The sequence below is a fragment of the Mesocricetus auratus genome, unplaced genomic scaffold (genome assembly GCF_017639785.1).
Source record: "Mesocricetus auratus isolate SY011 unplaced genomic scaffold, BCM_Maur_2.0 Super-Scaffold_100004, whole genome shotgun sequence".
NCBI lineage: Eukaryota > Metazoa > Chordata > Mammalia > Rodentia > Cricetidae > Mesocricetus > Mesocricetus auratus.
The window spans coordinates 115,555,684-115,844,041 of NW_024429189.1; the positions used below are offsets into that span (position 1 = coordinate 115,555,684).

The following is a 288,358-nucleotide window of genomic DNA, read 5'->3' on the forward strand; positions in this document are numbered from 1 at the left end:
TTGGGGAAAGAATCATAGCTTTACCATATAGATCCAGGACAGGAATAAGCAAGAAATGTAATAGTAACCTGAAAAGAAAGCTTTACGTAACATAAAACCAAGTCATTTTCAAATCAGGAGCGAAACGGAGTCTGGGGACCGGAGATGGACAAAGAAGTACTTCACCGATTGGTCTGCAAACCCTCCAGGGATGAGGGCATCCGCTTTTGCTTTCCCAGCCATGGGGACTGAAACCTAACTCCGATGGTACTAGGGAGGGACTCTACCACAGAGTCACATGCTCAGCAGCCTCTCCCCAACTTCTGAGGTTTTTAAGACAGAGTCTTATTGTGAAGGCCAGGCTGATCTTGAACTGGTAATCATCCCTCCTCCGTTTCCCCCAATAGCTGGAACTACAACAGTGTGCTGGCTTCACATCCAGCTCACTTAATGGTCATTGATTGGACACATTTGTTTTCCATGCAAGGTATATAGATATATGGAATAAATATGAAAATGAAACAAAGTGCAGCAAACCCTTTCTGTATATACTTTATGTCACAGGTGACTAATTTTTTTCATTTCTTTTTATTAGATAAACCTGAACTCCCACATAAACCTGTACACACACGCATCAGAGCAGCTGAGCTAAGCTGGAGACACGAAGCCCCATGAATAAGAAATCAGTGCTGCCTGCCTGAATCTGCTCTTTCTGGACAACAGTGCAAGTCCGCTCATATTTTCCAAGGTGGAAAGACACCCTAGAGGGATCTTTTCACTTTCACCAAGATCTCCCTACTCTGAACTCTGCCTTTGTGAATTCTCCCCCACACTGGTAGGAATACTTAGCTTGCACACCTTTTTCTTCCTTTAAAGGTTTGAAGGGATTTTATGGGAAGTAAAAGTGCAAATATGATGGCTACAAAAAGGCTAGTACAAGGTCCTTTCTTCTCTCCATCTAATCCACAGGAAGCACATATTGGAGACTGACAGAGACAGCCTCTACCTCCTAAACCACATTCAAGTGCAAAGTTACAGGTGCTTTGAGAAGATCCCAGATCTGTTCTTCCTTCCAGCAGCCAACAAGCACCCCTTGTTTAGGAGTACCAAGAACTCAAGGGACACTTGTTTAGCAGATATGCGGGATGAGGGCAAATATCAAAGTTAGTCTCAAAATAAATCATGGAGCATAATAGTTTCTGAGATGTCAGCTCTAGATGCTTTATTGATCAGATTATTTCACTTCTAGTATGAAAGAGCATGAATCCTCAAAAATGATCAGAAAGCATGCCACGGTGCTTAGGAAGCACAGCTCTGTGTCTTGCCAGTGCAGGATGCTGGATGATCTATTTTTCTCTGAAACTTGGCTATCTGTTTTATGAGCTTGCTAAGAGCATGAGGTGAATATATGTAACACTTCTGACGCCTAACTCTTGATGAACATCTGTGCCTTCTCGTTCCTAGAACCTCTCTGGAGTCAGCACACTAGCCCTACACCTGCTTTAGTAACTAAAAGGTCATATTTCGCAGCCAAACTCATTTGTTTATGGAGTGTCTGTGGCAGCTTTTGTATTGGGTGGCAGCAGAGCTGCCTACTTGCAGCGAAACCTCAAATATTTACTCTCTGTCCCTGTAAGGGAAACTCCCTGGACTGTGCAATGGTCTCTACTACCTGTTCTCCTGTGTCAAGAAGCTATTACACACATAATGAAGGAAATACCAGTACTAATTACTCATATGCATTAATGAATAAGGACCTTCTTTACACTTCCATTGCAAATTATATTTGCAGCTTCGTCTAAGTCTATGGATGGGAGCTTCTGCATAGATGGTAAGAAGCTGAATTTACATGTGTTTCATATTTCACACATCTTTTATAAGAAAGACCCAGATTCTTTCAGCATGTTCCTAAAAGGGAAACTTATGTTAGGGAGATCTTAGCCTGTGGGATGTGTTGGCTGCAAGTGGTAAAACTCACGGCTCAGATCAGCTTGGCTCAGCTCTAGTAAGAGATAGATTACACAGTGTCTCCAAGGACCTGATTCTTTACATCCTTATTCTAGGCCATTCTATGGGTCTGGGATTTTCATCCAAATACGTCATTGTTTCATGGTACCCTCAAGACAGCTACCACCAGAGGCACGAAGCAGGTGTGGTGAGTAGAGTGACAGCAAGGCACAGTTCCTCCTTCTTCGCCAGATGAATAAAGAGAGATTTTTCCACCACCCAGGAATTCTACAAACTTCCACTACCAGTCATTGGTCAAACCTGAGTCATAGGAACCGGAACACTCTTTCCTGTCAAAAATGCCAGGAAATGAATATGTTTTGTTTCTTCCTTTGTATTCGGCCTCTACAGAGACTGATCAATACATACTGAATGCCAGTTGCCAGCCCAAGTAAAGACATTACCATCCAGGTTGACCATGAATCTCAGGGTCTTCCTCCTAAGAGGGCCCTTGCTGTCTCTCCCTGACATATCTACCTGGACCTGATGCCACTGGTTTACAATGATCACTAGGAGGATCTCCTTGGTGTAAACCTTCAAGTACTCTACTATGTTTTTCAACTGGAGCATTTATTTTGAAGTGAGAAAAAGGCTGTTCATGGAGAATTTCAAAAGCAGTCTCCTGTAGCTAAGGACAGTCACAAGGATGTAGCTAATTTGATCCTAGTGTGTGGAACTCAGACAGCTTTTTTGTGTTATTTTGTGATTTCTCCATTCATTTCCTAAAATGAGAGGGCTCCTCACCAAACACTGGGGCCAAAACCAAGAGATACTATTCCCAGCTGCCCAGGATGACTCCCCTTCCCTTTCATCTATTATTTCTGTTTAAACAGATTTTTACTAATTTTGGCCAAAAATCTTTTCAAGATTTGTAAAGAAACTCTATAGCCCTCCCTTCAGTAACCCTGGGATACTGATTACAGGACTCCTCCGACATCAAATCCATTAAGAATCAAGTCCCTTAACTGAAATAGTATAGTATACAGAACCCACCCACATCGTCTAGCAATCTTTAAAACATGTCTAATCTAATCTAAATCACAGTTCATCTCTATTAGTATTTAAATTCACTGATTTCTACAAGTCAGTTTTTAAGTCTAATCATTCACAGTGCATAATATATTATAAATACCATGAAAATACTTGTACTAGGTTGTTTAGGGGGTAATGATGGGATGCTCAGTTAGAGATGCTTTCTTTCTAATGTTTTCTATCTTTACTTGGTTAAATTTGTACATGAAAAAACTCATAGATACAGAGGATAAGCTTACTATCTCTATGATATGTAACAATCAATGTTAAAGATGCTTCTGGTACTTAGAAGAGACTCTCATAGCAGAGATGAGGTTAATTCATATGAGGAAATTTGGCTTGATGACCATGAGTTGTCAAATCCTGTGCCTCATCTCCCTTTTCACTGGTGGCCAGTGGTTTGGACCAGGAAGGAAACACCAGTCTTCAGTATGAACACAGCTCCTCCACTCCACTAACTGAGGCTCTTGATCATATTAAATGAGATGGGCCAGCCTCTCATTGCAAAGGAATCATGCAGGATTCCCAGGGCCTCTTTTTCCCTGTTCATTTTTATTAAAATTAAAAACGATTTTTATTTTGAACAGTAAATAATATTCTGATAAACTATCACCAGCAGAATGTTGTCACAGATGTATCACAGGGTATATGTGATTCAGGTAGGATGTAACCACTATTTCCTAGTTAAAAATAAATAAATAAAAAGGGGTATTGCTAGGGAACAAATTAGTGCAGAAAATTCTAGAACCATGACATATTTTCTAAAATCATGACTAGAGCATTGATTTACCCCATACCCTGAAAGAAATCCCTTCTACCATACAGCAAAAGGTCTCTGCCTTATTTTTGGCATCACAACAGAGTTATTTGAGAAAAAAAGCCCTCTGTTCTTTGCTGTCATCAAGCAATTTGAGCCACAGTCAATTTTTATTGAAACCACATATAGTTAAAAAAATAATAGCTATCATTTGCTGAGAGCATACCACACCCATATCAGAGGTGTGCTTAACCCTTCTCCCACATGCCTTTGATTCCTACTGAGAAGGAAATGGGTACCATGGACTTGCTACCTTGTTCGTGATTGTGCTTGGAGTCTACCACTTCTCTGACTACTTCTAAAGCTCTCATTCTTTCCATAACTTGTGAGACGTCTCTTCAAAAACTAAGGGGACTTTGGGAGCCCATTTCACATGGAGGGATATTCCATCAACCTAGACACACGGCAGAGGGTCTTGGTGCTGCTCCAAATGATGTGGCAGACTTTGATGAGCCCCCATGGAAGGCCTCACCCACCCTGGGGAGCAGAAAGAGGATGGGATGGGGGGTCAGTGGAAGCATGGGAGAATGGGGAGGGAGAGGGAACTGGGTTTGATATGTAAAACAAGCTGTTTCTAATTTAAATTTCAAAAAGAAACAAAAGCAAAACAAAAAAGCAGGGCCATAATACAGATGTAGTGGTCATGCATAGTTGTAATCCCAACACACACACACACACACACACACACACACACACACACACACACACACAAATATATGTAAGAGCTAGGACTGTAACTCAGTGCTACAGCACTTGCCTGATGGTGAATATAAGGGCCTAAATTCATTCCCCAATACTGCACACATAAAGGTAGCTCCACAATGTCTTCTAACTTGCTACAGTTTCTTGGTTAATGTACTGGTCAGATCTCCATTAGCACAGCAAATACCCGAGATGGTTAGCTTATAAAGGGAAAAGGTTTGTGTTTACAGTTTTGTACTCTTTACTTTATGACCACATACCAATCCACTGGGATGGTACTGTGCTGACACAGCATACCATAGTGGGAGCAAGTGTCAGAGGATATCTGTTACCCTTGGGGCTGGAAATGAAACATAAAAGAGAAAAAAAACTGGTGTCCACAATCTATCCCCCCAAGAGAATGCGCTCAATGACTTAAGACCTTCCATGAGGCTACCACTTTCTTGGAGTTTCCAGCACTTCCAAATAGCACTCAAGATTGGGAAGTTTGGGGGGTACATTGGCTTCTTGGAGATCTTCTAAATCTAAGCCATGTCAGAATGTTATGAGTTTAGTAATTATTGGTGATTATTCTTTTCCCTGTAGACAAACATACTTTGGACAGATGATTTCTCTGTCCTACTTGAGCCACATATTTATCTATAGGGAGGGAAGTTGGAAATATATTATGGCTTTGGTTCAGCTTTATTGCGATGAAGAGCTTACATATAAGAGAGTTTATATATCACTCATTCATCATCCAGTGCCTAGCACTAGCCTCCAAAATTCAGGGGAATTTGATGATTCTGTAGTTGATACTTCAAGGGCAGGTATCCAGCCTCCAATCTTAAAGAAGATACTTCTTAAAGACTTGATGTCTTAACATACTTCCCACACTACTCCTACCCCATGCAACAACTAGTGAAGGATGGTTTATTCCAAGACCCTGTATGTCAGTTTCCTTAAGAGGCTTCCTAATGTTTAGTAATTCTACCTCAGAGGTTCCACAACTTAATTGCAGGTTCAAAGGGAAGAGCATTGTATGGTGTGCAACTTGGGGGTTGGGAAGAGAGTGGTGTATCTGGCTCTGCAAAGCACCAACTGATATCACTGCTGCTGCTGCTGCTGCTGCTGCTGCTGCTGCTGCTACAAAGTGCTCTCCCCAGGCCCTCTGCAGGGAGAAAGCACTGTTCATTAGCTGTGCTAATAAAGACATAAGTAGGAGGTCACACAGGTGCACCAGGCTAGAAAGGGGGAGAGCTAGTATCATCTAATAGCTTAAGCAACTCATGCTCAGGGTGTGAACATGTGTTTTGTAGCTGGCAAGTCGCCCACCTCCTTCCCCTGCAGTTTTTGCCTAGCCTAAAGGCAGGCCACCCTCTTGTGATAGGTGTAAGCCTAGCTGCAGAACGTTGCAGTATCTGACTCTCCACTGAGCCTTTCTTTGAATGCAATGTCACCTACAATTAAGGCAAATTAGTGTGATTTTTGTTTCTCTATTCATGTAATCAAAAGGAAGACGATGCTATGATCATAAATCTGGAAACAGATCAATGGTTATTTTGTCATCTCTGTATCATTGAATCAATAAACTATGTGCCACTCATTGTCATGTGATTCCAGTCACAGTGGCCACTCTGAGTATTCTCATAGCAACACACATGCTGTGGAAATTTGGGAGTGAGGCATGGTAGCCTAGCTTTTCTCCAAGATCATAAACAAAGTGCCCAGGTTGCGAACCCTCTTTAGTGGGATGCTAAACGTGTTATCTGTTCATTGAATTGACTGACGAATAGAAGAAAAACAGCCCAAGAAAGAAGACGCAGGCCCTGCTAGAAAAGACTCCAGGTTGCAAACATGGCTAAACCATCTGGCCAGCATGGCACTCATCCCTGACTAACTATATAAAGGGCTCTCTCTTCATGCTACTGCCACTCCAGTGTAGGCTTTGATGTCACCTAAGCTATGGGGGATACAAGAGATCGTTTTGATTGAGAGCCCTGGGCAGTGTCTGCTGAATGCTTTCCCAGCCCATCTGCTCTTAGAAGTTCCTCTCTAGGACTACATAGAAGCCCTAACTAGAGCACCCTAACTTCTTACCTGAAGGAACCATCCCTTTCCTCACACCTAGCATGGTGAGAACAAGGACTCACTCTGCATGCACATACCCCAAAACTTCATAGATAGTAACTTGGGGTCATCTAAACTTCTTTTTGTAAAAAGGCAGAGACATGCATTATTGAAACTGAAGGCTGAGTTAAACATTCCCACGTGTGTGGCAAAAGCTCTGCCTTTAAGCTACCTAATCATGAGTATTATCATCCATGTGAGAAGAGGATATGGAAAAAATTAAATTTCAAAATGTATCCTTTTTCCTGTTATTTTGGCATCCAATCCACCATATCATTGGTGAACTGTCACCCACAACCTACTCATGCATTCCATGTCAAAAAGTCACATCTGTCAATAAGAACAATGACTTCCTAATCTTTTCTATTTTTGTGCCAATCTTGAGCAAGTTCTAGAGATGACTTTATTCACCAGGCAAACAGCTTTGGTGAGAGGCTATAATCAGATGTGGACTGCAGAAAGCACCAGTAGATAGTCTACATAATCAGCATGCCCAGGGCATGTCTGGGCATTGTCTGGCTCTGAGTGGGAAGGCAGGGCCTCTCCCATCTGTTAGGATCTAAGGAACCCAACTGATTGGGTGTACTGCCACAATATGGGCTTTCTTTCTGTCCATATGTTGTGTGTTTAGTACATGCTAATGAAGAAATTGCCTGCCCTGTCTTGACTAATGGGGCAGTAAGAAGCACAGAACAGAAATAAAGCTCTCAACTATAGCTGTCTCAGTCTAGGGAGAAATTCTGTATAGGGGACGCTTACTGATAAAGGAAAGAGAGTATAAGAGAGAGATGCCAGAACTCAAAGACTTGAGCCCATTTTTCTATCATAGCAACTGTCAACTTTGAATGAGTGTCTTGACCTCTTTGAGCTTCTGAACCTTAACTATGAATACAGCTCTCCATGGGAGCTTCCTCTAGGGAAATTTGAGTGAATGGAGCCGTGTATATGAAGGGAAATATGTGTGCTTTAGGAAATAAACTTTGATCACAGGATGATGTAAATAAATGTCAGCCATGGCTGGGTTAGTACTGTCCAAGAAGAAGCAAATGTATGAACTGCTGGGACTGCATAGGGCACAGAAGCTTCCCTTTTCACTTACAGAACATTTTCCTAGAGTCACACCTGAATGTTGCAGAACTTCCTAGAAAGTTCCATCTGTTTCTTTCTCTACAAACTAAAGGCTACAGGTGTACAATGAGCAACTCCCTAAGCAACATCAGAGTGGAAGCGGCCAGTTAAGTGCTATAATAATCTCCCGTTTCGGGTTTGCATGCCATTGTGTGTAGGCATTGTGTTGGGCAACTATGTTGCTATTTGCTCAGTTACTCAGAGTCATTGGTGTTGGGGGAGCAGAGTGATGCATATGGATAGCCACCAGTTTCTCTGTGATTCAAAAGGTTCCTAGTGGAGTCAGTGGTTCATGATGTAGCATGTGTTGCTGAGTCTCATTACAGGGATGTCACTGACCCAGGCTTGTGTGCCCCACACTGGATGTGGCTGCCATTGAACTGAGCTGCCTATCTGGAGAAATAGATGAGAAGCAATGACCTGAAAAGTAGATGTCAGAGGCATCACAAGAGGACATATTTTTCTTTCGTTTTTTTCTTTTTCCGTCTCTTTTGAGATGAGATTTCACGTATCCCAGGCTAGCCTTGGACTTTCTATATGCCAAAGATAATATTGAACCTCCTGTGTTCATCTCTCTAGTACTAGTACTCTAGGTATGTACCATCATGCCAAATTTTATGCAATGTTAGTGATAGAACCAAGGGTTTGTACATGCTAGGCAAACATACTTCCAACTGAGTTACGGCCCTGACCCCTAAGAGTCATTCTTGTTTCAAAAGGAAAAATCACTTTCAGAGACTTGAACAAAAGTTTCATTCCCCTAACTCTGTGGATGAGGTTGACAATGTTCTTGGTATCTCAGACTCTTTTATTGGTATGATGGTACTATGCTTGTCATTTTGTCAACTTGACACAAGCTGAAGTCATCTAGAAGGCTAGAACCACAATTGATAACATACCTCCATAACAGTGACCTGTGAGCATTTTCTTCATGAATGATTGATGTGGGAAGGCCCAGCTTAACTGTGGGTGATTTAAAACCCCTGGGCAGGTAGTCCTGTGTTGAATAAGAAACCAGGCTGAGTTGACCACGTGGAGCAAGCCAGTAAGCAGCATCCCTCCATGGGTCCAATTTACTTTCTGCCTCCGGGTTCCTACCCTGAGTGCCTATGCTAGCTTCCCTCAGTGGTGGACTGAATGAGGAAAATAAACAATTTCCTTCTCAGTTTGCTTTCGGTCATGATCTTTATCACAGCAACAGAAAACAAACATAACGGGGAGGGGGGTACCTTTGCACACACTTAGTATCATTCTGATTCCTTATGACCACCCAGAAATAAGAGCCTTAGGCCACCAGTATCAGTGATAGTATGAAAGAGAGAAGCCCTTCCCTGCCCAGAGTCATGCTCTCAGCTCAGCAGCCATCATCTGATTGTTTCTCATCTCCCATAATTCCCTGGAGTTTCTTCTCAGGCCACAAGCAGGCACAAGTTTCAGAGAGCCCTTCTGTGACATGTACAATCACTGATATTAATCACCTCTGCGCAGTGCTGTTCAGGGAAAAGCAATGAATAAGCAAGCCATGGATTGCAAAAAGGAGAACGGAGCCAGAAAATTTGAAAGCAAATATTAACTGCCCCTGGAGTCAGAGCACATTGCCAAGTTATGTTTTCAATTGCAGTGATAAAGAAATGCCCATAGAGAATTTACCTAAGGTGTCCTAAAATGACTAAGCCCTAAGAATGACTATTTCTGTTTGCTGGCACAGTTTTTCCCCCCAATGGATTATCACATACTGCAACTCTCTAATGGTATAACTCTGCCACATTTATTGTCTTTTCATATTTATTTCACTTTATTTGTAAATATTCACAAGAGTACACATTATAACATGAATCAAATCCCCTGTGCCATAATATGAATGGTTTCCTCAGAGGTCAGCTACTCCCATCTTAGACAGTTGAGTTCAAAACCATGTTTTGAAGGAATTCTTCCAGGTCAAGATGGAATGGGACTAGCCGACAGCCATCTGTTCCCTTTCCTCCCTGTCACACCCCATACCTGTCCTTACATTGCTCTTTCCTCCAATTACCTTCGTTACAATTCATTTTTTTATCTGGCCCACCTGCCAGCACTTACCATCTGTATTAGTCTATACTTTTATGCCAATAACACGATCCAACACTGAGTGAGTCATAAGGAAAAGAGACATACTCAGAGTTCTGTTCCAAGGTCAAGGGTCAAGATCTGGTGATGGCTTTCTTGTTGATAGAGTGCTGAGGTGATACAGGATATCACATGGCAAGACAAGGAGCGCCATCCAAGGAATCTAAGACCCATACTTAAAAAAATGTCTGCCTGTCATGGATAATTCTAAGATCTCCCTTTGTCATACCTATTAATGCCAAACTATATTGTATTGACTCTGACCACGTATAGTCAACTGCTCACCTTTAAAAGGTTGCTTTAATGGTATGGTCACCTGGCTAATTCCACTTGAAACTTGTCTACCTACATGCCTTTTCCCAGGTGACTGTGACCGGGACTCATCAGTATCTAGATAGCTACTTCTTCTCAGGGTTGGAATGGGCATTCAAGGTTGATTTCTCCTGCCGCCCCCCCTTTTCTTTTTTTCTTAATATTGGAGATTGACCCAAGTACCTCATGCACGATGGGCAGATGTTTTGACACTGAACTTGATATGTCTCAGCATATAATGACACAGCACAGCGGACCTTACCAATGCCAGTAACAATGAACTTCCCAGCCTCCAGAACCAGGAGCCAAAAAGGTCTCTATAAATTTCCCAGTCTTATGTTCTTTGCAATAGCAACAGAAAATAAACTAAGAAAAGATTTTTGTTTTCATTGTGGTTTGTGATGCTTTAAATCAGAACTACATAGACAGGAATATGAGACGTGGCATGAGCCTATAATCTTCTCATGGGAAGTCCAGATAATCAGGGTTAGGAGTAGGAATCTCTGAGCACCGTGTGCTACAGCAAGGCCTATTATGGCAAAAGTAAGCATGGACCACTTTTTTGGAATGTGCTTAAAACTTCTTTTAACACAGTGGAGTTGGCAAGATGGCTCAGCAGGTAAAGGCTTCACTGTGGATACCAACAATCTACAATTGATCCCCGCAAATTCATAAGGTATAAGGGGAGAACCAATTCCTGCAACAAGTTGTCTTCTAACCTCTTCGTGCACACTGTGCTACATGTGCATGTGCACACAGATAAAATAAATGAATGAATGAATGAATAATGTTTAGATAAACAAGAGAGTTATATGAACATACACAGCACTGTAGGCAACACACATGTGCAAAGAGAAGGGTCATGGGCTGTGAAGCTTGTGCAGACCACCTTATAGCTGACCATGTTATGATACAGGACACTGCCAGAGCTTTCCAAGCTGTTGGTCTGTGGCTTGGATCTCCATACACTCACAGCAGCTCTGGTTCTGCTGCCAGGATTCAAAAGCATGGGAGCTCCCCTGCCTGGCTCTAGTCCTCATCCCTCTTTTGGGGATGAACAGTCCAGGTTATATATGTGTTCCTACCTCCTGCTACAACACACATGTGTGTTTTACACAGTACCTGCCTCTCTCCCCTGTCTCTGACGTGACACTATTCTTGTCAACACAGTATTGTCAGGTCAGGCTATTATTATATTTTTTTTCTCAACATGGGGCCAATTTCTTGCTTTTCAAGGACATTTTTAATCCTGCCAAGTTTGCAAAGAAAGTTAATAACACACTCTGAATCTTCTCTGCCCCAAATTCATGATGATGTCTAACTAAATATGATACCTTAGCCTCATGGTAGTTGTTGGTTAAAAAATATGTATCCTGGATAGAGTTACAGTTGATAGAATCGAGCATGACGTACGTGACGGCAGTGAGCTCCTCCTATCAGCTTGCCAGCTACTGTATCCACCTGTCCATGCACACTCACAAGCACACGTTCACCTATGCACAGCAGAATTTACACAGACACACACTACTCCACTCCCTAACATGCATAGTTGCACACTCATACATTCTTACACACACACACTTCTTCACACACTCTGTACTCTATATCAGAGGCCCATCACCGGGTCTGCATCCTGGGTTTCCTAACCTACCTCTACTTTGCCTGCAATCCATCCTCCCTCCTGACTCAACTTGAAAAGAGCCCAATCCCTAACCCACTTCTCTAGAGAGAGAGCAGGTAGAGTAATTGCTTTTATATAGGACAGCCTCTGGCTGCTCTTGGGAAGTGCCCTCATTTCCTTCAGGATTGAGGATGCATTCACCTCTGGCCCCAGCCAGCACTAACAGCACAACTTCCCTCTGTCCAGGCCTACAGTGATCCCTGAGATGCTGTTTGAACTGCTCTGGCACCATGGTGAAAAAACACTGTTCAGCAGCCACCTCATGTCACCTGTGACTCCTAAGGAAGCCCTTCCCACATCTTAGCCTTCCATCAGAATGCTCTCTGGGTCACCTTCCTCTCACTCCTGCTCTTCTTGGTAGCCACATGGCAGTTCTTCTAGCAGCTTCTCCTGTTCTTAAGGTGTATTCAGGAGCGCAGCCCATCCCAATGCAGTGGCCTTGATAGACAGACCATGGCTGGAGACTGTTCTGTTGAGAGCCTACCCGAGTCCAGTCCTCAACCAAGGCTTCTTAGTGTCATAACATCACCCAAGTCCTTGCTATGCTCCATGAAGCTCTCTGCACACATGACATGCACTCTCCAAATGCATATGAGTCACACAGTGTAGCCTACCTGCTTTCTGTGCTTCAAAAAAATCCCAAGTTTTAATAACTACAAGACCTCTTCCCTACCTTCTGTTACTTGGATTTTCCTAAGGAAACAAACATCTATTTATCCTACATAGAGCACTGGTGATAGACCAAAGAAATTATTTCACCCAAGTCAACTTTAGTGAAGCAATGTATTGGGGTCACTCACAAAAGTATAAATGAGCCAAAGGCATTGCCATCACTAAAAATGCCCACCTAAACAACAATGCTGTGTCCCTGCAGCTCCCTATAGGACTTACAAAAAGTTTCTCCATCCAGCAATTTTTATTGGTTATATAACAAACAATGAGGAGAGGGGTTTTGTTAACCTTTTCACTTAAGGGGCCTCCTGAATTGTAAGTTTTATTCATTTCCTAAGTCTTAACTTTAGCCTCCCTTTGGTGGGGTACTTCAGTTGAAAGGAAACAGCTACAAGACTACTTCTTTCCACCTGGAAGATACATGGTTGGAACTCAGGACTGGATCTCAGGTTACTTGCTCTAGTTCTCCTCTTAACATAATTATGGCATGAGACACTTTCCCAGACTGGTTCGGTACATCATCTCATCTTCATCTTTTTCTGAGTGTGTGCTTAATCTTACAATTATCCCTTTCTTCCCCCTGGAAGTCCTTGAGTATGGAAACCAAGTCACTCCTATGTGTATTTTATTTCTAGAGTTCTAAAATGCCTGGCACATACAAAACAGTCAATAATTATTTGACAAAAATGAGTGATTGAATAACTGAGTGAAAAACGCCAACTTTTTCTGCAAGAGTATCTTGACCTTGGAAGCACATCAGCACCACATATGAGTGTCAAAAATATAAATACTAAGATCTCATACCCATAATTCCTGTTTTAATTGTTCTGGGAAAGACTGAGGTATTAGTGTTTATTAGAATCCCTAATTTGAATTGAATGTGCCCTCAAGTCAAGTTCAAGTAGAGTCTGGTGGCATGAGTTTATAATCCTAGCTAGTAAGAAGACTGAGACAGGAAGATTTTAAGTTCAATACCTGCATTGACTACACAAGTTCAAAACCAGCCTAGTAAACTTTCTCAAAATAAAGGTTAAAAAATAAATAAATAAAACTGGAATTGTAGGTCAGCATCTGTAGTAAAGCATTTGCAGCAAATGTCTGAGTCTCTGGGCTCAATTTCTAGTACAGAGAAACAGAGTGGGTAAGGAGGAAGAGGAAGAAATGAGAGAAAGGGATCTTTAATGTAAGTTCCTGTCTTTAGAAGACAGTGGTCTAGATGCTGATGACTCCTAGCTCCTCACAATCACTCAGACAAGGACAGTCAGTCAGACGGACTGCCTGTGGAATTAGCTACAAGATCATACTAGTAGAGCAGCTCTTACAGAGTTTGCAATTGATTAACACTGGTACAGTCCATGCAAAAGAGGGGCTTCATAGAGAACCATGAAGGAACAGATTCTTTATCTGAATCTCAACTTCTGGCAAGAGTGATATTCTTGGAGTACTCATTCAAGTGATTGAGGAGGAATCAATGCAATGGAGAAACAAGTATTTTTACTAACAGGAGAAAGCATTTACACACAAGCTAGGAAGATGAGAAGCGTGGCCACCTTCCAAGAGAGCGAGTTTTAGCTTTTTCCTTTCTTTTTAAATCCTCATTTGCCCCATGTACCCCTGTCCATGCCCCACAGTATTGTGGGTTCACCCCTACAATTCCTCTTTTAGTCTAAATGAAAGATTTAAACTTGATACAAAGCTCAAACATATGCAACATATATACATAGAAGGTGATAAGCAAGTTATAATCTACTTATTTCCTAAACTAAGCATATATATTCCATCTAAATCCTAAACTTATCTGAAAAAGATGCCCAAGTCTGAACACTACCTTCTAATCCCAACCCTAAAATAATTGAAAACTAACACTAACAGGTCTAAACTATCCTCTAATATCAACAGTAGGGGAAGGGGATATAGTATTCTCAAAATTACTTCCTGTTGAAATGGGATGACGACAATCATCTCTGAAAAGAAAGTGTTAGTGTAACAAGAGTCTTAAATAGATTAAATAGTCTCTGTTTGGCAGGAGATAATTGAAGTTCTTGACTGAAGCTCTAGGCAGATCGTAGAAGATACACCATATCAGTTCATTGGTCCGGAGTTGTGTTGAGCGATTAAGTTCCAAATCAGTTTCAAGATGGTACTGGTCAGTTGGAGTCAATAATGTGGGGCAGTTCAGATGCATCAAGTCGAATCAGGTGGAGTCGGGCTCACCCCTACAGGTGATGGTTAGGTTGGTTATTTTGCTTAGTCCTGATGTCATTTAGCACAGAGACAAGATTGCATGTTGGTCTCATCTCTTGATGTTGGTGAAAAGACAGGCTTGGAAGCAACTTTGATACACCAAAAGAGAGAAGCATTCAAAGCCAGATATGTGATAATTACTGCACTCTGGAGACTTGGGCAGGAGGATGGCAAATTTGAGGCTAATTGCAATTGTATACCAAGAAACTGTCTCCAAATAAAATAAAAACAAAAGCTACACTCAGAAAAGGTAGATGACATCCAGCTGGTCTCAAGGGCAGAAGAGCGGGCACTATCAGGTACCTCACTACCGGTCCTACCCGGAAAGTAGAATTTGGAAGTTTGCTGCTCCTTGGAATGCACTACTCATTTTTATTTTAATATGTGATCATTAATAGACTATAACTCAGTCTATTAAGCACAGTTTAATGAATCAACCTAACATTTTTGTGAAGAGTGAGACACATTACAAATATGAATTAGTAAATCCAATGATTTATTCTAAATAATGCAGCACAATGATGTTGCATCCAATTAGAAATTAAGATTAGGAGACTGATTGCCAACATTCATTAAAAACGCTGATTTTGTTAACTGTGTAGATAGAGATGGGGCTGCAATAGAACATAGTAATTTGTTTCTGTCAGTGCTTTGCTGGAAGATCATAATAGTAGAGAGGAGACTGAAGAAGCACGTATGAGCAGCATCCTGTACCATGTTCACGAAGACCCCCTGCCATTTCCTACCTCAGAAGTGCATGGGGAGAAATGTTGGCAAGCACCAATTTAAACCTCAGCAAATAGCCAACCACTTCTCTGATCTGAACGCTTCATTATATTCTTCCATTTATGATCAAATATGTGGGTATTCTTTTTGGGGGAAGATATTTTAAATAAAAATTCTTCAAATTGTCACAAGATTTAATTAGAACATCACAAAACATATCATCTACATGTATACATGGTCTATTGTGTTTCTACACTGCTGAGGATCAAACCCAAATATTTACAAGTACTGAGCAAGTGCTCTACCACTGAGAAGCACCCCAGCCAAGTAGGTGTGGTTGTAAATGTTTACTTTTTTATTTAGACCAAATGCTTAATAACAGAGTCATTACATGCGACAAAGGATATGACTTTAGAGGTATAGGGTTATGAAAATGAGCATTTATTCCCTCTTTTGACAAGATTAGTGATTGCCTGGCAACCCAGTGGTTGAATCAGACTCCCTGTCTCTATGGGTTGGGGTTATGTGTGACACAGTTTCCATCCTATGACATTCAGACTCCCTCTGTTCTCCATTTCTTTGGAATTGAAATAGTCACTCTAGAAGAGGCATCCTTGAAGTTACAAAAGTAAGCAAAACTCACAAGTTTCAGGAAGTTCTTGAAACTTTCAGGATTCCTTGACCTCTCTCCAAGATCATATAAGGGTAAGAGTTGCCAAGGAGACAAGACTCTCTAAGAAGCCTAGGGACGGCAAATTGTATAAGTAGTTTAAGGGACACATGTCTCATGAGTCATTGCCCCTGCTGCAATGGGATTTTCTGGGATGCAGTTGCTTTTAAGTCATCCATGCTTCTGTAAGTAATCCCTTGCCTATATTCCTGTAAGTAACCTCAATCAAGTTACTAGTTCACTAAGCTAGACTTGGGTGGAATCATTTCTTTGGTCCATCATTGGTGTCCTGTCCTGAATGAACATATGCTCATCTGTGTCTCCCCAGCAAAACTCACACACCACCCATTTCTTCATCTCTCCCCCACTTTTGATTGTAATCCCTTGCCATAGTAGATGTGTGTTTATCATCATTTGTCCTCTACAGCATCTTGAGCTTACCATTTGAGTAGTGACTTGAGCCTCTTTTCTGTCTCCTCATCTGAAGGCAGGATATTTTCTGTGACCTATGATCTCACTTTTTAAAGGCATGCTTCACTTTTGGGATTGCTCGTGTTCCTGCTCATAATAGCTGGCAACTCAGCACTATGTGGAAAAGTATGGCCTGCCTTGGAGTGGAAAAAAAAGGAGACAGGAAAACATTGTAGAAAATAGCAGTTGTCTTCAGCCCATTGAAATTCTAAAGATTCCCTGGGGATTTATTTTCTAAATGGCTTCTAATTTCCCTAAGTGTTTTGTCCTTTCTTTGCTTATGCACGGGCTTTCAATAAGCAGGCTCCACTGCCATAAATTTCTGACATTCTCTCCCAGGAAAAATCCTCTAATTATAAAGCACTGCTTGGCTGCATAAGCCAGAGGGAAGAGAAAATTATTTCACTTTTGTTCCCACCTTGGAGTCCAGAGATGGACATGTACTTGTCGTCCACATGCTAAAGCCGTCCTCTGTTGACCCTTGACAGACAGGTGCTGGTGTTTGCTCTCAGTATTCTGTACACCTCAAAGATGTCTGCCTCCTTTTGCTTCAGGAATGTTCTGAACCTCCACCTCCCCTTTGCAGGATATCAATGACAATGTCCCCTGTAGTGTGAGACTTTCTACCTGTTCCCAGCCCCAGACAGCAAAAGAGGGTCTCCTGATGTTCTAGATGGCGGTGGAATCTCACTAGGCACATCCTCAGGTCCCTTTAGGGCTATAGCTTTGGTGAGAAAAGTGGAAAAATCAGAGTGGAGTGCATAGCAAAACTTCATGCATTTTGCATGTTAACAGAGTTCCATAGCAAGCACATGCATGCAGGATGCTACTCATCCTACTTACTGATCTATCATGAAGGAATGCTATTGTTGTTCAATTTATATGTTAAGATTAAGTCCCTTTCCTAGGTGTTATGTCCCCAACCTCTAGCTCATTCTCATTCATTTGCTCTCACTCTCACAACCTCAGGTTATCTCTTTCTTGCTCTAACTCTTGCTCCCTCACTCTTTCTCAATTTCTCTCACTCATTTTCTCTCTCATATACACAAAAGAACATACCTGCCCACGAATAGAGTTATTAAGTTGTAGAACAGCCTTTTTAAAAGTAAGGGCTGTGTGTGTGTGTGTGTGTGTGTGTGTGTGTGTGTGTGTATGTGTGTGTGTGCACGTATGTGCAGTTGCTATAGGGGGCTAGAAAAGGTAGCCCAATCCCCAAGTTACATGCAGTGATGGTGAGCTAGTTGACATGAGTGAATTCAGGTCCTCTGCAAGAGCAGTATGCATTCTTAGCCACTGAGCCATTTCTTCAGCCCGTGGAACAGCCTTTCAACCCCATAAGTTCTAAGTTCTGAATAGGGCAAGGCTAACCTATCAATAAGAATTTTCCTTTGTTTGTTTTTCACTTTTTGAGTCAGGATGTCACTATGCAGGCCAGGTTAGCCTTGAACTCACCACACTCTTGTCTGTATCAGGAGTCCCTCCCTCCAGCACTAGAATTACAAATGTGTGCTCCTATGCCCCACTCTTTGAATGGCTTCCTGAATGTGCAATCGGCACCCCATGCCTGGTGGAAAGGTACTTTCACTGCTGTGCGGCATGATTCGAAACCCTCATCTGCTGGAGCAGAATTTATTTTGAGTCAACATATCACCATCAAGGAACACCCCAGGCATCCTGAATATGCAGTTCTTACTATTTATATCTTCCAGCTATTGACATAGCACCTTCCATCACACAAGCACCATGCAGAAGTGCAAGCTCATTGATTCTCCCAAAGCCCTTGGGTGTTAGGAAAAATTTAAAAGTGAGTATCTCCATTTGGCAGATAAAAAAGCTGACAAATGGATCAACTTGCCACTTCCCAGACCTGGGGCAAAAGCAGCTTTTATTGTGAGTTTTCTTCTGTAATAGTTTCCTCCCACCAAACCTTTAAGTCACTTCTTCCCCCTGCTCTCTGATCTCACTCTCTCTTCCCTCCTCCTTCTCTCCTTCACTTTCTATAAAAACGAATGCCTCTTTCTCTGAGCTGAGTAACAAATGAATATACAGAAGTATAGAAGTTCCACATTGGGCCTGAGTTGGTGTGCCTACAGCCTTATATTATACAATGGTGCATACACATAGGCACTTCCCATGAGCACTGAAGGAACAGTACAACAGCTTGTGCCTATTGTCCCTGGTCCAACCAGCAGTCTAAGTGCCTGTGTAGTATCAATGGCCTGGGAGTTGTCATGTGTTCACTCTTATCAAAGGCAATAAAACGGAGCCCCTCTAGTTGAGGGAGGCTGGCTTAGGCTTCTCCCTATAGGCTGTGGACAGAAGAAAAACCCATAATCCAAGACCTCAGTGACACTTTCAATATGTGGATCACCAGCTCTTCGTCCTGAGACCCTTACCCTACTCTGCCCCTCCAGAGGTGGAGTTCTTGGGCAAACAGCTGATCAGCTCCAGGATTGTTGTTGGCACAAACAGATCTGAGACAGGAAAGTAAGTTGCAGATCAGCAGCTGGAGGGCAGAGGTCAGAAGGATTAGAAAAAGCACTGGGGTGTGATTCAGAGCACATTTGCTCTTTCTAAATGTGGGTTCTACATTCCCTAACACCTGGACCAGCTCTTGTAGACTCAACTACCAAACAGACAATGTCTATGCAGTCCTATGTCTATCCTTTTGGACAGCAGATGTCAGCAAAGAAGCCACTTAGGTACAGGACCCAGATGGTGGTCAGCTCCAAGATGCTGGTGAGCCTGAGACCTCAGAAGTGCCCTTCCCACTAGAGGTATCTGTGAAACCAACAACAGTGTACCATGAGAACAGAGGTCTGTACTTGGCACAGCGCTGGCCACAGTGCTACCGACATCCAGACATTTGTTCTCTCCAGCAGTATGGGTGTCAGCTGCTTTTGTAGCTGAGGGTACATCAGTCTAGAGCAGGAGGTCAGACCAGCCTTTGCACTCCTGGATAGAAGTGCAGCCTGCTCAGCCCTGTCCCATCAAGGCCACAAAGGGAGTGCCACCAGAGCCTGCTGGTAAAACGAGAACAGTCAAATTGTTCTTATTTTGCTATTTCGGTTTTAGCTTGTGAGCTATTTATAGGACAGCGAGAACTCAGGGGCTTGAAGACACTGGCAGGCTTGGGTAAAGGCAAAAGCCAAAGATCTTTTCTTCTCCAGCAGGACAGCTTTGTAGTATTTCTCCTTTCAGCTGCTAATGCACTCAGCTGGCAAAAGGGTCCACCATGGTCAGATTGGAATTTCACTCCTTGACTTTGCCTGACCTTTTATTGTCCATGCCTTCTTGGATGCTCAGCTGAGAAAGCAGGTGTACAGTCTGGAAAAGTCCATCTGAATACACTGGGCAAGCACAGATCCAATCACTGCTCATAGACGAAGGAAAGCTGACAGGGAGGCTGGGAAGGGGTGTAACTGATTGTCTACAGCACTCACATTAGCCATTAGACACCTTATGCTGTGCTGTGGATGAGGGACCATGAGGCTGCCACTGGTCTCAGCTCACAGTCCCTTTCCAAGGCTCTGTCACCTCTACACACCCTGAGAACAGGAGCAGAAGGCGGGAGAACAGGGGGAGTTTCCTGTTTGTGTCTTGTATCAGCCTTGATAATGGGGGGTGTAATACTATCGTTGATGTAGCAATCGTTATTACAGTATGTGGACTGAAAGTTTGTACCTCCCTCTGGTTGTTTCTTGAGGTTCTCCCTGCCCCCATCCCTTTTGTAGTGTTATTTAGAGGAGGAAGGATCTTTGGGAGATCCTTAGGATTAGATGAGGTCCTGAGGGCGGGGCTTCCCAGAATTGGATGGGTATCTGTATATTGAATGAAAGAGAGTACAGAGATCTTTTTCCACTCAGCAAGAGCACAGTGAGAAAGAAGCCTACAAGCCAGGAAGCATCACCAGGAACCAATGCACCAGGATCAAGATGTGCCTCATCTGGATCTCAGATCTCAGCTTGCTGAATTATGAGAATGAAATTGTCTAAATACTTTGTCTATTCTGTCAATTTTTAAAAATAAATTTGGCTTTATTTATTAGACTTACTGACATGACGCATTACGTTAGCATTATAGATATTCCAAATTTTTAATATACTTACAGAAAAAGAAGAAATCCAACACACACACACACACACACACACACACACACACACACACACACACACAAACACTGGGAGGGAGCCAGCTTTTACTCTGGCAGGCTGAGGACTTGGCTCAGCTACTGAAATGTTTACCTCACAAGTGCAAGGAAGGACCTGAGTTCAAGTCCCAGAACCACCTAAAACAGTCAGGTCCTAAGCATGTGCTTCTGAGCTCAGCACTCAGCTGGAGATGAGGAAGAAATGTATGCAGATCTTTGGGGCTCAATGGCCAGCCGGCCTAGCCTACTTGATTAGTGGCTACCCAGTGAGAGTTCCTGTCCAAAAATGGAAAGAAAAAAAAATAATGTTTGTGGGGGAGATAGCATCTGAATATTGGAACCTGATGTTTCTGTCCTCCACAAGAATACACACGTGTGCTTCCACACACATGAACATGTGATATACATACAAAATATAGAAAAGATACATGATAAAGATTTAGAAGCTGGGTAGGTACATATGGTATGTGCTAAGAATGAACTATGCGGGGCCTGCAGGGTCTCTAAGGCATCAGTAGACTTGATTGACACCCTTGCAGGTATGTCAATGCTGTGTCTAGGTTGCACTAAACTTATTAGAGTATCTTTTGCTTTTCAAATGATAATTAACTTCATTTTAATGTAAGTGAATAAACTTTTATGTTTTGAAAGATCCTTTTGACTCTTTTGTCCCAAGGCTTGGCTCAGAACACAAACACCCACTAAAGTGCTTACTTGATCTATTGTGGGCTGTGTCAGAGGCTCCACCCACAGAGATCAGCATGGGGGTTACTTCCTGAGGAGGATCACATATGACTACAGTGTTAAGATGAAAACAAGGCCATGTTGGAGATGTGCCTGTGACCATGAGACATTGCCCTGGAGAGTTGCCCTGCTTGAGAGTCCAGAGAGAACCAGAACCACAGTGGTTTCAGGTGTTTGTATGCAAAACACACTGCAGAAAGTATGTGAAAATGGTGTGTGGCTATTTTGATGCTGTCATGAGAAATCTTTCTGTGGGTCAACTTTCTGTGCTGTTTGTAGAAATTTATTCAGGCTTTCCCACATAGATCTGATTCTGTAATTATGTTTAGTAAAGGTTAGTATGCTCTAGAATGAGGACCACCCACCCCTACCCCCACCCAGGCCTGATATGAGGCCTCTTGTGATCAAACTACCACAGTCAATCTCCTTTTATACAACCCACATTCTGGTGCTTTGTGCATCTTCAGACTTAAAAACCATTAAGAACAACTCAACCCACGTTCTGCTCTGCATGTCATTCCTGTGATAAACTATTGCCTAAAAGCAGCTTGGGGAGGAAAGGGTTTATTTGGCTTACATGCCTATGTCACAGTCCATCACTGAGGGAAGTCAGGACAGGGATCCAAGGAGGAAGCTGGAGGCAGGATCCTAAGCAGAGAACAGAGAGGAATGCTGCTTGATGGTTTGCTTTCCATGGCATGCTCAGCTTGCTTTTTCACACAATCACCAGCCCAGGCATCACACTGGCTAGCGTCTTCTTCCACATCAACCATTAATCAAGGAAACGCCCATAGACCTAACCACACGCCAGTCTGATGGAAGCATCTTCTCAGTTAAGGTTTCCTCTTCCCAAATAATCCTAGCTTCCGTCCAGGTGATCGTGGAAAACATTACCAGCAGAGACAGTAAGAGCATCGCCTTCTCCCACTTCCCTGTGTGTCCCAGCTTAGACCAGAGAGTCTTTCCTCACTCTACACCCAGTTGTCCTGATCACTCCTTCCTTCCTGCTCTTCTGGGACCCTGTTCCTTTCAGAACAGCTGGCAGGCTACAGTTCAGCTGCTTCTGCTTGTGGGCATGGCTGTGCCCTCAGGATTCACCTATCCCTACTCCCCATCTGCCAGCAGGAGACCCCAACAGATGCCTGCTGCCATTTCAAGGTGCACAGGCTGACTTAGCCTCAGAGTGTCGTTTTATCACGGGGACACCAAAGCTGTTACGGTGCATGTATTCATGTTGTGTGTGCATACACAAGTGTGCCATGAGTGACCAGAGGCTAAAGGACCACCTCTGGCATTTCCACCACTGCCTCTCACCCATCCATTCCATTTTTTAGGCTAGGTCTCGCACTGAACTTTTAAAGTTTAAGTTTAACATTTGGGGATAGGCTAGATAGCCACTGAACTCCTAGGATCTGCCACCCTCTTCTGCTGGGATCACAGCACATGCACCCATGCTGGCTTTTTATGTGGACGCTGAGGATTTGAACTCAAGTCCTCATGCTTTCACTACAAGCACTGTTCACCACTGAGTCGTTTTCCCAGACCCAGCTTTCTCATTTTTTCTGGATCATTTTGTTTTGCTCTTCCTTCCATGGCTGTGGTGGGAGGAGATTCAGCTCCTCTGACAAGGGGGGTCCCTAGCTGGTGAAACTCCTTTTGGTAGGTGGTCATTGAACCAAAGGGGCCACACTAGTCAGAGCATATATACACTGTACTCCAAATTGGAGAGATCCAACTTTGCAAGGCACCTACTGTGGGAGGTGACCCTCATAAGACTACCTTGCAAGTCGAAAGTCACACAAAGAGGTCCTGGAGGCAAGGCATAATAGTGCACAGCAGGGACACAAGCCTAGGATGCTCTGCACAAGTGGGAAGCAGCATGGGGGGAGGGGCTCACAGCTCATTGCAGGCACCTGTCTGACTGTCTGAGTTCCTTTGTCTAGAAGTCATTCTTCCCTTAGAAAGCAAGAGACAAACAGAATCACAGAAAGGAAACTGCCTCTTATCCTCATGTTTTCTCTCCACATCCTCCAAGAATATAGAAGGTTATTTTTGCAATAGAACTTTCTCTTTTTTGCAGGGGAAAAAAAGCAAATGCAGCAAGAAATATATTTTTCTTGAGCCTAAAATGAGTTCTTGGGCCTTTTAGAAATTGCCAGAAAATCATGCTAATAAATAATGACACATTTAAATGGTTGTTCTGCACCAGCAGTGTTTCCAAGAGTCCTCGTCTCTCAGCCGTTCACATTAGACCTGCTGCAGTGGCAGTGCGTGGGCTCCTGTCAGACAACAAGAAAAACATGGCCTCATCTCACTTTAGTGAGGAAGCAGAGGGCGGCACCCACTCTGGGGCATGGATTGGGGTGGATGTCGATACCCACTCTTTTGAGGTTAATGATTTTGATTCCACACTTCAAATTTTGTCCTCCCAGCCTGTCCTGTTTAGTTTGTATTGTCAACTCAACACAACCAAGAGTTAACTGAGAATGGGGAGGGGGCTCTCAAATGAGGGATTGTTCATATCAGGCTGCCCTGTGGACATGTGTGTGGAGAGCTGTTTCAGTGCAAGGGGTCCTGGACTATGTAAGAAAACCGAGCATGCCTCAGTTCTAAGCAGAGAGAACTAGTGTTCTTTCATGGTTTCTGGTTGAGCTTCTGCCCCGACTTCTGTCAGGGACCAACTATGACCTACAAGTATATGCCAAGAAACCATCTCCTCCCTAAGTTGATTTGGTGATGGTGTTTGTCACAGCAACAGAAATAAAACTGGAATATGGCTCATCCAGGTGTAAGGATTTCTAAAGTTAAGTTCTTTTTCTTCTTTATTTCTCTCCTTTTACCTTTTTCTCTTCTCTTTTCTCCTTTTCTCTTTACTTGTCCTCCTCTCCAGAAGTCCTGAAAATAGTCACAATTTCCAACTTTCAGGAAAACTAGACATTTAAAAAAGATATTGCTGAGTATGCTGCCTCCTTTCATCATAACAGGCATGAGTTATGGAATAATCATCTAGACCTGGACATTATTAACTAGGAATCCAGGGATAAGTCATTTAGCAAAGCAGAACCAAGTGGATCAGGTAGGTGTCTGAGGCTTGTGGAGCCCAGCCACACAGATGACATTTGGGCCAGAGTCTCCATTGTGGGCAGGGTGTTTGTTACCTGAGATAGCCAGAAGCATTCAGGAGCATTCGAGGCCTACAAGTCAAGTGACTGCCTAGGGAGGGGAGGTGACTGAGCAAGGCCAGGTAGCTGTGGGTAACATGCAAGCTAGATGACCATGGATGGATCCACATTCATCTTGGTGCAGGCCTTGGACTTGACTCTTTGTTGCTGTTCTCCCAACCATTTGCTACCCGAAGGACTGTTTGCTGGCAAAGTTCTAGAATCTACCCGACTTGGCAGAGTAAATCAAACGTCTTCCCTTCATATTTATCTGGCATAACCTGCAGGTTTTAAGCAGCTCTGAGGCCAAGCTGAATTACAGAAAACTGTGATGTAAGATCAGGTGGACAACTAAGGCCTGGGTCAGAAATGTAAACTGTGATTGTAAGTACTAGGGATAGAAAGGCAATGCCTCCCACATGCTATGTAAGGATTCTACACACTGATCCACACCCAGCTCAAGAATACTTGTGATTAGTAGCATATGATGGGGAATATAGGCATTCCACACAGGAACACAAGACAAACATTATGGTTCCTAGTTATACATGTCTTGTGACAGAGAGCAGCTACTTGACATACTCAAGGCCTTGCTCACAAAAGTAGCTGCTGAGCTGGGAAGACATCTCAGTGGTTAAAGCACTTGCCATGCAAACATGAAGATGAGAATCTGGGTCCTCAGAACCCACAGAACCTCCACTTGTAATTCTTGTACTCAGAAGGCAGAAACAGAATCTCTCTGGAGCAAGCTGGCTAACCAGGACTAGCCACAAATGTGAGACCTTGCCTCAGTAAAGAAAGCAGAGAGTAGTTGAAGACACCCATTGTCAATCACATGCACGTGTGTGCACACGCACACACACACACACACACACACACACGTATGCCCCTAACACATGCAAACATGCATATACACATGTGCACATCATGCATACATACAAATGAAAGAAACCATGTGTGGGTCAATGCCCTTTTCACCCGGGGAACATAGCTGGGAAGAAACACTTCCTCCTCATCCCTCGGGAGGGTAATTTCAAGACGCATCCTCTTAAGGATATTCCCAGGCATAGAGAACTAGCTGTTTCATGTAGAGGTTACTGGCTCAGGTGTTCTTCCATGCACTGCTCCCCTTGTCCACCCAGTGGCCCCTCACTTCTTGGAATTATTCCCCAAATAAATGACCCACCTAAGCTCTGAAGTTTAGGAGAATAGGCCAGAACAGGCATTGTCTCTAAATGGTGTCTCCCTCTGCTTCTCTGAGAGGTGACAAAGCTTATCCAATGAAGGGCATAAAGCTGTGAGCTGGACTGAGGAAAAGCATCCCAGGAGTGAATGGGACAAGAAAACCAAGTCAAATGGTAGCAAAGCCTATGATTTGGGCTGCAGTCAGGCCTTGGGAGAAGAGACCTTTGAAGTATAGCTTTGTCAGTACAACTGAGCTCTGAGCCCAGGAAAATCACACTTGTATTCTTCACACTTGCTGACACCAGGTGCCTGGACCTGTGCTCACTGCCAATGCCATTATGAGCATTCTACAGATGGAGGAGCCATTATGAGCATTGTACATGGGGAGATTGCTGAGTGGCAGATGCCTGGGGAACCTGCATCTTCTTTTCAACACCAACATAGATATGCCAGACTCTCTACCTCTCATGCTCTGGATTGAAATAGTCAGAGCTGTGTTTGTGTGTGGTAGTGAATGACTGTAATCCCAGCGCTGGGACAAACAGAGGCAGGAGGATCAACACAAGTTCAAGAGCAGTTTGGGTTAGTGAGTTCTAGGTGAGCCATGACAAAATAGTAAGAGAGGTGGCAGGAAGAAGGACTAGGGATTCAAATCCAGCCTGAGCTATATGAGACCCTATATCATCTCTCCTTCACACCCCAAGAAAATAAATAGATAGATAAGTAAATAAATAAATAGTCTAGAGTTAAGTGGAACAGATCACAGGTCCTTGTGCTTTCATACGAATGTTACCACGGTCTTAGGAGTGAGAGCAACACTGTAGATACTGTGACAGCATAGGACACTACAGCTAGAACAGGCATAGGGAATTGGCCAACGGCAGCTGCAAGCCTCTGAGCTGACTCCATGAAAAGGAAGATCAAAGATGAAAAAGTGTCAGCCCCCTCCCAAAGGCTCTAGGCTTCTTATACTCTGAAGACATCAGGAATCAGCAAGGCTTTGTGTCAAGGATCCATAAGGAACCATTCCCTTTGCTTCCTTGAATAGAGTACTCAGTAGCCTGCCATGCTGTCTTTAAGAACAATAGCCACTCATCTCTCCTCGGGAAAACACAATGAGTGCTCTGAACACATCTGTGCAATACCAGGCAGGTAATATCATAACAATCATTCATACGAGGAAGCCTGCCTCTGCCAGTCAGGTCAGGGTGACAGATAGTGCCAGACACTTACTTCAGGCCCACATTTGCTTTCCTCCTAAGTCTGACTTTCTAACATTGCATTTAGTCAACCCTTTGCTAATTAACACCCACCATTGTGCTGTTGAAGAGGGCACAGGTGAACTATTATACCCCAGCTTATAACGTCTTAATTCTCTGAGATCATCCTTGGGACCCCATGGAGCTCTGGTTAAGGATCAGTGAAGAATTGAGTGTGGGATTTACACTCTAATCTCAGAATTTGGGGATCTGAGGAAAGAGACTCCTTATGAGTTTAAGGCTAGCCTGGGCTATAGAGTGAAATTCTGTAATGGACAAATGAAATATCATTTAATATGGACTGGAATATGTTGACTGGTCTGTAAAATCAGATATTTACGAGGCTGAGGCAGGAAGAATATGAGCTAACGACAACCTGTGATATATAGAGAGTTCCAAGTCAACCTGGCTACTATTGAGGCCCTTCCTCAAAAGTGAAAAGAGGTCCGGGGATATAACTCTGTAGAGTATGTGACTACAGTAGTTGACATTCAATCTCCCCTACAGAAGAGAGGGGAAAGGCATATATATATATATATATATATATATTCTCATTCATAGGTGTGGCCCACTGCAAAACATGCCTCTAACGTCAATGTGGTTTCTGTGACTTCACCAGAAGGGGGAGGCCATTTCTCCCTCTTCTGATCTGGACTGAGAGACCAGCTCTGCTTTAGTGAGGCCCTGTGATGTAGACCTGAAAAGGCACTTGCAGAGGAACTTGTGTTGTGGCAGTCTTATCAACAGTGCTCTGACAACCGTGGGCTATCGTGGAGCTGAACCTGGAGTTTACCACACCCAACACCTAGCTCTTCTGTAACTGCTTAAGCTGGAATACCAGGCATTTGGCTAGGGGGTGGCCCTATCCAACTAACATTCTGACATTCTGTTTCATTTTGTTTCCTGTTCTAAATTCATGTCACCATTGTCTCAGACATTTATTTAAGAGTTGGGATTTTTCACTTTCTGTTTGGTAGCAATCATGTCCTGTGTAGACATTGGCCACCATGTTTATTAATGTATCAATCACTGGAATGGCTATCTTTCTATCCTCCAAGTTAATAAGATTTACCTTTAACAAGACAGCCTAGACTTTTGATTCCTGATTCTCCTAAACTCAAGACAAACAGCTTAATAACAGATCTTGGAGAGAGAAGAGGAAAAGTAAACAAACAAAACCCTAGTTTAGTGGCACATTTTAGAATTTTGTACAATCTGATTTTTGTCTCCTTTTGCACTTTGATCAACATGAGGAGGATGAACATTTCTATCTACAAATAAAGATGTTTTCCAAATGAATGCTGTTGACACCTAAACATGTGGCATAAAATACCCTGATACTCTTTATAACCCTAAACTCTGAAGGTTTTTTAGTTGAATACACATAGAAATATTTTCTATCTTTAAAAAAACAACTCTTATATCCATGTTCTCTTTATCATGTCCCCTATCTCTGCTATCCAAAGGCTTGACAGCTTGTTCAGCACCTGAGTGACAGCTCCTCACAGCACAGGAACTGGCCCCACTCACCTCTCAAAGCTCTGAGAATCCTGTAATCTCCTCTAAGAGATAAGCATTGTTGAGAAGGTTAGCCAATTTCGAGGAGATTAGCAATTTCTGTGGTGTCCTGTTCTAACCTGATGTGTGACAGGCCTTCACGGACCTTCTTGAAAGCCTTTATTTCACTGTCATATTATAGCAAGATAGCCGCGAGGCTCACATTCTGGAACAACAGCTAGGGCTTTTTGCATGCAGGGGAAATTGTCCCACATGTGTGCTAGCACACCAGATCAACAGAGCTGTTCTATCATCTGCCAGAAATAGGTGGTGTCCCTGTTAATGCGTAGTTCCTGACTAAGAAACGCAGATCTCTTTTGAAACAAAAAGAAAGGCTCATTTGGATGGCATAACTGTTTGTGAGCCTGTGCTTCTGTGCATTTGCATGTGAGTAAGGAAGGAAATGCTGTCAAGAGGAGGAGAGAGCAGCTATCTGGGATCCGGAAGCTAAATAAACAGAATAGGATAAATAGTAAGGTTATAATAAGTCAAAACAGCAAACACCGTGTGTAAATTTTTTCCAAACTGTTCTTTTTCTTTAGTAGATGTCAACTTTTCTTTGTGTGGTACTGGGGGTGGAACCCAGAGCCTCATATATGGTAGGCAAGTGCTCTATCACCAAGTTGTCCCCTACTCTGATTTCTGCCATTGGCAGCATAATCCAGTGTGGGCTTATTCTTCAATAACTATTTCTCACTAAGTATGTGCTCAAGATTTGGGGTGTGGCCAAAGGCCTCCACAAAGGCGTCTTCTCCCTTCTGCTCTTAGTTTGGAGGGAAAAGAGAGCCAGTGGAGATCTGTGGTCAGGCTTAACACTACACTCTTCAAGTTACTTGCCTGCTATATCAAGGAAATTCTACTTTCAAAATTCAAGCATTTGTAAGCCAGGCAAGTGTTTTGGCAAAAGCAAATGTACCTCTAAAGCCAACCTGAAGGCTGGCTATCAAGAAAGCACTGCCCTAACTGTAGAAAATGAAAGTTAGTTGCAAGTGACTCAAGTCATCTGGGAGGCATGGGGCACCCAGGCGTTCAAGTCTCAGTTTCTTCAACTGACAAGCAGCAAAGATAATAACCCCATCTCACTTGGGTCTAAAACATGTGCTCAGCCTAGCAGTTAGAGGAGAGGAGAGAATGTTCTTTTCAGGAAGGAACCAGAGACTGTAAGGTGTTAGAGAGGTAGGCTTGACATTTTCCTTCAATTTAAGAGCTGCTCAATGGGGGACAATCATAGTGACCTTTTCAGGCCATCCCAGATAACAGCCCTGCCAGCAAGCTGTGGAAGAGAACCAGGAGCCTAGCTGCTGCAGCGTTGGGAAGGGGTGTGATATTTACATGTAAAGACCTTCAGATGAACCCAAGCAAGGAGCTGCTGTGAACACACCTGGGTCTATTCATCAGCACAGCCTCCTTCCTGTGTCACTTTCATTTGATTATTCCTTATCAGCTGCTGAGGGTCCCTGGAAGCCATGTGCTGGGGAGGGCTCTCAGACAGGACACCAGCCACTTCCAGATTTGGAGATGGAAGCCCCACATGGCTAGACACAGTGGTTTCTGGAACAAAAATTTGGTTTTCAGGCAGGGGGCGGGCTCCCAGTCTAAGAAAGCTATAGAACCAAGGAAACACTAGAGGATAAGCAGTTTCAACTCCCCCAGCACAAAAGTCCAGGTTGTTGTTGAGAGGGTTAGCACAGACAAAACAACTTTTGATCCTGTCTTTGGCAAATTTTCTAGTTCCTTCTCTGTTAAATCCATAACGAAAACACACCCACTCGCGCTTGGTTTCCCGCAACGTTTGAAATGTAGATTGTCTTTGTAGGCGGCTCTCCTAGGGCTCTCCTGACCTACTCCAAGCCACCACTCTGCCCCACCCCCAGTCCCGAGGTGCTGCCGCCCCAGTTTCTTTCCAGTGGCAACTACTATGAGGCCACCCGCAGTGCACCTACCCCATCCTAGGTCTGAGCTGCAGGCTCAGAGTACTGACTTCACAACCGCCCGCTGCTGTCTTATTCCTGATTCTGCTGGTCAGGACCTGGTTCTGCTGGTCAGGACTTGGACTTTCTCTGAACCTACAGAATGGGTTCATCTGAACCTCAAGTCGACCTGGAGCCTGGGGAGGCCTTTTAGGACCAAGGGAAGCCATCGTTTCCACAGTCGGAGGCTAATTCCTGTCCTCCTAGTTCCCAGTGGCAGTCTCCCTCCCCCCCAGCCTCTGTCGCCCCAACGTTTCCAGACACTCGCCCCGGGCCACCCGCCAGCCGCTATCACTGACGAGGGCACGGCTGGCCTAGGGCAAAGTTGGCGGCCACCTTCGCGCACTGCTGCTCCCTTTCCTCCTCCTCTTCCTCCCCCCCCCACCCACCCCCCAGGGCCCGCGGCAGCCTCCTCCTTCTTGCAAGTAGCCAGGCTCGGTGAACCCAATAGAGCGGAGCGGCGCTCCGGGTCACCCCTTGCTCAGCCCGCGCTCTTTCTGCTCCCAGGGGCCAAGAGGACCCAGCTCGGCTAGGGCGGCGCCGCTGCCCCGCGCTTGGCGCTGGGGAACCGTGTGCGCGGGGCAGCCCGGGGCGCTGGCTGCGATCCAGGGAAGGGGAGCGGCGGGGGAAGCAGCGCGCAGGGGAGGGCAGAGGCGGAGAGCCACGAGCCCAGGGGCAGAGGCGGGCTCCGCACCGCACCGCGCCCGGCACGCTCGCTGGCTCCTGAGACGCGCGGGCGGACGCCTGGGCGCACCAGCCGGGTCACCTTGTCCCGGAGGTAAGTGCGGAGCGGCGGAGCGGCGCGGGAAGACCGGGAGCTGCGGGAGTAGGCGGCGGCGGCGAGCGGGCGGGCGGCGGGCGCGGGAGGATGCCCTGGTGCAGGCGGGCGTCCTGCTCCGCTTCGCAGCTCGCAGACCGGGCGACGGTGTGCCGGCCGCGGTAAGTCCCGTTGGGTCTCCGCGGCCGGACCGGGGAGACTCAGTGTCGCCCGGTGAGAGGGGAGATGGCGCCTGGCGGGGAAGATGCGGAGGACAGGAACCAGTACTATCAGCCAGGGCTGCACTTTGGCGCCTGGCCACCTTGGGTATCCAGGCGGTGTGAAGGGGCTGCTGTGCGACGTCGGTTAGAGCTAGAGAGTCTGTGTCCTGAGTACAACGAAGCCGGGCTGCTCGAGGCCAGGCCGGGGTATGGGAACACCAACCTAGGTGATTCTGACCAATCCCTGGAGCGACCTAGCTGAGTCCAACAAGGGCTGATGAGCAAGGCACTGAGGTCTACATGGGACAGAGAAAGAAAGGACCAAATGAAAGGAAAGATAGAAATCAGGAGGACCTTGATGAGGTGGGGGGGGGGCACAATAGGCTACCTGGACGGGGGACAGGACTTCTAGGGCCCCTTAGCTCCGACAAGGAAGAAACCGGGTTTTATGAGCTGTCCGGCCGCTGGCAAGCAGGACAGTCTGCATCCTCGAAGCCGCCAGTCCTAGTGCCTAGATGGGGGCAAGCAGATGCGCTAACGGGGTTCAGATTCCAATTTTGTTGTCCCCAGGCGTGATTTCTACACTTCATTCGCGCTCTCCCTCTACTCATGGAGTTGGACACTTTCCTCTAGAAAGGGCTTTGGGTATTTGCCTGTGCTGAGGACCCTACCCTCAGTGTGGGAGTCTTCAGTTGAGCTTTGTGAGGCAGCGGGAGGCGGGGGGGGCGGTCGCTTAGCTTTAGTAAAGGAAAACAGGAAGAGATCTTCTGGTAGCTCTTATTTTCTGTGGGGTCTTCTGGCAGCAGAAGCTCAGGCACAGGGCACCGCCTCAGACTTACGGTGCGCACCACGCTCTTGCGGTGTTAGATGTAGTGGTGGCGCCTCTGCGCTGCGGGCAAGAACTGTGCCTGTGCCTTTCATAGCCTCGCCAGGCTTTTGGTGCAGCAAGCAGTGGTCCCTCGGATTGGGGCCATATCGAGGGGGTCTTTGTTGTTTGTTTAGAATCAGGCAGTGGGACATGCGTCTGTGAGACCCTCTTCACTAGACCAGCGACTCTGCTCAGAATCCTAACCCAGAGGAGGCGAGCTGCGCAGACCTGCAGCTTGAGCCGGGTAACAGTCTCCTAACATTACCTCAGAGCCAGCCAACTTTTCTTTGTCAAAGCATCATTGCTGGAACAGCGGGGGACTGCGGGGGGGGGGAGGCTTGCAGAGAAGTGGTTTCAAAGAGGAAAACTAAGGTCGCCAAAGTAGCGTCAGCAGGCTGGTGTCAGTTTGGAGGAGGGGAATAAGAAGCTGAGCGGAATTTTCAGGGGAGTTGCTTGTACCTTTGACCATCCTTCGGAAGTTACAGACCACAGGTGCAGGGCCTGTGGATGTGTGAGGAAACACCTCTCTTTTTTGCTGCCTTTCCTCATGCCTTTAAGCACTTTGGTCCTTTGCCAGGGTGGACTTGGCTCTGTGAGTAATCAGGTACCCTTCTTCTCACCCTGCTCCCACTGCCTGCCTGTGCAGAGGACTCAGAAATTAACTGCCCCTTTTCAGTAAGGGAGAGTACTGAGGTGTGAGGGCAGAGGAACTGGGGAAGCATTTCAAACTTTTCTAATGCAGAAATTTCCAGTGGTATAGAAACGTAAAGAGACAGCCCTGGCCTCTCCTTGTTTGTCAGAGTATTGGAGGCCTTGCTTGAATAAAGACTTCAAAACCCATCACCCAAAAGATAGGGGTTTGAGGGGAGGGATATGCTAATCAGCTTGATTCAATTATTCCACATCATACAGCTAGATCATAGCATCACTTTGTGTACTGTAAACTTATACAATTATGAACGTATACACAGTAGCCAATAAAGCAAATTTATGGCTTAAAAATAATAAATTACATTGTTTTATCACATTTATTTTTTAAATAACCTAGCTAAGTAATATGCTTACCTATGGAGTTTTCATACATGCTTCATTTTGGTTTGAACCTTAAGAAGGAAAAAAGACATTCATAGATGACTTCATCTGTCTGCACATGGTCCTGTCTCTGAGGTTGATGGCAGTTCATTGCAGGTTGGCCTGGCCATCAGAAATAACTGTCCTGTGTTTTGTTTCTGTGCTGGATTGGATCCCAGGGCCTCACTGCAAATGCTAAGCCTGGCTGTATCACTGAGTTACATTTTTAGCTCCAAAATATGCCTGTTACTATTGACCCCAGTAGAGCACAGATGACAGTCAAATGCAAGGGAAGGTATCCTCTCCCATTTATATCTTAGGGGTGAAAAAGACAGCCTGCTATTCTTCCTGGAGGAACAGGAGGAGACATTGCAACAGGAAAGACAAATCCAGCTACTGGGTTAAAAAGGCTCTTTACATTTTCTATACCTATCTGGGGGCATGAAGATTTTAGTTGACCAGTTGCTGCAACAACAAAAATTGAAAAAATGATAAAAACCATTCAGTTCATACATCATAAGCAATTTCTTCTACATTTAGCACTGACATGCAAGGGCTGCAATCCACTTAACTTGTCCTTCATGTTAGCCTCCTTGAGTGAGTCTTATTTACTAGGAGACATTTGCTTATGTAAGGTTTCTCTCGGAGACACCCTCTCTGCTATTGCTATCAGAAGGCTCATTGAGAATGCTGCATATTCCAGGGGTTCATCAGAGAGCCTTGTGTGGGCATTCCTGTCACACTTACTGGACCCTCAAAAGAGGTGCCTTGACAGTGTGATTTTCATACTCTAGAGAGGTACCACACATACCAGAGAAGGCCAGGAGGGCTTGCAGAAGGAATACCTTCCCCTGCAGAGCCCCTCCGTACACCTCTGTATATTCTTTGGGTTAAAAGTCATTTCTAAAACTTTCAATGGCATTATTGGAGTTGGGTAGACTTTGGGATGCCTTTGTGAAGAGCACTGTATAAAGGGGTCCTTGATTAGCCTTTTGCTAAATCAACAATTGTCATGTAGGTGAGCACTTTCACCATGTCCTCCCAGACAAAACCACGATATTGTTGTTTAATGCCAGTACAGGCCTCTTTCTCACATTGCCCCTTTCAGGTTTCCCCTGCCTTTTGGAGAATGTAGATCCCCAGGGATAGCAAGGACCAGCACAGTATTGCAGCCTGCGGTTTGAACAATACCAAATTTTAGAAACACTGTGAGATGGCAGCACGAGGTGTCTGTTTGTCAGTGTCAGTTGGCAGGAGTAATGGGTTCCACTGGAATGTTATATGGGGCTGTTTGGCAGAAATGTGCTCATGTGAGAAGTTTTGAGGGCCATAGCTTGTGACCTAGTTTGAAGCTCAATGCCAGAAGGGTGGAAATATTCATAACACTGAAGGCAGGCCAGTCTCTCACCCATGACACCAGAACTAGAGTAAGGAAGATCAGCAGGTGATTTCAGACGTGAATTTTTAATATTCTCTGTGCAAGACTTGCATGTTTCAAATTATCGCTGGGAGTGTGTAAGCCTGATTTGAGAGAGGTTGTGAGCACTTGGGTGCTACTCTACGGCCCGGTTTCCTGGCCATCATCTCTTACATACACATGGTGTGCTGGGGGCAAAGGGAAGAATGAGTCTTTCGTCTCCTGCTTGTCAGTCTGTTCCCGAAGAAATTTCAGGAGCACCTGTGAAAAGGTTGGTGTTTCAAACTCTGGGCTTTACCACTGAGCTTTGTACAATCTGGAAATCTCTTAACTTCTCTGAGATTCTACTGCTTTCCAGTCACATGCTTCTCAGGACTTTGGAAAGCAAATGTTTATGACAGTCACTGTTTGCTAAAGGAAGGCAGTTCTGGGTGAAGGATGCCTCTGAGCCTTACTTAACCAGTGTCCTATTGCTGTGAAGAGACACCACCACCATGGCAACTCTTAGTAAGGAAAGCGTTTTATTGGCACTTTCTTACAGTTTCAGAGGTCCATTATCGGCATGGCCGGAAGCATGGCTGCACTCAGACAGTCTTGGTGCTGGAGGAGCTGAGAGTTCTGCATCTAGACCCACAGGCAACAGGAAGGAGCAGTGAGAAATTGGGCCTGGCTCTGACTTCTGAAACCTCAAAGACACCCCCAGTGACATACTTCCTCCAACAAAGCCACACCTATTAATCCATTCAAACAGTGTCACCGCCACTCCCTAAGCATTCAAATACATGAGCCTTATTCAAACCACAAGTCTTAACTGCCCTTTTCATTGGCCATGCTTGCAGTCACTGGCTAGATGAGAAAACAGAATGGGCCTGCCTTTCCAGTATCTGAATTCTGTAATTGCTGGTGACAGGAGTCACAGGAGGACAGTGTGTTCACACGTCCTGAGGGCAGACCAGCTCTCCCCCAGGAATATGTGTGAGATAGTCAGCAGTCCTGTCTGCTAAGGATTTTCAGGGAATGTGGCGGACAGCCATGTGAGCAATAGTGTTTGAATATAGCTAACATAACTGAAAGTGGATTCCTATCACATTGTAAAACTTTCCCAATTCATTGCATAAAATTCACTGCCTAAAGCATCACAAGTCAGATTACCAACAAAAACCAGCCACCGCGTGAGACACATGATGATTTAAGCTGCGTGTGTCACAAAGTCTAGATCATTTTAAGTCTCCAGTGACAAAGAATCTATTAAATAGATTACCCATAATAAAGTAAAATACAACAATAGAGAAAAACAGTGAGAAAGCATTGGGATTGGAAGAACAGTTAGAACCAAATAACCATTAATAGAAATGGAAAATCTCTCTCTCTGTCTCTCTGTCTCTCTCTGTCTCTCTGTCTCTCTGTCTCTCTATCTCTCTGTCTCTCTGTCTCTCTGTCTCTCTGTCTCTGTCTGTCTGTCTGTCTGTCTGTCTGTCTGTCTGTCTGTCTGTCTGTCTCTCTCTCTCTCTCTCTCTCTCCCTCTAACACACACACAAGCCAGATCCATAAACTCTTATACTCCCACTTATCCAGGAGGCTGAAGCAGGGGGTTTATAAGTTCAAGGCCTACCTACCTAGGCTACAAGATCCCATCACAAATGAAAAAAGGAATTAAACATGTACTAGGGATATAGCTCAGTGGTAAAGTGCTTGTCTAGAGTGTACAAAGCCCTAGGTTCAAACCCCAGTGCCAAAAAATGAGCAAACATTGCTTCAGAAAGCACAGAGACAACTTTGGAACCTTACTTACATAAAAATAACATGTAGAGACCAGATAGTATTACTACAGAGACAAGCATTTTGCTGCTGAAGTTCAAGAGTGTGTGGGTGTGTATCTATAAATGCCTTCATTGACTCTTTTTTAATCTTTATTTTATTGCATTGGTGTGAAGATGTCAGATCCCCTAACTGGAGTTACAAACAGTTGTGAGCTACCATGTGGGTGATGGGACTTGAACCCAGGTCCTAACCACTGAGCGATCTTTCCACACACCCCACTTCAATTATGTTTACTGTGAATATTTTTGTTGGCTTTTAGTTCCTAGCTGAGTTTCAGTTATATTATAGAGCATTTGGGGGATGTGGCTCAGAGAGAGGAAACTTAGATTGAGCCTAAGATCCATTTTTTAAAAAGGACTTGCTGTTGAAAATCTTATTTTGAACAATTATGATGTCTCATTTGAATGTATCATTTGGTAAAAGGGCTGCCATTCAGGTGTGTCTCTGTCTGTTCCTTCCTTACCTTTTTCCTTGGACCAAAAATATTTAAATCTAAAACGCAAACATGTTTCAGACTCTTAGGGCCACTAAGGTTGCTTTCCATTGCCTCAACTTTAAACACACTTCAGAAAGCAGAATGCAGTGTTCTCACCTCCAACACATTTGGGATTCAGCCTTCTTTCTCCCTTAGGAAATTAAAACAGTGGATGTTATATAAACCCATTCTTCCATGGTGGGTATAATATGCATTTAAATGAATTTTTATGAACTTGGTCCTTGATGACTCTGAGCTGGAACAGGTTTGAAATAAGTGGGTTTATGTACCACAATCCACTCTGGGATAGAATTGGGACCATGGTGAGGCAAACTCAAGACTGATTTTTTAGTAGATTTCTAGGATACCCAACTCATCCTGTGAGAGACTGGCACCAGCCCCACACTTAATGACTTGCAGAGTCTAAAAATGTATCTAGTAAGATACAGGCATTTCTACACCCACCTTCACCTCCAAAAATCTCAGTTTCAGCCTGTCTCCCATATGTTTTCTACATAGAGACCCTGTTTCTACCAGCTGAACACACTGTGGGATACTGGTGCAGGGCCTCAGAGTGGTGAGAAGAGGTGAGAACTTCCCAGAAGAACAGTAACTGTGTGTGGTGTCTGAGGTGGATACAGCAGGGGCTGGTGGGAACTAGCAGTTCAGACATTCCTAGATAGACTTCAGAACTGTTTGTCTGCTCTACGTGACCCAGAAAAGCTCCCTGAATTCAACGTGACTGCAAAGAGATCTATAGGCTATCCCCCACCTAGACCCCAGCCTTGATATGCCTGTATCTGATCCACTTCTCTGTTCCCCTTCCTCCCATCTCCCCTACACAGAACTGGCTGCTTGATGTGAAAACTACCCCCCTCCCCATTCAACTCCCAGGGCTTGGGTTCAGCTATTTCAGTGCTTTGACATAATATGATTCTCTAAATTCCCTGACAGAGATAGAATTTTGTTTGAAGTTTAAGTACAGGGAAATGATCAGGTTTATTATTTCCTCCCTCTCTCCCTTTCATTTGCATCCTGACCCCGCCTCTGGTATGTATGTGCTTGTGTATGTGGGAAGATGGGAGTGTGTCTATGCGGATGTGTCTCTGACAGCACGGGTTACTGCCACCAAGGGACTCAGAACCACCACATGCTGAGGCCCTAGTCACCTTCTTTGAGCCCCTTGTCCAGGTCCTGCTGTGTAATACTCATTGGCACCATTGCTAATCTGATTGCTCCTACTGAATATGAAAAAGAGCCCCAGATGTGTTTTATAGTACTGCAGTTTATTCTAGATCCATAGGGAGAAAACGTGCTTGTTGACTCAGAACACGTAGAACTCTGCAGTTCCCTTTCTTGTTGCAGATTTTTCAAGTACCTTTCTGAGAACTGCATGCTTCAGGACCCTGGGTCACTGAGTGTCTCTCCATTCCGTGTTTCAAGAACTGCCCTCTTTGATGAGCATCACCTACCAACGGCCGGGACCCAGGAAATGTTGGTGCAGACATGATGGCAGCACTGTGACCTCTCTCCATCTGTGCTTGCCCATGACCCAACCTCCAGCACTCTCTTCTTTGTTAGAGCAGGAGTGTTTTTAAGTGTTCAGGTTTTCTGTGACCTCAAGACTGCATTTGGGAAAGCTGAAATTTTGATACTTGCTTCCCACGTTATTGGTTGGCCATTTTTGCTCCCTTCACTGGGAGTCTCCTTTTCAATCCACTGACCCTTTTCCCTAGCCCCAGCCCCAGTCCCAGCAGAATTTTGCACTCTGTCTCCTGCCTCCAGGTCAGATTCCACAGCCTTACCCAAGTACACTGAGGCCCAGAAGAGCCAGACACATAGACAGCTGGAATATTTGGTAAAAGCTGTAGTCTGACCCAGGACACCCCTGCCTCTCTTTGTCCTGTTCTCTAGCTATTGCAGTGACCTGCAGAGGCTTGCCTGACTAGGAATAACACGCTGCAACCAATTGAAGACCCATCTCTCCCAGGGTTGGATAGAAAGATTGCCTGACAGGTGGGCTCATAGTATTCCAGTATCTGACATGTCCACTCCTCCAGCATCAGGACCAAGGAATGACGAACAGATTAAGGGTAATCAGCTTATTTCTTAGCTGGTGTTATACACCTCTTCTTAGCTTTCAGGGTCCCTCTGTTGCCTTGGATACTCAAATGTACAATGTAGATTCTTCCATCTACCCCGAGGCCCTTCCTACTGTACCACCCTGCTAGGAAGCTGTCTCCAGCCCTGGGCCCTATAGCCTTGGGATTCTCTGTTGCCATTGCGCAATGAAAGGATAGCCTCAATTCTGACAGACTCTTCAAACTGAGGACGGATGTTCTTGGGATTCTGTTGCCCCCAGGGAGAAATCTGTCCCACCTCTTTAGACATTGCCCTCCATCTGAGATATATGTTTGTCTGCTGAGTGAGGGTCGCGGCAGCCGTGTGTTCATGAATGTGACTGAATGGACTTGGGAACTGGCAATGTCAAGGGAGTGAAATGGAAATAAGCGTAGTGGAGCCGATGCACAGGTGAATGGTGCCCTGACGGGGACATGGGGAGCCTTGATCAGGTGCATACCAAGTGTCTACTTCTTTCTCAGCCCCACTGTGTCCTGGCAATTATGTAGGTTACCCAGGTGGCGTAGTGCTAGGTTAGGAAGAACCATGGGCCCTGAGAAACGTTAGCGCCTCCTTAAAAACTGGGCCTGTGAGAGGAACAGAATCCTGAAGGAACTAAATGGAGAGCTGAGTGCTGGCTAACAATGGGCCTCAGTCACTGTCACTTCCAGACTCCAGGTGTTTGTGACCTCATTTTCTAAACTTTCTGGCCCCGTGGTTTGTTTCTGGGTTGGAGTAGAAATACTGGTCTTTTTGTTCAACTCCTCACTTCAGAGATGGATGGCTGTCTCAGAAGGCATATGGGTGACTTCTGATTTCTGGGTGAGCTAATGGAATTAGGAAATACGGGCATTCTTGTGTGGCCAGACCAAAGCTTGCATGACTTATTTGCATCGTGTTATGAGTGTTGCCACAGGAAAACTAACAGTAGCTTCAGTTCTTAGGTCCTTATTGCTAGTGATGTCTCTCCATGACCAGCATCAAGGAAGGGAACAGGAGAGTGAAGAAAGGGAAGGGGAGATGTGGAGTGTGTCTATGAATGCATTTGATTCTCTTGGTATACTCTGGAAATGCCCCGTTTTACACTTTGCTGCTTGGCTTGACCAAGAGAGCCAGAGGGTGCTAACCTGCTGTCCAGCCTTATGTTGCCAGAGAGGGGCACTGCTGCAGAGACCCATCTTTAGAGCATGCTTGCTTTTGTGCCTGTCTCTAAAGGCCATGTTATCTTACCCTGCTGTGCTTGGCTGCTCAGGCCTCTTGATGTTTCTGGAACCTACAGTACCTGCTAGAACAGTCGCACACAGCCTGTGCTAAAGGCGGAAGGATGGAGACTCTTCTATCACATGGTAGATACTCTCCATTTGCAGTACTCGATCCTAAGTGGAGCTTAGACACGCCTAGGTTATTTATCTGTGCAGTTCAGATTGCTTCCATGAGACACAATGCCTACAGCAACTCCAAGTGAGACGTGGGGACATAGGCTAGGCGTGACTCAGGCACTTAGGAGTCCAGGAGAGCAGAAATCACCTGCAGATCATCCAGGCAGCCAAGGGAAAGTGCTATTTGCCTTCAATGCCAGAGGCCCCAGAAGAACAACAACCTAAACTAAACAGAACAGGGGGTCTACCCTTGTTCTTGTCTTGCTCTTGGCATTAATCTTTTCCCAGAAGATGAAAAATTTTTTCCTCTGCAGATACTGCTCAGAAACACTGGTTTTCCTGGAACTGGCATTCAGAGACTTAGGCATTTCAGAAATACATTTTAGTGAGTTGGACTCTGTCCAGTGGTCTTTAGGCCAGTACATTTGTGGGGGGAAATCTGGCATGAGCCAGACTGTATCTGAAGGGGCAAATCAAGTCACCTCTGTCCCTATAGGGGCTATCGTAGTCCAGGAGAGGATCTTGGGATGCCACTGGTGATGCAAATGTCCCTATAGGGGCTATCATAGTCCAGGAGAGGATCTTGGGATGCCACTGGTGATGCACATGTCTCTCCCTCTGTGTCTTCCCCACTCCTGCCCTTCTTGCATGTTGCAGAGCAGTTGGGATGAGAGAGCTGTGGGAGCTATTTTATATCACTATGATCAAGTGATTGGCAGAAACAATGTGAGTGAGGATTTATTTTGATTTGCTGTCTCAGAGTTTTCATTCCATGGGCTTTGACTCCATTTATTCTGAGTCCATGATAAGGAAGAGTTTCATGTTGCTGTGTCCCGCTTTTTCCATAACATCCTAAAGTAGGTCCCTGACTGGAGGCAAGGTTGAACATATTATCCTGTGGTATTCTTTCATATTCAAATTATGACTGGAACTCCTAACCAAGCTGTCCAGTGGCATCACTGCTGGTTGTGGATTTTATATTTTCCTCAGCTTACAGTGGTATTCTGCCCTGGGAGAGCAATCCCATGATGAAATACGGTAAGTTTAAACTTCACTGAACACAACTGTATGTTACATTGCTGTTGCTGTGATAAAACACCATGACCAGAAGCAAGTTATAGGACGATGAGTTTATTTGGGTTTGTGGCTCCAGAGGAATGAATCAATAGTGGTGGGGAGGCATGATATCAAGTGGTGGTCACGATAGCAAAAGTGGGGACCTGAGCACTGGCATCTTCAGTTGCAAGCATGAAGCTGAGAAAGGGAACTAGAAATAGAATAAGGCTACATAATCGCAAAGCCTACCCCAGTGATGTACTCCCTCCAGAAGGCTGCACCACCTAAACCTCCCCAAACAGTGCCACCAAAAGAGGAGCAGATGCTTAAAGACCTGAGCCTATGAGGACTATTCTTACTCAAACCACCCCAGCAGCCAACCTGCTGAGCATCCAAATGGCTTAGCAACACACAGGCTGCATTCTCACTTGTTTTCCCTTGGTGCTGCAGGACTCTCAGTGGCTGAATCTCTCTGCCCTGGACAGCCAGGTGAAAAAGAAGCAGACACAAGAGCACCAGACGGGATAAGAAACGAATTCAAAATTCAGAATGTATTTGTTGCTGAATACTTATCACTTTGCATCATGATGGAATTGGGAAATCCTAAACAGAGCCTTCATAAGCCATCGATCACTTGCAGATGCAGCTGGGTGCCAGCTGATTTTTCTCTTCTAAGACAGTGCTCAAGGCTCAGCCGTCAGCTCACTGTGTGGAATGTTCCTCAGTGGGCACATTCTCTGCAGGCTCCCTGCCATCCTTCAGCCCTCCTCCCTACCTCCTCTGTGAGAGATACTCAGAAATGTGGTAGCCACTCCAAGAAGCTTCATTTCTCTCTCTTTCTAGGCTTAGCTGCTCGTCCTACCTGCCTAGCCACTCCTTCTCATTGGATATATCTGGACTTGTTTCTGACCACCCTACCACAGTAGCTTCCGGCAGCTTTTCTTCCTGCCATCTGCCTGTGAGGATTGTCCAGGAATAAGGTGGCCATATTCACATCTGCCTCTGGTTCTCTTACCAGCCTTCCTGGGCATCTCCATTCTAGCCATACAGGACAGACCATTTAGAGCAGATATGAAACTGTTGAAAGAGTAGCTGTAGCCCCCTCCCCCTAGTCTCATCACCACTTCCCCCTAGTCCCAGAACATGGGGTTCCTCCTACCCTGCCACGCACTTGTACATACATGTATCAGTGTATGTGTGCATACATGTCATATGCCCACCTCCATCTCCAGCTTCATTTAGCTTCTCCTCACTAACTTCATTCAGAGCTCAACTTGGCTATCATTTTATCCCAGTGGTATCCTCCTCTCAAGTTTAGCATCTTCACTTCTGGGTATCTCTGGTACCTGGGCCTACCTCAACCCTGCTATGGCATTAGCAGAACCATCAAAGATGAGATATGGAGAATTGACTTTGGAAAAATGCGTTTGAGATCCATAGGGCATAAGCTATGTAGATTTCCTCTTGGAGTAAGAGAACAGGAACCTTCCATGGTGATTGATAGGGTGGAGGCTGTTTAATCAGAATGTCAGTGTTCATTGCCTTTTAAGCTTGATGGTGTGAGTCACAAATTCATGAAAAAATAATGAGGCTGCAATGCTAATCGTTTCTTTAAGTGAAGAATTGTCCTACCAGATAATAAAATCAAGTGGTAAAATTACATTAACTGACCTCACATCCAAGCAAGTTTTAACAAGGATGTGGAGAAAGTGGATCCACACATGTTGTCAGATTGTAAAGTCGGCAGCCACTGTGGAAAAGAAAATGGAGGCACCAAGGGAGATTAAACAGCATTACCCTGTGATCCAGCCATCCTACTTCAGGCTATGCATCCAAGAAAACTGAGATCAGAGCCTTGAGATATTTCATGCCCATGCTCATAGTCACATTCTTTGCAACAACTAAAACATGGAAGCCATCAACAGATGAGTGAATAAGTAAAGTGTGGTGTGCATACAATGGAGTATTATTCAGCCTCTAAGACGAAGGGAATTCTAACATTTGTTGCAGCCTGGATGACCACTGTGGACTTAAGTAAAATAAACCAGTCACAAAAGACCCATACCAGTGGTCAACCTCATGGAACCTGGAAGTAGGGTGTTGGTTGCTAGGAACTGGTGGGAGAGAAGACAGCGTGTTAGTGTTTGTTAGTTATGGAGTTTCAGAATACAAAATGAAAAGGTTTCAGAGATCTGTTACAGGCTAACATGGTTGCACATAATACTGTAAAAAATGGTTAAGAGGGGGAAATTTGATGGTAGTATGCTTTTTGCCCTAATAAAAATGTAAACTACATTTGAAACTCTTAGAACTTAGTTACAGGATGTGCTTAGTATCTACTGCTGTCTGACAAACTTGCCCCAACTCCATACTAATGGCTCATTGGTTTAGTATTTGAACAGAGGCCCACAGAGTCTGCCATTTGTTGCTTCTCAGATGTCTGGGATTGGATGTGTTCTCCCCCCAGAACTGCATCAAGGCCCTATACGTCTCATCTCTGAGCTTGCATTCAGCACAGTAGCTTGAATCCATTGATTTCCTTGAGCTAACATTGATGATGTGTGAGCAGGAGAGGAACAGCCTGCCATGATTGTCTCCATTTCATATAATGTCAGCTCCATTCTGCTCTCTGGTCAGTAGCAAGACTCTAAGCCAGTCTAGACTCAATAAGAGGCAAACTATCATAAAAAGCAGGACAGATAAAGTACCCTAAAATATATTCCTGGGAGCCCAGCAGAGCATACCAGGGCCACAGATTGTATAAATGTGTGATAAGAAATACTGTTCACCTTCAGAAATATGATTGGACACAAATGCTAAACAGGAAATGAGCCATTATTCCATATGGAAATGAAAACAGAAGCCTTTCTCATCAGAGGATTTACCTAGGTCCATTTGAAAAGTTGTATTAATTTCCTTAGTCTTATTTGTTCTCCAGTGTTGGTAAACATTGTCAGTGTGTTCAACTGTTCTTAAAGCTCTGTCTAGAGTGATGCTGCATTTGAGTTCATAAGTCAGGACCTGGGACAGAGATGAATGGCACCAATTTTTACATGCTGTATGGACACATTAATCATGTGAAAGGGAGTTTTGGTGCTGGAATTCTTCAATTTCATCACTTCCAAATTCTTTTAGTGAAACGATAGATTAGAAAGATGGGGGAAAAATTGGAAATGTCAGGTCATCATTGGTCTGGTGACTTCTCCAGACTTATACAAGAATCGCTGTCAATGCCAATTTTGATCTACCATGTCTGGTTTGTTTTTCCTTTTTCTCTTTTCTTCCTACACTGCAAAGTCTCCCTCAAAGAATGAAAATTTGAAGCATTCAGATATGCCACAGGTTAGGAATAGTAGAGCAAGAAATTACAGAAAACTGTGAATTCTCATTATACTGTTCAGGAGCTGAACAATCAAGTTTCTTTATCCTACTACATCAGAACCTGGAGGCAGAAGGGTTGACTTGGCGCCTAGTGGAGTCAGGACCGTATCTCTTTGGTCTCTCGGCCTTTCCATCATGGCTTCTATGTGGCTGCTTCTAATCAGATAGCACCGATGAGGTCACAAAAGATAGAGAAGGTGACAGAACCTCCCAGTAGACTCCTTAGGTAGATCCATGGCCACTGTTGGTTATGAGAAAGTGTGGAATGAGCATGAGGATTTAACTGCCTCCTGCGAAAGGTGGGCAAGGTGAAGGATTGAAATTGAACAGTGATTGCTGCATTCAGCCCATGCTGCCACCCCCCACACTTCCTATGCCCACCCCCTGCGCCCCCCCTACCCCAGCACACAGCCTGGGGCAGAGGTTTCAGGCAAAGATGGATGTGCTTGTAAACTCAGAGAGGAACCAACAGTGACCAAGTGACAGGCTTGGTCAGAACATCAGGCAGACAGATCTAGAGGGGAAGCCCTCTCTGTACTTTGGGCAGTGCAGCTGGTGAGCACGTGGACTGAATTTCACTTTGACCAGTTCCTGGACCACATCTTGAGAGTACACAGGTCCAGAATGGCTCTCATATTTTGCTGCCTGTTAGACACATTTAGGATTATTTAAAACCTGGTTCATCTTCTGCTACAGTTTGGAAATGCTTTAAGTGTCTCATCGCTTTCTGAGCTGGAAGCTTCATCCCTGGTATGGTGGTTGAGGTGATGGAACTTTGGGATCCAATGGGAGCTTGTAAGCTTCTAGGGATGCTATTATTCTAAAACGGATTAATGTTGTCTTTGCAGAGTGAATTGGGTCTCAGGAAAATGAATTAGTTCCCAAAGGAATGGGTTCTTATAAAGAATATTCCTGGTTCCCCAGAGCCTCTTGTTCATTATGTGATTAGCTTACTCTTACATTGACTTCCAGTGTAACATCAGCACCCCCACACTACCTGAGCAGATTCCAGTGCCATGCTCTTGGATCTCCAAACTGGGAGCTAATTAGACATTTTTTGTGTGTATGTGTGAAGTATTAACCTCAAGTATTCTGTTATAGCAACAGGAAAGAGGCGATGACACCAGAGAATACTAAAAATACTGTAGGCTAAATTGGGGCAATCCTGAAAGATCAGTCAGCATCAGTGTTGACTACTGCAGCATTCGGGAGGCAGCATCTTCAGACTTGTGCCTATGCCAGGCACCTGGGCTCTGCAGACCTGCAGGTTGCACATTAACCTGTCTGGATTGGAGCCTGATAGTCTGTGTTTCTAACAGGTGCCAGGTGCCAGGTGCTGTTGCCTTGCAGGCCACACTTTAGCAGCCAGGTCCTGATGGGCTGAGGTGAGGGGAGGGAACTGGAGGGTAGGCAGTATACTGGGAATATATTGTCAAGGGAGGTAGAAACCGTTTCGGCTTGTTGTGTTCCACGTCTGTTTTTACTTGATGGAAAGAAGCTCACATAATCTGGATTAGGAGTCAAGGAGTATAATGCATTTGAGGTCATCTTATGTAACACTACAACAGAAACACTTAGCATCCATTTCATTTGCACACTTGGAGAAGGGGAACACATGCAGAGTGAGGCATCTCTACTGTCACACATCTGGTTGGGAGGCAGGTTGTTGTAAGGAAGCTTGTGAGTGACAGGGGCGTCAATGCCAGGTCTCTCCCATCCAAGCCACAGTCTCCCCGAGTTCATTAATCTCTTGCTATTGCTTCTCTATTCCTGAACTGTAGATGAGTCCTGTGTTCTCAGAGAAGGGGAGGGAATACTTGCAAAGATATATGGTATATTCTTTAGCATACAGTAGAACCAGGTAAATAAATGAGTGAAAATTTGCAGCACACACCCACACATGTCCACATAATAATTTCTTGTCCCTTCTTCTGGAGGCTCTTGCTTCTGGTGATGGTGGGTGATTGTTTCCGAGGAAGACTTAAGTGACTCAGCTCCCTCCTCTGCACTGCCAATGACTTCCATTGAGAGTGACCTAACCTGGATCCCATGCCTGTATTTGATCAACACATCTTATTGGAAGAGGCAATGAATTGTTCCTGAACATGGTCTAGCTGACCATTCTCACTGCCAGACACATTAATGACACCACTGTGTGCCAGCCAGGCACAATAGAACCCTAAGTAACTGGAGGGATGAATCTAGGAGAGATTCCAAGAGCTCAGAAGTCCAGCATCACTCCTCCTACTAGGCCCAGCCTGTTAAAGACTCCCACTTCCAGTGTGGAAAGCCAATGGACCTTTGCAGAGGAAATAATGGACAGAATCACCTGTTTTCTTCAGAGTTATTACTCATGACTGAGGAATGTATAATCATTCAAGGCAAGTCCTCCCAGCTACAAGTTCCCTAGCCACTCTAGCTCCTGGTAACGCAGACCATTTACTAACAGCCTCCTGTACTCAGTCTTCTATTAGGTCGCATCGAGCATGTCTGGTTCTCCTACATAAAAGTAACGTTGTCTAAGCCACGAGAAACAACGCTTTTTGCACAGTGGCAGGAATCCAGGAGGTGGATGCAAACTTTGGGGTGTGCCTATGTGGGATTAAAACATTAATTATGATAACTCTGCTCTGCTAACCCCATTAATAATTGAAGCAAATAAAGCCTACCAGGCCTGGGGCTGAATAGTCACTTTGCAAATATGATTCTACCTAAGTGCTGTGACATCCTCAGAAAATGTAAGGAAGTGTTTGGACATTGCGATGGAAATCTTCTTTGCCACTGCCAAGACAATTGCTTTGGAAGAATTAAGCCAGCAAACCTCAATGAATCTGGATTAGTTTTTGTTCTGGCAATTAGCACACACTTGTAAATTGACTCTCAATCTTGCTAAAGATGAAACAAACTTGTTTACATGGTCGCAAGGACACAAATCTCAATTATCACACAATCTATCTACCCCCCCCCACATACACAGTACAGTTAAGTTTTTCTTGATTTAAGTTGATTTATTTAGCTAGATTTCCTTCTGATATTACATATCCTTTGAAAACAGCTCATTAAAATACATTGCTACTTGGGAGAGTGGCTCCTAAACCTTGCTTGGGGAACACAGTAGAGCTGGCCCTGAAGGTATAGGCGAGGGAGAACCAACCCTGAGCACTTGAAACCCTGAGAACTGGCTCCACAACCCCTTGCTCATCACTGCAAGGGGTAAACTAGCCAGGGAAATATTGGAGAGACCACCCTGTGGTAAAGATGGGAGAGCTGGGGCTGACCAACCCTGTAATTACCAGGGTCATGTGTTAACCCACCCCACCATCAACCCCATCTGTGATCTGCTGGAACACGGGGTGTTCATTCAGTTCTGTGGACCCAGGATGACAAGATCTCCATGATACAGGGAAAACAGGATGTCTAGGAAGAATCCCAGTGAGGGCCAGTGTCAATGGTGCAGTAGAGACTGGGGGGGGCCTGAACCAGACCAACTAGTCTTTGTGATAAATGCGTGCTTATAAAGATATATGGATAAAGGGGTTTACTGCAGCTTCAATAATGAGATTTTCCCCTTCTTCCTCCCCCCTCTTTTAATCTTAAATTTTATTTTGTTTTAATTTGGGGGTGGGGAGGCAGATGGATGGGATCAGGAAGAATGATGTGAAAGACACGATAGATAGATAGATAGATAGATAGATAGATAGATAGATAGTCAGATAGATAGATAGATAGATAGATAGATAGATAGATAGATAGATAGATGTCAGGTCCCAAAGAATCTCAGGACAAAGGGCTAACTGTGGTGCCTATTAATCTATCAAAGTGGATGTTAGACCCCCAACACATACACACATTCAGTGCTCTTGGCTCCTATCAGTTCTTCTCATCCCCTCTGCTTACCCTAAACCTCTAGCCCATGGACTTTGCTTCTCTTCCTCAGCTTCTGAATCCGGGACGACCCTTCATTTCTGCCATGCACTCTCTTGGCTCTCTTTGCCCTCTCCTCTCTTGATCCTCTCTTTCTATCTCCTTAGTTTCATCTCTTTTCATTTTTTTCACTACACCCTCCCACCATGGCTGAACCAGTTCAGTCTGATGGTCATGTTTAGTCTACTACTTTCTCTTCCTGCTCTGGATTCTTCCAGATGCATATGACTGGACTCTCCCTCATATCTAAACTGAATACTTTCTCCTTAGCCAAACCTTGGAGTGGTCATATCCTCATTTCATTCATGAGAGATTTTTAAAACATTCTTCCACAAGGACGTCACAAACAGGGCTGCTTTGACAGTCTATGATCACTTAGGAGCACTGGCTTTTATTGACAGGAGATGACTAACTAGGGCTCAGTCTTGGCAGTGACCTGTGCCAGACTAGGTCATATAACAGCAAAAACTGGAGTTTCATATTAATGCTAATAAAATCACAAGCAGAGTTAAGAGCAGGTGTCAGCAGGTAACCGCTATGCAGATGAGTGTCTCATCCCAGCAGTTAAATGTGTATTCTGAAGAGCATAGATGGGAGCTTTTCCCAGAGGCTTAGGTTTCTCATCCAACCAATGGATAAATTATTTGATGTGCCAAGTTTTACTCTGGATGCACAGTATTCAGAAGTTGTGACTCAGACAGTCTCAATGTGATAGTGTTATTTGTGTGAGTAGAGAGTTGTGTGAGTACTCAGAAGAAAGCTCACATGGAGGGTTGTTGGAGGGTTTGTGGAACAGTATACATTCAAGCTGGGAACAGATCATTTAAGGAAATAATTTTGTAGCAAAAATCCTGAAGACAAGAGTGATCTCACCTTGCAAAGACGTATATAGAGCATTAGTGTATAGATGCCCAAACCTTGGTATGGGACCCAAATGGAAATCCAGTTGGTATCTGGTGCAGGTGAAAGTTGGGCAGAGACGTGGTTGCCACTGGCTGGACATATACTTGGAGAATGACCAAGCAGTAACAGTCATAAGAGATGAGCTCAGAGCATCCACAAGAGGTTAGATTGTCTCCTAGGTCTCAGACACGCTGATAGGTGTGTGCTTCATTCTATGAATATTGAGAGGGTTTGGCAAGCTGTAGGCAGTGGGATGGTTGGCTTTTCTAAAGTGGTCATGTAAGAGAAGAGTGAGCATGAAAGTGTTGAAGGCAGGGGGAAGCAGAGATCAGGTTATGGGCAATAGATGTTCTTGTCCAGATGGTATGGGGAAGGACTGAAACAGAGTATTGACTGCAGATGCAGATGGGTTGGACCACTGTGACTCAGGATGACCACACTGTAGTCAAAGATTGCCTGTCTTACTTTTTTATTCAGCACTTTGTACCTAAGCTTCTATATAGTTGAATGAATAGAAAGTGTGATGGAGGAAGGCAGAATTCTGTACTGAACTTGTGTAAGAACTTTGTCCCAATGCTAATGTCAGCCAATCATGCTCAGAGGGTTGTCATTATTGGGTGCTAAATGAGACATGGAGGCACTATTGGCATCACAAGGCTCTTGAGGCCTCGGACTAGCCAACCTCACTCACATAGAGGAGGAACAGATTGGGTTCCATCATCATCTGAGCATACAATGTCTAAGCAGAAGACTGGCTATGGAAGCTGGGATGAAGAATAGTAGATGTCATAGAATCTTGACCTATGTGGAAGGCTAGTCTGCAGGTGTCTTTCTCTGGGACCAGGGGTTGTGTTTAAGCATAGCAGAAGCCTCACCAACCATAAACAAGGCAGGAGATATGACAAAGGAACAATGGTCACATTGTAGTCAGAATATAAAACTTACAGATTGAGTAAGACATGGAAGATTCGTGAGGCTTGAGGTTGAGTTGAATAGCGGATGAAAGATGTATAACAGAGAGTGCAGAGTCAAGAACTGCCTAGCCTTGATGCTGAGGTGAGTCAAATAGAAATCAAATACACTGACAACAGGCTTTATTAATGTGCATCTGGAGGAGTCTGAGGTTAGCGGTGTGATGGTTAACACTGTGATGTGCAGCTGAGGAAGAAAGAAGAGAACTTTCCTTAGAGGCAAGAGACCAAGACCTTCAAGAGTGAGTTAGCAAACACTGGTATCACAAAATGACATAACCCATGGCAAAAAGAGAAAGGGTCACATAATAGCATTCTTTCTTGACACTTGTATTGACAGTGTCCTGGATATTGAGCCCTAAAAGAAGCTAGGAACAGGAAGGGGATGCAGACCAACTGGGATAGGGCACAGCTGATAGGGGAGGCATCACAGAGTGGAAATGGTGCTCCAAGGAGCAGGCCTGCTTACTCATGCAGTAGGTATGTTTGGCTACCCAGAGAAACCCCACTGTGTAGGCAGGAGGGACGTGAAATTGCAAGTACCATGTAAATCTAGATCCTGCCCCGGGCCCTTGTAGAGGTCTTGCCCAGCTCTGTAAGGCTCTGTGTCTATTCCTCTTCTTTGTTGGGAGAGATGCACACTGTTTCATTCAGAGTCTAATAACTTCTGACATCTTCTGAGTTTGCTTGCTACATAGATAACTAGATAATTGTTTGTAGTAAAAAGACAATCATACATGCATTTGCTACTTTATGGACACTAACAGTTGTTTTGTGGTACAGTACTATATAGATTTAAACTAAGGAATGGATGGGATGCCATGGTCCAAAGGGTAGACTTGCTCCACTACTAGCATGGAATCTCTCAGTTATATTTTGTGGTCTGAACTTCCACAACTCTCTCATAATCATCACAAGATGAAGTGTGTTCCTTTATCTGTGTGTCTGTCTATCCCTAGTTTGCAGATCAGCTCTAGACAACTTTAAGAGGTTCCCGTCCTTCAATGCTTTTTTGAAGAGGACACTCATCCATCATTGTTATCCCTGTCTTACTTCATATCTCAAAGTAGCTCCATGCATAATCTGAGTTCATTTCTGATTGACCAGCCAATGCTCTATTGAGTGATGGTAGTGATGTAGATATCTTCTTGTCTATGCTTTTGAATTCATGTCTTCCAGAGGTCATTTTGTAGAGCTCTTAGGAAGAAAAAGAACACATCCTAGGTGTGATCTAGAGAAAGGAAGTTAGGTCATGGGAGGCTTGTCCTTGAAGGTGATATTATGATATGGCTCCTCTCCCTTTCTCTTTTACTTCCTGACTGCTTGAGGTAGCAGTCTTTTCTTCCACATGGTCTCTCCAGAATATGTCGTGCTTCCACGGATCTAATACCACGGGTCCAAGCTACCATGGATGGAACCTAGGAAGCCACATGCCAACTTAATTCCTTTAAGCTGTTTATCTCAGGTGTTTTACCAAGGTGACACAGAACTGACTCATTCACTGGGGAGGAGCATGAGGAGGACAGTTTTGACTCACTGCTCTGTGTTCCTAAGATGCACAGATTGGCAGCCAACATCCAAGTGTGATCACGACAAGCCCAATAAAAAACAGCTTTTGTCTGCATACAGGGGAGTTTACTTGGACAGAACTAGGCTCAAATCTTAGAACTGGGACTTGGGCTTCTAAGTACACAAAGCAGGAACAACACAATCCTAAAGCTGTTGGGGATTCAGTCAGGATCATATCAGCAAAGTCTGCTAAAGCCTGGCAGTATTAGGCAAATAGTGGCTGCCTGAGAAGTGAAGCTTGCTATTATTTTTACATGGGGAAAAAAGGCTATGTTGATTATATGGCTCAGAAGCAGTCAGAGTGTGACCCTGCCCCTTACCTTCCCATGTGAATTTGGGGATACACCTGTCAGTCTTTGCCAGCAAGCCAGTTGGTATGAAGCTGTGGTTCAATTAGAAGTACTGCCATCAAAGATAGAGGCTTTCTAGTTCATTGACACAAAGTTTTCTTCTTTTATTTAGATCCCTGTCACTTAGGTTAACCACACTTTGTAGTCCAGCATGCAGATGTTTCATGTCTTTGTTATTAAACTCACTTGGATTTCTTTGCCTAGTCCCTATAAGTATGTATGATGCATTGGAATGGATGTGAGCTTTGACTGATGCTGGAAAACCTAGATGTAGTTATTCATCAGGTTTTTAACCCAAGGAAAGATAACTGTCTTCCCTGACCATCTGTTTCCTCATCTATAAAATGGGCACCATAATTCATCCCTGCTGGTGTTGGCAAGCTGCCCACCCAGGATGACGAGTGTCCATGGCTCAGTGATAGCAACGTCTATTCATCCCTTTACTATATTGGCCATAAAGCTTGATAGTAAATCAGAAGCTCCTGTGAAAGTTCTTGGTGGTGGGTAAATGTGTTTGCCTCTACACTGGAGATATTTAAAATAGTCTCACACTTACTTATTCTTCAGTGACAACCTCTGTATCTCTTTCCGATACTCTATTTCTACCCGCTTCCTTCATAAAAAATAAACCTGGGTACTTTTCATTTTCTTTACTCCAAATCCAGCCTTAGTGAACCTCTTAAAGGGCTTTACAGTATCTTCACAGGTACAATTCAGTTCACTTATGTCTCACTGCTAGATCATATTTTCTTAGAAGTATGCAATTTTATCTGTATCTTTGTGGGGTTTTTTGTTTGTTTGCTTTTATGAAAAGCCTGGGATAGTTGATGTCCACACTTTACAAACCAACATTTCTTTCTGTCTTTTAATTCGGTTTTCTAAAATTATAAAAAAGATCCTTGGGTTTCAAAATGATAGCAAGGGACTGAGTACCTGGTTGGAAAGGGACAGGTCTTGTCTTCCTTATGCATCACAATGTACATACCATGAGGATGTAACAGGCAATTGGATGGTCTCATAAAATCAAAATTTCCTAAGTAGCATTGAGTCTTTGCTGACCTGATACCAAGGCTTTTAGATAATCCTAGATCCATTAATCTGAAGCAAAAACACAGGGAGTTGGGGACACATCCCACCGAGGGTTTCAGAATTTAGCTAATTATTCTAACAAATATGTGAGGGATTATGCTCTTTGGTTTTTCTGTATCACCTGTAGATTCGCTTACACTGCGACTAGATGGGAGATGTTGATTAAATGCTCACAATTCATGGTGTTCCCAGTCTGTATTATCTATCTGTAGTTTTACCCTAGAAGCCTAGTACAGATTTGCACACAGAGAAGGTTTTGCTCTCCATGTGATACATGAACAAGTTATATCAATGCTAACTCAACTATTTCCCAGACTTCAGCCCAGAGTGCTTGCCACATGGTGATATCAAAGCCTGGACCATAAAACAGCATACAGCTGTGGACTCAGGAGAAAAACCCAAAGAACCATAGTTTGTCAAGGTATAACTAGTACACAGAAAGTAGTGAGCATTGATGTGTCAGACTTGATGACTGAGAAATGTGAAGACCCAAGGCCATCAGCCCATACTGTGCTGCTACCCACCCTCACTTCCAAAGCTCCCCTTCCCTTCTAGTAATTATGAATGCTAAGAACACTTAATATTAGTTATTCATTCCTAGCAAGTATTTAGGAGTTTAGTCCACATTATTGGGTATAGACATTGATTCACTAGATATTTAATACTTGCTCGCTTTGCATGTGCAAAACTTGGTGCCTTTTGACCAATATCTCCTTGTTCCCTCCCCTGAAATTTTCAGTCCCTGTCAACCACCATTCTGCTTTCAACTTCTATAAATTTGGCTACTTTACATTTTTTATATCATGTTTATGGTGTCTGTCCTGTGTCTTAATTCATTTATTATATGCCCTCCAGGTTCATCCATATTTCCAATAGCAGAAACTGTGATTTCTTTTTTTAAGGATTGGATACTATTCTACCTTGTTTGTGTAACCATTGTCCTTATTTTTTCATCCACTGAAGGACACTTAAGTTGATTACAAATCTTGGCTCTTGTAAATGATACTGCAGTGAACACAGAGTTCAGATGTCTCTTTCTGGAACTCACTTCCATTTCGTTTAGATAAATGTTCCTTAGTGCGATTTCTGCATCATGTAGTGCTTTTGCATTTCCTTTTTTTTTTTTGAGGAGTGTTCACACTGTTTTCCACAATGACTGTTCTGGTCAGTGGATCTTGATTTTTCATGAATGTCACCATTTGAAGGAGAGGCGGAAATATTTCTTGATCTGATGCTGTTCTGACTGGTTGGAAAGGAACAGGAAATGGGGCTTTGTGTTCTCTCATTATCCCACCTGCTGGCACACAGTTATTTCGGGAAGACATGGAAGATAATTGGTTCACATTCTATGGTCCGCCTCTGCTCCCCAGCAAGGCTGCGTCACATGCTGTCCATAAAGGCATTCAGGATGTTTACCCATAGCTGTGGAGAGCTGCCAGTGCCTGCCAGTCTGAAATAACATAAGCATTTAAGGGACAGAATTTTGGTTATGTGACATGTATGTCTTGGGTTGGTTACTGTCTACATTCCATAACTTTGCAGAGAATTTTTGTAGCATATATAGCTTCTCTCAATGGCTTGTCTAAGCAAAGCTTGGATTGGTGGTTGGCCAGATGTATTTGTAATAAATTAAAGAAGAGTCACTCTCCTGTTATTTAGAAGTTAGCCAAGGAACTGAAGAGCATCACTGTGTTGTAAATTATGTCATTGCTGTTTGTTTTTATTACTCTAAACAATCATATTTCAAACACAGATCTCTGCATTTTGAAGAGCCATGATCACTCTTCTCATGCTTAGTGACAAGTGAAATGACCAACTGATAGGCATTAGGAAAGGGAAGCAGAAAGTGGAAGGCAACCAGTCTTTCACCGAGTATGTGTTTGCTACCAGACTCCAGAACTGGTGTCTGCATTTGTGCAGGCTAAGAACCAGGACAGGCTCACATCCCTGCTACCACAGGGGATGTTTGATTCACTCAGTTATATCTTACAAATGGCACATGAAATGGTGCCAGTTATGATGCTTACATCTTTAAAAGTGGGTGAATATTGTTGTAAGGTGTTATTGATAAAAAATGGTACAAAAAATAGAAAGCCTTGAGATGCTACAAAAGGAAGGAAGGGCATACTGTTTGCAAATTCCAAAACAAAATGATATGTGCTATGCACTTTCCATTGCTGCCCCCATAACTGGGCAAATCCAACCGAGGCCCACACACTCCATGCAGCTAAGGATCAGTATGAATGCAGTCTAACACAAAACCATAAACTCACTTAAAATATTATGGGATATATATGTGTGTGTGCACACACACCAGTGCACACCTAAACCACCCAGTTCTCATCACTTGTCAGGTCCGAATGTTGTAAATAACAACATCATGTTGAAAGGGCAAAGTGCTGAGCTTGCCTGCAGGGTAGACCTGAACAGAATCTCTGTTTAGACAGCAAACCTTGTCTCAGGAAACCCCTTCTCTAAGACTACTCTAAAAAGTTTCTCTTTGGAGATTAGCCCCAAGTGCCTTGTGGATGACTTCCTGTCCAATGACATGTAGCCCAAGCGTTCTCCAGAAAGGGATGGAGAAAAGACTTCACTACCTGAGGTGGATCCAATCCATATCTCCTGAGAGTTGTGTGCTTTCAGAGGTGTAGAACCTTCAGTCCAAGATCAGAGGCCCTAAAATTGCAGCATCTGATGAAGAATGCCAACAAAGCTACCACTAAGCCTCAACAAGTATCTCACTTGCCACAGAACACTCAACTGCCAGAACTCCCTCAAGATGCATTACCCCACTCACATGGGAGAAAAAGCATCTCAGTACAAGAGCTGAGGGTGGAGGATGGCAAAAAATTTAAGACCTGGGTTACATAATTAGTTCTAGATCAGCCAGGATTACAGTGTGAGATAATAGCTCAAAAAACTAATAAATTAAAACATATATAGAAAGGAAAAAAATCAAAATTAAAAGATCTGAGGCTGAGTGTTTCTACCAAAGGCACATTGAAACACACCTTAGGATTCACTGAACCTAGGTATCCATAATGACTACTATTTGTGTCTCATCTGCCAGAAGACATTTGGTTGCACATGGGTGACTCCTTTTGACTTAGCAGGTAACAAACCCATCATGAGCAGCAAGATTGACAGTGCAGTTGCAATCCACTGGGACAATGTGATCAGAAGCATGAATGTTGATAAGTTCAACTTCTACGATGCCTCCAGTGGATCCTTATCAGATCTCCACACCACTTCCCAGAATTTGCCTGAAACTGCCCATTCAGGTTTGTTGTGGGATTCCCACCTGAGTCCTGTCGTTGTCTTAGCCCCCAAAATAACACACAAGACACTATATTAATTATAAAGCTGTTGGCCATTTGTTATGGTTTCTTAATGGCTAACTATGACTTAATTATTAACCCATAAATACTAATATATTTTTATAAGGTCTTATCTTACCGAGAATACCAGACGAATACCAGACTTGCATTCTCTCCTCCCGGGATCACATAGACTCTCCCTTGACTACATTTTCCAGAATCCTCCTTCTCTCCTAGTCTCTCCTATCTTGCTTCACTATTGGCCAACAGTGTTTTGTTCATTAACCAATAAGAGAGACAAATACATAGAAGGACTTCCCCATCACAGGTTCATCATGATGACTTCCTTACATATGCTCACTCAGGAGAAGGTTTCTTTGGACCTGAAATATTAGAGCAGGCAAAAATGGCACAGTGGAAAGTGATGGCCTGACCAAAACTCATCTTCACAAAGGATTGGCTGACAGTATCAGAGCCAAAGCTCAGGTGCCATGAAAACTATGTCACTTAAAGAAGTGCCCATGGCCATTAGCTATATAGAAAGCATCAAATAGGGATAGCCACCTTCTTTCTAATTGGATTTGAGGCCAACAGGAGCTCATGTCTGGTTCAATAAACTTGGTCAAAGATCCTTTGTTAAGGAGGTATTAGGCCTTAGGGAAATATCTTTTACTACCGACAGACTAAACAGTCCCCATGTCATTCTACTATCTAAAGACTCCTGCTTATACCCAGAGACCAGTGTTGTGTAAGGCATTCATCAGAGAAGATTTATACTGCAATAATCAGTAAATGCGGAACCTACAACTGGTCAAAGCACCTAGGACAGCAAGAATAGGGTGTTTGTCATTAATAGCTATAATACCCTCTCCAAAGTTCTGCAAACATCACAAAAGAGGGGGTGGCCCATGGAGGGCCTCACCCTCCCTGGGGAAATGAGGGGATATTGGTGGGGTTGGTGAGAGGGAGTGGCAGGAGGGAAGGGAAAGGGAGAGGGACCTGGGATTGCTTCTAATTTAAATTTAAAAATAAAAATTAAAAAACAAAAAGCAAAACAGGGGATGGGGAAAAGGTAAGGAACCAGGATGGGGAAATATGCAGGGCGAAAAAAAGTCTTTTGGATATAACACTTAGGAACTTAGGATTATTGACAATCAACACTTGTTGGGGAGGGCTGTCATTTTTTTTCCAGTGGTGTAGCCACAGATAAGTTGCCTTTGCTTCACTGAATAACTTCCCTTTCCATCAAAAAACTCTAATTAAACTCAGCGAGCCACAGATAAAAATAAGACATAAAAGTAGGAAGGGGATTCACTAAAGAGAAGAGGAAGAGCAGAGGAATGTGGGAGGAAAATAGAGGGTAAAAATAACTAGAATTCAGTATCTAAAAATAGGAAACTCCCTGTGATAGTGTGAATGAGAGTGGCTCCCATAGGTTCATGTGTTTGAAGTCTTAGTCTCCTGTTGTTGGAACTGTTGATAAGAACTAGGAGGTATAGCCTTTTTAAAGGACGTGTAGGTTTTGAGGTTTCAAAAGATTCTCCTTATTCTCAGTATGCTCTCTTTGCTGCCTGCTTTTGGATCCAAATGTAAGCTCTCAGATGCTCTGCCATCATGGTCTCTAACCTTTTAAAGCCATATGCCCCAAACTAAATGCTTTATTTTAAAAGTTGCCTTGGTCATGGTGTTTTGTTACAACAATAGTAACTGAGACAGAAGTTGGTACCAGGGAGTGGGCTAATGTGGCAGGCCTAACCTTGCTTGTTTTGAAGGAATGTGGAACACTTTGAGACTTTGTACTAGGTTGAATGTAGCAAGCATAGTTAGTGAACCATCCTTGAAAGGATTACAGAAAACAGTTCTGCAAAGAGCTATCTGAATTATACATAGGGCCCTAGCTCAAGGGGAACAATCAATATTAGCAACATGACTAGAAACCATTTTTGCAAGATCTTGGCAACAAATCTTTTTGTTTTTGTTTTGCCCATTTCCTAAAAGTTTGCTTGAGGCTAAATTGTAAAGGAATAAACTTAAAAAAAAAAGAAACTTCTTTTTGACAGAGGAGATTTCAAGACAACCTAATACTGACTTTGTCCCGTAGTTATTAGTAATCACTCTTATGCAGATCTACAATAAAAAAGGACAAGTGCAAAAAATTTAGAGTTCGAGGAGGAAATTAGCACTAAGAATTTAATGTTGGATCAAGGTTTGTGTTGAAAGAGATGAAATGGAATAAAGGGAGTGTGGTCCTCAGGACAAGACCCTACCCAGCTAAGCTTCTAACCTATAAAAAGGAAGTTCAGAGGGATTCCCTGTTCCTAAAAGCAGCAAAGAAAAGAAAGCTTATGCAAATGTGATTCAGTGGGGCCCTGTTCTACTCCAAGCCTGAAGTTGAAGCTATCAGTATTGTCCACTTAGAGCCATGAAGGATAACAAATGAAGGGATAATGGAATTCTCTTCCTTACTTAAGGAGAGATACTGAGCCAGGTGTATGAAGTTGTCAGAAGTGAAGCCTGGATTGCATTGGAGACCCCAATATATTGGAGATTCTGGAGCCATGAGACCTCTACCAAAGAAGGATACAGATGAGTAGTGGAACCCCATGGAAGGGCAAGTTTCTCTCATGGGGCCATGTACTATCTATCACATTTTTATTTCCTTGATGACTTATGCAAAGAAGTTGAAGACTTTCTGAAGGCTATAAGGTTCAATCAAGAAAATCCTGGATATGTAGGATTTATTTACCTGCCTCATTTATTATTTTTTATTCCTGTCTCCATTTCCTGTTTTATGACTGCCAAAGTATTCCCAGCCCTCCCCTTAAACCCAAGACTTGATGTGTTAACAACTATATATCCAAGATGTCTTTATGCTTCCATTTTAAAGCCATTTTCTTTATTTTATTATGATTTACTATTGTTGTTAAGTGCTGTGTATGTGTGTGTATATAGGTGTACATAAAGAGGGGATGCATGTGGCATGAGATGAATGTGGAGGTCAGAAGACAGTTTTATAGAGTCAGTTTTCTCCTTCCACCTTTTGTGGGTTTAAGGGACCCAAATCAGGTCACCAAGGTTGTATAACATGTACTACTTTTTCTCTGCTAAGCCGTCTTATTGTCCCTAAAATCCTCGTAACATTGTTCAAATGGTTAAACGAGGAAGGAAAAAGAAAGACCCCGGCTTCTAGATAGAGGATTCCTTCCTGCTTAGTTTAAGGTCTTTTCTGAAATAAGGGTAAACAAATCCTGTCTTCTAAAGATTGCACCGGACTTTACGATCCAATTTTATCAAGTCATGACTTCCGTTCTATAACTGGAGATGAACTTGGTAGTGAGTTGTGTTCACTTGTTCAGTGTTCACAAGTTGATGCTATACAATGGGCCTTCTCATGACTTGTGACTATGTGACCTACAGAAATTCATCTAAGGTTTTATCTCCTGATTGTTGGAGAACAAAATTTAATCTCCTTTCCTCCCCCAAAATAAAGTACAGAGAATCTTTTCAGTGAGTGCAAATTTTATTCTAATGTCATCAGTTTCCCCAGAACATTGGGTTGTTAGCCTATTTCAGTACCGATATAGAGAGCTTGGTGCTTCTAACTGGCTGATGGAGACAAATGCAGTGTCAGTCAGCTCTGTAACCATGTCACTATGACAGAATTCTCAAGGTCAATATCACATAGGGATGAAAGGTTTATTTTGCTCCATGTTTCTGAGGTTTTGTTCTTGGTCTTCATTACTTTGGGTGGAAGCACATGCAGAGAGGGGACACCTTATCTCATGGTAACTTGAAGCGATGGAGGAAAGGGGACAAAGAGAGGCAGGAAGGGAGGAATGGGGACTATATCTGGACAGCCTCTTCAAAGATACCTCCATAGTAACCCAACCCCACCCCCACCCAAGGTCATGTCCTAGGTCCACTACTTCTCTGTAGCACTGTACTGTTGTGCTGGGGACCAAGTCTTTAACAAATGGGTGCTGGGGGACTTTCAAGACACAAAATGCAACACAAACATTTATTTTCCCAATGTCTTAATTCATGTGTGCCACACCTGCCACAGAACATGAAACCAAAAGCACTGTCGTGTCAGACATGGTAGCACCCTTCATTAGCTTTAACTTTGATGCCTGGCTCGAAAAAATAAAAACAAAAACAAAAACACAAAACCTCAGTAAAAGCTTGACTTGTAAATGCTAAACATCCCCACATGTCCATTAGGATAGCAGAGACCACCTTGATGAGGAAGAGAGATGAGGAATATGTGGTGTATACTCATACCTGTGCAGAGAGAGAGAGATCCATTTCCCATTAAGCAAAACAGATTGCACTCCTGATCTGACTCCGACAGCTGTGGCTCCTGCAACTCCAGGGCAGCCCAGGGGGAATGTTTCTTAATTAGTGAAGAAAAATTGAAAATGGAAGCAAGAAAGCTTACTGCCATATAAATACACACACACACACACACACACACACACACACACACACACACACACATACACACATACACACACACAAGGAATGAAAAGAGGTGAGATTTCCTCAAGCTGGCACACATACGGAAATAATTGGAAGCTTTTAGGAAAAGAAATATCTTCATGTTTCTAACTATGAAAACATTGCATTTGCATATTTTATCTATTTATGTGTACCATAGTTTATTTTATGCCTTATATTTTGGAATTGCTTTGCTTGGAACACTGTGCTTCCTTATACATTAAAATTCTTGAAAATTGCTGTTCCACTGGAATCTAGAATGTTCTGCCTATGAATCTTCTATAGACGATCACCAGCCCTGGGGTCATGGTTGGGTCAAGGCAAAGAGCTGATGGGTGTGAAGGTAGAGATTACAGATTGTCTCCACTTCACTGAATCCCTATGCCAGCCTTCAGGTTTATCTTAGGCCACAAGCTATGTTGTAGACAGTCTTTTCAGTAGCTGCATTTCTGATGGGAAGTAATGGGGAGCAGAGGTTGGAGGCCATGAGCCAGAATGTTTGGGTCCCCTTCAGCTTTGTATTAGTTACTCAACCGTAAGCAACTAGGTTTACCTCCCTGAACCTCATATCCTGCCTGGAAAGTGGTGGATGTAATAACAATTGGTGACATACTCAATTTTAAGTGGCTTCTGATACTGTGTGCTTCTGCTACTGTCTGTCCATCCATCCATTGGTACATTCACCCATCCATCCATCCATCCATCCATCCATCCATCCATCCATCCATCCATTAGTAGGTTGTACCTTTCAAAGTTAATGTAGGATCTGCTGGTGTTTCATCCAAGAGAGTTTTATACACTAGGGAAAATAAGGCCATTGGCCTATGTGTGGATTACAGATACTCTCTTCTGTCAGCCCAGAGCTTCTTACCACTGGTCATCAGGGCTGTCTACCTGGGAACATCTTTTCAGTTGTGGGAGACTGTTGAGCTCACACTGGTGAGCTACTAGAGTCAGAGAGAGAATGTCCCAGGAATAGTTCCCATCAACAATGGGCAGGAGGGTGGTGGGCAGGAGCCCAGCTCTCATATTTCAGTGGAATTCCTGAGTGTCAATTTCTAGACTCCCCTGCGGGACTGAGTATGGCTTCCTCAGAACCTGTATGAGCCGCATTTCTCCTGTGTTCCCCACTATGTGTACAGCTACCTGCCCCGCTTTCTGGGCCTCCTAAATTACAATCAGCTCTAAGGGTGGGACCCACATCTGTAGACTCAACTATTGTGATCCAATCATGTCTCAAAAACGTTTAGAAGATAGTTTTCTGTAGTAACCATATATAGCTTTCCCCTTGTCATTGATCCCTAAATAGTAGAATAGTGTGGCACCTTCTTACATAATATTTACATTATATCATAAACAATCTAGAGATGATTTCCAATATACTGGAAGGGAAATGTGTCTCAGTCAGTTGTATGCAAACACTGACTTGGTCATCCACTGTCTGTGGAGGTGCTGAGTCAGCCCCACTGGGAAGCTGAGAAATGGCAGTGTCCACGCTAAAGCTCTCCTCTCAAGCCAGCTTCTGAAGCCAGCCCCAGGGAAACTGGGGGATGACTATCCATGCCCCTTCCCTCTTTTTATGCTGGCTTCTGGGAAGCTGTGGCAACATCCAAGCATGGGAATTGTGACTTTGCTGAGAAGGTGGCCTGTTCCACATCATCAACTTTTATCAGCAAGCGAAGTTTGTCTCACAAGAAGGATGATCTGAAGCTGATGTGTCACAGGGGAGGCAATGCCACATGGGAAGCAGCTTTGCTTATGTGGGGCTCTGGCTCCTCCGATTCAGGATGAATCACAGTGTGTGGAGAAGGCACGCTTCTCAGGGTATTCCACAGTGAATCCTGCCCTGCACACTCTCCCTACTGGGGAAGAGCACTGCTCTGAAATAAACACTCTCAAACTGAACTGAAAAACTATTTTAGTGACTTTTAAGAATAAACGTCATTCTATGAACATCCCATCTACATCTTTCTTAGGAACATGCAGATCCACTTTCTGGATCAAATGCACATCCTCCATGATACTTGGCCATCTGGCTTCTGGTTAGCAGGTGTGCAAGCTTGAAGGGAGGTGTGTCCTCTCCGTTAGAGAGAAAAGGATGCAAAGTCCACTGAGCAAGATAAGAATGTTGAATTGTAAAGGTTTGGTCAGAAGCTGAGCTGTCGGGTGTCTGGAAAACACATTGGAAGGATTTTCTGCTTATATTGATACTTGTCCTATCCTAAACTTAGACAAGATCAGATCTTCAGTAGAAATTAACTTTTATAAAATTGTATTTGATAATCATTCAAGATATCCCAGTAATAAGGCTGTCATGACTAAGCTTGGATAGCACACAAGAATGGTCACATTCAGCATCAGGGCTTACAAGCTTTGTCTCTAACTAGGCAGGTAAACAAACCAGAGTCTCAGTGTTTCTTCTTGGCTGCCCTTTCCTGATGACCATGGAGACAGGCTGGCTTTATTTTGTTTTGCCAGGGGCAGCTTGCCAGTGGATAGAAAGGATGCTGGGCAAAGGGCTGCTTCTGCCTGGCACTTATCACCCAGGGCACACATGACAGATGAATCAATATGACAAGATGCACAGGTGATGCTAGTTTGGTGGATGGAAGACATTATGGAAAAATGAGATTAAACCAGAGGGAAGAGGTCAGTATCCCAAATATATATTCTGATGTCCATGACTGACGGTGAGCTCAGCAGCAGCAGTGCTGAGAGACAATCAGTAGCATGACTCATGGTGTCCAAGGAGTAAAAATAGACGAGAGACTCATGAAGAGCTCATCTCCTTCTGCTCTTGATAGGAGGTGCAATGAGCATCATCCCCAGAAACACCCACTGGAGATGCCTCCCAACCCACACACTACAGGCTCCCTCCTGCTGCACGGCTTTTCTATGGCTCTTATCCATGTCTCTCCTTACTAAATTCACCATCTGCCTCCAAACTTTGGATGGCTTGCAAGCTTCACACAGACATGGGCTGCTCCAGCTGGGTCCCTGGTGACCCTAGAACAGCACATAGCTGTGAAGTTACGAGGCTAGTGGAATTTCTCAAAACATTCCTTGGAAAGTAGATCTACATAATGCATGGAGAGAGTCTTCATCACTTTTGGAGATGCTCTTCCATTGCAGTCTGGGTGGCTTGTTTCAGCACCTAGTAGATTGTGACCTAGGGAGCAAATACAGGTGGAATATTAATAAAGCAACTGCATCAGTGGCAAACTGTTTAAAGATGATGTTGGTAGCTGGATGTGGTGGTGCACGCCTTTAATCCCAACACTTGTGAGGCAAAGGCAGGCAGATATCTGTGAGTTCAAGGCCAGCATGGTCTACATAATGAGATCCAGGACAGCTAGGCTACAAAGAGAGACTATTTAAAACCAGATAGATAGACAGACAGATAGATAGATAGATAGATAGATAGATAGGTAGATAGATAGATAGACCTTTGAAAGAAAGCTGGAAGCAATTGGTTCAGACATAAGCTATACTATCCACCCTAACCTAGCGTGTCTGTCTATGACTATGAATCTACTTAAGGTCTGGGTCTTAGAGCTTTGTTGTCCCTGTTGTGAACTGGGAAAGCTGTTAGTGTTCAGTTTGAAAGGTACATGCTTTCAAACCTTCATGTCATAAAAAATAGTTCTTCAAAAAATTTCAGAGAAGTCAAGCATAGTGACCCATACCTGTAGTCACAGCTACATGAGATATTTGTGGACCTCTTGAACCCAGGAGTTTGAAAACCACCTGAATGACAAAAATTACCCCTCTATCCTCCCAAAGTGAAAGAGGGCCAGTGATGTTGGAACATAGAAAGAGGAGACCCATAAAGAGTATAAGTAGAGAATACACAGGCATTGGTGACAGAGGGTAATATAAGCCCTGCTATGGCCTTTGGTATGTTCTCCAGGCATAATGGCAATGTAGAAATTTACTCAAAAGTAACACAAGATCAATTCTATTTCTAAAATACACCTGATATTGTTGCATAACCAATCATGTAAGTAGGAAGGTTCTAGAAGTTTCCTGTTATAACATGGGTGAAAGATGGTGCTAGCATGGTCTATGATGATGAGGGAGAAGATTTTGTAGGTTTTGTCAGAGATTCACTTTGGGTGGTTTATTAGGGAGGGTTCTCTACAGGAATAGAATTGAGGTGTGTGTGTAAAGTGGCTTAACAGAACAGCTTATGACATATAGGGACTGGGTAGTTCACCAATGGCCACATTCACACTGAAGAAGACTAGGTGGCAAGGACCTGGCAGAGGGTCTGCTGTGTGGTGATAATCTCCTGATCATAGACCCTTGGCACCAAGTAGATGAAGAATCAGAAAGAAATTGAACCCTCTCATGTAAAAGAATGGTAGACATGAGCAGAGAGACTTTGGTGGGTCAAGAGAGTAAAAAGTATGTGCAACCATGACTCATGACTGATGCATTTCTGAGACATTAGGCATGGTGGGGCATAGGGAGACTTCTCTTGGCTCTTTGATATGTAGGCCCCCTTCAGTGGGACAAGAGAAGATGATCAGGATTGCACCCATATATCCTCACCCCTGGTTTGCCACTAACACCCTCACCCCAGCAGCTCAGTTTGGGTGGATGCCAGAACTCCACATGGAGTTCTTAGATGTCTGACTTGTGTATTAGTAGAGCTACAATACTTTAATGAAATTTAAATGCAATATGATCACAAGGAACTGTCTGTGTTAACTACTTGTCTGTTATGGTAAAATACGCAGACTAAAGCGACTTAAGGAAGAAAGGATTTGTTTTGACTCACGTTGTCGTGTCTCTCATGGCATGCAAGTCAGGCAGGAGGAGCTTGAGGCACCTGGTCACATTGTCTCAGCAGTCAGAAGCAGAAGATAATGCTTGTGTTCAGCTTACTTTCTTCTTTATATTCAGTCCAAAATTCCAATCCATGAAAGGTGTCCCAACCACATTTAAGGAAGTTTTTCCTACTTTAGTTAATCTCATCTAATAACGCCAGCTTGCCCAGAGGCTGGTCTTCTAGATGATTTTAGACCATGCCAAGTTGGCAATCAATATTAATTATGAATATATTAATATATTATTGTATATTTGTTGACTCAAAATTGATTCTCCAAGTCTGCCCCAGGTGTTTGTGTTGACTGGATGCTTTCTAAGGGACTGAGCTTAGACAGCAGGGGATTGGGGCTGGACTTACTTCAGGATATCAGAAATGAAATTAGGGTAAGAGGCTAGTCTTCACCATTGCAGCCCCTGAGACAAATTGTTAAAACAGTCTGTTGATAATAACATTCCAGCTAAAGAATTGGGACTCTTAGCCATCTCCCTCTCCCAATTCTAAGAAATGTCTACTTCTCCCAATTCTAAGAGATGCTCTGGATCTGTGGTAAGTGTAGGTCCATCTGCATCATAGTATTTTGATAGGAGGTCCTGTATTCACATCATGGTCCAGGATGGCAGATCTGATCGAGGGGGTTAATATCATCTCAAATGTTGACCCCAACAGTATAATACTTTCCATTCTTGGCCTCAGTTTATATTGCCTGAATTAGTTCTGCAAGGTTCTATAAACAGCTCCAGAGGGGAATTTTCATTAAGTCAGCACATCTGTATCTGGAAGCTTACTGTCACTCTGATGTAAGAGTCTGCTAACCCAGGCTTTTAAAACCTTAGTGAGTTATAAAGCAAAAGGCATGCAAAATAAAGCTAAATATTTTGGGGCCCTAGACCTCTTCCACCATGCCAAGGACCAAACCCAGGCCTCACACATGCTAGGCAATAACTCTGTCACTGAGCTATATCTCCAGCTATTAATGCATTGAAATAGAATCTATTTATGTAGCCCTAGCTGCCCTTGAACTTACTATGTTGCCAAATCTGGCCTTGAACTTTCAGTCTTCCAACCTTAGCCTCCCAAGGACTAGGGTTAGGTGTTGTGGGATATTTGTACACTGTGTGAGGATGTATTGATGTGATTGGTATAACAAGGAGCTGAATACCCAATAGCTAGGCAGGAGTAAGTAGGCAGGACGTCAGGTCAGAGAAAACTCTGGGAAGACACAAGGGAGACACCAGCAAGACTAAAGAAGCTGAATATACAGTAAAAGGCAGAGGTAACTGAGCTACATGGCAAAATGTAGATTAATAGATTAATTTAAGTTGTAAGAGCTAGTTGGAAAAAAAGCCCAAGCTAAGGCCAAGCTTTCATAATCAATAATAAGTCTCTGTGTCATTATTTGAAAGCTGGAAGTCTAAATCTCTGTTTACTGATGATTCCTTAATAACACCCAGGAACCCAGTTTAGCCACAGTTAGATGCTGCAAGTAGAAGCTCGTCTCCAAGCAGGGCGGATGAGACATGGGAGACATGATGTCCAACAAGCGCAAGTGTTATCCTATGGGACAGAGCATCAGTGGGCATAGCTGACCTTCCAAGGAGACTACTGCAGGCTGATTGATCTGATCAAATGCCTGAACCGCTTTGGGGTTCACAGTTTGATCTTAAAGAGAAAACAATAAGAAAGAACAGTGTTTAGTGAAAAAGCGGGATAAAACTTAGACAAGAGGGTAAAACTATTAAGAGAACAATACTAACAATGTTAACAGTAGAGCAAGTGGGAAATTGATACTGAATGGAATAATAGTGAAATTCCCTGTAATTTAAATATTCAGATGAATAATGAGGTAAGTACAATAAAAAAGGAGATTAAAAATAAATGCTAAAACAAACAAGCAAAAGCCCACAGCCAACAAAATTAAAAGGGAAATCTAGAAGTGAAAGGCTGTATTTTAAATCTAAAATAAAATCCAAATGAGCATGCAAAAGTTAAAACAAGAGCAGGAATTGGAAATGAAATAAATATAGCCCTTCGAAATGATTTTAAAAAAAAGACAAGATTTCAGCAGCTCCCACTCCCACCTCCCCCACAGAACATCCTGGAATAATCTTGAGCAGCTATGGAAAAGGAAACTGAACAGAGGAGGAAGCAAGGAGCTTGCAGATTAGCAGAGCCTCACCACCGGGTTAGGAAGAAGCAAGAATAAGTGATATTGCAGAGTTCAGCTGCGGGGTGTGTTCAGAATAAGCCAAAGCAGAATTCAAGAGAAGGCCAAAGATGAGAAACAAGAGAAATCCTTAGAATGAACACAAGCACTGATTCATCAGTGTCCTGAGTCCCTGGTGCAAATGGCTGTTAGAGGTGACAACCCGATAGGCTTCAGGCATGCTTTATTCGGCCCCTAGAGGCAGAACACACATGTATGCAGAGTTAGGTGTGTGCGTGTGTGCGTGTGTGTGAGCGTGCGTGTGCATGTGTGTGGTATATGCACTTACCTGTGTGCAAGTGTGCAAACATATGCGCTTGGAAACCATAGACTGATGTTATTTATCCTTCTAGACTCTTACTCTGTACCCTATTTTTAGAGAAGCCCCCTCCCCTCATTGAACATGTTGCTCACTACTTAGGCTAGACTTGCTGGTCAGCAAGCCCCAGCAATCCTCCTGTTTTTGCTTCCTCAGTTCTAGGATCACAGACCTCACATCCAGCTTTTTCTGTGGATGCTGGGGATAAACTCAGGTCCTCATACTTGGGTAGCAAGCACTTTAAAGACTGTTTTTTAATGCTGTATTTTTTACCTATTTGAATTTCTTTCTTGTGTGTCTTGGACAGACTCATTTCAGTCACTAAGCTGCAGTTCTGGAAAGCTCTTCTGTCTGTTTCTGGATACATTTTAAAGTTTTAAGTTAAGAGTATCTTCAGTGGAACTATAACTGAAAATTGTCATTGGGGATTTCCTGATGTCAGGGTGTGCCTGACAGATACCCCATAGGAATTACTCATTCAAGGCGACATTTTAGGGAGCCTCAGTGTAGGATTTCCCAAATGTGGGAGTTCAGATTGTGGAGCTATGTGCAGTAGTGTTTCTAGCACAGAGATTTCTCCAGCAGGCAAGTAAAACAATCTCCGTTTTCCCTTCACTGCCCCACCGAGCACTGACATTCTAGTTAGCATGCCACTGGACGACATAGTAGCATGCCATTGGACGACATAGTAGCATGCCATTGGTGAGGAAGAGGCATGATATGGCAGTGCTTTCTGTATGGAAATGCTGGTCATAGCAACTGCTGTGAACTATTGGGACACTGTATCATTGGCTACATTTTTTAAAGGAAATGTTTTCAATAAAAAATTCCTCCTTTGGAGAGGAAGCTTAATTCTGTCACTCTAGGCAGCAGGTAATCACAGGAGCTGCCTAGCCAGCCATGCCCATGATCCAGCCCCTGGCTTCCTGCCCGAGGTCTGATTCACAGGGTCCTTGCTGCTATCAGAGGGATGACTCATCTCTATTCACTGTGGAGCATCCCTTTCAGCCCTGCCTTTTCAATCTAGAACAATCTACAGAGTTCACCCAATAGAAACCCAAGTTCCTGTCTGTTGTCAAGTTTTGTAATGAAATGAATGAAGGGGCATGAGGCCCAGCTTTGAACTGTACGTCCTGCCTTCCTAAAGCCCTTCCTCTTGGCCAGGGGATCAGACTCAGCTTGAGTGGACTGGAGTTGGGCAGCACATTCCCTGGAGTTAATACTTTAGCCCAGTTTGTGTTCTTTGACCTTCACTCCATCTTTGAAAGCCATCATCGGGTAATAGAGAAATAATGGTACCATTACAGACTAGTAGCCAAGAAATAAATGGCTATAGGAATAAATTAAAGATATTAGCACAGGAATACTGGATTGCACTGAGAATCATTTTCTCATCAGTCAGAACTATGAAAAACTAATTTTAGCTACTGATATTTTCATGTTTCTCAGGCTGAGCTGGCCCTCTGTGTGCCATAGGAAGGTTCAGGAAGTAGATCAAGCATTTATTATATCAATGTCATTCTCATTAGAAGGTGAATTCAATCCTAGGTCCATGAAATTGTGTATTTATTCCTGGATCTTTGCAATAAACAAGTTGTAGTTTTGCATTAAACACATACATTTTATAGGAAAAACATAGAATAATGATTTTTAATTTTATATTTTTGGTTTATTTGAGAAATTTGAGGTTGAGGAAAAACCCATGACATAGAAAATAGCAAATAACTGTTCTATTTTGTTTTTGTAGCCACAGGATACAATCATCATCATCATCATTATTATCATTATTATATCATCATCATTATCATTATTATTATTAGTATTATTATTAGTATTATTTTGGTGCTGGGGATTGAACCCAGGGCCTGTACTCTAACCACATTAACATTCTTTGATAGCATCATTTGTGATATGAATAAAGGGCTGTCTGTATTATCATCTCTACATTTATTTTGTGAACTTGGGAAAGTGAGCAGTATATGACTCTTAATGAGTCCTTTATCCTTTCCCATGAACTGGATCCTAGCCATAGCCAGTTGCGAACTACATTGCCTTGAGTATCCTCACTGTTAATACAGAAAGCCACCTCCACATGGTCTCTTTGATCTTTGGGTAATTTATATTCTTCAAGAAACTGTGTCCCTTGGAAATGGAAAACCTTCATGTACCATAGACATCTTTGCACATCCCCACCCTCCCTCCAACACACACATGCACCTTAGCTGAGAACAGTTCTTTGGTCTCAGCTTTTGGATGTGATTATACCCCTTCCACTGATTGCCAGTGTGGTACAGGGGCAATCTTTGGAGATTTTCCTCCAAGCTAGCAGTGTCTCAAAAAATCTAGGCTCTAGTTTTGCAGCAAGAGGATCACTCAGAGCATCTAATCAACTTTAATGCTAGAAGTAATAGTCTGCCTGTTGAGTGTTTAATTTTCTCCAATGTATTTCTTTATTTCTAAAAGTCTGAGTCTTCTATTTTTAGACACATTCAGCATTGTTAGCATGTAGTCTTTATCTGATGGTGTCAGCATCTGCAGCCTTTGTGCTTCTGATTTGTGGTGTTTTGCTTATCCTTGCTAATTGCATCTTATTTCCTCTTGCATTTAGGCTTGTCTTAGTCTGCTCTTGATGCAATCACAAAACACCACAGGTTAAGCAATAACTAATATAAATTTATTTCTCCTAGTTCCAGAGACTGGGAAGTCCATTCTGTGGCTACTTTAGGGATTAAGTTCTATCATGCTTATGTTGGGGGGAGGGGCAATTCATTCAAACCATAGCAGTATTTCCCTCCCTTTAATTTAAACCCAGGTTCCTTCTATCTATGGAGAACTTCTGAGGCCTGTTTCTAACATACATTTTTTTCTAGATGTTTGATTTTGCTGTTGTCATCAACAGGGAAGGGGGTTCCTAGCCAAACCATTTCTAGTGACTGAGAGTGTGGGGATCAAGGCTTTCCCCTGAAAACTAGCTTCACACATGAGAATTTTAGAGACCAAATTTTGGTTGCAGACCTCTTCTTTCTCTCCCTCGATGGACAGTGTGGTCTCACCTTACTGGCTCACCTTACTGATGCTGTTAGCATCAGCAGTGTACCGTGGTGCACCAGTGTATTGATGAGATAACAGGGATTGTGGTCAGAAGTGGATAAAGGTTTTCTATTAAAAGTCAAGTTATAAGTACACTAAGCTTTGCAGATGACATGGTTTCTATCATAACTGTTCTTGTGATGAAGCTGCCATAGACAAATGGGAGTGAGGTGTTATGAATACCATCTAATAAAGTTTGTTCATAGACACCGACATTTGTATTTCATGCAATTATCATGTGCCATGAAAAATTCTTTCCTTCCATCATTTGAAAACATAAGATCCATCACTGTCTTCTAGGCTTTACGAACACGTGTGGATACTAGATGTTTAGCTCATGAGCAATAGTGTGTAAAATCCTAGTGATGTAAAGGTGTTTGGGATGGTAGTGGTGGTGATTATTGTAGGCTGGGGTTCTAGGGATGGTGATAGTAGGTGAGAGTGGTGATGGTAGTATCCCAGTGGGGGGGATAATGATAATAGCATTGATTCCATGGTGATTGCAAAGTTACTAAGCAGTGATGGTGGTATATGGGTAGCATCCCTGGAGGTGGAGTTAGAGGTGGTCCTGGCAGTGCTACTGAGGCTGGTGGTCATATTGATACTGCTTGTGACAGTGGTAGTAATGGTGATGGTGGTGTTGGCACTTCTCATGCTAGTGATAAATTATGCCAGTGGCGGTAGTGAGGGTGCTGGAGATGGATTGATTGGCATGTGGTTCTGCTGGTGATAAAGAAACCTCCTCTTACCATGCCTCCCTTACAAAACGTCATGCTGATGGAACTGTTAATTATTCTGATTTTGTCTGTTCATATTGAAATATCACCCTGAGGCCCGCACATTCGCATAGTTATGTGCTTACACAATTTTAAGTTGCTTAAGGAGATGGAAGAAATATAGAGAATTACAAAGCTAGGGGAGTTAGAAAGACTTTTAAAGGTGGCAATGGCCCAAATATATCATGTGTCCTTATTTCAGAATCCCATCATAACTGCTAGATTTCTCTGACCATTGATAAATCAGGTTAAGAATGAATAGAGTCAGCTGGGCGGTGGTGGCACATGGGAGGCAGAGGCAGGCGTACCTCTGTGAGTTCAAGGACAGCCTGGTCTATAGAGGGATTTTCAGGACAAATTCCAAATCTACAAAGACACAGCTAACCACTGAACTGACCCCCTGGAACCCAATGACAGAGATTGAGGAGTAATGAGCAAAGAGGTCAAGACCGTGCTGGTGAAACCCACAAAGACAGTTGACTGGACAAGGGGGAGCTCTTGAACCGCAGACTGATGGCTGAGAGGCCAACAGGAGACTGATCCAGACTCCATGTATACAGTGCCAGTGAAGATGCCTCAGAAATCTCTAGGGCCTTGGGTAGTAGATTAATGTTCACCATGTCATACAAATGAACTTTGGGAGCCCATTCCACATGGAAGGATGCTCTCTCAGCCTGGACACATGGAGAAGGGCCTAGGTCCTGCCTTGGATGAAATGACAGACTCTGGAGATCCCCCCAAGGAGGGCCTCACCCTCCCTGGGGAATGATGTGGGGATTGGGCTGGGGGGGGTGGCTGGTGGAGGGGCAAGGAAGGAGGGGTGGGAAAGGGAGCTGGGATTGACATTTTGAGGCATGCATGTTTCTAATTTAAATAAAAACATTTAAAAACCCAAACCAAAACAAACACAAAAAAGAGAATAGAGTCAGCCCCAGTGGTGCTATGTGGGGCCTTCACTCTCTAGCAGAAGTCTGGGTTCACCTATGAGCAGGAAGTACCAGGCCACATTGTCTGTGTTACTTGCAGGACAAGATGCTGTTCAGATGTTGACCCTGATGCTTCATTAACTGTCGCCCCTGCTGATCACAGACTTTTCCATGAGTTTGTACTACAGACAATTTTTAATAATAATAGCACTAATAGTAATAATAATTGACATAGCTCTGAATACTTCATTGACAATCCCCACTGCCAAATCCCAGGCTTTCCCATGTATTTGTACTAAAAGTAAAATTTCTTTTTTTAATTTTCTTTTTTATTAATGATTTATTATTATTTATTGTTATTGCTATCATTTTACATCCTGACCAAAGTTTCCCCTCCCTCTTTTTCCCCAGTCTCTCATTCCACCTCCCCTCTGTCCTGGCCCCATCAACTCCTCCTCTGTTTTCTATTCAGAAAAGAGCAGGCTTCCAGTGGTTATCACCCAAACATGGCATATCAAGATGCAGTAAAAACTAGGCACCTCCCCTCATATTAAGGCTGGACAATGATTGTTGAATAAAGATTTGCATTTTTTCAGCATGGGTATCGTCTGCTTAGCAGGAGGGAGCTGGCTATTTACACACAAGACTTCTAGCAGTGCTGGGGTTCAGGAGCAACTGGCACCTGATGTCCTTTGAGTACTTTGCCTAATTGAGCTGCATGAGAAGGGATTAAAGATGTTAGGAGCCATCCCCACCCATTACACACCTAGGGCCCTGGCTCAGCTAACTGCAGTTACTCGAATGCCCGCCCCTCCCCCCCAGTTTCCTGGGGCTGTTTTTACCTTCAGCTTCTGCTTGGGAAGCTGCCTTATCTGCAAGAATCTAGCTCCATAGACTAAAGTCACCTGGCACTTATGGTGTCTGGGTTTTCTGTTTCCCATTGAGTCCATGCCTGATAGGGATGATTTAGTCCTGCCAATATTTCAGAGACATACTCCTCTCCAACTGAGTATGAGGTCTGTCACCTGTGTTCCATGCCATTCCTTCATCCCAAAGGTATGGCACATTGCAATATTGTGTCCTTTTAAAGATAACTTCATTCTAACTGTATGCCTACCAAAGGAAAGAATTGTTTTGTCAGTCACTCACCAGAAGACTGAGATTATAATTAACTCGATGTCCGAGGATTTAGTGACAATAATTAGCATAACCCCCAAATGAAAGCTACAACCAAACCCAACCGGTACATACAAAGGAAGACTATTCAGCTATAAAAGGAATAAAGGGCTATAGAAAGGTCCACAAAAGCAACATGCTAAAGGGAAGAAGCCTGTCACAAAAGGTTTGTATGATTCTGTGGGTGTGAAATGTCAATTATAAGCAAATCCAGAGACAGAGAAAAAGAGTAGTAGTGTCCAGGGGCTGGAGAAAGGGAGTGGGAGAGCCTGTTGGGTGTGGTGTGCAGGGAATGCTTTAAAATTAGTGGGGAGAGTTGTACAGCTCATAAGTCCATGCCTACACTCAGCATTGCACTTTAAAAGTTAGCTAAGTTTTGAGCCTTGCAGTGGTGGCGCACGCCCTTAATCTCAGCACTTGGGAGGCAGAGGCAGGCGGATCTCTGTGACTTCGAGACCAGCCTGGTCTACCATAGCTAGTTCCAGGTCAGCCTCCAAAGCCACAGAGAAACCCTGTCTCGAAAAAATAAATAAATAAATAAAACAAAAATTAGCTAAGTTTTAAGACTCATGAATTCTATCTCAACAGAGCTAATTCTTTGAAAAGAATGAGAACTAGGGATGCAACTCTGGAGAGTAGAACAGTCCAGAATCCCTGGCACAACCGACAAAAGATGAATGAAATTATTAACTGTGTTAGTTTATTGTTTTGTTCCTGTAATGAAGTCCTGAGGCAGTCTATGAGAAGAAGTCAAACAGCATGTCACAGATTCTTTCAAGAGCCACTTTTGGCCATATCACCTCACGATGGGGTGCAATAGTGGCAGAGGAAGTGAGGGGATGAGGGTTGGGGTGACCACTAAAACTAGAATGTTGATGAGTCTGGCTCAACTTTTATATCCCCTGTCCTCCCTTCCATTCTGTTCTCTTTTCTGTCCTCCCTCCTTCCTCCCCCAGGTTCCCTCTCTTACAAGCACCTTCATACGTACCCAGGGTGCTCTGACTTGACCTAAAGACCAGGGGTCTAACCTGGTCTGAGTAATCCCAAGAGGGGGGGTCTTCAGAACAGTGAGGAGACCACACCTTGGCATCATGTGTACCTGCGTTGGTTCCAGTCCCATCTGTCCCCCTTGCTGGCCAGAGAATCTTTTCTTTCTGCATTTAGATCAACAACTGTTCTGTTTAGGTCCTTGTAGTAGAAACTAAAAGACACCGACAGGGCCACAGTGAGGCTACACCCCAAGGATGCCCAGGGGCATTCATTATTTTAGCATTCAGTGAGCTGTGTTTGCTCATGTGCCTTAAGGCCAGGAGAAAACCGTTGCCCAACCCTTTGGGAGAGAGTGCATCTTTCAGAGCAGGCTTAATTATTCCACCTTCGGAGGCTGCTTTGTGGAACCAGAATACCAATTTATCAATTAGTGATGAGGAACTATTCTCTTGAGGACAAAGGGCACAAAGACTGTGTGACCCCTAAACACCCTTTTCCTGTAATCAACATTTTATGAATTTGCAGAGAAAATTAACCATCTTGCAGACCTGGTTTGGATTTTTGTGGTAAGATGCCAACACATTCTTCTCTCCCCTGGCAGACCAGTTTTCTTGCTTCTGTTGAAACTTCTGTGAGGGGCTTCTGCTTGGATATCTCAAAGTGACCACTTCATCAAGCCCTGACCATAGAATTCCAGTTGTTTGCTGATATCTATACACATATTGGCTATACAGAACTTGTGGTTATGCCACTCAGGCTTGTAGGACAGTAGTCTAGTGCCTGGGGCTTGTTCTCGAAGAAGCAAGCTCTGTGTGCAGCTCTAGTTTCTTTCTTTTCTTCCTTCTTTCTCTCTCTCTTTCTTTCTTTCTTCCTTCCTTCCTTTCTTTCTTCCTTCCATCCTTCTTTCTTTCTCTTTTCTTCCTTCTTTCTTTAAATTAATTAATCAATTAATTTATTTTACATCTTGACCACAGCCTCTCCTCTCACTCCCCCACCACCTCAACCCCCTTCTCCTTTCTTTCTGTAATCACTCAGAAAGAGGCGGGCCTCCCATGGTCTTCCACAAAGCGTGGTATATTAAGCTGTCATAACACTAAGCACCACCCACTGTATTCAGCCTGGGCAAGGCAATCCAGCATGAGGAGTAAGTTCCTAAGAGCCAGTCAAAGCACCGGGACAACTCCTGCTCCCATTGCTGGGTATCCCACCTGTAGACCAAGCTACACTACTGTCACATACACGTAAGGGCCTAGGTTGGTCTCATGCAGGTTCCCTGGTTATTGGCTCAGACTCTGTAAGTTTCCATGAGGCAGGCTAGCTGCTTCTATGGGTTTTCTTCTGATGTTCCTTACCCTCCCTCCCTACCCTGTTTCCTACAATCCCTCCTCCCTCTCCTCAGCAAGACTCCAGGAACAGGCCCAGTGTTTGGCCATGGGTTTCTGAATCTGCCTTTATCAGTTGCTGGATGAAGGCTCTCTGATGACAACCAGAGTAGTCACCAATCTGATCACAGGGAATGGCCAGTTCAGGCTACGCATCCACTACAGCTCTGGTGTGTGTTGCAAAACACCACAGTATTTTTAAAGAAAAGTGATAAACTAAAATTAAAAATACTTTTTTAAAAAAGTTAATTTCTGTTTGCATTTCTGGCCCAAGATAGAGGAGACACATTTTTCTGTCAGTTGTAAAGTGACACAAAGTACCCATCATGTGGCATGGTACAGTGTATGTAAGTGTGAGTTCGTGTGAGAATGTGTGGATTTGTACTTGAGTGCACAGTATGTTAGAGAATGTGTTTGCGTGAGGTGTATGCGTGAGAGGGTAAGTCAGCGTGAGTGTGTGTTTGTGTGTATATCACTGTGTGAGTGAGTATGTGAGTGTATTAGAGAATATGTGATATGTGCACGCAGGAATGTGTGAGATTGTAAAAGGATATAGAGTATGTACGCATGAGAATGTGGAGAGCTCAGTGAGTTTGAGTGAATGAATGAATATGTGTGAATACGTGTGAATACGTGTGAATACATGTGAATACGTGTGAATATGTGTGAATGAGGGTATGTGACTGAGACTGAATGTAAGTAAGAGATATGTGTATTTGAGGGCGTTAATGTGAATGTGTGTGACAGTGTGAGTGTGCCTGTGCAGATATGTGTGTTTGAATAATTTTGAGAGAGAGAGAGAGAGAATGTGTATTCAATCTAGCAATGTTCTACTCCTAATTCCCTCCCTAAAATCCCTTTATACTCTCCCTATTCCACCCCATAATGTCTCATATTGGGGACAAATCTTAATGTGGGTTCCAGAAAAGGCAAAAGATATTTAAACCTCAGCACCCTGAGCCAGTAACTTAGAAGGGTCTGGAGAAGCAAGGAAAAGAGAAACTGAGTCATCCAAGAAACTGATCTTTGGGGAGCGGGGGCTCAGGTCCCTAGAAGGTCAGTGGGAGAGGATAGGACCCTGGCCTCAGCATCACCATAGCCTAGAGATACTGGTGTTGGCCACTGATCCCTTGGCTAAACGAAACTGCAGGAGACACCTTGAAACACTGCCGGCCTGACCTGGCCAGTGCCATCAGTTCCTATGCTGCAGTGGAGGCCTGGGTAAGGAGAGGCTCCCATTGGGTCAGCTCTTCTGGGGTGTGTGAACTTGCCATCATGACCTCATCTTTCCTTGTCTAAGGGTCTAATCGGAAACCAGAGACTGCACTCTCCCTTCCTTTCCTCTCTCATTACACACCGAGGAAGATCTGGGTCTGGGATGTAAATCCTGGAGATAACAGATTGGTGCTCCTGCCCCCACCTCCCCTTTTCCTCTTCCTATCCTGTGTGAAGTCCGGCTGTCCTGGCCCTTTTCCTGTCTGTTCCCTGCCTCAGGGCCCTAAACATATGGCATGGATCATGCCCTTCTCTTTGTGACCCAACTAACTCCACCCCACCCTTCAGGTCTTTCCTTACATGCAAGATCTGGATCCTCAAACTAGGTTACTGCCCATCTGCTTCTTCCTAGCAGGCACATTTCACCTTGTCCCTAGCTCTCACCACACCCCAGCGCTTGGGCTAATGTCTTTCTCCTATGCTGTGAGCAGCACCCAACCAGGGTGTCCACAACCCCTCATCCAGAATGTTCCCTCAGCTGGTGCCACTGGATGTTTGTCAAGTGAATGCACGATTGTGCCTGCTCTGTCCTTGCCACGTGCCGATGGTTTGATGCAGGGCACTTTCCCGTCCTTTCTTCCTTCCTCCCTCCCTTCCTTCCTTCCTTCCTTCCTTCCTCCCTTCCTCCCTTCCTCCCTTCCTCCCTCCCTTCCTTCCCTTTTTCCTTCACCTGCTTCTGATGGATAATCTGGATTCCCCATTTTGACTTTTTCCTGGTGAATTTGTCCTGGTACTTGAGTTCAGCTGTGCTGTGAGGAAATGACTGGGTCCCTCTGAAACCCATTGTCCTCAAAGACTGGCTTGCACCAAGAGATGATTCCTATTTGCAGGTTGGTGACCTCAGTTCAGCTATAGAAAGCTTCTAAATCAGCACTTGCATGATCTTCAGATATCATCAACCTTAAATAAACCAGAAATTTTATGGTGCTGTGTTGGAATGTGGTTCACTCCCCAAAGGTTCATGCTCAGAGCCCTTGCGAAGGTCCTTTTATGGAGATACTGAGGTGCCAGTACAGTCAGCCTAGAGGAAGGTTTTAGGTCCCTGGGGTGCTGCCCTTATGAGCAGATCAATGCTGTTTCTTGGGAATGGGTGAAGACTGGACGAGTTCTCTCAAAAGCATATTTTAAAGCCCGGCCATCCTGTGTGCTTGCCCCTTCCATGACTTTTTGCTTTCACTAAGAGACCTGACTCTATGATATTTGAGCCCTTCAGACACCAAAGTCACGAGCTACACAAGCCTCTTTTTACAAGCTATCCAACCTCAAGTGTTTTACTCTAGTAACACGACCAGACTAAGATGAATGGAATCACCTCCTTTCCTAATCGAGCTCATAGTGGCTTGGTGTTCTCTGATGGCATCTGTGCCAACACCTTGTTGAAGAAAATCAAACTGCAGCTCTTGTTGCCAAAGGCAAGTGCTAGGTGGGAGATTGCTTGTTCTAGGAGATCGTTTACTGATATAATTCCTGCTAAGAAATGCAGAACCTCTGGCTAAATAGCTTCTTTGTAAATGAAAGTTTTATTTATGAATCGAGAGAGACCACTAGATTTCACAGTCTAGTCTGAGATAGGTAATCTATTGCACAGCTCTGTGGGCCACTTATTGAACAAGAGGCTTTTCTTCATCAAATAAGAGTAATGCTCCGTTTTCCTCAGTAAAGTTCTTGGCACTCTTACTCTAAGATCCATTGTTGGCTATCACTAACAAAATACTTCTTATTACTCTTCAAGCACTTATGGAGCAAGGTGAAGGATGTAGGGACTGGTCATTGGAAGTGTAAAGGTAGCTGAAACAGTGGCTCTGACTAGGGAGCCACGTCACATAGTAAGCACATTGTGATAGCTTGAGTGGGACACTATGAGACCCTTGCTGCTTGGCTCTCTTTTGAGAGAAAGTGGTGTCTGAGGTGGATCACATGGAAATTACTGGGCAGAAAGAAATGGCATGGAAATTCCTGGATGTCAGATGAAGACAGGGCGGTAGATCCCCCTAGGGAATCTCTCATACTCAAAAGACCACTTTAAAAACAGATACATGCTTCAGGAAGAGTAAGCAGTGGGCATTCTGAATCTCAGTCCATGAGGCAGAAATGGAGGGAGATAAAGTTTAATTTGGGGTCTTGAAATGTGATCAGCATTCAAGAGAGTCTCCCAGAAGACCATATGGCAGCAGAACATTACACCCACAGCCCTCAAGAGAGAGATGGTTGGTTTGATTGCCCATGACCTCAAATATCATTATTCATGTATTTTTAAATGTATTAACATGAAGTAACTCCCCCAACACACACACACACACACACACACACACACCACACACACACAGAAGGAGAGAGGGAGAGAGAGAGAGAGAGAGAGAGAGAGAGAGAGAGAGAGAGAGAGAGAGAGAGAGAGAGAGAGAGAGAGAGAGACCTATCTGATACAGGACAGTAACAGGAACATCCCAGTACCATGTTTCTGATTTGTAAATAAAACTTTTGACCAGCTGGATAGAGTGAGCTGAGTCTCAGTGGCATCACCAGGACAAGGACCAGACCTGGTCTCTGAATGGCATCCAGGGGATGAAGCACAGAAAATGACTTTTTGAAGTTGGAAACAGGAGGAGATGTAAGTGGTAAGTCTAGACTAACAGCAATAGAAGCATTGAGAATAAATGACAAATAAGCCACAAAGAGAACAAGCAAAGGAGGGAATGGAGGGGACATGAACTCTGCCTCTACACACTCAGGTGTGTTCTGTTGCCCTTTGTTTCCTTTTATTTTGGTGGGTTTCTAAGGAAGGAAATTCATAATAGGTTTCCTATGATTCTTCAGAAGTAGTCTCAGATAAACAGTTGTCTTATTAACCTTAGTAGAAACTGGAGTTGGGCTGGCCATTGTTGGTATATGCCTTTAATCCCAGCACTTGGGAGGCAGAGGCAGGCAGATCTCTGTGAGTTCAAAGCCAGCCTGGCCTATAGAGCTCCAAAGCACTACAAAGAAACCCTGTCTCGAAAAACCAAAGAAGAAGAAGAAAAAGATACTGGAGTTGGACAGGCTATGCTTTGAGTTTGTCTTTTATGAACTGAGTCTGTGACTCTGACCCAGTGTCCCATACGTGCCCCCCGCACCAGGAGCCTGCCCATGACAGAGGACTGAAGAGGCTGAACTGAGTCTGAGTCTTGCCTGCAGGTAGTTTTGTCCCCTAGGGAGTAAGAGCAACTGAGGGATTGTTCTTCTGGCATTAACCACAAGGGAGGAGACTGTTTGGTTTGCTTCATCATGACTGTTTTTCACATAGGTGGGACACACAACTCACAGCAGCATTGCTGTGGCTATCTTGGGTCATGTAACATCAAAGGATCTTGTAGGATATGCTATGATTCTGATTTTCTTCGCTGCCCTGAAGTCAGCCAAGCAGTAAAGATGGCATTACTGTGGAGTAGCAGGTCTATGTTTGCATACTTTTCCTAGTACTCATTCCCCACACTGCTCACAGACCCGTAGACTTAAATGGCCTACGTGGTGAGTGCATCTCACTCAAAAGCCTTTGCAATTTGCTAGTTGTTTCCTTATATAGGGACTCAAGGGCCTCCAAGAAGAGATAGGGATGCAGTTTAGTGATATATTCTCTAGGATGGACCAAATTCAGGCTTAAATACTGAAAAACAAACAAGTAAAAGCCCCCCAGAAGACTGCACCCTTCTTCCTCCATGTGCCTTGGTCCTCTCTCTGCTTACCTACCACCACCAGCAGCACTCCCCCTGCCCCTTGGCTTTGGCTTAATGCTGCTTCCTCTGTCTGCAGTGTTCCTTACACACACAGCTTCACTGAGTGGCAAAAGATCTTTATTATAGAAAATTGCAGGCATGCAAGGAACTAGAGAGAATTATAAAGCAGACCACATATCTCATCAACCAATTTCATGAATTCTCAATTCATCACCACTATTATTTCATTGTCAATACTCACTCCTTCTATCTACATTATTTTAAAAGCAGTCCCAGGCATTTTAGCTATTAATAATATCTATTTGTAGACTACATCTTGGGGCTGGAGAGATGGCTCAGAGGTTTTTACTGTTCTTATGGAAGATCCATGTACAGCTTTAAACACATGAGTCAACCAGCTTACAGCTCCCTGCAACTCCAAGACTAGGTGACTGGTTTTGCTCTTCTGGCTTCTGGGACACATGAATTCTCATTCATATGCATAAACACACACAATTAAATAAGACATTTTTCAAAAATGCATGGGACCTGAAGTGTTTCAGATTTCACATTTCTCTACTTTTTATTTTGTAAAAAAATGTATACAATATCCTGAATGTATACTTGATAATTTCACACTTGTATACCATACATTTTGTTCAGATTCAGATCCATGGCTCTCTCTTGCTTCCCTTCTTCCCTCCCTCATTCATTTTTGGACCCCTTCTTCTTTCTAGCTAATCTCGCTCCTACTTTCATGTCTTGTTCTGGGAGCAAGAGAGGTGGTTTTCCACAGGGAAGAGCACACCAATTTGTTGTCTAGTGCCAAATGTTCATCCCTGAAAGCATCCATACATGTAGCATTATATAATCAAGCAGGTTATATTTATATTATATAATATAAGACTATTTACATAAATATTATTTATATAAATATTTCTATAAAATTGTTTCTGTAATATAACATAGATTTATATTATGCATGCTGTAATAACTAATGAAAAGGAGAGGCCATGAGTTTGAAGGGGAGTGGGGAGGAGTATATGGGAGGGCTTGGAGGGAGGAAATGTAAGGAGAAAATATTGTAGTTCTGTTATAATCTCAAAATAAAACAATAAAAAAGAGAGTAAAAAACCAACTATAAAATCCAGCAACTAGTCACACTACTATAGAATAGTGTAAGCTCCCCCCCAACCCCCTGTCACTACTTACTGCCTGCTTCATCTAGCCTTAAAACTTCATGTGCAGACTGAGATGCAGAGATCATAAGAATGTAGGTGTGATTCAAAAGGTATGTATCTGCTGCAATTTCTGCTATGCATGTGTCCTCTGTGCAGATGTGTGGAACAGGGGATGGACCCAGGAACCGATGTGTACTAAGTATGTGCTGTCTCCCTGAGCTATACCTCATCTCTTTTATATTTCTAACCAACTCCCAGGCTTCACTGAATCTTTTGCATGTCAGCAACACTTTAAGCAACAGGGACTGTGAAAGAAATGGAGCCATATCTGCCTCTAAGAACCTTAATATTGAACCCACCTCTAATGCATGGCCAACTCAGGGAGACAATACTAGGGCTTATTCTAATTGCATAATTCTGAAGACAGTTTACTTCAACATACAGTCTCTGACTGCTGGCTCCATACCTTGTGCAAGAAAGGGAAAATATGCCACTGATTCTTTGGTTGTAACTTTCCTTCTGGTAGAAGGATGCTGACCTCAGCAGTTGTCAAATTGGCACAGAAGAATGCAATGGGAATCATAAGGGGAAAAGTCAAGAAGAGGTGCTGGACTCTCCCCAGCCAAGGGAAATGTTTCTTCTGGTTGTCCAAGAGCGTACAATTCAATGGGTGAGGCGGAAAGGCTGTATCTGCACAAATGCAATCAGTGTCTGCTAGCAAGGTATTTACAAAGTCTGGGTAGATGGGACTCAGGCTGAGAAGCTAGGTCTTCGAGTTTTCTGTAGGCTTGCTAGTACACCCACTAGACCACAATGATACAAGGGACTCAGTTAGGAGAGCAGGCCAGGGCCTACTCTGTAGGAGAAAGACTGGACCAGAAATATCCCAGAAGTACATTGTGATAAAGTTGGTCCTCAAACATGTTACCCTTGGTGTGTTACAGTCACCCCTAAATAATCTCTCTTCAAGTAGTTTAATTGAAGATTTTAGATCTCAAATGGTAATAACATCTCCAGAGATAGACATGTCAAAACTGCATAAGCAGAGGAGATGGTGCATTGTGACCCCTCTCTAAACTGCACATGGTTTCACATTAATAATTCTTACTATCTTTCAGTGCTTGTGCTGTAGTTTGACCTCGCTATTTGAATCTGATCTCAGAATTTTCAATTAGATACAAAGGTCCTCTCCACCACTCTTCCTTTCTTCAGAGTGTAATTTTAGATTTCTGTAGTTACCACCACATACAATAAAAAGTCTACAATTAGAAAATACGTAGATGTCACAGAAAATGTTAGTGCTAGAGGAACCTGAGATGAAGCTTTTGTGTGTATATCCATGTTCGTGTGTTTATCTCCATATGTCTGCTTATATATGTGAAGGTCTTCCTTGATCATCCTCCACCTTAGTTTTTTTGAGACAAGGTCTCTCACTAAAGCTGAAGCTTGCTGATTCAGTGTGACTGGCTGGCCAGCGAGCTCCAGGGATCCTCCTCTCTCTGCCCCCACAGTATTGGAATTAGAGGTATTGTACCACGACAGTTAGCATTTTTTCTTTTATATGAGTTCTTGGGATTGAACTCGGGTCCTCATACTTTCACAGCAATCTCTTTTCTATTTATGCCATCTCCTCAGCCCACACAAAACACTAGTATTTATATAATTGCTATTAACATTCAATCTGAGAAAATGTTAGAATTACATTTCCTTGAACTTTAAGCTCTGGTCTTCCTTTGTCTCCCTCCTTCCTCCTTCCCTTTCTTTCTACATTGTGCAAGCCCAGGTAAAATGATCTAAGGGCAAACAATTTGGAGTCAGTCATCATTTATGAGTGAAGTGTTCATCCTACTAGGTACACAAGAATGCACTGGTAGGTTTACTACATATGCCCTCAGTGTGGAACATTGTAGTGGCATGGTCTTCCTGTCATTATTTTTTTTGGTCTGTGCAGAGTGTAGTTTTAAACTGTCTTCCCTTGGAGTGTTCTCCTGCTTGAATGAATGGTTGTATACTTGGAATAGTCAATCCCCACTACAGACATGCAATTACATTTCTCTGTAGACCATTGGGATGCTAATGTGATTGAGTTTCTCAGAGTTTCAGGATGTCTGTTGTTTGACAGAGGCTTCTGTAGGGCTGCAGTAGATCCACTTCCTGCAGTTTCTCCCATTTGGAAGCAAAAGATTTCATAGGGATGCAGGTAATCGATTTCTGGCTTAATCTGGATGGCACACTAATGGACCCTTTTTAAAATTCACAGAATGGGATGGACTGTATTTATCTGACTCCATAGCTACTATGCATGTCAGATGGCTGGTAAACTCTGACGCAATGTAGATCTGTGTTATGAGCTTTGCATAATTTTTACCTTCTCTGTTTCCTGCTCCTCCAGGGAAATGGGTCCTCTGGGGCTCGTGTGACCAGTGAGTACAGCCTGCTAGCCTGACACCCAGCAGGAGGGAGTCTACCATGGATGGCATCATTGAGCAGAAGAGTGTTCTGGTACACAGTAAGATCAGTGATGCTGGCAAAAGAAATGGCTTAATTAACACCAGAAACTTCATGGCTGAGAGCAGGGATGGTCTGGTGTCTGTTTACCCAGCTCCTCAGTACCAGAGCCATAGGCTGGTGGCCAGTGCAGCACCAAGCAGCCTGGAAGGAGGCAGAAGTGAGCCAGTGCAGCAGCTGCTGGACCCAAACACACTGCAGCAGTCCGTGGAGTCCCACTATCGTCCCAACATCATCCTCTACTCAGATGGTGTGCTCCGCTCCTGGGGGGATGGCATGGCCACTGACTGCTGTGAGACCACCTTCATTGAGGACCGGTCACCCACCAAAGACAGCCTGGAGTACCCTGATGGGAAGTTCATCGACCTCTCAGCTGATGACATCAAGATCCACACCCTGTCCTATGATGTGGAGGAAGAAGAAGAGTTACAGGAGCTGGAGGTCAGAGGATGTGCTTGTTGGAGACCTTCTGGGATGGGGGCAATGGGATTTGAGGGATACTTGTGAGTGCTCAGCAAAAGCCAGGGAGTGACATTGTCATGCAGAAATACAGAAGGTGTTCTTGAGCATTTGTGAGGGATGGAAGGAATGGAAAAAGACTGGGAGATGTTCAGTGATTCTGGCTGAAGGTGACATCTAGTATTAGCCCTGTAGGTGGGGCTACAGACACCAACACTGGATGCCAGGGCAGTTGGGGATACTGCCACTAAACAACCTACAAGAAAGAGGGCTACATGAGTCTAGAGACATATGGTGTGAGAACAATTGCTGTCATAGTGGGTCCCTTGGTTTGATACCTGAAGTTTCTACTAGTTCTTGGGAGTCCTGCTATGTCAAAACTCCGAAGCAGAAACAATAGAAATTTAAAGGGGGAGATAAGGGAATTAAACCTGGGATTTCTCAAATCCTGGGAAAGCATTGGTCCACTGAACTATGTTTCTGAATCCAACATGCCTTACCTCCTTAGTAGTTAAGACAAGTGAAGGGCATTTGAATTACACACAGAGAGACACACAACCAGGACTCGGTGAGATAGGGCACAGTGAGTGTCAGTGCCAGCCTTGTGATGGGGGAGTCACTGAGAGGCCACCAGAGAACAGAGGGTGTTCTGCTGGGCCTTAAGTACAGTGCTCAGGAAGGGAGCCTGTCAGGGTCACCGCCAGGTCTCTGAGTAGCCCCCTCCATAAGCAGAGGCATTTATGCCATCTTATGACACTGGTGAGAAGAGAAAGACATGAGGCCAGCCAGAGCCTGAAGGAAGCTAGATGCTGGGCACTTTGGCTTCCATGATAATGCCCGTGGTAACTATCTGCTGTTTTCCAAAGCCTCGGTGTTTGGCCAAGAGGAAGTATCTGAATCTGCCTGTTGTGTATGAACCAGCGAAGCAAGCACCACGCGTGCAGAGAGAATTGGACACAGAAATTCTGATAAAGGAGTGTCTTGTTGGCTCTGAAAACAGTCCTCAAAGAGAATGTAGATCTGACATTGTGATTTGAGTGGGAAGCTGTCAGAGATCATTATAGAATAAGTGGAACCCTATCCTGTATCTTGAGAACAGATATATGGAGGCTTGAGGGGTTATTGTGAGAGAATCCCAGCCCTAGGAAATGTGGTAAGCACAGAAACAGCTGACCCGGAATAGAACTAAGTAGAAGTGCTAAGGCCGGTGGGGGCATGGGGAGTATGGAGGAAGCCCGCCTGACCAGCAAGAAGGGTCCTACCACTGAGAACCTCATCATCTAATGGAGGCTGAACTCAGGAAAGTCACACACTAAGCCATAAGACGGAAGGGCAGGTTGACAAGCTGGAGCTTCCAGGGAGTTTAAACTCATCTGTACCTTTCATGTCTCTTGGCTTCTCTGCTGTGCCACATCCTGTGGGCCAACCTGCTAGATTCCAGTTTAAAAAGTGTGGAATAATGGAGAATCAGAACCTTCTAGTGTTTAATTCACAAAACAGCACAGACAGAGTAGGACACCACATGGAGGAACTGAGGCCTATAGGCTGCGGGCTTTGATGTCTGCCTTTGGCTGTAGTAGACAACCTTGGAAGATTTCAGGCAGGAAGGCTGTGACAATGTGATGGATAGTTTTGTGTCAGCTTGACACAAGCTGAAGTCATCTAAGAGGAGGGAACCTCAATTAAGAAAATCCCGCCTTAAGATCAGGCTGTATGCAGGCCTGTAAGGTACTTTTTTTTTTTGGTTTTTCGATACAGGGTTTCTCTGTGGCTTTGGAGGCTGTCCTGGAGCTCAACTTTGTAGACCAGGCTGGCCTCGAACTCACAGAGATCCGCCTGCCTCTGCCTCCCGAGTGCTGGGATTAAAGGCGTGCGCCACCAACGCCCGGCTTGTAAGGTACTTTTAAAGTTAGTGATTGGTGGGGGAGGGCACAGCTCATTGTGGGTGGTGCTAATCCTGGGCGTGTGTTCCAGAGTTCCATAAGAAGGTTGGCTAAGCAACCATGAGGAACAAACCAATAAGCAGCATCCACCATGGCCTCTGCATCAGCTCTGCCTTCAGGTTCTAGCCCTGCTTGACTTCTTGGCCGCACTATTATAAATTTTTTTGATTCTTGTAAATTTCATATCATACATCCCAAACCCACTCATCTTCCCAACCCCTCAACAAAACAAAACAAAAATCTCGGTGCGGAAGCTGTACTGTGGCCCAGTGAGTCACAAGAGATACCCCTTTGTCCATACATCTTTGCTTGGAAGTGTTCTTTGCAATGTTCATTAGTTTGGCCTCTGCCTTCTGCTATCCCATTGATACTGGGTCCTCACTGGGACTCCTCCTGGATATCCTGTTGTTGTCCTGTGTCATGGAGATCCTGGAGCTTTGGATCTGCAGATCTGTCCCCTTCACATACTCCAGCCGTTCATAGATGAGGTGGATGCTGGGGTGGGCTAACTCATAGCCCTGGTTCTGAGCCTGGGTGGTAGCTGGATTGGTCAGCCCACCAGCTCTCCCGCATAGTCACCACCAGGGCGAGCTCTCCAGCACTGCCCCAGCAAGGAGCAGGGCCAGTTCTGCTCTCACACCTTCAGGCCTGGCTCTCCAGCCCTCACACCACCAGGGCCAGCTCTACTGTCTTGCCCAGGCGAGCTGTATAGACTGCTCTCTGGACTGCTGCAGTTGGTAGGGACAGAGCCAGCTCTTCCATTCCCACGCCCTGGAAGCTGGCTCTCCCACCTGCCGAGGATGGCAAGGTGTTTTCCCCCACCCATGCCACCACGGCATATGAGAGAAGGGGCAGCTGTGTTGCTCTCCTGTTCTCTTGTGCACAGGACTGGTTCACCTGTACTCACACTGAAGGGTCAGCTCTAGTGTGCTCCTCAGGTGAGGTACAAGGCCTGGCCCCTGTATGCTGCAGTCAGGGACGGGCAGAACCAGGTCTCCAGCTCTTCCTTCTGAGGCAGGTGGTGAGGGGTGTGGGGGGAGGGAATCCTTCCCTCCCTCATGTTACCACATGGGGGACAAGGGGGCTGGGATCGGCTCTCCTGCTCTTAAGCCCTCTGGGCAGGCTCATCTACACCCCCCCACCTCCGCACCCCCATCCACCACCCCCACCAAGAGGATCAGCTCTATTGTGCTGCCCTGATGAGGTCCAGTACCAACTCTCCTATTCTCCTGACCCCACGGCCAGGTCTCCCACCCACCCCAGGCTGGGGGAGTCTTCTCTCCCTCACCCACTCTCCCGTATGGCAGATGAGGGGTGGGACCAGGTCTCCCACAAACTTTTGTGGGGGTTGATCAGCTGTGCTCCCCCCCCATCAACAGGGTCAGCTCCACTGTGCTACCAAGGTGAGGTGCAGAGCCTGCTCTTCTGAGTGCTGCAGCAAAGTGGAAGTGGGCTCTCCTACCCTAGTGACCCCCGGGGACCAGCTTTTCCCACCCGCCGCAGGTGGCAAGGGACAAGGGACAAGATGAGCATCTACCTCTCCCTTGCCCACACCACCACATGAGGGCCAGTTCACCCGTACCCACGCCATCAGGGACAACTCTCCTGTGCTGCCCAGGCGAGGTGCAGGACCTGCTGTCCCCGGGGCTGCAGTTGGCGAGGAACAGGATCAATTCTCCTCAGTGCTGCAGCCACCCTCACTGCTTTTGATAAGGAAGAGTTATATGGAAGTGTGCGTGAAATAAACCCTTTCCACGGCAAGTTCCTTTGGTCGTAGTGTTTCCACACAGCAATATTAATCCTAACTAAAACAGACACGATGTGTTTGGGGAAACTGCTCTAGCTACAGAGTGGAAAGATGATGTGGGAGAGATGTAGGGAGACAGAAGGAGGAGACAACAAGCTGGAGGTGCAGAGCCCTGTTTTCACAAGTGATGGAGAGGAAATCAGGACAGCATCAGCAATGGAAAAGACACTTCAAAGTGAAATTTGTCGTTGATTGGTGATAGGGAGGGGCCCGCAGAGCATGCGCAGCTCTGGTAAGGGGTTTTGGAAAATCAACTCCAAGGTACACTATGTCCTTGTAATTATGGAGTGGGATTCTGGCTAGATTGAAACGGTAAAATAAATTTCTGACTGTCTCCATCATCCTTTTCCCTTTTATGTGTGTACCATTTCCTCTTCCCTCTTGACACAGTCATACGCATTCCTTGACTAATCACGTGGGTATCGAGACCGCTGAGAGCTGAACAGGTGATTGTGCATCTTCTTAGGCCTAAGACAACTCTTCTGAGAAAGGCCTAAGAATTTTCTTCCTTCCTAACACTTGTGTAGGCATCTGATTGAGCTTGCAGCTAACCGACCAATATTTAAATGCAGTTTGTATTGATTAGTGCTATGTCTGGATCTACATTTTTGGCAATCCATTACCAGCTGGGCTCCATTTTATTGCACGTTTTTTTCATGCAATGACCTCAGCTTGTTATTTTTGTTGTTTTGCAACGTTGCAAAGGTCTGGCATCTATCCAGAAGCAATCTCTTGTGTTAAAAACTAGGAGGTGGTGTTAAGAGGGGCAGAGTTTCCTATCCTGGTAAGTACAGGGCTTTGATGGGTAGCACAAGGGCCTGAGGAAATGAGCTGTCCCACTCAAATGCTTCCCTCTGCCCTAGTTGTGGCGTTGACAACCATGAGAAACAATCCTTCTAAGAATCATGTAACTGGAATATTTAGTTGTGATGATGGGGTTACCATGTTCATATTTGAGAGTGGCCTTTCACTACTTGATACAGCACATTGGTATTTCTACTTTGGTCAGATGAAGGGTCTTCTAAATAACATTAAAGGAACATCACAGTGCTCAAAATGTTCATTTGGGCATTTAGACCTTCTGGTTAGTCTCTAAGGAGCTTACCTAGACTAAGACATCCCCATACCCCACAGACTCGAGTACAAGAAATCAGGACACAGTATAGACACTCTCAATTCTAAAAAGACATTTAAGACCCCAGAGTGGTTACTGGATCTTTCAAGAAATCTAGGGGAGAAAAAGAAATGTTCTTAAAAGCATTCTTAAGAGTATAGCCGCAATCTGTTGTGGGTGCTTTTTATTACTTTTTTTTTCCTGGGAAAAAAATAAAAACATGCATTAACTGACTTTTGTGGGTTTTGTCTGTTACTTCGTTCTAGGAAGTAACAGACACACACATATTAGATAGCATTTGCTGTGTAACGAATCACTTCAGGACTTGGTGATTTAAAGCTAGCATTTCTCATAAAGCCAACACTGAGTTGAGCTTAGTTAGTGGTTGGTCTACTGGTCCCTCTGGCCTCACTCATTGCTCGTAGTTAGCTGTTGGTTATTTAGCTTGGCATCTATGCTTGTTAATGTTGGATACCTGTTGGCTGCAGTGATGGAGCAACAGGTTAGAATTCTCTCCACTGGGAGACTCCAGGGGACCAAACTAGGCCGTCTGTATGTGGAAGACAATTGTGAAGCTTGAACCAGCTGAGGGATCCCTACAGTAGAACCAGGATATAAACCTGGTACATGAGCTAGCTTGTTGGAGCCCACTCCCCATGGTGGGATGCCACACTCAGCTTTAAAGCATGGGAGAGGGGCCTGGCTCTGTCTCAACCTATTGTGCCAGGCTATGTTGACTTTTCATGGGAGGAGTAGACTGGGGAGTATGTGCTAGGGGGAGGTAAGAAGAGATAGGAGGAGGCAAGGAGAACTGTGGTTGGAATGTAAATGAAATCAAAACTGGAAAAAAAAGAAGAAAACACACTAGAGTGTATTAAAAAAGGGAATAAACAGAATTCTCTCCACCAGGATGGTCAAGAGCTGCAGCCCCCAGATGCTGGGTGGCAAGGTGCTCACCAGCTCCTCTTTTGTACAGGGCAAACTTGGTTCAAGAGAGCCTTTCCCATCCAGCCACAACTCTAAGACATCATATGGAGTCTTCAATTTGCCTTTGTGTTTGTGGAAGTGTCCTGCATGGGTTCCACAGTCACTTTCAAGAAGACTCATGGAAGGTCTTACTGCTCCATCAGATGCTCACCATCTTTCCTAGTTACTAAGTAGACCTCCCAGGGTTTTTCAGGATTGCTTACCACATAGTCCCACTAGACATGCACCTTAATGGTTTCTTCAGGGAAGTCCGGGCAGAAATAATTTGACCTGGTGTCCACTCCCTCAGAACCTCCTTCCTGGCAGAAGGAAGCTACAGATGTTAGGTAAGGACTAGGACTCCAATGAAGCAATACTCACCTCCCGGGAATTTGGCATTGGTATGTGACCATTGCTTTATCTGATTCCCAGCCCTCACCTAAAACCTGAAGCTTCCAGGAGCACCACAACAGGAAGCCGCTTCTCATTTCACACAAATTAGCTCAAGCAGCGAGATTACGAGATTAGGGGGGGCACATAAAAAGCAATTCTATAAAGCATACCATTAGAGCCACGGAGAGAGGTGAATTGGTTAGAGTACACCACTGCAGGAGGGCAGTGAAACCCTTTGCTGTCAGCTGTGATGACCTGTGTCAAAAGTCACTGCGGACTGACCTGCTGGTTTCGATGCACATCTCTTAGACTCGGAAGCCCATAGAGCGCAGTCTAAACCTGCCCATAAGGTCTGGGCCTTTTCTTCATTGTAGTGAAAAGGAGGAGACAAGTGGGAATTCAGGGAACACTGGCTCCGTGTCAGGTACTTCGCAAATTGTGACATATAATGCTCACATCACTGGAGATAGGGAATACTAAGATCTCACCCTAAATGAGGCCTAACAGATGCTGGAAGGATTTTAGCATCACACATTTGTTATGGCTAGAGCTTTGGAGCTAAGACAGATCTGCTAACTCTGGGTTCTTGCCTCCGAATGATCATGATGGTTTTATTTTTTTGTTTTTTTAAATTTTTGTACTGGAGGAGGGGTACACTATGGTAAACATCTGTGTCAGTGTTGTGCAGTGTTCACAAACTAATCACAAAGAACAGGTCTGGGATTGTCACTGGCCACTTCTTGTCTTTTGAGAACCCCAGTCTGGGCCCTCTGAGTCTTCTGTGTTTGTTTTTCCACTCAGAAACTTGTGGCTTGTGTGACTGCAACTACAATGGAGTTTTTGTGTAGTTATACATGATGGGGAAAGCAGAATCTTCAACAGACATTTGAGGTGAGCCAATGTGCCAATGTGAATAAAACCAGACAATAACACGGAGAATAGCTGGCCCAGAGGAAGCAAAACAAGTGTAGAAAATGATAGTGGTTTTCGAAAATTAACTTTCCTAGCTTCAGCAAGAGGAATTAATCATGTGATCATATGGCCAGGGAAACTTAGACTGATTTGGGTATGGGGATTTTGGAGGATTTACTTGTTTACATCGTTCACCTAAGTAGAAACCTTTAACAAGAAAAGTGGTGAACCTTGAAGCAGGGTGATTATAATGAACAACTTGCCTTTTTTTGATCTTGGGTGATCGAGGAGGATGATCTCACAGTAAGGATGCTGTCAGCTGTTGTAAATATGCTGGTATGCTACCCACTCTCCTTCAGCATGGTTCCTTCTACATCTGTCACGCTTGTAGAATCTTCTGTCATGATCAGTTTTTCCTGGGAAAGACTTTTATTGTTTGATTTTAATTTATTTCAGATTACATTTTCAATTTGCTATGGAGTGACTCGATAGTCATTTCTCTCCCTTTACTAATAAGATGTTGAATCATTGTCATCATGTTCTCTCTTATTTTTAAGTATGGCTTCCTTAATTCTAGGCATCTATTTGCAGTAGCTGCATTGAAGTCCTTCTTTTCCTGCAATGGCACATCTGTGCCCACTCAGACATGCTCTCCTTACTGCTTTTCTTGCTCTGGATATGGATCATACTTTCTCGATGTTTACTTGAAATGTGGGTTACTTAGTCCTTTCTATTTCTATTACTTGATTTGTTAATGACTTTTCTGAGCTAAATGTGTACAATCAATTTATTCTTCTGTGGTATTTGGTCAACAATATTACTCCAATTGTGGTTAGGGTTTTTTTTTTTGCTTGTTTGTTTGTTTTGTTTTGTTTTTCCTCCATACTTCTCCCCCACCCCCACTGTGTCTAACTTCTTGGGATTTAGAAACTGAACCCAGATAATTTTATTTAGAAGATAATCTTTTCAATGTGCCCACAGATCCCCTGATGCTGGGGATGTACTCAAGCAGCTTTTAGTTTTTCCCAGATTCCACTCTCCTCTCGACTCCCTCCTGCTTCATCTCTTGCTTTACCCCAAAGTTAGCCAAGGGTGAGAGGGGAGCTTACACAGACTCTTTTTGGTTCTCTCATTTCCAGGAGGACTCTATTACATTTCTGACTAGGCTCAACTTGACACTCAACCCAAGATTATAGCCCTAGAATCCCTCGTCTCATAACTGGTCATGGGGTCTCTGCTTCTGCTTCCATTAGTTTAGTCCTTCCCACTAGCAAAGCCTCTAGTTTCTTTATATAACCCTGTCTGCAAAGAAATGCTTCAGGGACCACATTGAGAGAAGGCATGGAACAGCCCACAAAAACTGCAGGACCCCCATTTGTTCTTATTCAAGATTCACTTGTATTCCACAGATAAGCATCTTTAGTGTATTGCTGGCCTTTGATGAGCTTGAGAGCTCTGATCTGGCTGTTGTTTACTATTTTTCAAGTTTCTAGAGACATGATTTGGCTTCTTCCTATCTTGCTTCCAAGAACTCTTGTGAAGACTTGCTGGAACATTATGTGAAATTGCTGACATGGGTATCTCAGCATGCACCAGATGTGGACAGAGGTGTTCAGATGTGAACAGTGTAATGCTTGGGTTTTATTACTAATAAGTGGAGATACCTGGGAAGAAGGCACTTTATTCAGCTGAAGAATTTTCTTCACCAGATGACCTGTGAACATGTTTGGGGGGGTAGCATTTTCTTCATTGCTGGTTGATGTAGAAGGGTTCAGCCCCACTGTAGGAGGTGTCATCCCCAGGCAGTTATTTCTGGGCTGTATAAGAAAGGCAGCTGGGCCAGCAAGCAGCATCCTTCTGTGACTGCTGCTTCAGTTCCTGCCTCCTGGTTTCTTCTTGAGCTCCCCGCCTTAACTTCCCTGGATGATGGACTCAAACCTTCAAGACATAACACAGCCTTCTTTCTTTCCTCTCCAAGTTTGTTTCGGGTAGTGTTCTTTGGTTTGTCTTGTTTATTTTAGGTACACGGGTGTTTTCTTTGCATATGTATCTGTGTACCATGTACATACAATGCCTCTAAAAGACAGAAAGAAGGTATTGCATCACTTTGAACTTGAGTTACAGACCTTTGTAAGCCATCATGTGGGTGCTGGGAATTAAACTTGGGTCCTCTGCAAGCCAGTGTGACCTTAGCTGCTGAGCCATCTCTCCAGCCCCTTGGTCAGTGTTTTATTGTAGTAACTGAAAGCAAACTAGAACAGATGGCTTATGGTTAGGCTAAGAATTTTAATTAAATTAATTATTTTTAAATAATATGACAAATCACCATTTATGGTATGAGAAAATTAAACTATTCATGTTTTTCCCTTGGGACAATCTACCGATGAAAAATTCTATTTAGACACTTCTGTTTCTTTGGGATCAGGGTCATATACAAGGTGACTATTTTATATCATTGTGGTATCATGTGATTTTTTTAGTGCTCTAGCTGAACTTCCACCTTGTTCTATACAAAAGCACTGTACAGATAACTTTGGCTCACCCAGCAGTGAAGTTTACCTTCAAGAAAACATATTTATCACTAGAGGTGGTAATACCAAATGGAATATCCATATAAATTATGTATTCTCATTCTCTCTCTCTCTCTCCCCGTCTCTCTCTCTGGCTCTGTGTGTGTGTGTGTGTGTGCACGCACGCATCTTCCACATTGTTTTATACAGGTCTCATACTGTTTTGTTTATTTTTTGCTTTGTTTGATTTTCTTCTACTACATATGACATGATATCTAGCCTATAAACTTTTGTCTTAACCTCCCGTCCCCATTTGGGAGCATTATGATTATAAATGCATGTACTATCATGTTCAGCTATATGTGTATGCTGAGGATTCAAACTGAGGGTCTCACACTTGCATAGCAAGTACTTTACCCACTAAGCCATGTTCCTTACCCACAGAGAAAGTTTACATATATATATATGTATGTAAATATATATGTATATATATATATATATATATATATATAGTGTGTGTGTGTCTAGAATAGTGGTGTGACACTGATTGTTTTAATTTAGGGTATAAAAGTGCATCAGTATGTATAACTTAGGCATGTTTCTCAAATAATAATAACCAACAACATTGTGTCTATTATGTCTCAGGAAATCCATGTATACAGAAATGAGCTCAAGCTGGACTATAGAAGGATTTCTGGCAGTTAGATAAGAGCCAACATTTCTCAGTAACTTGTGAGTCATTTCCCTTCCCTCTACCAGAAGGGACATATGGTTCTGCAGTTGACATACACCTGTGGTGCCTATGAGCCTATCAGGATATTAAAGCCCACACTGGTCTCCATGCTCCCTCAGCATCACAAGCACCTTCCACACCTTTCAAAGTCCATGATTTCATCCTAGCCCTTCTTATCTCCTCTACCCTAACCTTCCTCCAGCTCACTGGCTTCCCTCCCCCCAGCTACTCACTCTTTCTGTAACCCGCCCTGCCATTGACCCTCTTTTGCTATTCTCTTGCTCTCTCACTACGCTCTGTTCTCTCTCTTGCTGTCTCACTGTCTCTGCTTTTCTCTCCTGCTCTCCACTTGCCTAACCCTGACTGTGTTGAGTCTGCTTTCTTTTCTCTCTACTCTAGACTCTTACAGATGCCTCTGGATATGGTTTCTCTCTTGCTCTCAATAAAAAAAACCTTCCCTAATAATGGAGTGGTCATGTCGGCAGTTTCTTTACTGCGCCCCCTTGAATTCTGTGTCACCTTCTTCCATATTCTTATGTTACGAATGTCAGTAGAAGCGCTAAGGTATGTAATAAAGCTATTCGACAGGACCCTTGCCCTATAGTATATCCTCTTGTCCTAGAGATTCAAGGCCAGTATTCACATTTCCTTTTAGTGCACCCTCAACCCAGTGTTAAGCAAAGGCACAGGCAACAACCAAATTTTCTGGAAGCAGAAGAGTTTGTAATTGGAATACGCAGTGTGCTGGTCAGCAGCCTTCTTTGTGACTACTGGGTCATTGTCAAGCTCCTGAGTGACTGAAGGTCTGTTATAGCTATGGAGCGAATAAACGGAATCATCGCCAGAGAACAGAACCTCCTGTCCCTGCAAGATGATCATTACTGTCACGAATTCTGCCCTTTCTGAGCTACATGATTTTTAGCATGGTAATTTTGACAAAAGGAGTTTGAATAACAATGAAAAAGGAAAGCCCATAACTGACAGATCCTCTTTCATCCTCAGTTCTGAACAAATACAAAAAGAATTCTAATTCTAATTGAAATTGTAGTTATATTAAGTTTCCCCTGTGTGACTAAAGTCTTGTCTCAATACTCAAAAAAAATCTAGACAGATTTCCTTTGTCAACTTGACACAAACTGGAGTCACTTGGAAAAAGAACTTCAATTGAGGAACTGCTTAGGTGAGATTGGCCATATGGCCTGTGGGCATGCGTGTCAAACATCATGTTGACTACAAATTGACATAGGAGGACTTAACCCACTATGAATGATGCCATCCCTAGTTTAGTATCAGGGTTCTCTAGAGTCTCTAGAGTAACAAATTTTACTTATAAATGTGTGTGTAGATAGACAGACAGACAGACAAAGAGACAGAGGGGACTATTAGAATGACTTACAGAGTGTGCTCCAGCTAATCCGACAATGACTGCCTATGAATGGAAGGTTCAGGAATCTAGCAGTTCTTCAGTCCACGAGACTAGATGTCTCAGCTGATCTTTAGTGTACACCAGAATCCCTAAGAAGTGGCTCTAATGCCGGTGAAGGAATGGACTTACCAGCAAGGTAAAAGCAAGCAGGCATAGGGCAAAAGCTTCCTTCTTCCATGTCTTATATAGGCTGCCAGCAGAAGGTGTGGCCTAGATTATAGGTGGGCCTTCTACCTCAAAGATCAGACAGAAAAAACTGTGACAATAAGCATGAGACTTAAATAGAAAATCATGCTTTGAATTCAAAGAAGTCACTGAAGCTGAAAGTGTGTTGTTTAAAGAGGTATGTGTGTGTGTGTGTGTGTGTGTGTGTGTGTGTGTGTGTGTGTGTTGGGGGGAGATTTCTCAGTTACTAAAACACTGCAAACATGAGGGCCAGAATCCAATTAAAAGTCACATGGGTGTGACAGCCCACCTGTGATCCCAGCCCACAGGAGGCAAGGAGGTGATTCCTTTTGTGAGCTAGCTAGCCAGACTAGTTAAAAGGGCACACTCCAGGTTTAGTTAAAAAGAAAAAAAGAAAACCTGCCTCAACTATGAGGGAAGATACCCAGTGTCGACTTCCAGCCTGCACCTATATGTACCCACACATCTTTGAATATGTGCACAAGCACACATGATACACATGTGTACATATGCTCAAAAAGATGGCAAGACCAACTACCTCAAGCTCCTGCTACTGTGAATTCTCTGCTATGATGACCTGCAACCCAGAACTGTGAGTTGTGTCTGTGTATTTTATTACAACTAGAAAAGCAACTAAGAAATCTTCATACAATCACATCTTGGAATTATGATTCTGCTGTTACTGACCACACCGATCATACTATAGACAACATGTCATAAAATCCATCATTAAACCCACAGCTTTAGTGGAAAGTCTTTATTTCTCTTTTCACAGCTTATATCACAGTATCTTCCAGGAACACAAAAGAAACTTGCATCCAAAGCAGCTTAGCTTGCTTAGCTTGGGGTGTGGCATAGAATCCCATGTTGAAGGGAACCCTGGGCCGTGGTGGATGACACAGACCTAGGGTTGGAGCTCTGCAGTTTTCAAAGTTAGATTTTTGAAACGGAATGAAGAGTTGTTTTGTTTTAGAGTGTTGCCTGTTTAGAATCCTTAGGTGCTAGAGACAGAGGTTGTCCTTATAGATAAAGACCAAGCCCTCCGAGGTCAGTGGCTGTGTACTGTAGCCTGCATGGCTAGCACTTTCTCAGAAAGAAACATACCATTTGGGAACAGAAGGATCGGAGAAGGGGACACACACACACACACACACACACACACACACACACACACACACACACACCATTGTGAAATGCATGCTGAGTGGATCTTTTCTGGGCTTTCTTTAATGATGTCTGTGTTTTCACTCACAAGTGGAGGCCAAAGGAATAGCAGGGAGTCTGGATAGTTTAGAAACTGGAGTTTCCTATAGATCTCCAAAGAAAGGCTTTTTTTTTCTTTCTCCCTTTTCTCACAGAAAAGGAAAAATAACATTGTCTCTCATGAACCAGTCACCAGGGAAATATGAGACGTAAGGAGGAAAAGCAGCCACCATCTAATTTAAAAACCACATGCTCAAGACACGAAGTTCACGTTGTGGGTCGCCGGTGTTAATTGGAAAACATCCCCAACGTCTGTAGCAGGTTTTCACACTGCACCTGAAGTGCACTTGCAAGCAAAGAGCCAGGGCACAGCAGTGCCATGTGTTAGACCACAGGTACTTAGAAACCCCACTGTTGGATAGGTGAGAGCCACCAGAGCCTGTGTGGGGAGTTAGCACTGCCAGGAAACCGATGGATTACAGGCAGCAAGGGAACAGTCGGTGGAGTTCATTCAGAATCGTTGCACCATTGGGGATCTTAAAGCCTCCAGTGTAGTGTTTCCTGTACAGCTTGCATCTCTGGATCATAACATGGGGGATCACACAGAGACTGCTGTTTCAGAGAGGCTGGTGGTGCAGAGTATGGGATGAGGTGGGTGGTTACTATACACCAAAGGAAGAGAGACAGAGGGTGGAGTGGAGAGGAAGTGAGGAAAAGAAAGAGAGGGAGGGCGGGAAGGAGGAAGGCAGGGAGGGCGGGAAGGAGGGTCAGTCATCTATAGGAACACTGAGCAAGCATCTGGCCCCCAAGATCTTAGAAACTCATGGCGCTCATTAGAAGGTGAGTGCCTGCTATGAACACAGTATGCCCTCTCCAAGTTCTGTGTGTGAAAGGCTTAGTCCAAGCTTTGGCTTTGAGATACTGGCTGCAGCAGGGTGTTCAAATCTGCTACATGGTATTTCTCTGAGCTTGGAGAATTGTGGTTACTAGTCCCATTTTAGATATTTGCTATTTATGGTAGCTGCTGGTGGCAGGTGCTCTAATTTTGCTTTAGAGAATGACCAGGAAACCATAAATGGGCTCATAAAAGGAATTCAACATGGCTTTTTTCCTTGGTTAGTACAATGGCATCTGGGTGAGCTACAGTTGTTCCTTGTAGCATCCAGCCCATCTGTCATTAGGATGTGCTGGAAGAGGTGTGAGACCCTTAGACTCCTAAGGCTTGGAGATCACAGGAAGCTGTCATCTTAGGAGCTGATAACTGCCCCTCCACAGTACAATTTCTTTGTCACACTTAGGATCTGTCCACACTGTGAAAGAATGAATTTGGGATCATTAGAACCCAAGATAAAGATGATGGGGACTCCCAGGAGAGTTTTGAAACGTGTGTGTGTGTGTGTGTGTGTGTGTGTGTGTGTGTGTGTGTGTGTGTGTTGTCCCAACAATCCCTTAGGTACTACAGCTGTAGATCAAGGTCTCAACCCAGGGTCGACATGAATTGGATGTGGCCCCCACAACTTACATTTCAGGAGCTTGATTCTCCATGTGCTAATGTGAGAGGTGTTATTACTTTCAAAAGAGTGTTAAATAGCTCTCATTGGATTGGTCACTGGTTTGATTCTCAAGAGAAGGTTATCATAAAAGGGCAGGACCTCTCCTCCTCCCTCTCTGGATTCTCACTTCACCATGGATGTCCTTCTCACCACAAACCATGGTGTTAATGTCAACAGGAGCCCTCACCACACCAGAATTGTAGTTTGTACTTGCATCCTCCAAAACCTTCTGTCTTTATAAAACCTCATGTATTTTGTTACAGCAATGAAAAGTGTAAGAAGAAATTCCTATATTTCCATAAGTACTCAGGATATGTTTCTAGAAGTCACAGTTTAAAGGTTGTCACAGTATATGCTGTGCTAGAAAAACAGCAGCAGAACTTTGTGACATTCTCTTTGACATGATGCTGTGTTTAACATAAACATCATCTCAATAGGAGGTACCTCTGTCCCCACTTTTCACATTGTTCTCTCAGTGGGGTCACCAGTATCACCTGCAGGCTGGAGCTTTCTGGGGTCACCAGAGCTAGCTCTGGGAGTTCAGGGGCCTTTGAGGTATACAGAGGAGCTTCGGTTTGCCAGCATCACACTGACCCACTCATGTAATGCTTCACCTTCTGTCAAGAGATGTGCTCACCTCCTACTACAACCAACCTATTGGTGGCATTGTAGGCACAAAACAAAACCAGACTGGCACTACGCAGATGATGCTGCAATTTCTTCAAACGGACTGCTGTCCTTCTTCACCCTTGGCTGTGAGTATTCCACTGGAGAAGAATGAGGCTGTGTGTGAAAGGAAGGCAATCATGTCCCATAAAATGACAGGTGACAAAGTAGACAATCCAGCTATTTCTTTTTTACCCTATCTGCATGTTAAATTCACATCTAGAATCAGGCATATTATCTCTGGTGCCATGAGGCATCATGGTGTCTTAACCACAAGAATAGCTCCTGCTAAGGAAGTTGGTGATGGACCCAAGGGTCTCACAACTAGGAAAGAAAAAAATCAAACTTTAATACCAAACCTTATTTTTTACTATCTTGATGATTCAAATTAGCTGGATCAGAACTAGAAAAACCAGCTTTCTATTAAAATCATTTTTGCAAACTTTATTACTTAATCCAAGGCAAGTAAACGCTGAAAACCAGTTAACAATGTGTATGCTGAAGAGTTCTGGGAAATGGCTCACAGTCCTATGCATGTAGGAAAATAAGCTGAAGAGAAGGGTGGGTAGAAAAATTGAGCAGATGGCAGACACATGATAAAGCCAATTGCGGCATCTAAGTGGCAGCTACAGGAGTATTTGCTATAGGGTTCTTTTAACTGTTGGTGAGTCTTATCTCCTCAAAATATATGTTGATACAAAACTACTCAGGTAGTTATATTTCACCACTTATTAACTAATCTATTCTACCTGTTTCAAAACTAGCATACACTGACGTTGGTGTCTTTCACATTAGGGGTTAGACAGGTAAGCATATTTCTTCTTTTAGATAAGGTAATTTAGTGAAAAAATATATATAGGAATTCATTCTAAAAATAAATGAGCCATCATACCTACATGTGAAACATAATCATGAAACTTGGGAAAAAACATAGAAACTATCTGTAACCTAAGTATTCGATGAAAGAGTTTTATATATGGTACTAAAAGCATAATCCAGATTAATTCTTTTTAACTTCACAAAAGTCACTATCAAGATAATATAAAAACAAGTTACAGAGTATATGAGAATATTTTCGAAAACATCACGTACCCATCAAAGACTGTGTATGAAGTTTTCTTAGTTTCTTTTCTAGTTGTGATAAAAATACCCTTAAAAATTAGTTTATGAAATAACGTGTCTATTTTAGCTCACAGTTCCTGGTTACAGTTCATCACAGCATGGAATTCATAGTGGCCTGAGCTTAAGGGATTTGATCTTGTCACATCCATAGTTGGCAACAGAAAGCAATGAATGCATGCATGCTCGTGCTCAGCTTTCTTCATTCTTACATAGTTCCAAAACCCCTGCCTAGGGAATGGTGCTACCCACAGTGTGCTGGGTCTCCACATCTTAGTTAATAGAATCAAGATATGCCATAGGCCAACTTTATTCAAGCAACCCCTTCACTGAGAGTGTTCCAAGGTGATTCTCAATTGTGTTAAGTTAGAAATTGAACTAACCTTCTTCTGAGTATATATAAACTACTCTGAGCTGAAATGTAAGTAACCAAACAATTCAGTCTAAAATGAGAAAATACTTAAAGGCATAAACAATTATCATAAATAGATGGCAACTGGACACACACAAAACATGTCCAACATCCTCAGCCATCAGGGAAGCACAGAGAACATTCATGACTAGATATCACTACATACCTATTAAAATCACCAGACCCAAAAAGAAAGGAAAACAAACAATGACCAAAAAAAAATTGGCACCACCAGGTGCTGGTAAGGATGCAGAATAAAAAGTAGTGAAAATTACTTCAGGCTCAAAGAAAGGAAGTGACTTGAAATCACCCTCCAGGAGAGTTTTATTAGGAGAATTACAAGCTCATAGCCATAACCAGCCACAATGAAGCCCATGATAATTTGGGAGTCCCTTAGAAAAATTAGAGCATTGCACTGCAGACAGCTTGATGGGGTCTTTAAGGGAGACGGAGAGCCTTCAGTTCTACAAGGTTCCAAGCTGTTGCCCATAGAAATGCAGCCTGCTGCAGCCACTCTGAATAGCATTTTGTGTCTTATCAAGTTAAACTAATCCTGCCTAAGTGGTTTTGTGCATGGGTGTTTGAGGAAATAAAATCGTACATCCACATGAATTTCTGAACAAATTTATCCATAATATTTACTTTCAATAGTGACAAAAACAGAAGCAGCCAAATGTCCCAGTGGAGGAATGGGTGGACACATTGTGGTACTTCTTTCTCATGGATCATTATGCAGCAGGAGGAAAAGAGCCATGCACCCAGACACTTGGATGTATCCTAGGAGTGTTGCACTAACTGTGGAAGGCCTGTCTCACAAGACTGTGTGCCATGTGATCCTCTTTGTATGGAATTGCCAAAAGACAGCACTGTAAGAACAGACATGAATTCAAGGTTGGTCGAGGGCTAAGGCTGAGTAGCCCTGGGATTTGAAGAGGAAGGTGAGGGAGATTCCTGGAAATGATGGACAGTTTCTATCTCTCGATTACTGGTGATTACATAAACCCATGTGAGCACCTGAATCCACAGAACCATCCCCACTGACACAGAGACAGTAGACAGCAGGTGACTGCAGTCAAGCCAGCCCTGAGTCACACAGGTACTGAGTGTGGGCTTTGATCGGTGGACTGTGGTTATGTAAGACATAAGTCAGGGCATGTGGGGACTCTGTTCTATCTTTGCCATTTCTACAGGAACTCTGTTCTATTTTTAAAATTTGTATGAGTGTCTAAAATTATTTCAAAGTGTATATATATATACATGTTATATTTCCAAGTGAGTATGTACTATTTCAAAGTATGTATATTTCTGTGTACTATTTCAAAGTGCATACAATCTGTATACTTTAAATAATGCATGCATACTCATATATATACATATATATAGCAATTGTTCATGAATTTTAATACTTGGTCTATAGTCTTCAAATTCTAACTAGACAACTTGAATAAATGCTTTCCTTTAAATCACAGAATGTTTCAGAACACCTAAGAAAAATGTAAGTTAGAGAGTTGTTTAAAATGCTGATACCCAATTACACAGAACACACAGCCTTTTGATGAACACAAAGGTTTGCTATAATTGGTGCTTTCACAGAAGCAGTGGTTGGCTTAGAAAATAATTCTCTGAATGAAGGAGCCCACCTGCACTGTGGGTGCTTCTCACATGTGGTGCGTGTGGTCAGCTGGGGATGCAGGCCTAAGAGAAAAGATGATTGATCACATCAGGGCCTGATTGAATATAACACCCTCAAACTCCCATGTTTTGAACTCTGTTTTCCCTCCTAGCTGCAAAGGTGCAAGATGTAGATGCCACATTCTAAAACTATCTAGAAATGATGCTTTAGGTACTTGGAGTTTGGAGATAGTAAACTGACATCAGACTGCTTAGCTGGGGATCTGTTGCTCACCTGCTCTGAACCAAGTGCAATGAAATCTCCATTCCAGACAAAAGGGCTGGAGCCCTAGGGCAGAAGACAGGGCTGTGCAAGTTGCGGGTAGAAATGGCGAATGGTCTTGTAAAGGGACAGCCACTGTGGTGTTCCTTTCCCAGGGCATTTGGAATAATCTTTTTCCATTGCACGGTCAAAGACTACTACTGAGTTGTGGCAGATGAGTTTCAGCTCCCCCAAGCTTGCCCTGAGTTCTAGAGAGGGCTGGTGTGCTACTTGACTGATACACCTCCCAGCTCACGCTCCTTACCCTGCAGCCTGCAGTTATATTTCTGGTTTTCTGGTGAGTTCCATCTAGTTTACACCAGTGGGACTGCTAGGCTATAGAGCTTGAGAATTGAACCAGCATCCTGTAGCTTAAACAACTAGATCTATTCCAGATGCGCCTGCAGCTGTTTGCTGGATGGCCTTGCAGTGGGTGATCATTTGCTGTTTCCTTTGAGAAGTTATCCGGACCCAAACCCTTCCCCCCCCCCACTTCACTTTGGTTTGCTTGGCTCAAGCTCATCTATTGGAAGTGTTTGAAGTCTTATGTTCCTGAGAGTAGACTTGTGTGCCAAAGACCACTAAGTAGTTTCCCTGTGAAAACACGAAAAGAACAAACAGGATGAGATAGAAGATTGCAATGCTAAATAATTTTCACCTATCATAAAAAGGCATTCAGTTTTTCTTTTTTTCCAGTGGCATCCACATCAGCATTTCCATTAAAGCACAATCAGAAGAGGAAAAATTGTATGCAATGCTTAATCCCCAAAAGAAAAGAATTCAATTTAAAGTAGCATTTTCCCACTGAAATAGAACATTTATGAAGGGACTTCTGACATTTTGTGCTTAAGGTGATAGCAGACTTAAAGTTGCAGGACTAATGCACAGGTTCCTATATTCTCATCTTCATTCTCCTCGGGCTTCATGTGTCTTCTCATATTGGTTTTAGGTCCCATCTATGCACATATATTTTCTGTGCTCATTGGAAGTAAGTTGCAATTATGATGTTTTTATTCCTAAATATATTACAAGTAGAAAAATATATACTACACACACACATTCACACGTGTACACCTCCGCACATATCCTAAGAATATAATTATTAGGAAATTATCGGTTACAAGACCCTTTCCTAATCTAAAAAGTGTACCCTCTATATTTATTTCATTTCTCCCTGCATTGTTTGTGTAGCAAAGGAAAGGAAGTTCAGATCCAGTTCCCACACTGTTCTTCCTTTGGTGACTGCCGAATTTTTCACTGACCCCAGGACTGTGTTTCTTGGTAATCACTGAGTTATTTGCAGGGAGGTGCTCATATTAGCACCTTGTGACAAATGCCCAACTTCTGTGATTCCTGTGATATTTGTGGGTAGGCCTGTATATAGGATATATATTACATAGCAACAAACATGTTCACACACTCGATAACCAGTTGCTTCTTATAAAAGACACTATTAAGAAATTTCAATGTGCAAACATCATAAACTGGCCTTACACATACTAAGATGGCTTCAGTGTCACTCAGAATGATTTCTGTGTGACCATCATTTTATATGGAGTTTGTCACTAAGTGAAATATCCTAAGTTACAAGCTGTGTGCTTTCCTATATCTCTATGGGTATGGTATTTATGTCTCATCTATCATTTTTTACAAGCTTCATCATGTTCTCCTGTGGGGCCACAGCACAGTTCATTTAACTGCCTGTCCTGTGGCTATTCCTTCAAAATTGGAACATTCCTTCCTGGAGGGAGGAGGAAGGCACCTATGACTCCAGAGCTACTCATAGAACTTACAAGCCTCAGCTAAGACAATCACAATGCCTCTGGCCAAGGTCATATAAGCAGTACCAACTGCTGGTGAGAGACAGTGACCAGCAAATCTATCTGTAGATTGTAGAGGGAGCCTTTGTGATCCATCGTCTACTTGGGCTTTTGGATTATTTAGCTGCCTGTGTGCTCCCCATGCTCCTACAAGTAGTTACTGCAATGAACTCATTGGTTCACCAGGCTAGAGCTGGGTGGAATCAGTTCTTTGGTCTGCTATTTGCATATCAGATGTGTAAACATTTGCTTATGTCTATCCAGGAAAAATCATGCAACATTACCTTTCTCTGAATGAATGTTCAAATTTAGTTGTTTCCAACATTTTGTAGCTACTTGTAAAATTGCAGTGAAACAACTAGTGTTCATGCATAATATGTTTTTTTTCCCCATGGGCCAAGTTATTTTATTTTATTTTATTTTATTTTCCAGTTTAAATTTAGATAAGAAACGAGGTTGCTTCACAAGTCAGTTCCAGGTCCCTCTCCCATTCCCTCCCCTCCTCCCGTGCCCGCCCCCCAACCCCCCCCCGTTATCCCCTCATTCCCCCAGGGAGGGTGAGGCCCTCCATGGGGGTGTCCATAGTCTGTCATTTCATATAGGGCAGGGCCTAGACCCTTCCCCAAGAGTTCAGGGTGAGAGTTCTATGGGAGTCCAAAGTCCGTGTGTATACTTGGGATGGGTACTGATCTGCTGCAAAAGGCTCAATAGATTCCCTAGGCCTCCTCACTGACACCCAAATTCAGGGGGTATTGATCAGTCCCATGCTGGATTCCCAGGCTGATGCCTGGGTTTCAAGAGTTAACCTTCGTCTAGTCAGCTGTTTCTGGGGGTTAAACCAGCCCAGTCTTAATCCCTTTGATCACCAGTCCTCCCTCTCTGTTACTGGCTTTCTTGAGTTCAGCTCAGTACTTAACCAAGGGAGTCTGCCTCTTCTTCGATCAGCCACTAAATGAAGTTTCTGTTTCCCAGACTCTCTGGCCATAGGATTGTAGGCTGGCACTCCCCAGATCTATGTCTAAAATCCATATATGAGAGAGTACATGCCATGTTTCTCTTTTTGTGACTGAGTTACCTCACTCAGGATGGTTTCTTCTAGTGTCATCCATTTGCCTGCGAATCTCATGATTCCATTATTTTTTTCTGCTGAATAGTACTCCATTGTGTAGATGTACCACATTTTCTCTATCCACTCTTCGGGTGAGGGACATCTAGGTTGCTTCCAAGTTCTGGCTATTACAAATAAAGCTGCTATGAACATACTGGAACAGACATCTTTGTTGTATGAATGGGCATCTTTTGGATATATGCCTAAGAGTGGAGTTGCTGGGTCTTGTGGTAGGTTTATTCCCATTTTTCTGAGGAATCTCCATACTGATTTCCAAAGTGGCTGAACCAGTTGGCAATCCCACCAGCAATGGAGGAGTGTTCCCCTTTCACCACATCCTCTGCAGCATAAATTGTCATTGGTGTTTTTGATTTTAGCCATTCTGACAGGAGTGAGATGGTATCTCAGAGTTGTTTTGATTTGCATTTCCCTGATGGCTAAGGATGTTGAGCACTTTCTCAAGTGCCTCTCAGCCATTTTAGACTCCTCTATTGAAAACTCTCTATTTAGTTCTGCAGCCCACTTTTTAATTGGGTCCTTTGCTGTTTTGGAGACTTGCTTCTTGAGTTCTTTGTAAATTTTGGAGATCAACCCTCTGTCAGATGTGGGATTAGTGAATATTTTCCCATTCTGTGGGCTGCCTTTTTGTCTTGCTGACTGTGTCCTTTGCCTTACAGAAGCTTCTCAGTTTCAGTAGGTCCCATTTATTAATTGTTGATCTCACTGTCTGTGCTACTGGTGTTATGTTCAGGAAGCTGTCTCCTGTACCAATTCATTCAAGGGTACCTACCACCCACTTTCTCTTCTAAGAGGTTCAGTGTGGCTGGATTTATGTTGAGGTCTTTGATCCATTTGGACTTAAGTTTTGTGCATGGCGATAAACATGGATCGATCCGCATTCTTCTACATGCCAGTCTCCAATTATGCCAGCACCATTTGTTGAAGATGCTTTCTTTATTCCATTGTTTATTTTTAGCTTCTTTGTCAAAGATCAGACGTTCGTACATGTGTGGGTTAATACCCGGATTTTCAATTCGATTCCATTGGTCTACTTGTCTATTTTTGTGCCAATACCAATACCAAGCTGTTTTCAGGACTATAAAGCTTGAGGTCAGGGATGGTGATGCCTCCGGACGTTGCCTTGTTGAACAGGGTTGTTTTGGCTATCCTGGGTCTTTTGTTTTTCCATACAAAATTGATTATTGTTCTTTCAAGGTCTGTGAAGAATTGTGCTGGGATTTTAATGGGGATTGCATTGAATCTGTAGATTGCTTTTGGCAGGATTGCCATCTTTACTACATTGATCCTACCTATCCAAGAGCATGGGAGATCTTTCCATTTTCTGAGGGCTGCTTTAATTTCTTTCTTTAAAGATTCAAAGTTCTTGTGATACAGGTCTTTCACTTATTTGGTTAGCATTACCCCAAGGTATTTTATGTTGTTTGTGGCAATTGTAAAAGGTGATGTCTCTCTGATTTCTTTTTCAGCCCTTTTATCATTTGTATATAGTAGGGCTACTGATTTTCTTGAGTTGATCTTGTAGCCTGCCACTTTGCTGAAGGTGTTAATCAGCTGTAAGAGTTCCCTGGTAGAGTTCTTTGGGTCATTGATGTAAACTATCATATCGTCTGCAAACAGTGTAAGTTTGACCTCTTCCTTCCCAATTTGTATCCCCTTGATCCCCCTTTGTTGTCGTATGGCAATAGCTAGGACTTCAAGTACCATGTTGAAAAGGTATGGAGAGAGTGGACAGCCTTGTCTTGTTCCTGATCATATGTTTTGTTGTTTAATCTTCCAGATCAATTCCTAGGACTGGGATTGTGAGAGCAAAGACTAAGATCTGTGCTTTTGCTTTATCCTGAAAGTTTTGCTTCCTAAGGATTGCACTGATTGGCACCTGTCAGCACATTTCCTTGCAGTCTCACCTACTGCACAGCTGCTCATCCAACCTTCAGGAAGGGTTTATTAAAGCTTGGCAATATGGTGGGTCTAAAGTGAAAACTTCAGCCTGTGTAAGAACAGAGCCTGTCCTTTTAAGGTCCCTGGTGAGGGAAGGGGGAGTGTAATGTCACAGAGAAGTGTGTTCAAGGTTGACTGATATCACCAAGCTAGACTAAGAGACAATGTGCTTTCTTGTAATTCATGTCTAAAGCCAAAGAACATCTGGAAGAACAACGGGGCTGCGTAGTATGTGACGTGACAGTGGTCACTTGCCTTTGTCATGTCTTTCTCTGTTCAGGACTTTGCTTTCAGGAGGGGAACATTTCCAGAAGGGATGGGGGGAACAGGGTCCCTGCCTATGTGGTGGGACATTTTCAATTTTCCATGTGAAACCAGAAAAAAATAGTAAAGGGTAGATTAAGCTCTGTGTTCCCCAGGCAAACATAACAAACTAGAATTTAAAAAACAATCTGAAATAGGCACTTTGTCTTAGAAAATATGCATGTGGTTATTACATGCTATGAAGAATCACCTGTATGAATGATGCAGATTTAAAGCTGGGGTGCATATCTACAGTATCAACAGTCAGTAGCTTGGCCTGTGGCTGTGAAACCAACCCACTGAGTATTTCCCTACTAGTAAAGTTAATGTAGGATATACCTAATTTTCTCAGGCAGTAGGGTGTGGTTGGCTTGTGGCATGGGCTAGATGTAGGCATTACTCCATCTCATCTCATGCTATGTACCCTCTCACTGTCCACAGTGCTGAGCCCATTGTCAACCCCTGGTCTTTGCATGTGCTGATCCCTCTGCAGACAGATTGTTTACTAAGTCAATGGCTAAGTCAGACTGAAGTCTCATTTTTCGTCATAAAACATGCTTGTTATGTATGTTTGGTGTTTTCCAAAAACCATGTGTTAAATGCTTGATTCCTATGGTGTTGTGTGATGGCAGAACCTAGCAGGAAGCCCACTGCTCATTCAGCGGTGGGTTATGTCCTTAAAGAAGGCAATGGGACCTTGATGTGTCCCTTCCTCTCTCTCATTCTCCCTCTCTTCTCTCCCTCTCCACTCTCTCATTCTCTCCTCTCTTCCTCTCTTTCTTCTCACCTTGCCTCTCTTCCTTCCGTTTTGTTTTCTGGCTCATCGTGTAAGTGCGTATTATCTACCATGATGTGCCTCCTTGGCACAGGCCCTACTGAAATCTTCAAAACTGAGCCATGGTAAATTTTTCCTGTTCAAAAGTTACCACATGTATTTTGTTATAGTAACAGAAAGCTGGCTAACACAGCATGCCATTAGTTTGTGTTCCTAACAAGAAATGGAAAACATCACCATTGTCACTTGAATGAAATGAGGACATGACTGCAAGGTATGACTGAAGAGAAAGATTTTATTGTAGATATGAGGGAAAATATGAGGCCATGAGAGGAGAGACATGAGGGAGAGGAAGAGAAGGGACAGGGACAGGAGGTAAGGAGACAAGTGGACCAAGAGAGCCAAGAAACCAAGAGAGCATGTGACTGAAATGGCAGGTTTATAGAGAAAAAAAGCTGAGGGAAGGGAAGGCAAGTCCCCGGGCTGGAGATGTTTAGGGTAGAGGATGTGGTGAGAAGAGCTGAGAGGTCCACAAGTACTGAGTGAGCCTGGAGGTCTATGTGTACTTTGGTGTGGTAATAGACACCACAGTTAGCCATTTGTCCTGGGTTTTGGGGGGACCTGACTATACATACATTGCTCTCCTCCTAGGTCCTCATCACTTTTATGTGAATCATGCAGTGTCCTTCACACAAGTCGGGGTTGACCTTGCTTTTAAAACCACGTTTGTATTTATCCTCTGTACCCATCTTCTTGGCAATGGTGATGATTCTTCATCCTGCCTGACCACGGTCTGCATGTTTGTCTCACCTCTCAAGTTTGCCCTGAGTTTAGTGGTTTTTTCTATATAGGGTGTGCTAGTTGAAGCTTGTGGGTATCCAATACCCTAGATTCCCCACAGGGTTTGAAGAGATACGCTTAGTTCCTCATTATCTATCAGGTAGGGCTCTTGCCGGTGAGATCCCTTGCCTGACCTACACTCACCTGAAAACTTTCTGTTTGTCTGATCAATACATTGTAGAGGAACCTATCCCCCAAGAAGCTAACCACTGGGGCTCCTGAAGAGGTTCATTTGGCTCTTGTTTTCAGAACATCACATATTTAAAGGCCTTAGCCATCCTTAGACGATAACCAGACACTTCTTAAATGAGAAATGAGTTTGCTTTTTTGCCCAGAACAAATACTTATGAACATAAGCCTCCCTTTGAACCACTGCCCTGCATGTGTGAGCTCCTGTCACTACAGTCTTCCTCACTGCTTGGTGCAGTGACTTCAGGTATGTCTTTGACACAATTGAGGAGAGATGACAGGTATTTACAGCACTCTTCATGACCTGGTGCCTGCTCCAAAAGGCTAAGCAAACATTTTATAGAAGGAACTGAAACCATATACAAAGCATGTTGGCCCATCGGAATGTGATCTTCGTGGGCAGCTGAGAAAGTAGGAGCTAGAATCCGAAGGGCTGCAACCAAGAGAAACAGAACCAAAGCAGGACACAATATGAAAAACTTGGAGAAAGTGCTGTTTCTGGTGATGAGACACACAACACTGTGTTTCAGCTTCATCCTCAACTCCACACTTATACACCAGCAAACACCCTGTCAGCCATTCCACAGTTTGCTGGTAAATGTTCTTCAGGTGTTGGAAGTCACCCAATCACCAGCAACAGGGACACAATACAGTATTGCAGGGTAGTGCAGCATTTCTTTCCCGCTATCTAGGGAAACTCCGTTCTTTACCTATATCCCTTTAACTCAGTGGTTCTCAACCTCCCTAATGCCGCGACTCTTTAATACAGTTCCTCATGCTGTGGGGACCCCAATCATAAAGTTATTTAGTTGTTACTTCATAACTGTAATTTTGTTACTGTGATGAATCATAATGTAAATATCTGATTGCAGGATATCTTATAGGTGACCCCAAAGAGGTCACAGCCCACAGACTGAGAGCCATTGCTTTAACCTCTTCCTGTCTCTCTGCCTACTTCAGTTCTGTCTGGCTCTGTGTCACACTGAGGGCCTCCAAAGGAAAGGGGTCAGAAATAAGCATGGAAATGACAGGCCCCTCTGCCTCATCTCTTGCAAGACAATCCCTGGATGATGAGCAGTAGGGACTTCATCCCATCCCTTGAAGGACATGCATGCCACTTTGTTTCATTTGGTTTCCTTCTAAGTTAACTTTACTTTTTATACCTTCATTTAAAAAGTATTTTCATATTTCTGGATTTCGATCAGGTCAATGTCTTCTACAATCATAGAAACTTTCTTCTTAAGAAATACACCATTACCGGGCAGTGGTGGCGCACACCAGGCGGATCTCTGTGAGTTTGAGGCCAGGCTGGACCGATAGCCTCCAAAACAATACAGAGAAACCCTGTCTCATAAAAACCAAAAAAAAAAAAAAAAAAAAAAAAGAAAAAGAAATACACCATCATTTATGAAACATTGAACTAGATGCTACTGGGAGAAATAAAAATGATTTATTTCTGAGTAGTTCATTAACTTACTCATTTCCAAAGTTTATTAATAAATGTTATTTGTTTTATAAATATTTGTCTGGGAGCCCATAGAAAAATGACTGACCATGGTCAGTTTATGTAGCACAGAGGTTCAAACCCAGGGGTTTGGTGCATGCTAGACAGTACCTTATCAACTGAGCTACATCCTCACTCTGTTGCGGGCTTACTTCTATTTCACTACCTCATGATACACTTTCAATCTGTGGGGAACGTAGGGCCAAGTAGGGGAAACTAAACACACACTCCTGACATATTCCCAAGATGGTTAATGTACTCTTTAGCACAATTGTACTCTTATCCTTGTATTCTGTGTTTGTGAGACCCTAGATCTGTGAGCCGTGCAGGTACCACATAATAGGGCTACAGAAGACGCCAGTGTTTTTAGTAAGCTCTAGTTTTGAATAAAGCAGAGAACGTGGACTTTCCATTAACTTTGTTTCTATTGATGTGATAAATATCATGACCAAAAGCTAGAGGAAAGTGTTATTTCATCAACTCCAGACCACCATGAAGGGAAGTCTAGGCAGGAACTCAAGGCAGGAGCTGAAAGAGAGACCATGGAAGAATGCTGCTTAGTAGCTCGTTCCTCATGACTGGATTTTTTATACAACCCAGGACCACCTTTCCAGAGGTGGCGCCACCACAGTGACTGGAACCTCCCACACCAATCATTAATCAAGAAAATACTCTGCAGGCTTGCCTAAGGGCCAATCTGGTGGAGTCATTTCTCAGTTGAAGTTGGTGTTTCTGTTGGCTAAGGTCACAGGTGAGTTCTTTATGTAGCAAAGGCGCACTGAGTCCTCCTTATGCCAGGGCATACCTGTGAGCTCGAGCTCTGCCTGCCGGGAGGTCAGACCAAGTCAGATAGTAGACAGCAGCACGGCTGAAAATTACAGGGTAGGTCACGATTCTGCCAGGGAAGATTGGACAGTCTGTCAAGTGTTGGGGAGTTCCTGATGAGAAGTGACATTTGGGGAGAATGCACTAATGTATTGAGGAAATGAGTACTACGTGTACATGACAGAAGTATACTGACAGATACTGAACGCAGTGGGTTCTGAGTAATGGAATGAGTATTGAGTCCCAGGAACCAGCTGTTGGTTGTATTTGATTCTAAGTGATTTAGGTTTGCACAGGTTTATGTGGCCAGTAGCTGCTGGCTTAGTGTAACAAACCCATGCAGAGTGCCCCTAGGACCATATGGTGACCCTCCTGCGCAGATGACCAGGTGGAGGAAGAAGGATGACTCCAGGTCAGCACACTGGTGGCAACACCTGGAGGGAGTCCAAGGAACAGAGCTGAATCAAACTTTGCCCCCTGGAAAGAGCCAGCAGCACTTGTTCACATAGCTGCTTAGCAATAAGGGTGGAACTTGGTGAAGATCAGCACAAAGCCTGACCTTGTGACTTCTGAGCAGTGAAAAAATATAAGGCTTGAGACCCATCAGCCCATTCGGGCGATACGCCACTCAGTGGATCAAACCAATTGGCAAGCCCAGGCTGCAGGGCCAGCCTCCCCCCCCACTTGCCTCTGCCTTGCTTCCTGCAGCTCACAAGGAGACATCTCATGAATCCCGAGCTTCTGTGTTTCCCATCTGCCGCAGATGTTCCAGACAGTGACCTAGGAAAGGATTTAAAAGACAGCTGCCCTACAAGCCACGTCTCTTCTGTGTGGGTGGTGCATTATTTCATCTACTTGGCTGAAAGAATCTGTATCTCTTGGGCTGTCTGTATTCCTCCCCTCCCTATTTGGTGGCTCTGTGCCCATGGCCACTTAAACCCATGAGGCTCCTGCAGATGGAAGAGCAAAGGAAGGATTACGAGCCAGGATGTTCTTATCTTCTCTGTAATTTTTCTTGAATTTTGAAAATCCATTTTAATCAAACTGATTAATTATTTTGGTGTCAGGCAAGAACAAGTCTGTAACTTCAGTGTGTGGCTCAATTCAGATTATGCAAAGTATTCGTTGTTCTGAAACCCATTGCTTCACAGCATAGGGACAGTGATGTCATTCTTGAGAGAGGGTAGAGCCAGACACTACAGCGCTAGCATTCTTGGGGGCCATGGAGCAGCAGATTCCAGCCTTCACTGTATGGGAAAAGTTCAACACCTCTGCGGCTACTGCCACACCTACACAACCATCTTGGCACACACCAGTTAGGAAGCAAGATCACCAGAGGCCCTGGTGGTCAGAGTGAAGGGGCATAGACATAGATGAAACAAAGCTGTTTTCTGTGCAGCTGGCCATGAGTTCAAACACAGCACAAAGCCTGGAATAAACAGTGAGGGAGTGGCTGAACAGTGCTATTTGCAAGAGTGTCAACTTTTCCCAGCCTCTGCTTTGTCCATTATAAAACAGAAATGGCAATAAAACTTAAATTATTTCTAGAGTCCTTATGAGACACAATGACCTCAGGAGCACAGAACTCATTCTTTGTGAACTAAAAATCAAAACTCCAAAACTAAAAGCTAAGAATCTAAGGCACAGAGAGCCAAAAACTCCATTCACATCAGGGCAGTTTTGACCTGCAGCGCTATGGCATGGGCTTCCAGCAGTTTTAGTGTAAGATTATGGACAACACCATTTTCATCTGGGAGATTTTGGGCGTCTGTGGATGAGTAGCTCCTGGCTGCTATAGAGTGTGGAGAGCCTAATGCAGGTGTCAAGTGGAATCATACCACAGCCAAGCTCCATAGTACATTCTCAAGCGTCTCCAGGCTATGGCAGGGTCTGAGTGATAATGAGCTCTTTGAAGAGGAGACATGCTGTTTCTTTTTTGTTTTTAGAAAAGGTGTCTGGAGTAAGCTAGGGTTTCATCTTGTGCAAAATAAACAGTTGGAGAAGGCAACCTTGTTTTTTGATGAGTCATCACAAACGGCATGCACTTTGATTACATAAAAATCCATAGTGAGTGGAGCCAGGGGTGTCCATCCAAGATCTGGGAAGCGAGTATGCACAAGCTCTACAAGGCAGCTAGGTGGTGGTTCTCCCACTGGTATGTCTTAGAATCATCTCGATGGTATTCCCAGCCCACCCACCAAACCACCTCCATCAAATTCCCAGGAAATTCTCTCCAGGTCTGGGAGAGTCCCATGTGCCCCTGTATCACTGTGAAGAGAGCTACATTTGCAGGCATCTGCTCCCAGAACAGCTGTCACATCCCCATGAGGGAGGCTGCACATCTGGGTGGAACTTGGGCCCCTTATATCCTGACTCAGATCAGCATCAAAGGAAACTTGAGTGTATTCAGAGACAGCATCCTACCTCTGTACACACGTGTCCCACCATGTGCTGAGCACAAAAAGCAAGAAACAGGTAGGACATATCTGCTGGAAGTCACCAAGGCCACCATCTTTATCCCCATCACCCCACACCAGGATCCCGGAAATCTCTAAGACATGATTTTCCTCACTGACCTCCTAATAAACCCACTGTAAGTCTAAGATGTCCTGAGTCACAATGCCTAGAGAATAATACTTGGAGAAATCAATGATAAACTAAAACAAAGCAGCGACAATGAAAGACTATGTTGAACCATTGTGAGCTAAAGACCTCTTGCATTACAATTGTTTTCCATAACATTTCCCCTACTGTTTAGCTGTCTAAGAGGTTTGCACTGGGAAGGCCCTCAGTCTTGGCCAGGTTTTCCACTGCTATGCCCTTGTTTGAGGTTCACACTTGCTGGTCATCATGGTAGCAAGAACATCAGAAACAGCAGCTAGAACAGCAGCCAGGAGGGGCCTGCTCAGACAGGTGGCATTCCGTTATTCTCTCACTAAACTTTCTTCCTGTCCTTCCTACTGTCTCTGCAGAGTGACTACTCCAGTGACACAGAGAGTGAGGACAACTTCCTCATGATGCCCCCACGGGACCACCTGGGACTCAGCGTCTTCTCCATGCTCTGCTGCTTCTGGCCTTTGGGCATTGCGGCCTTCTACTTGTCCCATGAGGTAAGGCCTCTGTTGGTTGGTTATACACAGTACAAGGTGCTGTTCACATATGCACACCATCATGAAGGATAGCCAAGGAAGCCTGGCCATGAGGGGTGTCTGCATGCAAAAGCTGGGGAACCCCAGAGAGCCAGGCAGGGTTGTTAGGTAGCCTTACCTCCTGGTCACTCAGCTGTGTCCTTGTAGAGGTGATATTGTCTTCAGAAACAGAACTGGTGACCAAAGCAGGTATCCAACTACCAGAAGCCAGATGGCCTTTGGAGACTTGACCTTTAAATGAGACTTGGTGTGTCACGTGCAGAAAAACATCTGGTCCAGGTTAGAGATAACCAGTGTAAACAGCAAACCTAGCCAGAAAGGAGGGAACAGGGTTTGTTTTCCTTGTCAAAGGCTCATTTTTTGTAAGCTATTCATATAACAGAGCATGGTCCCCAGCAGCCCGTGTGGATCCATGCTGAGTGAGAGACCCTAAAGGTACCAATTTCCAGCTTATCTTACTATTCAGCATTCCATTGGAATGCAGGTTTTGAAAGAGATTTTTCCTAGCAAAGAAAGATACAACTTTCATATTCTTATTCATAAAAGAAAGGCATTTATATGCACTAATTAAAGCATGAAATTACCATCACCACCACCCACTGTCATTGTCCCAACCAGAACAGAGAGAAAGGCAGCCCCATGTAGCACAGAGTACTAGAGACTCTGGTGCATATAGAGGGTCTCCAGGTGGCAGAAGACCCCTAAGGGAGACCAGAAAAGCCCTGCTGGCTTATAGGATTCCGAGACTGAGACTGTAAACAACTCACTGATATACTTGAAATAGGCTTTTCCTTGTTTGAACATGGCTTTCCTGCCTAAGACAGCAGTTACTTCCTGGTGGCTTCTGAATGGATGAAGTTTGGACTGATATGGTGAGAGAAGCCTCGCCTTACCTAGCTCCCTTTAGGGCACCAGCATGAGTCCAGCAATGGCCAGCTGCCTCCATTTCATAATAGCCTAGGAAGAGCAGGGGTTGTGGCCCCCTTGAGAACCAGTGCTTGTTTGCAAAGACTAAGAGGCAGAGAACTGCCTCAGAATAGGAGAGAAGGTACGGTAGACAGAATGGGGGTGAAGGAGGGAGGCACGTGGAGTCAGACAAGGAGAGTGGAGTGGTGCGTAGCTCCTATTCAGAGCTTTGGCCTAAGTTCTGGATGATAAACACTAGGGTGGGTGATTCTGGATCCCTAAGGTCATGCTGAGGGCTTGTTCTATGGCCAGCCCTGGCCTGGAAGATCTGTCTAGGTGCCTCTTGTGAATGTGCTCTATGGATGCTACAGTCAATGAATGCAGTCAATGGTATAAACTTGTATGGAAAGCCAGATTCCTGGGCCCAGGCAGATGGGAGTTGAGGCAGGCTCAGATGATCCTGGTCTCCAAGGCTTTCACAGGTACCACCCATACTGCAGATATGGATGCATGAGGGTTTGGAGGAAGAACTGTGTGAGATATTCATGGTGAGTGAAGTCTGCTCCTGCCTGTATAGGAAGCATGTGAAGTCTATGTTAGACAATGAACCTTACCAGTAAGGGGGAACAGAGATAGACAATGTAGTGAAGAGAGCCAGTTCCTGACCCAGCAAGGGCATTGTGGATCTATCTCATGAGCTGAACATGCTACAAACCACCCTGGATCTTACACTTCATAACTGTGTCATCCCAGGATAAGAAGGATATGGCCCATTTGCCCTCCTGGGCGCAGGTGCATAGGCAACAACACATGAAAAACCAGAGCTGAGATTTGCCATCAAGTTTTGGAATGAGGATGCTGTTTTCACCTTGTGTTCCACTGGAGGAAGTGTCACCTCTTCCTGGAGCATCCAACACTAGGACCCTAGGTAAATGGCATGGGTCAAGGAATGGTGGCTTGTGTGTCCACACCGGAAGCCAGCCTTCATCAAATCTGCTAACTATCCCAGCTCCATGGTCTCTGCTTCTTCACATACCCTGCAGTGAAGCCCCTGTCCTCTTCCAGGCAAGGTGAGTTGTGGCCAGCACCTGTGTCCCAAAGGTGTTAACTGCATTCAGAGTCTCATCTCAGAAATCAAGTTGCTTCATTATATGGTAAGAAACTCGAAGACTTGGGTCTCAGGATTCAAGTCATTTAATACCTTTGGTGATCAAGAGGAATGTTACTGTTCAGCAGGAAATAAAAAGTGTACCCTCTGCAACAGCTTCTAGTGACTTTTTTTAAAGACTTCTACAACACTTTGCAGTAGGCAGGAGTGGATCTATACTGCTGGAGGAAGAAAAGGTGCTCCCAGCTCCTCTCCCTCCTCCCCAGCTTCCCTTTGTACTATAGTCAGAGGATGGGTTCCCTGCTGTGGGACCCAGAGTTCTGCTGCTGTTTCCACTGGAACTGTCTGGATGGAATCTCCTCTGCAGGGCCCGTGTCCAAGTCCTGTCTAGGTGGAGTCTTCCATGCCCAAACACTTCCCAAAGCCTCCTCCCAGCCAGAAGGCTGCTGGGCACTCTGTTTATGCCTCTGCAACCCAAACTGCAGACAGGAAAGAAATCTCCAGGCCATTTGAGGAGAGCAGACAGCTGCCAAGAGGAGAGTGCACGGCATGGACTAGAACAGACACACTCAGAATCAAGCTCTAAATTGAATCAAAGCTGGCCTGGACATGGCCAACTGGGACTGCTAATCCTGGGGCCTGGAGGGAGAAGCCCAGTGCCTTCTCTCTTTGGAGGTTCTTTGCAGATGTTGTCAAGGCCCCAACATGCTCAGCTGTGGCACCTCCGGGTAGTTACAGCCAGCACAGTGCTGTTCTGAAGCCTGGATCTCCAAGGATATGGGGCTGCTCACAAGAAATCCTTGACATGCGCATGTGACTTCAGTTGTGTTTGTTTGGTTGGTTTGGTTTTTGCTGTTGCTTCTTTTCCTTTCTCAGTGTATCCACTGGCAAATCAACTGGCCCTTTCTATTGTCAAAGCAGCTCTCAGTGAGATTACAGAAGTACACGAGGCCATTCTGGGAAAGCAGAGCAGGGGGGTTGGTTAAATCCATCAGCGGTGAAAAGAATGAATTTCTGTTCTGGGATTACAAACTTGGGCTTTTTGGGTTCTGTCTTCCTCAGAGCAGATCCTTGCTGTGGGCAGACCTTGCCTGTTTCTTAGTCCATAGCATGTCATCAAAAATAATTCCCACACCCAAGATTTCCCACAATTGTCCAAACACTGTGGATCTGCAAGGAAGTGGATGCCTGGACAGAGGCAGACAACAGACAGGAGTGCTAAAGATGTGAGATCAGACTAACAGTAGTGACAGCCAGGCAGCAGGTAGTGACAGGCAGCAGGAGTAACTCTGCTAAGCACCCTCTATGCACCAGAGACTGCATGCCACTTTGTGTCCCTGCTAAAGCTCTGGTCCCTCTGGGAAGAGAATGCTTTGGGACTGCACTTTCCCACCCCAGCACAGACCTGATCTTCGGGAGTGGGGCCTGGGAACCTGCATTTTAACAAGCCTGCTGGCTTATTTCTCAACACTAAGTGTGAGCACTGCTGTCCACCCAAGCAACCTCAAGCAAGCTGGGATCGCATATATTTTGTTGTGGCTGAGGCTGCACTCAGAGAGGTGAAGTGCAAACTTGAGGACAGGGGTTTAGGATAAAGAATCTGGCGGGAAGCCTGCCATCCAACACTGTGTCCTGAGCTGCTACAAAGGATTTGATATAGATGCAGAGTGGGGGGGGGAGCAAGTGAAGCTTGCTACCCATTTCAATTTCATGGTGTCATCTGGCCCCCAGTGAGAGTCAGTTCTGTAAACTGTCTTATAGAGAAAGGTGTAGACTGCAGATTAAGTTAGGAACTGGTGTTTCCAAATGATACTAAATCCCACAGTTTGCTGAGTAACTGCTGTAAGCCAGTTAATGCTCACACTTATCTTCTTTAATTCCTCCAATAAGTCTAAAAGTGAAAAACTAGTATCTCCACTGAAATGAAAAAAAAAAGTTTCAAGGATGCAAACGACTTCTAGATCTCATAAAGGTAGCAAGTATGGGGGTGCACGAGGCAAAATGCCAGCACTGCCATCCATTAAAGCTGAATCTGTTGCAGCAGAACTCCTTTATCTGTGTGCAAACACATCTCAGAGCACAGGACTCCCTCCTCAGTCCTCTGTCCCCACATCCCACTGGAAGAATGTGTGGCACAGGGATCCCAGGGGAAACATGGCCATGTTTGACTTTGTGGCCCTGCACTCTGTCCCTTGGAACAGATGGTGACCTGAAACAGCAGCTGCACACACTCCCTCGGGGCCTCGGATCTGGATCTGCACCACAGGCACTGGGGTTGCATGTGTGAGGTGACTAGCAGAGTCTTCTCTTTGAGACATTTATTATGCCTTAATTTCATTTCATTTCATGAAATGCTTCTTTCCTTTACTAACTGCAATATTACAGCAATAATTAAATGGGAGATGGGTACTTAGGACCAGATTAGGAATTTTATGAATAGTGCCATCAAAAGGACAGGAAAACCTTCTTCTGGGGGAATAGGGGTCCTGAAGAACTGACCAGCATCTCCTTGAAATTACCAATGAGCCTCTGTTTATTGAACACATAGAATGTGTCAGCTCTGATACGGGTGCTCAGGGTGTTGTGGTAAACAAGACAAGTCAAACTCCCCACTCATAGACTTGGCATTCCAGTGAAGTCAGGCAGTGAAAAAACCAAGAGTAAAATCAGAGAAGTATGCAAGAGAAAGATAACATTGCAAATGGATGTGGGAGATAAAATTTTAGGGAGTGATCACAGAAGAGGCTGCTAAGGTGACATTTCATGACAAAGCCTTAGGCTTGAGCCAAGAGGTGCTCTTGAGAAAAAGTCTTCCTGGAAGAGGCTACCAGTACAACGGCTCTGTGCTAGAACTAGCCTGGCACACATGAAGAATGACCTGGCATGATTGGAGGCAGGACACGCCTGGTTGTGAGAGTTGGAGACTAGAACAGAGGAAGAGGTAGGGGTGTATGGGTAGACCCAAGGGCCTCTATCTGTTAAAATGATCTGGGCTCTAATTTGGGCTTGAGGAGCCATATGGTGTTATAGCAGCAGGCAGCAGAGCCCCAAAGCTAAAGGTACTGTCAGTTGTCACCATAACCCAGAAGAAAGCCAGTGGGGCTGAAGCACTCCTGCTACCAGGGACTTTATAAGCAGAGAGACTGGAATGTCCTTTGGAAGGATGACCTGAGTTTACATTGTGATGTGAAGAGACAGAGGGATGGGGCCCCTGGAGATTGAACAGTGCAGCAGGAAGGCAGGCATGTAAAAGGAGAGGGCAGGGGCTTGTCTTGGCTTCAGCAAGTGTAAAGAGAAACCTTTCCGCCAGCCTGGCTCCAGAGCCGCATCAGTCCCAAATGACACACAGGAGGCTATATTAATTATGAAGCTGTTGGCCTTGCTTGTTTCTTACTGGCTAGCTCTGACTTAAGTAATTCCCCATAATTGTTAATCTAAGTAGGTCTCTTACCAGAGAAGTTTCCGGGCTTCCTACCCCATGGCATTACATCTTGACTCCTGTGTTTCTCCTTCCCAGAGTCCTCCTGGACTCCTAGTCACACCTATCTTAGTTCGCTATTAGCCAACAGTGCTTTATCGACAAATACACAGGACTTCCCCAACAAGCAAGTGTGTTGGCATGGAGGAGAGGCACAGAGCAGGTGGATTGGATGAGTACTTTGGGATTCAGGAGAGAGGTCTGGGTGTAAACATGGACCAAGACAGAGCTAAGACTTAAACACCAGAGGGAGCGATGAGGAGGTGGGTGAACATTAGAAAGTCCTTGCGGACTGGAGAGAGGGGACAATCTGAAGAGTAAAATCTAGAGGATGTAGAACGGAACCCTTCCGTACCCAGGGAACCATGCCATAGAGGACAGAATGGTAGGTCCTGTGCAGATGCACAGGAAGGAGCCGTGAGTGCTGGGGCATTCTAGTTCTTGATCTCTTGTTGGCAAACTTCAGAAGACATTGCTCTATGCACCATATTTGACCACTGTCCCATGTATGTTTGCATCCTTTTAACCAAAGTATGATAGACTTACAGAAAAGTGCACAAATCATAGGCATGGATAGATCAGTGTATGTTCAATGAGATCACAGAGTAACACACGGGTGTTCCGTGTAGGAACTGACAGGAGAGGCCTTCTGAAAAGGCCCCGTGTGATGGGGACGCTCAAGCATGAGAAGTAGAAGGGCCGTGGTCCTCAGAGTCCCAGGGTTTATCCCTAGTCATAGACAGAACAAGAGCATGGCAGATGTGTGAGGGAAACTTCACCAAGAGGTCCTGGTTTCTGGGCAGGCCTGAGCTAAAATGAACAAGTCTTCCTCAGAGGAAGAAGAAAGTCTGGAAGGTATGACCTGGGCAAGGAGAGCCGGATGGGAAGAACGGGCCGGGGAGGGGGGCATTTAGAAATAACGGTGCTGGGCAGGGAGGGGTGCCAGGCCTCCTCCAGCTGTGCTGATGGGCAGAGAGGGGTCCTTCAGTGCATTTGCTATGGAGGGCACAGAGCCCAGGGAAGGGACTCTGTCCCAGTCAGCGTGTCTGAGCCACATAGTAATGGAGGAAGGGGAGGCAGAGTGGGCACTAGAAAAATGCAGTGGCTGTTCCCAGGATCCTGTCTATGCTTCCTTAGCCACCTTGGGATTAGGCTCAGTAAGTTCTAAACTTGGGACTGCCTTGACCCAAAACTGCCATGTTAGAGGAAGCACAGGTCTCACGTTAGACATAGCAGAATCCTGTAGAGGGGAGAACGCTGAGGTCTAATAACCAGCACAGCCTGCCACTGGCCATCCAGGGTCTCATGACAAGCAGGGCAGCTGAGTGCTGGGGAGGGAAGTGATAACCCAGCTCCCAAAGGACACATCCACGCTCAGTCCCATAGGGACCTGTTCCCTATGCTTCCAGGATACACTGTCTGGCTCCTCCAGAGCCAAGGGGTTAATTTACAAAAGGAAAGGGGGCTGAAAGGAAGTCACCTTGAATACAGACAATCAGTGGTGTTCTCCCTGCTTTCTACAGGTGTCATCATGTTCATGTGTTGAATACAAGTCAAATTATATAAACTAAGAAGCTACTTATTTATTTACTTACGTATATATTGGGAGACAGGATCTTATTATACAGTCTAACCTTGCCTTGAACACACACAATCTTACTACTCTTCTATACCCTGTATACTGAAAATAGTACTGTTCCATCAAGATGGTTTGTAAATTGTCTTAAAGCAAGTGGCCAACTAATCATCACATCACTAAACTCCAGAACTAAATCATCCGGAGACCCTCAGGATGGAAGAACTGGGTACCCTTTCCTAGCTTCGGCCTCATCAAACCCTAGCCCCACCCAAGCTCCTTGGGGCTCACTACCACCCAGACTTCCTTCGGGCTCAGTACCCCTCTTGTCTTTATTCTTTTACCTTTGAAGTTTGTAGCCCGCAACTTTCTTCTCCTTATAGTTTCTTTCTGTACTTGCAAAAGTTTGTGGAATCTTCATGACACCTTTGCTTCTTTCATCTCTAAGGGGAAATTGCCAGCATTTCACTGTTAAGAAGGATCTGTAAGTACTTTGTCTTTAAGTCATGCGTGGGTTTTGGGTTTATCTAAACATTTGTGTGCTGATGACAAATAATCTATGAGTGTTTTTCTTGCCTGTGCTGATGTGGTGAGGGTGTGGACTGGTTAGAAAGCATTGAGCTGCCTTGTGTTTGTAGAGCACACCCCCAGCCTTTCAATCCTGCAGAACTGTTGAGCTTCTGTCGCCTCATTACCTTTTGTGACTTCTTCATTGAGTTTGGTGTCATTGTTGTGCTACTTGCAGAGTCCTCTCTTCATTTGTTCTCTGCAGCTTGGTTTGAACAAATCAGGTGAAGTTTACTGGTAGAGCTTCTGTGCCTAGGAAGGGCTTTATCCTCAGGAAGACTTTAATGGTTTAATTTTCAATTCTGATAGGGCTGGTTGGATTCTTTGCTTCTCACCTTAGTTTTGGCAATTGTGTTTTGAAGCCCCCCATAGAGCATCAGATAATACCATTTGTGTCTGTGTTTTGACCTGTGTCTGGACATATAGTGATATCCTGTTTGTACTCTAACAAATAAAGCTTGCCTGAAGATCAGAGGGTTGAGCTAGCCACTAGTTAACCATAGAGGTCTGGAGGTCTGTACAAACAGACAGGAAGTGATATGACTGGACAGAGAGGGGAAGTGATAAGGCAGGAGGAGACAGGAGCTCGGTCTTTACCTCTTTAGTGAGGTAAAGATGGCTGTGATCCTGCAGCGTTTTCCCCTATATCTGACTCCAGGTTTTTATTGTTAAGACCTATTAGAACTCATGCTACATGGACATATGTGGTTAGTAAAACACCGGGACTAGGAGCGGAAGTTTAGGAAGATGTGCCTCATCTGTCAGTTTCTTAACATGAGAAGAAAAGCTGATTTGCCCTTGGGAAGAATGACAGGTTGATAAGGCATTTGAAACGGACTTTTGCAGTTCCCTATAGATCCTTGATTTCACTAATCTCTTTTGAGATATGAGTTTGGGCTTCTCTTGTCATCTTTTTTTGGCTGTAAATAGACAGATGTGTGAATGGATAGGTAAACAGAAAGACACTAATGCCTCCTGAGGGCAGTAATGTTATTGTTTGATCCTGCAGGCACTTGTTTGCATTGGCCTCTTCTGCCAGTAGATTTGATCTTTATCCTCCCAGCATCTTTGACCCTCTACTTGGTAGTGCCCCACATGCTTAAAGTATGACTCTTGGGATTTTCCTTCTGCTGGTGGTGAATCCTCTCAGTTCTTTTGTGTTTGGAAATATCTTCTTCTCACTTTGCTCCTTGCAGGTGTGAGTCCCTGGTGTGAAATTCTAAACGATAACTCCCTCTTTCATGTCTCAACTTCTGCCAAGCCATCCCCAGAGTGATAACCTTGGGTTTGTCTATTGATGAGTTTTAAGATTTCTGGCTCTTCTTCCTCAGATCGCGCAGGTCTTTTCTGTGTTCCACTCACCTCCCAGACTTCTGAGCCATCTCTTGATCACAGTGTCTTGATCACAGGAAGCAGGTATTTTATGGACGTTGCCTGGCAGGATTCCCTTCCCTTTACCTCCCACTGCTTAGTTCTCTGGTGCACCATCTCAGAGCAGTGGCTGCTTTTCCAAGGTCACCCCTTTTGGTGGGCTCCAGACTTAAACTTGTGTCTCTCCTGTCGCACAAAGAAGCAAAAACACACCTTCTTGAGTACCTCTGTGGGTGAAGCAACAGTGTCCCCAACAGTCTTGCTCATTCTTCTAGTTTCCTGGCCTCTCCCTAATCTTGGCCTTGTAACCATTCGTCTTATTTCTCTGATGCTTGCTAAAATAGCTTTTTATTTTCTCCGTGAGATTTTTAGATGCAATCTACAGAAAGACTACTAGTCTACCATTACCTATGGCAGGAATCTGCACTTGTGTTTCTTTAAATTATTTAAATGGATAATATCCTCCTTTTCCAGTATCCAGATTTTAACTTAGACTGCTGAAGTTTCATATGAGGGATTTCAATTATCTATTGCTCAAATTTCCATACCCTTTGGTGCTAATTGAAACTTAAGCTGTGTTGCACTGCATGGATAACCAAATGCAATCTACTGGGACTGAGTCATGTGAGAAATCTGGCAATTCCTTCTCATTCAAAAGCCAAGGAGGAAAAAGTCCCTAGTTCAATGATACAGAGAAGCACCAAGCCCAGGTTCTAGCCCTGTGGCTGCTCATTAAATGCAGTTGTTTGTATCTGATATAGAGATCTAAGTACAGTGTCTCCTAAGGGTGTCCGACTTAATTGAGCAGAGCTGGATACAGCAAAGAGAAATTTCAGCTACCCCAATACTCTGAGTGAATGCATTATGGATCACAATGAGAAACCCGCACTCACACCACGAGGGTCTGGGGGGGGTGCTAGGCATGGTCATCATCTTTAGAGGTAGAGCCAGTGTGTTCTCTAGACTGTTGCCCCGGAAGGAGTAGACTGCTGCAGGTGAGGGGAGACTATTCCTAGAAGATCTAAGGCCTTGAGCTTCCAGTTCCTCCCCGGAAATCACACAGAGCTGACCAGAGTAGGACGTTGACTTGAGATGGCACATTTTATGTGGTAGGAAATTGACTGACTAAAAGCTAAGAAGACAAGGTGGGGCCTGAGGGCCCTACAGACAAACCATAATTGTCCCTAACGGTCACAGCATTTAAAGCCAGGAAGAATTCCACTGCAAGCGCATCGTCAAGAATCAATGGAACAGAGTTTTCTACAATTGACTTAGCCAGGTATTCTTTTTCACAAGTGAAAGGGCAGAGCCTGGGCTCCGTGTAGACTAAAGCACATCTGGACTTGCTGGAGATGGATGCTGAGAGAGCGTCACTCGTACTATTAGTGCCTCACCTCTCTCCATGGTGCTCCGTTGACTACTGTGATTATTTACCTTGGACTCCCTCAAACATCTAAACAAAAACTGACAGAATGTTTTCAGAAATCTTCACCTATCTGCCTTTCTCTTAGAAAGACAAAGAAGCACATAAACACCTCCTTAAATCCAGGCACAAAGACAGGTTTAAAATATTTATTATTTTTTATTGTTCAATATTGTGGCTTAGAACGTGTGAATCACAGAAACCTGGAGACTATGTACTCCACACACTGGATAGTGTACATAACAGCTACAGATCTTAGGTGGCAATGCCCTTTGCACCCCACCTTCTTCTTCTTCTGACCTCAAGTTTATTACTCTCGGTGTCACGAGATTTGGAGTAAATTGGATCCTATGGCTGAATGCACCCCATAAGGACTAGCTGATTTCATCAGCTCACGCTTTAATTTTGCACCTGAGAGCCACAGCCATCCAGGCAGGAAGTTGGGCGTTGCCTTCTGAAAGCTGGGAGACTGCTGTCCTGGGAAGAGAAAGTGTCTCTGCTCTCAGAGAGTTGGGGAACAGCAGACAGGGCAGTATTGGAAGACTGCTGGTGAGGACAGAGTGGGTAGAAAGACTGGGTTACCTCAGCCTCCTCAGGCAAGTGACACAAAAGTCAAGGTGACAGTGAGGGAACCACAACGCCCTCTAAACACAGGCAGACTCAAGAACAGCACTGGTTATTCAGGCAGGGAAATTGAAGAGCCTGACTGAGGGGACAGTGTGTCAGGCGGACATGTCGTACTTGCATTCAGTTCAACAGGCATCAACTGTGAGCTCTCTCCTCCCTCCCCCCACTCTCTGCTTTTCTTCCTTCCACTATCTCCCCAACCCCCATCTCTATCTCTGTTTCCATATGAATATTTAATATGCTGTTTGTAGCATCTAAGAGTCATTTTGCAACCTCTGAATTTAAACAATTCCACATAAATATTAATGACCTGATACAGCCAAGGCAGATCAGATTTCTGCTTTCCACCTCCTCCCGTGGAATCTATGCTGTAGATGAGTCACTGATTTTTTTTAACTTGTTTGGATAAATAAGTGAACAAATCCTGTCTGTTTTTCCCTGTGGAATGTTGAATGGATTTTTCAGTTGTAGCAGAGTTTTGTCTGGATAATTAGTGTTGATTTTGTGATTAGTAGTGCATAGTAGAGAACGAGTATGTGCTGACTGTTGAAAGCAGGGTTGGTGCTCTGTGGACATTTTGGCACCCAGATTTGAAATCTCAATGCGTTACACTGTGTGTTCTTCTGTCTAGGCTTAGGGCTTGCTCTGAGTGCTTTTCCAACGTGTGATGCGTTTTGGTAAATGGTGTCACTTTCATTCAGGAATGTTCTGATTGGTCACAGCCTCCCCATAGCATCTTCACAAGTATCTCTTGCATAGCACAATGGACTCCCATGCCAACATCCAATGGACTAGGTCTGGTTTCAAGGTTCTGTATCCAGGGACATGACTGTGATGCTGGGATCAGTGGGAAGATATTCTTGCCTTCTAAGTTGGTGTGGTCACCAGGAAAAGCCTATCTTGCTACAGGCTATGGCTCACGAACTGGGTTTTATGGAAACCATTTTGTCATGAAATTTCAATCTTAAGTTATGCTAACCAATTAATATTTTCTCCAGCAGGTAAACCCACACAAATAATGCAGAAGCAATATAAAACACTAGCAATGTTTTCATCTAAATCCAACCCCAAGAGAGAGGACCTGTCTCCCACCCTAGGATGCACTTGGGTTCACAAACTCAGGAAAGAGGCCCAAACACAGTTGGCAGGAAGTCACAGGGACTCAAGCATGCCTTTATAAGTGAGCTGCTGATTAAGAGGCCATGAAAATCACTTTTCCTTGTGGAAAGGAAAGTTTTCAGGCATGTATGAGGCTGTAGATTCTGATAGATGTCTCTCAGTGGACAGGTGACGGTTAGGAGAGACCAGGATGAAAAGCAACACAGTTAGGATGCAAAGATTGTCAGCCATGGTGATAATACAAATCCTGTTCTCTTAACTACCCCCAAATCTGTGAATTGAAGCTAAGATTAGGGCTGGGGAAATGGCTCAATCAGGCAAGTGCTTGCAAACTTGAGAACCTGAGTTTGAATCCCCAACACCCACATAAAAAGCCAGGTAAAGCGTGAAAGTCTAGGTTACACACATGCATGCTGACACACAGACGTATGTAAACATACCATATCCATTCACACATGCATGCCCACACATACCCACACATACACATGCATATGCATGCCTGAACATGCACACACAAGCTGTAATCACATCCTTCTTGACAATTATGTTCTTACACACAATTTTGTTGCCCATTATTGGGGTAAGGTTTAAGTGTTTCCAGATTATTGGCCTCTTATTCAAGGAAATTAATTAACGTTGCATATCTTGGGCCTGATCGCAGTAAGCTTGCAAAATGTTCTGCACTCATTTGGAAGTCTCACACCGAGTATGAAAAATGAAAAAGATCTTCTAAAAGGTGAATCTTCATCCACCTGTCCCCTTTCTATGTACCAATTCAGATGGCACGGCCGTGGACAATGGGGGCACATTCACCATGGACCACTTTACTCACTGACGTCACACACAAGGGAGCCAAGCAGCAATCCGCTAAGCCTTGTGTCATATCTCTAACTCTGAATTCATACGTGTGTCCTTGAGTCACATACATCTCCACATAGTTTGCTCAGATTCATGCACTACCTGACTGCCCTGGACCTTCAGTTGTTTTTCTAAGACAATTGGAAAGTTAACTTGTGATCAATTCGCTAGAGTAGGGTGTGATCTGTTATGAATGAATGCTGAGGCATGAGAGAGAGTAGCCTGCAATCAGCTGGTCAGCTGATGGCGGGAGAGGAGGAAGGAAATCTTGTGCTGTATTTCCTTGGGTATTCGTAAGTGTCTGTACCCAAAGCCTGTGTCCCCGCCCTGGGAGGAGAGGATGAGCTACAGGAAGGCAGGCTGCTTTAGACGCCTTGCCTCCTGAGATGAGATGAGAAAAGGTCCTCATCTTCCTCAGATGCCTCCTGGCCCTACACTTGCAGGCATGGGTAGGGCTGGCATCTTTCCAAGCCAGGGCTGTTTATGCCTATATGGCATAGGTGTGGTTCCCAATGGGCCATATGAAATCCGTTCACTTCCTCAAAGCCAGCGGCTCTCAAGCTATTCTCTAGGTGAGTTTCCATCTGTTAATGGAACTGATGTTTGTCTACAGATAAAACTCTGTAGTGCTACACCTGTCATCATCCTCAATCCAGTCCCTTTGAGGGACTAGGTTCTCACACCAACCTCTTGTCAGAGCCAATAAATGGTGCTCCAGCTCATAACCCTGTTTCTAGCACCCTATACCTACACTGTGTCTCCCAAAGTCAACAAGTTAACGTGCCTGGGCAGAGAGGCTAGCTTCATCCAAAAGCACATAGATGCCCCCAGCTTCCTCTGGTCTCCAGTCAGGGTTGCTTCCTAAAACCTAATGTTTTATTCCAGGCCTGGACATCCTCATGCCCCATTCCATGGACCTCAATTCCATTGGCGTACCTGCCCCAGCCCACCCCCTTTACGTACACATGCATGCTCTCTCTCTCTCTCTCTCTCTCTCTCTCTCTCTCTCTCTCTCTCTCTCTCTCTCTCTCTCTCTCTCTCTCTCTCTTTGTCTCTCCCTCCCTGCCTGCCTCCCTCCCTCCCTCTCTCTCACACGCGCACACACACGCACGCACATGCACACGCGCACACGGCTCATTCCTCTGTTCAGGAGTCCTTCCCTGCTGCCTGCCCTCCTGCCTTCACACTGAACTCATGACGGCTGTGTGGGTGCTCCGCTCACCTCTCTCTCATAGCCAGGCTGTGTTAGCTTGCCATTATTGCAACAAAAATACCTTAGGGAACAACCTGAGAAAAGAAAGTTACTGCGGTTCATGATTTCAGAGATTTTAGACAGTGGCCCATTTGTTTGTTGTTTGGGGTGAGGGGTGGGGCTTGTGGCAGCTCTGTGTATTTGTTTCCTCCTATGTTAAAATGTTTAAACTTCTTAAGACAGGACGTGAAAGGGGGCAGTAAAGTAACAGGATGTTCTAAGGGGAAGTGAGACACTCCATCCTGCAGGGAAGCTCATTAAGACAGGAAGCAAACAATTCAAGACAGCTTCAGAAAGTCCCTGAATCTGACCAGATTCTCCAGGCTTCTCCTTGTTGAAGAGCAAACAGTAAAGGCAGCTGGGAGTCATTCTGAGACAAGCAGAGAGCTTAGCAGTGGTTCTGCCCCAGCATCCTGGAAGGAGCAGACATCAGCCCAACTGCCTATAGGAAATAAAGAGGGGCCAAGCTTCTCTAAAGAGGAGCAGACCAGTCAAGCCACTGAAAAGGACACTCCCTAACATTCTCCAACCCACTGAGCTGCCTGCAGGCTTGCATTGTGCTCCAGATTTCCAACTCTTGTGATCTGTCTCCCATGCTGGGGTGGGCTTTGGTGGTACATGTATTTCTGCTCCTGTAAGTAACCCCTCACCCACATTCCTATAAGTAATCCCAGGAAAACTCAATTGCTTCACCAAGTTGGACTGATGGTATTCATGTTTTGGTCTGATCTCAGTTTCCTGTCAAGCATGAAGTATTTGTCCTCATCTCCCCAGGAATCATGTCACACGAGAGTAGGACCACATGTCATGATGGGATAATTCTTATCTCATAACTAGCATGCAAAAGACATGGAAAGAGGAAGGTACTGGGGTCCCCTACCTCCTTCGGGGATATACCCCCAGGCCTCACCTCTTAAAGTTTGTAGCACTTCCGGAGCACCAATGAGGATGGAGACCTTACCACCTGAGTCTTTGGGGGACAAGAATTCAGATTACGGTACAGGCCATCTTCCCTTGAGGTTCCATAAGGGAACTCTGCCTTGTTCCTCTCAAAGTGTCAGCTTCATTATGGGGAGCAGCTGTGGTCTCTGGAATCATAAAGTTTCCCACCAAGCCCATCTTCCTGACAGCATCAGACATGATCCCGGAGGTTGAACATCCCTGCAATTCAGGTGTTCTGGGACAAAGCACACATTTCACACAGCCATTGCTTCTGACTTGAAGTTGCATGTAGTACCAAAGTGTTCTTCCTGTGTCCTGTTCATCCCACAACTGCCAACAGCAACATAACCACTTCGTGGCAAAGCAAGAAAATGACATCCTGGAGAACAAGACTTAACGTATCCCAAATTCTACAGACCCACACTTAGTTAAATGTAGACATTTTGCCTTATCTCCATACTTCCATTAGTAGCTTTCATGAGAATGGTCAGTCTATTTAACCCCTCCCCCATACTCACATCCACAAAACAAATATATCTAATAATTTATTAAAGTGCCCTTTAGATCCAAATTCTAATTATCCTCTGCCCACTACATAAATGCCACAGTATGAATAGAGTTTTTAAAAAGTATTAAAACTCTTTGGTATTTTTTAATCCCAACTACAGGGACATGAAGACCACACAGCAGTCTACATATTTCACAACAAAAAAATCCCCTTTTTCAGTAGATGGAAGTATGCTGATATGAGTTGAAAGGGGGATCATGTCTTCAATTTTCAGAAAGGACTTCTCAATGTGGTAATGTCCATTTGAGAATATTGTGATGGTCCCTGTCCACACAGACATGCAAGCCACCCTGTTTTGAAGCAGGGGAGGAAATAGTCACACCCTCTTTATCCATGGCATACAGCACCCCAAGCCCAAGGATGAACAGCAACAAACTTTGGCAGCAAGACTCAAAGCAGACTTGGCACAACCTTTCATTAACCTGGGGAAGGATTAATTTTATTCCTCAGTAACTAAACAAAATTGGAAAGCTAGGGGACGGCCTTCAGCAGAATCACCTTAGATACATTTCTAAATATAGCTTAGCTTAGCTTAGAAATATCCCTCTCAAATTCAGAAAGGTAATTGTTCTTCATTATAAGCAGCAAGTGGGGTTCAGCTATCAGCAATCTTAAGGTCTGAGGAAGGCCCTGATCTAGACAGCACAGCGGACACTCAGGGACTTTAATATATCATGTGGGTACTGAGTGTGTGCCTTGGCTGTAGCCTGCTCCTCCCCTGAACACTTAAGGTAGCAAGCACCACATTGATCTATAGTTCAGATGTCTCTCTTCACAACTGAGATGAGAAAGGGAAAGTTCTTTACAAAAGAACTGAGTCTCAGGGAGAGAGGACAAGATGCAAAGTCAGGGCAGAGAACTGGCTGCAAAGCTAACAGTCATGCTATCTTGCTAAATTCCCCACCTCAAAGTCAGTCAGACTTCCAGTGTGACAGACAGGTACTTGGGTTGGGATTCCAGGAACCACCCTGGTGACATCTGCTCTAGCTGAAACTAGGCCAGTTACTCAGCTTCCTCAGTCTCCATGAGGAGACAAGACCAAGTGGGGCTGACATTGCCCCACAGTGTGCAGTGAGATCAGTGAAGTGCTGTCCGTTAGAGGGACCTTGTTCCCAATGCACAGCTTCTGTCTGGTGCCACCCGTCTCTGTTGAAACAAAGGGGAAATCATCCTTACTTGATCAGGTTTCTGTTTTTGTTACTATTGTCGCCAGTCTCCACCAAACAAAGCTGTGTCCTCTAACAGACCCCCAGGAGAGAATCCTAATTTGGCCTTGTCATTATCTGACCCACAGCATCTAGCCAACAGCCTGTATCCCTTGCATCCACCCCGCCTCCCCCGCCCTTACCCCCACCCCCACGGCAACTCTGGGCCTCAATAAGACATTCATCTCCCTTCACTCTCCTTCTGAAGCAGTGCCAGTAGCAGGGGCCTAAACGAACACGAGCCCCCTCCAGACTAAGGAATTTCCCTGCCTGTTTAATCCTGCAGCTCAGGGACAGGGGAAAATCACCTCTTCTCTGGTTCCGGTGAAAAGACTCAGACAATTCTAGTTTCAATTGTGACCTCCAACGATTCGATTCTAGATGATAGAAGGCAGGATTTGGAGCCAGGAGAGCATGGGAAAGAAGCCTGCAAGGGGAAGGCAATATACCATACTAACCTTCTGCCTCAGGGTAGGACAGACGGCTGAATGCACATGCCAGGGCATGATAATCAGGAAGGACACACCAGCCATCAGTGGAGCTGTTTCACATGCTTACATACTATAAGGCCTTTTAGCATTTCTGCACTGTAGTATGCAACTTGGTAAAGGACTATAAAATTTCGCCTTTTGCGTCTTTCATTTGTTTGGATGGGAAGCAGGGCAGCAACCAATAAAAATGAAAAGAAAGAATAAAGAGCCGAGTCCATGGTTAAGAGCACTTGTTACTCTGGCAGAGCTAGGTCTGATTCCCAGAACCCTCATGGCAGCTCGCAGCCATCTCTAACACCAGTTCCAGGGGATCCCTTATGGCCTCTATGGGCCTTGCACATCCGTAGTGTGCATACACGCAGACACTCATATAAGTTAAATGAAAATAGTAAAACCTTGAAATCACAAGGAAACAGCTCGTTAAAAGTCATTTATTTTGTTTCCAAATTTTCTGCTCATATTAGTTGGAAAGACAATTTCAGGAAGCCAATTAGAAGAATTTTATGTAATCAGGAAATATACTCTGATACCAGAAGCTAAGACTAGAAGAATTTTGTCAGAAGATATAAACGAAGGGCAGTTATACAGGAGAAATGGGTTCCAGCTCCCAAGCTCTTGAAAACTGCTTGTAACATAAATTTGACTAAAGCCTTAATCATTGACACCTTGCTGTCCAAGTAAAAGTCCTGATTTGCCTGTGTAGATCTTAAGGTATATTTAGAATATTTATCATGTGTAAATTAATGTAATTGGTGAGTTGGGGAATTAAGTGAAGCGAGTTTAATAACACCTCCTAGTTGGGATCAAGTGTGGGGAAAAGTCCTGAATTGTCAAATATTTTTGTATAACATTATTGCTTTCAAGTACTTCTACTCCTCTGCAATTAACTAACTTATATGTCAAGGGCTTCTTTGAGAGACCTGCTTTAATAACTGAAAACCTCAAGTTGAAAGGAATAACTGATTTATGCATACTTATCAAAATCCTTAAAGCTTTTCGTACCTGAAGAAGCTTAGGCACTTTCCTTGCTAGGATTTGAACCTCCCTGTAATTGATCTTCATGGCTGTGTTACATCACCATGACCTGCCTCGCCAATGTGATGTACTTAGAAGTGTTTGCCTCACTCAAACTGCCTGATGAACCCAGAAGGAGCATTAATCTAATAGCACAAATTAAACAGAGTTAGAAGGGCCTGAAGCCACAGGGCAGTGAGGTGTGATCTGGTGTCAGCCCACATGCTGGGTTTGAATGTGAAATGTCCCTTTCATGTGTTTGAACACTTGGTTTCCAGGTACAGATGCTCTTTATGAAGGTTGTAGAGCATTTAGGAAAGAGAGGATTTCTCTAGAGAAAGTATATGATGTGATATGGGCCGGTGAAGGGAGCTGGAGGTTTTCAGGCCAAGCCCTACTCTCTGCCTACTCTATGCTTCTGGTACTACAAACAAATCAAATATGACAAGCTGCCTGACACCCTAACTCTGCGCTTTCCTGGCCGCAGTTGACTGTGCGCTTTTTAAACAGTGAGATGAAATAGAACCCCATTCCCTTAAGTAAGCATTGTCGGGTACTTTGTGTCAGCAATGACATAAGTACCACTCCAGAGCTTTTACCTGAGATTCTGCCCTGTCCTCCAGTCCTTTGCTCTCACTTCCTATCCCTCTTCACTGCCCCTTCCTCTCAGGCATCTCTCTCTCTTTTTTCTTTCATGTGCCTTCTTTCTTTCCCTCAATATATGTTTTTATTTACATTAGAAGCATGAATGCTTCACATATCAATCCCAGCTCCCTCTCCCACCCCTCCTCCCTTGTTCCTCCACCAGCTCCCCAAGCCCCCCACCCCATCCCCACATCATTCCCCAGGGAGGGTGAGGCCCTCCTTGGGGGGGATCTCCAAAGCCTGTCATTTCATCCAGTGCAAGACCTAGACCCTTCTCCTTGTGTCCAGGCTGAGAGAGCATCCCTCTATTTGGGATGGGCTCCCAAAGCTCATTCATACACCATGGTAAACACTGATCTACTACCCAAGGCCCCAATGATTTCTGTGGCCTCCTCCCTGGCACTACATTCATGGAGTCTGGATCAATCCCCTGTTGGCCTCTCATCCATCAGTCTAGGATTCAAGAGCTCCCCTTTATCCGGTCAGCTGACTTTGTAGGTTTCACTATCATGGTCTTGACCCCTTTACTCATCACTCCTCCATCTCATCACTAGATTCCAGGAGTTCATTTCAGTGTTTATCTGTGGGTATCTGTCTCTGCTTCCATCAGTCACTGGATGAAGGCTCTAGGATGGCATATAAGGTAGTCATCAACCTTATTATCAAGGAGGGGCTATTAATGTAGTCTCTCCACTATTGCTTAGTTTGCCAGTTGGTGTTATCCTTGTAGATCTCTGAAGATCTCACTAGTGTCAGCTCTCTCCTCAAGCCTATAATGACTTCATCTATTATGTTATCTCTCATCCTGCTCTCCTCTATTCTTACCTCGACTCAACCTTTCTGCTCCCCCATGCCTTCTTCTCCCCTCCTCTTATCCCCCTCTCTTTTTCCTGGTTCCCTCTCCCCTCCCCGATGTTCCCAATCTGCTCAGGAGATCTTGCCTCATTCCACTTCTCTGGAGTATCATGCATCTCTCTTGGGAACCTCCCTGTTTCCCAGACTCATTGGCACTGGAATTGTAGGCTGACACTCCCCTGATCTATATCTAAAATCCATACATGAATGAGTACATACCATGTTTGTCCTTTTGTGTCTGGGTTATCTCACTCAGGATGGTTTCCTCTAGTGCCGTCCATTTGCCTGCAAATGTCAAGATTCCATTGTTTTTTTTCTGCTGAGTAGTACTCCATTGTGTAAATGTATCACATTTTCTCTATCCACTCTTCAGTTGTGAGGCATCTAGATTGCTTCCAGGATCTAGCTATTACGTATAGTGCTGCTATGAACATAGTGGAACAGAAATCCTTGTTGTGTGAAGGGGCATCTTTTGGGTATATGCTCTCAGGCATCTCTTTTCCTACATCTTCTCAGGTACCCTGGGCTGTGCACCCCTCCTTAGATTTGAGTCAGTTCTTCATTTTCTAAACTATTGATGTCAGCCTCCCAGCACTTGTCTAAGCCAGATGCTTCAGGTTTACAGGTTATCCAGAGGAGATTCAGCCAACCAGATGATGGGGAGAAGAGAGGCAGCACCACCACTGAGCAGCCTCCTCCCTGTCACCATCTCCCACTGTAGAGCTGGTAACCTAATGAGCTGCCTCCAGATCAGGCTCCTCATCCTGCCAGTGGGTCCATCATCTCCTGCTTGCCCTTTTGCCTTATCCTGTCCCTCGTCTCATCATCTTTTAAACCTTTAAACTTGTCAGATCTCTGCTAGCATGAAGATAAGACCCTGGATCTTCCTTTACCCTCATGGAACTGAGAGGAGCCTCTTGGCCCGAAACAGAGGTCATCCCTTGACCTGCTAAAAGCAAAGCACATATTTCTGATAAATTTGTGCCTTTTCTAGGATGGCCTTCCTTTATTTCTCTATTCAAGTTATCTGAGGAAGCCAAGAGATAACAGATGCTTGAAGTTCATAGAGGCCATAGGTGCAGTCTTCCCAATCATAGTGCCTTCATATTAGTTGGGATTCTTTAGAGTAACAGAACTTACAAAATGGATGGATGGATGGATGGATGGATGGATGGATGGATGGATGGATGATGGGGAAGTCCTGTGTATATGTCAATAAAGCACTGTTGGCCAATAGGGAAGCAAGATAGGTGGGACTAGGAGTTGAGGAGGATTCTGGGAAAGAGAGACATGGCAGAGACAATGTAACCCACCAGAGAAGTAAGATGTCCAGACCCTTTTCTCCAGTAAGAGAAGTACTTAGATTAGCAATTATGGGTTAGCCAGTAAGAAACAAGAAAATGGCCAACAGCTTCATAATTAATATAGCCTCCTGTGTGTTATTTGGGGACTGCAACTGTGGCAGAGCCCAAGCTGCTGGTGGGGAAAAATCAAAGTGGCTGGCAGAGGAAAACTACACGTTACAGATGGCTAGAGGATAGATGGATGGATGGATGGATGGATGGATGATAGATAGATAGATAGATAGATAGATAGATACATACATACATACACACATACATACATAAATACATGCATGCATCATAGAGGGTATTTATTAGAATGATTTACAAGCTGTAGTGCAGCTAATCCAACAATGGCTGCCTATGAATGGAAGGTCCAAGAATCCAGTAGTTGTTCAGTCCACGAAGGTGGATGTTTCAGCTGGTCTTCAGTATATGCTAGGATCCTGAAGAAATAGACTCTAATGCCAATTAAGGAATGGACTTGCTAGTGAGGCAAAAGCAATCAGGCAAAGAACAAAACCCTCCTTTCTCTATGTCCTTGTGTAAACTTCCATCAGAAGGCCTGGCCCAGATTAGATGTGGGTCTTCTCATCTCTAAGGATCTGAATTAAAGGTGTGTCTTCCCACTTCAAAGATCCAGGTTAGAAGTAGATCTTCCCACTTCAAATTAAGCAAAAATCCCTCATAGGTGTGCCCCTCCATTTTTTGATTTAGTTAATTCCAGATGTAGTCAAGTTGACAACCAAGAATAGCCATCACACTTTCTTTGGCAGGACAGCAGAACTAGCGTCTTAGAAATGGGATATTTATTGGGGTCATGGATTCAGCTTTGAACTAATTGCCTCCTTCTTCAAAATACTCCAAGCCTAGGAGAAGACATATGTGACTCCCAAGATAGAGGGACTAAAGGACACTTCAGAATGGTGGGCCTGGAAAATGCCCAATGATGGAGGGCCTGAAGGATGTCCAGGGAAGTGCCCCAGGATGTTGAACCTGAGAAGTATCCCAGAAAGAAAGACCTGGGAGTTGCCCCCATGATATAGTACCGAGGGGATAGTCCAGATGGAGGATCTAGGCAGTGCCTGAGGATGACAGGTGTGAGAGGTGACTCAGGATGGCAGATCTGAGAGACACATGTGATGAAGGACATGAGTTATACTTCAAGATTGTAAGCCTGATAAGTGCTTGATGATGGAGGTCCTAAGAAACTCCCAGGATGGTGGGATTAAGGTATGGAGGGATGCCCTAGGATGGAGAGCCCAAAAAATTTTCCCAGACAGAAACTCACAATGGCGGACCTAAGGTTCTGAGGTGATCTTCCTCCAAAATGGAGCACTAGAAGAGTTCTCATGACAGTATGCCTGCAGTACTTGGGTATCAAGGCTATATAGGATAGTAGATTTCAATACTGTGGCCTCCTCATACTGCTCTCTCCTGTGGTTGATGGTGGACTCACACACTGCTCTTCTGGTTTGTTCTTCAGCCAACTTACAAAGCTCCCAAAAGAAGAAAGCAGCATGTCTGAGGTGCTTTCAGTGCCTTCATATGTTATTCTCATCTTTTGAAGCTAAAAGAAGGATGTTTTGTATTGAATGACTCCCCACAGGGCACAGCGCTAATGCCCTCCGCATAATCATACTAATGCCATGTTTTACACACCAGAAATAGCCACTGTGACCTTTTGTTCTTACTGGTACAGTCTTGCATTTTCTGTCTCACTCATCTTACCTTGGTGACAGCAGCTGCCTCTCCTCTTCCTCTGTTTCTTTCTGCTTTCCTCCTCCCTCTCCTTGTTTCTCTCCTCCTGGTCTTTTTTCTTATGCTATTTCAGTTTTTTTTTAACTCCCATAACTATGTTTCCAGGCCATCTTCTATGATGAGTTTCTCAATTGCAGCAACAACAAGAAAGCAAACGAGAAATGTCATCAGATATGTGAAGGAATGAAAACAACTTGCTTCCCCCCAGCTGTGCCACTGTGAACTCTCAGATTCTTTGATGAGGAGATGGAGGTCTGGGGAACCAGTGGGAGGTGAGATTATCCCCAGATCCAGATGGCAGGGCTGAGGTTCTTTAGCTTGAAGCCTAACCTGCTGAAAAGCTTAGGGTAACCCTGTGGTATTGGGCTCATCTGCTTTAGTAGTAGAAAAAGGAGTCTGGATCCACTCTGGTCATGTGACCATTCTTAACCTTAAAGGTCTCGGGGATTCTGTCATCAGACTGTGAAAGAAAGAAAGATCTGGCCAGTGCTGGGGTCATGTGTCTGTGTGAAACAAACAATCCATACTGCACAGTGACTCAGCTGTCACTACTGTCATAGTTTAGTTTCTTCTTTCTAAGCGGCTCTCAGACATGGAGCAGCAAGTCACTTGAAGGGAACTAAGAAAGTCCCTGTCAGTTCACCAGTGTTTAAGAGGCCATAAGAGAAACAGGACACAAGAGGGATGCTCGTACTAGACTCAAGTAGAACTTGGCTAGGGGGACAGTGCACCTGTCAGCATGAGTTGTCAACCACAAAATTTCATTTCTTCCAAGGATTCTGCTTATTACAAGGAGAAAAGAGTCATGGAGCAGTGAGGCTTCCAAAGTGGTAGCCAGACAATGCAAAGCAAGGCAGAGGGGCCCCATGGAGCCCATCTTCCCTCCATATCTCCCCACACACACAGAGACACACTTGTTCTTAGATGATTCCCATGAAACAGAGTCTAACATGATACCAACAAGATCAAGCATTTGGTGCACCCCACCCATGTGCATACATATAACTTAAGGACCTAACCCAATATTGTGCATATGCCATTCTTTGTTCTTGGAGTTCCCAACCTCCAGAAATGAGACCCAGAACTACTTCCCTTAATAAGTTGCCTGCTCTCATCTATGTTGATACAACAGAACATGGGCTACAGTGATAGTGTGTCGCACCTGTTGTGCGGCCTGTACCCGAGAATGTAGCGAGGTGGTCGGGATAGATGACACAGAGACCGGTCGGTTGCTTTAAGAAAACTTTATGCTTCCCAAGTCAGCTTAGGAGGAGATTCCAAGTCCACTTAGGAGAGCTCTCAGGAGGAGTCTCAGGCGAAATCTCTGGAGAAGTCTCTGGCGAAATCTCTGGAGAAGTCTCTCCAAGAAAAAGGAGCTTCCCTTTTTAAGGACTTTTGCCATCCATTTACATACCATTTTTTCCACTTCTCACCCTCCTGGCTGGTGGTTTAATCTCCGGCCCCAGAATCGGGGAGACACCACAGGGGGCAGGAAGAGGCATCTAGCCGTAGGAGGTGTGAAAGGCATGGTATTTCAGTGAGCCAGCCCTTATCTGAGCCCTATCAAGCTTTAAAGCACTGAATTGTTTTCAGTAAACATTACACAGATGCCTGCTCCCAGGCCGAAGGGGAAGTGGGTTTCTGCTCAAGGTCTGGTGTCCCCACAATAGTGTAGCCTTTACTAATGATACTACTTTATTCTTTGAAGCTCTACTGATAAAAGAGAAGTTATTTCCTCACTAATGATGAGGGCATGCAGTATCCAGACCCCCCATGGTATGACCCAACTGAACAATCTGGTGTAAAATCAAAGCTCAGTATTTTCCAGTTGAAAGCATCAAAGAAACTGATGGTAGTTAATCTTGGTTGTCAAATTGATTGGCTAAAAGATGCCCAGAAGATTGGTAAAGAATGCTTCTGAGTGGGCCTGTCAGTTCTTTCCAGTAGTCTTTGATCTAATGAATGGATTAGCTCCTTGATAGATTCATAATATAATGGCATTGTTAGTAGGTAAGAGGTAGGCAAGACCTGAGGATTAGTTAGAGGAGGTAGCTCACTTGGGCTTAGCCTTGAGGGTTCTATCTTGGGGTCTTTGGGTGTTCTCCTTGTCTGTGCTTTCTTACCCCCATGATGCGATTTTTTTTGCGCTACCATCTCTTCCAAGACCCCATGACTCTACTCCTTTTACTTACTTTTTTCTAATTGAAAATAGGTATATTCTGGCTATAGTTTCCCCTCCTCTAGCTCCTCCCAGATGGTTCCCACCTCCCCACCTACCCAAATCCACACCCATTTTTGTTCTTTCATTAGAAAATGAACAAGCATCTAAAAATGAGAGAAAGATAAAAATATAAGGTAGAATAAAAACCAAAATATCTGAATGAGAGGAAACAACCAAACAAACAAAAAAAGCACAAGAAACACAGATAGACACAAGGATACACACATTTGCACACACATAAAGACACAAAACTGGAAACCATAATATATAAGGAAAAGACTTGTATAAAAATTTTAAATGCCCAGACAAAGCATCATGAAACCAAAAAGATTTCAAAAATACTACTGACAGAGAGAGGGGTGTGAGTCCACTGGAAAAAAACTAATTTTTCCTTTGCAAACAGTTATCAATTGGAAGCATATTGTGTATCAAATTGACAAACTTTTTGTATCTAAAGTGCTTTCAAGCATATGAATTCACAGCATTATTCCTACGCAAGTCAAAGGACATTTTCTCTCAAAGGCCATGCTTTCTACCAAGGTTCACGGAGAGGTCCACTAGCAATGGTGACATAACAAGGTGGGGTGGGTGCTAAGAAGCTTGTGAATCTTCAGTCAGCAAGGCAACCATTGCGCTAGTAATATGAAATGAGTTTATTAAATATTCATGATGTTTTAAACCTACACTAAGGTAGTATATCCCTTCAAATGCTGGTGTTCATATGCTGCTTGTACACACAGAAATGGACATTGTCTCAAGAAAAGGCACTTGAGGCATTTGCTCATCTTCAGCATCCATCTCATTTGTTAGACTAAGACCACAGTGCTGAGAAAGCTTATTATCCTCACTTTGTTATTTAAGTAAATAAGAAGTGTTGCCCTAAGTGCATGTGCTCAGGTGGCTTAATTTTCCCAGTTTAGTACCTGGTTAACATCAATTTGGTGTGCTCTGTGATAAATGGCTGTTTACAAAGTTTATCATCTCAGGTTTGCTGAGACACTCTGTTTTTAATTTGCACCTATTCACATTTTAATAACAACTTTCCTGACACTTGGTGCAAAGCCTACTTGTGAATATGCCTGAGGCATGTTACTTGGTCCTCTCTCTTCATATGTAAGATGGTCCTCGACATCTTTTTGATAAGGACAATGTCTACTCTGAAGAATGGAGAGGATGAGTATTGAACTCACATCACTTTCTGTAGTGCACTCCATGGCCACAGCACACTACAAAGAATAAAAATTGACCAAAATATCCAAGAACACCTCTCCTCCCATGCTTTACCATCATGTAAATAAACCTGCCCAATAATTATAAATTTTAGTTGAGATATTTGCATGATATATACTCTGCTTGGTGAAGAATATAACCTCAAGCCAAAAGGGAAGACACTTGGATAAGAAGGTAGATTTGGTATCTGCAAGATCCCAAAATAGTACATTTAAAAAAATCATACTGAATTCCAAGAGTCAAAATTCAAAGCTGTCATCACAACTCAAGACAAATATGACTCAGATGGAGTTTTCTGGGAATTTAAAACAATCTCAAGACAGACAAAGTCCCAACAAGACAAAGCAAGGTAGACATAAAGTCCCATCCCCTGTGGAGGTGCTATTGGCAGTTGGTAGTTGCTGGAAGAGGGACAGTTGATTTTCTTTAAGTGTGTGAGCCCTGGAAGGTTAACCACATTCCAGTGGAAGACTCCACAGCCATGAGTGTGTGGTCAGCACACATTTAACTTGACAGTTTCATTTTTTAAAAAGAGATCACAAAACTGAGTGGATAGGGAAGGGGTGGTGGATCCAGTTTGGGGCAGGAGGTAAATATGATTAAAATACATTAAATGAGATTTTCAAAATAACTAACAAAAAAACTATGAAAATAATAAACAAGGACATAGTAATCTCATGTTCTTTTGTTATTGCCTAAAAACATATAAATTAAAATGAAATAAGTATGATCAATATGTCTAAGACTCTAATAGAAAAGCTGAGTAACATACAAGGATGTGGGTGGTGTTTCTAAAGAGAATGCTAGAAATGAAAACAGTAAGAAAGCTAAGGATTCTTCTGTTGGTCTCACAAGGTGACAACAGAACTGAGGACCTTTGAATGTGAAGGCAGGCTTGAGGAATGACAAAACTAAAGCAAAGATAGCAGAGATCTGGGGACAGGAGAGCAAACACCATTGTGGGGAGCCCTGAAGGAGCATCAGAAGAGGTGCCTGAAGAAGTCAAGTTATGCATTAGAGCCATTCCATATTAGGGATAGACACAAAGCAGCCAATTGGGAAAGGTGATTGTCAGGCAGAATTAAGACAAAATCCAAAACCAAGTGAACATCAACCTCTAAAACCTATGTATTTCATGTTTGAATTGCAGGAAATTTTTAAAAAGAGAAAATTCAGAAGCAGATGTCCTCTACAGTGTTTGGGTTGGGAAACACCTTATCTAGATAGAACCAAGTTCGAAGATTTCTGCAGCTATCTTATCAGACTGCATGCAGCTAAGAAGACAGTAGAATATAATCTCTAAGAAATTAAGAGAATATACAGTTAAATTAAAAAGAGAAATTTTCCAAAATTCCCTGTTCCTCTACCTCTTTAAGCTCATGAAGTCTCAATGCTAGACAAAAAACTGCAGGCAACTAATGAATGTTGAGAGTGAGAGCTATATGATGTAGAAAGTCCCTCTTTGAAAATCTCTTCACAGGTAATTTTAGATTGTATTGAGTTGACAATTAAATTTAATCATCACAGGTAACTATTTTAATTTGAGACATTGAAAAATTTGAGATTAAAAAGGTACATAATGCTAAAGGTACACGTTTTCTAAAGCGATGTACACCAGTGCACTAACATCTCACTACAAAGAGCCACAGATGAGGCAGAAACTAATGGAACTGAGAAGGTGTTGATGCAAATAGAATTGGAGATCCAGCTGACAGATTGGTTAGAAAATTAGGAAAGATATAGATGACTTGACCACCACTGCCAGTCAGTTTGGCCTCATTGACAGTAAAGGAACATCCCCTGTCACAGCAGAATACACATTCTTTTCAAGTACATAGGAAGAGTGCCTAAGGTAGCCACATCTGGTGTCAAAACAATCAAAGATTTAAAAGAAAGAAAATTTGTAAAGGATGTAGTAGATGCTGAAATGTTAATGTATTATTAAAAAAATAGCAAAGCTTCTTACATGTACACAAAGCATTGATGAATATTGTCAGCCTTTGGTATTTATCATTGGAAATTAACAGCAACACTTAGATATACCATAAAACAGCTATTGAATAAAAGGATATTAATATAAAATGAAGTTCCAGAGCTTTTTCAAAGTTCTAGTAATTAAACTATAAATATAAGAACTAATTGAAAAGTTGGAAAACTACCTACAAAATAAAATGGAAGAATTACCACAAGTATACTGGGAAACTAACAACTAATAATGCAAAGGCAGTCAACTAATAAGTAGACAACCCATTTTATTATTTTTTAATTAATAACATATACAACAATTTTGGGAAAGAAAAGGGAGAAATGCAAATGCACAAAGTAAGAAATATGAAGATGATGAATAAATAGATAGTTAATATAAGAAATATAATCCTTAGGGCTAAAAAGGTGGTGGCTGTGGTTATGAGAGCTTACTGCTCTATCAGAGGACCTGACATCAGATCTCAATACCTATAGGTGTCAGTTCACAAATTTCTGAGACTCCAGTTCCAAGAGACATGATGCCCTGCCTGCCCCCATTCTGTCTCCCTGGTATATACCCCCACAATTGGCAACTCTATCCCTATAAGTAAAATATCCCAGATAAAAATTTTGAATATCTTGTGAACACAAACTCTCCAATCTCAATCACAAAGAAGCTGAATTTTCTAACCTAAGAATCATTGGTCTTCCCTCTGTCCTCCATAGTGTCATCAAGAAAATGTTAAGACCTATAGGTACCTGGGTACTTCTTCTAGCAATTTTTCTGAAATTGATCTGAGGTTCAAGTTTTAGAACATCCCTTCTGGCTGCCATACATAAATTGATCATGCATTGTTCCTATTTTGGTGTCATTTGAGCAAAAACATATTCCATCTTAGTGTATCTGGCAGTAGCCAAAGTTTCTCCATAGTCCTGGGATTGAGCCCAGTTTTGACAATCAACCAACCAGTTCTCATAAAAACAAACAAGACCCACAGTGCTCTGCCACCAAACTCCACAGGGAACACATTTATGAGCTGAGTTTGAAAACAGGGCAAAGAAGACCCCAAAGGATGAATGATTCTTCAGCCCTTCTTCACATCCTCCTTGGAGCAGATCCCCTTCTCTGTCGTGGCAGTATAAATGTGGCATCACAGCACCAGCTACTCCCCACTGTGTGGCACAAAGATTGACCCTGGACAGCAGGGTGGCTGTGAAGAATTGAAGAGCAGTCCCTCTCACTGGTGGCCAATCTGTAAATCTTTTATTCATGTCTTTGTTGCACAGCAGATGTGAAATCAGTTGGATCATTTGTACTTAACAGATTTGGATAAGAGCAGAATGGTCCCCAGCTAGGAAGGAGGAAACCCAGTGAGAGAGGCAAACACTATTAAGTTGTAAGCAGCCCACTCAGCCTGTCCCTACATAAATATTCTCCTGGATTTATTGGAGAGACAGCTTAATCAATAAAGTGTTTGAATAAGTTCAGTCCCCAGCATTCTCATAAAGGTCTGGAAGAGGTGACACATAATTATAATCCCAGCACTGAGGAAGCAAAGACAGGTGGATAGAATCCCTGCAGTTACTGGTCAGCCATCTGGTCACCCAGTGAGCCCCAGCTACCAATGAAGACCCCGTTTAAGAAAAATAAAGCAGGTGTCTCTTAAGAATGATACGTATGGTTAACCTCTGGGCACATGTATATATGCCCATGATATAACTCATCATATGTACTTGTACACACTCAAACACACACACACATACACACACACACACAAGGAGAGAGAGAGAGAGAGAGAGAGAGAGAGAGGCAGAGAGAAAGGAGAGAGAGATAGAGAGAGGGGGGGAAGAGAGAAAGAGAAAGAGAGAGAGAGTGTGTGTGTGTCACATACAATTCTTAGAAGAAACAAGACCATAATTATCTGTGGCTGCCAGCAGAAGGCAAGTAGAAAGTTCTCTGGCACTGCCAAAGCCTAGAAGTCATGTTGTTTACCCCATTCTTAGAAGAAACAGGGGTAACTATGACCTCACCCTGAAGTGATGGGCTTTCTGCAGTCTGGTGTGACAATAACCCTATAATATCAAAGAAAGGAGGGGATCCCAAGTGAATAGTACCCTGATAATTTATTGGAGGACAGAGATCTGACTGTAGGACTGTTTCCATGTGAGAATAGCCCATATTAGTACATAATGACCTGCATGCCCATGATTTTTCCAAGGGAGATACCCTAGAGCTGAAGACTCCTTCTGTTCCTCACTGAATGAGAATGCACATGTGGCTGCACACAGGCATAGGTATGGGTGTCAGAGTAATGGTTCCAGAGGAGTGTGCCCTCTGTGAAGTAGCTATCCTTGTGAAGTGTCATACATTACCCATCATCTCCATCTGTTGACCACATCCGAATGCTCTCTGCTATTGAACCTCCTGTTTCCCTTGACCTTCAGGACACAGAAATAAAATCCAATCCAGGCACAACAGAGCCTGTGGCTGAAGTTGAGCCTAGTCCATGGATGTTTGTTATCATTTAGGGAAATACAGGGTAGAAAGACAACTATTAGTCCCAGATATTTTGCATTGGCATGCATTTTGGTATATTGATACAAATTTAAAGTTATTTTTGTTACACTGTATATATGTTTCTAATCTTGTTTGGGGTATTATGTTTATGCAGCTCATTTAAAAATGCAATGTATAATTGAAAACAGGGCAAAGAAGCTCTCAGATATACAACATCTCAGGATTCTGAAGAACAGGAAGCCAGGGGTCCAGAGAGCCTGATAGCTTGTAAGGAAAAACTACCCTGTATGTTGAAGGGGGGCTTCTAGAGTACACATAGGCACATCTTGCTAGAAAGAGCCCCTGAGAGAGAATCTCATGCCCTTCACATGGATGGAAAAACCATTCTGGTGATGAGTGACAGGCCCAAATTGTGTGCACAGCAAGTCTCTGAAGGTATCTATTTGGCTTCACCTTTGCCTGAGGCATTTCTCCCCTGATCTCAGCCATAGGCCATGAGACTGTGGCCTATACGGTCACTGTAGGTTAATTTCCTGCCTGAAGTAGAAGCAGTGTAGTAGGGATGCACCTCCTGTGGAGTGATGCACAAACCCATTCAGCCCCTCTCAGAAAATTCTAGTAAAAATCAAAAATTGAGAAGAAAAATGCAAAGCCAAAAGCACGAAAAGGGTGTAGTATCTTATCGTAGTGATTCTAAAGTTTTATGCCTAATTTACTTACTATCATATCTAAGGGAAACTATAACTCACTGTATAGTCTTTAACTCCATCAAAGACCCCAGAAGTGTGTAATATTACCTAACAACAGAGGCATCTAGCTGCCAGGACAGTCACCCAAAGTTCCTCTGCAATGTTGGGGTATCCATCTTCAGCCTACAGGACTAGAATATCTGACAGACTTTTCAGTGAAGTAGGAAAATTGAAGGAATATCTTACCTTGTACTGGCAAAGTTCATCAGTCTCTTTCTTCTGTGTCCAACAGAATGTCTGGCAGACTTTTCTGTGAAGCAGGAATCTCAAAGGACTCTCCTGCCTTGTCTTGACAAAATTCAACAGTCTTTTTCCTGTGTGCTACCCTTGACACATTGAAAGCAAACGCCACATGGAATTTCTTCAATGGTCATCATCCTTTTATGAAGTAAATTGGTGCTGCCAGAAGCAAATGTATCTCCTTGTCATTAAAAACCTTAGGTTGTTAAACATCTTAAATGCCATAGTCTGTGGATCTTTGAAGTGTAGAGCTATCTATCTAAAATATACCTGTTAACCTTAAAAACAAGTTATAGACAAAAAACAAGTTATAGAATAACTATTAGCCTCATTTCTTAATTATACATTGCATTTTTAAATGAGCTGCATAAACATAATACCCCAAACAAGATTAGAAACATATATACAGTGTAACAAAAATAACTTTAAATTTGTATCAATATACCAAAATGCATGCCAATGCAAAATATCTGGGACTAATAGTTGTCTTTCTACCCTGTATTTCCCTAAATGATAACAAACATCCATTACCCACCAAATAACCAATAAGTACCCACCCCATCTCTTGGGAATGTAGGTGTCATCTTCTCTAGACTACTTCCTGTTTTCTGTAGGCAAAGGCATCTTTAGGGGTCCCTGAGAAAACAGAGGTAATGGGCAAGTCCTCAGAAGACCAGCAGTACCCTTTGCTGATATATGTCACATGCAAAGATTCAGGAGGTCTTTCCTGATCAAGCTTGATCCATATCAACCCTGAAGGAACCATAGCCTCTTTTTTCCTGTGGAAATAAAAAGCAAAACCTTATCTCCAAAGCAATGCATTTCTTGAGTTCCATTTTAAAGTTCAGGCATTCTTAAAATATCAGAGCTGGCTTGTTTCAGCAGTCTCTCTTTCTTTTCTTTTTGTAGTTATCAAAGAAATATTAATAAAGTTTATTGTATCTTCTTTAAACAATTAAAAAATTTCCTTTAAGAATAACAGTGCTTTCAAAACTATAACTCATTTTTCTTTTGCTTTATCTTATCTCCTCTCTTTCTGTGGTATAGGCTAACGCACAACCTTGACAGTTCTTTATCTTATCCCCCCACTCTTTCTCTCTGTGTGGTATAGGCTAACACACAACCTTGACAGTTCTTTACGTTCCTCCCACCTGGTCTTTTTTTTTATTTTCCAGTTTAAATTTAGATAACAAACGAGGTTGCTTCACAAGTCAGTTCCAGGTCCCTCTCCCATTCCCTCCCCTCCTCCCGTGCCCTGCCCCCAACCCCACCCCCCGTTATCCCCTCATTCCCCCAGGGAGGGTGAGGCCCTCCATGGGGGTGTCCATAGTCTGTCATTTCATATAGGGCAGGGCCTAGACCCTTCCCCAAGAGTTCAGGGTGAGAGTGCACCTCACATTGTCCTATGGGAGTCCAAAGTCCGTGTGTATACTTGGGATGGGTACTGATCTGCTGCCCAAGGCTCAATAGATTCCCTAGGCCTCCTCACTGACACCCAAATTCAGGGGGTATTGATCAGTCCCATGCTGGATTCCCAGGCTAATGCCTGGGTTTCAAGAGTTAACCTTTGTCTAGTCAGCTGTTTCTGGGGGTTAAACCAGCCCAGTCTTAATCCCTTTGATCACCAGTCCTCCCTCTCTGTTACTGGCTTTTCTTGAGTTCAGCTCAGTACTTAACCAAGGGAGTCTGCCTCTTCTTCGATCAGCCACTAAATGAAGTTTCTGTTTCCCAGACTCTCTGGCCATAGGATTGTAGGCTGGCACTCCCCAGATCTATGTCTAAAATCCATATATGAGAGAGTACATGCCATGTTTCTCTTTTTGTGACTGAGTTACCTCACTCAGGATGGTTTCTTCTAGTGTCATCCATTTGCCTGCGAATCTCATGATTCCATTATTTTTTTCTGCTGAATAGTACTCCATTGTGTAGATGTACCACATTTTCTCTATCCACTCTTCGGGTGAGGGACATCTAGGTTGCTTCCAAGTTCTGGCTATTACAAATAAAGCTGCTATGAACATACTGGAACAGACATCTTTGTTGTATGAATGGGCATCTTTTGGATATAGGCCTAAGAGTGGAGTTGCTGGGTCTTGTGGTAGGTTTATTCCCATTTTTCTGAGGAATCTCCATACTGATTTCCAAAGTGGCTGAACCAGTTGGCACTCCCACCAGCAATGGAGGAGTGTTCCCCTTTCACCACATCCTCTGCAGCATAAATTGTCATTGGTGTTTTTGATTTTAGCCATTCTGACAGGAGTGAGATGGTATCTCAGAGTTGTTTTGATTTGCATTTCCCTGATGGCTAAGGATGTTGAGCACTTTCTCAAGTGCCTCTCAGCCATTTTAGACTCCTCTATTGAAAACTCTCTATTTAGTTCTGCAGCCCACTTTTTAATTGGGTCCTTTGCTGTTTTGGAGACTTGCTTCTTGAGTTCTTTGTAAATTTTGGAGATCAACCCTCTGTCAGATGTGGGATTAGTGAATATTTTTCCCATTCTGTGGGCTGCCTTTTTGTCTTGCTGACTGTGTCCTTTGCCTTCCAGAAGCTTCTCAGTTTCAGTAGGTCCCATTTATTAATTGTTGATCTCACTGTCTGTGCTACTGGTGTTATGTTCAGGAAGCTGTCTCCTGTACCAATTCGTTCAAGGGTACCTACCACCCACTTTCTCTTCTAAGAGGTTCAGTGTGGCTGGATTTATGTTTTGTGCATGGCGATAAACATGGATCGATCCGCATTCTTCTACATGCCAGTCTCCAATTATGCCAGCACCATTTGTTGAAGATGCTTTCTTTATTCCATTGTATATTTTTAGCTTCTTTGTCAAAGATCAGACGTTCGTGCGTGTGTGGGTTAATACCCGGATTTTCAATTCGATTCCATTGGTCTACCTGTCTATTTTTGTGCCAATACCAAGCTGTTTTCAGAACTATAGCTCTATAATAGAGCTTGAGGTCAGGGATGGTGATGCCTCCGGACGTTGCCTTGTTGAACAGGGTTGTTTTGGCTATCCTGGGTCTTTTGTTTTTCCATACAAAATTGATTATTGTTCTTTCAAGGTCTGTGAAGAATTGTGCTGGGATTTTAATGGGGATTGCATTGAATCTATAGATTGCTTTTGGCAGGATCGCCATTTTTACTACATTGATCCTACCTATCCAAGAGCATGGGACATCTTTCCATTTTCTGAGGGCTTCTTTAATTTCTTTCTTTAAAGATTCAAAGTTCTTATGATACAGGTCTTTCACTTGTTTGGTTAGTGTTACCCCAAGGTATTTTATGTTGTTTGTGGCAATTGTAAAGGGTGATGTTTCTCTGATTTCTCTTTCAGCCCTTTTATCATCTGCATATAGTAGGGCTACTGATTTTCTTGAGTTGATCTTGTAGCCTGCCACTTTGCTGAAGGTGTTAATCAGCTGTAAGAGTTCCCTGGTAGACTTCTTTGGGTCATTGATGTAAATTATCATATCGTCTGCAAACAGTGAAAGTTTGACCTCTTCCTTCCCAATTTGTATCCCCTTGATCCCCCTTTGTTGTCATATGGCTATAGCTAGAACGTCAAGTACCATGTTGAAAAGGTATGGAGAGAGTGGACAGCCTTGTTTTGTTCCTGATTTTAGAGGAATTGCGTTGAGTTTCTGTCCATTTAGTTTGATGTTGGCTGTTGGTTTACTGTATATAGCTTTTATTAATACTCAATAAAATACTGGCAAATTGGATCCAAGAACACATCAAAACAATCATTCACCACGATCAAGTAGGTTTCATCCCAGGGATGCAGGGATGGTTCAACATACGAAAATCCATCAGCAGTCTCTCTTTCAATCCCAGTTGTGTTTGCTTATCAGTAATCAACAAATTCAAATTCAACACAATACTATATAGGATCCAGACTTCTATTTTCACCTTTATGAGACTTATTCTTTTCTATTACTTTTACTTTCCATTTAAAGACTTTATTATTTTTAAACTCTTTATTTCTTTCTATGACTGCCTATACCCTTATTATTTTCTTAAGCCTATGCACATTGCAAACACACAGTAACCTTTTTAGAGGTCTTTTTCCACTCTGGACCTCTTATCACTGCATATTTTTTAGCTTTTTTTGTTGGCATGAACAAACTTTAAGCTACTAAGCTATAGCTGGTTCCTCAGCACAGCTCTATTGGCTGACTTGCCCCCTTCTTGGGTCCCTAAAAGCCAAACCTATGAATGTGCATCTTTTGGGTATATGCCTAAGAGTGGAATTACTGGATCTTGTAGTAGGCTGAGTCCCATCTTTCCTGAGGAATATCCATACTGATTTCCAAAGTGGCTGTACAAGTTGGCACTCACACAAGTAGTGGAGGAGTGTTCCCCTTTCTTTACATCCTCTTCAGCATAAACTGTCATTGGTGTCTTTGACTTTAGCCATTCTGACAGAAGTAAGATGGTACCTCACAGTTGTTTTGATTTGCATTTCCCTAATGGCTAAGGATGTTGAGCACTTTCTTAAGTGTCTCTAAGCCATTTTAGACTCCTCTACTGAAAATTCTCCATTTAGTTTTGTACCCCACTTTTTATTGGAATCTTTTGGTGTTTTGGAGACTTGCTTCTTGAGTTCTTTTTAAATTTTGGAGATCTGCCCTCTGTCAGATGTGGGGTTAATGAATCTCTTTTCCCATTCTGTGGGCTGCCTTCTTGTCTTGTTGACTGTATCCTTTGCCTTACAGAAGCTTCTCAATTTCAGGAGGTCCCATTGATTGTCAATCTCACTTTCTGTGCTACTGGTGTTATCTTCAGGAAGCTGTCTCCTGTACCAATTCATTCAAGGATACCTCCCATTTTCTCTTCTAAGAGGTTCAGTGTGGCTCGATTTATGTTGAGGTCTTTGATCCATTTGGGCTTAAGTTTTGTGCATGGTGATAGACATGTCTTCTACATGCTAGCATCCAGTTTTGCCAGCACTATTTGTTGAAGATGCTTAATTTTTACCATTGTATAATTTTAGCTTCTTTGTCAAAAATCAGGTGTTCGTACGTGTGTGGGTTAATATCAGGGTGTTCAATTCAATTCCATTGGTCTACCTATCTATTTTTGTGCCAATACCAAGCTGTTTTCAGGACTATAGCTCTATAATAGAGCTTGAAGTCAGGGATGGTGGGAAGGAGAAGGTCCTATATGGATGACACTGGAATAGAAAATGATGCCTATCACTTGCTTTAGGGCCTTTCAGAGAATGGTGACAGGTTTGAAGCTGATATGTGGGGTGGGAGGAAGGAAACAAAAGGGAAGGACAGGAGAGAAGTAAAAAGAAAAGGCATGAAGAAAGTGAGAACCACAGTGAAATCATGGGTTTGCACTCAGTCATTCCAGAATCCAACAGCTTTGCTGTGTCAATGCTGAATAAACATGCAAAAGAAAGGAAGCAAGGCACTGCCTGTGCCATGTGTGCTGTGGGAACACATAGAATCTGAGCCTTTCCACATATTTATAAAGCACCAAAGCTTCTGAGCTGGGCATGGTTTATAATTCTAACCATGGCAGGCTGCCATCCAAGAGATGCTAAGATGATACAGCTTTGGCAAAATCCTATCAAGCATAGTAGCAGCGATGATGGATTTGAGTGCGGAGTGCAGGAAGCTTGGAGGAGCTAAGGTGATGTCAGCAACCATGGTAGACACAGACTGCTTAGAGATAACTGAGTGGCCGTGTTCCACTTGGGGTGTTGTGTATTTGGAAGCTATACACAAGCACTTGAAATCAGAAGTTGGGTCCCAAGCCTGAGTGTGGTTCCATGATAGGGTAGGGGGATCCTCTAACAAAGCAGCAACTTAGTGGAGTTCAAGAAGAAAGGGGGTCGCTAGTGTCCAACTGAAATCTCCTTCAGGACTTGTTGTCCTCTGCTGTCAGGCTAAGCTAAAATGGTTCTTCAAACCCTGTCAGGAATCTGTCTGAGTGGGGAGCAAAGTGATACCAGTGAGGATCATGGATGCAGTTCTTGAAAACCTGTGTGTGGAGGATCCCTTGATACTTGAGCTTAGCACCTGATTTAATTATAGCACTAGTAAAAATGTGCAGTCCTGGGAAAGTAAGAAACACACTTTTGCTGGGCAGTGGCGGCACACACCTTCAATCCCAGCACTCAGGAGGCAGAGGCAGGAGGATCTCTGTGAGTTCCAGACCAGTCTGATCTACAAGAAATAGTTCCAGGATAGCCCCCAAAACCACAGAGAAACCCTGTCTCAAAAAAACAAAAACCAAAAAACACCAAAAAACCCACACATTTTGACAGTTTTTTTCCAGTTTCCCTGTTATTGATTATTTCCAATAACTAAGATGTGCTTCTAGTTGTAAGCTTTGCTTTTAAATAATATATCTTTATAAATACTGCAGGGTACAAAGTGACATTTCATTACATGTATACTGTGAATAATCAGATTAGGGTCATTGGCCCATCTGTCACCCCACTCTCCGAGCCATATTTCTGTGCTTCTTCAAAAATAGCTGCCAGAGAAGGATTTGAATTTCTGTATAAGATCTTATCAAAATGACTCCAGATTCAAACCCATGGGGTTCCCCCCTAGTTCTTTATAGAGTGTCCAGGTAGTGGGGTGATAATTTGGCTGTGTGGATTGAGGAGGGAAAAGGCCCAGGAATCTTTTCACCTTCTGGCCATGTCTAGTGCATGTTTCAGGAAAAGGGGGCAGTGAATAGCTGGGTATTTAAGCAAGTCTCCTCATGCTGAGAGGGCATCTGGTATGAGATATGGTCCCAGGCACAATTGGAAGAAGTCAAAACAGAACTTGAAATGATGGCATTTTACAGAGCTTCTGGAAGCACTGTCTCTGATGCTGTGAGGGTTCCTTATTTCACTTTGATCAATAGAGTTACTGTTGGCTCCAGCAGCACAACACAATCTTTCCTATCATTTCCAGCCATTCTTCACAATCTTTTCCGATCCTCTGTGCCCTCAGGAAAATTAGAAGTGGATGAATTGTGTAATGTGAACACAATGGGGATGTGCTGGCCTTCAGAAAGCTTAATGCCAAACTAAATAGTGGTGAGGAGGTGTGTGCCTGGAGGTAGTCTCCAGGCAAAGTTCATTTGCAGACTGGAAAGTCTTTGTCCCACAATCTGAGTAGTTGCTACAATCTTGAGTGCCATCATGGGATCAGAGCCCAATCCCAAGCTCTGTCACCTCTCTGGTACCTGCTGACCTCCCCAGTGTCACAACAACCCCATAGATTACACTGTGGCATGTAATCTCCATGAGAAATCCACCTGGTCCCTCCTCTCTGGATAGAGCTAAAAGGGCCCAGTACAGGAGCAATTCAGAGGGGATCTAAAAACGTAAGCGTGCATCAATATGAACCCATCACAAGTTGTCTTGGTGAAGGCAGATTTCCAGTGCTCTCTTAATTCTAGTTTATCACCCTAGAGGAAGAAGTTGCACAACTTAATCAGACGACTCTGTTTTTCTGGCTCCAAAGGTAGTTCTTCAAGTGTGGACCCTGGGCCAGCAGCATCAGACTGCCTTATAATGTCTTACATATACTCTTGGCTGTTTCCTAGATCCTGTGAATGAGACTCTCCAGAGTGGGGCACAGGACTCTGAATGGACAAATTCATGAAATACTGGTGCAGCTCATGTTTAAATCTAATCTTGTAGAATAAAGAAATCCAAAGTTGATCTTTTCCTAGTTAGTAAGAATCACTCTTGTTAGGAACCCCAGTGCACGGGAAGATACAGCACATGGCATCTCTGTACCACAGCTCTGTTCTATCTCTTCTTTAAGGCCCTCAGCAGCAGCCAGCTACTGTTTCCCAGATTCAACCTCCTTCAGTTCACTGGCATTGCTGCACTCTGTGTCCCTTACATACAGAGAATATGCTAACTTTATATGCCCCTATTTATTCATTCATTACCCTTTCATTCACATAGGGAGCTGCTACAGTTAATATGAGAAGAATGAGAAAAAAAATCTAAGTGCTCTTCTCTCTCCATGTCTTTACCTAAAGAGATCAAGAGACCAAGAATTTACAAACATGTTCATGAGTAAAGTTGTGTGTTACAAATAAAAGAACATCAAGATCTATTGCAACTTGCAATTTTACATAATATAAATACTTACATTCTTAGGACTCAGTGTACAGTATTGATATTTTTAATGATTTTGTAGCATTATGATCTATGAATGTGTAATAATCTAATCAAGCCATTTCCCCCCAAATGGACATATAAATTGTTTTCAAATTCTCATTTTGTATCCATCTCAGCAAGTGAAATTCAACTGAATCAAAAATTACTCATGTCCAACTTCAGTCAAATACTGCAAACCTTCCTTCTGTCATATGTATCCATTTTACTCCTAAGAAGCCAAATAGGAAATGCTATTCCCTCTGCCTGCATTCCCTCAGCACTCAACTTCTACCCCCTGATAGAGGCCCTGCTGCTTTTCAGTTTTCACTTCCTTGGTCACGACAATATTAAATATTTACATATATATATTCTTTTCATTATTTTTATATCTTCTGCAATTTAATAGTTCACACCTTTCCCTACTTCCACGAAGCTTTTATACTTTATGGATTTGTAGATACCATTTTTATATTTGCTATTTTTTGCCTGTATTTGATGGACTTGTCTGCCACAAGTGCCATCTGCCTCACAGAGAAGCCCTGAAATAGTCTATTCTGTGGCTTGGAGATGAATATAAGCTGACCGTGCAGAATCTTGGTGTCACTTGGCAGAAACTTTTACTGATGATCTCCCAGGCAACATCACACAATCCAGTCTTACCAGGCAGCCTAGATACCAGACTCAGCAGCATTCAGACCCTCCCTGCTTCTGTCAGCCTCCTAAACACCTCTTACTCTGTTGGCACAGAGACTTTTGAGACAAGGGAACCCTATGCCAATAAAGACCTCTCTTGCTATCACTGAACTGCAGGGGTTAGGGCCGGGGCTTCACAGTGTGTTTCATGGACATATGAGGAGGAAGTCTGCTTTCTTTCAGTCAGGAGACAGGAGCAGAGAAGAAATCTCAAGCGAAAGCTACCAATCATCTGCTACACAAAGCCCCCAAGAAGGCATCTTCATTTGCCATTTGAAGATTTCTGTGACTTTCTGCTTTTTTAATGATCTCCTTGCAATTCTGTTGGTTTATATAAGTTCCTCTCAATGTGGTAAAGAGTGGAGGTTGTTGTGTGCTAGAGATGGGCCTAAGACCAAAGGACATTGCCACTCTTGCCACTCTTTTCAACTAGAATGTAAAGTAAGCAAAACGTATGCCTTTCTCTCACTTCCCATTTCCTTTTTTCTGGTAACGACTTAAATCCCTAAATTGGAAACACAACTTGTATATGAGGCCAACAAAAGGAGTGTCTTATATTGTAGTAAGAGATCTACCAGACACACCTGAGGTGCTGACCATGCCTGTTTGGGCATAGTCACAGATGTGGGATTTGGTCTGGGATCAGGGACAGGCTCTGTCTCTCTCTCTGTCTCTCTGTCTCTCTGTCTCTCTGTCTCTCTGTCTCTCTGTCTCTCTGTCTCTGTCTCTGTCTCTCTCTCTCTCTCTCTCTCTCTCTCTCTCTCTCTCTCTCTCTCTCTGTCTCTCTCTCTCTCTCTCTCAATTCTGCTTGGGTCACAGAGAGCACCAGGGCGTTGATCCTGGGTTATCGGTTTCTCATGTAAGTGATTTCTCCCAGAATAAAATTAACCTATATCATCTTAGTCCCATGTATCTTAATTTGAACAATCTCATCTGGTGTCAGAAATAGAATTTTCACAGGACCTGGGGAAGTAAGTTTCACCCAGCCCAATAAGGGGCATCTGCTTATTGTAAACTTTTGTTTTTTTTTCTTGCATTCATATAAAATGATGCTTTTCATGGGCAAACTAATGCAATTATCTATACAGGCTTCATATTTTATTGCCCTTTCCTCACTGTGAGACTGGGCCCCACTGGTTCCATGTATGCGTGGTATTTGGGGTCACATGTGACCTGTACTGCTTACCTTGACCACCCTTCTTGCTGCTTCCATGAGCATGCAGATTCTCTCTCTCTCTCTCTCTCTCTCTCTCTCTCTCTCTCTCTCTCTCTCTCTCTCTCTCTCTCTCTACACACACACACACACACACACACACATCACATACTATGTCAGACATGTCTCTCCTATAGAATTGTGTCAACAATTCATTGTCATGAGATTGGACACTTTCTCCATGTCAGAATTTCCACTCAAAATACTCTGCAATATCTTATTTATTTTGTTTTTATTTTTGACAGTTTCATATATGTATATAGTGTATTGTGCTCATATTTACCCCCATTACCATCTTTATCTCCCTCCTACTCCTGCAAACTCCCTTCTTCCTAAATATCACCCCTCCCCCTATGACCTTCCCGTGTGTGTGTGTGTGTGTGTGTGTGTGTGTGTGTGTGTGTATGTGGGATGGATCTTGTGAGGATAACCACAGCTGCTGTGTATTCTAACATTTCACAGTTAACCCATGTGTTAGTCAACCTTCTACTGTGTAGACAAGTGACTGAGATAATCAATTTACAAAGAGAAAATGTTTACTTTTGTCCTTTTGGAAATGGATCACTTTCATGTCTGTAGAAAGTTATCTCCTCTCAACTGCATATCTGCAAAATGACTGCACTGTAGGAGGAAACCTATAGAAACTGTGTAAGTATGCTTAGATGTTCCTGGGGCACAGGTATAAATTCAAAGCTGTGATGGAGGCCTCTGAAGATTATCCAGTGTCTCTTGGCAATCATTACTTGGATGTTCTCTTGGAAAACTGTTGAGCAAGAATAGATATATGTTCATCTGTCCCCTCCCTTCACGCTAACAACCCTTCTAGTTAAAAAGCTTTGAGCCTAGACAGAGAGGAAACTAGGCCTGCAAAATACATCCTCCCCTTCAGAGAGATCTGTCCTTGGAAGTCCCACCTAGCATGGGGTCTTCTGTTATAGAGCCTCTTGTTAACCTAGAAAATTCCAGCACACTATACTGTTCTCAGATTTCTACCACAGAGCTGATATCCCTGGATGTGACCCATTTCAAGTCATTAATATTCCATATTAAAATGAGCAGGGCAGACATCCCAGAAACAAGACAAAGAGCAGAGCAGGTAATCAGCCAGCAGGCATTGTGTGAAGGCCCAACACCCATGCTGGGGGTGGGAGTGGGCACACCTAGCACTACAATGGCGATGAAAGTAGCAACTGGTAGAGACTATTTGGCTCCCTCTGCACCTCCTTGCTTCCAGATTACCACTCTACTTCTTGTTGTCAGGACTCTGTGGCTCCAATCCCAGACAGTCATAAAAACACCTTGGAAACTGTTGTGACTTGCTTAAATGCTTCTGTCAAGACAACAGATGGAATATGGCCAAGGCTAAAATGTCCAAAGAAGTGTTCCTCCCAACCAGTACATATTGTATTGTCACACAGAGTTATGAAAGATGAAGGTCAACGGGTCACCTGAGTATAACATCTGCTGTTAACCCTCACTTGAAACAGGAAGAGCAAGTACTGAGCATCCCTACCACTGTGTCCCAAAGCCAGAGATTCCATGACTGTGCCTGGCTGAAGAACCATCTCAGAGCAAGATAAAGCAACAGCAATGAAGGGGAGGGAAAAGATGGGTAGACAAAAAGTCAGACTCCAACATGAAAGATTCTTGGTGACCCTCGTCATGGGCCCATGATAGTTCCCATTCCCAAATTCAGATTGAGTACAGTTTCCAGGAGTGTCAAAGGCCCTATCTGTTTGCATTTGTGCTGAGATACTGTAGTTCAGCCAGGAGACCGCTCTGTGGCCATCTTCTCAGGGCAGTTAGTGAAGCTGTTGTCTTTGGAGGATGATCAGTGTGAGTGGTAAATGAAGGCAAGGAGATGCCATCTCATGGAAGGACCATGAGGCTGTACACAGGATCACAGCCCAGAAGCATGCAATGTCTGAAACATGAACCAAAGAGATGCCAATCTGGACTGGGGAAAGATAACCAGGATGAATGTGACCGGGTTTATGACAAAGTTGTAAGGTAGCTAGGATGGACTGTACACCGCAACAGAGATTTGTGCCCTGTAGACCCAGTGCTGCTAGGTGCTCCCCCAAATGGCACTTACAATGATGGTTATTGGCTCGGGGACACAGTAGTTCCTGTGTTGTGGATGAGAGCCATGGCAACCAGGAGACCAAGGCGGTATTCCTCACACGATTGCACCTAAGGCAGAGCCTTGGCATTTTAAGGAACATTCTAGTGCCTTCAGGCTCAGAAAGTGGTATGGTACATCTCTGCATCAGCTTGCTGGCCTGCATGACAGAGACACCATATCCAGGGCCTCCTCCTACTTGTAGGAATAAATTGAAATATTGTCCTGGCATCGAGGAAGACCTAATAGACCTCTATAGCCTCAGTCTTGGTAGTCTTTTTTACTTTCTTACCACTATCAAAGTTTTGGACAATGCAATCCATGATGGAAAGGCAGGACAAATTTAAGGGCAATTACATGACCCTTGAATATTCATTTGTTCTTGCCTAACAATCTAAAATTATCTTGCCTTGTTGCTTTGACCACTGGGAGCACTTGACTCTAGCTTCTGTGTCCAGTTGATGTCCTTTCATCTCCAGAGCTCATTTTTTCACTACAAGATGCTGTTCCAGTTCACCCAGTATTAATGTGCAGTAAGGTGTAGTTCTAGAACTGCTGACATGCATCTTCTGTTCTAGCTCTAGAACCAGCTGTTTCCTCCTAGAACACTGGCTTCTCATATTGGATAATGGTAATGGTGTGAGAAACCTAGATCTAGACACTAACTGTTGATTCTCCACTCTCGCTGTGTCAAAACTAGGAGATAAATGTGCATGTTTAGTCATGTGACTACTTCTAATAGAGAATGTTTGTACATTTACATACATAGAAATATTTCTACATTTGCACTTATTTTGAATACATTTACATATGCACATTTATCTGTGTCTATATTAATCTAAATTTGAGTCCACCATAATAATGACTCCAACTCTAACCATGTATTATTACAGCGGTCTTCCCCTGTTTCCCTGCAGCTTCCTGCTTCTGCAAAGAAAAACCTGTCTCTGTATGTTCACTGTGTATTTACTCAGTTGTTCTGTTCCAATATTAGCTTCATAACTATTGACTAATAGCTTCACAGGAAAGATCTTGCATACAAACACAGTTGTGGTTCCTTTTTCCTTAGTCCATACTTTACTTAGGTCAACATCTTCCCACCAAGCCCTTCAGCGGTGCTTCTTCCTAAATTTTTAAGACAATTAGACCTCTTGTTATAATCTGTGTTTCATCCTGATGTCCCCTGCCCTCCTACTCACTCTCTTCGTAAGCATCGAGACGTACTCTGCCTGTGCTTGTTTCCCGAGCTTTGACAGTTAAGTGAAAAGCACTGCATGCCCACCATGACAGTATGTATGTACAAGACAGTTTCTCAGACACACCAGTTCCAAACAAGAAGCAATGTAGCTTCAATATAGAGTCTTTAAAATTTGGTCTTCACAATAATCATGTGCTACTGACTTCCCTTTTGTTCTGTAACTCCTGTCTGGATTTCTGAACAGAAAAGAAAAGTGGACAAGTCGTCAAACACAAGATCCTACGTTCCATCCTGAGCACTGACAAAAACAAAAGAATATTGAGTGGTAATTAACTTGTATAGCTTTATATATTTCAAAATGTAAATTAGATTTTATATTTCAAAGAAGACTACGGAGTCTTGCAGACTAGCTACATCCCGTTGCCCACAGGGACATGGGGAAATCAGTAGCTGATCCTGGATTCAGGACTCTTCAGATTCTGAACACATTTTCATTTATGTGTATGATTTTTAGCAAATTAATCTTCTTTGTGAAAGATCCATGTGTTCATCCCTTAAGCGAGGTTATTATTCATCCTCAGCCCTCTGCAGCTCATAAAGATTCTAAGACATAATTTAAAATGACTTTTAAAGTATTTTACTCACTGTGGCAATCTGTGTTTTCCAAACGTGGCTACAATGACATTCCACTCCGCCCACTCCTCTTCAGAGTAATCTTGCCCCTGTTGTATCTCAGGAGGAGCCCAGTTCTCTTCTTCACTCTGGGATTTACTCAGCACCCAGTGTGTCACAGACAGGGCTGTGTGAGTTCCAAGGCCAGAGTCACCAAGGCCCTGCCTCTTCCTCATCTTCAGAGATGCAGGTATTACTTTTAAAGACACAAGATGCCTTGCATGCCTTGCAAAGAACCAACCCCTGTGAGACCACCAGGCTCCATGAAGATGCTGCTGGTACTAGGCCCTCGAGTCATCTCAGCCCAGGCCATAGATGTCTAAAAGAATTTCAAATTGGACCTCCAGTCCATTTTCCATATAAACACTATTGAGAACCTCTTGCTGAGCCCTTCCTATACTCCGGCCCACAGCATTCATGAACATCCCCCTACTGTTGCCTAAGCCCCTGGCATAAATAACTACAGAGTAACTCATCACTGGACCCTTCACACAACTATGCCTTAGTTACTCTTCAAAAATTACTTATGTTCAAATTCTCATATTCCCAGAGACCTCATGATGTAGTGACTCATTATCTCCAGCTCAGAGAGGGAAAGAATCTTGCTGAAAGCCACTCTTGTGATAAGCAGTGAACTTGAAATCTGGACAATTAGGGAGAAAAGCTCCTGGGCTCCCAAAATGCTTGCAGACACTTGGAAAAGGAACTAATGGAAGATTAAATCTGCCTGCTTCATCTGCTGTGGGCAGATGGAAGATGACCCTCATCACTGCTATCCTGACCTGTGAACTGAGCCTTCTGTTAGGATGAGAACACCAAAGAAAGTGCAGATACCCACAGCTAAACACTGAGCAGAACTCCTGGAATTCAGTTGCAAAGACAGAGGAGTGATGAGCAAATTGTTCAAGACCAGGCTGGAGAAACCCACAGAAACAGCTGATCTGAACAAGGGGGAGCTCATGAACCCCAGACTGATAGCTGGGAAACCAGCATAAGACCGACCCAAACCCCCCTGAATGTGGGTATCAGTTAGGAGGCCTGGGCAGTCTATGAGGCTTCTGGTAGTAGAACGCCGTGTATCCCTAGTGTACGAATGGACTTTGGGAGCCCACATACAGGGATACTCTCTCAGTCTAGACACATGGGGGAGGGCCTAGGCCCTGCTCCTAATGATGTGACAGACTTTGAAGATCACCCATAAAAGGTCTCACCCTCCCTGGTGAGCAGAAAGGGGATAGTATAGGGGGTTGGTGGGGGGAAGGAGAGGAGGGGAGGGAGAGGGAACTGGAATTGGCATGTAAAACAAGATTATTTCTAATTTAAATACTTTTAAAAAAGGGAAAAAGAAAAGTGTCTTTAAGGATCTTGCCTCATTTCCAGGCAAAATGCCCTTAATTACATTTATCATACTATTTTTCTATTGAAAGCATCTGAACCTCTTAAATACAGATCATCCGAATAGGAATGACAAACCACTTACCCAAAATACAAGATGAGCAGATCAAACTAACTGGCTTCCCAGCCACTGCTGAGGAGCCATGCTACCAGTTAGGGCACTCACAACTGAATCAACAGTATCTGTTCCCATGACTCAGCTCCCACTGAAGTAGCTTAGCAAGGATAACCAGATAACCAGATAAGGGAGGGGGAGATAGAGCAAAGATAGCTGGAACTGATAGTGGGGAGAGTCTTCTTCCATGTGTAATAGGATTGGAGACTCAGCTGTGAGCTCTAGGAGACTCAACCATCTGACTCTTATTTCTGTCTTTTTGGTCCACAAGACCACACTGGTGTCACTACCAAGTGGCAGAGGCTGGACCAAGAAGAACCTCACCCAATTCCTCCATATGATCACCATTTCGTCTATCCAGTATTCACAAGGTGTTCAGCAGATTCTCAGAGAACAGACCCCAGATACTAAACCTTCAGAGATGGGCTCTCCCCTTCTACTTCAGACATTTGCAGCGAGAGTTTCCCATGCTGCCTAGCTCAAGAAATTCCTGGCATAAATTGAGACACCCTCTAACCAGGATAGAACTTAAACTCACACTTTAGCTAGCACATAAACTCTTCCCTCATAGAGCTACTTTTACCTGGGGTAGAGAAATTCTGATATCTACATCTGAGCTGCTCCTCTCCCAATGGAGATGCCTGAGGAGAGACCTTCCTTTTCCAATCCAGCATCTCACTTGGAACCCCCAAACAGTTCTGACAAGCCATGCATGCCTGTCAGACACCCACAGGTCTACAGGCAGATGACAGTGTGTTCACATTAAGCCATAAGTACCACCCAAAGGGACAGGGGACCCTGACTTCCTTTGTATCCTATTCTTTCCAGTCTGGTAAAAGTAATTTTGCCTTTGAATTTATTCCAAGCAAGGAACTTCTTGCTAGTTAGTGTCTGAAAATTGGCACTTCATTAGAAGCTTTAATAAAGAAGTTGATGTAGGGATACTTGTAGTTTTGTATTCTGCTTCCAATCAGGGAGCCCAGGGGACTACACAGGGGAGGAGTGCTTTGCACACAGGCAGAGTAAATGGCAGTCCTGTCTCCATGGCTCGGCGTTCATTCACCTGAGCAGAACCACAGAGCACACCACAGAATCATGTCTGTTCTGTGTACATGTCCCATCAAGTCTTGACCCAAAAGGCAGGCTCCTTTTGATGAGAACAGGAACATTGTGAGCCAAACACTTTCTCTGGGAAGGAGGATGGTAAATATTTTTAAGCATCACAGTATGTCCATAGGCACTGTCTTACTTAGAGTTTCTATTCCTGTGATAAAACACCATGGCCAGAAGCAATTTGAGGAGGAAAAGATTTGTTTCAGTTTACAGTTATACATCACAGTCCACCACTGAAGCAGGTCAGGTAAAGAACTCAAGCAGAGCAGGAACCTGGAGACAGAAACTGATGCAGAAGCCACGGAGGAGTGCTGCTTACTGGCTTGCTCAATTTGCTTTCTTATAGTTCCCAGGACCCACACAGCCCAAGAGTGGTGCCACCCACAATGGGCTTGGTCTTCTCCACCAATAATCAATGAAGAAAATGCCCCACAGGCCAATATGGTAGGGGAATTTTTGCAATTGAGGTTCCTTTTCCCAAATGACCACCTTATTTCTAGTTGACATAAAAACAGCAAGAAGCAGCACCTTGCAATGGTTTGTGTATAAAGTAGCTTCTATAGGCTGGTAAGTTTGCACACTTGGTCCCTGACTGGTGGTGCTGTTTTCAGAGATTGTGGAACGTTTAGGGACTGCCTAGAGGAAGTGAGCTGAAGTGGGGAGGTCTTGTGAGTTATAGCTCAGCCTCACTTTTGGCCTAGACTCTCTGTTTCTTTGTCTTCAGAGATGTGAGTCGGCCCCACTGCCATAAACGCCTTCCACTGACATAACTTGTATCCTCCTCAATTGTGAGCCAGAACACATCCCTCCCTTCTTGAGCTACTTCTTGTCTGGTATTTGGTCACAGCCATAAGAAGAATAACAAGTGCACATAGGTTAGGAAAATGAGACATTTTCCACTAAAGGGTGGACTTCTCTCAAGAACTGGAAGGAGCAGAAAATGCTCAAATATATTTCAAAAACAATCCCAGTGGAAACAGACAAACAGGCTGCAACCTGTCTCAAATTAGGTGTGTAGAAGGAAGATTTGTGGGAGGTGGAGGAAAGAGTGGTTCACATGGTCAGATGGGACAGTTTCAGCAAGAGAATGGAAACCATGTAGAGTAGGCAACAGGCATCCTTCTGTCGGGACTCTGGGGTATGGGAAGTTGAGGTCAAGTGCCAGCAGGCTCTGGTCAGGACTCTTTTCTAGGTTACAGGCAGCCATCATGGCCCCTGTGTCCTACATGGAAGACTGTGATGCTCCTGTTTCCTCATTTTCCTGTAAGAGAATTGATACCAGCATAAGAGCATTACCTTTTGACCCCAAAGGCCTCCCCTTGCCTCATCATTGGGAATTCGGTTTCAACATAAGGACCCAACAGGAACACAAATATTCAATCTATAGCATTTTGACTCACAGACACACCTCCATGGAATAAGTAGGCAAAACTGACTTTTCTAAAGTCCTTCGTCTGAAGTGAATATTTTCCAGTAAGAGAGGAAGTTTATGCGGGTTTATGATTTACAGCCTTTCCTCCTGTGAGTGTGTCCTGGCCTCACCAGAGATCTGAGGACACTGAGAAGAATACTGCTTACCACAAGGTCTACTTCAGTTTTATTTCACCTGTCAAATAAATTCGGACATCTAACTCCCTGGCTCTCTCTGTATCATCAAACATTTGGTGTTAGCTTAAGACAAGAACTCTTGATGCAAGAAAATAAAGACAAACATGATGCCCCAAAAGAGAAGATTCAGAGGGACACATGCCTGGCTGGTGGACTTATCCACCAGTTAAAAAGCAATGAGGTTCCAAGGAAAGCCAGGGCCAGATACGAGCACAGCACCAACCCAGCATACCTATATCCTGGCTGTAGGTACAAAGCAATTAAAGGTAGTTCAAATCGAATACCTTTGCTAAGCAAGCCAGAACATGATGAACCAAATGTCTGAAATTAGCATTGAAGTCAAATGCAGCAACACAGAAAACAAGCCAGTAGTGCCAAATTAAATTTTCATAGTCAGCACTAAGATGCTCCTTGTTGCTGGGGTTCAGTACCACCTATATTTATGTTATCACCAGGCTGTTTTAATTCATGTTGCAAAAGGTAGTTTCCAGAAATGATTTAATCCAGCTGCAAAATAAAAACTTGTGAAAACCAATCTTTAAAAGAATATTGTTCAGTATCACCCATGGGCATGGTGACATGCTATTGACAATTAAAATGTGAGCAAAGAAGCAGCCTCTGCTCCTTGGGACACTACAGTCCAGTAGAGAAATGAGCAGCAGTTCAGCAACTAGTGTAAATAAACAGGCATCAGTTCTGTGGAAGCACGGTGTAGACAGGCATGACCTGAGATAGCGGAGGGGGAAGACTTCGCTAGGACTGAGTACTTGTGTTGACATTGGGAGGCATCCTCCTAGGAGACAGCCCGAAAGCCCTGAGGCTCAAGGAGTAGCCAAGAGAAGTAAGGCTAGAAGAAAAAAGGGCAAGGACAGGGACCAAGACTTGCAGGCTGTGGAGGTCTCCTAAATTGAAAGCCTTTTAAGGGGCATTCTGAGAAGAGGCAAGAGAATGTGGAAAGGGAAATAAGTATAGGATGTGTTGTAAAGAGAAGCTTTTTCCTTGAGAGGAGTCTTTCTGCCAGCCTGGTTCTAGAGCCGTATCAGTCCCAAATAAACACACAGGAGGCTATATTAATTATGAAGCTGTTGGCCTTTGCTTGTTTCTTACTGGCTAGCTCTGACTTAAGTAATTACCCCATAATTGTTAATCTAAGTATGTCTCTTACCGGAGAATAGTTCCGGGCTTCCTACCCCATGGCGTCACATGTCGACTCTCTGTGTTTCTCCTTCCCAGAATCCTCCTGGACTCCTAGTCCCACCTATCTAGATTCCTATTGGCTCAACAGTGCTTTATTAACAAATGTACAGGACATCCCCCATCAATGTGTACATTTTTGCCATGTCCTCCAATGCAGCCAAAGCGAGAGCAGGGCAGAAGAGATTGGCCTAGATGAATATGGCATCAGAAAAACAAAGGGGAGTCTGAATTTCAAGCTGTTAAGCAAAGGTTTTCATTGTGACAAATGATCAATTAAAAGGGTGACCAGCAAGACTGATTATACTGCCAGCTGCCACCTAGGATGATGGCATGTTTAGCTGTGGTTTTTGGCAAGGTAGTCAAGTAGTGGAACTCAGCTGCATTTATGTGTATGGGCTGGAGTTAGGAAGCCAAAGTTCAGTACCTGGAGATGGTAGTTGAATCTGTGGGTATTATTGAGTGTTCAAAAGTAACACAGCGGCCCCTGATTGCAGCATGCCCACTCTGGGATCTCCTGGCCTGGGAAATACAAGCAGGTCAACTCACCCCCAGTGGATCTAGCAACTGCAAGTCTGCTGAGATTGCTGGGTACTCCCACCCCAACTCATGGCAGAGGTGAGCTTCAGCTGCTGCCTCGGTCCCGACTTTGGCCTGCCCACTTTGGGGTCTCCTGGCCTAGGGACTATAGGCAGGTCGAAATGCCCCCAGCATACCAAGCAACCCTGACAGCACTGGGCTAGTCCAGCTTCCACCCACCAGAAGAGGAAGTGACTTGAACCGCCTGCACTCTCCATGAGACCCTTCAGAGTCTTGGACCTGTGTGCACTACGGGAATAGAACTTTGGACATGTACCCACCAAGAAAAGAAGAGACCCCACCTGTACCCATGAGAATAAGGGATGGGAAGACGACAATATAAGAACACATTCAACAACAGAAAAACCAATGTAACTCCACTAGAGTCTAGGGACTCTACACCAGCAAGACATGAATATCCCAACACAGATGAAGCAGAAAAGAATTACCTTAAAACAACTTCATGAAGATGATAGGAAATCATAAAAAGAGGAAATGAGAAAATCCTTTAAAGGAATGGAAGAAAAGACAAACCAAAAATTGCAAGAAACAATTCAAACAGTGTAAGGTTTGAAAACTGAGATAGAGACAATAAGAAAAACACAGTCTGAGGGAATGCTGGAATTAGAAAAGATGGGTAAATGATCAGGAACTACAGATGCAAGCATAACCAACAGAATACAAGACATTGAAGACAGAATCTCAGTTGTTGAAGGTTCACTAGGAGAAATGGATTCATCGACCAAAGAAATCTTAAGTCAACAAAACCCTATCACAAAATATCCAGGAAGTATGGAACACCATGAAAAGTTCAAACCGAAGAATAATATGTAAAGAACAAGGTGAAGAAATCCAACTCAAAAGTACAGAAAACATATTCAACAAAATCATAGAAAACTTTCCCAGTACAAGAAGGCTAAAGAACACCAAATAGAGTAGACCACAAAAGTCCCCTTGTCACATAATAATTAAAACACCAAACATATAGAATAAATAAAGACTATTAAGAGCAGCAAAGGAAAAAGGCCAAGTAACATACAAAGGCAAACCTATCAGAATCACACCTGACTTCTCCATGGAAACTCTGAAAGCCAGAAGGTCCTGGATAGATGTTCTATAAACACTAAGAGACCACAGATGCCAACCCAGACTACTATATTCAGCAGAGCTTCTAATCACTATAGATGAAGAAACCAAGATATTCCATGACAAAACCAGATTTAAACAATACTTATCCACTAATCCAGCCCTACAGAAAGCGCTGAAAGGAAAACTCCAACCTAAGGAAGTTAACTACACTCAAAAAACATAGGCAATAGATAATTCCACTTTTAAAAAAGCCAAAAAAAAAAAAAAACGGGGGTGGGGGGAGTAAATCCACACGCAATGCCAACAACAACAAATCAAAAACAAACAGGAATTAACACTCAATGATCATTAATTTCCCTCAATATTAATGGTCTTAACTTGCCTATAAAAAGACACAGGCTAACAGAATGGATACAAAGACAGAATCCATTCTTTTGCTGCATACAAGAAACACACCTCAACTTCAGAGACAGACATTACCTCAAAGTAAAGGTTAGTATAAGATTTCCCAAGCAAATGGACCCAAGAAACAAGCTGGTGTAACAAATTAGACTTCAAATTAAAATCAATCAATCAAAAGCAAAGAAGAACTTCATTTCATATTCATCACAGGAAAAACCCATCAGGAAGTAGTCTCAATTCTGAACATCTATGCCCTTAACACAAAGGTACCCACCTTCATTAAAGAAAAAAAACACTACTAAAACTCGAATTATACATAAGACATCACCCAGTTATAGAGGGAGACTTCAAACACACCACTCTCATCACTAGACAGGACCACCAGACAGAAACTTAACAAATGGACTAACAGAAGTTATGACCCAATTAGGTTTAACAGACATCCCAAACACAAAAGAATACACATTCTTTTTGGTGCCACTTGAGACCTTCTCTAAAATCGACCACATACTTGGCAATATAGCAAACCTCAACAGGTACAAAAAAATTGGAGTAACCCCTGTATCTTGTCAAATCACCATACTTTAAAGTTGCAATTCAACAACAACACAGATTACAGAAACCCTACATACTCATGGAAATTGCACAACAGGAAGTTAAACAATTCCTGGGTCAAGGAAGAAATAAAAAAAAAATTAAAGTCATCCTAGAATTCAATGAAAATGAAGACACAACATACCCAAACTTCTGGGACACTTTGAAAGCAGTGCTAAGAGGAAAGTTCATAGCATTAAGTGGTCACATGAAGAAACTGGACAACAGTCACACTAGAGAATTAACAGCACAAATGAAAACTCTAGAACAAAAAGAAGCAAACTCACCCAGGAGGAGGAAATAATCAACATGAGGGCTGAAATCAATAAAGTCAAAACAAAGAAAACAATACAAAGAATCAATGTAACAAAGAGTTGGTTCTTGGGAAAAATTAACACAATAGAAAAACCTTTATCCAAATTAACCAAAAGGCAGACAAAGAACATGCAAACTAACAAAATAAGAAAAGAAAAGCAGGACATAACAACAGACAATGAGGAAATCCAGAGAGCCTTCAGGTCATACTTTGAAAACATGTACTCCACAAACTACGAAAATTTAAAGGAAATGAACAATTTTCTGGATAGATATCACTTGCCAAAATTAAATCAAGAACAAATAAGCAATTTAAACACATGTATAACCCCTAATGAAATAGAAGCAGCCATCAAAAATCTCCCAACCAAAAGAAGCCCAGGGCCAGATGGCTTCAGTACAGAATTCTACCAGAAACTCAAAGAAGAACTAACACCAATACTCCTCAAAGTGTTCCACACTATAGAAGCAGAGATTCATTGTCAAACTCTTTTTACATGGTTACAATTACCTTGGTACCTGAGCCACACAAATAAGAAAGAAAACTACAGACCAATATCACTCATGAACATTAATGCAAAAATGCTCGATAAAATACTAGCAAATCAAATCCAAGAACACATCAGGAACATCATCCACCATGATCAAGGAGGTTTCATTTCAGGGATGCAGGGATGGTTCAACACGAAAATCTATCAATGTAGTCCACCATATAAACAAACTGAAGAAGGAAAACCACATGATCTCACTAGATACTGAAAACCCTTTTACAAAATTCAACACTGCTTCATGATAAAAGTGCTGGAGAGATCAAGGATAACAAGAACATACCTGAACATAATAGGAACGATATAGAGTAAACCAACAAACAGCCAATATCAAACTAAATAAAGAGAAACTCAACACAATTCTTATAAAATCAGAAACAAGACAAGGCTGTCCACTCTCTCCATATCTCTTCATACTGTACTTGAAGTTCTAGCTATAGAAATAAAACAACAAAAGGAGACCAAGGGGATTGCAAAGGAAGAAGTCATACTTTCACTATTTGCAGATGATATGATAGTTTACATAAGTGACCCAAAAAACTCTACCAGGGAACTCTTACAGCTGATAAACACCTTCAGCAAAGTGGCAGGATACAAGATTGATTCAAGAATGTCAGTAGCCCTACATATACAGACGATAAAAGGGCCGAGAAAGAAATCAGAGAAACATCACCCTTTACAATTGCTACAAACAACATAAAATACCTTGGGGTAACGCTAATCAAACAAGTGAAAGACCTGTATCACAAGAACTTTGAGTCTTTAAAAAAAGAAATTAAAGAAGACACCAGAAATTGGGAAGATCACCCATGCTCTTGGATAGGTAGATCAGCATAGTAAAAATGGCAATCTTGTCAAAAGCAATCTATGGATTCAATGCAATCCCCATCAAAATCCCAGCACAATTTTTCACAGACCTTGAAAGAGCAATAATCAGTTTTATTTGGAAAAACAAAAAACCCAGTATAGCAATAAACAACCCTGTACAATAAAGGAACATCCAGGGGCATCACCATCCCTGACTTCAAGCTCTATTATATAGATATAGTCCTGAAAGCAGCTTGATATTAGCACAAAAATAGACAGGTATACCAATGGAATCAAATTGAACACCCTGATATTAACCCACATACCTACAAACACTTGGTTTTTGACAAAGAAGCTAAAATTATACAATGGAAAAAAGAAGGCATCTTCAGCAAATGGTGCTGGCATAACTGAATGCTGGTGTGTAGAAGACTGCAGAAAAATCCATATCTATTGCTATGCACAAAACTTAAGTCCAAAAGGTTCAAAGACCATATAGATCCAGCCACAATGAACTTCTTAGAAGAGAAAGTATGTGGTACCCTTGAATGAATTGGTACAGGACACCGATTCCTGAACATAACACCAGTAGCACAATTAATAAATGGGACCTCCTGAAACTGAGAAGCTTCTGTAGGTAAAGGACACAGTCGGCAAGACAAAAAGGCAGCCCACAGAATGGGAAAGGATATTCACCAACCCCATATCTGACAGAGAGCTGATCTCCAAATTTTACAAAGAACTCAAGAAGTAAGTCTCCAAAACACCAAAGAATCCAATTAATAAGTGGGGTACAGAACTAAATAAGAATATTCCCAATAGAAGAGTCTAAAATGGCAAATATACACTTAAGAAAGTTCTCAACATCCTTAGCCATCAGGGATATGCAAATCCAAACAACTCTGGGATACCTTAATCTTATTCCTGTCAGAATGGCTAAAATCAAAAACACCAATGGAGAAGATATGGAAAAAGGGGAACACTCCTCCACTGCTAGTAGGAGTTCAACTGGTACAGTCACTTTGGATATCAGTATGGAGATTCCTCTGGAAAATGAGAATCAGTCTACCACAAGATCCAGCAGTTCCACTCTTAGGCATATACCAGAAAGATGTGCATTCATAAAACAAGGACTTCTGTTCTACTATGTTCATAGCAGCATTATTTTTAATAACAAGAACCTGGAAGCAACCTCAACTGAAGAATGGAGTAAATGTGGTACATTTACACAATGGAGTACTACTCAGTAGAAAAAAAAAAAACAATGGAATCTTGAAATTCCCAGTCAAAAAAATGAAACTAGAAGAAACCATTCTGTGAGGTAACCCAGTCACAAAAAGACAAACATGGCATGTACTCACTCATATATGGATTTTAGACACAGAACAAAGGAGTACCAGCCTACAATCCACACCACCAGAGAAGCTAGGAAACAAGGAGGACCGTAAGAGTCAGATATACATAGTCCCCCAGAGAAGGGGAAAGGGGCAAGATCTTCTGAGCAAATTGGGAGCATGGGGGAGGGGAGTGAGAGCTAGGAGAAAGAGCACAGGGGGGGGGGTGGAGGAGAGAGGACATAAGGGAACAGAAAGGTTGAGTCAGGGGGAAGAATAGAGGATACCACAATAGAGGGAGCCCTTATAGGTTTAAAGAAAAATCTAGCACTAGGGAAATGTCCAGAGATCTACAAGGATGACCCCAACTAACAATGTAAGCAATAGTGGAGAGGCTGCCTTAAATGTCCTTACCTAATAATGAAATTTATGACTACCTTATATGCCATGCTAGAGCCTTCATCCAGTAGCTGATGGAAGCAGAGGCAGACATCCATAGCTAAACACTGAGCTGAACTCCTGGAACCCAGTTGCAGAGAGAAAGGTGTGATAAGCAAAGAGGTCTAGACCAGGCTGGTGAAACCCACAGAAATATTTGACCTGAACAAGGTGGAACACATGGACCCCAGGTTGATATCTAGGAAACCAGCATGGGACTGATGCAGACCCCCTGAACGTGGGTGTCAGTGAAGAGGCCTTGGGGCCACTGGTAGTAGATCAGTGTTTATCCCTTGCATAGGAATGGACTTTGGGAGCCCATTCCAGATAGAGGGATACTCTCTCAGTCTAGACACACGGATGAGGACCTAGGCCCTGCTCCAAAGGATACAACAGACTTTGAAGATCCCCCATGGAAGGCCTCACCCTCCCTGGAGAGGAGAAAGGGGTTGGGATAGGGAGTTAGTGGGATCAGCTTGATTCTAACTTAAATTAAAAAAAATACCAAAACAATCAAAAAGTAAAATAGCCATAGGAAGGCTTTGAACTGAGCCTTTGTTGGTTTTTCCAGCTTGCACTCTTTAGTTCCACCATGCTATCTCCGTATCTTCACTCTCATTTCCTCTATTTGGGACTCAGTGAAGCCCTTCAGTCTGAAGATTCATCTCATCTCCTGCTTCAGTTTGGACAGTGCCCAGCCATTGCTTTGACCCTTCTTTCTACCCTGTTCTCTCCTGTGTGCTGTATGTCCTTAGGGGTTTTCATCTCTGTATCTTTCTGTGCCTGTCTTGTTGACATTTTTAAATCTGTCTTCCAGAAAACAAATTCTTTCTTCAGCTGTGGGTAGTAAATCATCTGTTTTACAACCATAATTCTTTCTATTCTTTCACTTTTGGAAATTCTTGCTGCTTCCGATTTTAGATGTGTTTAATGTTTTAATGTGACCTGTTACCCACTGTAGATTAATTGTAGCTTTCTGTCCCTCTTAATCACTGAAATCATTTCAATTACTTTGAACATTGAGATTGCCGTAGACCATCTACTCCAGTTTCTGCAAACTCTACAACTCTACACTCTTGGATCTCTGCAACTAGATTAGATAGAATTGCTTTGAAAGGACACGATTCAGAAAGCAACACTTCTGTTTGGGACAGCATTCTCACTAACCTCTTGTGTCTCCTGCAGTTTATAATTTCCTATTGTGGGCCTAACTATAACCAGGTTCATATTTTTTCTCTGCTGGAAACTCATGAACTCTAGCTGTGAATTGTCATTGTCCTTAGAGACCATCTTTGTGGTGCTTTTTTTTCCTCCTCAGCTTGAGTGCTGAATCCATTTGTATTTTAATTTCTCAGCAGGCACTTGTGCCTTGAATATAATAAGCACAGAGCCTATACCTCTGATTAGCCTGGACTTGGCTTGATTGCTTACTCAAGGGCCAGGCCAAATGCCAGCTTGCTGATTTCTCCAACCTAGAGGAGGAGTTTCCAGATCCCTGTAGGGAGAGGACACTTTGAATTTCTGGTTTTATGCATGGGCTCTCTCCTTGCCAGACACTTACTTTTCTCTCCCCTTCAGAGTATTAGAAACTCAGCCACAGCCCCCAGACTTGTCTCCGGAATGGGCTACCTCAAGCTACATTGATATCTGTTGGAAGGATAGGCCAGGTTACCATCCTCCTGGAATAAAAACTGGGTTCTTTCACAAGTCAACACCAACCTCAATAACAAAGGCAAAAGACGTTTGAAAACAGGAAAGTCTTAGAAAACAAAAATATAAACAGAAATTTAATTCAAGTCATGGAAGGACTTAGGGGAGAGGATGAATCTGATTAAAATACATTATATGAAATTCTCAATTAATGAGAACCATTTTCAAATAAGTAGTTATTCCTCCCTGCGGCACACATTCATACTTGATGTACTCTATAGAGCATGCAGGATTGGGCTACCCTGAGCAAGGATGGTCCAGCTAGAGCTGCCACCAGTCAGCTGGGCCATATAATCAAAGTTTATACTAAACCACCATGGAAGGGGTCAGTGAACACAGGAGTAAGGGCAGGCTCTGGGTAAGAGACCCCAACACAATTCTCACTCTTAGTTGGTGTTGCAACTCCACATTTGTCTCAGCCTCTGTTTGCTGTTTAATGGTAGCTAGAATCAATTCCACAAAAGTGTGGCATCTCTATAATGCTGCTTCTCCCTTCTAGGAGATACTACATTTAAAATATAAAGATGCAAATTTTCCAACTGCACTACAAATAAATGTTTTGCCTAGGGAGTACTGGGTCTGCTGACTATGACAGTCAAAGACCTATAAAGCACTGTATCTAACTGTGGGTCTCCATTATGGCTCCTGAATTGAGGCTTCTTCGGAGCCAGGGGGTATCAAGATTAGTTTTGATACACCGTGAGAAAGAGAGATAGAGACAGAGAGGAAGGGAGGGAGGGAGAGATACAGAGACAGAGAGATAGACAGAGAGAGAGAGAGAGAGAGAGAGAGAGAGAGAGAGAGAGAGAGAGAGACTATGGAGCAGTCACCCTTTCCATCCTTGATTCACTTGAATTATAAAAGATTCAGTCCTAAATCTTAGATGAATTGCCCAAGTAAGAAAAAAGCTTGCTCTCTAGCATAAACACTGAATCTTGGTACTCACTCTGTCCTAGTTGTCCAACTAGGAATCAGTGACTACCTTAGCATGCTGGTGTCAACTATAGTCAGAAGTCAATTTGTAATTTATATTTAAATTGGCTGCTTCACAATATGAAAATAAATACCAGTTCCTTGAAACTGCAGTACACCTTGTACCTCTCAGAGATCACATTGGCCCCAAGGCCAGTAAGCTGTGTGAGGCTGTCCATCTGCCATGGTCTGACTCCGTTTCTTGTTTTCTATTCACCTTTGCTTTTAATGTGTCTTCTCACCATTCTAGGTTCTTTGTATTTGATGACGACTTTATTTAAAAATAAACACGTTAGAATTTGTAGATTTTGCTTCCCTGCAGAGAAACTCTGCTAAAAGCTTCAATGTCTCAAACCCTGTCTTGAGCCCATGGCCACAGCTACACGAAATGTCACAAATGTCTGTCTTATTTAAAAACAAAAAATTTTAAGTGGCAAAAAATTGTGGGTTGATTGACAGAATCTTGCCCCACCCAGAACTTACTAGCAAGCCACACTGCTCTTGAGTGACAAGGAATAAAACCTGTGCCTGTGTGACCCACAGTAATGACGGCATGAGGAAAAATATAGTGGTTTTTTATTGTATTTACTAACACACTATTATTGGACATACTAAGGTGTTTTGATGGCATACTTTTTCTGTGCTTGAAGTTGCTTTTGACATATATTTAAAACAAGGGAAATTTACTCAGCTGCCCAAATTAGAAGACCAGCAATGTGCTGGGACCCTTCTTCATAGATAGGGCATCAGAGCATGGCTACATATGCGGAAAGGAGATGTTGAGGAAGGAGGCCATCTCTGTCGATGATTCTCGGTATGCCTCCCAGCTGTGTCCTCCTCCCTAGGACCTGGACCATAAGAACACAACATAAGGCTTCCCTGAATCTCTTCTTTCTTGTCTCTCATTTGGAGTCATGGGGTGCCACTCAGGAATTGAACTACAACATCAATCAAGAGAACTTCTGTTAGTCATATCAGGCCTGGCTGAAGCTAGCACTTTCATTAGAAATCCAAAGTGACCCACTGCAGTCCACCTGTCAGCAGATATGGACATGGGAGATCATGGAAGCAACACGAAGCATTTTTTGGACACAGCAAATGGTATCAGTGTGACCTCCACATACCTTGGTGCTTCCAAGTTCTCATTGCCAAGGACCTATGACTACTGGAAAGCTCATAGCAGAGTGGCCAGTCTTTGGGTGGGGAGGACAGGAGTATGGGGGAGTCAGTTCGATGGAGGGAATTGAACTGAATGCCCTAAAGGTTTGCTTTCAGGGAATAAAACAAAATATTTTCCAGATGTCTTTAGTAAGACATGCATAACCATCCCTGCTCACTATCTGGCCATACACAACTCTTCACTTACCTTTCCTGATTCCACATTCTCTGTGACCACCTTCACAACTGTCCCTGAACTTAATCCTTGTCTCAGCATCATTCAAGAAACCCAGCCTGACTAGAGTGACATTTAGAATAAAAGAATAAATTTTCAGCGACATATGAAGCTTAAAGCATTCAGACTATCTCTGTTCTGTCCTAAAAACTTTTTTTTAAATTACAGTCAGAGAAAAAGGAGGCAAAACCATAAAGGAAAGGGAAAAATGAGATGGAGACATTGGAAACAAAGATGGTGACATATCACACAAAATATGTGAGCAAACCAGAGAGGGTACAGTACAGGCAGTGGAATCTGAAAGGTCCCATGGAAATCCGATGAGCATCAACCCCATATAGTCAACCTTGTGATGTTCTTAAATGTTAATAGCATCCAGCCATTGCCTTCATCTGAGAAAGTCTTTCCCCACCACACCCAAGCCCAAAATGAGACCTGAACAAATGGAGGGTCTTTTAGAAAGGGACTGGACTATAGACACAGTCAGGGAAAATGACATTTTTTAATTGTACAATTAATATTTTCAGAGTGCTAAAAAGTGAAATTATTTTTCTGAAGCAAAACAAGGAAAGTAAAAATATAGTAATGAGAAAACAAGAAGAGTCCTTGGAAATACAGCAGTATGACACTCAGAATGAAAGCCCATAAAAGGGTTGGAGGACAGCTAAGGAAAGCTCTCCTAAGGTGTAACCAAAGACAAGCAGTGGACGGGAGTGCAGGCGCACACGGAAAAGATATGGGGGAAGACTAGTTCAGTCACAAGGACTTCCACTTTAGTGTTTTTAGACTACCAGGAAGAAGGGTACCCTCAAACATTTCCAGAGAGAAGGGGAGGGTTGCAGAAGTGTCCTGGGTGCTGCTGATGCTGACCTGAGAAGTACTGCCAATGAGAAATGCTTGAGAAAAGGTTGTAAAAATATTTAAGGAAAAAAAAGTTCCCAAATGGAATTCTATATCCAGCTAAGCTGTTAAACAATCAAATGGATAGGATGTGGTGATTTACAGGTATGTACAAGCACAAGTGTGGATTTCTAGGTGACTTGGGAGCACATATTGGAAGGATATGTCTTCCGAATGGAGACTGGAGATCCAGAAAATAAGAACTGCAACACTGAAGAGAGTAGCAGGAAGTGACACTCACCTTTAATCCCAGCACTCAGAGTCAGAGGCAGGTGGATATCTGAGTTTTGAGGCTACCTTAATCTACATAGAGCTAAGGCTACCTTGAGGTGTGGTATGGGATTTCCATGAGGTACAGGTCTGCGCCAAAAAACAAAAGAACAGGAAGAAAATATCGCAAATTTTGAATTTGGGTTTTTGCCCAGGCCAGTGGTCTGTGGTGTTGCTTGTCAAACAAGCTGGACCACAGATCTTAGCCAGCACACATCACAAAAGGACACAGCAGATACTCCACAGTATGTAGTATGGGTGCTACAGCTAAGGACAGAGATGCCCTAAGGAGATACCTGAACATCATGGCACCCAGGATCTTCAGTGTCTCAATGTACACAGAACACAACAGTGGATGCCGTGGATTAATGGCTTGGCTATCACAGGATAGATGAGCTGCTGTTATGCTGTTAATTGTTCTTTCTTCATGAAATATAGAAACCAGAAAACCCTGGGGTGCACTCACCTAGACCTCCTTTTGGGGGAGGTCTTCCTCCATATAGCCCACAAGGAGGTGGTTGTTCCATGTTCTTTATGCTTCCATATGCTAGCCCTGGACCCGTGCAGATGAATCTGCACATCGGGGTCAGTGTGCCTGGGTGTGTAGGGGGAGGGGTGCTATGAGGCAGGCTGCCCTCAAGAACCTGTTCAGGGAATGTGGAATCTGCTCCCCTGTATCAAAGTATTGTCCTGTCTCAGAAGGTATCAGCTGAGGCCTTCCTCTTGCTCACTTTTCATTCTCTGTAGAGGTGTCATCCAGGCTAGAGTCAGGCTCTAAAGCCAATTTATACCCCCCAAATTGTCTCAGAGCCTACTAGTAGGCCTGCTCTACCCAGGACATTCCAGGTGACCTTAATGTGGCATATGAAGGTGTAACAGTACTCAAGAATGCAGGAAGTTCCACTGCTAGGACCAGAATTGGACATGGAGTGAGCATGGAGAAAAGTACTTAATTTTTTTCCGATCTAAGCAGTGGCAAGTTACGCTTGTATTCAGACTTTCCCTCTGTCCTGCATTCTTATTAAACGTTGTGTGTATGGCAGCTAGTATTGGAATGAAAGCGGTTTGCCTCTAAGGGCCATTCTCTCCCAGGGGCTCATATTGGGATCACTGTGCTGCTCCCACTGGCAGCACAGCTATCGGCGTCTTGCCCTGGCACAGTGGATGTTAGATGGCAATAAATCCTGGAAATGACTGGAAGAATGCAGCCGTGTAAAGCAGCCGGGTACTCACACTAGAGGAAGCACAGGCAGGAAAGGTGCCCCCAGTGCTAGTATTTTTCAGAGGAGAGATTACAAAGACTGCAGGAGCCTGTCACAAATTCAAGGAAGTGGGGATCCAGCATTTGCTGCCAAGGCCCTCATGCTGGGCGTGACCCAGGACTCTCCAGGAACAAACGGCAGGCTGGCTGGGTAGATGATGCGGAACATGGACACCTCTGGCCTGACGGCCTTCTTCCCTTTAGGATAGTAACTACAGGAAGAGCAGAGCAGCAGGGCAGTCTTTCAGAGAAAGCTGTGTTTTTTTTTCCAAAACCACAAACTAAAGCAGTTTCCAGCAAAAGGAAATGAACACTTTGAAAACAGCTTGTCAAGATTTCAATCTTGAGAAACCTCAGCCTAGGGTTGGTCACTGGCCCACAGAAAGACCAAAGCCCAGTACTGTGGAGAATATAGTCTTGTCTCAGCAGGAGACTGGGTGTCCTCAAGGAGAGTTTGCCATGATGTTGCTGAGAACCAGGGTCTCTGGATGAATCGCCTGTGAAACTTCAAATGCAAGCGTGGGTCTGTGGACTCTTGGGATGTGGAGACGCTGGGACCATGAGTTTCTGTAGATATCGAGATCCTTTCCCTGACTCCATAGACTTTCATCAATTTCTTTCATCCTGAAGCTGTTTCAGCATATCCAAATATGGAGCCAACCCAAAGCCCTATGACCTGACTTTAAATATGGGGCCAACATAAGAACATGTGACATGACCTTAAACCTCATATGTAGCTTCCAGCTGAAGTGCTGATTAAAGAGCAAACCAGCAAGTGAACAAAGGAGGGATGGGGGACCAGAAGGAGAAAGGGGAATGCTCCAGTCTGTGAAGCTATGTTAGATAAGTCAGCTGGGTAATCCAAGGACCTGGGTCTTCAGCAAAAAGGGGAGACATTATGAAAGCTAGGTGAGATCAGCCTTATAGATCTCCAGGTCTGGAAATGTCTGGACCTACTAGTAGACTCTGTAGGAAGAGATCGAGAACCACCATGCTTCCCCACAGAAAGCAGTGCTTATTTTAGACTGAACCATCACCTAGCCCTTGCCCATGGATGAGCTTGTCCGTCAGTCAAAGCCATGAAAATGGCCACCCAAGAAGAAACAACCACTTCTCTGCAAACTCAGCATGTCCTACCTCAAAATTCAGAGCAAAGTGGCCATCACATGTCAGAAAGCCTTGAGCTCTTTCACAGTGTGTTCCTTTGACTCATTTGTTGGGTGTCCATCAATCTAGTCTAAGGAGACATGAGCAGGAAGCGGCACTTTTAGCCAATGAACAATTGTCCTCACCAAGAATTCTCCATTTTTAGATGTTTTATATTCTCAATTTAAGATTTTATTTATTCATTTGTTTCTTTATTCATTTCTTTATTTCATCTACTTGCTGTGGTGTGAGGGACAGAATCCAGGGAGCCAGGCATTCCAGACAAGCACACTACACTGAGCTCCGTCTCGGCCTTTTTTTGTCTCAGCTGGAATTGCTCTTCATTCTTGAGTTGTAAGGGCTCCTTTTGCTCTCTGATTTTAAGATCATGTTTTCCTTGTATATTTACAGCCAGACAAAAAGAAGAGAGCTCTTTAGCTCAGGAACCAGAGTGTATGCAGTGGCTTCTGCATGCCCAGCTCCTCATGGTTCAAGTGGTTTTTCCCCTTCCAGCTCTGTCTAAAACCCTGTGCATGCGTATGTATTTGCCTTATAGTTGCTTATTCCCTCTCAGGGCATGCCCCCTCTCTCTGTGTGTATGTGTGTGTGTGTGTGTGTGTGTGTGTGTGTGTGTGTGTGTGTGTACATGTGTTGATATGTGCAGAAGCTTACAGTGGCAGAGATCAGCATCAGAAGTCTTCCACAATCACTTTCTGTTTAGTTTTTGAGACGGTCTCTCACTAAAACTAGTGCTTGCCAATTTGGCTCGACAGGCTAGCCAACAAATCCCAGGGTTCTTCTGGTCTCTGTCTCCCCTGTACTAAGTTTCCAGGTACACACTGCCACAGTCAACTAGGGGTTGAGCTCAGGTCCTCACTCTAACTCAGTAAGCCCTTTCCCTTTATAAACTAAACCATCTTCCCAGCCCAGTTTTTAAGGTCCTCCTTCCATTTTCTGTGACTTTATGTGTGGCCTGAAATCCACCTGTGCAATGTTCAAGAGTATAGAAGCCACGGCTGCTGACCACACTAAGCCACATACAAGCAAGCAGTATTTAAACACACACAGGGTACCCTGAGACCAACTTCTTGGGGTGCTGTCTAAACATTCACTTTTGCCATAGGAGTTTCCTGTGTAGAACCTAGTATAGACAAATCTAGTTATTCCAGGCACTGTTCATTCCAGCCAACCTCCCCACCCCAACTGTGTCTCTGCTGCCTGGAGAGGCACTGGTTGCATCTGTCCCTTGTCCCTCATCTACTCCTTCCCCTTCCCCAAAACAGTGGTCAGGAGCAACTGGGCCACTTGAAGAATCCACTTTGCTGGACCAGTCTGCCCTATGAAGAAAACGCTTGCACACTGTCTTGCCTCCATCATCTGTAGACAAGCTAGCAATAAACCTGTCATAGAACCTGATGCCGTTGGCCAGGAGGGAGGCATTTCTTTCAGTTTGTCCCCTCCCAAAGCATCAAGAAGAAGGCCAGTAACCACAGTCACCCACTTTCTGAGATGAAGGGTTGGTGTGGAATCCTCTTCCTGAGGTTTTAGGATTGGTAATGACACCTGTTCCTGTGGCTTTGGAACCCCAGGAACTCTGATCCTGGGAATGGCAAATGCCAGTGCCTTGTTGAAGCACAGCCAGACCTTTCCTAATTGATGCTTTGGCCATCTCTACCTCACTGTCCCCGTGTCACACCCACTGGTATTTGTTGGAATACTCACCACCAACAACAACAAATAGAAAGCAAGTTCTACTAAGATGGACTAGGAGAAGGAAGGAGTAAGCTAGGTCCTCAGACACAGAGACTTTGGGTGTGAGTGCTTCTGCTCCCTATACTCAGATCCTTCAGTACTGGGCCGGAGTTCATCTATAGAGTTGGACAGGTTGCTACTCCCTGCTTTCACTCCTGGAAAAACAAAGATCAGTTACTGAGGGCTAGCCCTGCATGGCTTTGGTGGGTAATATTTCAGGATTTACATATTTGGTCATCCATTGATAGTTATTGACTGCCCACCAACATAACCACTGCCACCTATGTGCATATGCTAGGCTCCCAGTGACCACAGAGGACAAGGGAAGTGCAGACCCTGGTTCATAGTAAGTACTCACAGGTTCAACTCTGATGAGACAAGGAACTGGCACTCAGGAGATCTTCTAGAAGATTCTTGATCAGCTAAAATGAGCTCTGCTTCCCCCACCTCCCCGGGTTTCCTTTGCCTCCCCTCCTCTATCCTAGCCCAGGCACACCATGTGAAGGCTAGGATACAACAGACAGTGGCAAGTCATGCTGCTGTCTAATGTCCCGGGGCTACTTGGGGTTAATGCCAAGAAGGGCAATTACAGTGAATTATGTTATAGAGCACTGGAGTGCTTGGGAGCATAGCTATATAAAATGAAACCCAGCTAATTATAGCTTAATTAATTAATTACTTCTGTCCTCTGTGGCTCCTCATTTTAAATTCCCTCAACTCTGCTTCATCAGAACCTTGTCCACTGCTAACTTCCAAGCTCAATGCCAAGGCAAGAAATGATGGAGGAAAAAAGTAAAGCCTAGGTTTCAAGATTCAGAAGTTAGTGTCCAGAGAAGGGTTCAGTGGCAGAAGCCAGTCCTTATACACACATCACAGATTTCCAATCTCACTAAATCAGAATCAGGAGATTTGAAAAATGAAAACCCCACTCACCAGTTTGGCTCATGGCACACGTTATTGTTTTTAGGTTAAGTGAATAGTATGTCCTCCTGTGCCCACATATAATGCACAAATATCACAGATGCACCATGAAAAGTGGAGCCAGTGGAAAAAATACAGCTTTTAGAAATGGCTCAAGAGAATGAGTTAGAGAATGCCACAGAAGTGTGGGCTCTGCCCTTCTGCTGGCCAGAGACCTCTGCTTCTCAGGATTAGCCTTCCTAAGCATCACTAAGAGCAACAGGGGGTCATGTGTCTTAGCCCATGAGCTACATGACTCAGGGAGTTCCTTCACATTGCTACAACTTAATCCAACAGCACTCCACTTCCTGAATCAAGGAGCAGTGTGGTATGGCAAAGAGTTCCATCCAGTCAGTAGAATCTGAACCCAGAGACTCATGTTCCTCAGTCAGCAGATGTGGAGCAGGAGGCTTCTATAACTGGGTCAGGAGTCTCTCATTGTTGACATGGACTTCTGTAATGACCTTTGCGATTTCCCCCAGCCTCTGAACACCCATTCTATAGATGATTCCATAGCCATGTCCCAGGCAGGAAGGAGGACTGTGTCCTTCACGTCTTATCAGAGAACAAAATACTTCTCAAATTTCTTCCAGAGATGGATAAGACCTTCCTATAACACCCAACTCGCCTCCCCGGAGAGTGTGTTTACTCTCAACTGTGAAAAGGGAGGAGGAGGAGGGAGGAATGAGAGAAGAGCTTTCAGGATCTGCCCCAAAAAGGCTGATTCTGAGCCAATATCTAATTTCAACTTCACTGTTTACCTCTTGACTCCAAGAAGTTTACATCTAGCTAAACCAATGCCCTGTTATATAACCAAGTGCTCAAGCACAGAGATGATGACCTTATACAGAGTGCTTTTACCAACAGATGAATGCGACCAATCCCAGCTATCTGAAGAATGGAACCTCAGGGCTTCTGGGATGCACTTAATAACATTATGCCCTACTTTTCCCTCTTCTGTGGGTCTATAGATTTTGAAAACTGTTCTTTAGAAAGTGTAATCCTAGTGAAAAGTATACCATTTTTGAGTAGGAAGAATGGCAGTAGAGAGCCTCACCCATCTCTGGCATATCATTCCTGAGTCCCTGCCTTCGCATTTGTGGTTTCACTGGAATACTTCAACATGTGACTTCCTTGAGACCAGACACATTGGAGGCTTTGACTCCCTTGACATGTGGAGAGCGGTGACAAACACCAGCCATACATTTCTTTAACAGTTAGAGACTAAACCTGGCACCTAGTCATTATGTGAAAATATGCTGTTCCCCATGCCCTTGCCTGTGTTGGTATATCCTCTCTGTAATCCAGTGAAGTTGAATGTTAGAAAGAGCCAAGCAGAACCCTCTCGTCACCGTTATTTCCAGCCTGTTCACTCTCCCTTTGTTTTTCTCTACCAACTCTGCAGACAAACAAAGCTGTGGCCAAAGGAGACTTCCATCAGGCTAGCACCAGCTCCCGGAGGGCCCTGTTCCTGGCAGTGCTGTCCATCACCATTGGAACTGGCATATACGTGGGTGTGGCTGTCGCCCTCATCGCCTACCTCTCCAAGAACAACCACCTGTGAGCTTCCCAAAGGCTGTTGGAAGGAGGGGGAGCCGGACCACGTGTGTGAGGGCAGTGAAGAGACACCTGTGAGATACTGTACAGTACAAGTGATTGTCAAACGACTCCATGATACCCTGGAATCCTCCACTCCTGGACTTCGTCTTCTTCTTTTTGTTATCCTTCCACTTCATTTTCAGCACTGTGCAGAGCGCCTGGCAGCCAGCAATGCTGATTCTTCCACACGGAAGCTCCAAAGATTCCAGCCCAGCAGCTAATCCTGGGTGGATTCTAATGAGTCAACGACAACCCAGCTCTGCAGCCTGCCAGTGCCTGGACCGCCACCCCATTAGCAATATACAAACAGTTAAAAATATGTTTATTTTTATGGAATATGGTGCAAAAGGCAGAAAGCAAGAGACATGTCACCACTAGCTGTGGCCCGCTTAACTCCTCTGTGTCCCCTATCTTTGTGGCTTCCTTATCAGAAACAAGTGGGGCTGAAAAGGAAAAGAAAGTACCCGCTGGGAGATGTGCTGTCTCTGCCTACAGACGGGTCCTGCCTGAGAACGCAAAATTGGAGGAGCGTAGCGCCTACCCTGGCCCTGCTCAGTCCCAGCACGCTGCACCAGCTTGGAGCATCAGGCTTCCTGCAGGCTTCCTGCAGATACCCAGCAATACACAGTTCTGGGGCCTCATTAATCTTAAAGAGGAGGCAGCCATGGCCCCGCCTCTCTCAAGAACAAGTCCAGCATTTGCCCCAGGAGCCTGAGGGAAAGGAACTGTGAAGACACACAGGATGTTTAACTCTTGGACGCTCATTTGGTTATGAGCAGCAATACTGGGATCCTGGAAATGAGATGGGCCTTACTCTGTCGATTAAATGAATGGCTATTTTCTTGTCATTTTTTAAGTGCAACTCTTGCTTCATGCTGCTTCAGTTGCCAGATGAATGCTGAGAAATAAGTAACCACAGATGTTTTAATACCATGTCATTGCTGTTTTACGAGTGTTCATTATTTAACAAAAATTATCTTTTAGCTTGTTTGCTTATGACTTTTCTTTCTGATGAATGGAGATGGTTGGGCTCTATTCTGATGATCTACTTCATGTTTAACTAGTGGAAGAGCCAGCCAGCATTCATCAGCTATGGTTGGGTGGTCTTGCGGGGAAAGAATCATGAATCACGCAACCCTGACTACTTAAATGTCCATCTTGAGCACTATCAAAGGATGCAGGCACTCTGTTTGGATTCTCCCTGCAGCTTTGAAATACTCCCAGTCTTTGGGATCCTCCTGGCATCAAAGCCCCAGAAATACTGATTTAACTAGTCAGACATTCATAGTCAGACATTCAGCCTGGTGGTTTCAGTGTATAGTACAAGTGAGAACTCCCACCTGGAAAAATGATAACAAATTTAGTCTCTCCCACTTAACACTGCCCACCTTCACCTTGAACTCTTAATATTTTTAAAATCACCAGCATTGTTTTCCTGAGTTAAATACAGGATTCATCTCAAAAAGATAATCCAAACACTGTCTAAGGCATATTTCTAGAAAGAAAGTATAGAAGATACCTAAACACTCCCCAATGAGAGTTGAGTGAGTTTGCCATATAGAAAGTATAGGATTGGGGGTCAACCTAACCTGGATTCAAATTCAGTCATACTGTTTTCGCAGTGTGTGATCTTGGACAGATGTCTGCAACTCTTTGAGCTGTGTCGCTGGGACAGGGTGATTAAAGGGTTTACTTCATAGGATTGCTGGAAACTTCTTGGAGTCAAGAGAACAGTGATGGGTATAAGTAGGTACATTAGATGGCATGGCTCTGGTTATTGTCAGAATTATTCATAGGCCATCTCATAGCTTGCTTTTATCATTTTCTCTTTTAGACCAAGATCTCAGGATTTAAGCATCATTATTGTATAAAATAGGGAGGGGTGTTTGTCCTGAAGTGATGCATTTAAAAGTCAAGGGATGCCCAAACTTCCATCTCTTATGATTTGGTAAAGACATAGTTTCAGTCTGTGGCAGGCAAGTTAGTCCACTCATGCTAGCCCAGCTACCCATCATATCCCAGTTTTCTCTTTCCAAACTGAAGAGCCTTCATTTACAAGGCTGCTGCCCTTGCTATAGATTCTCAAGAACTACTACATATTTGGGCCAGGAGACCAAGGCCATCTCCGGCATCATACTGGCCATGATCAAAAGTGAGTGTATCCAGAGTTGGAACTAATGGATTGGATCTGCGTTGCTCATCAGTATATTTAGTGGGTAGAGCAGTGCAATGAACAGCATGGCTGTGGTGTCCATAGGGGAAGTGGTTGAATGTCATCCTCAGTGGCCCTGTTAGTATCTGCTGCAAAGAAGAGCAACCTTCCTTCAGTATATACTTCCTTGGATCTTATTATCGTGACTGTCATTCTCATCATTGACTAATACTGCATTGGCAACCCCATCCTTGGGCACATGGACATAATCTCATATCAGTGTCCTAGCATAAACACAGTAAAAAAGAATGAAAACTGAAGTTCAAAGACATTAACACACTCCACACCACAGTTGTTATGAGAGGCAGAGCCATACCTGCAAAGTCCCCAGCCTGGCTTACCACTGGTGACAGAGTGCTACTTCTGGCATTTACACTCTTGCCCCTGCCAAGGAAAAAGTATCTTTTCCATGCCAGCCTATCCAAGTATTATGAGAAATCATTCTCACAACAATATTGTTGAAAAGCAGAGACCCAGAGCACATAGTACTTTCCCCAAGTCCTATGAAGCCAAATAGCAGCCCTGGTTTACTCAGTGTGCTTCATGTCTTGCATCTCAGCTGCAACATGTGGCAAGAGAAATGGCGCAGATCACACAGCTGGTAGGACACAGACATGATGCTTAGGGACATGGAAGATGTTTGGGTTTCTATATTTCCAACTAACTTTGCCAGAAACTTAGAGAGCAGGATGGAGAGACCTGAAATGACATCAGTGCTTAGGAAGTCTCTCTTCCAATGGCTGGTTTCCATCCTCCCTTCTTTAAGATGGCTATGGTACCTGTTTAGCTCATTTCTCCAGATGTCATTCAGCTCATTTCTCCAGATGTCACTGTTCCATTCCTGGAAATGGCTCTTTCACCTCTCTCACTTATTCTTTATATTTGCTTGAGAAGACTGACTTTACCAGAAGTTCTCACTTTACCAGGCATCCTCAGCTCACAAGGTCTCCTCTGTATGAAGTATCCTCATATATGTCAAATGTGTGTATGTGTGTCAAATATATATACATATATGCATACGTGCATATATATATATATATATATGTCTTATACCTCACTAGGCTCTTCCATGATAGTCTATGTCCCATCCCACTGGAGTCCCCACTTTATCAGGTAGTTAACCATACCTAGAATTTCTTCTGTATTAAGTCTCTGAAATACACAATATGCCCCCATTTCATGTATCTCTCCAACTTACCAGGCACATCCACCCTCCAAGTGCCCTTCCTGGATCTAAGCAGGCATTACATAACCAGCTACACCAGTTATCCTATCTATCCTCATAAAATTACAATGAGTCCTAAGAACACGATGATGAAGGCTATATCTATAAGTTACTGAGACCCAGTTGGCTGCCCAGTTCATACAGACAGGCCACCTGGCTAAGTAGGATAACATGAAGAGCCTCTTCTTCTCTGCTGAGCAGGACATCCCTCAAGCCTGGCCGGATACTTGCCCTCCAGAAGCACTAGAGGCCTCCTGGAATGCAGAGTGCATTCTGGGTATAAAGAACATCGGTGGACACTGCATCTTTGCCAGTGGCTGTTTCATCTCCTGCAATATAAATGTTAAACAGCTACCATAGTTGGGGCCTGATTTTCAGGATTTGACTTTATGCTCAGGGATTTGCAGAGTCTCTGAGGCTCTAGTGATCTGGTTAAGATTCCAGTCTCTTTTGAGGGCACGCTGGTGTTTCTCCTTGTTCATTTATTGCCATTCATATTGACATCTCTTGACTCAACTGTTAATAAGCCATGGCATGGCAACTCTGAACCTGAGTCCAAGCAGGCTGGGAAAGGGGAGTAGAGCCAGCTCTTAAAAGAGTCCAGGCTGTGCATCAGCTCTACTCTCAAACACTGGGACTATCAGATGCGCCAGAAGTTGTGACCATGGCTATGATGTTCGCAGCTAGTTATTTCCCTGGTCATCAGGATAAGCTCAGCAGACCAAGGGGAAGAGAACCAGAGGCCTTTGTGCTCCTGTGCTTATCATCCGAGCTCTGCAGAGATAACAGTAGATGTTAAACCCACAGACACAGGGGGCCTGAGGATGGCTGGCACTGTGCCAAACAAGCTTGTAAGTGGAGTAATGAATGCATCCACCTGCTGAGCACCCCAGGAAAAGGTCACAACTCCATGTGGAGAAAGGCAGCAGAGATTAACATTTCTTTAGGAAGGTTTGGGATCCCAGAGCATTGTCTGTCCCAGCAAGAATGAAGGGAGGGACATGCAGCCACAGCCTTGGTCAATCACACTGGAGGCTGAGTACCACTGCCCACACACCAGGAAGGGGACACTGGGAAAGGAGCTCCACAGCAATTTGTGGTCGACTGACTCATGGCAAGGGAAACCTTCAGGGTAATGGTAGATGATGGGGCAGAATGTGTCGCCTCCTGGGAGAGGCCTTAGGCTGGAAGCATTTCTAGGGGATAAAGCCTGTCTGGGCTTCCTAAAGCTTAACAATGGCAACTCTGGATCACAGGTGGCACCTGTATCTTCTTGAGACAAAGACTGGCAAGCAAGCCTTTGGTTCCAGAAGAAAGATCAAGAGCTAATTCCCCAGGATTTTGTCTCCACTAGTGTTACTGTTATTGTTTGGTTGTCTTTGTTTTTAAATAACAGGACAGATTTCTTACAGAAAGCCTGGGAAGGCCAGGTGACAGTGAGGTGGAGTCAAGACTAAGTCCCTGTCATTGGTATCATGTGCCACCTCCTCTTCTCTCCCCAGATGTCTTCTGTGAGGCTGTTGCCAACATTATGTGAAGGCTGGCCCCCTGGCAGGACAGTGCCCTATTAAGGAAGTGTTGCTAGTTATTGGTAGCCTCGGGATCTACTGGGATTTCTCCATGACCACACTTGTTGAAGACTTTGTAGAAGATCATAATCACTGGAATGCTGACCCACAAGAAACCCTGAAAGAGTTTGCTTGTCCAGACCTTCATTGTCATGTCACTGAAGTCACAGGGATGGAATTATCCTGACTCTCAAACTCACTGAAATTCACTGTAAGCACTGCCTTTGCCTAACATACATCTGCCCCACTAGCTATCCCCAACCAGCACAACCGGGAGATCTAGGCCACAGGCTCCCTAACTTACTCCTGAACCAACACCTTGGGCTCTCTGCCTCCCTCCTTGTCAGATTAGCATTGGCTGACTGAGCCATCCCACCACTGCTTTCCATGGCCACTGCACCTATGCCAGCTTTGCAATGACAGTCCTTTAGCACCTTAGCCAATCACGTCTCTCACAACCAAGCAGTTTGCTCCAGCACAGTGTGAGCCCAGGAGTACCTCCACCAAGGCTTGAGAGAAACGTCTGTGTGTCTGCCGAACACACAAGCGCAACCAGGAAGCAAAGAATGAACACAAGGTGTTTTGCCAGCTGCGGTGTGAATATCAGTGAGCACAGCCCCTGTGCCCCCCAAAGCTACAGGCTTTGCTTTCCACAGAAGCCAGGTCATTTGGGAATGATCTGAGTCTAGATGAACAAAGAGGAGAACAGTATGATACCTGCGTGTGGGGAGTAGAAGTGCCACACAACCAGAGTCAGCATGCAGATCTGACTTAATGTACCCTGTCCCCGCAGTGCTTAGCTTGTAACATTCATGACACCTGGCTCTAACTCATGATTCCAATTAATAACAGGCAGCAATTTGTATCTGTTTTCACTACATAATGAATCCATCTTTAGGCTCAAATTATCTTATTCTGCACCTCAAGATGCTTAGCCAAGATGTTTAGCGCTACTCTAAGTCACATAACTAACTAACATCTTTACCACCTGGATATGTTTCCCACACATTTTAAATGACTTCTGTTTTCTGGTTGCACCGGCTGGTGAGGTGTGCCTGATGAGTAGGCAGTATCTGTTAAGATTTGCTCTGCATTTACTGAAGGCAGAATTGGCCAACCATTCATAAGAAGCTGTGCAAATGCAATCTCCTGTCAGCATGAGGCAACATTTCTATTTGCTTTCTCAAGAGACCCTTGGGTAATTAGAAGCAAGAGGCAGTGGGTGACCACTGATAGTCCTTAATTCAGAAAAGAGATCAGGCTCACTTCAGCTCCATCACTCAGCTGATGATGAAGTGAGGGTTGGTAATATGGAAACCTCACAAATGAAGCTCTTAAAATTGTTATTTCAAGAAAACCTTCAGCTTCTTTCAACATCCCAAATCAGTGCTTCATATGACATCCTATGGATTTCCTAGCAACGGGCCTTTTAAAATAACGTGTGTCTTGCATTTGAAGAACACATTGCAAAACCATTGCATTTCACGTTTGTAGCAGTATTTTTGCCACACTTGTCCCTAGCCTCTGTCTAGATGAAGTGAAGCTTTCTCCATGTGACCTGCTGGGGAAAGGAAAGAATCTAGTCCTAGGCTCAATCTAGGAGTGCTGAGGCCGGTGCCCTAGCAATAGTCAGAGGTAGCATTTGGTGTCCCCACTTCTTGTCTAACTGAACTTTGGGCAGCAAGGACACCTGGTTGTGCCCACCCCAACACAAAGCACCCCTTTGGGAGACTTGCTGCTGAAGAAAAGCTGGAGATACAGACCTTCATGTGCCCTGTCCTGTGACCTCTCCTAGAGCAGGTATGGACTCCAAACAGAGCAAGGATCATTCTCTGGACCCCTCCCCAGACGTCATCTAGCACTGGATTTGTTTATGTCAAATTCCCAGGGAGGGAGAGACTGGGTGTTAGAGAGAAAAGGCATAAGACCAGAAAAGCATAGAGTCAAAAGACACACACGTCAGTATTAAAGTGTGACAGAGAAGGAAACAAGCAAAGCAGGGGCAACTTTATAGCACTGCGGATATTTGTCAGTGTCTGGAGACATTGTCACATCTGTCTGTCTTATAGACAGAGGCTAAGGAGGCTGTAAGCGAAGTCATGTTTGAAAAGTGAGCGCCTGCAATTTAAGCACCATAAGGGAAGGGTCCGTCCGCCACACAGGTGGAGGGCCACCTGGCTAGGCGAGCCTGAGATCCACTCACAGACCCATGAAAGGCTTCACAGCTTAGCAGGAGAGCAAGCGAAATGGGAGGGTGGAACTGGAGGAGGGGAGGAGGAAGCCAAATGCCAGTGCCCAAGGCACACCTCTACCTGCCTGTACCTACCTCTACCTGTACACGTCTTATTCTAGTACAAGACGAGCGGTAAGATAATGATGGCCCTCATACTGGTTAAATCGTGGCTTTAGAAAGAAGGGCTCTACATCACCCTAGAAGGGTCAGAACTCCACTCACAGATGGCAGAACCAGGGTTCTCTGTGAGGCACCTTTCCTAAGTCAGCCAAGGTGGTAGAAAGAGACTCAGGCCGCCCTATCGTGACTGGAAGAGCTTCCTTCCCTACTACTCTGCTGAGGCAGATGAAGGATACCATCACAACCCCTGAGACACATGTATTGCTGTCTTCTGATGCTTTGCAGGATGGCCTCCCAGACACCATCACACATGTCTTTGTTTTAGTCCCCTGCCTAGTAAGGACACCAGGAAGGACTATTAGATTATGACTATTCTTAACTCCTATGTTATCTTAGTCATCTATGTAAAAACCATGTCTCCAACTATGACTACATTCTAACATTTGAAGTTTCAACATTGCCCCTTCACAGTACTAGAGACTCCTGGTCTTAAATCTTCCCAGCCAAGCTGCCTTGATTCTAGTTTACAGACATTATGGCCCATTAAACACGCATACATATATTCTCTGAGCTCTAACTTACTAAAGCCTGAGCTCTCATTCCCCTATCCCTTATCCATGGACTAGAGATAGGCTGGTTTCTCCAAGAAGCAATATATACATGCATGCATACATACATACATACTACACACACATACATCATGCATACACACATACATACATACATACACGCATACATACGTTTAGGCTTTAACAAGTTAGAGCTCAAAGAATTCACGAATGACTAGAACTCAACCCTATGTGACTTGCCCATAGAAGAGAAAACAGCCCACATACCAATTATACCATCCCCTAATACATCACATTGTGGTTCCCCTAGCCTCCTTCTCAGGGATGATAACACAGACTCTACCATAGCTTCTGTGGGACTCTTTCTCTGTGTTACTTCACCTGAGACCTGTAGCCATCCCCCAGTGCTATCCATCTGATCTCATCATGCACCATCAGAGCAAAAGGCTCTCTGCAAAGTCCACTATCTGGAGGCTACAATCACAGATTTGGCCTCTGCAAACTCACTGGATAAAGACAAGTTTGACAGGCTTGCCAAATTTACCCAGAACTCACAGCACAGAGAACACTGGCCTCCCCCAGGAAAGAAACTGGGTATAGATTTGTTTGCACAAGCCACCATTACCAGAATGCAAAGAAGGTATAATGTGTGGCTTGGATATTTGCAGCTAAGATTTGAGCAGCACTGATGCAGCTTGCCATCCTGGGATTACCTGTACACTTTTAAACCCCACAAGTGTTCACTTGCAGATCACAGCTGAAATAGATCTATCTCCTCTGGACTAAGCTCTGTTGTTCTAGAGACACTCCTAAATTATGATGGTGTGGCTGGGGAGCAGCCTCCACTCCTAAGTTATGTACCAAAGACATACATAACAATTTTTCAGTTTGAAAGCTAAAACGGAAAATGTGATTTGTTGGAAAATTAATCAAGTGAAGCCACAGCTCCTAGAAATTGGCCCAGGAACATGCAAAATGATAACACAGGCTCCAATATAGGCTAATCAGGCACCAGAAGCCCAGAAGCACTTGTGGCACCTTTAGCCAGTAGCCCAAGACAGAGAAAACACATCACTGTCCCCAGGCTCTCTCCTGAGCACAGGGTAACAGTAGTCTATGTGTTACACACAAAGGCTCCTTACACCTAGGAATCCGTTACACCGCTGGCCTCCCTGCAGCCAGCACACAGCAGTCCATCTTTTCTGCCTCAACCAACTGGTCATTATTATGGCCATCTCCTGGAAACAGTTTATCAAATCCTCCAGCTGTCCCTTGCCAATCTTCAGTGACACCAGTGACCTCTTTGAGTCTACCTGGAGCACAGCAGAAAAACCATCATCAGATAGGGCTGCAGCATCCCGTTCCTCTCTGTCTCTCATCAAGGGCAGGAAAACTGTAAAGCCACTCCACTCAAGCCTTCCTTCTGCCAGTTTACTTGAAATGCATTGATTTCCCCAGGGTTGGTTGGGTTTGCCGCCTGCGGGAAGTGCTCATTGGTTGAAGCTTTCATTTCCAGTGTCTCGCCTGCCAGTCTCACCTCTGAAGCTCTCCGATTTTCCGCATCGTGCAGTGCTGGTCAATGAAATGCCTTCACAATGAGATCTGCCCGAGTGTCTAGAATGATGTGCAGGAAAGTCTTTCACTCGATGTGTGCTGAATTTGATTGACTTGAACTTGTGATTTTATACACAGTCCATGTTTTCTCTCTCTGTGGGCAGTGAGCAATATGTTGTCTGTCCAGACTTCAATGAGAGGCCTGTCATAGAGTGAGGAGGGCCAGAGAAGCAGGAATGAAGGCTGCCTGGTAATGACGGGCTGAGTGCAATGGCATTCAATTATTAATCCTGGGTAGGGTTGTCACTGAGACCCTCTCTACTGCTCCTCTAACAACAGAGTGATTTTGTGTTCCCATTATCTGGGGACACACACACACACTTTAAGATGATGTTATTCATTAGGGAGGCAGGCATGAGGGTAGCAGGTAGCAGAAGCATGACTGGAATACTGGCAGTATCCAGTCAGTTCTCAGGATGACTGGGGTAAAACTACTTCTATTCATCTTAAACTGTGTGTGGACACCATGCAAAATGTTTTTTCATGTGGGTATGTGGATGTTGCCCATACACATATATACTCGTTTTTGTAAACATTTATGCATGTGTGCACAGTCTCTCTCTCTCTCTCTCTCTCTCTCTCTCTCTCTCTCTCTCTCTCTGTCTCTCTCTCTCTCTCTCTCTCTCTCTCGTGTGTGTGTGTGTGTGTGTGTGTGTGTGTGTGTGTGTGTGTGTGATTTAGGGTCAGCAGAAATGAATGGGGAATTCTGAAACACATCTACATCATCAAACATCTCTGAGCCTCATTTTCTTCACTTTCAAAGTGGGAGGGGCAGACACACGGTCTAGAAGAAGCACTGTGAGACAACACAGGAGACAGGAATAGCCCAGGGGCTCCTGAGAAGCAGTGGTGACAGTTATCTCGTACTTTTGAGTCCCATTCCAGCCTTGAATCATGCTGCCCACATGACTACAACTCCCTCTGTATTTGAATATCTATTTTAAAGCAGATATTTTACTTTATGTGTTTGTTTATTTCTCTCTACAGTATATGTTTGGGGAAAAAACTGTTTGGCATATGGACTTAGGCCTGATTAAATTTGACCCTGTTAATAATGCCTATATGAAGTATGTAAATGGGAAAGCTATTTTGAAATTTGACAAGGAAACTGAGGTAGTTCAAGTTTAAGTGTGGATTCTACACCACAAAATAGTTCTTCTTCCAAAGCCTGAAGACTGCTTTCCACCTTTGAAAATCTCACCCCAGGTACAAAAAGAAAGGACGCAGTTCAAATGTCCAACCAAGGACACCCAGCCCTGCTGCTCTTCAGTCCCCAAAGTCACAGTCAGCCTTTTAGAGATCCCAGCAGCTGCTACCAGGGAACTGGAGAAACTGCTACAACGAGGGAAACGTGTGCTTGAAAGCTGAAAACTCTCTTTGGAGGAAATTTCCTTCACAACACAGCTGTGACAAGCTTCCTTTCATCTCCAGAGAGAAGTGTGTTATTGGAAAGCTCCACAGGAAGGAGTGAGCTTGGAAACCTCCCTTTCCAGAGCCTGAAGCTGTGTGCTTTCATTTCACCACCAAGACACCGCCAAAGGATTCCAAAGGAAAGGTCCCAGGTCTGGCCCTACAGCAGCATCCATGGCACCTTCAAGTTTTGTCTGCCTGACCTCTGTCTGCCTGAGCTGTCTCCCTGACCCCCAAGCATGACTGCAATCATGAGGGTGGAGGCAGGGAAGAGAGATACCATCTTCTGCTCACTCTTTCATGTGCGTGTTGGTGAGATCAAAACTAGAGAATGAAACAATATGTAACAATGTTCGTTTCCTGACAGGGCTTCTCCAAGAAAGAGAAGTCAATCCTGCTGTGTCCTCAGGCTCTCACTTCTACTCCTTCCTATGCCGTCTCTGAAAATGATGAAAGAGATGCTCAGTCAAGTCAGTGACACCCAGGCAGCAACTCCAGCCAATAGCAATGTGGATTAGTGGACAGCCGTCTCAGCTTTCTAAGTCTTGGAGATATGGCTATAGGCCCTCAGGGTCCCTGATGAGGCTTAGCCTCAGCCAGTCACGGCCATTGCCTGATTTTGCAAGTAGCCTCTTCTAGCTCAGATCCTTTAGGGTCTCACACCACCTCCCCATTTCTTCCTGGGACTGTCTCCCAAGCAAACCACTGGCGCCGTAGTGGGGTCTACAGAAGCAACTGCCCAAGGCCTCACCTTCCTGTCCTCCCCCATAACCCACCACTATCTCCTAACACAAAGTCTCTAACACAACCCTGCTTGGTTTTCTTGTTATCAATATTTTGCTACCTCACTGCAGTAGGTAGTAGGGCTGCTACTGCCTGCCACAGCCATGGTAGACATGGAGTCCTAAACCACGCATGGCCCCTTGGGGGAATACCATACATCTCTGTGCTTATGACTTCTGCTCCATCAAGCTTCCTGGACCAGGAACCTCAAGAATATGACAGCAATTATATCTGTCTCTGCTCTTTACTGTGAGCATGAAATTGACCATTTTAGTGTACAGTTATAGGCGTTTAAGCAATGTACACTGATAAGAGCCATCATAGCCAAAGTTCTGATATATGGTGTCCCATCTTACCCAACTTCCATTTTATGTAACAGTCATATGCTACTTTAGTTCTGAGTGACAGGTACAGATAAATCATGTACTAAGTCCAGATACATTAGTTCCAAACCAATGTACTGTAAGAAGCAGAGGAAGCCCTGAGTGAAGACCTGAGTGAATTATTGACATGGGCAGAGCCATAACAAGGACCAAAGCCTTGGACCCATGGCAAATTACCAAATCTATCCCTACATGAGTCATGCTTAGAGCTATCAAAACTTCTTTTCCTCTGGTTTAAGACTTTACAGTCAATAACTAGCACAAAAAGCTAGCAACTGAAGCCCCCTTCTTCTCCTGGATGATAGCCATCTGAGACTGGTCATCTACACAGAAAATTTACCCCCTGGTCATGTGCTGTACATAATAAACATGCAAGGGTACAGGATATGGCAGCATGGTAGTAGAAGCCTCTGCACCAGAATACACACACCCTACCTGATCCCATCTTTTCTGTATGTGTATCTGTCCTTTCTTAGTCTTTTGTCATTCCTAGTCAAGGTTTCAGGATCCAAGCCACGCAGAATATAGCATGAGGCTAGAGAATGTTTATCCCTTCATCAGCTAAAGAACATTTGGGTTATTTTCAGTTAGGGGCAAATATGCACAGGGTTAAGCAAATGACAAGAGTGGATTACTAACACCTTTATGTCTTGTGACATTTTCCTGTCTCATGTCTGCATTTCCTTACTTATGCTGCCTTCAACCACTATCCCCAAAAGCCCTGTCTTAGGTCTGATATGGGAAACCCAGCCTAAATCAGCATATGACCATTATATAAAATGGAACTTGGGTAAGATGGGACACCACATAGCAGTGTTAGTTCTGAGGGACAGGTACAGATGAATCAAGTACAAAGTCCAGATGCAGTATTTCCTGGAAAAAGAAACGTCTTGGTTCTAGACAACACTGGTTCTCAGCACAACCTGACCATCTGCATGGAGAAATGTTTACCAAAATTTAGAGCTCTGGTAGAAAATGAGTGTGCCACTCTTTCTATGTTGCAATGGCTCCCCCCTTTTTTTTCATTTTATGTGCTATTCAACAAATCCCATAGTATGGAAAATGTAAAAATTCTTCACAATTCTTATTTCAAATACAGCTTCCATTAACAGCTGTGTTCAGCCCCTTCAGATATGTTCTGTACATAAAGAGAATTTGTGTTTTACACTAGCAAGTAAATCATAGATGCATTCTTCTCACCTATTCAGCAGTGACCTTGCCTTTCTAGATGAAGGCACACCATTTATGATGCGTGTAGCTTGTCCTTCCACACTTTCTAACGTTCTTTTATTCCATTAAAAGGGGAAAGGGTATTGCTGTGCTTTATTTCGTCGCTCTGCTAAAAATGCTCCAAACAAAAACAGCTTGGGGAGGAGGGTTTTTGTTTTTTTTGTTGTTGTTGTTTTTTGCCTATGTTTCCTGATCCCAGTTCATCACTTAGCGGAATCATGACAAGAATTCAAGCAGTAAGAGAGGTAAGGACCATGGCAGAAAGCTACAGACTGCATTGCTTCCCATGACTTGTTCATCTAGTTTATTTACACACCCTAAGATCACCAGGGCACTCTCCTGCCCCCACTCAGGGCAGAGGTGAGCTTGGGCCCCTGCCTCAGGCCCAACTTCTGATTGCCCACTCTGGGATTTCCTGGCCTGAGGACTGCAGGCAGGTCTACTGGATCCTAGTGGATCAAGCAACATCAAGTCTGCTGAGATTACCAGGCTAGTCCAGCTCCCACCCACCAGGAGAGGGAGTGCCTCAGACCTGCCTGCACTCACCATGAGACCCATCAGAGTATCAGACCCACTCGGACCCATTCGAAGAGAACGTTGGACCCATACCCATCAGGAGAGGAAGAGACCCCCACCTGCAACCAGTTGAAGAAGGGATGGGAAGACAACAATATAAGAACACATTCAACAACAGAAAAACAAATATGACACCACCAGAGTCTAGGGACTCCACACCAGCAAGACATGAACATTCCAAAACAGATGAAGCAGAAGAAAACAACCTGGGATAGGGAATTAGTGGGGGGGAAGGGGAGGAGCAGAGGGAGAAGGAGCTGGGATTGACATGTAAAACAATTTTGTTTCTAACTGAAATAAAGAAATAGAAAAAAAAAAGATCACCAGCACAGGGGTGGCACCACCTCCAATGGGCTGGGCACTCTCATATCTGTAAACTATCAAGAAAATACCCCACAGACAAATTGGCAGGCCAGTCTGATCAAGGCAATCTCCGAGATGAGACTCCCTTAGGTAACCTAGGGTTGTATCATATTGATAAATAAAGCTCCCCAGTGTTCTAAGAGAACCGAGGCTCCAGACACAGGCCTTTCCTGCTACCCACATTCATGGAGACAGATTTCAGTGTAAGGCAGCAGAGATGCAACAAGAGTGAGACCACAAAGGCCCAATGAAGGTTGAGTGACAATGAGGGGGACGTGCTCTGAGATATTCAGGGTCAGCAAGATCCAAAGATACCAAGAAAGAAGCTCAGATACTGTCAACGACATGGAGCTGGGCAGTGACATCCCCTTCACATACATTCATAAGTGTTATGCTTAAGAAAATACAATAGGAGCTTGTAACCCGTCCAAGGTTTGACTGTAAAGTAAACACTGAGGAATGCATAGAAGACATAGCCCCTGGGCATAAACAGTAAAACGTAATAAGTCAATGCCATGAAAATACCTTATCATCCTTGGTAAGGCAAAGTCCCAACCATGCCTGTCTCTGACACAGTTTCCTCTGCCACAATGCTCCTCAAAACAAAAATGGAACCTATTTTCAGGGGACATCAAAGTCAGCTAGAGATGCAGAGGTGAGGGAAGTCAGCAATCAGAAAACTAAGAAAAGCTTCCAAGGAAATGATTTTCTGCTCAACTGTCAAGCATGGAGGGGCTAGGCAGGTAGACAGAATGGCAGTCCTGAACATAACTGCCTTGGGAATCATATGTTTGACTGGAGGAAAAAAGTCACAATGTAGCTTCCGTGAAACACTTGCACTATCTTGGGGATAGTTAATAAACATTCTTAGTGTTGTTAGGAAGGTATGTTACATGAACCCGGAAGGTAGGTTATATGAACCCCGCGGTGCAGACTAGTCATGATTTTTTTCTATGCTTTTCAGTCGCCTGAGTGGTGGACCTGAGAGTCCTACAGACCATGCTTCAGTATGTTCTCTGCCTTGGATTATGGTCTGTGAGATGGAGTCCCACCGGGGTAAGGTTCTACAGGATCAGAAGACATCAAGAAGTTACCCGGAAGTCTTCTTCATGCTCTGTCTCTACCTGTTAAGTCTGCCAGCAGGGCAATGAGAGCCAAAGGAGTTATTGATGCTGTAAATTTAAGGAAATGAAGCATTGAAGAAGATAATTTTGTTTTTGATCCCAAGCCAGGCTTCCTTTGAAAGGCTGCTATAAATCCAGTGTCCCTGACAAGTGTCTTCTATCCTCTGTCCCTGACACCTACCTCTGTGACTGAGGCTGGCTGTCCAGACAAACCACTTGGGGCCTCCTGAGTCCCAGGCACACCTGTAATCCAGTGACTTTATTTGTTCAAGCACATGCTGTAGAGCATCTTGTCTCTTTTCGCTGCCTGCTTTGCTTATCTGGACCCATTTCCACTCTTTCTTGAGTTTCATAAAAACGCTTTCCACAACTGACCTGATCAAGCCTCACAGCCAGCACCAGCATGGCTTGGCAGTGGGTGCTCTGATGGTTACAGCATGACAAAGAACATGCTAACTCACTGCCCAATGTCTCATTCCCGTCCCTCTCAGATTCTATGAGAACCAAACCGAAAATTCACAGCAGGCATGACAAGTGATGGGTTCAGTTTGCTTGGATAATAAGACAGAGGGTTGAGCCGGGTGGTACTGGCACACCTTTAATCCCACACTCAGGAGGCAGAGGCAGATGGATCTCTATGAGTTTGAGGCTAGCCTGGTCTACAAGAGCTAGTTCCAGGACCGCAAGGGCTGTTACACACAGAAACCCTGTCTTTTTTTGTTGTTGTTGTTGTTTGTTTTTTTTAGGTGTTATGCTTTTATTTCTATTTACCTGTGTTTCTACAGCACAGAAACTGAATATTGAGAAACCCTGTCTTAAAAGACCAAAAAAAAGGAGCGATGGAGAGAGTTAAAATACATGAATTCTTGGCAAGTGCATTCTTCATCCATTCATTCACTTACTCACAAATTCCTTTTTAATATAACATTTTATTAATTCTTTAATGTGATGTAATGTGATCATATTTATCCTACTCCTCACCCTAATAACTCCTCCCCCCACCTACCACCTCCAACTTCATGTTTCAGTCTCACTCAGTTGGAGTGATTCTTTCAACAAACACTGCTGAGAAGCTAGCATGACCCAGGAACTGTGCTAAGACAATTACATCAGAGAGGAAAAGGACAGAGGAGTTGTGTGTGTGTGTGTGTGTGTTATGAATTATTTAGTAACAATAATATGACAAAACAAACATCACTGGTCATCTAAAAATGAAGATGCATTTACCATAAGAGATGTAGTGGGTTGCTCTTTTCCCTGGAAGTACATTTTAGAAAGTCTCTCAGAAGTCCCCATGGATGGCAGGTCTACCAGCCACAGGAACTCTCTGTCATATGTCCAGCAAAGCAGTAAGAGAAGGGTGGGCAGTGCCAGATGCAAAAGATGGCATGCATCCCCAAGTGCTAGCAATGCTTCAAGCTCAGCATCCACATTGGTCCCTTCATCCCGAGGGCCCTGTGCTGGAACCAGGATCTCAGAAATGATGTGATGGAAGCATTCTTAGCTTGATTCCGCACATAAGATTTTTGTGTTTTTTGCATTTGCTTAGCAAGCAAGAAAAAATGTGCGAAGACAGTCATATGACTCCATTCCTCTTCTTTTCCTCCTGGGTAGAATATCCCTAGAAGAGTACCACAGTCAAATCCCATACTCGGAAGATGATGACTCAGAATTCCTATCATCTAGGAAAGGATTAAGAAAGGTTGGATAAACTCAGTCCTTAAGCAGGGCACTGGGCATGTAGGCCCCATCATTTTTAGAAAATACAGGGCAGAGACATGGAAGAGACAGAGAAACAGAATGGTCCATGTGCCATGGAAAGATTCATAAAGGAAGAAATGTAGAAGGAAAAGAGTGGGCATATGTTGGAAGACAGCTTGCCACCTGAGTCCATGGCAATGGTGGTGAGGAATAGACTGAGGAGAGAGGTCAGCTTGCCACCCAGGACAGTGGTGATGTCTGGATCAGACTTCTGCCAAGGGCCATGTGTGAGTCTCTGGTCCGACAGTAGCCAGGGTCTATGTTGTTATCCATGGTTCCTGTTACCCTTGACTGCCATGCTGACTCCAGTGGGCTATGCAGCCTCCCATGCTGCATTTGGGGCCATACTGATCTGGGTTGTCTTTGCTTTCACCTGGGGCCATGATGCCAGTCAGGCCTAGGCTGCTGCCAAGGACTATGTCTGATTACGTGGTCCTACCACAGTTGAGGTCTGTGTTGAACTCTGTGGCACAGGTTACCACTACAGCCCATACAAAGGCCAGGGATCTGGGCCAGAGCCAGAAGCTGGGGGTAGAATCAGGGGCCTATGCCACAACAGGGATGTACAGATATGGGTGACCTGTGCTGCCAGGGTGTCATCTGGCCCTAGCTGCTGCCGAGAGCCATGTCTGGTTCTGCGACCCTGTAGTGGCCAGGGTTCCGATTGACACATGTGGCTCTGATTGTCACTGAGTTCCATGAAGAAGCCTAGGATCAAACCAGCCACCTGAGTCCAGATTGGAGTCCCACCACCAGGCTGCATCCACATCTGAGTGGCCTGTGCTGCTGCTCAATGACATGGGAACATCTAGGCCCATGCTGCTGCTGAGGGCTGTGTCAGGATCTGTGTCCCCACTGCAGCCAAGGTCTGTGCTGATGTCTGGTGCTCCTGTTACCATCAAAGGCTGTACAGACACTCAAGACTCAGGGCCAAGTCAGTGTCTCAGGGCCATCCTGCCACTGGGACAGTGGTGACATCATTTTGGGGTCCATAGTCCTACTGCAGCTGGGGTCTGAGCTGAAGTCCAGGTCCTGCATTGACACCAAAGGTCACATAGAGGCCCAGGGTTGGGGCTGCAGCATGAGTCCTTGGTGGTATCCAGTGGCCACACGGCTACCAGAACCATTCCCACCTGAGTGGGAATGCATGTAGGGGAGCTGACTCCACTCCTGCACCCAAGATGGGTGGCATCAGTGGCTCTATCTAACCTGCCTGGCTGACACTCAGGCCCACAGCTTGGCCTTGGGTTGATCCACCCTAGCATCTACCCTATCTGGGACCCACTATAGCCCTTGAAGAGACTGGTCCTGTGCAATGATACCCAAAAGACCTCCAAGACTGGGGTGGGATGGTGCAGGTGGGCAGGATACCCTGAAGGAGCTGTGGTGAGGATCCAAAAACCAGAGACCTTGAACCAGACTAGTGACTCGTTACATTGAACATTTGCCAGTCAAGCTAAAGCGACAAAGGAGTATTCTATATGACACGCCAAAACCTCCAATGCCACGAGGACAGATAAGAAGGTGATGGAGAGTCGGGAGTGAATGAGAAGCAGAGGTTTTTCTGTTCCTGGTGTGGTTTTTTGTTCTGTTTTGGTTTATTTGGGGGAGGTTGTTTTTGCTTGCTTGCTTGCTTACCTTGTTTTGTTTTTTTTCATGGGGTAGGGTGGATGCAGCAGGGATGAAGGAGGATATGAGGGGGCTGGGGAGGTAAACAGAGTCAGGGTACATGAGGTGAAACACCCAAAGATTCAATAAAGAAGTTTAAAAAAAGAAAGGTTGGATAAAAGGTTAGAGTACTGAAACAGGGACTCGGAAACCCTTCCAGGGGTTAATGGGGAAGATTTGAAAGAAGGACTTGTGAAATAGCTAAGAAAATAGAAATAGGAAGCCAGGGTAAAACCCAGTGGGGAAATGGAAAGTGGTATCAGGGTCTCATGCAAGGGCAGATATTGCCGAGGGAATGTGGAGGAGGGGTTTTTGTCAAGACTCTTGATATGAAGAAAAGCTACCTGATGACAAGGATGTGACACTTTGGGCTCGTTAATGAGTACACATAATAGTTGTTCTCAACCCACATGATCCTTTGGCTATAGCAGCCAGTATTGTCTCAATGGAGATGGGCCCGAGTCAGCCACAGAGGTTCTTACGAGGCTCTCAGAAAGAATTCTGTTCCCAGGACCCAGTCACATCACTCTCAAAGCATACGCCTTGCCAAGGAAAGAAACCCTGGGCATCCAGTTGTCAGCCCCAGGCTCAACGACTTTCCTCCAGCCCCAAACCACAGGCACGTGGAGATGTAACAATCCACACTCTAGAGATCCAGTCCCTCCACATGAATATCTAACCATGTGTTACTTTAACCTCTGGAATTACTAAGGCTCTATGGGGTAGGGGGTAGAAAAAACACAGTGACCTTCAGATTACATCTGCCTTTAATGAAGAGGACACGAACAGCAGAAAAGTTACATCGGTCATGGAGACTCCATGCTAGTTCTCATTGCCTCTGCTGCGGACACCTGTAGCCAAGAGTGCCTTCCCTACTACTGCAGCTGGTGCAGAACCACTGAACATCTGTTGTTATGACACAACTCAACAAGGTTTACTCCTGCATGGACCGCCTACTATGGCAGGGAAGGTGTTTAAGCTAAGGCGCCTTGACTGAAACCTGCCCCACCAACACATATCCCCAAATTTCTCCCTTCCCACAAGTGACATGGCCCCCAGCATCATTTCAGGATAAGTAAAGAGAGGCATATCCCTACTATAGTAACCATTAAATACTGGGCTTGAGATTAGAAACATATGCTGTAGGTTAGGGCCCACTTTTCCTCCAAAACGTGGATTCCTGGCTCATCTATGCCACTGCTCTGTGACCTGACAGGGACTACACTCCATTCCCAAGCTTCTCTCATCACCTGAAAACAGGTGATGTCTTACCTTCTTGATTGGTTTCTGGGATGCTAGTTGACATAAAGCACATCTCAACTTAATACATAGCCATAGATCTATCCACTATCATAAACCTCCTCCTCAGACCTGAAGCCTGGACAGTAAAAATGAGCTTGTATGAGTCACTCCCTCTGAGCCTATTTTTCTTATGCCTAGTGATTTAGCTGCCTCTGTGCTGCCCTTGCCTGGTAGTGCTGCTTCAAGGCACAGAGGTGACACAGAAGCTGGGAACAAAGCTTAGCAGACCACCTATTTCTATCATGGCTCATAGCCGTGGAGACTCCAGTGACTCTTGGAATGTGGCAGGAGGAAGGGCTCCAGGATTGCTCTTGGTAACGGCTGGAAGTACCCAGGGCTCCAAGCACAGTCACGCACTGCCTGAATTATACGTGGACATGTGGAGCTAATGTGGAAGACAGAGACCTGTGACCATGGCAACCCTCACCAGGAGCAGCATTTGAGGATGCTTAAGACACATTTGCATTAATTAAGCATGCACATTTCTGCATTGTCCAGACAGGGCCATGGCCTACACAGCCTCTCTCTAGCCTATGTTGCCCTCTGCTGGGCTTTAGGCAAGGCTATCGGACATGAGGAGGCTGGTTCAGCAGGCAGATTTCTGGCTCTGCCCTTGGCTCTCCAGACCTGCTCATTGAATATCATCATCCTCCTTGCTCCCAACCCCCTTTTGTGAGCAGTCGGGTCCCTGCACACAAATCAACTAGCATACCACTCAGTTGCTTTATTATCACACTCACTAGGGGCTCATCATGCAGCTGTCTAACCCCCAACACCACTAACCACAGCCTCTCCTCTATTTGAACTCTGTAGTCTAATGTGCAAAGTCAGGGTCCCTTTATGGCATTTGATATCCTGCAAGTAGGAACAAAAACTAGGTCTCAGAGACATCCCTCAGAAAATAGCAGTGAGCTTGGTATTTGTGGAGTGGGAGCTAAGGGTTCCAAGGAGAGAAGGTGATACCCAAGTGATGGGGAAGTCCTATGTATATGTCAATAAAGCACTGTTGGCCAATAGGGAAGCAAGATAGGTGGGACTAGGAGTCCAGGAGGACTCTGGGTAGTAGAAACACAGGGAGTCATCATGTAGCCAGAGAAGTAAGATGTCCATCCAGTAAGAGAAATACTTAGATTAACAATTATGGGATAAATACTTAAGTCAGAGCTAGCCAGTAAGAAACAAGCAAGGCCAACAGCTTCATAATTAATACAGCATCTTGTGTGTTATTTGGGGACTACAACGTGGCAGAGCCCAGACTACTGGTGGGGAAAAACCAAAGCAGCTGGCAAGGAAAAGGCTTCTCTCTACACCCAAGAAGAAGGTAAGAGCCTGCCAGCTGAGCCTGGCTTTCCCAGGAGAACCTGACATTCCAATACAGTTTTTGCCTGGAAGCTACCTTGTGCATCAACAGAGCAAGTCCTGGTGGAAGCAGTGGGTTTAAAGTTTGGACATTGAGGTGTAGGGAGGAGCACCCTACCATAGGTAGGACACATGATGGACCAGGCCCTAGGCACAGTGCAGCCCTCTTTTAGGGCCCCAGACTACAGCTCTTCCTCATAGAACATCACCTTGCTACGCGTCTATGCCACGAACTCTCTCCAACACACGGTTTGCCTCCCTGACATGACCTAATCTAGTCACTTGCTGTTTCGTGAAGACAGTACTCAGTCTTCCAATATTATTCTTGAGTCCAAGGGACACAGGGAGCTTCTTCAAGGTCTTGGGAATTGTGAGAGCTACTTCTATTTGTATGTCTCCTCAAACTCCTGATCTGTGCCTTCCATTTTGGAGGAATAGAGTCATCTCCCAGGTGGGTATGTTGAGTGGTCAGGACTCACCTTGGCATAAACAGGAATGTCCAGTCACTACAGGCTTCCAGAAGAAAGACTGAGGGAGTCTCCCAAGGTGTGGAGTCAGAAAAGCCCCGCAGGGGTCAAAGCTACAGACTCACAGGAATTGGTCTTTGGCACAGGAAGTCCTACGGCTAAGGGAAGAGGTTAAGAGAGATCTCAACCTTGCTAGGGCTCAGCCTTTTAGACACGGCCTGATGCCAGACCCTGATACTTTTCTGTTCTCTTTGTTGTTTGTTTGTCTTTGTTTTATTTTGTTCTGTTTTGTTTTGTCTACTGCCATTGGCTGAATGATCCGATGGACCCACCACAGCATGGAGTCACTGCTGTCATCCTCTCCATCTGCTACTGGGAACTCCAATTCTTTTCCACTCAAGCCCCAAACATGGACAGGTCCAATAGGTCATAGACCCTCCATGAACCCTGCAATGGTGGGGCACCTAGCTTCTTGGGAAACCCTCTTCCTTGGGATTGTCCCCAAATTCAGCATTCTCTTGTCCCAGGTCAAGTCCCTGTGCCCAACTGGTATTATCCTTGATGTCACCTTTATCAAATAACAGTCCCAATCAAGACCTTAAAGGCAGCTGTATCAAGGTACATCTATCCCTGTGTTCTCACAGTGTGATTCTCGACTGTCTCTGGAGGGGACAGCCTGTGTCTCCTAACCTCAAGTGGACTGTGTAACCCTCCTGTGCAACATATTAACAGAAGTAAGCCTATGTGGGTTATGAGACAATCTACCTCTTTCCTGGATACTAAGCTTCTTGGGGCCAGAGGATATCACATGACAAAGCCCTGAACTTTTCCTCGTTTAGGATCATGTAGAAAAACACAGGAGCTTCTGATGTCACAGAGCTCAGGTTGTCTAAATGGAGTCTCAGACATGGTCTGAATCAGAGGATCCAGTGATCTGCTCTGGGTACAAATTTCTGACCTACCGAGTCATGAAATCTGTAAATCCGTAAAGGTTTGGGGTGGGTAGGCTGGCAGTTAAGATGACTAAAACAATCAAGTTTACGCAGGGACATTTTTTTGCTTGTTATGCAGCCTATGGGCCATGAGTCTGGTAGGATCATTGTCGGTTATAACATTAGAGGAAGTGGCAGCTCACTCCTTTTTGGAGCTCTGTCTGGCTTTGCTGCTTCACCATGCCTTTTATTCCCTGCCTCACCTTGGTGTCTCCCGTAGCAAGTAACAGCAAAACAGCACATGTGTAAGCATCGAGCAAGAAATGCATGACATTTCATTTCTACTTGTAGCAAATAACAGAAGCAATTTTGCATAAATGTGTTCTCTCCATACAATTTCTAGAGGAGGGTTTGCCCAGGTGACAGAGTTGCCAGCCTGTTGTATGAGTCTGCCATGGAAGACATCAAGGAACTAGCATGCCATGAAACTGCTGTTCTTGTCCAAGAAGACTTTAAGGGTATGAATCTTATGCAAAGGGCCGTTTGAAAGGATAAGTTAAGCAGATTATAAATACATTATTGTGACTTTATTCATACATGAGCACTCCATTCATACAGTTATGTACACGGGTGCCTCTGAAAACTGCCTGCAACTAGTAATTCTGGAAAGAGTCATGTCACTCTCATACTGTGTGATTTCTGTCTGTCTATCTCGCCCTCCTCTCTCTCTCTCTCTCTCTCTCTCTCTCTCTCTCTCTCTCTCTCTCTCTCTCTCTGTGTGTGTGTGTGTGTATGTGTGGCTAAGAAGAAAATACTATAGATAAGTGCATCTAAAACTTTCTGAAAAATATAGAGCATTCTTTTGACATATTTCAGTAAGCTGGATTTTCAGGAAGAAAGACTCTCTGCTCAGCTAATTTTCCAACAAGTCATGGCTTAGGAGAAAGACGGTGGCTTTTCTCTGTCCTGAATCTTGGTCCTCGGGTGGCTGGTAGACAAGATGTATAAGTCCAACATCCATTCTGTTGCTGAACATGTAGCCAGAGCATAGTTGGGCAGCTCTGTGACATCAGATACAGCATTGCCATGATGAGTGGAGGACAATGGATCCCACTCAGACACTCAATGAGACAGCCTTGGGTTTTGGACCAATAAAGCATATCCCAGCAAGAATGTTTATACTGGTGATTCCCTAGGCAAGGTAACACCAAGGAATAAAGAGCTGGAGTTCAGAAAGAATGAGACAGAAGAAATGAGAGAACAAACCCTACAGGGTGCATTATGAGGTCCACAAAGAACTTTTAACAAGACCAGGTGGCTCCCTTGCTTGGAACAATTCCTTGAGGTCAACAAACCCAGAGGAAAAGAGAGCAACACCTGGATCCTCTTGTCACTGCCGGAGATCACCCATTCATGGCAGCCCTCCATTCTTCTGGTTACACCATCTGGCCATTCTGGATATCTCTGAGGGACAGACCCTAGAAGTGTCTTATCTGTACCTCTCAGACACTCTAAGCACCAAGACCAGACTTATACACAAGAGAAATAAAGAAAGGAATGAAAGAAGGAAGGAAGGAAGGAAAGAAAGAAAGAAAAAAAAAGAAGGAAGAAAGGAAAGTGAAAAAGGGAACCAAGCAAGCTCCCTGAAGGTCATCGATCCACTAAGCTGAAGACTAAGATTCTGGCTCCATCTCTCAGCGCAAGGCCAGGAAGCACCAGTGAAACCTCATCTTCTTTCTACATGCGCTACAGGCTTTCCACAGGGTGAGGTGCTACATGCAATCAGCTAACACAGGCTGAGCACTTTGTGTTTTTCTTGCCAGGAGTTTTGCTACTGTAGCTAATATTAGCATCATTGCAGCAAAAATACCTCTTCCTAGGTATGGTGCATTTGACTCAGGCAAGGCCAAGAGAGCCACTGTTAAACCTTCATCTGGTGATTAAACTATAGGAGCCTGAAGTCTGCAGTATGAGAGGGCTTACACCACAGAATCAGGAGCTGCTGAGTAAGGAAGCTGGGTTGTTTGTTTGTTTGTTTGTGATTTGGTTACCATTTGTTTGTTTTCCTTTTCCTTCTGGATTTCTGGTTCACTAAGATTTCACTGCAATAAAATGTTGTTGTTGTTTTCCAAAGAAAATAAAAAATTGGTAATTCTGCAGTCTCTCTAGGGTACCCTTGCCTTGTGCAGGTTCTCCTGGAGTAGATTATTCATGTGGGCCTATGCATTGACTAAAAAGGTGACAACTGTATGCACATTAATAAGAAGGGTCCCTGTCAGCCTTCCGGGCACTGAGTCATAGGGCTCAGAGATGTTCTCCCTGGAGCTTCAAATCCCATCTGAAACAGGACATTTTCCCTTCCTGCTCAATCCCCTTTCCCAGTCAGTAAAGCACCACTTTGACTCTTTTAGAAAGTCTTCCTGACACTCATGATGCCTCGTGGACTGCTAACACCCTGCTTTACTGTGCTTGGCATGAAAGCGGCTGTGAGGCCCCTGGTGGAAGACTACTTCCCTTTGGAAGGACTCTGAAGGAGTGCAGACACCTCTCCAAGCACAGGGATAGCAAGGTGTTATGACTCTCACATGCTTCCTGCTCCAGCATGGATCAGAAGAGTGGAAGCCCCGGAGTTTACACATGTGATCCCAAACACAGAAAACAGGAATCTTGTTACCAGATAGAATCCGCTGATACGAGACAGGAGCTGAGATTCCAAAAGTCACCACACTCTGGAGGGTGCAGTGCTGCTGGTCCTGGCCCTGCACACTGTGGCCTCGGGAGTCAATACTGGCTATTTCCTCCAGGATTCTGAGACAGGAAGTGACACCATGGCAGACAGAAAGATTGTCATTCCTTCTCCATTTACTCCTGTTACCTTCTCTTCAGGTCTGTCTCACTGGCTCCTACCTTTACTTCTCTATGCATGACCAAACACTTTGATACTTAAAAGCCTACATAATAATAACAAAACTGAGCCAGGTCTTAGCTTGCAATTTTCCCATCTGTGCCACGACTGTGGCACCCAGTACTCATAGACCCAATGCTGTTCTACAGCAGAGCTAGGAGAACAAGACAACAGCCAGACTTCAACTCCCCTCTCCATGTGACCTGGCTGTGGGATGGGTTTTCATCTCCTTATGCTATAATGGTCTCAAACCATGTATACTTTGACTGGACATTGATCTTTCATGAGGGAGAATCCTAAGAAAAAGACTCCAAGTACAAATGTCGCTAAGTCTCTGCTCAGAGTCATATTTGCTAACTTCCTGTCCCAGTTGGGGGTTTTATTGCTTTGATAAAACACCATGAGCAAAAGCAACTTGGGGGAGGAAAGAATTTATTTGGCTGACACTTTCAAATCACAGTCCATCGGTGAGGGAAATCAGGGTAGGAAATTGTGACACTCAAGAACTCATTCGGGAGAGTCTTGGATCTTGGTAATTATTAGAGAACTGCTTTCTGAAGTCAGCTTCATCAGAACATTTTAAAGGAAACAGTTCATTAAAAGTTCAGGAACTCATTGCCATTTGAGTTGCTGAATTGACAATTCTGTTAGTCATTTTTTAATGGAGGAGGAATTCAATTCTTTGAAAATTATGATTATTTCTGCTAAATCTCGACAGTTGTGGGTTTTAATCACCATTCTCACTTCAGAAATCACTCTCTGGGGCTTATTATTTCATGATTAAAGCATGAGTAAGAGGCCACTGGCAAAAGAGAACTAGGACCACCAAGCTCAGGTTTTTATTGCTAGCTACAGCATGGCAAAGGAACTGGGACTTGCCACACCCTGCCCTATGCCTGTCCCAGCAGGAGACTACACAGGTCAGCCCCAGCCAGCGGCATATTGGCATCAGTGGTCCATGTTTCAAAGTTGTCCCTGATACTTGTATCTGGCTAGCTGATAAGAATAGCTCTGGGAAGACTATTTTGATGTTTTATGTAAAATGTTTTGTCTATTTTCCATTTTAAAATAAGAGCATGGTTAAAAATTATTCAGAGAGATCATAAAAGATAAACAAAAATGTAGCAGTCTAGCTTCTTCCCAACCCACGTGCCTGAGTAGCATCGCTCAGCATCCCAGAGTGAGTCATATCTCAAGTGCCCACAGCATGGATGTTCATGCACAAGGTGGCATATATACACATATATCCAGTCTTTACCCACTGTACTACAGCAGGAAGGGGATGTGCACCACACTACTCCAGCCTGCCCACACAGCAGCAGAACCTTCTAGAAGATGCCATGGCATCTGCAAATGGCTACCAGCATCACTTTCAATACTTCTTTAATATAACCTGAGCAAATTCTCAACTTATAATGTGGCCTTTGAGCTTTAAGGCTTCTGGTACCTTATGGAATCAGTTCCATTAGTTTATACCTTTCCAGGAGATCCTTTAATCCATATATATTTTCAGATGTAATTAAAACTAAGTGTATATTCTTTTGAACTTGTGTTTGACATCTTTGTGGTTTAGTCACATTGTCATTTTTCATGTCCTTTCATTGTGCTATTGATTTTTGTTGGGTGCACATGCCTATGTAACTTTGCCTGTGCATGCACGTGCACAAAAGAGTACACACACACACACACACACACACACACACCTACCTGCTAGTGAGTTCTGGAGATTACTGTGTGCATTGCATGTGTGCAGCATCTGTGCGAAGGTGAGCTTCTGTGCACACACATATCTTCAAGTTAGTTCAAGAGGTGTTTCCTGCTTACCATTTCCAGTTACCGCCATTCCAGCTTTTGCCTTTGGAACACTTAATTTCCTTGCTTCCTTTTCTGAGGCTGATCTTATCTTTTGCTCATACACTGAATACTTATTTGAACAAGATGTCACTTAAAGCTCAAAAATTTTCTATCTCAATGAATACAGTTTCAGTTACATGACATCACTTTTACTGTTTTCTGTCACATTAGGAGTTAGTTTTACTGTATCATAATAATATAATGTGATATTTGATTTTAAAAAGGAAAGAAATTATAGAAATGGTTGGTATTTGAAGTGCTTTTTCTAATCAAAGGAGGCCTCTCGTGGCTGGTGTTGAGTTTTTTTAAAGGTCTTTGCCTCTTGGAGAAACCATTGTCAGACTAGATGAGAAATTTTCATCTAAATTATGTATATGCATATATAGTGCTTAAAATCGTGATAAAATCCATGTTTTGTTTTCATTTAGTTATTATTATTTTTACCTTTTGTGTTTAGTTTGCTATTATTGTTATAGAATCTTGAAATAATTAGTCATACCATAGATTTTAGTATTTCTGCTTTCCTCAATTTATGCAATTAAAAATAAAAATTTCCCTCTAAATACAATTTTGGCTACAACCCAGGCTTTAATATGTTATATTTTTTTAATTTCGAGATTTTTAGTGATTGCTTTTACTATTCCCCTACATTTCTGTGAGTTATTTCAGAAGTATGCTGACTTATCTCCAGGTGTGTGAGGATTTCCTGGTAGCTTGCTATTATTCTCTGCCTCGGATGATGTCACATAATACACTCCGGATGCTCTCAATCTTTTGACACTTGGAGAGGCACGCTTGTGCCCCCATGTACCTTGGAATAACTTCTTCCTGCAGAAGTTAGCTGAGGGTCTCTGGCATCAGTTGTCTCGAGGTTCTTCATCTTGTTTGATCAGTAGTTGACAGAATCATGCTGAAGTTGCCCACAGTCTGTGGCCTGGGATAGTTCACCATTTACTCCTACCAGTTTAGACCCTATATAGTGAAATTATAGTGATGGGTAGATGTAAATTTAGCATCGTTACACATCATTTAGAATTAACACCTTTTGATTACTATCAAATGGTACTCTGAAACATACCTTGTCCCTTAGAGTGCACATTGCTGCTATTACACCTGTATGTGGTTTCTTCTATGTGCCGTTTGCTATGTGCTTGTTCTTATTTTACTTACTCTCCAGTCCATCAAAGGTAGGAGGCTCTCTCACAAGTAGCTCATGCTCTGCTTTGGTCCTGTGACTGCAACAGCGGTGAGCACTGAGGGGTTCTCTGGTTGCCTCCCTTCTTGTGGATTCTGTCCTGAGTGTCTCTGTACTCTTATTTCTGTTTGGCCCAAAACTGTGCATTGGTTTCTAGCTTCTCTTTGAGGGAGTGGAAGGTTTTCTAGTTTAACAGAATGTTGGGTCTTTGCCTTCATCCTGTTTGTTCCTTCCCTCTGGATTGCTTTGTTAGGTATCATGGGGACGCCGGTGGGTGGGGCCTAGAAGGACTGATGCCTTTCCTGTGTGGGCGGATCCTCTGGATACCAGGAGCAGGCCCCCAGAAGATTGAGGGGATGCGTAATGGGCAGGGGATAAGGGGTGGTCCCAGGGGGACCCAAATTCACCTGAAGCTGGGGACACAGAAAGGGTTTATTTGGGTTTTTGGTTCTAGAAGGTTGAACGTCCATCATGAGGGTTTTTAAGTCATCCATATTTTGCTGATCATCTATTTAGTTGCTCTTTTCACTCTTTTTTTTCCAGGTTTGTGTAGCATTTATTCTGCGTATCCTGCTGGATTTTCCTTTGAAAACTTCTTCACATCCCTTCTCTAAATCTTTTCTTTTAGGTTTTTTATTTAATTTAAATTAGAAACAAGTTTGCTTCACATGTCAATCCCAACTCCCTCTCCCTCCCTCCTCTCCTGCCCCCCATCAACCCTACCCCAGTCCCCAACCCCTCCCCAAATCCCCAATCCACTCTCCAAGGAGTGTGAGGCTCTTCATGGGGGATCGCAAAAGTCTGTCATGTGATCCAGGGCAGGGCCTAGGCCCTCCCCCATGTGTCCAGGCAGAGACAGCATCCCTCCATGTGGAATGGGCTCCCAAAGTCCATCTGGATGACAGAGCTAAATACTGATATATTGCCTGAGGCCCCAAAGGATGTTGAGGCCTCTTCACTGACACCCACATTCAGGGGGTCTGGATAAGTCCCATGCTGGCCCCTCAGCTATCAGTCTGGGGTCCATGAGCTTCCCCCTGTTTCAGGCCAGCTGTTTCTGTGGGTTTCACCCACCAAGTCTTAACCCCTGTGCTCATCACTCCTCCCTCTCTGCAACTGGGTTCCTGGAGTTCAGTTCATTGTTTAGCTGTGGGTGTCTGCCTCTGCTTCCTTTAGCCACTTGATGAAGGCTCATGATTGTCTTTTTGTGACTGGGTTACCTCACTCAGGATGGTTTCTTCTAGTGCCATCCACTTGCTAACAAATTTCAAGATTCCATTGATTTTTTTCCTCTGAGTAGTACTCCATTGTGTAAATGTACCACATTTTCTCTATCCACTGTTCAGATGATGGGCATCTAGGTTGCTTCCAGGTTTGGGATATTACAAATAATGCTGCTATGAACATAGAAGAACACATGCCCTTGTTGTACGAATGTGCATCTTTTGGGTATATACTTAAGAGTGGAATTGCTGAATCTTGTGGTAGACTGATTCCCATTTTTCTGAGGAATCTCCATACTGATTTCCAGAGTGGATGTACTAGTTGGCACACCCACCAGCAGTGGAGGAGTGTTCCCCTCTCTCCATATCCTCTCCAGCATAAATTGTCATTGGTGATTGCCATTCTGACAGGAGTGAGATAGTATCTCATAATTGTTTTGATTTGCATTTCTCTGATGGCTGAGGATGTTGAGCATTTTCTCAACTGTCTCCCAGTCATTTTAAACTCCTCTATTGAGAATTCTCTAGTTCTGTACCCCACTTTTTAATTGGATCCTTTGGGGTTTAGAGACATGCTTCTTGAGATCTTGGTAAATTTTGGAATCAGCCCTCTGTCAGATGTGGAGTTAGTGAATATCTTTTCCCTTTCTGTGGGCTTCCTTTTTTTCTTATTGAGTGTGTCCTTTACTTTACAGAAGCCTCTAAGTTTCAGGAGGTCCCATTTATTAAATGTTGATCTCAGTGTCTTTGCTACTGGTGTTACATTCAGGAAGCAGTCTCCTGTACCAGTTTGTTCAAGGGTACCTCCCACTTTCTCTTCTAAGAGGTTCAGTGTGGCTGGATTTGTGTTGAGGTCTTTGATCCATTTGGACTTAAGTTTTGTGCATGGCGATAGACATGGATCTATCTGCAGTCTTTTACATGCCAATATCAAGTTATGCCAGCACTATTTGTTGAAGATGCTGTCTTTTTCCAATGTATAATTTTAGCTTCTTTGTCAAAAATCAAGTGTTCATAGGTGTATGGGTTAGTATCAGGGATTTCAGGGATTTCAATTGGATTCCATTGGTCTACCTGTCTATTTTTGTGCCAATACCAGCTGTTTTCAGGACTATAGCACTATAATCGAGCTTGAAGTCAGGTATGGTGATGCCTCCGGAAGTTCCTTATTTGTACAGGGTTGCTTTGGCTATTCTGGATCTTTTGCTTTTCCATATAAAGTTGAATATTGTTGTTTCACGGTCTGTGAAGAATTGTGCCCATATTTTGATGGGGATTGTGTTGAATCTGTAGATTGCTTTTCGGCAAGATTGCCATTTTTTACTATGTTAATCCTGCTAATCCAAGAGCATGGGAAATCTTTCCATTTTCTGGTATCCTCTTTAATTTCCTTCTTTAAAGATTCAACATTCTTGCTGTACAGCTCTTTCACTTGTTCAGTTAGCATTATCCCCAAATATCTTGTGTTGTTTGGGACTATTGTAAACGTTAGCGTTCTCAGATTTCTTTCTCAGCCCATTTATTGTCTGTACATAGTAGAGCTACTGAATTTTTTTTAGTTAATCCTGTATTCTGCCACATTGCTGAAGTTGTTTATCAGCTGTATGAGTTCCCATGTGGAGTTTTCATGGTAACTTATGTAAACTATCATATCATCTGCAAATAGTGAAAGTTTGACTTATTCCTGTCCAATTTGTATCCCCTTGATCTCCTTTTGTTGTCTTATTGCTCTAACTAGAACTTCAAGTACAATATTTAAGAGATATGGAGAGAGTGAACAGCCTTGTCTTGTTCCTGATTTTAGAGGAATTGCACTTAGTTTGATGTTGGCTGTTTGTTAACTGTATATTGTTTTTATTATGTTCAGGTATGTTCCTGTTATCCCTGATCTCTCCAGGACCTTTATCATGAAGGGATGTTGGACTTAGTTGAAGGCTTTTTCAGTATCCAGTGAGATGATTATGTGGTTTTTCTTTTGCAGTTTGTTTATATGTTAGATTGCATGGATTGATTTTCATATGTTGAACCATCCCTGCATCCCTGAGTTGAAGCCTACTTTATCATGGTGTATGATATTTCTGATGTGATCTACAATTCAATAAGTATTTTATTGAGTATTTTTGCATCAATGTTCATGAGGGAGACTGATCTGTAGCTCTCTCTCTTAGTTGTGTCTTTGTGTGGCTTGGGTTTCAAAGTAATTATAGCTTCGTAAAAACAGTTTGGCAACAAACCTTCTGCTTCTATTGTATGGAATACTTTGAGGAGTATGGGAATTAGCTCTTCTTTAAAATTCTGGTAGAATTCTCCACTGAAGCCATCTGGGCCTGGGCTTTTTTTTTTTTTGGTTGGGAGACTTCTAGGGGTTACAGGTCTGCTTAGATTGCTTATCTGCTCTTGATTTAATTTTGGTAAGTGATGTCTCTCCAGAAGATTGTCCATTTCCTTTAAATTTTAAAATTTTGTGGAATACACGTTTTCAAAGTATGACCTGAAGATTCTCTGGATTTCCTCAGTGTTATATCCCCCTTTTAATTACTGGTTTTGTTGATTTGCATGCTCTGTCTCTGCCTTTTAGTTAGTTTGGGCAGAGGTTTGTCTACCAGGTTGATTTTCTCGAAGAACCAACTCTGTTACATTGATTCTTTGTATTGTTTTCTTTGTTTGACTTTATGATTTCGGCTCTCAATTTGATTATTTCCTGGCATCTACTTCTCCTGGGTAAGTTTGCTTATTTTTGTTCTAGAGCTTTCAACTGTGCTGTTAATTATTTAGTGTGGCTATTCTCCAGTTTCTTCATATGTGCACCTAGTGCTATGAACTTTCCTCTTAGTACTGCCTTCAAAGTGTCCCATAAGTTTGGCTTTGTTGTGTCTTCATTTTCATTGAATTTTTGGAATTCTTTAATTTCTTTCTTTAATTCTTTCTTGACCCAGGAATGGTATAATTGCACATTATTCAATTTCCATTAGTTTGTAGGGTTTCTGCAATTTATGTTGTTGTTGAATTCTAACTTTAAAGCATAGTGGTCCGATAAGATACATGGGGTTATTCCAATTTTTTGAGGTTTGCTATTTTGCCAAGTATGTGGTTGATTTTTGAGAAGGTTCCATGTGGCGCTGAGAAGAAGGTATATTCTTTTGTGTTTGGATGGAATGTTCTATAGATGTCTGTTAAACCCAATTGGATTTTTAACTTCTGTTAGTTTCTTTGTTTCTTTGTTGAGTTTCTGTCCTGTGGTCCTGTCTAGTGGTGAGAGTGGGGTGTTGAAGTCTCCCACTATAACTGTGTGAAGTCTTATGTGTGATTTGAATTTTAGTAATGTTCTTTTACAAACGTGGACACCCTTGTATTTGGGGCATAGATGTTCAGAACTGAGACTTCATCCTGATGGATTTTTCCTGTGATGAATATGAAATCACCTTCTTCATCTCTTTTAATTGATTTTAGTTTGAAGTCTAATTTGTTCAATACTAGGATAGCTACACCAGCTTGTTTCTTGGATTCATTTGATTGGAAAATCTTATCCCAACCCTTTACTCTGAGGTAATGTTTGTCTTTGAAGTTGAGATGTGTTTCTTATATGCAGCAGAAGGATGGATTCTATCTTCATATCCATTCTGTTAGCCTGTGTCTTTTTATAGGCAAATTAAGACCATTAATATTGAGGGAGATTAAGGACCATTGTGTGTTTTTTCTTGTTTGTTTTTGATTTGGTGGTGGTGGTGTTATTGTTTGTTTATTTACCTGCTTTTTCTTTTGTCTTTTGGTAAAGTTGGATTATCTATTGCATATGTTTTTGTGAGCGTAGTTAACTTCCTTAGATTGAAGTTTTTCTTCCAGTACTTTCTGTAGGGCTGGATTTGTGGATATGTATTGTTTATATCTGGTTTTGTCATGGAATATCTTGTTTTCTCCATCTATAGTGATTGAAAGCTTTGCTGGTTATAGTAGTCTGGGCTGGCATCCTTGGTCTCTTAGCCTACCCAGGACCTTCTGGCTTTCAGAGTTTCCATGGAGAAGTCAGGTATGATTCTGATAGGTTTGCCTTTGTATGTTATTTGACCTTTTTCCTTTGCTACTCTTAATATTATTTCCTTAATCTGTATGTTTTGGGTTTTTCCTATTATGTGGCAAGGTCAGGGTTTTTTTTAAGTGTTTTCCATTTATTATTGCAAAATGTCTTTGTCTCGACTAACAGTTTTTAATCTTAACATCTTTCTGTTTAATGTGGTTTAGTATACATAATTCTAGAGCTCTCTTTGGGTTGTTTTGCATGCAACACATTTTTACATACTTTTATTTCAACCTATTTTGTTCTTTGAAATTCAAGTAATTCCTTTAGTTATTAATGAGAGCATTCGAGTTCCATCCTCGATGCTCTCTCGGGGTCAGGTTAGGGCCTAGACAGCAGGCAAGTAGGATTTTTCTAAAAGGAGTCTGAGGGTGAGAAGGATAAACTGGCTCACACATGGCACTCTTCTCATGGCTCTCTATTCTTAAAGAAGTGTTCTTCCCAAAAAGTTCTCTGTCCAAAGCTCTCTTTAAGATTTCTCTCTAAAAGCTCTCTCCTCAAAAGTTCTTTCTGTAAAAGCTCTCTTAAAGTTCTCTTAAGATCTGAAAGTTCCTTCTAAAAATTATCTTGAGGTTCCTATAAAAAGTCTCTAAAAGTTCCTTCTTCTGAAAGTTCTCCTGAGGTCTCTCTTATCCCACATGGCGTCTAATTTTTATATCCACAGGCACATGTAACAACTTTCTGACAACAGAGCATGCATATCTCTCAGAGCCAGGAAGGCAGATAGTATCATGAGAAAAGCAAGTGCCTCATGTCTCTACCCTGAACACTACTTGGAAAACATCCTAGCAAACTTAAATCTCACAAGGGAACATGACTTGCAACATGTGCTGTTAACTGATTAAAGGGACTTCTTAGTGCTATGTCAAAAGGAAAAACTAAGGCTCTGTAGTGTGAGATCCAGAGGCTGCAGTGAAAAGGAATGTCCTTTCTCTGGGGCCTATTTGAGAATATGAAGCACCCAATATATATTACACTTATAGCCAAATTCATAGTAACAAATATTCTGGCATTTGATACCTGGAATATTAATAACTACTTCTGTAATAGATGATAAAGACTCCCAACAAGTTATTACATTCGTAGAGCAAATTTTACCCATTATTCAGTTGTTTGCACTTTGGGGGTGTATGTTCATCTGAATATTTTTATAAAAAAAAACAGGGGCCAAAAGATAGCCTTGGGTGTCATCCTCAGTAATGCTGCACATCTCCTTTGAGATAGTATCTCTCGTTAGTGTGGAATTTGTAAGTTAAGCTATCTGTCTAGCCAGAGAGCACAAGGAATCCTTCTGTCTCAGCCTCCCAGTTGGTAGGATGACAAGTGTGCACCATGGAAGTTTAATGTGAGTGCTGTGTTCAATGTCAGGTCTTTGTATTTGCAAGGTAAGCCACTTTACTGACCAACCCATCCTAGTAGCTCCCATTCCTAGTCTTTTATTTTATTTTTTTTTTGTAATTTATTTTTTTTTAATTTTTTTAAATTTTATTTTCCAGTTTAAATTTAGATAAGAATCAAGGTTGCTTCACAAGTCAGTTCCAGGTCCCTCTCCCATTCCCTCCCTTCCTCCCGTGCCCTCCCCACCCCCACCCCCCGTTATCCTCTCATTTCTCCAGGGAGGGTGAGGCCCTCCATGGGGGTGTCCATAGTGTGTCATTTCATATAGGGCAGGGCCTAGACCCTTTCCCAAGAGTTCTGGGTGAGAGTGCACCTCACATTGTTCTATGGGAGTCCAAAGTCCGTGTGTATACTTGGGATGGGTACTGATCTGCTGCCCAAGGCTCAATAGATTCCCTAGGCCTCTTCACTGACACCCAGATTCAGGGGGTCTTGATCAGTCCCATGCTGGCTTCCCAGGCTAATGCCTGGGATTCAAGAGTTAACCTTTGTCTGGTCAGCTGTTTCTGGGGGTTAAACCAGCTCAGTCTTAATCCCTTTGATCATCAGTCCTCCCTGTCTGTTACTGGCTTTCTTGAGTTCAGCTCAGTACTTAACCAAGGGAGTCTGCCTCTTCTTCGATCAGCCACTAAATGAAGTTTCTGTTTGCCAGACTCTCTGGCCATAGGATTGTAGGCTGGCACTCCCCAGATCTATGTCTAAAATCCATATATGAGAGAGTACATGCCATGTTTCTCTTTTTGTGACTGGGTAACCTCACTCAGGATGGTTTCTTCTAGTGTCATCATTTGCCTGTGAATCTCATGATTCCATTATTTTTTTCTGCTGAATAGTACTCCATTGTGTAGATGTACCACAATTTCTCTATCCACTCTTCAGGTGAGGGACATCTAGGTTGCTTCCACGTTCTGGCAATTACAGATAAAGCTGCTATGAACATAGTGGAACAGACCTCTTTGTTGTATGAATGGGCATCTTTTGGATATATGCCTAAGAGTGGAGTTGCTGGGTCTTGTGGTAGGTTTATTCCCATTTTTCTGAGGAATCTCCACACTGATTTCCAAAGTGGCTGAACCAGTTGGCACTCCCACCAGCAATGGAGGAGTGTCCCCCTTTCACCACATCCTCTCCAGCATAAATTGTCATTGGTGTTTTTGATTTTAGCCATTCTGACAGGGGTGAGATGGTATCTGAGAGTTGTTTTGATTTGCATTTCCCGGATGGCTAAGGATGTTGACCACTTTCTCAAGTGCCTATCAGCCATTTTAGACTCCTCTATTGAAAACTCTCTATTTAGTTCTGCAGCCCACTTTTTAATAGGGTCCTTTGGTGTTTTGGAGACTTGCTTCTTGAGTTCTTTGTAAATTTTGGAGATCAACCCTCTGTCAGATGTGGGATTAGTGAATATTTTTTCCCATTCTGTGGGCTGCCTTTTTGTCTTGCTGACTGTGTCCTTTGCCTTACAGAAGCTTCTCAGTTTCAGCAGGTCCCATTTATTAATTGTTGATCTTACTGCCTGTGCTACTGGTGTTATGTTCAGGAAGCTGTCTCCTGTACCAATTTGTTCAAGGGTACCACCCACTTTCTCTTCTAAGAGGTTCAGTGTGGCTGGATTTATGTTGAGGTCTTTGATCCATTTGGACTTAAGTTTTGTGCATGGCGATAGACATGGATCGATCTGCATTCTTCTACATGCCAGTCTCCAATTATTCCAGCACCATTTGTTGAAGATGCTTTCTTTATTCCATTGTATATTTTTAGCTTCTTTGTCAAAGATCAGATGTTCGTACGTGTGTGGGTTAATACCCGGGTTTTCAATTCGATTCCATTGGTCTACCTGTCTATTTTTGTGCCAATACCAAGCTGTTTTCAGGACTATAGCTCTATAATAGAGCTTGAGGTCAGGGACGGTGATGCCTCCGGACGTTGCCTTGTTGAACAGGGTTGTTTTGGCTATCCTGGGTCTTTTGTTTTTCCATACAAAATTGATTATTGTTCTTTCAAGGTCTGTGAAGAACTGTGCTGGGATTTTAATGGGAATTGCATTGAATCTGTAGATTGCTTTTGGCAGGATTGCCATTTTTACTACATTGATCCTACCTATCCAAGAGCATGGGAGATCTTTCCATTTTCTGAGGGCTTCTTTAATTTCTTTCTTTAAAGATTCAAAGTTCTTACGATACAGGTCTTTCACTTGTTTGGTTAGCGTTACCCCAAGGTATTTTATGTTGTTTGTGGCAATTGTAAAGGGTGATGTTTCTCTGATTTCTCTTTCAGCCCTTTTATCATCTGTATATAGTAGGGCTACTGATTTTCTTGAGTTGATCTTGTAGCCTGCCACTTTGCTGAAGGTGTTAATCAGCTGTAAGAGTTCCCTGGTAGAGTTCTTTGGGTCATTGATGTAAACTATCATATCGTCTGCAAACAGTGAAAGTTTGACCTCTTCCTTCCCAATTTGTATCCCCTTGATCCCCCTTTGTTGTCGTATGGCAATAGCTAGGACTTCAAGTACCATGTTGAAAAGGTATGGAGAGAGTGGACAGCCTTGTTTTGTTCCTGATTTTAGAGGAATTGCATTGAGTTTCTGTCCATTTAGTTTGATGTTGGCTGTTGGTTTACTGTATATAGCTTTTATTATGTTTAAGTATGTCCCTGTTATCCCAGATCTCTCCAAGACCTTTATCATGAAGGGGTGTTGGATTTTGTCAAAGGCTTTTTCAGCATCTAGTGAGATGATCATGTGATTTTTGTTTTTCAGCTTGTTTATATGGTGGATTACGTTGATGGATTTTCGTATGTTGAACCATCCCTGCATTCCTGGGATGAAACCTACTTGATCGTGGTGAATGATTGTTTTGATGTGTTCTTGGATCCGATTTGCCAGTATTTTATTGAGTATGTTTGCATCAATGTTCATGAGGGATATTGGTCTGAAGTTCTCTTTCTTAGTTGTATCTTTGTGTGGCTTGGGGATCAAGGTTATTGAAGCCTCATAGAAAGAGTTTGGCAAAGACCCTTCTGCTTCTATTGTGTGGAACAGTTTGAGAAGAATTGGTATAAGCTGTTCTTTGAATTTCTGGTAGAATTCTGCACCGAGGCCATCTGGACCTGGGCTTTTTTTGGTTGGGAGACTTTTGATGACAGCTTCTATTTCCATAGGGGTTATAGGTCTATTTAAATTGCTTATCTGTTCTTGATTTAGTTTTGGCAATTGATAGCTGTCCAGGAAGTCATCCATTTCCTTTAAATTTTCGAATTTTGTGGAGTACAGGTTTTCAAAGTATGACCTAATGATTCTCTGGATTTCCTCAGAGTCTGTTGTTATGTCCCCCTTTTCATTTCTAATTTTGTTAATTTGCGTGTTCACTCTCTGCTGTTTGGTAAGTTTGGACAAAGGTTTGTCTATCTTGTTGATTTTCTCAAAGAACCAACTCTTCGTTGCGTTGATTCTTTGTATTGTTTTCCTGGTTTCTACTTTATTGATTTCAGCCCTCAATTTGATTATTTCCTGGCGTCTACTCCTCCTGGGGGAGTGTGCTTCTTTGTGTTCTAGAGCTTTCAGCTGTGATGTTAATTCTCTGGTATAACTGTTCTCCTGTTTCTTCATGTGAGCATTTAGCGCTATGAGCTTCCCCGTAGCACTGCTTTCAAAGTGTCCCATAGGTTTGGGTATGTTGTGTCTTCATTCTCATTGAATTCGAGGAAGTCTTTAATTTCTTTTTTTTTATTTCCTCTTTGACCCAGGGATGGTGCAGTTGAGCATTATTCAATTTCCATGAGTTTGTAGGTTTTCTGCAATTTGTGTTGTTGTTGAATTCTAATTTTAAAGCATGGTGGTCTGATAAGATGCATGGAGTTATTCCAATTTTTTTGTAGCTGCTGAGGTTTGATATGTTGCCAAGTATGTGGTCGATTTTTGAGAAAGTTCCATGTGGTGGTGAGAAGAAGGTATATTCTTTTTTATGTGGATGAAATGTTCTATAGATATCTGTTAATCCCAGTTGGGTCATTACTTCTATTAGCCCTTTTGCTTCTTTGTTGAGTTTCTGTTTGGTATTCCTGTCTAGTGGTGAGAGTGGTGTGTTGAAATCTCCCACTATAACTGTGTGGGGCTTTAGATGAGATTTAAGTTCTAATAATGTTTTTTTAACGAATGTGGATGCCTTTGTATTTGGGGCATAGATGTTCAGAATAGACACTTCCTCTTGGTGGGTTTCACCTGTGATGAGTATGTAATGACCTCCTTCATCTCTTTTGATTGATTTTATTTTGAAGTCTAGTTTGTTAGATATTAGGATTGCTACCCCGGCTTGTTTCTTGGGTCCATTCGATTGAAAAATTTTTTCCCAACCTTTAATTCTCAGGTAATGTCTGTCTTTAAGGGTGAGGTGTGTTTCCTGTATGCAGCAGAAGGAAGGGTTCTGTCTTCGAATCCATTCTGCTAGTCTGTGTCTTTTTATGGGTGAGTCAAGGCCATTAATATTGAGGGATATTAATGACCAATGATTGCTCATCCTTCTTCAATTTGCGATGGTTGTTGTTGTTGGAATTATGTGTGGAATTTCACCCCTTTGTTCTTTTGGCTGTTGGTAGAGAGAGATTCTCTAATGCTTATATTTTTCTGGTTGTAGTTAGCTTCCTTGGGTTGGAGTTTTCCTTCCAAAATTTTCTGTAGGGCTGGGTTAGTGGACACATATTGCTTGAATCTAGTTTTGTCATGGAATATCTTGTTTTCTCCGTCTATAGTGATTGAGAGCTTTGCCGGATATAGTAGTCTGGGCTGGCATCCGTGGTCTCTTAGTGTAGGTAGAATATCTATCCAGGACCTTCTGGCTTTCAGCGTTTCCATGGAGAAATCAGGTGTAATTCTGATAGGTCTGCCTTTATATGTTACTTGACCTTTTTCCTTAGCTGCTCTTAATATTCTTTCTTTATTCTGTATGTTTGGGGTCTTGATTATTATGTGGCGAGGGGATTTTTTTGTGGTCCACTCTATTTGGTGTTCTGTAGGCTTCTTGTACCTTCATTGGCATGTCTTTCTTAAGGTTGGGAAAGTTTTCTTCTATGATTTTGTTGAATATGCCTTCTGCCCCTTTGAGCTGGATTTCTTCTCCTTCTTCTATACCTATTATTCTTAGGTTTGGTCTTTTCATGGTGTTCCATATTTCCTGGATGTTTTGTGTTAAAGATTTGTTGGACTTAAGGTATTCTTTGGTTGATAAATCCATTTCTCCTAGCGTATCTTCAACACTTGAGATTCTCTCTTCCATATTTTGTTGGTAATGCTTGTATTGGTAGTGCCTGTCTGTTTGTCCAGCTTTTCTATTTTCTGCCTTTCTTCAGATTGTGCTTTTTTAATCACTCTATTTCATTTTTCAACCCTTGCAGTGTTTGCATTGCTTCTTGCAATTTTCTGTTTATCTGTTCATCTGTTTGTTGCCTTTTATGAATTTTTTGGTTTGTTCTTTCTTCCATTTCTTGCATTTTTCGGTTTGCTTTTTGTTCCATTTCTCGCATTTTGTGCTTTGTTTCTTCTTCCATTTCCTGCCTTTTTTGGTTTGTTTCTTCTTCCATTTTTTTCATTTTTTGCTTTGTTTTTTCTACCATTTCTTGCATTTTTTGCTTTTTTTCTTCTTCCATTTCCTGCCTTTTTTGGTATGATTCTTCTTCCAATTCTTGCATTTTTTGCTTTGTTTTTTCTTCCATTTCTTGCATTTTTTGCTTCATTTCTTCTTCCATTTTCTGCCTTTTTTGGTTTGTTTTTTCTTCCAATTCTTGCATTTTTTGGTTTGTTTTTTCTTCCATTTCTTTGAGGGATTTTCCAATATCCTCTTTTAGGGCCTCTATCATTTTCATGAAAGTGCTTTTAAGGTCGTTCTCTTCTGCTTCGTCCGCATTGGAATGTTGGGGTCTTGCTGGTGTGGAGTCTCTAGAATCTGGCGGTGTCATATTTGTTTTTCTGTTGCTGACTGTGTTTTTGTATTGTCTCTTTCCCATCTCTTCTTCTAGTGGGTACAGAAAGAGCCCCTTACTGGTCTGGGGACCAGCGTTCCCTTTTGGTGGGTGTTAGCAAGTCCAATAATCTGGTGGTTCTTCTATTCCTTGTCCGAATGCTGGTCCCGTGGGTGGAGAAGAAGAACAGGAATCTGGGGCGCTTATCCTCTTACCTGGTCCCCTGGACCCTATGCTGGGTCCTGTTGTACTTGATCCAGAACAGCTACTCCCCTGGTCTCCCTGGGTCCTCTGGTTTCCTGGTCTCGTTGGTGGGAGAGAAGACCTGGGGTCTGGGTGCTTGGCTCCCGCCGGGATTGGGAGCTCTGTGCAGTTCCCAGGGGATCTGCAGGCACTGGAGCACAGGCCGGGAAGCCGGCCTGTTTACCTGATGCTGCTGGAAGAACCGCCGCTTCCCTGGACTCCCGGCCTCCTCTCCTTTCCTGGTCTCGTTGGTGTGAGCGAAGATCCGGAGTCTGGGGTGCTTGGCTCGCGCCGGGATTGGGAGCTCTGTGCAGTTCCCAGGGCATCTGCAGGCACTGGAGCACAGGCCGGGAAGCCGGCCTGTTTATCTGATGCTGCTGGAAGAACCGCAGCTTCCCTGGACTCCTGGCCTGCTCTCCTTTCCTGGTCTCGTTGGTGGGAGAGAAGACCTGGGGTCAGGGTGCTTGGCTCCCGCCGAGATTGGGAGCTCTGTGCAGTTCCCAGGGGATCTGCAGGCACTGGAGCACAGGCCTGGAAGCCGGCCTGTTTATCTGATGCTGCTGGAAGAACCGCAGCTTCCCTGGACTCCCAGCCTCCTCTCCTTTCCTTGTCTCGTTGGTGTGAGCGAAGATCCGGAGTCTGGGGTGCTTGGCTCCCGCTCCCGGCCTCCTCTCCCTAGTCTTTTAATACAAGATATTTCTAAAGCTGCTTTCTCCACTAGAGATAACAAGAGTAGAATACTTATTTTAGTTTCTGAGCACATAACATAAACTATTGTTCAATCCAGTCCCAACCAAGACATCAAAAAGAAACTACCAACCCACGAGCCACACAGCTCTGACAATTGATTCTCTTTCTGGGTCTCAGCTTCTTCATCTCTCAAATAAGACAGTGATGCAGACTTCTAATATTCTTTTGATAGCCAGTGTTCAGATAATACCCTACACACCCATCCAGGAATAACTTGATCCTAGATTTCTTACATGTGTTCCATGGTTGAAATTAAGAGACTGAGGTATATACATTTTCAATTGTGAAAATATAAGTGATAACAACAGAATCTCATTTTTTGCTAAGCCTAAAGTACTTAAAAGTGCCATCTAAAGACTTTAGCTTGCCTCTAATATCTCCCACAATATATGTGCCATGACAATGAGTCAGACACTTGAGGCTGGACCATCTCCCTCTCTTCATGCCCTTTCACAGTGTGTCACTAACACCTGTTAATTATACCTGCAAAATATTTTCCACACTACCTCCCTCCATCCATTCTGTCTCTCTTACTTCTGTCTTCACATTTCTCATCTCCTAATTTCTCCCATCCTGCTTCCTGACCCTCTGACATCCCCACTTGCTAACTGGTTCATCATTGTACACCACAAGTATATTCTAAAGTGCCCTGTGACACAATTAGTCACTCTTTCAATTCCTCTAGGAACTCCAGAATCCACCACAGCATCTTAGTGGCCCTTGTGATTAGTCATCTTCCTACTTGCTTTTAGTCTCCTCTCAAACCATATCCTTCCACAGCATCTAAAAGAACCCAAGTCATATTAGCATTCTGGAAACAGTTCTGTTTGGCTCCATCTGGCTCCACTAGCTCCACGTTGCCATAGGGCTCTTCCTAACTGTGGAAGCTTCCTAAAATACATGAAAGCAATCTTAATAAAGTCTCCCAATAACGGGGGATACGGAGTCTCAAATAGCCATCTCTTATCACCAAGCTAAGCTTCCAGTACTGGGACTGAGTTGCATTCAATTTAGTTGTTAGCCAAGGGGGTTCCATAGAAATCCCCAAACAACTCAGGCTGTTGCTAAGACAATGGGTTGGTCTCTGCAAAATGACAGTGGGGCCCCATTGTTGAGGACAACAGCCACCCAACTCATTGAACACAGAGAAGTCTAGTTGGTGCCTACATGGAGCCTTCACCCCTATGTTCTACTATCTTTTGCATGGGAGGTTGCTCTTTAGACAACCAAAAGAGAAATGTAAACACCAACCCAGCCACAAAAGTTTTGACTGACAACCTATTTTTCCTGCAAGATATGCTAGGGCAATGGCAGCACAGGACTTAGAGGAGCAGCCAATCAGTGTCTGATTTGACTCCATGAGAAGGAACCTATATCTGACCAAGAACCAGAGACTAAATATCCCTGAGACCCAGGGTAAAACCAGACATTACCGGTCTAAAAAAGTACCAATAAAATGACTCCTAATAATTGTGTTATACTTGTTGATCGCTGCCTTATTTAGTCATCATCAGAGAAGCTTCCTCTGCAGCAGATAGGAACACATGCAGAGACCCATGGCCAGACATTACTCACAGAGAAAGTCCTTGGAACACACAGCTCTACAGAGGATGTCTCCATTAAATCCACCCTCTTAGAGAACCCCACAGAAGAAGAGACACAAAGAGTGTAAGAGCCAGAGGGGATGGAGGACACCAAGATAACAAGGCCCTCTGAGTCAACTATCAAGGCTCATATGGACTCACAGAAACTGAAGCAGCAAGCTCAGGGCCTGCACAGGTCTTCAACTGGTCCTCTGCGTATTTATTACAGCTTTTAGCCTAGTATTTTTTGTGGGACTCCTGTGTGTGTAAACATTTGGGTCTCTGATTCTTGTTCCTACCCTTGGGGGTATTTTCCTTCTGTTGGGCTGCCTTGTCCAGCTTCAGTGTGATGGTTTTTGTTTTATCATATTCTGTTTTATTTTATCATGCTTGGTTGTTATCTCTTTGAAGCCTGTTCTTTGGTAATGAGAGACAGACAGTAATAGATATGGAGGAGAGGGAAAATGGGGAGGAACTAAGGGGAGTTGTGGGAGAGAAAACTGTAATCAAGATATATGAGAAAAGAATCTATTTTAAATAAAAGAAAAAATTTAAAAGAAGCTGATTCACATCTGAAAGTAGGTGAAGGTTTTGTTACACCAGCATCATTCAATTCTTAGACCACACCTTGAGTTACAACAATTAGATCTGTTTCTAGTGTTGTTTAAGTCAAAGAGTGGGAAACCACCTGCCTATATAAAGGAGTTGGTTCAGTCATTCAAAACATTCTCACTCAACATCTTGGAAGTCTACCCAGAAGTCCTAATTTTAGGGCGCTCCGGGGATTGTCATGTTGGCGTTTCTTGTTGCATTCATAGGCCTTTTCTTCAACATAGTACAGAGAGAGTTAGATCTTATTTTATCATACACTTCAGCATGTTTCCAAGTAGACATTGGGGATTATCCATCCTCCATAGTATGCCTGGAAAGCCAGCTTTCCCACTTCCATTGATTGAAGCCAACAGCCAGATGGGACTTGCTGCTGGGGAAAGGGGTACATTGTTTTTCAACTCAAATAAATGAGCAAATTATGTGTTTCAAGAAATAGCTTAAAATAGCTGAGAAATAAATTGTGAATTTATTATAAAGATGATGGAGATCAAAGTTTTTAAGAGAATAAATGCAAATGATCAGTAAACATAGGGAAAATATTTAAAATCCTTAGCAGAGAAACAGGAATTAAAACTACATTGAAAGGGTGTCAGTGAAGAGGCCTAGGGAATCTATTGAGCCTTGGGCAGCAGATCAGTACCCATCCCAAGTATACACACAGACTTTCGACTCCAATAGAACAATGTGAGGTGCACTCTCACCCAGAACTCTTGGGAAAGGGTCTAGGCCCTGCCCTATATGAAATGACACACTATGGACACCCCCATGGAGGGCCTCACCCTCCCTGGAGAAATGAGAGGATAACGGGGGGGGGAGGGCACGGGAGGAAGGGAGGGAATGGGAGAGGGACCTGGAACTGACTTGTGAAGCAACCTTGATTCTTATCTAAATTTAAACTGGAAAATAAAATTAAAAAAAAAAGAAATTCCATCTCATCCCTATCACAATAGCTATCACCATCAATAAAATAAGCAATAAAAATAGTGGTAAGGTTTTAGAGAAAGAGAAATCTATACACACAGCTAATGAGGATATAAATTGGCACAGTCACTAAAAGACTAAACACTACCATTTGCAATAACTATTCCCACTCCTGCGTGCATACACAATGAAATTTCATAGAGATATCTACATATAAATGTTGTTGTAGCAATATTCACAATACACAAAATACAAAACCAGTCTAGATGTCTATCATCAAATGAATGGATGAACACAATATGATAAAAATATACAATATAGTGTTATTCAGTCAAAAGAATGGAATTGTACATTTTCTGGAAAAGGAACTGGAGATTATCATGTTAGAGAAATAAGATTATCAGACCAGGAATGCTGGGAAGAGAAAGAGTGTGTGTGAGTCACAAGAGAAACGCTGTGTAGCCACTGAAGGAATAACATGGTGGAGCATTACAGGTACGCCACAGCTCTTGGCAATACATAGCGTAATAAAAATAGGATAATAATTAAGAGCTAGCAAATAAGAAGCCTGAGTCATAGACCAAACAGTTTATAATTTAAAAATAAAGAGAGAGGGAGAAATAAGCTTGACTGAAAGTGGCAGACTCTTATGTTCATTCTCTTATTTGAAACTCAGAAAGAAAAGCATATATGAAAGTAAAAGGAACACACTATGGAAAAAACAGAAAATGTAATAATCCAAAAGAAACAAGAGGAGAAAGAAGAGGGGATATTGTGAGGAAAAAGCAAATATCACATATGTCTCCCATATGTGGAGTGTGTGTGTGTGTGTGTGTGTGTGTGTGCCCACACGTGTGCACACACAACATGAGAGTAGGAGTGGGAGCATTTGAGGGGAGGAAGGGGACAAGTAGGAAAGAAGATGAGAAAAGGAAATGAGGGGATATATAAGGAAGGTATGAGATAGATAAGTTGTCATAATGAAATCCATTATTTTGTATATGAGTAAAATGAATAAAATGACCAAAATTTACTGCAACCTCTCATATTTATTTTATGATAATGTGTTATAAGATGCCATATATATGCTCTGTTTTGCTGTTAAGTCTGTCATGGCGAAATACCATGACTCTGGGTTGCCATTTATGAAATAACTGCATGGTAGACTCCTCAGAAAGCCCTTGGATCTGGTCTAATATTTAAAATAATCAGAATCACCTATTAAGATCACAAATATGTTTATGAAATTTACTAGGCACAATAACCCAAAATTTTCTGAATGTTTATGAAAATAAAGGCAAAACTGCTAAAATGCAGACAGGTATGATGCCCATACATGAATTTACTTATTTTTCTTAAGAAGGATGAAGTGACTGAGGTTTGTGACAAATGTGAGAGCTGCTAGCAATCAGGATAAGCATATCACTCTGATTTGACAAAATTAAGTTCAATTCTCCTTGGAATAACACAAAACTTTTATCAGACAATTTTGGCCCCTGTATCTTGAAAAACATTAGTGATCTCCTTCCTTAGAATTCTAACTATATTTAATCTAATTAAATCACAATGCACAGCAAGCTATGAATCCTACTGGCTTGGTTATCCAAAAGTCTGTCTTTCTGGCCAATGAGAAGTCCAAAAGGGAGGCATGGACAAGAGTTGGAAGGGAACTACTTTTAAATCAGTGGGTAAAGAATTTAGGCAGCTTCTCACCAGGTTCCCTCAGCTTCAACCATGGGACCTCTGCAGTTTTTAGCAATAATGTAAGCATAGGTGGGACAGTTAATCAAAACTGTGCTCTGCTGTGTGATGACTGAAGATTGAGAACATTCTACTGCTTTATCTGTAACAGAAGAGGCCAAGATCAGAGAAAATCAGCCTGAACCAGAGCCTCTGTGTCAGCCATCAGCCTTCACAAAGCCATCTACACAAAGTGTTGAGGCGGTAAGGTGGCAAGGAACATCAAAGGCATAAAATGTGATCACCAAGATGATCAGATTTAGGGAGGCCACTGTGTGGAAAATGAAGATACAAACCTTGCCTTTGCTAAGGAACCTCAGAAGTCAAGGATCCAAGAGAAATGCTGCATCTTACCTGCTTCTCAAATTAATATGGAGTCCCTCTTTTTCTCCTGGCTACAACTCTCTTACTATGTTACCCAGGTTGTCACCCAACATTCAAGAAGCAAGCCAACACTTGTTAAAGTGCCAGCTGTGCCCAATCCAGACACAGACAGAAGACTGAATTTGTGACATGAAGTTACCTTAATTCTGAAGACAAAGATGAAGTTCCCTTGTCTAATATGGCCTTTCTTACCTATCCTGGCCTTTCCACCAGCACAAGTTCTGACACCGTACCAGAGACTGAGTAATTTATGAAGAAAAGAGGTTTACTTGGGCTCATGCTCTGGTTCAAGATCAAGGGTATGCATCTAATAATGTTCTTGAAGCTGGTGGAATCCCAACACTACAAGAAACATCACATGTTAAGGGACAGGAAATATGTGAGACATCTAACCAACCCAGCCTTCATAGCAGACCCAATCTGGAAATATTTCAACGACCTACTCATTAATTGAATAAGTGGATTCATCCATTCACAAAGGCAGAACCCTCAGAACCTCTAAATTTTCCCATGGCCCCACCTCCTAACATCTCATAGCATGGTATCAAATTCCACCATAACTTTTGGGGAACAAAGCATAGTAAAACCATATTAAGCAGAATGACATATTTCTCCTCCCTGATGCCCAGAAAATTTTCTCTGTCAAGAAGCAGCAGATTCCAAGCCTGTCAAACTTGACTTTTCTCATAAATCACTCACCAACTTTCATCTCCACTGGTATTTGCTTTCCGTTAATTGAATAATTAGATATAATTAATAACCTCATGCATTACCATAATCTCAACATTATATGTGTCGGGGGGATATGATTTAATTAGAGATTGATGTTTGGGGTTCTGCTTCAGATGCCTAAGTTAACTATCTTGTGCTTCCGCCATCTGGGAATGCACAGACTGTACTCTTTAGGTTCGGAAGCTGTGTTTCTAAGGGCCTGGAAAAGCAGATAAGAAACCCACTTGTTTCTGGGGATTTAAGAACAATCCAAGAACAGTGTGCTGGTGTTTGAACAGAGACATTTTCTGAAAAAAGATCCGTCTCACACCAAGGACATGCTGATCACTCCGGACTTTTAAAGTATCTCAAATAAGGCTTCTCTTTACACCTGTGGCCAGAGATAAAATGGGGCATGCACAAGTTGTTCCCGGAGAAGGAAGTAAGAGTGCCAATGGCCATTAGCATGGTCTGAAATCGGGACACTGAGTGCTTTTTGACAAAGATGAACCTTTAATATGCCACCAAGTGTGATCTTCTTTCATTTGCACCTTGCTAAGGCTTTTCCTATAATGAGATTTTTAGGTCATGGGGGAAAGTCTGTCCAGAATGGCCCATGATTTCAGACTTAGACTAAATTGGAGGGGGATAAATGCCAGGCTAAGGCAGTGGGAATGAACTGAAGCAGTGACACTGGCTCTCAACAATGGTGGTGGAATTATAGGTTGGAAGTGAAGGGCCACCAGCAGGAGAATTGCACTTCTGTTTCCAGAGCATCTCAAAGCTGTAGGCTGCCTAACAGCAGTCATTCTCATCCATTCACTCATCCTCCCTCCTCTCTTTCTAGTGAGCAAGTTTGTCCTGTAACAGGGGAGAGTTTGGGGTACTGAACCATCTCCTGCCATATAGCCCCTTAGACTCTGATGTCTGGCCCATCAGTAGAACATGTAGCAGCTGAATCTGATTGTCTAAGAGGATCAGAGTAGAAAGCCAAGGTGGATGCTGGGAAGGCTATGAAGAGCTGTGCATCACAAGTGGCATCTGTTCTGTGTGAGACACCACAAGGTCACATGGGAAACAAAGACTCATTTAGAGGTAAACCAATAAATGTTCTGCTCATAACCATTTGAAAAGGGATGACCTTGGCCTTTAGTCAAAATGATTGCATGGTTTCCATGAGGTTATATCCAACCCCCAGGACCTTATCCATCTCCCCAAAGAATAAATATGTGCCACACTTTCTGCAGCTAGGGACATAGAGGGACCTCTTCCAAGGTATATTAAAGGTTGATTGTGGGGCCTCACAGCAGAGTGCTCCACCTGGGAATGTGGCTCATGCAGTAGTGTTGTCCCCAATAGCCAGAAAGCCCTCTCAGTAGTCATCTGTGAGGGTCTGGGGCCAGTCTCAGTGTCCCCACATTATCACTTGTATTTTGATATATCATATGCTGCTTTTCTTCCAAGACTGAGGAAGTCAATGGACATATTTTACAGGTTTCTGGGTTCTCTGAACAAGATGAGCAGCTACCCACTGTGATGGTCAGTTAATAAGCAATTAATATTGTCAACATTGATAAGATCCAGAATTACCTAGAAAATAAGCCTCTAGTCAGATCTGTGGGAGATTATCTATATTACAATCAACTGAAGTTGGATGACCCAATTTAACTGTGGGTACCACATCCCATGGGCTGAGGTTCCTGCACTGAATACAAAGGAGAAAGGGAATTGGGCACTCATCTCTCTTTCCTTCCTTACTGTAGAAGCTGTGACCATTTGCCTCAAGCTCTTGCCGCTGTGACTTTCCTGCATGCAGGACTGTACTCTAGAACTGAGAGACAAAATAAACTCTTCCTTCTTAAGTTGCTTTTGTCAAGTTTGTACCACAACAAACTGTAAAGTGACTAATACACTCACATTTGGTCTTAGTACTGAACTAAAAAAGAAAATGAAGGTCATTAGCTAAAGACTGAGGGAGAGTACGGAGTTCTTCACTGTCTCCCTGCAGTTTGCCCATTCAGACCTACTAATGTCCTCCCTGGAAAAAGGCAAGAGATACTAGCTCTGGTCTAGGGATCAGGAGGATAACAGAGTTACTGTCCACCATGCTGAGCTGGGCAGTGGACACATGGCTGCAGAGAAGATCGGTAACAAGATGGAGCTGGAGTCAAGAATGACTGGGAGAGAGGGGAAATAGTTCTCCCCACTACCACTAACCCCCTATTTATGCTTTATTAACAAGTATATATGGACATATTATTTATATTAATAGATGATTGATTGATTAGCTGATTGATTCTGCATATGAGAAAAATATTTGTCCTTCTAAATCTAGCATACTTCACTTAATATAATGATCTCCAGGCGAATGCAAAAGATACGATTTCATTCTTCGTCATGACTAAATAAAACTCTATTGCATGTATGTAACTAGATTTTCTTTTATAAAAATATTTTATTGAAATTATTTTTCATACAATATATTCTGATCATGATTTTACTTCCCTAACCTCCTTCCAGCCTCACATTTTCTTTATCCATTCATCTGTTGATAGGTACCTAGCCCAGTTACATATCTTGACTATTGTGACTTGGTCTATAGTAAATGCAGAAATGCAAATGTCTCTGTAGCATGACTTAAACTCCTTCAGGTACACCCAAGTGTAGGAGAGAGCTCATGTATCGGAGATACTGGCCATGTCCATTTGGGGTGTGGACAGAGGGGCATGGGAAAGGGAAGAGATATATAGGAGAAAGAGAAAGTAAAATCTCTCTTGGATGCTGGCCATGCTTCGGAGAGCAGAGCGCTTCCCAGCTTCCCTGTAAATGATTTCTATATTTAATAAAGTATCCTAGACCCCCCATTTTCCCTTTGCACTCTTTCCTTTGCACCCAAGAGTGATAATCAAAGAGTATGAAGTGTGGTGTGAATATCTTTATCTGGTTCTGCGTGGAATTGGATGGAGCAGGCAAAGGTAAACCCAGGGCAGATGCAATTGCACTCTCAGAGACCTTGGGAAATGGTCCCTCTGGGATGCAATACTCCATTTGGACTGCAAACCCTTCCTTAATAAATCTGTAGGAATGAGATCAAGACCAGAAAGAAAGGTTATATATGGTTCATGGCTATGGGATCAGGAAAACCATCGAGTTATTTGAAATATTAAGAAGCTGTGTTATTTGTTTTACATTGAAGAAAGTTGAGCCAGATGGCAAGTTTCATGTGGAAATGAGAGGCTGATATGTGCCCACTGGGATTCCAAAATGGCCATGTACTATACACACACTAACTTCACCAGAGAGCTCAGGACAAGGCAGGATGCCGGGGGAGGGGGGGTCTCCTTTCCTTGAAGCACCTCATCTGTCTAAATTTTATGTCGTTTATTTAACTTTATTCCACCATTCCCTTCCAGTCAGCCATGCCACAAGTAGCCTTGCCAGCAGGTGGTTGGCCGTGGCACTAAAGGGTTGGATATTTTAGTGCTCTTGTTTGTTTTTATCATAAGGCCATTTTAGCATGCCTTTGCCGGGCTCTGGACTTCAAATGAGAAGACCATCTCTCATCTTCATTTCTGTGTTTTGAATACTGTTTCCAGTTCAACAAGATGACATGGTAGGATCACGTTTAAGGTTGAAAGATTAATTACATGTACATGGGAGGGTGCACACACATTATGTTCCTTGGAATTCATTGCTGTGAGCCACGAGATGTGCAAGCTGGGAAATGAACATGTCCTCAGAGAGCTCCTCAGTACCCTCTGGGACTGGAGTTACTACATATCTATACTTGTCTTTTACATGAATTCTGGGAACTCATACACAGGTCCTCATGCTTGGACAGCAGTCTCTCTTAGCCACTGAACCGTATCCATAGACCCCAAACTAAATCATTAAATAATGATGAAACTGTAAACTCAAGAGTTGAAGGAACCAAAGGAAGAACAGAAATGAAGATATGACAAGGCACCCAACTATCAAGAGGAAAAGGAAGCTGTGCAACCTGCTAATGAAGACTGTGAGTCTCAGAGCCAGGCTTGAATTAAAGCACAGCTCCTCCTCATCTTATAATGACTGAACTTAAGACTCAGCCCTCCTCAGTTTTACCCTCCTCTTTACACTGAATGCAACAAGGATCTCTCAGTCCTGTTTAATGAGACCAAATACAATGATGTCAGCCAAGTGCCTAACCCAGGTGAGTTCCTATCTGCTAAATAAACATTTGGTGCTATCTTTCATGTTTACTTATGGGATAATAGATTTGGTTGAGTATCTGCAGCAGTAATTTGCTCAAACTTTCGAAAACACACTGAATATTTAAAACAACTCTGTCCTACTGCCCCCCCAATCATTTTATGTGCATACTTGTGGTGTGTACTTGCACGTGTGCATGACTGCTTGTACATGTGCAAGTGCATTTGTTCATGAGTGTGCGAGCATGCAAATGCATAGGTACATGGAGGCCAGAAGCTAATGTTAGATGCCTTTCTCAATTGCTCTGCTCTTGACTGAGGAAGGGTTTCTCACTGGCCTACCCTGCCAGATTTCCCTGGTTACTCCTTGCCTCTGTCTTTGGAATCCTAGGATTGCAAACATGTGCATGCCACCATGCCTGCTGAACTTTGACTATGAGCGGAGGGGATCTGAACCCTGTCCCACTGATTAAGCAACAGGTGATATAGTTACTGAACCATCTCACCAGCCCTGCCACAGAAATTTTAACCTAGTATTTTGAAATTCAGATAGCATCAGTAAAGCAGGCCCTTGCACTTGGAAACAACATAGAAATCCTTTGTGAAACACATGTTACAGTGTCAGTGCCAGAAAGGTAGCGGAAGAGTCATTCCTTCGGGTAGCCGTCTCGTGTAGATGTGACTATCGCGGCAGCTGATACTGGCAGGAGTTGTGCTATAATGAGCTGAGAGAGGCCTCCCCAGAATTAAAGAGGTGATGGAAGGCTCCCAGCACAAATGTTTGGAAGCAGCAGCTTGGAATCCAAAGTCTTTGAAGATTCAGAGCCAGCCAGTGAATGTAAAGAGGGGTTGAACATTTACATTCTCCAGTGAAGCAGCACAGCAAACAGTAGCTGAGCCACACACACTGCTGCCAGCTGTTCTGTTGTCCCCCTAGGCCTGCCCACACCAATCCACCACCCTTCACATCTTCCAAATGCAGAGACAATGCTGCCTTTTTCTTTCTACAGCTCTTCTTGCAGAGACAAACTCCTTCCTTCAAGATGGCAGCATACTAACCTGTCTAGGAGAGCTTGGCAGCTAACACAGCTGGTTAAGAAGGAGCCAGGGGAGTTCTGGCCAGCTGTGCTGTGCTGTCTATGCACCTGCATGTAGGATGGAGGGAATCTCTAGCATTGTTTTGTGTTCATAAACTTCCCTGCCCCTATTAAAATGCCTCTCACTGGGCACAGAAGCAAGCTTCATTCTTACACACTAAAGATAACAGGCTCACACCAGGAAAGCAAACTACTCTACCCTCTGAAAGCCATCCCTGTGCAGTCACTACCAAAGGTAGCAGCATCTCCAAAAGGCACAGAAGAGGGTAAATGGTCTCAGCTTCTATTTCCGGATCATAGATGCTATGTCTGCTTATTCCCTTTGGCTGAGAAGTCAACAAGGACATTACTGAGCCACAGGAGGCAAGCATGTGGATGACATTTTCTCACTGGTACCAACTCAATAGGACTCTGCCTGCAGCACTGAAGAAGCAGGGAGATACCAGTAATGTATGCCTATGGCTGTGGATTGGGAGATGACTGAATGAGGGTTTTGACCTCCTAGGTTGAAAACAGAACCTCAGGAATCCATAGCCTGGAGTTAAAAGCCTCCTAAAATGTCGTTTTCTTCCACTCTTGAATTTCTTTCCTAGTGTTGCCTCCAGTGGTTGTTTCTGGTCTTCTCAGATCACTGGAGGGCTATTTGGAGTCAGTGCAAAAGTAAACATGCTGGGACATATCTAAGTCTAATTGGGTCACAATATCTTAACAATGTGACCCCCAAACCTGCATTTGAACAAATCCTGGATAGATCTGAGGACTGAGGCCCACTGAGATTCCACTAGAATTAAAGTTTCAAAATCCTGGGGTCTTCACTTTATCGTTCCAAAGGACATAGTAGGTGTCTGCTAAGCATTTCAGGTTGAGTCTCCGATCCTTTACCCCATAGGGTTGGCAATGAGGTTAGAGCTGACAACCTCTCTCCACTCTTAAATCTATCCAGGGAAGACAACACTAATCAGCCATCACACTCTGAACCCGAACAGCACATCCAGAATCCGAGATTGCCACAACAACATACCGTAGTTCACTCCAGAGATCACAGTTGTCGGCCAGGATTCATGATGCTCCAGGTCCAATCCAGGTCCAAGATCCTGTTAATGTTGAGCTGAGGTTCCAAAGTTGCCCTGAACACAAGGAAGCACCAGCGAATGGGATCCCTAATGCTGCTTTGGTGACTGGTGTCCTGAGACTTCTTCAGGAGCAAGGAGTATCTTGGCCATCAGGACAGCAAACAGACAGTAAGTAGCAGTGATGCAGGAAAACTTACGACCCCTCTAAAACTCCTGCATGTGATTCAAAAGTGCTCGTTTAGATGAGTTTGCCTCACGGAGACTCTTTGGCCTGGAGTTTAAAGTCAAGGGTCACAGATTTGACTATGGATGTTTATACAGCATTATTTCAGGGCCTGGTTTACTATAAACCAGGAATGATTCTGGGGACCTGGAGATCAAAAGCAAAGGTACAGAAAACTCATGGGGAGAAGAAATGCACCAAATGAGCCATCCTGTGAGATGAGACCTGTGGTATCCACAGAATTCAGGTGAGAGGCAAGAAGCAACTGAGATACAACACTGCAAATTCAGTCCTAGGAGCTCTAGAGACCATTTGTTGTTTGCTTCCATAGAATTTTAACTTTATTCATGGCAGTCCCTCACTTGAGAATGATGTTTCTAGACATTTATTAAAGTCTGGGTCCCCTCGCCTTTAACCTGTTGTATGAAGCTAGCTGTTGTCTGGCTCCTCTAGTCACAGGCTCCTCTAGCCACAGGAAATGGGAAGAAGGATTTCTGTTTCCTGAGGAATGGAGAAAATGGGTCAGAGTGAAAATGCTTTTCAACACACTATGCTTACTAAAGGAGTAAAGCCCTTAAACCTAATGCCATGGCCACATTGTAGACAGTAAGGCAGTTACAACCCAGAAAGTTGGGAGGCTGGGAAGACATACATACACAAGCTAGAGGAAGCTAACAGAAAAGTCCACTGGGCAGTACCAGATGGTTCTCAGACCTACTGTCTACCGCAGAGTGGAGTTCAAGGAGACAAAACCGAAGCAGTGGTTCAAGGATGCTGGAGTCACACATAAGCCATTGTTGATTGGGGTTTGGACACACTATTACACAGGTTGACCTGATGAAGCTTGTTTCTCAAACAATACATGGAAGCCTGAACTGGATAGAACTACAGCTCTCTGGAACCACCTTTACACTGGGCTGAAACTAGGGATGGGAAGACGACAATACAATAACAAATTCAATAACAGAAAAACCAATATGACACCACCAGAGTCTAGGGACTGTCCACCAGCAAGATCTGAACATCACAACACAGATGAAACAGAAGACAAAGACCTTAAAAACAAATTCATGAAGATGATAGAGACCCTAAAACAAGAAATGAGAAAATCCTTTAAGGAAATGGAAGAAAAGACAAACCAAAAATTACAAGAAACAATTCAAACAGTGCAAGGTTTGAAAACTGGAATAGAGACAATATAAAAAACAGTCTGAAGGAATGCTGGAATTAGAAAAGGTGAGTAAACAATCAGGTACTACAGATGCAAGCATAATCAATAGAACACAGGAGTAAGAAGGGAGAATCTCAGGCATTGAAAATTCGCTAGGAGAGAAGGCCACAGAGCTTCTCATCCCAGCTGGAGTCAAACCTCCAGATCCCAGGTATTCTCTTCCAACAAGGAGACCAGGGGACCATCTGGTCTGGCAGTACCAGGTATAGCAGGCCCTGCATCTGGGCCGGCATTCCAATGCCTGGGGATTGCCTGGGAACTGCACAGAGCTTGGAATCCTGGCAGGAGCCAAGCACCCCAGATTCCAGGTCTTCTCTTCCAGCAAATGGACCAGGGGACCAGATGGGAGGCTTAGCACCCAGATTCCTGGTGTTCTTCTCCACCCACAGGAACAGAACTAGGATGAGGAATAGAAGAACTACCAGATTATTGGACTTCCTAGCACCCACAAAAAAGGAACTCTGGCCCCCTAACCACCAGACTAGTAAGGGGCTCTTTCTGCACCCATTAGAAGAAGAGATGGGAAAGAGACAATACAAAAACATACTCAGCAACAGAAAAACAAATATGACACTGCCAGATTCTAGAGACTCCATACCAGCAAGAATCCAACACTCCAATGCAAATGAATCAGAAGAGAATGATCTTAAAACCACCTTCATGAAAATGATAGAGGCCCTAAAAGAGGATATAGGAAAATCCCTCAAAGAAAGGCTGAAAAAACAAACTGCAAAATGCAAGAAATGGAAGAAAAAACAAACAAAAATGCAAGAAATGGAAGGAAAAACAAACCAAAAATGCAAGAAATGGAAGAAAGAACAAACCAAACAATTCATAAAAAGCAACAAATGGATGAAAATATAAACCAAAAATTGCAAGAAACAATTTAAACAGGGCAAGGGTTGAAAACTGAAATAGAGACAATTAAAAAAACACAATCTGAAGAAAGGCTGGAAATAGAAAAGCTGGACAAATGGTGAGGTACTACCGATACAAGCATTACCAACAGAGTAGAAGAGATGGAAAAGAGAATCCCAGTGTTGAAGATACACTAGGAGAAATAGATTCATCAACCAAAGAAAATCTTAAGTCCAACAAATCCTTAACACAAAACATCCAAGAAATAAGGGACACCATGAAAAGACCAAACCTAAGAATAATGAGTATAGAAGAAAGTGAAGAAACCACATCAAAAGAGCAGAAAACATATTCAACAAAATCATAGAAGAAAACTTTCCCAACCTTAAGAAAGACATGCCAATGAAGGTACAAGAAACTTACAGAACACCAAATAGAGTGGATCACAAAAAAAAGTCACCTCAACACATAATAATCAAGACCTCAAATATAGAGAACAAAGAAAGACTTTAAGAGCAGCTAAGGAAAAAGACCAAGTAACATATAAAGGCAAACATATCAGAATTACACTTGATTTCTCCATGGAAACACTGAAAGCCAGATAGATATTCTACCAACACTTAGAGACCATGGATGCCAGTCCAGACTACTATACCCGGCAAAGCTCTCAATCACTATAGATGGAGAAAACAAGATATTCCATGACAAAACTAGATTCAAGTAATACGTATCCACTAACCCAGCCATACAGAAAGTTCTGGAAGGAAAACTCTAACCCAAGGAAGTTAACTACAACCAGAAAAACATAGGTGTTGGCTTCAACGGACGCTGTAACGATACGCGACACACAATGACTGAAAGTAACGCTAAGTATTTTATGTAGAAAATTACTCACAAGTTACCAAACCCAGAGAAGCCCAGCAGATCTCAGCTAGCGACTGGACCGGAAGCCGAACTCCAGGAAAAGAGACCGAGACTTCCTGTGTGCTGTCTTTTATGCCTTCCCCCGTAACGCCCCTAGCCATGCCCAAAAGTGGGCTTGGCTAGTGACGTAGTTCCGCCTACGTACGTATACGTCTTTACGTCCAGCCGTATACGTCTTTAGTCCTGCCTAAAGTGGGTGTGGTTAGCGGTGTGGTAAACCGCCCTTTTATTACCTCATCTGTATGCGCCTCTAGTAAGTCACATGTTTAATGGCGGCATAGACTTCCTCCTACACATAGGCATTAGAGAATCCCACTCTACCAACAACCAAAAGAACAAAGGGGTGGAATTCCAAACATAATTCCAACAACAACAACAACCATTCCAAATCAAAGAAGAATGAGCAATCAATGGTCATTAATATCCCCTCAACATTGATGGCCTTAACTAGCCCATAAAAAGACACAGGCTAAGAGAATGTATTCAAAGACAGAACCCATCCTTCTGCTGCATACAAGAAACACACCTGACCCTCAAAGACAGACATTACTTGGGAGTTAAAGGTTGAGAAAAGATTTAACAATCAAATGGACTCAGGAAACAAGCAGGGGTAGCAATCCTAATATCTAACATATTAGACTTTAAAATAAAATAAATCAAAAGAGATAAAGGAGGTCATTATATACTCATCACAGGTGAAATCCACCACCAAGAAGAAGTTTCGATCCTGAACACCTATGCCCCAAATACAAAGGCATCCACATTCATAAAAGAAACATTACTAAAACTTAAATCACATATAGAGCCACACACACTTATAGTGGGATATTTCAACACCCCACTCTCACCACTAGACAGGAATACGAGACAGAAACTCAACAAAGAAGCAAAGGGTCTAATAGAAGTAATGACCCAACTGGGATTAACAGACATCTATAGAACATTTCATCCACATAAAAAAGAATATACCTTCTTCTCACCACCTCATGGAATCTCCTCAAAAATCGACCACATACTTGGCAACATATCAGACCTCAGCAGCTACAAAAAAATTGGAATAACTCCATGCATCTTATCAGACCACCAAGCGTCAAAATTAGAATTCAACAACAACACAAATTGCAGAAACCCTACAAACTTATGGAAATTGAATAGTGCACAATTGCACCATTCCTGGGTCAAAGAAGAAATAAATTAGAAATTAAAGACTTGCTCGAATTCAATGAGAATGAAGACACAATATACACAAACCTACAGGACACTTTGAAAGCAGTGCTACAAGGGAAGTTCATAGCACTAAGTACCCACATGAAGAAACTGGAGAATAGTTACACTAGAGAATTAACAGCACAACTGAAAGCTCTAGAACACAAAGAAGCAAACTCCCCCAGGAGGAGTAGACGCCAAGAAATAATCAAATGGAGGGCTGAAATCAATAGAGTAGAAACTAGGAAAACAATACAAAGAATCAATGCAACGAAGAGTTGATTGTTTGAAAAGATCAACAAGATAGACAAACCTTTGTGCAAACTTACCAAACAGCAGAGCATGCACACGCAAATTAACAAAATCAGAAATGAAAAGGGGGATATAGGTCCAGGGAAGCAGCTGTTCCTGCAGCAGCATCAGATAAACAGGCCGGCTTCCTGGCCTGTGTTCCATTGCCTGCAGATCGCCTGGGAACTGCACAGAGCTCCCAATCCCGGCAGGAGCCAAGCACCCCAGACTCCAGGTCTTCTCTCCCACCAACGAGACCAGGAAACCAGAGGAGGCTGGGAGTCCAGGGAAGCAGCTATTCCTGCAGCAGCATCAAGAAAACAGGCTGGCTTCCCGGCCTGTGTTCCACTGCCTGCAGATCGCCTGGGAACTGCACAGAGCTCCCAATCCCGGTGGGAGCCAAGCACCCCAGACTCCAGGTCTTCTCTCCCACCAACGAGACCAGGAAACCAGAGAAGGCTGGGAGTCCAGGGAAGCAGCTATTCCTGCAGCAGCATCAGATAAACAGGCCGGCTTCCCGGCCTATGTTCCAGTGCCTGCAGATCGCCTGGGAACTGCACAGAGCTTCCAATCCCGATGGGAGCCAAGCACCCCAGACTCCAGGTCTTTTTCCCCACCAACGAGACCAGGAAACCAGAGGAGCCAGGGAGAAAAGGGGAGTAGCTGTTCCGGTTCAGGTACAACAGGACCCAGCATAGGGTTCAGGGGACCAGGTAGGAGGCTAAGAGCCCCAGATTCCTGTTCTTCTTCTCCACCCACAGGACCAGAACGAGGACAAGGAAGAGAAGAACCACCAGATTATTGGACTTGCTAGCACCCACCAAAATGGAACTCTGGTCCTCAGACCAGTAACAGGCTCTTTCTGCACCCACTAGAAGAAGAGATGGGAAAGAGACAATACAAAAACACACTCAGCAACAGAAAAACAAATATGACACCGCCAGATTCTAGAGACTCCACACCAGCAAGACTCCAACATTCCATTGCGAACGAAGCAGAAGAGAACGACCTTAAAACCACTTTCATGAAAATGATAGAGGCCCTAAAAGAGGATATAAGAAAATCCCTCAAAGATATGGAAGACAAAACAAACCAAAAAATGCAAGAAATGGAAGAAAAAACAAACCAAAAAATGCAAGAATTGGAAGAAAAAACAAAGCAAAAAATGAAAGAAATGGAAGAAGAAACAAACCAAAAAAGGCAGGAAATGGAAGAAGAAACAAAGCACAAAATGCAAGAAATGGAACAAAAAGCAAACCAAAAAATGCAAGAAATGGAAGAAAGAACAAACCAAAAAATTTATAAAAGGCAACAAATGGACGAAAAGATAAACAGGAAATTGCAAGAAGCAATGCAAACACTGCAAGGGTTGAAAACTGAAATAGAGACATTAAAAAAAAACACAATCTGAAGAAAGGCAGAAAATAGAAAAGCTGGGCAAACAGTCAGGTACTACCAATACAAGCATTACCAACAGAATAGAAGAGATGGAAGAGAGAATCTCAAGTGTTGAAGATACACTAGGAGACATGGATTTATCAACCAAAGAATACCTTAAGTCCAACAAATCTTTAACACAAAACATCCAGGAAATATGGAACACCATGAAAAGACCAAACCTAAGAATAATAGGTATAGAAGAAGGAGAAGAAATCCACCTCAAAGGGGCAGAAGGCATATTCAACAAAATCATAGAAGAAAACTTTCCCAACCTTAAGAAAGACATGCCAATGAAGGTACAAGAAGCCTACAGAACACCAAATAGAGTGGACCACAAAAAAATTCCCCTCGCCACATAATAATCAAGACCCCAAATATACAGAATAAAGAAAGAATATTAAGAGCAGCTAAGGAAAAAGGTCAAGTAACATATAAAGGCAGAACTGTCAGAATTACACCTGATTTCTCCATGGAAACTCTGAAAGCCAGAAGGTCCTGGATAGATATTCTACCTACACTAAGACACCATGGATGCCAGCCCAGACTACTATACCCGGCAAAGCTCTCAATCACTATAGATGGAGAAAACAAGATATTCCATGACAAAACTAGATTCAACCAATATGTGTCCACTAACCCAGCCCTACAGAAAATTTTGGAAGGAAAACTCCAACCCAAGGAAGCTAACTACAACCAGAAAAACATAAGCATTAGAGAATCCCTCTCTACCAACAGGAGTCTAAAATGGCTGAGAGGCACTTGATAAAGTGCTCAACATCCTTAGCCATCAGGGAAATGCAAATCAAAACAACTCTGAGATACCATCTCACTCCTTTCAGAATGGCTAAAATCAAAAACACCAATGACAATTTATGCTGGAGAGGATGTGGTGAAAGGGGGACACTCCTCCATTGCTGGTGGGAGTGCCAACTGGTTCAGCCACTTTGGAAATCAGTATGGAGATTCCTCAGAAAAATGGGAATAAACTTACCACAAGACCCAGCAACTCCACTCTTAGGCATATATCCAAATGATGCCTATTCATACAACAAAGATATCTGTCCCACTATGTTCATAGCAGCTTTATTTGTAATAGCCAGAACTTGGAAGCAACCTAGATGTCCCTCAACCGAAGAGTGGATAGAGAAAATGTGGTACATTTACACAATGGAGTACTATTCAGCAGAAAAAACAATGGAATCTTGAGATTCGCAGGCAATGGATAACACTAGAAGAAACCATCCTGAGTGAGGTAACCCAGTCACAAAAAGAGAAACATGGCATGTACTCTCTCATATATGGATTTTAGACATAGATCTGGGGAGTGCCAGCCTACAATCCTATGGCCAGAGAATCTGGGAAACAGAAACTTCATTTAGTGGCTGATCGAAGAAGAGGCAGACTCCCTCAGTCAAGTACTGAGCTGAACTCAAGAAAGCCAGTAACAGACAGGGAGGACTGATGATCAAAGGGATTAAGACTGAGCTGGTTTAACCCCCAGAAACAGCTGACCAGACAAAGGTTAACTCTTGAATCCCAGGCATCAGCCTGGGAATCCAGCATGGGACTGATCAAGACCCCCTGAATCTGGGTGTCAGTTAGGAGGCCTAGGTAATCTATTGAGCTTTGGGCAGCAGATCAGTATTCATCCCGAGTATATACACGGACTTTGGACTCCCATCGAACGATGTGAGGTGCACTCTCACCCTGAACTCTTGGGGAAGGGTCTAGGCCCTGCCCTATATGAAATGACAGACTATGGACACCCCCCATGGAGGGCCTCACCCTCCCTGGGGGAATGAGGGGATAATGGGGGGATTGGGGGAGGGCACAGGAGGAGGGGAGGGAAAGGGAGAGGGACCTGGAACTGACTTGTTTCTTATCTAAATTTAAACTGGAAAATAAAATTAAAAAAATTTTAAAAAAGAAAAAAGAAAAGGGGGATATATCAACAGACTCTGAGGAAATTCAGAGAATCATCAGGTCATACTTTGAAAACATGTACTCCACAAAATTCGAAAATTTAAAGGAAATGGATGGCTTCCAGGATAGCCATCACTTGTCAAATTTAAATCAAGAACAGATAAGCAATTTAAATAGACCTACAAACCCTACGGAAATAGAAGCAGTCATCAAAAGTCTCCCAACCAAAAAAAGCCTAGGTCAAGATGGCCTCGGTGCTGAATTCTACCAGAAATGCAAAGAACAACTTATACCAATTCTTCTGAAAGTATTCCATGCATTAGAAGCAGAAGGGTCTTTGCCAAACTCTTTCTACGAGGCTTCAATAAACTTGCTCCCCAAGCCACACTAAGACACAACTAAGAAAGAGAACTTCAGACCAATACCCCTCATCAACATTGATGCAAAAATACTCAATAAAATACTGGAAAATCAGATCCAAGAACACATCAAAACAACAATTCACCACGATCAAGTAGGTTTCATCCCAGGGATGCTGGGATGGTTCAACATACGAAAATCCATCAACGTAATCCACCATATAAACAAGCTGAAAAACAAAAATCACATGATCATCTCACTAGATGCTGAAAAAGCCTTTGACAAAATCCAACAACCCTTCATGATAAAGGTCTTGGAGAGATCTGGGATAACAGGAACATACCTAAACATAATAAAAGCTATATACAGCAAACCAACAGCCAACATCAAACTAAATGGACAGAAACTCAACGCAATTCCTCTAAAATCAGGACCAAAACAAGGCTGTCCACTCTCTCCATACCTTTTCAATATTGTACTTGAAGTTCTAGCCAGAGCCATATGACAACAAAAGGAAATCAAGGGGATACAAATTGGAAAAGATGAGTTCAAACTTGAACTATTTGCAGATGATATGATAGCTTACATGAATGACCCAAAGAACTCTACCACGGAACACTTACAATTGATTAACACCTTCAGCAAAGTGGCAGGCTACAAGATCAATTCAAGAAAATCAGTAGCCCTACTATATACAGATGATAAAAAGGCTGATAAAGAAATCAGAGAAACATCACACTTTTCTATTGCCACAAACAACATAAAATACCTTGGGTTAACGCTAACCAAACAAATGAAAGACCTGTATTGCAAGAAATTTGAATCTTTAAAGAAAGAAATTAAAGAAGCCCTCAGAAAATGGAAAGATCTCCCATGCTCTTGGATAGGTAGGATCAATGTAAAATCACAATCCTGCCAAAAGCAATCTATAGGTTCAATGCAATCCCCATTAAAATACCAACACAATTCTTCATAGACCTTGAAAGAACAATAATCAATTTTGCATGGAAAAACAAAAGACCCAGGATAGCCAAAACAACCCTGTTCAACAAGGCAATGTCTGGAGGCATCACCATCCCTGACTTCAAGCTTTATTACAGAGCTATAGTCGTGAAAACAGCTTGGTATTGGCACAAAAATAGACACGTAGACCAATGGAATTGAATTGAAAACCCTGATATTAACCCACACATGCATGAACATCTGATCTTTGACAAAGAAGCTAAAATTATACAATGGAAAAAAGAAAGCATCTTCAAAAAATGGTGCTAGCATAACTGGATGCTGGCATATGGAAGAATAGATGCATGCCTATCACCATGCACAAAACTTAAGTCCAAATGGATCAAAGACCTGAACATGAATCCAGCCACACTGAACCTCTTAGAAGAGAAAATGGGTGGTACCCTTGAACTAATTGGTACAAGAGACAGCTTCCTGAATGGAACACCAGTAGTACCGACAGTGAGATCAACAATTAATAAATGGGACCTACTGAAACTGAGAAGCTTCTGTAAGGCAAAGGACACGGTCAGCAAGACAAAAAGACAGCACACAGAATGGGAAAAATATTATGTAACCCCAAATCTGACAGAGGGCTGATCTCCAAAATTTACAAAGAACTCAAGAAGCAAGTCTCCAAAACACCAAAGGATCCAATTAAAAAGTGGGCTACAGAACTAAATAGAGAATTTTCAATAGAACAGTAACATGTCTGAGAGGCACTTGAGAAAGTGCTCAACATCATTAGCTATCCAGGAAATGCAAATCAAAACAACTCTGAGATACCATCTTACTCCTGTCAGAATGTCTAAAATCTAAAACATCAATGACAATTTATGCTGGAGAGGATGTGGTGAAAGGGGAACACTTCTCCATTGCTGGTGGGAGTGCCAACTTGTAGAGCCACTTTGGAAATCAGTATGGAGATTCTTCCAAAAATTGGGAATAAACCTACCACAAGACCCAGCAACTCCACTCTTAGGCATATATCCAAATGATGCCTATTCATACAACAAAGATATCTGTCCCACTATGTTCATAGCAGCTTTATTTGTAATCGCCAGAACCTGGAAGCAACCTAGATGTCCCTCAACCAAAACGTGGATAGAGAAAATGTGGTACATTTACACAATGGAGTACTATTCAGCAGAAAAAAACAATGGAATCCTGAAATTTGCTGGCAAATGGATGACACTAGATGAAACCATCCTGAGTGAGGTAACCCAGTCACAAAAAGAGAAACATGGCATGTACTCTCTCATATATGGATTTTAGACATAGATCTGGGGAGTGCCAGCCTACAATCCCACGGCCACAGAATCTGGGAAACAGCACCTTCATTCAGTGGCTGATGGAAGAAGAGACACACTCCCACGGCTAAGCACTGAGCCGAACTCAAGAGATCCGTTGACAGAGAGGGAGGACTGATGTCCAAAGGCATTAATACTGGGCTGGTTTAACCCCCAGAAACAGCTGACCTGACAAGGGTTAGCTCTTGAATCCCAGAGTGATGCCTGGGAATCCAGAATGGGACTGATCAAGACCCCCTGAATGTGGGTATCAGTGAGGAGGCCTAGGTAATCTATTGAGCCTTGGGTAGTAGATCAGTATTTATCCTGGGTATACAAATGGACTTTGGACTCCCATCTAACAATGAGAGATGCACTCTCACCCTGAACTCTTGGGGGAGGGTCCAAGCCCTGCCCTGGATGAAGTGACAGACTATGGACACCCCCATGGAGGGGAAATGAGGGGATATTGGGGGGGTTGGTGGGAGGGCATGAGAGGAGGGGAGGGAAATGGGGAGAGACCTGAAATTGACATGTGAAGCAACCTTGTTTCTAATTTAAATTTAAATTTTAAAAATGTAATATATAAAAAGAGAAAATTCACTAGGAGAAATAGATTCATTGACCAAAGAAAATCTTAAATCCAACATATACCTAACACAAAATATCCAGGAAATATGGGACACCATGAAAAGACCAAATCTAAGAATAATAGGTTTAGAAGAGAGTGAAGAAACCCAGGTCAAGGGTGCAGAAAACATATTCAACAAAATCATAGAAAAAAAACTTTACCAACCTAAAGAAAGACATGCCAATGAAGGTACAAGAAGCTTACAGAACACCAAATAGAGTGGATCACAAAAGGAGCAGCAAAGGAAAAAGGCCAAGTAACATATAAAGGCAAACCTATCAGAATCACACCTAACTTCTCCATGGAAGCTCTGTAAACCAGAAAGTCCTGGATAGATATTCTATCAACACTAAGAGACCATGGATGCCAGCCCAGATTACTATACCCTGCAAAGCTTTCCATCACTACAGATGGAGAAAACAAGATGTTCAATGACAAAACCAGATTTATACAATACATATCCACTAATCCAGCATTCAGAAAGTACTGGAAGGAAAACTTCAATCTAAGGAAGGAAATGACACACAAAAACATAGGTAATAAATAATCCAAATTTACCAAAAGCCAAAAGAAAAAGCAGGTAAATAAACAAACAATAACACCACCAACAGCAAGTCAAAAAGAAACAAGAATTAACATTCGATAGTCCTTAATCTTCCTCGATGTTAATGGTCTTAATTTGCCTATAAAAAGACACAGGCTAACAGAATGGATATGAAGACAGAATCCATGCTTCTGCTGCATACAAGAAACACACCTCAACTTCAAAAACAGACATTACCTCAGAGTAAAGGGTTAGGATAACCCTTTCCAATCAAATGGATCCAATAAACAAGCTGGTGTAGCTATCCTACTATTGAAAAAATTAGACTTCAAACTAAAATCAATCAAAAGAGATGAAGAAGGTTATTTCATATTCATCACAGGAAAAAATCCATCAGGATGAAGTCTCAATTCTGAACATCTATGCCCCCAAATACAAAGGTACCCACATTCATAAATGACATATTACTAAAATTCAAATCACACAAAAGACCTCACACAGTTATAGTGGGAGACTACAACACCCCACTCTCACCACTAGACAGGACCACCAGACAAAAACTTAACAAAGAAACAAAGGAGCTGACAGAAGTTATGACAAAATTGGGTTTAACAGAGCATTCCATCGAAACACAAAAAAATATACCTTATTCCCAGAGCAACATGGGACTTCTCTAAAATCACCCACATACTTAGCAACATATCAAACCTCAGCAGATACAAAAATATTGGAATAAATCCCTGTACCTTATCAGACCACCATGCTTTAAAGTTAGAATTCAACAACACAGATTGCAGAAACCCTACAAATTCATGGAAACTACAACACGCAATTGTACAATTCCTGAGTTAAGGAAGATATAAATAAAGAAATTAAAGAGTTCCTAGAATTCAATGAAAATGAAGACGCAATATACCCAAACTTATGGGACACTTTGAAAGCAGTACTAAGAGGAGAGTTCATAGCACTAAGTGCTCACATGAAGAAACTAGAGAATAGTCACACTACAGAACTAACAGCACAACTGAAAGTTCTAGAACAAAAAGAAGAAAACTAACCCTTGAGGAGTAGACACTAGAAAATAATCAACATGAGGGCTGAAATCAATAAAGTCAAAACAAAGAAAAGAATACAAAGAATCAATGTAACACAGAGTTGGTTCTTCAAGAAAACCAACAAGATAGACAAACCTTTATCCAACCTAATAAAAAGGCAAAGAGAGAAGATGCAAATTAACAAAATCAGGAATGAAAAGGGGGACATAACAACAGACACTGAGGAAATCCAGAGAATCTTCAGGTCATATTTTGAAAACCTGTACTCCACAAAATTTTAAAATTTAAAGGAAATGAACAATTTTCTGGGTAGATATCACTTACCAAAATTAAATCAAGAGCAGATAAGCAATTATCTATAAACAAACCTATAACCCATAATGAAATAGAAGCAGTCATCAAAATTCTCTCAACCAAAAAACGCCAGACGACCTCAGTGCAGAATTCTACCTGAAATTTAAAGAAGAGCTAATTCCAACATTCCTCAAAGTGTTTCACACAATAGAAGCAGGAGGTTTGTTGCCAAACTCTTTTTACGAGGCCACAATTACCTTGGTACCCAAGCCACACAAAGACACAACTAAGAAAGAGAACTATTGACCAATATACCTCATGAACACTGATGCAGAAATACCCAATAAAATATTAGCAAATTGAATCCAAGAACACATCTGAAAAAGCATTCACCATGATCAAGTACACTTCATCCCAGGCATGCAGTGTTGGTTCAATATACGAAAATCTATCAATGTAATTCACCACATTAAAAAAAACTGAAAAAAAATACATGATCATCTCACTTAATGCAGAAAAAGTCTTTGACAAAATCCAACAGCCATCCATGATAAAGGTCCTGGAGAGATCAGGGATATCAGGAACATAGCTGAACATAACAAAAGCAATATACAGTAAACCAATAGCTAACATCAAACTGAATGGAAAGAAACTCAATACAATTCCTCTAAAATCATGAACAAAACAAGGCTGCCCACTCTCTCCATATCTCTTCAATATTGTACTTGAAGTTCTAGCTAGAGCAATAAAACAACAAAAGGAGATCAAGGGGATACAAATTGGAAAGGAAGAAGTCAAACTTTAACTATTTACAGATGATTTGATAGTTTACATAAGTGACCCGAAAAACTCTACACGGAATTCCTACAGCTGATAAACACCTTCAGCAAAGTGGCAGGATACAAGACTAACTAAAAAAATATCAGTAGTCCTATTATATACAAATGATACTAACTAGGACAGTCAACTATACTGTCCCTTTGAGCTTTGGATTTTCCATGCTCTGCATGCCTTACCCAAGTCTGATTACATATCAAAATAATAGGTCTGTTCCCAAAAATACCAAAGCAATGAAAGACAAAGTAAGGGTAGGAAATGATTTTAAGTTAGAGAATGAAGTGAAATAAGAGGACTCATAATTGATGACTACCTTATATGCCATCCTAGAGCCTTCATTCAGTAGTTGATAGAAGTGGAAGCAGAGACCCACAGCTAAGCTCTGAGCCTAACTCCTGGAATCTAGTTGTAGAGAGGAAGGAGTGATGAGCAAAGGGATCAAGTCCAGGCTGAGGAAAACCACAGAAACAGCTGACCTAAACAAGGGGGAGCTCATGGTCCCCAGACTGACATCTGGAAAACAAGCATGGGACTTAACCAGGCCCCTCAACATGGGTGTCAGTTAGGCAATCTATGGGGCCTCTGGAAGTGGAACAGTATTTATCATTAGTGTATGAATGTACTATGGGAGCCCATTCCCCATAGAGGGATACTCTCTCAGCCTAGACACATGGGGGAGGACCTAGGCCCTGACCCAAATGAAGTGACAGACTTTGATGATCCTCTATGGAAGACCTCAGAAGGGGGAGCAGAAAGGGGTGGGATGGGGGGTTTGTGGGGGTATGGGAGGATGGGAAGGAGAGGAAACTGGGATTGATATGTAAAATAAGATTGTTTCTAATTTAAATTTTTAAAAATCTAAAAAATATATAAAGAGAAATCATGATTCATGCTTGGACCCACATAGATGAGATGACTGACTATGGGCATTTCCAAGAAAATCAATAAATATGGCTAGAGAACACCACTGTATTCAATTTCTCAATTTGACAGTTATGTTGTAGCTGTGTAAAAAATGTGGTCTTAAGAGATACACTGAAAAACTCAGGGACAGAGCCAACAAGATGGCCCAGTGATTAAAAGTGTTTGCTTACATCTGAAAACCAGCACTCAGGCACCATGACATACATGGAGTAAGGAAAAACTCAACTCCCAAAAGTTGTTCTCTAGCCTATACGCACCACACACACACACACACACACACACACACACACACACACACACTAGTACTTCCCACCTGCCCACCCCCATGAACACACACAAAATAAATTAAATAAAATAATGTAAGTAAAGGACTTTGGGCTAAAGGTATAATGAATTCAACTTTCTCTTATCTGGTCAGAAATTAAAATAACATGAATTATTTATAGATAAAATCATAATAAACCAATAAAAACAGGCAGGTAGACAATGAAATTGAATTGAAGCCCCTGTATTAATTCACACACCTATGAACACCTGATTTTTGACAAAGAAGCTAAAAGTATACAATGGAAAATAGAAAGCATCTTCAACAAACAGTGCTGGTATAACTAGATGGCAACATGTAGAAGAATGTGAATAGATCCATAGCTAATTGCCATACCCAAAACTTAAATTCAAATGAATCAAAGATCTCAACATAAATCCAACCACACTGATACTCATAGAAGAGAAAGTGGGAAGTAACCTTGAACACATTGGCACAAGAGATCACTTCCTAAATAAAACACTAGTAGCACAGACACAGAGAGCAACAATTAACAAATGGGACCTCCTGAAACTGAGAAGCTTCTGTAAAGCAAAGGACACAGGCAACAAGACAAAAAAAAAGCAGCCTACAGAATGGGAAAAGATCTTCACCAACCCCACATTTGACAGAGGGTTGATCTCCAAAATATACAAAGAACTCAAAAACTACACTTCAAACTACCAACTAATCCAGTTTAAAAATGGGGTACAGAGCTGAACAGAAAATTAGCAACAGAAGAAACTCAAATGGCTAGAAGACATTTAAGGAACTGTTCAAAATTCTTAGCCATTAGGGAAATGCAAATCAAAACAACTCTGAGATTCCATCTTATACCTGTCAGAATGGCTAATATCAAAAACACTGATGATAGCGTATGCTAGAGAGGATTCGAGTAAATGGAACTATCCTCCATTGGTAGTGGGAGTGCAACTTGTACAGTCATTTGGAAATCAGTATGACAGTTTCTCAGAAAACTGGGAATCAATCTACCTCAAGACTCAGCAATACCACTTTTGGGCATATTCCCAAAGGATGCACTCATACCATAAGGACATTTATTCAACTTTGTTCATAGAAGCCTTATTCATAATATCCAGAACCGAGGTTAGATTGGGTCTCAGGCGGGGACCGCCCGCCCAGCCCCCATCCCCCTCCATCTTCGGGCCAGCTCCCGGCTTCCAGAAGAGCCGCCCACACAGGAAGGAGATCAGCCCCTCCAAGACCCCAACCCAGCGAGCCCAGCTTCAGGTGAGATTGGGTCTCAGGCGGGGACCGCCCGCCCAGCCCCCAGCCCCCTCCATCTTCGGGCCAGCTCCCGGCTTCCAGAAGAGCCGCCCACACAGGAAGGAGATCAGCCCCTCTAAGACCCCAACCCAGCGAGCCCAGCTTCAGGGAGCCCAGCTTCAGGAAAGACATCAACCCCTCCAAGACCCCAATGCCAGGGAGTCCAGCTTCAGCATCCCCTGCTTCAGCTGCAGTAAGGAAGGAGACCAGTGGAGACGGAAAGACCCCACCAGCACCCACTGGAAGAAGAGATGGGAAGAAGACAGAATAAGAGATCACTCAGCAATAGAAACACCAACATGACCCCACCAGAATCCAGGGATCCAACACCAGCAAGAACTGAAAAGCACTACATAGAGGAAGAAGAGGAGACAGACCTTAAAAATTATTTCATGAAGATGATGGAGACCCTCAAAGAAGAAACGAGGAAATCGCTTAAAGAAATAGAAGAAAAAACAAACAAAAAAATCCATGAAATGGGGGAAAAAATTCAAGAAATAAACAAATCTCTCAAAGAATCTAAAGAGCACCAAGAAAAATCAACCAAGAAAATTAAGGAAACAGCTCAAACAGTTGAAGGATTGAAAGCTGAAATAGAAACGATAAAGAAAACACAGAATGAAGGGATGCTGGAAATAGAAAAGCTCGGTAAACGGTCTGGAACTACAGATGCAAGTATCACCAATAGAATACAAGAGATAGAAGAGAGAATCTCAGGTGTTGAAGACTCATTAGAGGATATAGAGTCGTCAACCAAAGAAAATCTCAAAACCAACAAATCCTTAACACAAAATATCCAGGAAATATGGGACACCGTGAAGAAGCCAAACCTGAGAATAATAGATATAGAAGAAGGTGAAGAAATTCAACTTAAAGGTACAGAAAACATATTCAACAAAATCATAGAAGAAAACTTCCCTAACCTAAAGAAAGATATGCCTATGAAATTACAAGAATCTTACAGAACACCAAATAGGCTTGACCAGAAAAAGAAGTCACCTCGCCATATAATAATCATAATATCCAGAACCTAGAAACAACCTAGATGCCCCTCAACCGAAGAATGAATAAAGAAAATGTGGTACATTTACACAATGGAGACTACTCAGCAGTAAAAAAAAATGGCATCTTAAAATTTGCACGCAAAAGAAAAATTTTTTTAAAATTGCAGGCAAATGTACAGAATTGTAAAAAAAATCCTGAGAGGAGCAACCCAAACACAGAAAGACAAATATGGTATGTACTCTCTCATAAGTAGATATTAGACATAAAGCAAAGGATAACTAACCAGAAGTTCACAACCCCATAGAAACTAGGTAGCAAAGAGGACCATAAAAGAGGCATACATGGATCCACCTAGGAAAAGGAAATAGACAAGATCTCCTGAGTAAATTAGGATCATGAGAGGGGGGAAGCAGGTGAAAGCAGAGAGAGAAGGAAGGAAGGGGACTGGGCAGGTAAACATAAAGGAACAAGATAAGCGAGTTGGGGAAAGGACAGAGATGGAGAGCAAAGAAAAAACTACTGTCTTCATAGAGGGAGCCGTTGGGGAATTACTGAGAAACTTGGCACTAGGGAAATGCCCAGGAATACACAAGGATGAACCCAAATAAAACTCTAAGCAATAGTGGAGAGGATGCCTGAACTGGTCATCCCCTGTAATAAGATTGAGGACTACTGTAATTGTCAGAATAGAACCTTCATCTAGTAACTGATGGAAGGAAATGCAGAGATCCACAACTAACTACTAGGTCAAGCTCCTAGAGTCCAGTCGAAGGAAGGAAAGAGCGATAATATGATCAAAAGGATCAAGACCAGAATGGGGAACCCACAGAAACAGCTGACCTGAGCTAGTGGGAGCTCACTGACTCAGGACTGACAGGTGGAGAACCTGCATAGGACCAAACTAGGCCCCATGAATGCAGGGGACAGTGGAAGGCTCAGGAAGTTTATGAAGCCACTGGCAGTGGGGCCAGGATCTAACCCTAGTGCATGAACTGACTTTTTGGAGCCCATTTCCTATGGAGAGAAACCTTGGTCAACCTAGATACAGGTGGGAGGGCCTTGGTCCTGCCTCAATGTGGTGCTAGAACAGACTTTGTTGACTCCCTATATTGACTCTCTGAGGAGTGGGTGGGAGTAGGATGGGAGGAATGTGGGGGGAGCAGAAGGAGGGGAGGAAGGGGGAAGTGAGATTGGTTTGTAAAATAAAAAATAAAAATAAATTGACAAAAAGTCATAATGAGACAAAATGCAAACAATTGGTAGTAGGGTAAAGGTCATATAGGTAAATAGATCAAAATAAGCAGCTAGAAGAAAAATTGTACATAAACACTTTTTGTGATCAATACAATTATGATTTATTGTAACACACATATGTTTTACAGCACATATCTTTACATCATTAAAGCTTCTAGAAAAAGTGAAGATTGAGGGAACTATCTCCCATATGTCCTTTACCCCATCCCACAATCATGTACATTTTACCTCATCATCATTTTCTGTATGTTCATCTATTGTTACTTTATATCCAGTTTCCATTTATCATTTGTACCTCAATAAAAATTGAAAATGTGTTGAAAGTAAGTCATATGGACTGTTCTTACCACTAACAAAGTGAAAATAAAAATAATGAAAACTGAACCATGGGTGGTTCCAAGCACATGTTTAAGGACACCCCAGGAAATATAACAGGTCTAAGCTCAGCCTGGGAAACTTCTCTATTTAGACCCTGTTGAGAAAGAGGGGATGGAAGGAAGAAAGAGAGAGAGAGAGAGACAGAGACAGAGACAGAGACAGAGACAGAGACAGAGACAGAGACAGAGACAGAGACAGAGAGGGAGGGAGGGAGGGAAGGAAGGAGGGTGGGAGGGAGGGAAGGAGGGTGGGAGGGAGGGAGGGAGGGAGGGAGGGAGTGTCACAGGTTCATCTGAGTGAGTGTGTTAAACACATGGAAGACTTGTGTACACTTATACCTTGGCACTGTCAAGAAAGCACTTACAGGAGAGAAACTGTGCCGGCAGAGGTGACAAGGCCTCATCTTAGCTAGAACATCACTATAGCCATGTACCCCTGGGGAGTGTGCTTAAATAAGCTTCGCCACCTAGACCTAGTAGCACAGACTGTATTCTATCACCCAAGAATCTGAAACAGTAGGACAGCAGAGAAGTAAAGCCAGCAGCATGAGTCATTTGGAGAGACCTTGACTTTAAAATTAAATCAACAGAAATAGTCTCTCCAGTCTGGGTGCAGCTTATGTGTATGCCCTAAAGATTGCCACATGAGCAGCGAATGTCCATCAACCTGTCCCTGGCTTCCTGCTTTCTGTACTGTGACTCACATGCCCGGCCACTGGTATAAAAGCCATTGAGGGTCAGAGCATTATTGTCACTCTAGTCTGGAAATAGTCTCACAATAGCCTGTGGTTTCTGATGTTATTTCGGGCCCATGCAAATTCAGGTCCCAGTGAAGCAGGCTTCCAAGATCCCTAGGAAAAGAGGGCATACTAAATAGGATTTTATGAAACGGAATTCAAATCAGTAGCTTGAATGCTAAGCCATGAAATTACAGAGGACTCTGCTTATTTTTATCATACCTTGGGAGCTGAATATTTTGGCATATTAATAAGTCTTCCAAAATGGCATTTACATCAAAATTGTGATTGCTTTTGATGAGAGTCTCTCCATTATCACAGCCTAATCTCAGCCTTGGCTGATGCAGTCTCGGCATTGACAGATTGCTCCAGAGTCAGGTACACACTATGTGCCATTCACCAGCTTTCCCAGAGCAATGCCACCCAACTTGAATAGAAAAATTCTCTTCCTGAAGAAGCTTCTTGAACACGTGTCAAAGAACTCTTGATGCTGGCATCTCAGGGTAGAACAGAAGGCACCACTAATCAGTTCTTGTAGTATGCCCACCGGACAAAGGATAGATAATCCCCTGTCATGAATGGAGTCCTGGAGTCCTAGCAACAGGAGATGACTCCAGCATCCCTGGGCAAGGCAGATAGAATGGCTGACATAGCTTTACCTCAGTGCCTGCTACCCAACAGTCCTGTACCATACTCAATCACAGACTGAGGCTATCATATGTATCTACAAGAAAACTATAGAGTAAAACAGAATTTTCAAGTATGTTTGAAGGGGTCTAGAGGCCATGACCCCATTTCAAATTTAAGTTCAAAACCAAGATATACTCATTGCTATAGTTTGAACCAGTCTCCCTAAGTTCATGTGTTTTTTTCCCTGTCAGCTTAGTGGCCACAAGTGAATCTATTCATATTTTAACTACTGTCTGCACCTACAGCCCTAAGTTCAGACCAAAGCCTGGTAGAATTTCTAGTCCTGCCAGCACCAGTTCAGTGGCTGCCAAATGTAGGTTTTAACTGAGTCTCTATCATTCTATTTATTAATAAAAACTTAGAAGTCAGATGTTGGGGTGAAAAATCTGTTATATCAGAGAAACTGAGAAGCAACAAACTGACCTTCCTTTTTGGATGGAGATCCCACAAGAAAAGTGTCTCTCCAGTCATCCCAAACCAAAAATCCAAAAACAAAAAAGACTGAATTTCTAAGTCCCTCCCTACTCCTTCCTGTGTGTCTCTCTATTAGTATTCCTGGCTCCACCCCAATCCAAGGTTCATTTTATTAAGCCTAGGAATTTCACAATGTGATCAAATTATCCCACAGCATTCATATGTTTGAGACTTGACCCTCAAAATCTGTTTTTAATGGTGTTTGGAAGGAAGATGGTTGGGTTAATCCATTTACAGAAGGCTTTGCTCTGGGGGTACTCTGGTTCTGATAGCCTAGTTCTGCTCATTGTTTGATGCCTTTGACCATGCCATGACCCAGCAGAGGTTAAGCAGAGGACAACACAGTGCTCTTGCACTTCCCAGCCTCCAGAATCATGAACCAAATTCACCTGTCTTCTATACAATCCATCTATTGTGTAATGCTCAGTTATAGCAAGAAATGGACCAAGGTACTAATAACCAATTCAAAATTCACTGAAACACAGTTCTAAAAGTCAAAGGTTTGCTTTACTACTAATATGGTCCATGCGTGGGTAACAGTTTTCCTGATGTCTGCAAGAGGAGGCAACTTCTCCACTAAGGACAGAAAGTTGGACCATAGCCCTTGAGGTGGGGTCTCCTCTGCTCACCAGAGATTTCCTAAAGGCATAAAGAGGCAAGCCCTGCAAGTCCAGTTCTTTCTCCAAACACTCCCTAGTCTAGAAAGCCCGTCCTGTTTCCTGAGGAGGCAGGAGGAAGCAGGTATAAGAAGGAAAATAATGTCAATTTAATGAAGGAGAATGTCATGAACAAGGCCAGGGAGCATGTGACAAAGCTCAGAACCATTGACTGAAGTTCTATTTCTAACAGCTCTGCCTCCCACTAGTTCAGCTTTGGACTGCTCTCCATAGCCTAGAGCCAAACTGTTCAAGAAATTTCCCTAGATTCCATGCTGTACAGTGACACCACATATTATTAGATAACCAAAAGCTCAACCAGTACCATCACTACACACACACAGGAAAGACAGTGGGAGAGAAGTTCAGATGACAAGCAGGGTCAACACACCTGAAGGGAGATGAAGATGGGAGAAGGCTCATTGTTACATCACAATGCTTATAATTCAAGTGGGATGCAAGAATAAAAGCCCAGCACACTCCTCATGGTAATTAAGTGCATTCCTTCCCCCTTGACAAGCATGGTGTGGTGGGACGAGCCCATGATGCATGTCTGCCCTGCGTTCTTTAGTATCATACGGAAGTTGATTGGATGTGTCTACCTACACCCTGGGGATGACTTCCAGTGCTCACATATGTCCCTAGAGATGCAGTCACTGGTATATTCATAACAGAGCAAAGACATCATGAGTGTTTGGCTTTGAATTATTGTCCTTTAACACATCAGAATATAATTGCACTAGACGGGAATTGCAGAAAACTGATGTTGAGGCCATGATCTGAGGGCAATAGGCTTATTTGGGAGGGATACCAGCATAGGTCAGTGATGGAACAGAGGTAAGATGGAGAGACAGGCTACACAGGCTGTGAGGGCAGGTCAGATGACAGCACAGGTATAGAGAACCTGTGAGAAGCCTGGATGGAACACCTGCCTCCAAATTAGACCATCACCAAAGGGCCAGATATGGGTTATTCACATTTTCATGCACCCCTCCCCTGTCTTTCCTTTCTCCATCCCTCCATCTCAGTCCCTTGCTTCTCCATCTCTTCCTCCTGTCTCTCTCCATGTTCCACCAATCCACTTCCAGTCCTCCCCCTCCCATGTCTCTTTCCTCCATTCCTTTATCCCTCTAGTTCTTCTCCTCAGCCCTTACCCCACTCCATCCCTCCCACCTCACCACCTCTTTGCCTCATCTTTTCTGTCACCACCTCCTTCAGTTCTTTGTTCTAAGACCCCTTCTCAGTGAGACTCCTTGGACATCTCTATTTGAAATCCATTTCTCAGAAACTGCCAACATCTAGGTCCTTACTTTTTTTTGGTTTATCGAGACAGGGTTGGATCCTTACTTTCTTTTTTCTTCTTTATCTTGCCCATGTTCTCCTTCACTGGAATGAGATTCTTCAGGAATGAGTATTTTTGTTTCTCTGGCCACTTTACCACCATAAAATTTCTTAGAACATCATAGCTTCTGGAGATGCATTTGTTGAATGAATTGGTAGTTTGATATAATTGAACGAGAATAGCCTAAGTGGTCTGGGGTGACTTATCCATGCCCCTGAGCTAGGTGAGGGCCTGATGTCATCAAACCAACATAATCCCTAAATGGAAATCAGAGTGCAGACAGAATGGAATTGCAAATGCACCGAGCAGTGCAATGGTGGTGACAGTTCTGTTTTGATGCTTTATTTTCTGCTTCTCTGACTACACAGGTAGCCTTACTCTAGGCCAGGTACACTGAAAGTCATCACTCATGCACTTTGACAAAATACCTGACTTAATTGACTTACGCAGAAGAAAAGTTTATTTTGACTCGGGTTTTAGAGGTTTCAGTTCATGGTCAGTGAGCACACTGTTTTGGGTCTGTTCAGAAGCAGTAGCTCATGATGGGGATCTCATGTTAAAGCTGCTCACTTCTTAGTAGCCTGGAAATACAGAGAAGATGCCAGGGACCCAATATGCCTTTCAAGAACTTGCCCCCAATGGACTAACTTTCTAATACTTCCCCAGATTGGCAGCAAGCTTTTATTTTATTTGTTTGTTGTTTGTTTGTTGGGGACAGAAGTGCATGCCCTGGTGTACTGAGGGAGATCAGAGGACGACTTGCAAGAGTTGGTTCTTTCCTTGTATCTGTCTTGTCGGTTTGAGATCAGACTCAGGTTGTCAGGATCTGTGGCAAGTGTAGGCTGAGATCAACTCTATTCTGCCCGTCATTTCCCAGATAACCACACGACTTAATATTAATTATAAATACTCAGCCAGCAGCTTACACTTGTCTCCAGCCAACTCTTACAACTTAAATTAGCCCATTTCTATTCATCTATGTGCTGCCCCAAGGCTCGTTTACCTCATCTGTGAATTTTTCACATTGCTTCTTCCTCATCTGGATTGAGACTCCCCAGACTCTGCCCTTCTTCCTCCCAGCACTCTCTCTGCCCTGAAAATCCAGCCTAGCTATCAGAGAATCTGCTTTTTACTAACACTGTTTCACAATGGACAAAAGGATTATTCCACAGCAGGAAAGTACCTTTCCCCACTAAGTCTCTCACCAGCTCAGCACGAGGGTCTGGACCCAAACTCTCCACCCAGCACTGCCTCCTAATGTAGGAACTGTGACATCTTCTCTGGGAAGCAATGCCACACAGTGCCTGTAAAGTTGTCTGCAAACATCAGCCAATGCTGCATGTAGAAAGATCCCTGCAATAAACACAGAACTCCAGGCAGTCACTGCATTAGAAAGCACAACCCAGGCTTTGTTTACCACAGTATTTAAAGATGTCTAATTTCCCACAATCTCTAAATAGCATGCATTCTTTGACTGCAATAAATAGAGAGTATGTGTTGTATTATTTTAGATTTTTCTGCTAACCACATGTATTCAGCAATTAGAGATACCAGTGCTGCCAACTGACTTGGAAGACAAATATCAATGGCTGGATAATGCTGTGCTTGTGGTTGTTTTATTAAACAGAGACCCAGATCACAGTGACTTCATTCCAATTCTACAGTCCTAGAGTAGTCCAGTTAACTAGAAGACAGAATAAAACACTTTCCACTCTTATTTAAGAAGACTCTGTTCCATAATTCCAAGAGATCAGCCATCTGTTTTCAGACCATTCAAGAACTGGCCCTGTGGGTACTGGACACACCCCTACAATGGTCACAGCCTCTGACAGTCCTCAGCCTTCTTCCAGCGGAATGGTGACCCTTCCTATGGCTGTCGTCCTGTTTTAGAGCCAGAACTCCCTTGCTGGTTGTTGGCCGTTACTGGAAGGAGAATGGTTCAGTCTCTGACAACTCAGTTAAGTCTACTTCATGGACTAGTAAACTGTGTTTTCTGCTGATCCCCATGGTTCAAAGACTTTGTCAAGCCCATCACTTCCAGTCCCTGCACCTCTTAATATCACCTCCCTGACACACTGTCACATCCAGACTTGTCTCCCTTATCATCCCCCAGCCACTGTCCAGTTCTAGGCAAATAGGGCCTCTTTATCCTGCAGCCCGAGTGTTAGCTGGCCAAATAAGAAGGAAGCTCCCAGTAGGGATGGAGATGAGGAACATGCATGTGTGGGGAGTGATTCCTACAGGGCAGAAGCAAATCTTTCTACGAGAAACAGGAAGGAAGTTGTCTTTCACACAGTGTCCTCTGACTCTCCAGGCAGCTTCAGAACCTGCCCTGCCCCAGGTGCAGGAGTCTGCTCATATTGGCTGGCAGACATTTGCCAGCCTTAGTGGGAAACATAAAATCATGCCCCTCTTTCCAGACATTCAACAGAATACTAGGGATGGGACCACCAATGGGCAAGCCTTGTATGGGGTAAACTGGTAGGCAGGGGACCCCAGCCTTGCTGTGAGGATGCCCACTACTGAGAAAGACACAAACACCTCTCTACCTCCCTTCTTCCCTCTCTCCCTCTCTCTCCATCTCCTTTTCCCTCTCTGTGTATGAGGCAAATTTTGCAGTCAGCACAGCCTGATGGGGTACTTTGGTTACTGAGAGGAAATTTTTCATCTTCTTGTTTTAAAATGTACATTTCTAATTCCAAGAGACACTAAGAAATCGTCCTTTTAGTAAATGTACTGACCGATTTTATTTGTATTTCCACAAATATTTCCTTTTTCATTCAGGTTTGCAAACATTGTCCTTTTTGACAATGAATGCTGTTCTTAAAATCTGTGGCTCAGGGATGCATGTAAGCTCTTTGTCACTTGGGCTGAAAACATTTTCTTCACCTCATAGTCTACTTTTTTCTGGTGATATTTTTCCCTCATTGATTTTTTTATTTTCAGACAAATACAGAATATCACCCTTTTACATCAGGCTTCTAAATACATATCCTAATAGAAAGCCATTTCCCACTCACAATGGCAGACTTCAACTTTCTTCCTCAGAATGCTGGGTTTCACTTTCCTTTGTTCCAGTCCCAGCTGCATTTTAGAATCTTCCAGAGTCCTGAAGCAGTGGATCAGGGTCCAGCACTTCTCCCAATAGGCAAACATCTCTGTACAGTAATTCCTCTTTGACCGTATGATTTGAAATGCTATCTGTCACATAGAGAAATTGTGAATATTTGTTACACATTTTAGAGCCCTGTCTACTCCATGAAAACCCTCAGCACCAATAAAACACAGTTATTGGACTTTCGTAGCATATTTTATACTTAATAGGGATGTTTTATCCTTATTGTTATCCTTTCTATGGAGGTCCCTGTCCATTCCCCACACATAATATCAGTATTTGAATGGGGGTTGTATGGAGCTAGTGGAAATTTAGAGTTATTCAGCTCTAGCAGTAATGATTCATTATACCTGATGAGACATCTGTTTGATTTGCTTACATCTTCACTTCAGACAATATAACTGATTATAGCAGAATTCTCAAGTTTTCATGAATCTATATTTTTAATTTAAGTCAATGAGATGTCCCAGCATGGTCTCTTTAATAAAAAGAACCGATAAGGTACTTTGAACTGAACAACCCTTTGAGTGATGCCTCTATTCTACTGCAACCCAGTTGATGTTGTTCGCCATACTTTTAATCCTGGTGTCCATATTGGTATAGACATCCTAACTTAGGTCAGTTGTACTTTAACTTCTGTGTAATGTTTAGATAGAATTTTAACATAAACCAAAGACATAAATAAATTCTAATCTTGTTAGGGCTCAGTTTACTAAGTGGTTATTTTGATTGGGCATACACTTGTTTTATAGACAGTATTTATAAGTGTCATCAAGATGAGATCAATAATTTCAGCAAACTCTATTGCTTTCAATGGAAATTTGTTATTCATTTGTTAACTTTTGACCTCGGAAATTGTAATATCGTACATACACCATTACCTGTGTTTACTTGACATCCTCCATGGCTAGACTTGAGATTGACTGTTTGAAAGTCTATCCCCATAGTCAGTTATAATATGCTTCTACGTGGAAGCAACCTGAAAAACTTAGTAAGAGTGTTGTCCTCTTGCCAACAAAAAGATAGTAATATGGCTGAAAATTTCTTCTAGAATTTGCTTTTCCACCCTTACACTAAGTTCAAATTCGGAAAATTATCAGACTTTATTTTCTGAGGTTTGTGGGTTGAGTGAAAAACAGTGATATCCATCTATAGGATCAAAACAGATGCTACCATTTCTTCTGTACTTGTCTCTCTCCTGGGGCATTCTGCAGTAATTTTGCCTTGCTCCACCCTTCCTACCTGGCTAAAAGAGGAGATGAGGTATCAGGCAAGTTGCTTTCACTAATGTGGCTTTTAACACTTTCTACTATGACCTTGATCCCTCTGACCTGATTAACTAAACCAATGGGGCCAGGCGGTGGTGGTGCATACCTTTAATCCACCCAAGGAAGGAAGGAGACAACAGGAGCCTGCCCAATGCTATAGAGACTGATTCGGAGACAAAGATCCACACGCCAGGCTGGGGCTCTCTACCCTGGCCAGGAGGAGACAACATGGCCCACCCAGCACCTTGAGGCAAATCTGAAGAGGTGAAGGCAGTGAGTGGGCTGAGGTAGATGGCCTGCTTGCCACCCAGGTGATGTCTGAGGCTGGGCTGCTGCCAAGGGTCATGTCTGTGTCCGTGGCCTTGCCATAAGCCAAGGGTCATATATGCACCCAGTGTCTTGCCACAGTTGTGGTCTGTGCTGGTGTCTGTGGCTCTTGTAACCACCTAAGGCCCAGTTGATAGGGGGGCACAGAGTTGGCCTTGCTGCTCACTGGCTGCAACACTAGGGAGAACTGACCCTGCCCCATGCAGGGGCACATGAGGAAATGGGTCCTGTACCTTGCCTGGGCAGCTCGATGCATCTGACCCTGTTGGCAGGTTTGAGGAACAACTGGCCCTGAGGGCGTGAGAGTGACAGAACTGGTTCCTCCACCCTCATCTGCCATGTAGTAGCCTGGGTGGGGGAAAGATGCTCTCACCCCTGATGCCTCACCCCTCTCCACCTATATCAGACGAGAGAACTGACCCAGCACAGTGGAGCCAACTCTGTTGACCAGGACATAGGTGAGCCAGCCCAGAGAATGTGAGCATGAAAGATCCAGCCCTGCCCCTCATCTTCCATATGATGGTACGAGCAAGGGAGAGATGCCCCAACCCCCTGCCCCTCACCACCTGTGACAGGCAAGAAAGCTGACCTGGAGTACATGAGAACCAGTGAGCAGACCCTGCACCTCAGGAACTGCAGCACTCGGTAAAACAGGCACTGCCCCTCATCGGAGCAACACAGTAATGCTGACCCTGCTAGCAGGTGCACGGGTGAGCGGCCCCAAAAGTGTGAGGGTAGGAGAGTCAGCCCCACTAGTCCTCTGTCATTAGGCAGTATGAGCAAGAAAGAGATGCATCCCCTTGCCCCTCACCCCCGGCCACCGTTAGGCAGGGGGAGGGGCCCCTGGGTCATGAGGGTGAGAGAGCTAGCCCTGCCCTTCAGGGGCTGAAGCCTCAGACGAGCAAGTCCAGCACCTCGCATGGGCAGCACAGTAGTGCTGACCCTGTTGTCGGGGTGTGTGTGAGCCTGCCCTGAAGTTGTAAGAGTGAGAAAGCTAACCCCACACCCTTTGTCAGCCACGTCGTGGCTGGGGTAAGGAAAAGATGCACTCCCCCCTCCCCCCTTGCCACCTGCGGCAGATGGGACAACTGACCTTTGTCCCTTACCAACTGCACCACTTGAGGGAGCTGGCCCTGCACTTTGCCTGGGCAGCACAGCAGAGCTGACTCTGTTGTCGGGAGTGCAGGTGAGCCTGCCCTGAGAATATGAGCATGAGATATCCGGCCCCTCCCCTCACATGCCACATGGTGACATGAAACAGGGGGATATACCCTTCCCACCCCTTCCGACAGGCCCCTCTCTGCCTGTGGAGAGTGGGAGAGCTGGCCCTGAGGTAACAAAAGCAGGAGAGCTGGACCTGCCTCTTACCAGCTGCAGCACTCAGAAGAGTGGCCCCTGCACCTAACCTGGGCAACGCAGTAGAACTGGGCTTGGTGGTATAGGTGTAGGTGAGCCAGCCCTGAGGACATGAGACCAGGAGAGCCAGCCTGCTCCTTACTGTTTACTGCATAGGCTGAGCTAGTCTGGATGGTGCTTGAGAGCCCACCCTGGTGTTGAGTATGAGGGATAGAGTGCGGGCTGACCACCCAACAACCACCCAGTCCCAGAACCAAGGCTGTGAGTTGGTCCATCCCAACATCTACCTCATTGATGATCTGCTGGAGCACATGAAGAGGCCGGTCCCTCAAGCTCTATTATAGAGCTATAGTCCTGAAAACAGCTTGGTATTGGCACAAAAATAGACAGGCAGACCAATGGAATCGAATTGAAAACCCGGGTATTAACCCACACACGTACGAACATCTGATCTTTGACAAAGAAGCTAAAAATAAACAATGGAATAAAGAAAGCATCTTCAACAAATGGTGCTGGAATAATTGGAGACTGGCATGTAGAAGAATGCAGATCGATCCATGTCTATCGCCATGCACAAAACTTAAGTCCAAATGGATCAAAGACCTCAACATAAATCCAGCCACACTGAACCTCTTAGAAGAGAAAGTGGGTGGTACCCTTGAACAAATTGGTACAGGAGACAGCTTCCTGAACATAACACCAGTAGCACAGGCAGTAAGATCAACAATTAATAAATGGGACCTGCTGAAACTGAGAAGCTTCTGTAAGGCAAAGGACACAGTCAGCAAGACAAAAAGGCAGCCCACAGAATGGGAAAAATATTCACTAATCCCACATCTGACAGAGGGTTGATCTCCAAAATTTACAAAGAACTCAAGAAGCAAGTCTCCAAAACACCAAAGGACCCTATTAAAAAGTGGGCTGCAGAACTAAATAGAGAGTTTTCAATAGAGGAGTCTAAAATGGCTGAGAGGCACTTGAGAAAGTGGTCAACATCCTTAGCCATCCGGGAAATGCAAATCAAAACAACTCTCAGATACCATCTCACCCCTGTCAGAATGGCTAAAATCAAAAACACCAATGACAATTTATGCTGGAGAGGATGTGGTGAAAGGGGGACACTCCTCCATTGCTGGTGGGAGTGCCAACTGGTTCAGCCACTTTGGAAATCAGTGTGGAGATTCCTCAGAAAAATGGGAATAAACCTACCACAAGACCCAGCAACTCCACTCTTAGGCATATATCCAAAAGATGCCCATTCATACAACAAAGAGGTCTGTTCCACTATGTTCATAGCAGCTTTATCTGTAATTGCCAGAACGTGGAAGCAACCTAGATGTCCCTCACCTGAAGAGTGGATAGAGAAATTGTGGTACATCTACACAATGGAGTACTATTCAGCAGAAAAAAATAATGGAATCATGAGATTCACAGGCAAATGATGACACTAGAAGAAACCATCCTGAGTGAGGTTACCCAGTCACAAAAAGAGAAACATGGCATGTACTCTCTCATATATGGATTTTAGACATAGATCTGGGGAGTGCCAGCCTACAATCCTATGGCCAGAGAGTCTGGGAAACAGAAACTTCATTTAGTGGCTGGTTAAGTAGTGAGATGAACTCAAGAAAGCCAGTATCAGAGAGGGAGGACTGATGATCAAAGGGATTAAGACTGGGCTGGTTTAACCCCCAGAAACAGCTGACCAGACAAAGGTTAACTCTTGAATCCCAGGCATCAGCCTGGGAATCCAGCATGGGACTGATCAAGACCCCCTGAATCTGGGTGTCAGTGAGGAGGCCTAGGTAATCTATTGAGCCTTGGACAGCAGATCAGTACCCATCCCAAGTATACACACGGACTCTGGACTCCCATAGAACAATGTGAGGTGCACTCTCACCCTGAACTCTTGGGGAAGGGTCTAGGCCCTGCCCTATATGAAATGACAGACTATGGACACCCCCATGGAGGGCCTCACCCTGGGGGAATGAGGGGATAACGGGGGGGGGGAGGGCACGGGAGGAGGGGAGGGAAAGGGAGAGGGACCTCGAACTGACTTGTGAAGCAACCTTGTTTCTTATCTAAATTTAAAATGGAAAAAAATAATAATAAAAAAAAGGAAAAAAAAATAAATAAATAAATAAAAAAGAGGCCGGTCCCGAAGTCCCAAAGTTGAAGGATGTCCATAACATGGGACAACAACAAGATGTCCAAGAGGAGACTCAGTGAGGGCCCAGTGTAGATAGTGTAGCAGAAACCAGAGACCTCAAACCAGACCAATGACTCATTGCAATGAGCACTTGCAAGTAACGCTGTATGGACTAAAGGGTATACTGTGTGACTCACTGTGTCACACAACAGCTTTCATGAGATTTTTATATTTTTTTCTTTGTTTTCTTTAAAATTTCATTTTGTTTTACCTTTGGGAGGGGGTTTCAAGGGCAGAGAGTGGATGTGAAGGGGTGGAGAGATGAGTGGGTTTGAGATGCATGATGTGAAATCCACAAAGAATCAATTTAAAAAGTTGCCAAAAAAGGTACACCTAGAGCAATAGCATGTGACATAGACATACAGTCCCAAAGGAGGAGGGCCCAGTAGACAGATATAACAGGGGGTTGCAGGCAGAATGGAGTAAAGAATTCTATGGTCTCTACCCAGAGAAGGGAAGACCACGCTTTACCAATGCTACAAGAGGAAACAACAAAAGATGGTACTTGGATTTCTTATTTTGTCATTCATCAGTTCCTGGGTTCTTCTTATGTTGTAAGCTGCATTGTGACAGGAGTCCCTGAAAGAAGTGGGAGGAATAGAAGTGTGTCTAGCATCTGTTGATGCTTCTCTGCCCTCCCATCTTTTTTCTCAGAAGCAAAGTGATGTCTTAACCACAGTTCTATTGATGGACATATATGGGAGTGAGTGCTCTGTAGACCCTAGCCAGCTTTCTTCAGGATAGATTCCAATGTAATGTCAGCCCATGAACTACTGGAGTTAATGTTCTAGGTTTCCTGGGATACACCACAGTAATGCATTGTTTGAGGCACCACCATTACATCCATCTGTAAGAACTCATTCTGTATTCCCTGTTGCTCCCTGGCAGAGCAGATCCACGTATCACATGGGTCTTACTGCTTCCTTTACACTTTAATATAAGACAATAAGGCCAAAATTGAAAACAGAAATTCACATACCTTAATGTCAGACCCTGACTACTTGGACTTTCACCCAGTGAATTGTGATGGCTCACACACATGTTTGGAGATCCTCCAAATGGCTAGTCTCAAGAGAGATGGACCCTCATACAAAATGCCCATGGGACAAACAACCAAACCTCAACTGCTTAAAGGCATCCACTGCCTTTCAGCCTCACCCTGGGATTCCTTCTCTCCCACTCACCTGCCTTACCAAGATGTATCTGATAATCTTTCTACTTCTGCCTTTGTCTGTTTTTTTAGAAAATGCACTTAGAGCCTGCATGTCACCAACCTGTGATCGTCCACAGCATTTAACAAATCACATATCAGGCATTTGCCCCTAGCAGGGAAGACGACCAGCAAAAGCCTCAGAAAAGGAGCCTCAGAGTGCAGATGAGGTGAGCCTGTGCCTCCCCTCCACCCCATGCACCCATAGAGCCAGCCAGCTCCCAGCTAGTACAGCTCTCAGCTCTCCACCAGGGCTGCCCCTGCAAGAGTGGAGACTGAGTCACCTCCTAGGTCCACCTTTCCATACCTCATCTTCAAGGGTAGACCATCATCATCTCAGTACTCAGCTTACTTATTACTCAGTAGCTAAGAAATCCAGTAAGACCTTACTGAACACTGGGTGAATCTTATGTAGATTGGTTATATGGTTTCTTCTTTCTTTCTGTGCACCTTTACCTAGCTCACTGTTCATGAAACTTCAATGAACGGATGAAATGACTCATGGATTGAACACACTGTGGGGCTCATAAGAAAGGGGCTTAGGATCACTTTCCAGACATACCCAGTTAGTTTCTTGTCAGTTTAATACAAGCTAGAGTTATATGGGAAGAGGAACCTCAACTGAGAAAATACCCCCATCAAACTGGCCTGTAGGCAAATCTGTAGGATATTTTCTTGATTTACGATTGATGTAGGAAGGCCCAGCTCGCAGGAGGTGGTACCACTAACTGGGCAGATAGTCTTGGGTGGTAGAAGAAAGAAAGCTAAGTAAGCCAAGAAGTCAATATGCAGTGTTTTTCTGTAGCCTCTACTAAAGTCCCTAACATGAGTTCCTGACCCAACATCCCTTCATGATAGGCTGTGATTGATGTGTGTAAGCAGAATAAATTCTTTCATCCCTAGGTTGTTTTTGGTCATGTCTTTATCACAGCAATAGAAAGCTACCCAGTACAAGCCTCTCTGTTCCACAGAATCATACTGCAAGGAGGAAAAGCAGGACGAAAGCTCTGCCAAGGACGTCTCCATCTCTGGAGCCAGTCTCAAAGCATGGCTGCCCATCCTGATACCACTGAGTTGCTGGGGACACCATCCTTTGCTCTAACAGCAGATCAGTTCTACTGTAATCAGCTGAAATGGTCCACAGAGGTGGTTCAGAACAGGACATACTACAGGAAAGCAGATGCCCGCTACCGGGTGACAATGAATTCCAGGCTGAACTACAAAAAGTAGAGATTCGAACTTCTAGGCAGGAAAAAGTACCCTGCTGTCTCAGTTAAACAGGGAGCATGGGGACACCAGCTTCTCCTGCTGCTGGAGTCTGAGTCAGCCTTCCTGCCCAACCTGATAGCCATCAAGACAGTAAGGATAACTGTGAATGGATGTTCTCATGGTTCCCTCATCCTGCACAAGATACTGTATCCACATTCACTGTTTATTTCACTTCAAAATAAACCTCTAATAGGTGGACCTATCTGAGGTCTGGATATTCCCCCAAATTTTATATTGCAATGGAATAGCCACTATGATAGTATCATGGTGCAAGACATTTAAAAGGTGAATGGTCACAGGGGAATAGCTTGATACTATTTCCACTGAATCCTGGTGAAGAGATGAAGGTGGACCCCACACTTCTTTGGTATGCATGCATCTTTTGATACTAGGTGCTGCAGATCAAAGGCCCTCATCATGAGTTTATATGCCTGGAACTTGAGCCTAATAAACTGTTTCTTAGGAAACACCTGGTTATAGGCTCTAAGACTCTGTGGCCTGGCCACTGTTGTGCTTACAAGTTTTCCCCATTCACTATCTCAATGCTGCCCTCAGAAGCTTCCTCTTAATAAAATCTATTTCTGTCATTACATTAAGAAAAAGCAACCTGGCCTGTGACCTTCTATTGCATCATCAGAAAACAATGTGATTGGTACCTGCCTACATGCACTGGGAGTGTTTTCCTCAGAAACTGTCTGTGTGGCTTCAGATCAGGAGCTGGAATGCTGTAGTTCATCTTGCTGCTCTCTACTCTGAAGAGTCCAACACTTCTCCCTTTTCACAGGAGATGTTCCTCTGACACCTGACTCACAGCAGGTAGGGTCTCACCAGTCAGAGTCGGGTGTGAGCAGAGCAAAGTTGAGCACCCAGCTGGATACCCTTGTCCCTCTCTGTACATTTCCCATGAGGTCTTATGTGGCTCACAGTGGTCCATGGGGCAAGCCCTGCTCTCTCCCCTCCCCAGGGCAAATAAGCCTCTTCTGTTCTGACCCTTCCAGCCTTGCCACACCTCATTTCCTGCCTAACCCTGTGCATTGCCATTGGTGGCTCTCACGTCTGCGACTGCTGCTGATGTATGAGCCACAGAGACAATGGCAGTATCATGTATTGTGCGCTGTGGCACAGGGCCCTGGCCTGAGTTCAGCCCCTTACTCGAGGTCTTACCAGGTGCTTGCCAGATTTCACAATCATATCAAAAGTTCAGCTGAAGAAGTGTCCACCTCTGAGTTCTTCTGAATCGTTGGCAGAACTCACTTCCTATGATGAAGGATGAAAGGCCACCCCAGCTGTTCTCCACCATGCAGCTCTCAACAGAAGCTTTCTTTCCCCAGCCTGATCAGAGAGAGGGAGATAGACCCATGGGGACAGAGAGAAGGATGGAGACAAATAGACAACACATACCAGAAAGACAATCTTAATAATGCTACATTGTCACCAGAGTGATTCTATCAAGTCTGTATGTTGCAGTTCTCACAGGTGAGGCAAAGGCAACGTCCATGTTAAGGAAATAGGATTACACAGCAGCTGTGAGGGAAGAACCACAGGCAGAAAGAACTATGAGCTTCCATCATGTGTCTCCACCAGATGCTGGTTTGACTAGATTCCCTGGAAGATATCTACCTCTTCTCCCCACTTCCCCTTAGCTGGAAACAGTCATGCCTGTGCTTCAACGTTGTAGGCAAACGTGTGTCCCTGCACACAAATCCCCCCCCCAGTTAGTGCCTAATAGTAGTAGCTACTAAAACTGGACTAAGACAACAACCAAAATACTCTGTGTGTGTGTGTGTGTGTGTGTGTGTGTGTGTGTGTGTGTGTGTGTGTATCTAGGCTAAGGCTTTTTACCTCAAGAAAAAGAAGTTGAATGATAAGCATCTGACCAGCTAGAAAAATATACTTTCAACATTTTATTCATTTCAAAATCAATTTCACTACAGCCAAAACAGTAGAATTAACTGTGCATGTTAAAACATATTTACAGATGTAGATGCTATTTGCTATCAAGGAACCACAAAAACTTAACCCTTCATCCTGAGTCAGGCATCATGATAATGACAATGCTGACATTGGTCAAGCAGTGAAACCCCATTGTATACCTTCCAGCAGCCTCAGAAGTGGGAGCCAGCAGCAGGGAGATGATGTTCCTTGCTGAATGGTTGTGTGCTCCATACTAATGGTGAGGAGAGCTGGAAGAAAAGTGGAGAGGGAGGAAATGGAGAAATAGAGGGAGTGAGTGTGAGTTACACCCTCACACAATGTGACTAATACTGTAGAAATTCTAAACAGTTTAGAGAAGAAAAGCTTATTTTGGCTCAGTCTCAGAGATTTTGGCCCATGATTGTCTGGCTCTGCTGTTTGGAAATAGTGGTTATTTGAAAGAAAATGGCCCCCAAGGGAATGGCACTATGAGGAAGTATGACTTTGTTGGAGTGGGTGTGGCCTTTTTGGAGGAAGTGTGTCACTGTGGAGGTGGGTATTGAGGTCTCATCTGCTCAAACTACACTTAGTCCACTTCTGTTGCCTTCTGAAACTGTAAGCCACTACTTCAACTAAATGCTTTCCTTTATAAGAGTTTCTGTGGTCATGGTGTCTTCACAGCAATAGAAACCATAATTAAGACACCTTCACTCTCTAGCTGCTTCCCCTTCCTCTCTCGAAGGGAGAAGTCCCTTTCTCTGCCCTCTGTCTGCTCTCTGTCATCCGGGTCTCCTTGATCATCCCTTGTAACTTCTGACCACACAATAATGTAGGGGCCTCCTACCAGGAATGACAGCTACATTGTGTTGGGTGGAAGAAGGTAATCCTGATATTTGATGCAGAGTCTCTACAGTTCAACTTAGATATCCACTATTAATCACTCTCAGAGCAATGGTACTGACAGCATGCTCTGTCAGTAGCAGGATACACTGGCCTGTGGAGTTGCAGGTTGTGAAGTTCACCCATCTTGAGGTGCTATGTTAAGTGACTACATCTGTCTAGCCTGCTGTGCTATGGTCAGCAGAGTACACCTGTCAATCCTGAGATGTTACAGTCAGCAGAGTACAGCTATCCATTCTAAGGCCCTGGGGTAAGCAGAGTATTGAGGTGTTGGAACCAGTTTGTTACACTTACCCATCTTGAGATACTGTGGTCAATGGGGTATGTAGTTAGAAGAGTACACATGTCCATCATGATATGCAATGAGCAGTGAGATATATGATCAGCAAGGTACACTTGCCTGTTCTGTAGTCATCAGGGCACACCTGTCTATCCTGATGTGTCATGAGCATTGGAGTACACTTGTCTATATTGAGGTGCTGAAGTCTTCATGGTATACCTATGCATCCTAAAGTGTTAAAGTCATTGGGGTATACCTATCCATTCTGAAGTGTTTCTGAGGTGTATGACAGCAGGGATTTAACTGACCCTACCTGTTCCCCCATAGTGTCTACCATCCTTTTTTGCACATATGACCCATGCACAAGGTCCTCATGTTCCACATAATCCCTCTCCATCTCTGAGTCCTTCCACCTTACACACTCACTTTACATGAAATGTTAAGGACATTTCCAGCCACCCCCTTATTCTCGTGTTGGGAAATACATTACTATAGCTCCAGTGTGAACCCACCCAGGCTCAGTCAAATCGCTGTCTGTGGCTAGGGGGTGAGTGTTAATCTTAGCTTACTTTGCAGAAGATGAAACTGAAGCTTGAAATGTCTCTATAATTCCAGGGTTGTCAGCTGCACTTGACCAGAGTCAGCATGACCCAGAAACCCTTTACATCTTAGATGACACATGTCAGACATGTCAACAACATGCTATAGAGAGACTATGAGAGCCCAATTCTCAGGGGAGTGATGCCCAGAAGTGACATCCATTCCTGGCTGAAGGTGTCAGTCTTATTTCTCTTGGATCCCTCATGTATATCCCTTTTCAGAAGATTATTTTAATGCATAAAATAAATACATCGAATTGCAATTGGAGTCAACTGTATTCTAATGGCTATCAAAATATTCAAACACACTTTTGTGTGTGTATATATGTCCTTCTGTATCAAACAGAAAAGTGAAAGAGGAACTTAGAAGAGCCAGGGCTGGAACTCCATGTAGAGCACTTGTCTAGCCATGATGGGGAAAAAAGAATTATGGAGAGGAAAGTGGCCCCAGTTTTGCTGTTGTGAATGAGAACTCCCAGTTCCAAGAACACCAGGAAATTAAAGAGAATGAAAGCCCAAGGGGCGGCCACCAAATCACAATAGAATGAGGCCTTCCTGGGATCAGTCAGTGGTCAATTAGCCTTCCAGAGTCCCGCATCCTCCTCTTGCAGTACCAGTGACTGGTAGAGGGAGTGGTGGCATGTTCTTCCTTCCTGATGAGAAGAAAGGCAAACCAAACCGTCTCTCATATCCACAAGCCTGTTCCACAGCCTTCCTCATCAGCAGCTGTCTTGTGAGGTGTTGCCAACTCCAGCTTCTCACTTTGAACAGGCCATGAAGGGCACTATCCTTAAAGAGCAGAGCAAGTTTGGTCCTGTCAGGGAAAAACTATGACTGGGGTGGTCAGGAAGCAGCTGTCATATTTGTTATGTTCACCTAGTTCCACCTATGTAGCCAGTGGAGAGACTGTGGTCTCACCTTATGGAAGGTGAGTCATAGCCACGAAGAGTATTGCTCAATCCTGAGTTCTATGTGGGACCCCTCACAACTTAGCCTAGAAGTATTCCTGACACTCAATGCTCCCATTAGATTTGTACCAAAAGTGCATGAGCCCAGGATGTGGGAGAAACCCAACTTCAAGTATGACCAAGAGCCCAGGTCCTAGTTGCCACCATCCCTCAGGAACTAGTATAAGGAAACATCTAGAAGGTAGATGGAAAGGCACATGGTGTGGGTATGATGCTGACACTTCTGATCTTTTTACCAAATATGTGAAATTAAAAGAAAACATTTTCTTTCCACAGGAACCTGAATTTGGATACATAGTTGAGGGTGAAGCCCTCTATGCATAACTGTCTCCCTTCAGGGACATATATTCTATTGTGGACCAGGGCTCTATCCAGAAGTAAAAAGACAGATATGTTGATGGTTGGCATCCCCATAGGGATCTTCTGAAGAGATGGAAATATCTGACAGCTTAGAGGCTCTCATAGCCAGGACAGCAAGACCACCAAAAAAAGTGCTGATGGTATGAAGGTGTGTGGACAGAGGCACAGGAGGCACCAGGATCCTGGCCTTACTGGCAGACTGGATGGATGGAACACTCTGGAATGGGGATGAAGACTTAGTTGGCGCCATGTTTGCATCCTTATATGGGGGTCAGAAGTTGGAACGGTAACTTCAGATATGAACAGCAAATGTAACCCTAACTAATACAGCTTTTTAAAGATTTTTAATACTAATTTAAATAAAATTACATCATTTCCCCTTCTCTTTCTTCTCTCTAGCTTCTTCTACATCCCCTCCCTCCAAACTCTCCCATGCCCCTCCTCGTTCCCTTTTTTAACTTTTTAAAATGTTTACTTTTGAGATTATAATTTAATTACAACATTCCCCCCCTCTAAGTTTCACATTTTCCCATTCACAATCTCCTTGAAATTCATGGCATCTTTTTTAAAACTAATTGTTATTAAATGTATATATATATTCCTAACTATAAGTTGTTCAATCTGTATCATGTTACCTGTCTGTATGTTTTTAGGTCTAACCATCAGGTTAGACAACTGGTTGATGTGCCTCTTCCCTGGGGAAGGCTACCTCTCCCAATCTCATCTTTTTGGAGTTGCTGTAGTTCTTTGTGTAGTTTTGAGACTTCCTGTGATTTTCCCACCCAGTTTGGTGTGTCATCCTTGCTCAGTTCACATTTGAGCAGTCATGTTGGTGAGACTTTATGGGTGTAGGTTCTATATTACTACGAAACACAATCTCACAGCAAAATCCCTGATGCAGTAGCTCTTACATTCTTTAAAATCCCAACCTTTCCCCCAAAACCTTAGGTGGGGGAGTATTTTGAAACTGTAACCCATAGGACTGGGATCCACAATTCTGTATTTTGATTAGTTGTCAACTTCTTTAATGCTTTATATATGTTTCAAAGAGAATTTTCCATGATGAGGGATGATGACTACACTGATCTGTGGGCAAAAGACCAAATATTGCCCTCTAGGCCCTAGCCCCTGGAGGTGTATTCCACATCCCACCCTACCCAGCAGAGCCCCACAGATCGGGGACTAGCCTCCCCACACCCCCAGCCATCTCCCACAGCATCTGCAACCACTGGAGCCTTGGCCCTGAATGTACCTGAAGAGGTGAGTGTCTGGAGTGTCTGGAGGCACATCCCACACACCATTTCACCCAGCAAGCCCCAGAGACCTGGGAGCAGCCTCCCTACACACACCCTCAACCATCCCCTATGGCATCTGCATCCTCCTGAACCTTGACCCCACCTACACCTGGAAGGGTTCCAGAGCCAAAAGAACCAGCATCCACCAGAGGCAATAACCTGCCTGCACTGGAGGAAGAGAGACTACCTAAGCCACAGGCCCCACCTGCACCCGCTGGAGGAAGCGATGGGTAGATGACAGTGTAAGAATACATTCAACAACATAAAGAGAAATATGGCAAGACCTGAACACCCCAATGCCAATGAGACAGAAGAAACTGCCTTAAAAATAACTTTATGAAGTTGATAGAGGCCCTTAAAAAGGAAATGAAAATTCCCCTTTAAAAAGTGGATGAAAAGACAAACAAAAAAATTGGAAGAAATCAACAAACAAATCCCTTAAAGAGAACAAAAAAAAAAGCCAAAAGGAGTGGAAACAATCAAACAGGTGAAGGAAACAACTCAAGACTTGAAAACTAAAATGCAGGCAATAAAGAAAACACAAACAGAGGGAATTACAGAAATGGAAAATCTGGGTAAATGATCAAGAACTACAGATACAAGCATAACCAACAGAATACAAGAGATGAATAAAAGAATTTCAGGTGTTGAATATAAGATAGACGGAATAGATTTATCAGTCAAAATGTTAAATCCAACAAATTCTTAATATAAAATATCCAGGAAATCTGTAACACCATGAAAAGAACAAATCTAAGTCTAATGGGGATAAAAGGGAAAGCAATCCAAACACACAGAAAACATATTCAACAAAATCATAGAAGAAAACTTTCCCAATCTAAAGAAGGACATGCCTATGAAAGCACAAAAGTCTTACAAACACCAAATAGACTGGGCCAAAAAGAAAAGCCCACTCACTGTATCAAACACTAAACATACAGAATAAAGAAAGATTATTAATAACTACAAGGGAAAAAGACCAAGGAACAAATAAAGGCAGACCTATCAGAATTACAATGGAAACAAATGAAAGCTAGAAGGTCCTGGTCAGGTGTTTGGCACACACTAAGAGACCATGGATGTCAGTCCAGACCACTATACCCAGCAATGTTTTCAATCATAATAGACAGAGAAAATGAAATATTCCAGACAAAACCAGATTTAAACGATACCTATTCATAAATCCAGTCCTATAGAAAATACTAGAAAGAAAACTCTGATTCAAAGAAGCTAGGTATACCCACAAAAATACAGGCAATAGGTAATCCCACACCAGCAAATCCCTAAGAAAAGAAACATGAGCACACACACAATACCAACAACAACAACAAAATCTAAACTAGCAGGAACTAATAATCACTGGTCACTAATATCTCTTAATATCAATGATCTCAATTTGCTATAAAAAGATACAGGCTAACAAGAAACACACCTCAACTTTAAAGACAGACATCACCTCAGAGTTAAGGGTTGGGAAAAGATTTTCCAGTCAAATGGACCTAAGAAACAAATTGGTGTAGCTATCCTTAAAAAAAATAGACTTCAAAATAAAACTAACAAAAAGAGATGAAGACATTTTATATTCATCATAGGAAAAATCCATCATGATGAAGTCTCAGTTCTGAACATCTGTTTCCCAAATACAAGTGCACCCACATTTCTAAAAGAAACATTACTAAAGCTTAACTCACACATCAAACCCCACACACTAACAGTGGGAGACTTCAACACCCCGCTATCATCACTGGACAGGTCTTCCAGACAGAAGCTTAGCAAAGAAATAAGGGAACTAACCGATGTTCTGACTCAAATGGACTTAACAGACATCTATAGAACATTCCATCCAAACACAAAAGAACATACTTTCTTTTCAGTACTTCATGAAACATTCTCAAAAATAGACCACATACTCAATAACAAAGCAAACCTCAACAGATACAAAAAATGGAAGAAACCCCTGTACCCTATCAGATCACCACAGTTTAAAGCTAGAATTCAGCAGCAACATTGGTTTCAGAAAGCCCACAAACACATGGAAATTGAACAATGACCAGTTGAATCGCCTCTGTGTCAAGGAAGAAATAAAGAAAAGAAGTAAAGACTTCCTAGAATTCAGTGAAAATGAATACACAACATATCCAAACTAAAGGACACTTTGAAAGCAGTGCTAAGGGGAAAGTTCACAGCACTAAGTGCCTACATAAAGAAACTGGAGAAATCTCACACTAGAGACACCTGAAAGCTCTAGAACAAAAAGAAGCAAACTTGTCCAGGAGTAGTGGAAGCCAGGAAATAGTCAAGTTGAGGGCTGAAATCAATAAAATAGAAACAAAGAAAGCAATACAGAGAATCAATGAGACAAAGAGTTGGTTCTTTGAGGAAATCAACAAGATAGACAAACTCTTATCCAAACTAAACAAAAGGAGGAGAAAGGCTATGCAAATTAGCAAAATCAGAAATGAAAAGCGGGACATATTAACAGACACTGAGGAAATCCAGAGAATCATCAAGCTATAATTCAAAAATCTGCACTCCACAAAATGGGAAAATTTAAAGGAAATAGACAATTTTCTGGATAGGCAACACATACCAAAATTAAGTCAAGAGCAGATAAGCAATTTAAATAGACCTGTAAGCCCTATGGAAATAGAAGCAGTCATCAAAAATCTAACAACCAAAAATGCCCAGGGGCAGATGGTTTCAGTGCAGAATTCTACAAGAATTTCAAAGAAGAGCTAATACCAATATTCCCCAAATTGTTCCACACAATACAAACAGAAGAACATTGCCAAACTCTTTTTACAGGGCTATAGTTACCCTGGTAACCAAACATTACATACCCATCTCCCTCATGAGCATTGATGTAAAAATATTCAATAAAACACTGGCAAACTGACTCCAAGAACATATCAGAAAATCCATCCACCATGATCAAGTAGACTTCATCCCAGAGATACAGGAATGCTTCAACATACAAAAATCTGTCAATCCACCAAAAGAAAGAAATACAAGATCATCTCATTAGATGCAGAAAAAGCCTTTGACAAAGTCCAACACCTCTTTATGATAAAGGTCTTGGAGAGATCAGGGATACAATGAACACACGTAAACATAATAAAGGCATTATACAAAACCCTACAGCCAACATCAAACTAAATGGAGAGACACTCAATGTGATTCCTCTAAAATTAGGAACAAGGCAAGGCTGTCCACTCTCCATATCTCTTCAATATTGTACTTGAAGTTCTAGCTACAGCAATAAGACAACAAAAGGAGATCAAGGGGACACAAACTTTCACTATTTGCAGATGATATAATAGTTTACATAAGTGACCCAAAAAACTCTACCAGGGAACTCCTACAGCTGATAAGAACCTTCAGCAAAGTGGCAGGATGCAAGATTAACTAAAAAAAATCAGTAGCCCTCCTATATACAGATAATAAAGGGACTGAGAAAGAAATCAGAGAAACATCACCCTTTACAATAGCCATAAACATAAATTACCTTGGAGTAACTCTAACCAACAAGTGAAAGACCTGTATGACAAGAACTTTAAGTCTTTAAAGAAAGAAATTAAAGAAGATATCAGAAAAGGGAAAGATCTTCCATGCTCTTGGATAGGTAGGATCAAAATAGTAAACATGGCAATCTTACCAAAAGCAATCTACAGATTCGATACAATCCCCATAAAAATCACAGCAAAATTCTTCACAGACCTTTAAAGAACAATACTCAACTTCATATGGAAAAACAAAAAAAACCCAGAATAGACAAAACAATCCTGTACAATAAAGGAACTTTTGGAGGCATCACCATCCCTAACTTCAAGTTCTACTATAGAGCTACAGTAATGAAAAGAGCTTGGTATTGGTACAAAAACAGACAGGTGAAACAGTGGAATTGAATTGTAGACCCTGATATTAATCCACACACCTATGAACACTTGATTTTTGACAAGACAGCTAAAATTATACAATGGAAAAAAGAAGGTATCTTCAACAAATGGTGCTGGCATAACTTGATGTCAACATGTAGAAGAATGCAAATAGATCCATATCCATTGCCATGGACAAAACTTATGTCCAAATGGATCAAAGACCCCAACATAAATAGAAGAGAAAGTGAAAAGCACCCTTGAAAGCATTGGCACAGGAAACTACTTCCTGAATATAACACCAGTAGCAGAGACACTGAGAGCAACAATTAATAAATGGGACCTCCTGAAACTGAGAAGTTTCTGTAAAGCAAAGGACACAGTCAACAAGACAAAACAGAAGCCTACAGAGTGGAAAAAACCTCACCAACCCCACCAAAATATACAAAGAACTCAAGAAACTAGACATCAAAATACCAAATAATTCAATTTAAAAATGGGTACAGGTCTAAGCAGAATTCTCAAAAAAGGAATCTCAACTGGCCAAAAGACATTTTAGGAAATGCTAAACATCTTTGGCCATCAGGGAAATGAAAATCAAAACAACTCTGAGATACCATCTTACACCTGTCAGGATGGCTAAAATCAAAAACACCAACAACAGCTTATGCTGGAGAGAATGTGGTGTAAGGGAAATACTTCTCCACTGCTGGTGGGAGTGTGAACTTGTACACACTTGGAAAATCAGTATGGCAGGTTCTCAGAAAACTGAAAATCAGTCTAACTCAGGACCCAGCAATATCACTCTTGGGCATACACCCAAAGGACACTGAATCATACCATAAGGACACTTGCTCAACTATGTTCATAGAAGCATTATTTGTAATAACCAGAACCTGGAAACAACCTAAATGCCCCTCAATTGAAGAACAGATAAAGAAAATGTGGTACACTTACACAATGGAATACTACTCAGCATAAAAAATAATGACATCTTGAAATTTGCAGACAAATGGATTGAGATAGAAGAACCATCCTGAGTGAAGTAACCTAGACACAGAAAGAGAAACATGGTATGTACTCACTCATGAATGGATATTAGATATAAAGCAAAGAATAACAACCCCAGAGAAGCCAGGAAACAAGCATGACTCTGAGAGACACATACATGAATCCCCCCAGGAAGGGGAAATAGACAAGATCTCCTGAGTAAGTGTGGGAGTGGGGCAGTGGTTGAGGAGTGGGAAGGAGAGAAGAGGGATGGGGAAGGAGAACATGAGGAATCAAGAAGGTCAAGTTTGGAGAAAGACAGAGAAGGAGAGCAAGGAAATAGACACCTTAATAGAGGGAGCCATTATGGGGTTATTGAGAAAACTGGCACCTAGGAAATTCCCAAAGGATCTACAAAGATGACCCTAGATAAGAATCTAAGCAATAGTGGAGAGGGTACCTTATATGTCCTTCCCCTGCAATAAGATCGATGACTACCTTAATTGTCAACATAGAACCTTCATCTAGTAACTGATGGAAGCAGATACAGCGATCCACAGCTAAGCACTGGGTCAAACTCTTGGAGTCCAAGAGTATAGAGGGAGGAGCGATAATATGAGCAAAGGGGTCAAGATCGTTATGGGGAAATCCACAGAAACAGCTGAAGTGAGATAGTGGGAGCTCACTGACTCCAGACTGACAGCTGGGGAATCTGCATAAGACTGAACTAAGCCCTCTGAATGTGGGTGACAGTTGGTAGACTTGTGCAGTTTATGGGACCACTAGCAATGGAACCATATTTATCCCAAGTTCATGAGCTGACTATTTGGAGCCCATTCCCTATGGAGGGATACCTTGTTCAGCCTAAATATAGGGGGGAGGGCCTTG

The 288,358-nt window shown here is 43.4% G+C and overlaps 1 protein-coding gene across 2 annotated transcripts; it reads left to right on the forward strand.

Annotated features, from left to right (window-relative positions):
* The first annotated feature begins 31,324 nt into the window (after positions 1-31,324).
* Positions 31,325-188,555, forward strand: Syndig1 (synapse differentiation inducing 1). Of its 2 annotated transcripts, none has more exons than XM_005072553.4 (4): positions 31,325-31,460; positions 86,103-86,659; positions 117,849-117,986; positions 187,379-188,555. In XM_005072553.4, exons 2-4 carry the CDS (start codon positions 86,180-86,182, stop codon positions 187,535-187,537), a joined length of 777 nt encoding a protein of 258 aa, XP_005072610.1. In that variant the 5' UTR covers positions 31,325-31,460; positions 86,103-86,179; the 3' UTR covers positions 187,538-188,555. The 2 variants fall into 2 exon arrangements, with proteins under 2 accessions (XP_005072610.1, XP_012970633.1); XM_013115179.3 differs by lacking the exon at positions 31,325-31,460 and adding an exon at positions 31,482-31,621.
* Positions 188,556-288,358: the final 99,803 nt, after the last annotated feature.

Coding starts and splice junctions, on each gene's coding strand:
- Syndig1 (XM_005072553.4), top strand. CDS start 86,180: ATGGATGGCATCATTGAGCAGAAGAGTGTTCTGGTACACAGTAAGATC. Junction 86,660..117,848: donor AAGAGTTACAGGAGCTGGAG/GTCAGAGGATGT, acceptor CTGTCTCTGCAG/AGTGACTACTCCAGTGACAC. Junction 117,987..187,378: donor CCTTCTACTTGTCCCATGAG/GTAAGGCCTCTG, acceptor CCAACTCTGCAG/ACAAACAAAGCTGTGGCCAA.